Raw genomic sequence first — 288358 nt, forward strand, 5'->3', positions numbered from 1 at the left:
AATGTTGGTATGTTTTAGCTTACCTGAAGGGCATCCAAGATGTAGGTGTCTTTTTTTCCGCAGTAGTTTCAATTTTGATATTTTTAGGTCAAACCGTTCTTGTCTGTCAGTCATATAATGCAGGTCTATGGTCACTGTCTCAAAGAGCATGCACAAGTCCAAATTAAAACAATTCCCCATCCTCCAAATGAAACAATTCCCCATCGTAAGTACACTTTGATGGCCTAAGACACGAAACGAGCGGTTTGTGTGAGAAAACGAACCGTATTTATATAGTTTTTGCCTCTTGAACAAAGCCGCGTCCAACTGATCTGACGGCGCGGGCGGGTATAGATATATACACTGATGTCGCCTTGGCTAATGAACTGCAATAGCGAAGGCGACATCTAGTGTTTCTATATCTATATCCGCCCGCGTGCGGGTATAGAAACACTAGCACTAGATGTCGCCTTCGCTATTGCAGTTCATTAGCCAAGGCGACATCAGTGTATATATCTATACCCGCCCGCGCCGTCAGATCAGTTGGACGCGGCTTTGTTCAAGATCAAATCAAATCAAATCAAGTATATTTGTATAGCGCTTTTTACAATACAGATTGTATCAAAGCAGCTTCACAGTATTAAAATAAAATAATACAACAAAGTTTGTTTCTAATGGAATTTATTGATTGATAGAATAAAATTAAATATCCCCAAATATCCCCAACTGAGCAAGCCAAAGGCAACAGTGGCAAGGAACCGAAAAACTCCATCAAGTGACCTAATGGTGTCCTAAAACTCCATCAGGTGACCTAATGGAGAAAAAAAAAACCTTGGGAGAACCCAGGCTCAGTCGGGGGCCAGTTCTCCTCTGGCATTTATGAACTAGAGGCCGGATTGTAGTTTGAAACTGTGAGATTAACAATATTATATGAATGCCTGGCTGAAAAGATGCGTCTTTAATCTAGTTTTAAACTGGGAGAGTGAGTCCGAGTAACGAACAGTATCAGGAAGGCTATTCCAGAGTTTTGGAGCCAAATGTGAAAATGCTCTCCCTCCTTTGGTTGATCTGGATATCCTAGGTATGACCAAAAGCCTCGAATTTATTGATCTTAAAGAGCGCGATGGATTATAGGGTGATAGAAGATCCGTTAAATAGACTGGAGCTAAGCCGTTTAGGGCTTTATAAGTCAGTAGCAATACCTTATAATTAATACGGAACTTTATAGGTAGCCAATGTAGTGATGATAAAATCGGTGTTATATGATCATATTTTCTTGATCTAGTAAGAACTCTAGCGGCTGCATTTTGGACTAACTGTAGCTTGTTTATTGAGGATGCAGGACAACCGGCTAATAAAGCATTACAGTAATCTAGTCTCGAGGTCATGAATGCATGAACTAACTTTTCTGCATCAGAAACTGATAGCATGTTACGTAGCTTAGCAATGTTTCTAAGGTGGAAAAAGGCAGTTTTTGTAACATACGAAATATGATTTTCAAAAGACAGGTTACAATCGAGTATAACACCCAGGTCTTTTACTGTAGAGGATAAAGTAACAGGACATCCTACAATGTCAAAGTTGTATTGTGAGAGGTTCTGTGGGCGGTTTTTTGAACCGATAAGTATTACCTCTGTCTTGTCTGGATTTAATAAAAGAAAATTACGCGTCATCCAATCTTTTATATCTTTAACACACTCTGTCAATTTGGATAAATTAGCGTTTTCATCCGGCCGTGATGAAATATATATTTGAGTGTCATCAGCATAACAATGGAAACTAATTCCATGTTTCCTTATAATATTTCCAAGTGGCATCATATATATTGAGAATAACAGAGGGCCTAACACAGATCCCTGCGGCACTCCATAGTTTACTGGAGTTATGATCGATTTTTCTCCATTTAAATAGACAAAATGGTAGCGGTCAGATAAGTATGATCTAAACCAGCTTAATGCTTGTCCTTGAACACCAGTATAATTTTGAAGTCGATCTAAGAGTATTGTATGATCTATAGTATCGAACGCAGCACTTAGATCAAGTAAAACTAGTATTGAGATACAGCCTTGGTCAGAAGCTAAGAGTAAATCATTTGTGATTTTAACGAGTGCAGTTTCAGTGCTATGATGCGGCCTGAATCCAGACTGAAACTTTTCATAGATATCATTTTCTTGCAAGAAAGAGCCCAGTTGAGCGGACACAACTTTTTCTAGTATTTTAGACATAAAAGGTAGATTTGAAATGGGTCTATAATTTGCTAGATTATTATGATCTAATTGTGGTTTCTTAATGAGAGGTTTTATAACTGCCAGTTTAAATGTTCTTGGAACATGACCTAAAGATAAAGACGAGTTAATAATATTGAGGAGACCACCTTCCACTACAGGTAACACTTCCTTCAGTAGTTTAGTTGGTATAGGATCTAATAAACATGTTGTTGTTTTAGATGAAGTGATAAGTTTATTTAACTCTTTTTGTTCTATAGTTGTAAAGCACTGTAATTGTTCTTGCGGGGGGGAAATTGAGGCTGAATTATAAGGCGCGATTGAGGATTGAACATTTACAATTGTGGTTCTGATGTTTTCTATTTTCTCAGTGAAGAAGTTCATGAAATCATTACTACTAAACTGTAACGGGATATTTTGTTCGGGTGACGTCTGTTTATTTGTTAGTCTAGCCACGGTGTTAAATAAAAACCTAGGATTGTTTTGGTTGTTTTCTATTAGTTTGCGGAGATGCTCAGCCCTGGCCGCTTTTAGGGCCTTTTTATAACGTGACATACTGTCTTTCCACGCGATTCTAAAGACCTCTAAATTAGTTTGTTTCCATTTACGCTCTAAATTACGGGTTTCTCTCTTTAGAACATGCGTAGTATTATTGTACCATGGTGCTTTAATTTTCTCTGTAACCTTTTTTAATCTAACGGGTGCAACAACATCCAATGTTCTAGAGAGAATGGTGCTCATAGTGCTAGTTAGTTCTTCTAGTTCATCTGTTTGTTTGGGTTCAGGCAGCAGCTGAGACAGATCAGACAAGCAACTCGAGAAATTATCTATGGTGGATGGAAGGATTGTTCTGCCTGGTCGAAAACGCGGCGCCGCATGACATATTACAGCAGTACGTAATATGCAAGTTACCAAGTAATGGTCAGTGACATCATCACTTTGTGGAATGATATCTATATCGGTTGGATCGGTTCCATATGATATAATTAAATCGAGTGTGTGATTAAGACGATGAGTTGGTCCGGTGACGTTTTGCTTGACCCCAAAGGAATTTAATAAATCTATAAACGCAGCCCCTAACGCATCATTTGGATTATCTACGTGTATGTTAAAATCTCCAACAATTAATGCTTTATCTACATTGACCAATAGATCTGAGAGAAAATCTGCAAACTCTTTTAGGAAATTAGCGTAAGGCCCAGGCGGTCTATATACAGTAGCCAAGGCTAGAGATAATATGGATTTTTTTCTAACATCTAAGAGCGTAACATTTAGTACAAGTATTTCAAACGAAATAAACTTATAACCCGTTTTCTGAGTAACATTGAGAATATCTCTATAGACCGCTGCAACACCGCCGCCACGACCAATCAGACGGGGTTCGTGCTTATAGGAGTATCCTAATGGAGTAGACTCATTTAGACCGAAATAATCATTAGGTTAAAGCCAAGTTTCAGTAAGGCAAAGTACATCGAAGCTATTATCCGTGACTATTTCATTTACAATAACTGCCTTAGGTGTGAGTGATCTAATGTTTAGAAGACCTAGCTTTAGAAATTGTTTTTGGTTACTAATAGCAACATTTTCTGGTTTAATAACAATTAGATTTTTTCTAGATCCTGCAGTAGATTTATTATTTGATCTCACTAAACGAGGAATAGACACAGTTTCTATGCAATATTCTACACTATTTATATCAGTTAATTTGGTGCAGCAGAGACTATGATTTGAACTTTTGGTTACTAGTCAAAAGGTATTTAGGCAAAAACTATATAAATACGGTTCGTTTTCTCACACAAACCGCTCGTTTCCTCACACAAACCGCTCGTTTCGTGTCTTAGGCCATCAAAGTGTACTTACGATGGGGAATTGTTTTAATTTGGACTTGTGCATGCTGTTTTGAGACAGTGACCGCAGACCTGCATTTTATGACTGACAGACAAGAACGGTTTGACCTAAAATATCAAAATTGAAACTACTGAGGAAAAAAAGACACCTACATCTTGGATGCCCTTCAGGTAAGCTAAAACATACCAAAATATAATTTCAAAGTGAACTATCCCTTTAATACAGGCTCAGATGTAGTAAAAGCAGCATAGTCCACATAAAACAAAGTCTAAAAAGATGGTCGTTACTAAAGCCTAAGTTGACTGCAAGATGTTGGGACAACATCTAATTGTGAGGGGGAGTATGTAGTGTGGTTAAAATCAATATGATTTATACTAGAGAAAAAAGAAGTGTAATTGAGGAAATGTCCACTAGGGGGAAACCAAAGGCTCAGGCAGTAGCTGACATGTTTTGCGTCACAGTCAATACAGCTGGCGCACAGACAACAAGGAGTTCGTGTTATCTCATTTTATTTATGTCTATTTTCCCCTGTTCCAGGTATAGACTATTTATAAATTCATTTCTGTTGTGAGCTAAAACTATACAGTGGTTATAAAGCTCATTATTTCTCCTGAACATATATGAAAATGTGAGATTTGATGGTTTAATTATTGTGTGTTTGACATGCTAACCACGAGGAAACTGTGGGCTAAACGGAATGTATCATGTCCTTATATACCATTTATTGTCTGAAATGGTTAGGAGTAAATGTTATGTGGAATATAGTCTATGTTGTTTTTCCGTGTTTCGTGGTTGGTCTGTCTGTTGATGGGTGACTGCTGAAATAGTGTTTCATTTTATTTTATTATTAGAGAAGTTGATACAGGACTGAGTGTTAAGAATGCAGCTTTGGTGCTAATACATATTCAGTTATAAAAAATGTGAAGTTGTAAAAAGTGTATTTGGATCACAGTTGTGATGACTGTTGTGATACATTGTTTTACATTGTTGATTTGTCCGCATATTGATGTGAACTAGTGTGTTCATGAATACATTCAATTCTTTTTTTATGTTGTTTTGAAAAAGAAAGAAATAAATACAGTCAATACAGCTGGTGCACAGACAACAAGGAGTTTGTGTCGTCTCATTTTATTTATGTCTATTTTCCCCTGTTCCAGGGGTGCAACATATGTGTGACCAGCAACACTTGTTGTTCCAGTGACCGCAGACATCCCGAGTGACGACTCCATCTGTTACTGTTGGGTGTCCACCACGTATCTACAGTGGGATTCGAGTTCCACAGCTGTACTGAGTAGCACACGTGTCTGGGATATGAGCGCTCATGTTGTCAATGAAGAGATGATACCAGCCGCTCCAGGAGACAGACCTGTCACACTTTATGACTGAAGCATGTGTATTATTGATGGACCTCCATGTATCGTTCAGCAGAGTCACTGTAAAAATGAATACGCTATATAATCAATAAAATTGTGGCAACAGATTACAAGGAATATTATTAATTAAATTTAACAAATAAGAATTGAGTAATAATTAATCAAATTAATTCCTTAAAAGTTAACCATTTAAAATTATTAAAATTTACAACAATTTTTTTTAAACAAAAATATCTGAATAACAGACAGACGTCAAAGATGAATTAAGAACTCTTTATTTTTTATTGCCAACATTGAAGACACCTGATATTAACAAGCAGAATCACTGAAGGAGAAAACCCTTTTAGTTTCCCCCCATTTTAGTTTCCTTGTCAAGTCCAGCAGAAAGTCTCCAGCTACGAACTCTTGGCCAGCGTTTTGTTGTCAACTACACACATCTAACACATCTAAGTTTACTTATTCCAAAGATGGACAGTAGAGCATGTTGTGATGTTGCAGGGCTACAATAATATAGTTTCTTATCAGAAGCCTGATCCTTTGGACACCTCAGGGAAGACTTTCTATGAAAGCAGCCTGTACTTTTTCTGCTAATACGGTCTAATGTGACCATTTAGTGATGCCACTAAAAGTCATTTCCAATATAGTGGTGGCTCAAAGTGATGCTTGGATCCTCTCTCTCCTAAGTATGTGAAACAACACTTGATGCAGAAGTTATATGGTGAGAAACTCAAAAGCTCAAAGTCAGATAGAGGACAAATTTGTAACAAATACTAGATTTATTTAAAATAAATTATTCAAACTACTGATATTGTGGTTAATTTCTTATGCAAAATCATATGGAACTTTTTTCTGTTTTATTACAGTCAATTTATGTTATTGTTTTTAATTGTGAAACTAAATTTGTTAATTCACAAATTACTTCTGTGGGATCTTTTTGGATTGTGAGATTATGAGTTATGAATATGTTTTGAGTTTTGAATAGATTGTTTAAAAGAAAATAAGATTTGAAATGTTACAGATATCACACTGCTTTAATAAAACACTTTAAACTGAAAAACAATTGCTTTATCTTATTATTTTTTTAAGCATATTAATAGCGTAACCCAGTATACAAGCCTCTAAAAATCATGGTAGTTCCTATACCAAAGAAATGTTGCACTTAAAGAAATATTATAGATTCACATAAGTGTATTGATCGCTGTAAATATATAGCATGTTAACTAGTGAAATTTGTAACTGAGACGGTCATGGCAGAATGACTTTTATAAGAATGACCCTTCTTTTGCTGAATATGGATGCTTGTGTCTTCAGTGTTTCTTGATGGACATCTGAAGAACTTCCTGTACTGCTGCCTGACCTGGACAAGAATGAGAAGAGAAATTGTTTTAAACTCTGGTTAAAAAAAAAATAAAAAACACAGAACCAGGTTATTTTTCAAGAATATAATTTTAGAAGATGAAAAATGAAAAATTAACTTAACCCTTTAGAACCTGAAGCTAAAATTGATTTTTTTGACTGTACAATTCTGAAACAATGTGCTATCTTAATGTGCAAGGTGTCATCTTTTTCAGAAAAGATTAGCTTTCAACAAATTACAGTTATTGACCATTAATTGTGTGTGGTGAGTTTGTAAATAGAATTTAAAAAAAAAAAAAAAAAAAAAAAACGAGAATAAATTTACTGATTTTTATTTAGAAAAAACAAACAGAAAAAATCATGAACGAAAGATACTAACACTTTAAAGTTGAAAAATGATCTATAATACATATACACAAGTCTTTTTTGTGACATTGGGTGGCACAGTTTTCATTTAGGACACTTTTTTTCATACACGCACTCACCACATGCTTAGATACGTGAAAGAGTAACGGCCATCCCAAGTTTCATTAAAAATCATCCCAATCCCCTCTTCTGCTGTCTAACACTTCTTTCGCCATGTATTTGTTTGTTTCTTTTATTATTTTGTGCAATCCAAAACACTCTAACCTGCCATGCTTCATGTCTCTCTGTTCAAATCCTCCTTCCCGCGCTGCTGTCATTTGCAGACGTTACCGTAATAAGCTGTATATTGCCGAGAAGTAACCCTTTAACCCTTTAGAACCGGTTGTGTTGTCACGACACATGCAAGCTGTACTCATTTGACCGTAACTCTTCAACCATTTGCAGTATCAAAACCATTCAAATTGCCCCTGACTGTTCACCCCAAAATGAAAATTAGCCCATGATTTACTCGCCCTTAAGTCGTTCTTCTTTCAGACGAATACAATCAGAGTTATATTAAAAAATGTCCTGGCTCTTCCAAGCTTTATAATGGCAGTGAATGGCCGTTTCGGTGAAAGAGTGACCCTTGACCTGACGCACAACATAATGACGAACACGAAGATAGAGCAAAACAAAACACCAGTCACAAATTAGTTTAAAAAGACCTTTTTTAGAGAAAATGTGAGAGGAGCTTGAGTTTGTTGCCCAGCCCTGTTTGTTTGAACCGTGAGAGGCGTCAAAGTCAACTTGCCGTCTGCCGGAAGCTAGTTGTTTTAGTCTACATATTTTTCTCACACAAACACATCGCTTCACTTCAGAAGGCCTTTATTACTGTACGTACACACCGCCGCCAACTTGAGCTTCCAAAGTTACCGGAAGTCATTCATTTTCAATGGAAGCTGGCTTCTCTCAGCTGCAAGGAGCGTCAAATCCATCGGCGTCGCGTTTTGAGCGACCAGAGCGTCAATCAGAAAGTTGAAAGTAGCTCAACTTGATGGTAATGAGCTATGACGGTTCAGCGGCAAGCAGCGGCAAAACGCCAGCAACCAATCAATCTCAAAGTTTCCTATCATTTATGATATTGTTTGCTTATAGGGACCAGTTACAAAAGAACGAGGCATGGGATAAAATAGCTGGGATAGTTGATGATTTATAATATTTTCAACTAGTACTGATAGATACTCAAATTTGTCTCTGTCTTGCCAGTAGGGCTGCACTATCTATCTTTTAAGCATCGATATTGTGATGTACGAATCCACGATAGTCAGGATATGCGATGTCAAGAATAGGTAGGCTATCGTAGTTAATCTGTGATTCATTAACCGTACGGGCCAGCTGCTCCCCGGCCCTTGACACATGTGATTCGCGGATTAATTGCACAGTTTAACCATCATAGAGTGAAAGTTTGCCTGTGTATTTAAGTCCTGTCAGTTTAACAGGGCATATATAAGAACGAGCAGAGAGAGAGAGAGAGAGAGAGAGAGAGAGCCCCGGCAGCACGCGCACACTCACCTTCACATCTTCAAACAACACGAGCATGTCAATGTATTGTACGTACAGTTAACCCCCCACTTTTATCATGGATGGATCATTAACAGAAACGGACATTCACTGCCATTATAAAGCTTGGAAGAGCCAGGACATTTTTAAATATATCTCTGATTGTATTCGTCTGAAAGAAGAATGTCATATACACCTAGAATGACTTGAGGTTGAGTAAATCATGGGCTAATTTTCATTTTTGGGAACTAACCCTTTAATATAAAGTAGGTGAGAGATGATTTTCTGGTAGACTGTCTGTACTGATGTCTGACCTGATTATTGAGGACACAATAGACCAGGAACATGAAGGTTCCCTGCTGGGAGTTCAAGATCAGGAAGAGGATCTCCAGCTCCTTCCAGAAACCCAGAATCCAGGAGCAACCAAGAACCACAAACTGAGCCAGTGTTTTAAATATCATATTCCTGCAGAGAAATATGGAGAGGAAATCTATATTTATTGATTATATTGTTGTGGAAAAACTGCAATTGTCCTGTTATAAGTATGCCTTTCCCTTTCAAGGGAACTCGCAATGCATCGATGACGCTTTGGGAACGCCCCCAGCGTGATTGCGTCTGAAGCATCTATGTCAACTAGTCCAATGGAATGAATGAGCATCACAGGTGGGTGACGTCATGACCAGGAAGAGATAAAAGCACATCCGGTGCAACCGGCATTAGCTTCTGTTGCCTCAGCAAGCAATCTGTGTCAAACTGTCTGTCTATATTTACTGTTGTCTGTCACGTTACTATGACAAAACAAGTATTCAAGCAGTGTGCTCGCCCGCGTTATTTAACGGGTGGGGATACACACAAGCTTTGTGTAATGTGTTTGGGAGTGGAGCATGCGGTATCAGCCTTCGAGGGGGCTGATTGCCAGCATTGTGAAAGGCTTCCTCTCCATACACTCCGCTCCCGCCTGACACTTTTTGAGGAAAGTGGCGAGGCTCACGATCCTCCGGGTGCTGGACCCGCTGCTGCCGAGGCATCACGGAGAAAGCATACCTGGGGATCACAAATGGATCTCTGAGAGGGGTTGGAGATGGGTTCGAGGACCCTCTCTCCTCCCTTACCTGGGGGATCCAGTGCTCTCTCTTCAGTGTCATTGGCATTGGCAGTGACACACATAAGGGGGAAGAGGATTCGCCATCTCTTTCCCCCGCATATGAGGAGTTGGTGAAGGTTATTACTTGAGCTGTAGAGAAATTACATATTGATTGGCCAGCTGAGAAAAGAGGTGCTCGACCCAAAAGCAAATTAGACGAGCGCTTCTTACCATCTAATGTTTCACCTCCACCACGAGGCCTTCCATTTTTCCCCGATCTTCATAGTGAGCTATCTAGATCGTGGAATAAGCCATATTCATCTCGTCTTTTCAGCCTTCAAGTACACACATATTCACAAATAAGGGGGCTGAAAGAGTATGGTTATGGGTCGATGCCCCGGGCAGAACAAACGCTTGCGAGCTATTTGTCTCCTGGTACAGCATTGTCCATGAAGGCCTCAGCTTTACCCACAAAGCCATTAAATACTACTTCTAATTTAGTGGGTAAAGCATATACGGCAGCGGGTCAGGAAGTGGAATTAAATTCATGGCAATTCAAAGAAATTCCACACAGTCACACAACAGAAAGAATGTGTTGAGTCTCGCATGCATTCAGTGTTAGGAAGGTTACTTTGGAAATGTTATTGCTTACTGTTATTAGTTACCCATTATAAATGTGATTACTTTATTTGGATAACTTTATCAATGCAAAGCAATTTCATTTTAAGTTGATTAGTAATTAATTAAATTAAACATTTTACCTCAGTAATACAACTAAATCCAATTACATTAATTTTGTAATTTAATAACAGAAATTTCATTTCACGTAACTATTTAATCCTCAACCCTGCATACATTTTGTTCTAAAAATAGATATTGATCAAATTTTTGAAATAAATTACCCCCTCAGTGTTGTTTAATTTAATTTTGTTTTTAACATTGCTTTTAACATTCATTGCTGGGGAAAAACATATCTTTTTAATGCAATCTGTACAAGTAGTTCAAACTAGTATCATTTATAATGCAAATTGCAATCATATCTGACATATACTGTAAAGCTTCATTGTCAAACACTTCACTTAAAATATGTACTGTATATGAATTTCTTTGAATTTGTATTAAATTGCAATTCTGCTTCCTTTAATTTAAATTTAAATTGTAATTCTAGATCCTGTTTTTGACATCAATTCAAATTCTGAATTGTGCACAAGCCTGGTAGCCACTGAAATACACCTCTGGTTTAATCTAGAAGATATAAAAGAAAAAGATAGGTCTTTTCTGTTAGATGCGCCTGTGGATCCGTCTGGTATTTTCGGTGATGCTGTTAATTCAGTAGTTGAAAGGTTCCAAGAATCAAAAAAGCAGGCAGAGGTTTTTAAAAAGTTTCTCCCTCACCGTGTCCAACTCACTGGGGCTGCTGGGCGTGAGCAGCCCCAGCCGTCTAGCTCCTCACATCGCGCACAGCAAAAAGACATTCTCAGTCGAAGCCTTCTAAACCGAAGAATGATTTGAGGGTCGTCCTTCAGGCTAAGGCTTCGACTCAAAAGAAAAGGTCCTGACGCCACCGTCAGACCAGTGAGGGTAGCCACAACCGAGATGGAACGGTTTACCTCAGTATACGGTGCCTGTTCCATCTCGGTGTCCTCAGGGGGCCGTTCTTCCAATCCCGCCACTCTCTGTGTTCCGGGGCGCAGCGGTCTCCAGCGAGTTTCTGGCGCAGTTTCAATTTGACATTGCGCCAGACTCGCGCCTTCTGAGGGAGGTTCAAAAACAGTCAGTTCAGGTGTTTCCTGCCAGTATGCTTCAGGTCCCAGAACTGGCTGTCTCAATTATACCACAGGCCAGCCTCGAGAGGCTGGTTCCCTTAGTAGATTTTCTGGCAGAATGGAAGACACTGCCAAATATATCTCAATGGGTCCTGCAGATAGTAGAAAGAGGGTACAGAATCCAGTTTGGTTCTCGTCCACCACGCTACAACGGGGTGTTGCTCACTTTAGGGGTTGATGCTCAACGCCAAGAAGAGTGTGCTTTCTCCAGTACAGAGGACCATTTTTCTTGGTGTGGTCTGGGATTCGGTCACGATGCTAGCCGTTCTATCGCCCTCTTGTGTAGCTGCTATCCTTAAAGCCACAAAAGAGCTAAAACTAGGCCAGTCACGCACTGTGAAATAGTTCGAGAGACTAATGGGCCTCATGGCAGCAGCGTCCAATGTGATACCCTTTGGCCTGCTGTACATGAGACCTTTGCAGTGGTGGCTCAGGACCAGAGGGTTCTCCCCTCCGTATGATCAAGATCACGCGGCGGTGTCTCCGTGCCTTGATTATTTGGAGGAAACATTGGTTCCTGTCCCAGGGTCCGGTGTTGGGAGCTCTTTGCCATCAAGTTGCTATCTCGACAGATGCTTCCCTCAGCTTCCCTCTTAGGATCTCTCACCTGCCTGGAGTTTGCACCCGGGATGGTTAAGGCTTGCTTATAGCCTTAACAGGGATATATTCCTAAAGTTCCTATCAATAATCCTGAGGCCTATTGTGTTGCAAGCCTTCTGTCCTGCTCCGTTTACCTTTTCGGACCAGGAAAAGCTGAACCTTTTTTGTCCAGTGCGAGCTGTTTCCAGCGATTTGGGTATTCTCGTTCTCAAAGCATCATCGACGCATCGTGAGTTCCTTCGAAAGGGAACGTCTCAAGGTTACGACTGTAACCCTAGTTCCCTGAGTAGGGAATGAGACGATGTGTTGCCCTGCCATACTTCATACATCCCTGTGATCCACTTGCTTCGGCAAATTTCGAAGCTAATGCCGGTTGCACCGGATGCGCTTTTATCTCTTCCTGGTCATGACGTCACCCGCCCATGACACTCATTCATTCCATTGGACTAGTTGACATAGATGCTTCAGACGCAATCACTCTGGGGGCATTCCCAAAGCGTCATCGACGCATCGTCTCGTTCCCTACTCAGGGAACTAGGGTTACAGTCGTAACCTTGAGACGTTTTGTCTGTAGAACACTTTTGTATTGTAATCAACCACACTTGAAACTTGTTTATTAAGAAACTGGTTTATGAAGAAAAACTCTGCAATTGTTATGTTTTAAGCATGAATTAAAAAGCATGAAGAGGAACAAAACATGTATTAGAAAGAGCTTTGCTAAAGAAAGAAGATAAATGCAAGCATTACCGTCAGATGTGTTGCGGACGAAGAGCAGAATGCAACAAAGAAGAAAAGTCTGAAGAAGGAAGACTAAGAGGCGAAAGGCTTTACAAAGACAGGTCCGAAATGAATTCCCAGAACTCATGACACCTCAAGACTTAGGATTGGATAAATTGTCTGTAAGAGACTGATAATTTATGAGGGGATTTCCAAAGATGACGACCTCAAGAAATCAGATGGTCTATAAAAGGCTGAAAGGAGAAGATGAAGGCAGATGCTGATTCTTAATGGCCTCTCCGGTGTTACAACGCTTGTAAACAATTTACTCTTGATGTTGTTTTGTCTTGTTTTTTATATTAGTACTTTATATGTAAACTAATTAACCTGTAGATAATAAAACTATATTTAATTGAAACTAAGAAACTCTTTTGCTACTCTCGCCTGCCAAAAGTCTTTGATTTCTAAAAAAGTGAACTGAACAGACCACGAAGAAGTCTTCTGACCTATGGATTGTGAGTACGAAAATTCAGATGCTTATGATTTAAGACACATTTGACTTTACCTAACCTGAGAATAATCAAAATAAGGTTAAAGGGATAGTTCACTTTGAAATTAAATTTTGGTATGTTTTAGCTTACCTCAAGGGCATCCAAGATGTAGGTGTCTTTTTTTCCACAGTAGTTTCAATTTTGATAATTTTAGGTCAAACCGTTCTTGTCTGTCAGTCATATAATGCAGGTCTGTGGTCACTGTCTCAAAACACAAGCACAGAGTCCAAATTAAAACAATTCCCCATCGTCCAAATTAAACAATTCCCCATCGTAAGTACACATTGATGGCCTAAGACACGAAATGAGCGGTTTGTGTGAGAAAATGAACAGTATTTATATAGTTTTTGCCTCTTATACACAGCCACGTCCAAGTGATCTGAAGGGTGCGTGTGCATCCGAGTGTGTGGCGTGTATGCAGACTGGTGCATAGATTTATACACTAGATGTCGCCTTAAAGACATTCGTTCCAATGAACTGCCGTAGACAAGGCGACTTCTAGTGTATATTTCTATGCACCAGTCTGCGTATATGCACTTGGATGTGGCTGTGCATAAGAGGTAAAAACAAAATAAATACTGTTCGTTTTCTCACACAAACCGCTTGTTTCGTGTCTTAGGCCATCAATGTGTACGATGGGGAATTGTTTCATTTGGACGATGGGGAATTGTTTTAATTTGGACTCTGTGCATGCTCTTTGAGACAGTGACCATAGACCTGCATTATATGACTGACAGACAAGAACGGTTTAACCTAAAAATATCAAAATTGAAACTACTGCGGAAACAAAGACACCTACATCTTGGATGCCCTTGAGGTAAGCTAAAACATACCAAAATTTAATTTCAAAGTGAAATATCCCTTTAAAGGTGTCTAGAAATATGCAGCATATAACAATATATATACACATTTCATGGAGTGTTCATGTTGTTCAAAATCATATTGTTTGTTACTTGGTTTGTTTCATATGTGAAACTTCAGCGTTCAGATTTTTCAAGGTGGAGGTCAGACTGATGATGATGTAGATGAAGAGAATCATGTTTAACTGCACAGTAAGAGAAACAACAGTAATTAATATTTAATCACTTTTCCTTTTAATCCAAAGTCATGATGAGAAATGTGCTTACTGCTAGTATGACGCAAACAGGTCCCAGAAAACTCCAGATAAAGCCTTTATCCATTTTAATCCAGCACCTGTTTAGAGGAAGAAAAATAATTAAATGAACAAACATGAAGGATGAAGGTGTTGATCTCTGAGTCGTTCAAACTAAACTCACTTTTCACTTCCGTAGCCTTTAGGATTCACCCCAGCAGACACAGCCACCACAACCAGAGCAACCGTATATCCAATCACACACAGGAATCCACTCCTAAGCACCCCCCTCCTTTTGGAGCTGATCTGTGATAGGTTCTTCACACAGATGAAGAGCAGCACAGCTTCAATGAACATCCACACAAAGCCGGAGAGAAAGAGGAAGTGCAGCACACCTGATATCACGGCACACAACACCTGGAGATCATGAGAGACGGTTATGATGATTCTCAGTGAGACTGTGCTGAGCTGTAGGGCTCCTTCATCATTCTCACCTGATGAGGGCGTATGAGGCTCAGGAACTGTTGTGTGAGCAGGAACAGAAGGTGAGCCAACAGCAGACTCACGCAGAGGTTGATTCGAGCCACATTATTCACTCCAGGACTCCACTGACAAAGGGCAAAGGTCAACAGGGCCAAACTGAAGAACACCAGCCCCACGATCACACACACCAAATTCAACACGTCCAGCTTTGAGTCGCTCTGAGGAAACATGTCAGAGTACATGAGTGCCAAATCTGTGCTGTTCTTCAGTGCTCACTATAAATGTTCTCGTACCTCTGATGGGCGGCTGGTTTGCATGATGACAGCGAATGTGGACAGATGATCACAGGAACACACAGTGTAGCTTCTGTTGGTCTCTAAAACAGAACAACCATCTACAATCCACTCGCTGATGCTCCAGTACACACAGGACATAGAACTGCCGGGTTCAAACTCCTGCAAAAAGAAGAAAGAACATGCAGAAAATAGTATAACACTGAATATTAGATGTTTTCAGATGTTCATCAGTTCTCAGGTTGGACAAAAACACATTTCAGTCTCTCACGCTGATGTGTTTGAGGGTGAAGTTGACTGGTTTGGTGAGTTTAGTGTTGGTGGTTTTGAGAAGAGTAATTGAGATCACAGTGGACATCATGGTTTTAATCGTGTCAGTTGATGTGTTGAAGAAGTGTGGCTGCAGTAGATTCTCCATTGTGTTATAACTCATGAAAGCCACAGCAGCTGATCCTGTGTGACAGAAACAGAAGAAACTTGTATTCAACACAGTAAAACCTTTAGTTAAATGTGGTTTAGTGATATATCTTCTAAAAAAGTTTTATTTAAAATGTTGTATTAAAACACATCTCACATACTTGTTTCATTGTTGTTCTTGGCGATCCCAATTAGATCGATGTCCACAGAACAATTTGTTGTGTAAAGTCGAGGGATTTTATCTAAGGTGACACTGGGTCCAACCATGAAGATTTCAACCTCTGATTTAGAAAATAAGCAGTTATATTTTGTTTTTTGTTTTTATTAAAGTTGATTCAATCTGCACAAATGTGCAAAAAACAAAACAATAAAAAGACTAAAATAAAATAACCATTTCATCTAATTACTAGTTTGAACTAACCAGTTAACTTTGTACACAGCAAAATCCCCAGAGTTAAATTAAGTGAAGCTGGTAATGCTGTTTGTGGAGTTGTTTAATTCTCTTCTGCAGAGATGTAATGTCTTCTTTTATCTTTAGTTGATTCATCTTAGGGTAGAGGAGACCGGGAGATATTATAATATTATAGTAGGCCTAAAACAGTTAATATTTTCAGAATTCTATATGCTCATTGAGACAAAAAGCTAAAGTTAATTAGTGAAATTTAAGGTATTTTTAACATGTTGCAACCGTCCCATGGTTGTGTTGCAACTGTCCCCTGGGTTGGGGTCAGTTGCAACATCTGGCTTCTTCCATTCAAATAAATACTGTGAACGATGTGTCATATATAATCATCTTTAAATGGTATGGGTTATTAGCAGACAAATGTGGTTGATCTAGTCCCAATAGTTTCTGAGTAACTGAGAGAAATGCAAAAAGTATTGCAACTGTCCCCGGTCTCTCCTACGTTTACACAACAATGATACTCTTAAAACTCAGAAGTGTTTCCTTTGAGTTTTCAAAACTTTGCATTTTCAGGCACCCAAACTGAGTCTTTGTTGTCCTGGAAACGAACGGCCAAAACTTTTTACGTTTTTAGTTGAAAACGGTGTCGTGTAAAAAGACCCTAAGACTGTGGCTGAAGCGGGTGTTCATCACTAATGCTCAATCATCTCTTAATTAATCACTTAATTATCTCATTAACTTTAACACTTTTAACACTCTTTAGATTGGGTCAATATGTACTCTGAGCAGTGTTGATTTAACACTGGGGATTTTGCTGTGTGCCTGTAACGTTGTAGTAATCATGAAGACATTGATTAGCTTGTTCAGGTGTGTTTGATTAGGGTTGGAGCTAAACTCCAGGAAAGTGGATCTTGCGGTCCAGAGTTGAGAACCCCTGCTCTAGACTATATAAACTCCCTGATATCATATATAAGCTCAGTTTCATCATCAATAATAACAGTTTCTCCACTCACCAACAGCATCAAGAGTAAAATTGACTCTGTCATGTGTGTCTGTCGGCTTCACCAATGTAGAGATGAGTTTCTCGTTGGTTTTTAACACATGGTTTCCGTTGGAGGCTAGTTCAGCTCGGCTGACTGATGATGAAGACTCTGAAATCTCTCCTGAAGTGTTGAGGACCATATTCAAACTATCGGTCACAGTCTAATTTATTGATCAGAAAAAAAATAATTACTGTAAATGTAAACATTAAGAAAGCCAATTAATCAGACCTGCGATGACAATCATGTAACTGACAATTACATTTGATTTGATTATTTAAAAAAAATTATCTTGAAGACTTACAGTCAAAGAAAGCTCTTGATCTGTAATGTTCTCGATCTGCTCTAAAAGATTTTGAAGCTTTTCAGTCTGACTCTGAAATGAAAATTGAGAAGACAGAGTCCATAAACTCATTCTTTCAATTGGCTTTTGTATGCAGAGTATTCACAGCTTATATGGACTGAATGCCCCCATAAACCATCAGCAATTATTAGAAAAGCACATTCATATTTCAGATTACACACATATCTAAAATGTACATATTATTGCACTGCTTCAGTTTGGACTATTATTCATAGGAGTCTCTACAACTTCAATTTCAGAAACTCAACTTACGTTGCGTCCTTCCGGCAGCTTTATATTTATACCTGCAATGACAGAAATCAGCATGAAGACAATAATATAATAAACTGCAAAACTTTGAAAAATAACTATTTTACTAAGCAGCAATTTCAGCAAGATTGTGGATTCAGCAAGATTTCAGCAGTTGTGGACTAATGGTGAGAGCAGTGGATCCAACTTTCTCCTTCTGCCTCCTTCTCCAACCTCCTTCTGCGTACCCCCTCTCTTCCACTTAGACTTCAGTCATACCTTTTCCATTAAGGGACAATATTTGCCCCCTAAATTTATTTCCCAGTGCTTTTTTTTACCTTTATGCATAACTTTATGAAATAAAAAATGTTTTCAATGAAAAATGTTCAATAGAGCAATATGCAATGACTGAAAAATGAAGTGATTCTTTAAAATATATTACACTAAAACCAGTAAGTCACTGTCTTCTCAATGAGCGAGTCATTGAGTCATTCTTACATTCAGTAACAAAGCAACTAGCTGTATTTATAAATGAATCATTGAATGATTGACTCACAATTCTTTTCAAAGCTGCAGAATTGTTTACGAAACACTGCACTATAAAAAGAGATGTGATAAAAATGACACATGTTGTGTAGATTTTAACACATGTAGTGAGTGTGCTCAGGGACAACATATGTTGTGTCAAATTTAACACACAACCTGTGTCGATTCTTAACACATCTCTGTGTTTATAAGGACTACACATTTTGTATTACCTTTAACCGATAAACGTAATCATTCAAATTCACTAAAGTACTAAAATCTGCTTTATACTTTGGTAATATACTGATAACCCCATAATAATACAGGAGATAAAAAGGAAAAGCACATGATGATTCAAAGTTCACCACCATTGGTTTTCCACGAATCGAGAAACATGTTAATGTAAAGAAGGTGCACAGTGTCATACACACAAACACAAAACACCATCATGGTGACACACACATGACTCCAAATAATGCCAAACACATTCATTAAACAATATATGATGTAATATAAACCCCAAATGTACATGACTGGTACAAAAACTAAGAAGAAACTTATTTAAATGAAATAGCATCAAATGTGAAGTGTTACGCAGGGAATTCTGGGAATGTACATTTAGAGAAACAACAAGAACAGAAAAAAGAGACGAGCAGAAACACAAGAACTACAACTGACTTCAGCCTCAGGTGAAATCAACTGAAGAGAAAAGAAGACATTAAATCTGTGAAGATCTCAGCAGAGGAGGATTAAACAACACCACAAACAGCATTACCAGCTTCACTTATTACTAACCAGACTGACTTTATTTCTGTCAGACGTTACAGAAGATCTTATTGAGAATTAACAATTGATTTATTAAAAAGAGTTTTAAAAATCACCATGATGGTGATCAGTGTTTCTTTAGTTGGGCTCTTGACCCTTGACTCTCTAACATTAGTTTTTCTCTGGCTGCTGTAACTTTGGTTATGGCAAAAAAATCAGAGAGAAAATTAATCAGGTGATGTTGGTAATGTGATGATGATGACATAATCATAATGTAGTCTGATTCACTGAGCTCTTATTGAGTCTTATCTTTGATTTTATGGGTCATTAATTTTACATTAATGATTGTAGTAGCCCTATGATTCTACAGCATGTGATCCATCAGTGTTTTGATAATGAAGGAACGTGACGGCTCTAGCCAGGCTCCCAGCGACCGAACCAGCAGGACCAATGGGACCACAGACGCACCTGTGGAGGGGCAGCGAGGTGGAGGACAGAGACCCGTCCCGGAGTGGGGTCTGAGTGTGCAGTGCAACACTACCTGGCTCCACAGTTTGGCAGGGGGTGCGTGAGAAAGCATACAGCTTGTTCTGAGACACTGCTTATGATTTATGGCGATTCAAAAAGAGGAGTGGGTGGATGTTTATTAGTATAGGGTGGTTGTGTACACACACTGTTGACACATTTATGTTCAAACACTATGTAAAAGTGAATTTTGCATAATAGGTGCCTTTAAAAACCTTGTAAAATTAAAGTTTACAAAAACGTCATAGAAGTTTATAAAAATGTAAAATATATATTTTTAAATTTTATATAAAATATATATTTTACAAAACATGTTCAACTCTAAAACTTCAAGAAAATCAAAGCTAAATATCTGAACAAGTTCTGTGACAAATTTTAGGTTGATGTCAAAAATATTTTCATCAAGTTTTTTTGAGCGCAGTACCAAACTTTTCCACTAGATGACATCCAGACTATCTGGTGACCATATAAGGACTCTTCGATTTCCATATATGGATTGAGTGATCTTAACCATATATTTCCATACTTTAAAAAAATATATTTATGAAGTAGACATCCTATTCAGAAGTAGTCTAGGTAGTAATGTTAATATTTGATTTAATTTGAATTCAATCTCTAAAATACATATAAAAACATATGGAAAGAATCAGAGTGTGTGTTATAATTCGGCACTACATCTTTAGAAAATCAGTCACCAAATATGAAAACTACAGTCGGAACACTTTCAAATGCTATATAGTTTTTGATTACTTTAGGTTTTGACTAAGATATTATTGTTATAAATGTATAATGGCAAGTGTCCCACGGGTGTCGGGGAGGGGCAGTCTTAAAAATAGTGGTTAAAACATTTTTATAAATCATAAATTCAGAAATGTATTCTTTGTAATGTGTGAAAAGTATTGATATTAAAAAGAAAAAGTCAATCTGTACTCACACATGACATTGAGCTGAACAGATTAATTTGAATCACTTTAGAAAGAGTAATGTAAGTATAAGAGCCGCTCTACCTTTAACAGTGACAGTGACAGCGTCTGATCTCTGAGTTCCATGTTGATTGTGAGCCTGACAGTAGAAGCGTCCACTCTGTAGTGCACTGAAACTCTGTCCAGATCCAACAGCTGAGGGTTCATTCTCCTTAAACCAGCTGAAGTTCAGAGCAGGAGGGTTTGAGTCACTGATGCAGTTCAGAGTCACTGAATCTCCCTCCACTATTACACCAGATCCACTCATCAACACTGAGACGTTCCTGGGAGGGTCTAATAACAATCACCAAATTATTTAAGACCTCTGACACATTTTTAAAATGACTAAAATGGACTGAATTTATCAAAACAGAAAATTTGCATCTTATGTTTTATCATTAACTCACACATGACGTTTAAAGTCACAGCATCAGAGAATTTCTCTCCATGTTCATTGATGGACTTGCACTTGTATTCTCCACTGTCATCAGAGCTGATCTTTGAGATGCTGTAGATTCTTCCAGATCCTACAAACGTTCCTCCTTTAAACCAGCTGATTTCTGCAGGAGGGTTTGAGTCACTGATGCAGTTCAGAGTCACTGAATCTCCCTCCACTATTACACCAGATCCACTCATCAACACTGAGACGTTCCTGGGAGGGTCTAATAACAATCACCAAATTATTTAAGACCTCTGACACATTTTTTAAATGACTAATATGAACCGAATGAATCCAAACAGAGAATTAGCATCTTATGTTTTATAATAAACTCACACATGACATTTAAAGTCACATTATCAGAGTATTTCTCTCCATGTTCATTGATGGACTTGCACTTGTATTCTCCACTGTCATCAGAGCTGATCTTTGAGATGTTGTAGATTCTTCCAGATCCTACAATCGTTCCTCCTTTAAACCAGCTGATTTTTGCAGGAGGGTTTGAGTCACTGATGCAGTTCAGAGTCACTGAATCTCCCTCCACTATTACACCAGATCCACTCATCAACACTGAGACGTTCCTGGGAGGGTCTAATAACAATCACCAAATTATTTAAGACCTCTGACACATTTTTAAAATGACTAAAATGGACTGAATTTATCAAAACAGAAAATTTGCATCTTATGTTTTATCATTAACTCACACATGACGTTTAAAGTCACAGCATCAGAGAAGTTCTCTCCATGTTCATTGATGGACTTGCACTTGTATTCTCCACTGTCATCAGAGCTGATCTTTGAGATGCTGTAGATTCTTCCAGATCCTACAAACGTTCCTCCTTTAAACCAGCTGATTTCTGCAGGAGGGTTTGAGTCACTGATGCAGTTCAGAGTCACTGAATCTCCCTCCACTATTACACCAGATCCACTCATCAACACTGAGATGCTCCTGGGAGGGTCTAATAACAATCACCAAATTATTTAAGACCTCTGACACATTTTTTAAATGACTAATATGAACCGAATGAATCCAAACAGAGAATTAGCATCTTATGTTTTATAATAAACTCACACATGACATTTAAAGTCACATTATCAGAGTATTTCTCTCCATGTTCATTGATGGACTTGCACTTGTATTCTCCACTGTCATCAGAGCTGATCTTTGAGATGTTGTAGATTCTTCCAGATCCTACAATCGTTCCTCCTTTAAACCAGCTGATTTTTGCAGGAGGGTTTGAGTCACTGATGCAGTTCAGAGTCACTGAATCTCCCTCCACTATTACACCAGATCCACTCATCAACACTGAGACCATCCTGGGAGGGTCTAATAACAATCACCAAATTATTTAAGACCTCTGACACATTTTTAAAATGACTAAAATGGACTGAATTTATTAAAACAGAAAATTTGCATCTTATGTTTTATCATTAACTCACACATGACGTTTAAAGTCACAGCATCAGAGAAGTTCTCTCCATGTTCATTGATGGACTTGCACTTGTATTCTCCACTGTCATCAGAGCTGATCTTTGAGATGCTGTAGATTCTTCCAGATCCTACAAACGTTCCTCCTTTAAACCAGCTGATTTCTGCAGGAGGGTTTGAGTCACTGATGCAGTTCAGAGTCACTGAATCTCCCTCCACTATTACACCAGATCCACTCATCAACACTGAGACGTTCCTGGGAGGGTCTAATAACAATCACCAAATTATTTAAGACCTCTGACACATTTTTTAAATGACTAATATGAACCGAATGAATCCAAACAGAGAATTAGCATCTTATGTTTTATAATAAACTCACACATGACATTTAAAGTCACATTATCAGAGTATTTCTCTCCATGTTCATTGATGGACTTGCACTTGTATTCTCCACTGTCATCAGAGCTGATCTTTGAGATGCTGTAGATTCTTCCAGATCCTACAAACGTTCCTCCTTTAAACCAGCTGATTTTTGCAGGAGGGTTTGAGTCACTGATGCAGTTCAGAGTCACTGAATCTCCCTCCACTATTACACCAGATCCACTCATCAACACTGAGACGTTCCTGGGAGGGTCTAATAACAATCACCAAATTATTTAAGACCTCTGACACATTTTTTAAATGACTAATATGAACCGAATGAATCCAAACAGAGAATTAGCATCTTATGTTTTATAATAAACTCACACATGACATTTAAAGTCACATTATCAGAGTATTTCTCTCCATGTTCATTGATGGACTTGCACTTGTATTCTCCACTGTCATCAGAGCTGATCTTTGAGATGTTGTAGATTCTTCCAGATCCTACAATCGTTCCTCCTTTAAACCAGCTGATTTTTGCAGGAGGGTTTGAGTCACTGATGCAGTTCAGAGTCACTGAATCTCCCTCCACTATTACACCAGATCCACTCATCAACACTGAGACCATCCTGGGAGGGTCTAATAACAATCACCAAATTATTTAAGACCTCTGACACATTTTTTAAATGACTAATATGAACCGAATGAATCCAAACAGAGAATTAGCATCTTATGTTTTATAATAAACTCACACATGACATTTAAAGTCACATTATCAGAGTATTTCTCTCCATGTTCATTGATGGACTTGCACTTGTATTCTCCACTGTCATCAGAGCTGATCTTTGAGATGTTGTAGATTCTTCCAGATCCTACAATCGTTCCTCCTTTAATCCAGCTGATTTCTGCAGGAGGGTTTGAGTCACTGATGCAGTTCAGAGTCACTGAATCTCCCTCCACTATTACACCAGATCCACTCATCAACACTGAGACCATCCTGGGAGGGTCTAATAACAATCACCAAATTATTTAAGACCTCTGACACATTTTTAAAATGACTAAAATGGACTGAATTTATCAAAACAGAAAATTTGCATCTTATGTTTTATCATTAACTCACACATGACGTTTAAAGTCACAGCATCAGAGAAGTTCTCTCCATGTTCATTGATGGACTTGCACTTGTATTCTCCACTGTCATCAGAGCTGATCTTTGAGATGCTGTAGATTCTTCCAGATCCTACAAACGTTCCTCCTTTAATCCAGCTGATTTCTGCAGGAGGGTTTGAGTCACTGATGCAGTTCAGAGTCACTGAATCTCCCTCCACTATTACACCAGATCCACTCATCAACACTGAGACGTTCCTGGGAGGGTCTAATAACAATCACCAAATTATTTAAGACCTCTGACACATTTTTTAAATGACTAATATGAACCGAATTAATCCAAACAGAGAATTAGCATCTTATGTTTTATAATAAACTCACACATGACATTTAAAGTCACATTATCAGAGTATTTCTCTCCATGTTCATTGATGGACTTGCACTTGTATTCTCCACTGTCATCAGAGCTGATCTTTGAGATGCTGTAGATTCTTCCAGATCCTACAAACGTTCCTCCTTTAAACCAGCTGATTTCTGCAGGAGGGTTTGAGTCACTGATGCAGTTCAGAGTCACTGAATCTCCCTCCACTATTACACCAGATCCACTCATCAACACTGAGACGTTCCTGGGAGGGTCTAATAACAATCACCAAATTATTTAAGACCTCTGACACATTTTTTAAATGGCTAATATGAACCAAATTAATCCAAACAGAGAATTAGCATCTTATGTTTTATAATAAACTCACAATTTCTCTCCATGTTCATTAATGGACTTGCACTTGTATTCTCTCTTATATTTATGAAGTAGACATCCTATTCAGAAGTAGTCTAAGTAGTAATGTTAATATTTGATTTAATTTGAATTCAATCTCTAAAATACATATAAAAACATATGGAAAGAATCAGAGTGTGTGTTATAATTCGGCACCACATCTTTTGAAAATCAGTCGCCAAATATGAAAACTACAGTCTGAACACTTTCAAATGCTATATAGTTCATCAAGATTACTTTAGGTTTAGACTAAGATATTATTGTTATAAATGTATAATGGCAAGTGTCCCACGGGTGTCGGGGAGGGGCAGTCTTAAAAATAGTGGTTAAAACATTTTTATAAATCATAAATTCAGAAATGTATTCTTTGTAATGTGTGAAAAGTATTGATATTAAAAGTTCATTATTTGTATACAATTAGGGTCAATTTGACCTGGACCACACAGATTGTAACCAGAAATCTAAAGTGCATGAGGGTTAAAGAGAGAAAGTCAATCTGCACTCACACATGACATTGAGCTGAACAGCAGGAGAGATGTGAGTGTGTCCGTCTACAGCACAGCTATATCTGCCTGAATCCTCTCTTCTGACTGACTGCAGCAGGAGTTCATTGTTTCTGTCTCTTCTCTCAGTTAATGGCTGTGAGTTTCTGTACCAGATGAATGTTGCTCTGTCAGTCAGAGCGCAGCTGCTTTTACATCTCAGAGTGACTGAATCTCCCTCTGTCACTCTCTCAGGAGACTCCACCTGAAGATCTGAACACAACACACACATTATATCTAGTGCTGCTGTCATACACTGATTATTATTCAACATAATGCACAGAAGAAGAGATAAACCTCATCAAAGTCACCTGTGACAGTAAGAATCACTCCAGATTTACCAATCAATTTCTTATCAGGTTTATCAGTGATGAATCTGAAATAGTACATGTGTGAATCATTCAGTGTCACATGACTCAGTCTGACGGTGCAGTTCTGCTGTTTATCTCCCAGATACTGAAGCCTCTGACTGTATTCAGTGTCATTAGACAGATCTGGAGGCTCTTCATGTTCCTTTTTATCTTTTGTTTTGGTCCAGAACACTTCCTTGACCTGATGTCCAGTAGGGTATGTATAAGTGCATCTCATTATCACTGTTGAGTCCTTTAGTGCACAGATGTGTGAAGGACTGTAACTCACACCCCAATCAGCACTAGAAACCCCTGAAACACAGAATTCATCAAACTGTAAATGTAGTTTTATTTGTTATATTGGGCCATGAAAACATGACAATACTTTATTACTATTAGAAAACAGCGACTCATTACAGGAAATATAAGATGAATGTAAATAAATACTGAGTTTTTTACACTGTTAAAGAGTTGGATTCCCATGTTAAACATGGACAAAGTTTCAAGAATTAAATTGTACGTTTGAAGGAGTATTTCTGTGCCAAAAATGCTCCTTCTGGTTTGTCACAAGTTTCGGAAAGTTTTTTTCGAGTATGGGCCTGTGTGACGTCAGATGGGGCGGAATTTCCTTATACGGGTCCTAAGGGCACTTCTCCCGGAAGGGCGTGCGTGCACCCGTAGACCAGAGCGAGAGAGCGAAAGCAGTACTTCATCTAAGCGCTGTGCTCAACTTTAGGGAAGTCAATGTCACCAAAGAAGTGTGTTTTTGGTTGCCAGGGCAAGACAACCCTGCACAGATTCCCAAAGAACCCAGCGTTAAGGGACCAGTGGATGGAGTTTGTTTTTCCTGAGCATAAACGGAGTTGTGCAAGACATTTCGACGATAATTGTTTTATAAACAAAGCCCAGTTCGACGCCGGATTTGCAGATCGTCTAATGCTTAAGGATGGAGCAGTCGCAATGATAAAGGTTCGCGGTCGGTCGTGCGTTGGAACCGCAGGCGGTTGAGTAAAACTGCTTGTCTGCTTCAAATGTCCGAGTGTTGTTAGCTATCGGCGCGTAAGCACAGCTTTAGCCCCGCCCACACGGCCCGCCTCCAGCCGCTCGTTTTTTTCCGGAAAGACTCGGTACAGCCTATCTTTCTTTTATAAATATAATAAAACTAAAAACTTTTAGTTTGACTTGACTTGACTTTTTGGAGATTTGAAGGATGCAATACTACTCTCTAGGTACTCAAGATTAACATGAGATTGACTGAAAATGAGTGTTTCACCCCCCCTTTAAACACAAAAGCAAATGTTCAAAACTCATTCAGAGAATCTCTGACTCTTCTGGCAAAATCAAACAATGCTTTCAGATCTTACACACATCAGGCAATATTAGAAACACTACAGATCATTCGTTAGACACTACATGAGAAATGGAGAACACAGAATCAATAAAAAATAGTACTGACACCTGACAGTGGTGAGTGAATAAATACTGTATGCATCAGTGATTCTGCTTGTTAACATCAGGTGTCTTCAATGTTGGCAATAAAAAATAAAGAGTTCTTAATTCATCTTTGACATCTGTCTGCTATTCACATATTTTTGTTTAATTTTTTTATTGTTGTAAGTTTTACTCATTTTAAATGTTTAACTTTTAAGGAATTAATTTGTTAATTATTACTAAATTCTTATTTGTTAAATATAACAATATTGCTGATTAGATATAGCGTATTCATTTTTACAGTGTGTGTCTATATTTGTTCTTCATGTGAGTACGTACTAAATCCCCACTTTTGGTGCGCTGTCAAGAACGGCAGTAATGTAGTGCAGCAATACTCTGCAGGCAATCTGTCATATGCTCGCTGGCTGTCACTTATCACTTATCAACAGATATAGGCGTCAAAATGAAAGTCACCTGTGCTTGACGATTATTGACACAATGTCACTCTATAATGTTACATTATGAATTAATACAATCAGGTTATGTATTAATACAAAATAAATACTTAATAAAAAATAGATACTTAAATAAAGATGTTTTTTTAATATTAAAAAAAAAATTTGCAAAATATCCTCCAACGTTTTGCAACACTTTGCAGTTTGAATGATGTCTTGTATGAACATGACAGAGTATGTTTTTATGTTTCCATTGTTCGATCGCGCCCGCGCCTCACACACACACACACACACACACACACACACACACACACACACACACACACACACACACACACACACACACACACACACACACACAACATATTCCAGCATTGCAATGACATCGCAGCCTGTTCATTATAGCCGTAAAAAAAATAAAATAAAATAGTCAACCTAACATAAAAATTACACTGCTCTGTTTAAATAGTCAGTAGTAGCCTACAATTCGTACCATTCAGCGCTGCGTAGCCAAAGCACCGCTCCACTGTGATGTTTCCAAGCACATTTTTGCGCATGTGAAGAGAATGATTTTTTCCCTCGATATTGGAACGTGGGTGAAGTACAAAGAAGCCTATAATAAAGAATAGTTTGCCATCCAAATCCATCGCGAATGTTGAAACATTTTGATTCTAATGAGAGAGATACGTGAGCCCAACGCCGCTTTCACTTTCGCTTTAAATTATTTCGTTTTGGCTTGTTTATAGTTTTTTTTTTATTCTTGTTCTGTTCTGAATATCATTAAACTTAAAGGATAAATCATTGATCAAATCAAATTTTTGTGACATGGCTTAACATTACTGTGACTTTGCGCACAAATTGTCTATGCACGCGTGGTTATGCGCATGACTCAAACACTGGCAGACACAGCAGCAGTTGTAGGCAGGTATATTGATCATGAAATCAGAATTTTCTTGTCTTGAATTATTAATCCATTCATTAATTTATATCACTTGTTTAAGTTAATTAATATGTAAAAAAAATAATAATAAAAAAAAACCTCGCTTGGGGGCCCCCTGGTGGCGAGGGGGCCCCAAGCAGCCGCTTAGTTCGCTTATGCCTCGGGCCGGCCCTGTGTCAGTGTGAAAACCTTGTCTCAAGATGTTTTTGATAAATTTTGGAAGTTTAAATGGTAACACTTTACAATAGGGTTCATTATTTAACATTAGTTAACTACCTTAGTTAACATGAAATAATAATGAACAATACTTCTTCAGCATTTATTAATCTTAGTTAATATTAATTCCAACATTTACTAATACATTATTAAAATCAAAGGATGTATTTGTTACCATTAGTTAATGCACTGTGAACTAACATGAACAAACAATAAACAGCTGGATTTTTATAAACTAACATGAACTAACAATGAGCAATACATTTGTTACTCTATTTGTTAATGTTAGTTAATACAGTAACTAATGTTAACTAATGAACCTTATTGTAAAGTGTTACCGTTTAAATTCATTTACGTTTAACCAGTTTAATATGGAGAGGCACTCCCAGTCATCAATTTGATTGTCTCAGTGATCTCACCATGAGCTCTCATTATACCTGTCACAATCTGAGTTCACATTGAGCTAAAAGTGTATCCTCACAGCGCCCTCACTGTGTGCTCATGCTATAGTCATATATAGCAACTATATTGGTCTGATTGGTTGAAGGAATATCCAATTGCGTTCAGAGTCATTTGAACTATGCCTGTTGATCACGCCTCTCGTGCAGGAGAAAACACAGAGCAGACTCACCAGACTAATGTTCAATCTTAAAAGATTGAGCTTGGTCTGGTGAAAGCCAGACTGCACAAAGACTAGATACCCAGCATGCACTGCAGCATGAAGGTTTTGATCATCACCATTGTTGAGATGGTGATTTATTACAAAGAGTGAAAGGTCGTCTAGACAAATGGAAGTGGATTCTACCCAACCTGTCTTATAGGGGAAGAACAGTTATTGTAAATAATTTGGTTGCTTTACTCTTATGGCACAAACTGGTTTGTATTGATCCTCCAGTGAAATTGATGGCCGGGATTCAAGCGGATTTTGTTGACTTTTTTTGGGAGTATTGTATTTTTGCCTGTAGAACATTGATTATGTTCTTAGTTATATCTGAATCGCAATTGTACTTTTGGGGAATCCGTAGATAGGACGCGGAACACTAGTTGGTCTAAAAACTACATGTGATTAACATCCAGTTCTCCAGTAAAGAATCAACGTTATACAAAACCAAGTTGTGTGTGACCATCATTCAACATGGTGTCAGAAGACGGTTCGTGGAAAAGAGAACGCCTTTGAGTTTGAAGTAAGTCAAGTTTCATCGGAAAGACTTGATAAAAGAAGTTTTACATACCTCGTCAGAAATGGCGGAAGGCTTCCGAAGACCCGAACCGCTAGTGTTTGATGGCAACATTAGTGAGAACTGGCGCGTATTCGAGCAAGAATACGATATATTTATAGCAGCTGCTCACTCAGACAAAGATGCTAAGACGCAGGCATTTATTCTCCTTAATTTGGCCGGCTCAGAAGCCATCGAGCGGGAGCGCGCGTTTGTGTATGCACCAGCCGTGTATACGGGAGAAGGAGAGCAACGACGGATGATCGCGGAGGCTGAAACCAGAGAGAAACCAGAATGTATAAAACGGAAATTCCGTGAGTTATGCAACCCACAAACAAATATAACTATGGAACGCCATAAGTTTAATATGAGAAACCAAAAATCTGGTGAAACCATAGAAGCATATGTGAGTGATTTAAGGAACAAAGCAAAGACGTGCAGATTCGGTGATCTAACGGATGAACTCATAAGAGACAGACTCGTGTGCGGCGTGACCAATGATGGTATGAGAAAAATTCTATTGAGAGACAGTGAGTTAACACTAGCCAAAGCGATAGAATTGTGTCAAATCCACGAGCTGACTGATCTGCACACAAAGACTCTTGCAGCGCCTAAAAGCAACACTAACGTGGACAGTGTGTACCACAAGACAAAGACTAAAATGACACAAGGATTTAAACAAAGATCCAACTCCGATCGTACAGGCTCTCAGATAATATTGAATTGTAATAGTTGTGGAGGCAAGCATGAAGCAAAAAAGGAAAAATGCTCAGCATATGGTCAGCAGTGCCACAAATGCAAAAAATGGAATCATTTCAAAAAGTGCTGTAAAACTACACCAAAGCACACGCCGAATAGATGGAGAAGAGCCGTAGACCAGCTCAATCCTAAAGAAACTTCCACAGATAGCGCAGATGAATCCTACTATGTGGATGGAGTGTCACTTGAAAAGGCTGCTGTACAAACAGTGGAAAAGAACACCCCTCAAAAGACTGAACTAATTTGCACTGTGTACATCAATGGACATTCAGTTGATTTTAAAGTAGACACAGGGGCCAAATGTAATGTCATTTCTGAGGCTTTGTTCAAGAAAATAAAAAATGGGGAGGATTTAAGCTCATCAAAGAAGACCAAGCTCATAGCCTATGGAGGTGAGGTGATACCCACAGCAGGCTTTGCTACTTTCACCTGCCACACAGCAGAAAGGGCATATAACCTCTCGTTCTACGTGATAAAAAGAAACGTGCAACCATTGATAGGACTGCCAGACTGTTTACAAATGAAACTAGTCTCGTTCAACAAAGAAATTCATCATGTGACAACAGATGAAGTTTCAGGCTTTGCAAGCAAAATTCATTCTGAATATTCAGACCTTTTCAAGGACGAGATTGGTAAGCTTCCAGTAACGTATTCAATGAGACTGAACCCGGCAGTCCACCCAGTTGTAAAACCTGCACGCAAAATTCCAGCAGCCATGCAGCACAGGGTCGAAGCAGAGTTACGAAGAATGGTCAATATGGGTGTTCTTACCCCAGTCTCGGAGCCCACTGAATGGGTATCATCATTAGTGGCAACCCACAAAAAGAATTCTGAGGAGATAAGACTATGCATTGACCCAAAAGACCTTAATAAGGCCCTCCTTCGTCCACACCACCCCATGCGCACTGTAGAAGACGTTGCATCTAAAATGCCGAATTCCTCTGTCTTTTCCGTCTTGGATGCGAAAAGCTCTTTTTGGCAAATTTCTCTTGATGAAAAATCATCAATGTTGACAATGTTCAACTCCCCATTTGGGAGATACCGATTCCTACGCATGCCATTTGGAATCAGCACAGCGAGTGAGGTGTTCCAAAGGACAATGGAGCAAATATTCGCTGGTTATCCATGTGCTATTATAGTGGACGACATCCTTGTGGGAGGAAAGGATGTGGAAGAACATGACGAGAATCTTAAAAAAGTGCTGGATCGTGCACAAAAGGTCAACCTCAGACTTAACCCTCTCAAATGTAAGTTTCGGCTGTCAGAAGTATGCTATGTAGGACATGTGTTCACAAGCGAAGGACTGAAACCAGACCCCTCAAAGATCAAAGCCATCACAGAGATGGAAGTCCCAGAGAATGTCACAGCTCTACAACGCTTCCTAGGGATGGTTAACTATCTTGGAAAATTCATTCCAGGTTTCAGTGACCTCTCAGCACCTTTACGAGAGATGACTCACAAAGATACTGAATGGTGCTGGCTTAAACAACATCAAGATGCATTCAACAAGCTGAAAGAGGTCATCACAAGCCCACCAACGCTGAGATATTATAACGTCCAAAAACCTGTTACACTGACGTGTGACGCTTCACAGTACGGACTTGGTGCGGCATGCCTTCAACAAAATGCTCCCATAGCATATGCTTCACGAACCCTGACACAAACCGAGAGACAATATGCTCAAATTGAGAAAGAGCTCCTTGCAGTGGTGTTTGCATGTGGTAAGTTTCACGACTACATATATGGGAAGAAAATCCACATTGAAACAGACCATCAGCCATTAGTGACGATACTCAACAAGCCACTGCACATGGCTCCAGCACGATTACAACGCATGATGTTGAGGCTCCAGAAGTATGACTTCGTGATAAGCTATAAAAGAGGAAAAGAAATGTTTCTGGCCGACACTCTTTCACGTGCCCCCATGAAAAACACAGAAGTGTTAAGCAGTGAGAAGGCTGACTTTGAAGTAATGTCTGTTGAGCACATTTCGCTATCAAGGCTCACCGAGTTGGAAGAGCACACAGCCAAAGATCCAACATTGCAACAGCTTTCTAGGACAATACAACAGGGCTGGCCAGACAGACAAACAAAACTTTCACTTGAACTCCACCAGTATTACCCATACCGAGATGAGCTGATAATGAAGGATGGGGTCGTGATGAAAGGCCCAAAAGCTGTGATCCCCAAGTCACTGCAAAAAGAATACATCACCATTCTTCATAGAGGGCATCCTGGAGTTGAATCAACAAAACGCAGAGCACGAGGTGTAGTGTTTTGGCCTTCAATGAACAAGGACATTGAGAAGGAATGTGGTTCATGCTCTGTCTGCAATGGTATGAAACAGCACCAACAAAAGGAACCACTGAAGCTACATGATACTCCAGAACTTCCCTGGTCAATTGTTGCAACTGATCTATTTGAATGGAATGGCCAACATTATCTTGTTCTGGTGGACTCATATTCAAGTTGGTTTGAGATAGATCTTCTTCGCAGTCTGACATCAACCGCTGTGATTACAAAATTAAAGAGACACTTTTCAGTACATGGCTGTCCCCAAAAAGTGATCACAGACAACGGAACACAATTTTCCAGTCAACAATTTAAGAATTTCGCAAGTTCCTGGGATTTCGTTCATGTAACAAGCAGCCCAGAATATCCGCAATCCAATGGATTAGCTGAACGAGCAGTGCGAAGCGCAAAAGAGTTGATGGAAAAATCAAAGCGAGACGGAACAGATGTCTTCCTCGACCTACTCAATCTGAGAAACATACCTCGGGATGGAATTCTCGGATCACCAGCAGAAAGACTTCTGTCAAGACAAACACGGACGACGCTCCCAATTGACAGAAAGTTACTAGTCCCTTCCACCAAAAGCCATGTCATGGTCAGAAAACGACTTGCACACAAGCGTCATCAACAGAAGCTGTATTATGACAAAAGCAGCAAGCCACTCCGTCCTCTTTCCAAAGGTGAAGTAGTCAGGTTACAAACACCTCAAGGGTACAATAAAATGGGAATCATCAAAGACATCTGCAAGGAACCAAGATCGTATATGGTGGAATCAGAGGGGAGGGATTATAGAAGGAATCGTAGACACATCTTACCAGTCCCTGAAACTTTGCCACAACAAAATGATGAATACAACCCAGCAGAACATCCAAAAGTTTGTACACCAGGAAAAGATCAAAGTTTCTTCTCCGATCACATAAGTGCACAAGTGACTGACTCTGAATTAAAACCGGAGGCCACTGCACCTACCAAAGAATCTGAAAAAAAAACTTTATGTGACTCGATCAGGCAGAATCTCAAAACCAAATCCAAAGTATATCTAGTGACCTGCTTGGAGATGTTTAAGCATTGGAGAGACTGTTAAAGCATAAGAAGTAAAATGTTCTGAGTTTCATTGTTCATAAAATGTGACACTTTAAGTGCCAGTAGCATATTGGTTATACATGCCTTGATTTTGAGTTAATATGGATAATTTGTTGTTATAAGATAATGAGAGATTACTAAAGAAAGGGGATGTAGAACATTGATTATGTTCTTAGTTAAATCTGAATCGCAATTGTACTTTTGGGGAATCCGTAGATAGGACGCGGAACACTAGTTGGTCTAAAAACTACATGTGATTAACATCCAGTTCTCCAGTAAAGAATCAACGTTATACAAAACCAAGTTGTGTGTGACCATCATTCAACATTGCCCAAAGAAGAAGGGGGTCAAGGAGTGGTTCTTCACCAGAGAAGGAGTGTAGCTTTCCAGTTGTGTTTTTACTCAGGACTGTTGGAAACCTTGGAATAGATAAATCTCTTTTTTTGAATGGACCCTAAGTGCTTGGATATTTTAAAATTGTTGTCTTTTTATCAGCATATTTTCAAGATTTGGAGTTTTATTCATATTCAAAGGACAGAAAATTTGCATTCCATTTTTTGGTTTCTGAATGAACCCTTGATTTTTAAGGCAAGATTGGATCTGTCTGCAACCATTTTTTTTTTTACCAGGATTCAATAAGATTTCACAAAATTCAGGTTCCCTTTCAGTCGCTCACGTTCGACGTAACGTCGACGTGACAACATCATTTCCCCCCTAGTTTATACCTTGAAACACAAACACATTCACACCTCTCCAGCCTGGTTATGGCTCTCAATATGCATTTCTTTTGTCTGCATTATAGTTACTAACGACTGGCTATTCACAGGCTATTCATAGGGTTTTAGTCCCTAATTTCTTTTATCAAAGTTCACCTCACATTTTAAACTGTATCAAATGCATTTCTTGAATAAAGAAACATTTCAGTAAGCTTATTTAGAAAAAAAAATATGAAAGTATAACTGCTAGTGGTAGGTGCACCCAGAGCTAGATAGCATGTTAGCTTAGCACACCATCAATACACAACAATTTATGAGATTAAAACCATGTTTGTGCTCCAAACTTACTTTATAACGCAAGTCGAGTATGTTAAATAATCTTCTGTGATCTAATTTGGCTTCAGATAAAAAAATCAGACAGAAAATATACTATTGTAGAGTGTTATGCACAATGAGAAAGTATCAATTAGCATTACATTATAAATATAATCTATTATTATGGAAATACCTGGCATGGCTTGAAAAACACAGGTAACTCAAATATCATTGCAATCATGTTTATTGTCTTCAAAACATCTTTATCTGCATGTTACAGCGCGATCTGTGTATCAGTGACGTTCTGGAATGTCACATGATCATGGCTCTTCTTCATGTTCCATATATGGACTATTATTGTGCATGTAGCGCCCTCAGGCTATTGGTATGAATTGAAAACACAGTATCAGAGGATCCAAGCGCTCATAATGATTACATCGACGCATTTGGGTATAAACTCAATAAATAGTATTCCAGTCTATAGAAATCGTATGTAAACCTATGAGAATATATCAATATTTCTCCAAATCTGCCCATTTTTGAGCTAAAGCCCTGAGGGACGTTGTTTTGTGAATCGCTGTCATGACGACAGCACAGGAGTTTTTTATGAATGGGAGCGCGGCTGACGCGCATAATTCATATTAAAGGTATCGACTCATTTTTTCATTTCATAACTTCTGAAACAAATTAAGAAATAACTGTGGCTATAAGTTTCTCAGAATACAATAGTGGTCAAGTACTGAAACTTGAGTCTTATATCTTTTTAATGATGTATAGTTTGTCAAGGTATAAAATTAAATCTGATAGTAACTTTGAACTATATAAAAAAAAAACGCTTCAGTGCGCCCGCGCACTGGCAACGGTTAACAGGTTAACCAGTTGAATATGGAGAGGCACTCCCAGTCAACAATTTGATTGTCTCAGTGATCTCACCATGAGCTCTCATGATATCTGTGATGTGTTCACAATCTGAGTTCACCGTGAGCTAAAAGTGTATCCTCACAGCGCCCTCACTGTGTGCTCATGCTATAGTCATATATAGTAACTATATTGGTCTGATTGGTTGAAGGAATATCCAATTGCGTTCAGAGTCATTTGAACTATGCCCGTTGATCACGCCTCTCAGACTGGATCTGTCTGCAACCATTTTTTGTACCAGGATTCAATAAGATTTTACAAAATTCAGGTTCCCTTTCAGTCGCTCACGTTCGACGTAACATCGACGTGACGACATCATTTCCCCCCTAGTTTATTCCTTGAAACACAAACACACTCACACATCTGTTCAATTCTACAGATCCACAAACATTCAGACAAAACACAATCCAACAGAGGAAACATCAGAGTACATTACCAGGTGAGGTCGTCTCTGGTGTGACTGTTGCATCTGGGCTTATGATGTTAGTAACAGCTGAAAAATAATGACTAATGGTTAATACCAATAAATCAACAAACACAAATAATACCAATAGCTCATGAACACATAATTATCTGCACAGTATGCTGAATAGCACACAGTTGTTCTAACCAGCTCATAGACATAATAATTGCCAGGACAGGCTTTGACATTAATGGGAAAAAACAAAGGGAGTTGTTAACTGTCTTACAATGGCTAATTGTCTTACATTGACAGCTGTCAGTGTGAAAACCTTGTCCCAAGATGTTTTTGATAAATTTTGGACGCAGAAGGACCACCTCTCGTCGAGGAGCATTCAAGTGGGACTTAAATATGCCATGGAGGGATAAAAGATTATAAAATAAATTTAAGATTAATTTGGAAGCGAGGGTTTACAGATCACAAACAAGCGGGAGACGCCTCATGTTGCGGTCGTCACGATTGCAGAAAAACAATATCTAGGATCACCACTATTCATTTATACCGCAGGGTAAGTTTAAATTAATTTACATTTAACCAGTTTAATATGGAGAGGCACTCCCAGTCAACAATTTGATTGTCTCAGTGATCTCACCATGAGCTCTCATGATATCTGTGATGTGTTCACAATCTGAGTTCACAGTGAGCTAAAAGTGTATCCTCACAGCGCCCTCACTGTGTGCTCATGATATAGTCATATATAGTAACTTGTCACAGTGTTGGGTTTGTGTTCCCCGGTTGTCCAGTAGATGTCCTCCTTCCCCGGTGTCACTTACATCATGAACTACGTTTCCCATCATCCTGTCTGACTATCACGATCATTGCACTCAGGTGTTCCCCATCATTATTGCACTCAGCTGTTTCCCCTCACCTTGTTAGTTTCTGTGTATTTATACGATTGCTGGTTCAGTGTTTGTTGTGGATTCCTTGTTGTATTTATCACGCCACTTCCGAGTTCTGTTCTTGCCTGTTTGTCTTGTGCCTATTTATGTTTGATTGCTACTTTGGTTTTGACCCCTGCCTGGACTAGATTGTGAGTATAGATTGCAAATTGGATCTTTCCCCTGTTTTCAGTGTGTGGATCGGGACAGAAGGAATCCACCATGTCTAGATCCAGCAGTGGGATTTCTCGATCTGGAGAGTCGGAGCCTCGTATGAACATCTTCAAGTGTTTTGCACTGTGGGCCTGATTGACTGAGGAAGCTGATTTAAAGAAAGCTTCCACACCCCCTTCAGATCATCCCAGAGAGTCGTTCGAGGGAACCCGGCTGGCAAAATTTTCTGGGACCCGCGGAGGTCATAGGAGAGGAGGTACTAGAGGGGAGTCCAGGTATCACTCTCCACCTCGATCCTTCATGCAACCTGAGGTGGTGAGATCCAGCCCAGACTTCCATCCGCCGCCGATCCCATCCAGTCCAGAGCCTCCCTGTCGTTATCAGAGGCGGCAGAGGAGAAGGAGAGGGAGAGCTTCCTGCACTCCTGACGTCCCCGAACAGTCCGCTGTCTCCCTGGAGGTCGTCCCCGAACGGCCCGCTGTCTCCCTGGAGGTCGTCCCCGAACGGCCCGCTTTCTCCCTGGAGGTCGTCACCGAATGGCCCGCTGTCTCCCTGGAGGCTGAGCAGCCCGCTGTTGTCCCGGAGGCCGAGCAGCCCGCTGTCATCCCGGAGGCCGTCCCCTCCGAACAGCCCCCAGCCATCCCCTCTGAGCAGCCCGCTGTCATCCCTGAGATCGTCTTGGAGCCGCCCACCATCAGTCCTGCCACGGCCAAGAGAGCGGTCTCCCTCTTTTATGCAGTGGCGGTACTGCATGCGTGGAGGAAGCACAAGCACGTCTGCCGAGCCTGTGTCTTCGGACAAAATGGCCGCCGCAGAGCCTGTTCACGTCACGCCTGCCGAGCCTGTGTCTTCGGACAAGATGGCCGCCGCCGAGCCTGTTCCCGTCACGTCACGCCTGCCGAGCCTGTGTCTTCGGACAAGATGGCCGCCGCAGAGCCTGTTCACGTCATGCCTGCCGAGCCTGTATTTTAGGACAAGATGGCCGCCGCCAAGCCTGTTCACGTCACGCCTGCCGAGCCTGTGTCTTTGGACAAGATGGTCGCCGCCGAGCCTGTTCACGTCACACCTGCCGAGCCTGTGTCTTCGGACAAGATGGCCGCCGCCGAGCCTGTTCACGTCACGCCTGCCGAGCCTGTGTCCCCTGACAAGATGGCTGCCGTCAAGCCTGTGTCTGTTCCTGAGCCGGTGGTGTCTGTTCCTGAGCCGGTGATGTCTGTTCTTTAGCCTGAGCCGGTGGTGTCTGTTCCTGAGCCTGAGCCGGTGGTGCCAGTTCCAGTGCCTGAGCCGGTGGTGCCAGTTCCAGTGCCTGAGCCGGTGGTGCCAGTTCCAGTGCCTGAGCCGGTGGTGCCAGTTCCAGTGCCTGAGCCAGTTCCAGTGCCTGAGCCGGTGGTGCCAGTTCCAGTGCCTGAGCCGTTGGTGCCAGTTCCAGTGCCTGAGCCGGTGGTGCCAGTTCCAGTACCTGAGCCGGTGGTGCCAGTTCCAGTGCCTGAGCCGTTGGTGCCAGTTCCAGTGCCTGAGCAGGTGGTGTCTGATCCAGTTCCTGAGCCATGGCCGCCCGAGGGGTCGTCTCCGCTGTGGCCGCCCGATGAACAGTCCACTCCGCCCTGGCTACCTGAAGGGTCGTCTCCGCCCTGGCCGCCTGAGGGAGAGTCTCCGCCCTGGCCGCCCGAGGGAAAGTCTACGCCCTGGCCGCCCGAGGGACTGTCTTCTGCTTCGCCCTGGCCGCCCGATGGACTGTCGTCTTTGCCCTGGCCGCCCGATGGACTGTCTGTTTAGCCTTGGCCGCCGGCTAGACCGTCACCCCCTGTTCCTGTTTCCCTTCATGGACCTGGCCCCCCATCCCTACCCCTGATCCTCCACCGTTCCACCTCCCGCCTGGACTTTTGTTTTGTTTTGTAGTATTTGTCGTCTTGGAGCGTCTGGCAGCCGCTCCGTGCACTCAGCTGTTTCCCCTCACCTTGTTAGTTTCTGTGTATTTATACCCTTGCTGGTTCAGTGTTTGTTGTGGATTCCTTGTTGTATTTATCACGCCACTTCCGAGTTCTGTTCTTGCCTGTTTGTCTTGTGCCTTTTTATGTTTGATTGCAACTTTGGTTATGACCCCTGCCTGGACTGGATATTGATGGAACGGTTTTCCCTTATTAAACTTACTGCAATTGGATCTACTTTTCCTCTGTTCTTGTGTGGATTGTGACAGTAACTATATTGGTCTGATTGGTTGAAGGAATATCCAATTGCGTTCAGAGTCATTTGAACTATGCCCGTTGATCACGCCTCTCATACTGGATCTGTCTGCAACCATTTTTTTACCAGGATTCAATAAGATTTTACAAAATTCAGGTTCCCTTTCAGTCGCTTACGTTCGACGTAATGTCGACGTGACGACATCATTTCCCCCCTAGTTTATACCTTGAAACACAAACACACTCACACATCTGTTCAATTCTACAGATCCACAAACATTCAGACAAAACACAATCCAACAGAGGAAACATCAGAGTACATTACCAGCTGAGGTCGTCTCTGGTGTGACTGTTGTATCGGGGCTTATGATGTTAGTAACAGCTGAAAAATAATGACTAATGGTTAATACCAATAAATCAACAAACACAAATAATACCAAGAGCTCATGAACACATAATTATCTGCACAGTATGCTGAATAGCACACTGTTGTTCTAACCAGCTCATAGACATAATAATTGCCAGGACAGGCTTTGACTTTAACCCCCTGAGGTCGGCTATCGCGCCGGCGCGATAGGCTCATTTTTTTCCGTATGAGTGCAAAATAAAAATAAAAAAAAATAATTAATTTTTATCTTATATGCTTGTGTTATACATCAATCTATCCTGTTAAGTCTGTATTTTTGTGTACACTCACAATAAAAACAAAGTGTTGTGTTTTTCGCCAAATAAAGAAAAATAAACATGATGCGAGTTCTGCCTCCTCTCTGTCAGTGTAGTCCATTCTGAAACGCGTCCGAAAATGAACCATAACTCAGCGAATACTCAGTCAAACAGGCATACAGACACACAGGCATGAAGCTTGAATTCTCTCCTTTTAAATGAAGTAATATATATAAAAAACAAATATTCTCAGCTTGTGAAATCTGTATTAAAAGAGAGCGATTCCAGTCGAGCTAATTAGATCTCATTCACAATGTAGTGTGACCCCGCCCCGGAGCGCGCGCGCTATTCAAACTGTGAACGCCCCCATATCAGCCTGAGAAAACACATCAGATCATTGTACTTGTTTACACAGTCTCGCAGCGCTGTGAGGAATAATACTATAATGGTAAATTTACCTTAGATGTACGAGGAGTACAACAGATCCGAGGCTATGGAATAATGTAGTAAGTTTTTTTTTTCATTCTCAAGTGCGTCGCGTTTCTGTGCATGAATGAATTAATGAACGGCAGAGATGCCGCTGTTTACCACAACTGGCAAAAGACGGTTTAAATTTGAATCGTTTCTGTCTGTGAATGTTTCGCTTTTAGCAAACTGTATTGCTATAGGCCACTGAGTAAAAATCGAGTGAAATATGTTGAAATAAAATGCATTTGTATAAGCAACGTATTAAACTGCAAATTAACATTTATATTTCTTATTATAAAAACGAAAGTTACTATGTTACAGACATATGAAAGACAACATTTCATTGATTAGTTTTGAATAGATTATACATTTTCACTGTAAAATATCTGCCACCTCAAATAAGCTTTTGTTTGACAATATTTGCTCATATGTTAAATATAGTATGTTTTGTCAAAAATAAAGTAATCAAATAATATGTTATAGTGTTTATTCCAATGTAGCCTAGGCTATATTCAAGTAATGAATCCTTAACTTTGAAATATGTATGATAAATGTATACTTTAGTTTTTACAAATAAATATTACACTTGAATTGTTGTTGTAATTGTAACCTTTTTAATAAAAAAAAATACAAGGTAGATGTAAACAAACTAATAAAAGGTAAATATAAGCCTTTTCTTTAAAATAATATTTTATTTTGTTTTATTAGTGACAAATTTGGGGAGAGGATGAATATTCCAAAACTGAAAATACAGTATGAGAATTAACTGCACAATTACTAGACATGTTTTCCTTTTCATATTATAGGCCAATACTAGATGTTTCCAACTGTTGCTCTTGCATTCTTTCTTGTGACACACCTGAATGAATGCCTCATTAAGTATGCGGCCCCATTGTCTCCAGGTGCAAACCACTAAATATGTATGATCGTTGACGCCCACTCCGCATATTGACTTTCCAGACAGAAAGTGTTTTGTAAAATTTAAATCAATGTATTGTGTTATGTGAATGATTAGGCAGGATAATTTCCACATACTTTTGAAGAAAAAAACACATGGCAACGACATCCATTAGTCAAAAGTCTTATTGACACATATTTACTATGTGTTTTGTGGCCTTATTTCAGAAACTTTAGTTTTTAGTTTTTAAAAAAAAAACATGCATAAACATTATTCTCTCAAAAATACAAACATGTACATGCAAGTTGTTCACATATTATGGTAGCCCTGTTTGTGCTAAATAGAGTGAATTTACACCTTTGCCATTAATATGTTTATAAGCAACTGAAAAAAGCACAAATGTCAGGGCATGTCAGAACATCTCAAGGACCCCAAAAACCCCTCAGACCCCAGAGGGTTAATGGGAAAAAACAAACAGAGTTGGTAACTGTCTTACAATGAGCTAATTGTCTTACATTGACAGCTGTCAGTGTGAAAACCTTGTCCCAAGATGTTTTTGATAAATTTTGGACGCAGAAGGACCACCTCTCATCGAGGAGCATTCAAGTGGGACTTAAATATGCCATGGAGGGATAAAAGATTATAAAATAAATTTAAGATTAATTTGGAAGCAAGGGTTTACAGATCACAAACAAGTGGGAGACGCCTCATGTTGCGGTCGTCACGATCGCAGAAAAACAATATGTAGGATCACCACTGTTCATTTATACCGCAGGGTAAGTTTAAATTAATTTACGTTTAACCAGTTTAATATGGAGAGGCACTCCCAGTCAACAATTTGATCTCTCAGTGATCTCACCATGAGCTCTCATGATACCTGTGATGTATTCACAATCTGAGTTCACAGTGAGCTAAAAGTGTATCCTCACAGCGCCCTCACTGTGTGCTCATGCTATAGTCATATATAGCAACTATATTGGTCTGATTGGTTGAAGGACTATCCAATTGCGTTCAGAGTCATTTGAACTATGCCCGTTGATCACGCCTCTCGTGCAGGAGAAAACACAGAGCAGACTCACCAGACTAATGTTCAATCTTAAAAGATTGAGCTTGGTCTGGTGATAGCCAGACTACACAAAGACTAGACACCCAGCATGCACTGTAGCATGAAGGTTTCGATCGTCACCATTGTTGAGATTCATAAGCTGATTCTTGATGCCTCTTTGTGTCTAAATGACACAATGATTGTCTTTCCTGTCAAAAATTTTAGAGAAGGCTGTCTTTCAACAGCTTTCTACTTATTTAAATGGAAATGCTATTTTGATATGTTTCAATCAGGATTTAGGGCTCAACACAGCACAGAGTCAGCCCTTCTCAAAGTATCAAATGACTTGTTTTTGGCTGTCGATTCAGGAAAGTGTGCAATTTTAGTTTTAATTGATTTGACTGCTGCATTTGATACTATAGTGCATGCTATACTGTTGGAGCGTCTAAAAGAGTGGGCAGGGATTCAAGGGAAAGCTCTAAATTGGTTCAACTCATATCTATCTGGGAGAACTTATTCTGTGGAATTAGGAAATTTTTCATCTCATTCTGCTCTATTGAAGTGTGGGGTTCCACAAGGATCGATATTGGGTCCAGTCTTGTTTTCTATTTACATGCTTCCATTGGCTGAGATTTGTAAGAAACATAGTGTATATTATCATCTTTATGCCGATGATACTCAGCTTTATCTACCTATAAAAATGGGGGATAATTCAGCTTTGCAGTCTCTATTTGACTGTTTTAATGATATTAAGGAGTGGATGTCAGCTAATTTTCTCCACTTGAATGAATCGAAGACTGAAATGATAGTGTTTGGCCCTCCGAGTTCTTCCAAACATATAATTAATCAATTAGGCCTTTTTAAATCGAAGGTACATAATCAAGCTCGGAGTCTTGGAGTTCTTTTTGATGGCGAGTTAAAGTTTGATAAGCATATAAATTCAGTAGTTAGAGGTGGCTTCTTCCAATTAAGGAATATAGCAAAATTGAAGCCTTTTTTGTCTTTTAATGATTTGGAAGTTGTTAAGCATGCTTTCATTACGTCTAGATTGGATTATTGTAATTCATTGTATTTTGGTATTTCTCATGCATCACTTTCACATCTGCAGTTGGTTCAAAATGCTGCTGCCAGACTTTTAACTGGGACTAGGAAATATGAAAGTATAACACCTGTACTAGCATCCCTTGATTGGCTTCCAGTCAAATTTAGGATTAATTATAATATGCTATTATTTGTTTTTAAGGGCTTAAATGGGATGGCACCAAGTTACATTAGTGAACTCCTTCAGATACATACATCCTCTAGGCCTCTAAGATCTGTACAAAGGTTTCAGCTAACCATTCCTAAGTCTCGACTTAAATCAAAAGGAGACAGGGCCTTTTCTGTTGCAGCTCCTCGTTTATGGAACAGTTTACCCCTCCATGTTAGATCTTGTGCCACCCTTGATGCATTTAAATCTCATTTAAAGACTCATCTCTTCTCTCTTGCATTTGATTGTAATTAATTTGTAAGACATTGTTTTATATTTTGTTTTATAATCTTAGACTATATGTAGTGGGCTGTATGTAAAGCACTTTGGCCAACGTGTGTTGTTTTTAAATGTGCTATATAAATAAATGTGATTGATTGATTGATTGATTGATTGATTGATTGATTGATTGATTGACACAGTAGTTCAAATGTTTGTGTCTTATTATGCAATTCAGATCCATTATAAATGATTATGACACTGTTGGATATCAAACTGTGTAATCTGAGGTCTATTATAATTTAAAATATCAATGTCAAACAAAATAATAAAACATCAACATCTAAATCTCTATTAATTGCTGAGATCTTCACATATTTAATGTGAATATATTTAAGTAATAGGACAGGTGATCCATCTAGATCAATATTATTGTGTACCAAACAGGTCAATCTTTGACAATATGTCCTTATTTAGAGATATTATATAGGCTTCCAAATTATTTAATATCAATTGTGGTGTGTTGTCTTTAGACCAAGAGAAAGCGTTTGATCGGGTTTAGCATGCTTATCTATGGAATGTTTTAGAAGCTTTTGGTTTTAATGAGAAGTTTAAGGTTAAGTTTAATAGTGCTCTTATGTGCTTCATTCGAGGTCAGTAGAGGTATTAGACAAGGATATTCATTATCAGGAATGTTATATTCTCTTGTTATTCAACCACTTCTACAAACAATTAGGAAGAATTTAGATGGTTTTAGTAAATTGTAAAAAAAAGTGGGGCATTTTTATTAGGGGATTGGAATGAAGGGAAACCAAATCTTCCTGAAGGTCTGTGTTGAAATAGGTAGGGTTGCAGAAATGTATTATTATTATTATTTTATTTTTTTAGGAGATGATAATATCTTACAAAAAAATTGGGATGATTTATTACAAAGAGTGAAAGGTTGTCTAGACAAATGGAAGTGGATTCTACCCAACCTGTCTTATAGGGGAAGAACACTTATTGTAAAAAATTTGGTCGCTTCACTTTTATGGCACATACTGGTTTGTATTAATCCTCCAGTAAAATTGATGGCCGGGATTCAAGCGGATTTTGTTTACTTTTTTTGGGAGTATTTTATTTTTGCCCAAAGAAGAAGGGGGCCAAGGAGTGGTTCTTTTCCAGAGAAGGAGTGCAGCTTTCCAGTTGTGTTTTTACTCAGGACTGTTGGAAACCTTGGAATAGATAAATCTCTTTTTTTAATGGACCCTAAGTGCTTGGATATTTTAAAATTGTTGTCTTTTTATCAGCATCTTTTCAAGATTTGGAGTTTTATTCATATTCAAAGGACAGAAAATTTGCATTCCATTTCTTGGTTTCTGAATGAACCCTTGATTTTTAAGGCAAGATTGGATCTGTCTGCGACCATTTTTTTTACCAGGATTCAATAAGATTTTACAAAATTCAGGTTCCCTTTCAGTCGCTCACGTTCGACGTAACGTCGACGTGACGACATCATTTCCCCCCTAGTTTATACCTTGAAACACAAACACACTCACACATCTGTTCAATTCTACAGATCCACAAACATTCAGACAAAACACAATCCAACAGAGGAAACATCAGAGTACATTACCAGGTGAGGTCGTCTCTGGTGTGACTGTTGTATCGGGGCTTATGATGTTAGTAACAGCTGAAAAATAATGACTAATGGTTAATACCAATAAATCAACAAACAAATAATACCAAGAGCTCATGAACACATAATTATCTGCACAGTATGCTGAATAGCACACAGTTGTCCTAACCAGCTCATAGACATAATAATTGCCAGGACAGGCTTTGACTTTAATGGGAAAAAACAAACGGAGTTGCTAACTGTCTTACAATGAGCTAATTGTCTTACATTGACAGCTGTCAGTGTGAAAACCTTGTCCCAAGATGTTTTTGATAAATTTTGGACGCAGAAGGACCACCTCTCGTCAAGGAGCATTCAAGTGGGACTTAAATATGCCATGGAGGGATAAAAGATTCTAAAATAAATATGGTGAGTAACAAGATTAATTTGGAAGCGAGGGTTTACAGATCACAAACAAGCGGGAGACGCCTCATGTTGCGGTCGTCACGATCGCAAAAAATCTATATCTAGGATCACCACTGTTCATTTATACCGCAGGGTAAGTTTAAATTAATTTACGTTTAACCAGTTTAATATGGAGAGGCACTCCCAGTCAACAATTTGATTGTCTCAGTGATCTCACCATGAGCTCTCATGATACCTGTGATGTGTTCACAATCTGAGTTCACAGTGAGCTAAAAGTGTATCCTCACAGCGCCCTCACTGTGTGCTCATGCTATAGTCATATATAGCAACTATATTGGTCTGATTGGTTGAAGGAATATCAAATTGCGTTCAGAGTCATTTGAACTATGCCCGTTGATCACGCCTCTCAGACTGGATCTGTCTGCAACCATTTTTTTTTACCAAGATTCAATATTTTACAAAATTCAGGTTCCCTTTCGTAGTCACTCCGAGTTACGTCGGATGACGACGAATGGGGTTTCGCCTAGAAAGCCAATCATCTTCGAGTATATAAAACGAGCCAATGGCAATGAAATGCCATGGGTCTGCGGAATTTGCATAGCGTATCTCCGCCCCACGCAGGGGGTATATAAGGAAGTGCGCGAGCAACATGCAGATATGTTTTCGCTTCGGAGCCAAGTTGATTCTTCACTCCACAGCCAAACTCTGAGTTATCTCTTCACTCTCTTTGAGACGAGCCTCTCTCCAAGTGTTGGTGTGACAGCGAGTTCCAGCGAGTGCACATTCCCTGCTCATCTGTGCAGTGATTTGCCAGAGTGTGTGTGTGTTCATCTCCCTGGTCGCTTCAACATTTGCAGAGAAATCTCCTTTCACAAAAAGAGCATTGCACGCGGCACGTCTTTTTAAAGATGCCTCGCCCGTGCATTTCTGGTTGCGGTCTATATGTGTCTGACTCTGATGGGCACAATCACTGTCTTGTGTGTCTGGGTGTCGAGCACGCTAAGGCAGCGTTTGTGGATGAGTCATGTTCCAATTGCGGGAACATGCCCATCACACGGTTGTGGTCGAGACTCAATGACCTTCGTGGTAGAGTCCCCTCACCCGCACCCCGATCTACGAGCTCCACGAGAGCTGGTACATCGGCTGGCGGCCAGGGTGACCTGAGGGTTACGGTGTGGAACAAAGCGCCGACTATTCCACGCTCCACACCGTCCTCTAGCGCCGTGCAACCCGCGAGTGGTTCAAATGAGCCTGCAGTACAGTCCACTGGCTTGCCGCAGGTCTCATTTGGCACTCCAGAGGAAGACCATATGTCGATCGCTGCATCACAAGGTGGGCAGGAGTCCTTGGGAAGTGACGATTCGGCTGTGCTGCCACCCTCGGGTGTCCCAGCATTGCCCGAGTCTGATCCCGAGCTGACGGCCATGCTTTCCCGGGCAGCCGCGGCCATTGGGCTTGAGTGGTCCCGCCACCTGGTCCAGTGCGCTCGCGGCTGGATGATTGGTTTTTGGGAGCGGCCGCTGACCCTCGTCGCCGCCCAACCCCAATACCTTTCTTCCCGGATGTGCATGAGGAGGTCACGAGGTCCTGGAAGGCACCATTGTCTTCCCATGATCGCTCGGCGACCTCCTCCGCCTTTCCTCCTCTTGATCAGGGGGCTGCTAAAGGGTACACTGGGGTTCCCCAGGTCGAACGCTCTGTTGCGATGCAACTGTGTCCTCAGAGTGCTTCCTCCCGTGGCGACCCAAAGCACCCCTCCCAGGCCTGTAGGTTCTCCTCCACCCTCGTGGTGAAGGCCTACAGAGCTGCGGGGCAGGCAGCCTCCACACTGCATGCCATGGCGATGCTGCAGGTCTACCAGGCCCAGATGTTGCTTGACATGCACAAGGGGAGGACTGACCCAGCACTCTTCGATGAGTTGCGTGCCGCCACCGACCTCGCTCTCCGGGCGACGAAGGTGACCGCACGCTCGCTGGGTCAGGTGATGTCCACTTGTGTGGTCCAGGAATGACACCTGTGGCTTAACCTGGCTGATATGCGGGAGGCCGAGCGGACCCCGTTCCTCGGCACCCCCATATCCCAGGCTGGCCTCTTCGGCAGTGCAGTCGAGGACTCTCGACTGCTCAGAAGCAGACTGAGGCTTTAAAACATGTCCTGCCCCGGCGGGCCGCTGCTCCGGCAGCGCAGTCGTCGGAACAGGTGCCTCAGCCTGCTCGCCGCCGAGGGCGCCCTCCTGCGGCTCCCGCCCCTCCCGATCGGCCCCAGCAGTCCGCTGCTTCCGGGTCGCGTCGTGGAGGAAGCCGCAGGAAGGCGCCACAGACCTCTCCCGCCCCGCACCCCGCTAAACGCCTGAGACGGGCTGCTCAGAGATGGCGCTGAGTTCTTTTCAGGAGACGGTAGCAGGGCCGCTCCTTCCCCCGGTGGAGGGCTGGGGGAGAATCCTTGGTTGTCCCATTCCCGCTGCTCGTCCCACGACGAGCAGCACCCTAATGTGGTCAAAGAAAGAACTCACTCTCCCATCTCTGAGCACACAGAGTTCTCGGATGACAGTGCGCGCCGCTCACGAGCCTCGCCACTCTCGTCCCCCTCTGTCGCCAGACCCCTGCCAGAGCACGCCCCCGTGGGAAGCTGGTCCTCCCCTGGCCTCCTCCGGCAGGATGCGGCTAATGACCGTGCCCCCCACCGGGCCGTCATTCCGCCTCGCTGCACCACCGAGGGTACGTCTCTGGTCCGTATGACCCCGCTGGTTCAGTTTCTGGGAGAACGGTTAGAGCTTCCCAGTCTGTCCCGCTGGGTCGCGAGGACCATCAGGCTCGGCTACGTGATTCAGTTCGCGCGGTCTCCTCCCCGCTTCAGGGGAGTCCGCTTCACTATGGTCGGTGGCAATGCCCCTGTCATGAGAGCGGAGGTCGCCACCCTACTGGCGAAGGGTGCGATCGATCCAGCCGAAATGAGGTCCGGCTTCTACAGCCCTTACTTCATTGTACCGAAGAAATCCGGTGGGTTACGACCTATCCTGGACCTGCGCGTCCTGAACCGCTCCCTTCACAGGCTGCCGTTCAGGATGCTCACGGCCAAACGCCTTTTCGAATGCGTACGGCCACAGGATTGGTTTGCAGCGATCGACCTGAAGGACGCCTACTTCCATGTCTCCATTCTTCCTAGACACAGACCGTTTCTTCGGTTTGCTTTCGAGGGGCAGGCATACCAGTACGCGGTTCTCCCTTTCGGGCTAGCCCTGTCTCCTCGCGTCTTCATGAAGGTCGTCGAGGCAGCCCTTGTTCCCCTTTGAGAACACGGGGTTCACATCCTGAACTATCTCGACGACTGGCTGATCCTAGATCACTCTCGAGACCAGGTTTGCGAACACAGGGACCTTGTGCTCCGGCACCTAGCTCGTCTGGGCCTTCGGGTCAACTGGGAGAAGAGCAAACTCTGCCCCGTGCAGAGGATCTCTCTTCTCGGTATGGAGATCAACTCGGTCGCCATGTGCGCGCAGCTTACGAGCGAGCGCGCGCAGTCACTGCTGACTTGCCTTCGTCAATTCGAGGGCAAGAGTGCGGTTCCACTGAAACTCTTTCAGAGGCTCCTGGGGCATATGACATCCGCAGCCGCAGTAACGCCGCTCGGATTGCTTCATATGAGACCGCTTCAGCTTTGGCTTCGCGATCGAGTCCCGAGGTGGGCATGGCAACACGGCACGCTCTGAGTCCCAGTGACTCCGACCTGCCGTCAGACCTTCTCCCCGTGGTCGAACCTCAATTTTCTACGGGCCGGAGTTCCCTTAGAACGAGTTTCCAGGCATGTTGTTGTATCAACAGATGCCTCCACCACGGGTTGGGGCGCCATGTGCAATGGACATGCTGCCGCGGGCTCCTGGACAGGACCCCAGCGCCTTTGGCATGTCAATTGCCTCGAGTTGCTGGCTGTACGCCTTGCCCTGCACCGCTTCCGTGCGTTGCTCAAAGGTCAAAACGTACTAGTCCGATTAGACAATACCGCCACAGTAGCGTACATCAACCGTCAAGGTGGTCTACGCTCCCGCCGTATGTCGCAACTCGCCCGCCACCTCCTCATATGGAGTCAGAAGCATCTGAGGTCGCTTCGAGCCATTTATATCCCGGGAGACCTGAACCAGGTGGCCGACGAGCTGTCTCGGCTTCGGCCTCTCGCTGGAGAATGGAGACTCCATCCCCAGACGGTTCAGCTGATTTGGGATCAGTTCGGGGTAGATCTCAGGTAGATCTGTTTGCCTCCCACGACACGTCCCATTGCGACCTGTTTTATTCCCTGACCGAGGGCACGCTCGGCACGGATGCACTGGCGCACAGCTGGCCACGGGGCCTACGCAAGTATGTGTTTCCCCCAGTGAGCCTTCTTGCGCAGACCTTGCGCAAGATCAGGGAGGACGAGGAGCAGGTAATATTGGTTGCCCCGTATTGGCACAACCGCACCTGGTTCTCAGAACTAGTTCTCCTTGCGACAGCACCTCCCTGGCCTATTCCTCTGAGGAAGGACCTGCTTTCTCAGGGACGGGGCACCCTTTGGCACCCTCGTCCCGATCTTTGGAACCTCCACGTGTGACTCCTGGACGGGAGGAGGTAGGTTTGAGTACCCTACCACCAGCGGTGGTGGCTACCATCACTTCTGCTAGAGCATTGTCCACGAGACATGCCTATGCGTTGAAGTGGAACCTCTTCGTCAACTGGTGTTCTTCTAGCATCAAGAACCCACAAAATGCCCGATCAGTGTCGTGCTTTCCTTCCTGCAAGAGGGGTTGGAGCGAAGGCTGTCTCCCTCCACCCTGAAAGAGTATGTTGCCGCCATTGCCGCACATCACGACGCAGTCGATGGTAAGTCTCTGGGAAAGCACGACCTGATCATCAGGTTCCTGAGGGGAGCGAGGAGACTGAATCCTCCTCGTCCTCCCCTCGTACCCTCTTGGGACCTCTCAGTGGTTTTAACTGCCCTGCAGAGTGCTCCCTTTCAGCCTCTGCAATCAGTGGAGCTTAAGTTCCTGTCAATGAAGGCAGCGCTCCTGGTTGCATTGGCCTCCATCAAGAGGGTAGGGGACCTGCAGGCATTTTCGGTTGACGAAGCGTGCCTGGAATTCGGACCGGCTAACTCTCACGTGATCCTGAGACCCCGGCCTGGATATGTGCCCAAGGTTCCCACCACTCCCTTTCGGGACCAGGTGGTGAACCTGCAAGCGCTGCCCTTGGAGGAGGCAGACCCAGCCTTGGCACTGCTCTGTCCAGTTCGCGCCCTCCATGTTTACGTTGACAGAACACAGTGTTTCAGGACCTCAGACCAGCTCTTTGTCTGTCATGGTGGGAAGCTGAAGGGAAAGGCTCTCTCCAAGCAAAGGCTGTCTCACTGGATAGTGGACGCCATTGCTTTGGCTTACCAGCAGCAAGGTCGACCATGCCCCCTTGGTGTGACGGCCCACTCCACTCGGAGTGTGGCATCCTCTTGGGCTCTAGCGCATGGCGCCTCGCTAACAGACATCTGCAGAGCTGCAGGCTGGGCGACACCTAACACGTTCGCGAGATTCTACAATCTCCGAGTAGAGCCAGTTTCTTCTCATGTACTCGCTTCAACTAGCCGGTACTAGATTCTGCTCAGGTGTCTTCGCTTGCTCGCCATTCCTCTCCACGGACGGGATACGTGCGATATTCTTCTCAGGTGAGCCTAATAAGCTCTGAGTCTCCTCCAGCACTGACGACGTCAATGCCAGAGTTATCCCACCGGCAGCTTTCACGCTTGGCTAGGTGCCTCCATCTGCATGGTTCCCCCTCTGGGCAACCCCCACATGTGTATTTCCACTGTAAGCCTCTCTGAGCATGTGTCTTTCCCTCGGCAAGCCTCCTTGCCACCCCTGGGGTTGAAATATTCCACCTGCGGCTGGACACCCCAGTGATTCTCCATATGCATCCCTTCGCGGTCATATGTGTGGGCATGATTGCATATTTCCACTGAGATATGCTTCCCAGTGTACCTTGGTATTCCTGTGTTAGGTAGGAGTCCTTCGTCCGTGCCAGTCTCACGACAGGGAGCTCAGACTTACGCAGGGCACTGGAAGACAGTTGAGAGGTGGCGTGATTACACTGGGAACCCCATTCGTCATCATCCGACGTAACTCGGAGTGACTACGAAAGGGAACGTCTCGGTTACGTATGTAACCCTCGTTCCCTGAGTAGGGAAAGGAGACGTTACGTCTTCCTGCCACTCCGCTGTACCGCTGGAACGCCTGAGTTCAGTCTCGGCTCCTCAGCGAAGAAACATATCTGCATGTTGTTCGCGCACTTCCTTATATACCCCCTGCGTGGGGCGGAGATACACTATGCAAATTCCGCAGACCCATGGCATTTCATTGCAATTGGCTCGTTTTATATACTCGAAGATGATTGGCTTTCTAGGCGAAACCCCATTCGTCGTCATCCGACGTAACGTCTCCGTTCCCTACTCAGGGAACGAGGGTTACATACGTAACCGAGACGTTCCCTTTCAGTCGCTCACGTTCGACGTAACGTCGACGTGACGACATCATTTCCCCCCTAGTTTATACCTTGAAACACAAACACACTCACACATCTGTTCAATTCTACAGATCCACAAACATTCAGACAAAACACAATCCAACAGAGGAAACATCAGAGTACATTACCAGGTGAGGTCGTCTCTGGTGTGACTGTTGTATCGGGGCTTGTGATGTTAGTAACAGCTGAAAAATAATGACTAATGGTTAAATCAACAAACACAAATAATACCAAGAGCTCATGAACACATAATTATCTGCACAGTATGCTGAATAGCACACAGTTGTTCTAACCAGCTCATAGACATAATAATTGCCAGGACAGGCTTTGACATTAATGGGAAAAAAACAAACAGGGTTGTTAACTATCTTGCAATGAGCTAATTGTCTTACATTGACAGCTGTCAGTGTGAAAACCTTGTCCCAAGATGTTTTTGATAAATTTTGGACGCAGAAGGACCACCTCTCGTCGAGGAGCATTCAAGTGGGACTTAAATATGCCATGGAGGGATAAAAGATTATAAAATAAATATGGTGGGTAACAAGATTAATTTGGAAGCGAGGGTTTACAGATCACAAACAAGCGGGAGACGCCTCATGTTGCGGTCGTCACGATCGCAGAAAAACAATATCTAGGATCACCACTGTTCATTTATACCGCAGGGTAAGTTTAAATGAATTTACGTTTAACCAGATTAATATGGAGAGGCACTCCCAGTCAACAATTTGATTGTCTCAGTGATCTCACCATGAGCTCTCATGATACCTGTGATGTGTTCACAATCTGAGTTCACAGTGAGCTAAAAGTGTATCCTCACAGCGCCCTCACTGTGTGCTCATGCTATAGTCATATATAGCAACTATATTGGTCTGATTGGTTGAAGGACTATCCAATTGCGTTCAGAGTCATTTGAACTATGCCCGTTGATCACGCCTCTCAGACTGGATCTGTCTGCAACCATTTTTTTTACCAAGATGCAATAAGATTTTACAAAATTCAGGTTCCCTTTCAGTCGCTCACGTTCGACGTAACATCGACATGACAACATCATTTCCCCCCTAGTTTATACCTTGAAACACAAACACACTCACACATCTGTTCAATTCTACAGATCCACAAGCATTAAGACAAAACACAATCCAACAGAGGAAACATCAGAGTACATTACCAGGTGAGGTCGTATCTGGTGTGACTGTTGTATCGGAGCTTATGATGTTAGTAACAGCTGAAAAATAATGACTAATGGTTAATACCAATAAATCAACAAACACAAATAATACCAAGAGCTCATGAACACATAATTATCTGCACAGTATGCTGAATAGCACACAGTTGTTCTAACCAGCTCATAGACATAATAATTGCCAGGACAGGCTTTGACTTTAATGGGAAAAAACAAACAGAGTTGCTAACTGTCTTACAATGAGCTAATTGTCTTACATTGACAGCTGTCAGTGTGAAAACCTTGTCCCAAGATGTTTTTGATAAATTTTGGACGCAGAAGGACCACCTCTCGCCGAGGAGCATTCAAGTGGGACTTAAAAATGCCATGGAGGGATAAAAGATTCTAAAATAAATATGGTGAGTAACAAGATTAATTTGGAAGCGAGGGTTTACAGATCACAAACAAGCGGGAGACGCCTCATGTTGCGGTCGTCACGATCGCAGAAAAACTATATCTAGGATCACCACTGTTCATTTATACCGCAGGGTAAGTTTAAATTAATTTACGTTTAACCAGTTTAATATGGAGAGGCACTCCCAGTCAACAATTTGATTGTCTCAGTAATCTCACCATGAGCTCTCATGATACCTGTGATGTGTTCACAATCTGAGTTCACAGTGAGCTAAAAGTGTATCCTCACAGTGCCCTCACTGTGTGCTCATACTATAGTCATATATAGCAACTATATTGGTCTGATTGGTTGAAGGAATATCCAATTGCGTTCAGAGTCATTTGAACTATGCCCGTTGATCACGCCTCTCAGACTGGATCTGTCTGCAACCATTTTTTTTACCAAGATTCAATAAGATTTTACAAAATTCAGGTTCCCTTTCAGTCGCTCACATTTGACGTAACGTCGAAGTGACGACATCTGTTCCCCCCTAGTTTATACCTTGAAACACAAACACTCTCACACATCTGTTCAATTCTACAGATCCACAAACATTCAGACAAAACACAATCCAACAGAGGAAACATCAGAATACATTACCAGGTGAGGTCGTATCTGGTGTGACTGTTGTATCGGGGCTTATGATGTTAGTAACAGCTGAAAAATAATGACTAATGGTTAATACCAATAAATCAACAAATACAAATAATATTAAGAGCTCATGAACACATAATTATCTGCACAGTATGCTGAATAGCACACAGTTGTTCTAATCTGTGCTTCTGAGCAGTCGAGAGTCCTCGACTGCACCGCCGAAGAGGCCAGCCTGGGATATGGGGGTGCCGAGGAACGGGGTCCGCTCGGCCTCCCGCATATCAGCCAGGTTAAGCCACAGATGTGTTTTCCCAATGGTACCCTGAGATTTCATTTTTGAACTAAGTGTCTTATGTATGAAATAGTGTGTAGTGTCTAGGAGCCAGTGTGTTGCAGAAAGGAGTAAGTGTGTTACAGAATTGCAACTAAAGTGCAAAGCAGTGCTTTTGTTTAAGGTATGGTTACACTTTGTTTACAGTTTTTTTTCAATTGTTTAAGCACAATTTTGAAAACAGGGCCCGGTTTGTCACAGCACTACACACAATTAGCACATCCCAACACCAAAGTAGCACAACACTTCAGATCATTTGCAAAATGGAACACTTTTGTCAAAACTATACACAACTTCATAAAAACTAATTTTTATTACCATACGAAACACACACATTTCATATAACTTCAATCGTTTTGAACCAGTTACACACTGCTGTTGCTAACCTAAAACACTTTTAGCAAGTCTAATTCTCAGTGATTAGAGTACTGTAAATGAAGTACACAGAGAAAGTGCAACTACAAGTGCACCAAACACTACACAAGACCAATGCTGCAGACTGAGGAAAATATCATTTATTTCTCTCCATATACCCACATCAGTCAACATGTCAACATGGAGAATCACAACAAAACATGTCCCAGTTTTCATGCTACTACAGTAGTGTGCATAACACTGTTAGCTCAGCAAACAACAGACAAACGTGAAATACTGTATCCAGTACAGGTTACAATTACAGTAAATAACAACAACAAACATAAAAAATAATCTGAAAAAAACTGACAATATTGTACAGAAAATACTACAGTAAACATACTATACATTATCTCTCCGCCCTGGATCTGGCCAGAGAATTTCATCAACATCACAAGCAATATCCTCATTAGCAAGACAACGCAGGAAGAACCGTCTTGAATGTCGAATCCATCCTTGCACAGCTGCGGCGTCCTCCATGGCCTGAATGAGGGGTACCTGAGCCTGGGGCTGGAGATCGTAAACCTTCCACCGCCATGCAGAGAAAAACTCTTCGATAGGGTTTAGAAACAGAGAGTATGGTGGAAGGTATAGTACTGTCAACTGTGGATGGTGTTGAAACCAGTTCTGGACCAAAGCAGAGCGGTGGAATGACACATTGTCCCAGATGACAGTGTATTGCATCTGGTGCATTTCATTACCTGCTGTGACGATGTGGTGCAATTGGTCCAAAAATGCAAGAATGTGAGGTGTGTTGTAAGGGCCCATTTTGGCATGACGGAGGAGAACCCCATGTCTGTGAAATGGCAGCGCAAAGGGTGATGTTACCCCCCACGTTGCCCAGTGACATTAATTATATTTTATATATTTTATCACATTTTATAGTGCTTAAACCTGATTGGTGTGTCTACAATTTAGCAATCATGTGTTTGTGCACCTGATGGCTGTGTTTAACAGATTGGCTCATATGTGTGGTAATTTGACAGTCAGTGCTTTGGAATTGCAAGGAAGTGACATTATGATATACTTCTGTGTTTGATGTATACAAGTGTGTTTAGTGTTTTTCAAATCACTGTGTGTAATGTTTTGCAAATAGTGTGAAGCTGACAATGTGCTTACAGTTGTGCAAATCTAGCCTTGTGTTTTGCTCCTTGAGTGTAAGGTTTTGCTAATTGTGGGAAAAGTTTAATTTTAGTGTGTAAGCAATCGTAAAAAACTGTAAGGTATAGTAACAACAACTTCAAGTTATGTTACTTTGGTTTAAGCATGTGTCTATAGTGTTCAAGCAACAGGCAAAAACTGTATACACACACTCTTCCTCCTCTTATACTCACACTCTTCCTCCTCTTATACTCACACTCTTCCTCCTCTAACTCACACTCTTCCTCCTCTTATACTCATACTCTTCCTCATCTTATACTCACACTCTTCCTCCTCTAATCTTCAATGCAACATTTTGAGTCCATTTAGGCACTTTAAACTGTCTTGTAATTTGTACAGTTGGTTTCCTCTCATCATTAGAAATAAGTGTGAACAATTGTGAGTCGTTGTGTGTAAACGATGATAACTGTGTTGTAGTTGTGTTTGACTTTAGCCTGCCTGTGTTTAGTGTTTTGAAACATAAGTGCATCACAGTGAGAAATGTGTTTTAGTGAGTGAGAATGTGTTTTGAGTTTTGCAAGAAGAGTGCATGAGATTTACAAACAGTGTTTTAACCTGAACTTGTTTAATGTTTTACAGAAAGAGTGATTTATTTGACACATTGGTTTAGGCTATTGAGAATTTGGTTCAGAGAAGTGGGTTTAGTGTTTTAGCAATTCAGAAAAACTGTAAATCCTGGAATATGACTAAATAAATATTTAACATATACACATTCACTTCCGAGAACAAGAGCACAATATATTCACGATCTAGTGCTAGGGTGGGGCTGCGAAATGTCACACTTTCAGCCTGAGACTCTAATCTAATCTTTCACACACTCTCACGCCACACACACATTTTCTCACACCTGGACTTTCCACCTCTGACACCAACAGACAAGACAGAGCTGGTTACTTTTGATATGAAACAAATTCTCAGCCCTCAGATTCTGTCAATTTTATTTCGAAATTAAAACAATAAATAACGTTTTGGCGTTGTAAATGTGACGTGTAAATATAAAGTGGCAGATCGCTGCAGCGCCTCAGTAGTCGTATAGATTCAAATACTCGTATATTGTTATTCATATGTTTTATTATTATGTATTGTTGGTTACCATTTAGTAAGTAGGCTATAGATGTTTATGTTAACATCACTTAAACCTGCGTGTACTGGAGAGTGACACTAGGGGTGGTGAGCCGCAGGGCGTTTCACTTTTTGACATGGAGTCACACTGCCAGCTACTTTGGCCCTGTCCCAAATGACACACTCCAGACTTATATGCTGCGTTCGAAACCGCATACTTCCCTACTATTTAGTATGGGAAAAAGAGTAGGCGAGTGAAAAAGTATGTACGAATCCAAAAGAGTAGGCGAGAATTACCTGGGTGACGTACTAATTATCGCGAGATTCGGACTTAAGTGCGTTCGAATATGGCTACTTTCCTACTATATAGTAGGCGAAAACAGTACGTGAAGGAAGCAGTACGTTCGAAACATCAGTATTCATAAAAGAGTAGGCGAGAAGTTCCCGGATGGCTTAATGCTTCAGGACAGATTTTCGAGTGCTCAACCGATGGCTACTCTTCTATCCCAGGAGGCCATGCGAGAGGATACGTCATTATCAAACATCGCAGAGATCAGCGACGCGGGTGCTTTCAAATGTGTTCCTTGTGTTAAAATTGCATGTGTTGAACTACTGCAGAGTAAACTGTTGAATTGTTGAAGGTGTAAAGACGTTACACAGTATAGTATAGTTGTGATTTTGCAGTAAAAACACGTTTTATTATGTATAACGTTAGCTAACGGTAGCTCCAGTAAGGACGCATAAGTTACGTCTCTAAAGTGGATTTACATAAACCATATACATCGTAAAAGATGCTTATTTTAAATGTCTATTTACATCTGACAGGAAAATCTTCAGTAAGTATTGCAGAAGAGCACATCACAACATGAAATAAACATCTGAGTGATGAATGTGTGCTATTATGTAGAACAAATTTATAAAGTAACTAAACATAAGTTATCTATTTTATTTGTTCATTACTGTTGATAAATTGAGGAACATTTATGTTGGATAAAAAGTTAAAACAACCTCAACATGTAAATGTAGTGTTGAGCTCATCACAGAGGTAACGTGAATCTTGTCTGGATGTTACAACTATTTAAATATTAAGTTGTAGTTTATTTTAATTATTGTAATTTCAAACAGAGCTATTACAGCACTTTTCTGATTCTTGATTTCTGTGCATTTGCTGCACAGCTTTTGTGGTGGAGCAGGACCTGCAAGGAAAGATGATGGTGGCATTTGTGAAAAGCATTTTTGTCTTCTAAATAATACTGAAATCAAATGACATTTTGCGGTTAAAATGACTGCTTTTGTGTTATGTTTGTGTATTTTTGTAGGATCTGAAATGTCAGCAGGCTGGTGTGAGCACTGAGGATGAGGAGCCCAGAGCTGAATCCTGGAGATGGTGCCATGGATGAGTCCCTCAATCACTCCACCTGCCCTTACGAGTCCCTCCATCACTCCACCAGCCCTTATGAGACCCTCCATCACTCCACCAGCCCTTATGAGACCCTCCATAACTCCACCAGCCCTTACTGCCTCAGATTGTGAAGCACAACACATCACGCAACAACCTCCGGCACAAAGGCACGGCTCACCTCTGGCGGTCAGCTGATTCATCAGAATAAAGCCTCAGAATGGGAACCGCTGTGTTGAGACGGCAGAAGGATGTGGGGTTCAGCATCTTTAGCCTACATACATGATTGTAGTTTGAATAAAACTTTGTTTCATGCGTTGACTTGTATAAGCATTTGTTTATTGTATGATGGTGACTTTCATTCATTCTTTCACTAATTTATTAATATTTCTCATTGTTGTCAGTAAATAAAATATCATTATTTAATTAATGCTTTATTTAATTGTTTGAATGAAAATGTAGATATGTTACACTATATACACATCAGAGTGTATTCATGCATAGCTATGTCATATGACATACATTACATTTGTTTGTTTTATTGAATTATATCATTTTCAGTAAAAAGTAATATAATTAAGTATTGGTCAGCATTTATCATTGTTATTATTGTATGTTTCGGGGTGGGATAGCAATGCAATTCATTCTGGGGTAATATTAATGTTTAATATTAATGAGACTTATATTTTTTGAGTATAAAATCAACAGTTTTCTCCAAAGGCGATTCTTTGCACAGCTGTCCAAGGTCTCCTTTGTGCAGACATTACAAGTGCTGAGGAAACCCGTTCTACGTAGGGCATATGTATATATATATATATATATATATATATATATATATATATATATATATATATATATATATATATATATATATATATATATATATATATATATATATATATATTATGGGTTTGCATACATAATATGAGATATCTTAATATACATTTTCTTAGATAATTCATTATAATACATTTAAAAAATGCATTTTTTTTTGTTATTTATAGGCCTAGGCCTGAGGGATGAAACAAGAGTTAAATTCAACAAGAAAAAGAAGAAAACATAAAGCAGCAGTTAGCCGCTTTTGCTTGTGGATGAAAAATTTTGAATATAAAATAAATAAATTAACATATTCAAGAGATGACAATTTTGGGATTCCGTAAAATTAAAATAAATAATATCGTTAAGGATAAAACGGTGGGTCACATTAGTAGGGTTAAATATAAGAACTTAAATCAACCCTAAATGTATTCACAAAATAAATGGGCAGCAGTTTCTTCAAAAAGACCACAAACTGAGCAAGTTTAATCAAAATCAAGATATTTACAGATAGATGAATTAAACGTGTCGTTCAAATCTTTTAAGTTGTTGCGCGTGTGATAACGTGTCGTAGGTCACATGATAACGTCAACATGGCAGATGTCCGGCTAGCATTCATACTCAACGAGATTTGGCTATAAAGTACCTACTCTTTTAGCACTCGTTAAGTAAGTACTTATTGAAATTAAGTACCTACTCATTGAGTATGCGGTTTCAAACGCAGCCACGGACTTCCTCAGAGTCCACATTTTGGTGACGTCATGTAGTGCAGACCTATAATATCATATATCTATTAATTGTTGTCTTTGTTGAATTTTCAGATTGTACAGCATTTGACAGAAATAAAAATTATGTGTCACCAGAAAACACAGCCTCTTCTGTGTGTGCAACACCTCATACATAAAATCGATCAATCAGTGTTTTTCAGCTGCAGAAAGAAGTCAATAAAACAGCTGAACAAGAATATCACATTACGTTACATAACGCTGGAGAAGCATAACATTACATTTACCCCAGGAAAGCCATTTAATGACCATAGCACGTTAATTGGCTAGAAAAATTAGCTTTAGAGACCATTTGCTAAATATGTGCACTATATTATCCTACATATTTATTACATTTTTACCTATATCACTACAATATTAAAATGTTGTTAGTATAATAAAAAACACATTATATTTAATTAGAGTTGTTATTTTTAATCTTTAATAATAATAGCTGACTGGGCTCTGTATGATTACAGCAATGTCTGAGATTAGTTTTTTCTTGAGAAAAATTTACATGTATCTACTGGAACTAATATCATCCAAATTAATCAAGAAGAATCAAGATTGGAATCAAATCACAAGAACTGAATTCATGATAGAGATTGAAAGACTTGAAATCATGAAATTTGTGTCAAGCAATAATAATAATTAAATAAAACAGTAGCCTACCAGTCATTGTACCATGTAAACATTTTAAGATGTTGTCAATGTTTTAAATAATACAATTCTGATATGTTTTGCCAATCACAATAAACTTATTACGGTGTTGCAGAAAAGCTGAAGTAAATGTACAGAGACAGAGGAGTAAAGAGAGGACCACGAACAACATGATGCACTCTCAAATAATGAAATAAAAATAAACTTATTGTAATGCAAGTTTTTTTTTGTTTTTTTTACACCCCATCAATCCCCCCTTCCATAATTCTCCCTTTAAACTGAACTCAAAAGTTGTCCTACAGTGATCTTTTGATGAGCTTTGATGGAGGGTGTTGCAGAAAAGCAGAAGTAAATGTACAGAGACAGAGGAGTGAAGAGAGAACCACGAACAACATGATGCACTCTCAAATAATGAAATATATGACAAATAAGACAAAGAAAATAATCAAAGTTGATTTATTAAATACCCAATGACATCAACATATTAGTTTTGTGGCTTTTAGTTCTTATCTATCAGCTCAGAGCTCATTTATGCTAGTGAACTCTTTTGACATGATAAATATTTAACATGTACACATTCACTTCTGAGAACATATTCATGATCTGCTGCTAAAGTGATTTGTTTTGATCCAATCAAAAGCTCTGAACTTTGAGAAAGTCCCTCTCCCTAAACTATGTGACACTGACCAGCACGTAGCAAAAGACTATTGGACATTTCTAAAAGGAGCGTTTGACATGTTCAACACAAACTTCCTAGCCTGGGTTTCCCCATACTGCCTTGCTCGCAGCGCGATTTTATTCACGCTGCTAGGCAGTCTGGACACCATGGACCAGATTTTCCCCTGAAAAAGGGAACCAATCACAGAACAGGGAGGGAGCAGCAAGACGATGACGACACCAAAGCAGTTTGTTTATATCTATGGATCCAACATGGCATCAGACTCGACGTTACCTTCTACCCTCATGTTTATTTTGCACAAACGGTAATATTCGCTAAACGCCATCGTGTACAAATAAATCTTTGACCCATCGTCTTTTTCCTCGTCGAATTTCTGTCACTCTACATACGTCATCTGCTATAATTGAAGCAACTGGCTATGAGCTACGTACAGGCGCATTTGATAGACATTCATAGCGCCCAATAAATGGCTCTGGGCATTCGTAAACCACACCTCAAATACGAGAAAATGAACACGTGGTTCGTTAGCCAGGCTACAAATTTCCTCTTTCAGAGAGAAATATGTGAGAACAGGACAGAAGAAAGTGCAGATGAGCCACTCATGAGGCCTTAAATAAAACATCAGAGTGTTTCTAATGTGAATGTTAGAGAGACTCACCGTGAATCATGAGCAGAAAGAAGATCAGAGGAAGAGGAGGAGCCATTCTGACCCACATCAGCATAACATATATCTATAATACAGCATTCAATTAAATTCACATTTATTTGTATAGTGCTTTCACAATACACATGGTTTCAAAGCAGCTTTACAGAAAATACACGAGTCCACATTACAGTTTAGAGTGATCTGTTATCAGAGAAAACTGTCTAAGATATGCATTTCAGAAATGTACATACAAAGTCACAGTTAGTTAAAAATGTATTAATTTAAACAATGTAATAATTTCAAGCAGAAACAATGAGCTCATTGAAGTAATGAATACTTGCGCAAGTTGCGCTAATATATTCATCACTTAAACAAGTATATGTAAATCACCCTATTCTTAACATTTCTCATGTAAAGACACGTATGTTATATGAGCAATAATCATTTAAGTAAGAGTGTGTTTGTCTTACCGTGTTGAAGCTCATCAGATCAACAGCAACCAAATGACTGACTGTTTTAACACACACACTTTAGCTTTACAGTGGAGGACTTTGTGTGGTTAACACTGTTTATTAACACCCAGCGACGGAAATATCACAGTCCCTCCCTCAACAAGAGAACAACATTACTGAACTAAACCTACTTAAAGAGAAATGATGATCTTTTTGATGATCTTTTTCATTTTCAACATCTTGAAGTTGAAGATGAATAATTGTGAAGATGAATGAAGACGAATGATAGTGAAGATGAATGAAGATGAATGATAGTGATTTACAGGTGAGGCTCATCAAGGTGGATGTCAGACACAGGAGATGGTGACCTCTGGTGGCAGTTTGAGGGACTGAACTCAGTGCATATTGCACATCATCTGGGATCAGGGCATATTTTCACTTTCATCATCTGAGATCAGGGCATATTCCCACTGTCATCATCTGGGATCAGGGCATATTTCCACTGTCATCATCTGGGATCAGGGCATATTCCCACTGTCATCATCTGAGATCAGGGCATATTTCCACCGTCATCATCTGGGATCAGGGCATATTTCCACTGTCATCATCTGGGATCAGGGCATATTTCCACTGTCATCATCTGAGATCAGGGCATATTCCCACTGTCATCATCTGGGATCAGTGCATATGCCCACTGTCATCATCTGGGATCAGTGCATATTTCCACTGTCATCATCTGGGATCAGGGCATATTTCCACTGTCCACCAACAGGTTTGCAGGGCTGACTCAGGCGACGGCTGCCAGTCACTGAGATGTTCTCAGAAAGAGGAGGAAAAAAATAAATTAACTCACATACTCAAAAGACAGCAGCCCTCCAGGACATATTTTAGTGTTTATATTATATACTGTTCATAGTTTTTTAAACAATATCTAATATCATAATCTAATATCCATGTGTAAAAAGTCAGTTCCCTTTCGTCCGGTCACTACAACGTACGTCGTGGTGAACGACGAATAGGAATCTCGCTAGAGAGGCCAATCTACTTCGAGTGAAACTAAATGAGCCAATGCATATTGGCGTGCAATCATTTGCATCAGCTGTGCAGCCTCGCGCGGGTATTTAACAAGCAGCTGGTGTGATTGCACTTCAGCTTTTTGCTTCGGAACCGAGCGTTTCGATGCTGTTTAATCTACTGAGTGATCAAACAACGAGCAAGCTCTTCAAGATGATCTCTCGTGTCTGGTGCGGGCGATACAGCGCAGCAGCGGGGTCGACTTTCTTTTTCTCTCTCTTTTGTTTTTTTGTTACTGACTGAGCAAAACAAAAAAGCTGTTTTCACAGCTGGTAACGGTGCGCCAAGAGCGCTGAATAGCCGTTCTTATGGCTGGTAAGACCGCCGTGAAGAGAGACAGCGCACGACAGGTTGCATATTCTGTCTGTGTCCGCTGCGACCGTTCCCCTGCGTGCTTCAGTACCAAGGAGAGTATTTCCCTGAAAGAGCTTACATGGGTGTGAGTTGCGTCTTTCTAAAGATGAGATTCCACCCGTGTGTTTCTGGTTGCGGTCGTTTCCTGTCCTCACTGACGGCCACGATCACTGTCTCGCGTGCCTGGGAAACATGTGAGACTGTGTTCGTGGGTGGTTCATGTTCTCACGGGAACATGACCACGTCGGCACGCCGGTCAACTCTTCTTTCTCCGGAAAGTTGAGTCCCCTCTGTTGTTGGCCAGCTGGTGCTGTGTGTGAAAGCACAGCTGCAGGTCTGCTCGACACTCTGGGGGACCATGAGCGAGAGCTTCCGTGGGGAAAACCCGACTGATCTCTCGCTCCTCAGCGTGTCGTGTGCCATCGAGCTGCCGGGCTGCAGCGCGGGTTGTCACGGCAACCCAGCGCTCGCTCGGCGCTCTAGGTGCGCGGTCTCCTTGTCTATTCTCTGTTGTAGCGCCCTCCCTGGTGGCCACCAGGAGAGGTCTACTTCAGTAGAATGGCTTGGGTGATCTGAGAGCTGAGGGCTTCTCCTTCGGGGACCCAACCCCCTAGGGCCCCTCCCTCTCTAGCGCATTACAAGTTGTGCAGCTTCTGGATGGGATTGCTGGTCCTTCAAAATTGGAGGAACCTAGCGTTTCATAAAGGGCTCCAGCTGAGGGCAGATGTCGATTGCTGCATCGGAGAGAGGGCCTGTTTGTTCTGGAAATGAGGGTATGCTGAGTTCCCACTGTAATAGTGTGTGTGCTTATGCTGAATCAGATTCAGAACTGACAGCCATGCTTTCCCGGGTCTTTCTCGGATGTGCATTGAAAACTTAGGAGTATGGAGCTATATTGGTGTATGGAACGCCAAAAGTGCCAAATTCTGTTAAAGTTTTCACCTCTCTCGCTACCCTCGATGGTGTGGTGGCTGTGCCTCTGGCGAGCCACCTCTGCCCTGCATGCGAGGCCAAGGCACTCTTATTGCACGAGGGTAGTTCTGAGCCGGAGTTGAGCTGCACTTGTCGACTGACCGTGTTTAAGTCACAGCGCAGGCCCTCGGCCAGACGATGTCCACCTTGGTGGTCCAGAAGCGCCCCTGGCTGTCCTTGCAGAGGTGCGAGACGTCGTCAAAGTACGCTTTCTCGATGCTCCCATCTCACAAGGTGGCCTGTTCGGCGACAATGTTGAGAATTGGCCCAGGGCCGGGGAACGAATCTTTTGAGTGTTCCACCACTGGAGTCACAGTGGTACCCAAATTCTCAAAAAAAAAAAAAAAAGAGCAGTTCTTCTATCCCTGGGTCTGAAGAGGGCCAGGAGAGCAGTGGGAGGAGAGAATCCTCACCACTCTCATCCGCCTCTTCTATCGCCAGCAGGCAACAGTGTGCGGTTCGAGAATGCAACCAATCCGCCTCCTGGACCTCCTGCCTCGTGGAACCAGGTAAGTGTTACACAGCACACTCAGACTCCGCTACGGGCCGCCTCCCAGAGAGAGCCTTCCGAGCCGAGCCCCTGTGTTCCACCTCGCTGCCCCACTCCGGGTACGCCTACGGTCCCTTTGGTCCCGCTTGTACGGTCTCTGCGAGCCTGGCTAGCGCTCCCCAGTCAGTCTCGCTGGCTCATTTGGACCATCAGGCTCGGCTATGCGATTCAGTTCGCCCGGCGTCCCCCCAAGTTTCGGGCCATCCACTCCACTACAGTGAGAGCAGCCAATGCCCATGTCTTGTGCGCGGAGATCGCAGTCCTACTGGCGAAGGACGCGATAGAGCCGGCCCCTCCAGCCGATATGAGGTCAGGGCACTACAGTCCCTACTTCATTTTACCCAAGAAAGGTGGTGGGTTACGACCAATTTTGGACCAGTGAGTTTTGAATCGGAGCCTTTACAAGCTACCGTTAAAAATGCTCAAGCAGAAACGCATTTTCGAATGCATCCGTCCCCGAGATTGGTTTGCAGCGATCGGCCTGATGGACTCGTACTTTCATGTCTTGATTCTTCCTCGACACAGGCCGTTTCTGCACTTTGCGTTCAAGGGTCAAGCATATAAGTACAAGGTCCTGCCCTTCGGCCTGTCCCTGTCTACCCGTGTCTTCATGAAAATCACAGAGGGGGCCCTTGTTCCCATGAGAGTGTTCGCTCCCTCAACTATCTCGACGACTGGCTCATATTGGCACACTCTCGAGATCAGTTATGCGAACACAGGGACCTCGTGCTCAGGGACCTCAGCCAGCTGGGCCTTCAGGTCAACTGGGAAGTTGAGTTGCTAGCAGTACGTTTCGCTCTGAGCCGCCTGAAAAGGCCGCTACAGGGCAGAGACGTGCTGGTCCGTATGGACAACACTGCGACCATTGCGTACATCAACCGTCAAGGTGGTCTATGCTCCCATCGCATGTCGCAACTCGGCCGCCATCTCCTCCTTTGGAGTCAGAAGCATCTGAGGTCGCTTCGAGCCATGTATGTCCCCGGTGTGCTCAACCGTGTGGCCGACGAGCTATCACAAGCTGTGCCCCGGGAGAATGGCGACTCCACCCCCAGGCGGTTCAGCTGATCTGGAGAGAGTTCGGAGAGGCTCAGGTAGACCTGTTTGCCTCCTCAGGAACCTCCCACTGCCGGTTGTTTTACTCCCTGACCGAGGGAACACTCGGCACGGATGCACTGGCACACAGCTGGCCACGGGGCCTCTGCAAATATGCATTTCCCCCAGTGAGCCTACTTGCACAGACCCTGTGCAAAGTCAGGGAGGACGAGGAGCAGGTCCTTCTGGTGGCTCCCTATTGGCCCACCCGGACTTGGTTCCCAGAACTCATGCTTCTCGTGACAGTCCCTCCCTGGCCCATTCCTCTGAGGAAGGATCTTCTGACTCAGAGACGGGGCACCCCTTGGCACCCGCATCCGGACCTCTGGAAGCTCCATGTCTGGTCCCTGGATGGGATGCGGAGGTTCTAGGTGACTTACCCCCAGAGGTACTTAACACCATCACTTCTGCGCTAGTCGTCTACGAGACGTGCGTATGCTTTGAAGTGGAACCTGTTCGTCGAGTGGTGTTCCTCCCGCAGAGAGGACCCCGAAGATGTTCGATAGGGTCAGTGCTTTCCTTCTTGCAGCAAGGGTTGGAGCGAAGGCTGTCTCCCTCCACCCTTAAAGTACATGCTGCTGCTATTTCAGCATATCATGACCACATAGATGGCAAAACAGTTGAGAAGCACGACCTGGTCGTCAGGTTCCTTAGGGGGGCGAGACGATTAAATCCTCCTCGTCCCCCCTCCATACCCTCTTGGGACCTTTCCCTGGTGCTCCGAGCACTTCAGGATGCTCCCTTTGAGCCTTTGCAGTCAGCAGACTTAAAGCTTCACTCCTTGAAGACTTTGCTGCTGGTTGCACTGGCCTCGGTCAAGAGGGTAGGGGACCTGCAAGCATTTTCGGTCGACGAATCGTGCCTAGAGTTCGGGCCGGGTGACAACCATGTTGTACTGAGACCCCGGCCTGGCTATGTGCCCAAGGTTCCTACCACTCCCTTTAGAGATCAGGTAGTGAACCTGCAAGCGCTGCCCCTGGAGGAGGCAGACCCAGCCCTGGCTTTGCTCTGTCCCGTTCGCGCTCTGCATATGTACGTGGACAGAACCCAAAGCGTCAGGACCTCAGACCAGCTCTTTGTCTGTTACGGAGGTCAGCAGAAGGGAAAGGCTGTCTCCAAGCAGAGGATGGCCCACTGGATAGTGGATGCCATCGCATTGGCTTACGAAGCTCAAGGCGTGCCCTGCCCGCTCAGGTTGCATGCACACTCCACGAGAGGCGTTGCATCCTCCTGGGCGCTGGCACATGGCGCCTCGCTAACAGATATCTGTAGAGCTGCGGGCTGGGCGACACCTAACACGTTTGCTAGATACTTTAGCCTACGTGTAGAGCCCGTGTCCTCCCGTGTTCTCACCCTAAACGGGTAGAAGCACTGTGAGTACCGGCTCTGTCGGCTTGCTGCACCCTACTGTGCACCCTTATTGCTCCAGAGTCAAAGCCTGTCGAGTCCTCCAAACACCCTCGACCCTAATAGGGCCGTTAGGGGAGGGTCTTTGTCTTTCTCAGGTGTGAAAACAATACATATTAATGACCTCCGCATAAAGCTTTTTCACACAACACACGTCGTAAAATTTTTAAATCAATATATTGTCTTATCTGAATGAGCAGTCAGGGTGATTTTCACATCGTTTTAGAGCAAATATTCTAGGCTACGTGATACAATTTTCAAAAGTCTTGTGAATAAATAATCAGTATGGGTTTCATGGCCTTATTTCAGTGAGAATTTGTTTTTGTATTTTCACAAACCACGCATAAATGTCATTATCTCAATACTACAAACTTTTACATACATGCTGCTGATATATTATCGTAGCAGAGTTTGTGCTGAATACAGTGTAATTAGACTTCAGCCATGAAAATGTCACAAGTAACAGAAATAACCAGAAATGTCAGAGCATGTCAGAACACCTCCAGGGCCCAGAAAACAGCTCAGACCTCAGAGGGTTAAGAGTTTGATTACAAACTCATTTCTTCCCTGTCTGTATTTTTCTAATCCTGTTCTTCTCTACTTTCTCAGGCACTTTATGGTTGCACAGTTAACGTTCCAACACTGGATAATCGCGCGGTTAACCCTCTGGAGTCTGAGGGGTTTTTGGGGTCCTTGAGATGTTCTGACATGCCCTGACATTTGTGCTTTTTTCAGTTGCTTATAAACATATTAATGGCAAAGGTGTAAATTCACTCTATTTAGCACAAACAGGGCTACCATAATATGTGAACAACTTGCATGTACATGTTTGTATTTTTGATAGAATAATGTTTATGCATGGTTTTTTAAAAAACAAAAAACTAAAGTTTCTGAAATAAGGCCATAAAACACATTCTAAATATATGTAAATAAGACTTTTGACTAATGGATGTCGTTGCCTAGAATTTTTTCTTCAAAAATATGTGAAAATCATCCTGCCTAATCATTCACATAACACAATACATTGATTTAAATCTTGTAAAACACTTTTTGTTTGGAAAGGCCATATGCGGGTGGGCGTGATTCACACCTGAGTCAATGGGGCCCGCATAATGAGGCTGCATACGTAATGAGCCTTTCATTCAGGTGTGTGAATGAGCCACAAGAATGCAAGGACAATATATAACTGGTTTGTTGTTTTTTCCACAAATTTTGCTTGCAAATTGTACAATATCCAAGGTAAACATTTCTAGTAATTGTGCAGTTAATTGTTCTCATACTGTATTTTCAGATTTGGAATATATTCTCTTCCCAAATGTGTCACTAATAAAGCATAATAAAATTATTTAAAGATAAGGCTTATAATGACCTTTTAAGATTTTGTTTACATCTATCCTTATATATATATATATATATATATATATATCACTGATTCTTGAGAGTCGGGACAAAACATGTCCCACATAGAAAAGTCTAATTTATAGCAAAAATTAAGCAATTCATCATGATTGACATACTTACAAAGTTAAATCTAAAGGAATTCTATATACCTATCTGATTTTTAGAATAAACTTTATCTTTTTGGGGAAAATTTGTTTAAATGTATGGTCTGTGGTTAGAAGGTCCATGTTATTGCACTTGTCCTCAGCAAGAGGTCACAATATTAACCATCCCAAAAAAATTAAAAAAAGCTCTACAATTGTGAAAACATATAAATCAAATAAAAAATAAGGGGTATAAATATAAAAAACAATGCATTAAGTGAACATCAAACAATATTTTCCATAAAAATCTGCCTATTAAAGTTGTGTCCTCAGTTTCTGTCAACTCCGTCAGATTTTTTCATAAAGCTCTTTAAATCAGGAAATAGTATGGTCATCTATATCCCTGAGGACCCCTTTTCATCTCCCTGCCTGTGGTGAATGCAGCACTACCACACATGCTCTGGTACCTTTTACATTTTTTTATATTTTAGACAAACAATGTCAATATTCCTATGGTCACAGCTGCATCATGTCAATACCATCTTTCTGTTAAGATACTTTTTTTTAAACCATAGTGGACTGAATTTAAGCATTTTAGTGAGGTTATTGGGACAGCTATCAACTGAGGAAAAACTACCTAGCTGCAGTGTACAATACATATTTTGGCGGGAAAATACATGCCCTTACGTCAACTCCGTCAGACGTCAACTCCGTCAGGTTCTATGTCTGACGGAGTTGACCTGTAAGCTGACGGAGTTGACAAATCCACCAATAACCTCTTAATGTGCGAATATAATATTATTTGTGAATATAGTGAAGGGTTAAACTGTTATTTCAGGGTTTTATTTACACATAAATGCACATACATAGCATGCATTACATTATTTAACCATACGCATCTGACTTGTAGATAATGGGCAGGCAGTGGTCTGCTTATTATTATGTAACGTGTAACTTTGCCAGCACTTTAATATATATATTTATATATGTAGTGACAGAGATAGAGACATGAGAAGCCAGTGTAGGGCTGGGCGATATGTCCAAAAAAAATTATCACAATATTTTTTTTTATATCAGTCGATATCGATAATTATCACGATAAATGTCTTTCAAGTTTAAAGGCAGATTTTTGCTCCTAAGTGAAAGTTGTAGAAAACAGAGCGTTAATTGTGGTTTAAAACTACTCTTTATTGTCAGAACATGTCATGACAAACGGGTGAACATTTCACAAATCTGAGGTAAAACATTCAACCATTTTTCGTCAACACCGTCAGTTTTTCCATCAACACCGTCAGTTTTTCCATCAACACCGTCAGTTTTTCGTCAACACCGTCAGATCTTCGTCAACAGCGTTGGATGTATGTATGTTTTTGTTCATTTTTGGGGGAAAAAAAATATTCTTCCTTCAGTTTATGTTGTTTTTGTAATAAAGGACCATCTGATCTACATCCTCTTATGTTTAATTTATTTAAGGAATTTATTTTTACAATATTGAAATTAAAATCAAAGTTTGAAAATGCAAATATTTAGAAATCTGAGTTTTCAGAATAGTGTGAAATCACAACTTAAGTTTATATATTGTATTTTTTTACATATCAGAGTAACTAAACACTATTACAATATACTTCAGAACTTTAGTTTCTTGTTGGATTTGAAGAATTAAAATTGTATACTTTTTAGCGTGTCTGACGGAGTTGACACAAATCCAGTTCTGAAGAGAAACATGTTTATTTGTTAAAAATGTGTTTTTATTTAGAACCTGTTCCTTTACATGGTTAAATAGCTAAGACCTTTCTCTGCAGAAACATATAACTCTAATTGATATAGAGTGTATTTTTAAAAAAAGTTTTTTAAAACGTGTTTTGTCCCGACTCTCAAGAATCAGTGATATATATATATATATATATATATATATATATTTTTTTTTTTTTAAGGTTATACAATTACAACAACATTTAAAATTGTAACAATATTTCCAGTGTAATCTTTCTTTGTATTCGCGATTCATATTAAAACAGTATTTTTGCCAGCTGTAGTAGCTCCACAACAGCACGCATCTTTGCGTTCATTCATTCATAGTAACGCGATTCATATTAAAACAGTATTTTTGCCAGCTGTAGGCTAGTAGCTCCACAACAGCACGCATCTTTGCGTTCATTCATTCATAGTAACGCGATTCATATTAAAACAGTATTTTTGCCAGCTGTAGTAGCTCCACAACAGCACGCATCTGTGCGTTCATTCATTCATAGTAACGCGATTCATATTAAAACAGTATTTTTGCCAGCTGTAGTAGCTCCACAACAGCACGCATCTTTGCGTTCATTCATTCCGATTAGAAAAAAGCAAACAGAACTGACCTAATTCCTCAGCGGGATCCGTTTGCTCCTCGAAATGATACTTCCAGAACTTCTGAGGTAAATTTTTGCAGGATTATTATCAAGATAGTATTATTCCTCACAGCATCCTAAAGTACATAAGTCTGAAAGTGAACTCGCGGTGTGTTATCCAGCTGATGGGCGTTTTACAGGTTTGTTTGGATCGGCTCACATTTGCGTTTGAATAGCGCGTGCTCTCCGTGGGCGGAGCACATTAAAACTTAATTAGCTGAGATGAGAACGACTGACACCTCTCTCTTTGCATACATATTACATAAACTGTGAATATTTGTTTTTTATAAAAATTACTTCGTTTAAAAGAAGATAATTCAAGCTTCATGCCTGTATGTCTGAATGGCTGTTTGACTGAGTATTCGCTGAGTTTTGGTTCATTTTCGGACGCGTTTCAGAATGGACTACACTGACAGAGAGGAGGCAGAACTCGCTTCGTGTTTATTTTTCTTTATTTGGCAAAAAGCACAACACTTTGTTTTTATTGTGAGTATACACAAAAATAATACACATTTAACAGAATCGATTGATGTATGAAACTTGTTTTGTAAAATCAAAGTCAAAAGAGTATTTTGGGTCTCAATTCAACTCATAAGGAAAAAAGCGAGCAGATCACGCCGGCGTGATCCCCGACCTCTGAGGGTTAACTTAACAACTCAAGACATTGTCCGTCCCGGGATGAAACGGCGTGTCACCGGGGAGGGTCTTCCTCTTCCGAAATCCCCAGATCATCGTGGGGACTTGATTGTCGAGTATTAGGTCAAGTTTCCCGAAAGATTAAGCCAGAGTGCCAAGGACACTATCGCAAATGTTTTGCCGGCTTCTTGAGCCATGTATACTGCAATGCTGGAGACATTGCCATTGGGAATTTTGGTTTCATAGTATTTAAAGAATGAACATGAGGGGCTGCTGAAATTGTCAAACTGTTATTCTGTAATGTACTGCCAATGAGAGACTATCTGAACCAAAACATTGCTGGACTAGACTGGTTTATGTTTTTGTCATGTACATTTTTAGCTTCCTAAATTTTTAATTTCCCCCCATTTTAGTTTCCTTTGGGTCAAGTCCAGCAGAAAGTCTCCAGCTGCAAACTCTTGGCGAGCTTTTTGTTGTCAACTACACACATCTAACACATCTAAGTTTACGGTAACACTTTATTTTGATAGTCCGTTTGTTGAGACTTTACTAGTTATTAGTAGCCATTCAGTAGCTTGTCAACAGTGCATCAGTTGACATTCAACAACACTGTTTTAACAGACAAGTAACATACGTTCAACTGACTGCCTATAGACTATAAGGTACAATTCAAGTGTTAATCTACAGATTTTACAAAAAAGTGCCTGTTGACTGTCAATATTATTTTGCAACAGGTTATTAACCAATTGTCGACTAACTTTCAATTGTCAACTAACTTTCTGTAGATTGAGTACCAACAACTCAAGATCAATCTGTCAGTTAAAAGTCAACAGTCATGTCAGCATATGAAGTATATGATACTGTATATCCTACTCAAGGGGTTTCATATGCATCAAATTTATGATTATTTTAGCTGATTTAAAAATGTTTTTTAAAATGTTTTAACCATTTGTAGATAATCTGTTGATAGTCAACTAAAGATTAGATCTGTTGCTTGTCAACAAATAAATTGTTTATAATCAGTAGACTATTAATAGACATTATCCACTAAGTGTTAGTAGGTACATTTTAGGACTATCTAATTAAAGTGAAAAACAGTTTATATCAGTAGAAAGTCTATAACCTATCAACAGATTAATATATTGTTTATGATCAGTTGACTATTAATAGACATTATCCACTAAGTGTTAGTAGATATATTTTAGGACTATCTAATTAAAGTGAAAAACAGTTTATATCAGTAGAAAGTCTATAACCTATCAACAGATTGCATACCTAACCTGACTGAAGTAAAACAAACACTATGGCCAGCACATCAGAGAAAAAAAAAACATGAAGAACATGAAGGTTCCCTGCTGGGAGTTCAAGATCAGGAAGAGGATCTCCAGCTCCTTCCAGAAACCCAGAATCCAGGAGCAACCAAGAACCACAAACTGAGCCAGTGTTTTAAATGTCATATTCCTGCAGAGAAAGATGGAGAGTTAATATATATTTATTGATTATATTGTTGTGGAAAATCTGCAATTGTCCTGTTATAAGTATGGCCTTTTGTCTGTAGAACACTAGAACTGTATTGTAATCAACCACACTTGTGTAGCCAGTGGGACTTCATTACCCAGAGTCACGCAGCATAAATTATGACGTCCGTTGGGGTAGAATAACACATTGGATTCAGCTGTCAGGCAGAGGGAGTGGACAGGAGTGGAAACGCGGTAAGCTCGAATTGTTTGGTGTTGCTGGTGGACGTTGCTAGTTGTATATTTTAGCACAGTATATGGTGTTTACTTGAAATTTGGTTTTCATAGATTTTCAGTGAGTACATGTAGGATTTGTGCACTGGTGTGCAGTGATTTTGGAGAGTGGCCCGAATCAGCGGCAACATAAGCCCCTTTCACACAGCGTTTTGAACCCGGCAAATTGCCAGAACGCCTTCTGTGTGAACGCAAACACGACCCGGGATTAATGCCGGGATCGATGCCGGGTTGGGGACCTAGTAACATTGCCGTGTTCAGTCCCGGAACGCGCGCTGTGTGAACAAAAGCCGTAATAATGCCGTGTTGTAGTGATGACGCTGAAGCCGGGATCGTTCACTGACAAGCTGAGCCATATCGCATTAAAATCGCGGAAGTATCGCCTGCGATTTTTAATGCGATATGGCTCAGCTTGTCAGTTAACTACGGCTCTTTGTAGTAAATGCCGCTCCATCTGAAAGCAGGTGATGGCGATTTACTACTAATCAAGGAACCGGCTTTACTGACGAGATGCGCATAACAATATCACGATTTAAATCGCCCAGCCCTAGTTGTAGCCTAACGTTACTGTATCTTTCAGTGTTCGTGATTTTTTTTACTATTAGCTAGTAGAGATGATCGGTTCACATGCGCTAGGGATCTGTCGTGTAACATTTACAAGCGCCAAAACGGTATTTATTGTTTGAATTGCGTAATAAAATTGACAGAATCTGAGAGCTGAGATTTTTTTATATCATAACTAACCTGCTCTGTCTAGTCTGTCGGTATCCGTGTCCTCTTTGCTTCGCGATTTTTCTGTGCGTGAGAAAATTGATGTGTGGCGTGAGAGCATGTGAAAAGTGTTTGCGTGTGTCTCACGGTTAATGCGTGAGAGTTGGAAGCTCTGGTTACGTTGGCGCTAGCTTGGTCAACATCAGCGAATGCTGTCTGTCAAATTAATGGAATTCAAACTAACAATAAAAATGTAATATGAACAAAACGAATATGAACATATTCACTGGTAAAGGTGAAGGGGAGTAGCTTGAAGATATTCATACTCTAGAGTAGACCAACTCACTTTCTGGAGGTATACTGCCCCCATCTGGTATGGAATGTGGAGTATGAATTTATTTATTTTTACACAAGGCACCTTTAAATGAACTGTGTTCTATGTGAATATATAAAGTGTAATTTATTCCTGTGATCAAAGACGAATTTTCAGCATCATTACCAGTCTTCACTTCAGTGTCACATGATCCTTCAAAAATAATAATAATAATTCTGATGATGTTCAAACTCATTTTCGCTGCTTAATATTTTTTTTAGGAAACCATGATGCAATTCCATTAAAAAGTTTGTTGCAAGTAAGACTGTAAAAAATAAAACAAAATTATTACTTTTATCCAGAAAGGACAAATTAAATTGATCAACATTGACATTTATAATGATAAAAAAGAGTTCTATTTCAGATAAATGCTGTTCTTCATTTCACATAATTACTGTATTTTGATCAAATAAATGCTTGATTAAGAAGAAAGTCTTAAAGATTTGAAAGAATCGCAAAGGGAACATATTTAGGGGTCAGTGGCATCAACAAGTAAAAAATAAATAAAATAAAAACACACCCTGATTTGAAATATCAGTGAATCCGTTTTAAAAGTGATCAGTCATTTGTTTTTCCCATGTTTTAAGAAGGTTCCCTTTTTAAATCTATATTTGCTTGTTTGAGGAAAGCATTGCTGTTTATAACTGGATGTATTAGTGTAATAACAATTTTTTAAGCTCTTTGTTTATTCTTTAAAAGTACAACTGTGGAAATAGTGTGTTTTGCAAAATCAAAGTTGTGTTACTTGTTTAAAAAAAATAAAATGTCTTACTCTCTGTCAGCAGTGTTGGGGGAAATTATTTGTGTAACTTGGTTAGTTTTATGGAAGGTAATGCATTATGTTACTTTTTGTGTTACTTTTTCTCACCTGGCTGAGGCTTGATTGTTTGTTTTTAATAACAAAGTTATATTCTTGGCAATTGTAAAGGCTCTTTATACTGAAAGTGAACTGAATAATCCTCAGGCTGAAGCAAACGCAAATGCACTCCTGTACAGTAGAGGGCGCCTCTCAAACAAAACTTTCAGCTGCGCTGTGTTATTCCAGATCGCAGAAGAAGAAAGTGCAACACTCGAAGGGTACGTTTACACCACAGCGATGTACTAAAAACATAAAAGTTTTTCCTTTGCCTTTTTTTGCGTACACACCACAACATTGTCAAAACAATGCCTGTTCAACGGATCCGCGAAAACGATTAAAAGCGCTGTAAAAAGGAAAGTAGATGGTAAAGGATTATTAAACTGCCCCTCAGTTCATCAATAATACAAAAGAAACACAAATGTTGTGTTTATCTAAAGTCATTTTGCTAATGGTTGGATCGGATCATCAAAGGTCAGCAGCAAAGACATTGGTTAATAAAGTGAAATTAAATGCATTAAGTATATTTGAGTTATTTAACATATTTAATTATTGCAGGTTTGCATAATATTCTTAGTTTGCATTTCATGGTTTTTATTAATTTTGAGAAATACTCAATATATTTTTGTGCAGATGGATGAGATGAGTAAATGCATGTTCACATTGAGGGTCTGTTTACGCGACACTGTATTCAACTAAAAACGTAAAACTTTTTGTGCGTTTTTTTCGTTCGTTTACATGACAACTGCGTTTTGGGCGCCTGAAAACGCAAAGTTTTGAAAACATGTTTCAAAGTGCAAGTTTTTGAAAACGGTCTCCGTGTAAACAACAACAAAAACGTGAATCTCTGAAGACGATGACGTCATGCACATGCGTATTAAGTGTGCAGTCTATAGTGTTTCATCGCCATCTACTGGCCTGGCAGCAGAATACAGCGTTTTAGTCGTTTTCGCGGATCCATGTGAATGGGAATCGATTTGACAATGTATGCGTGGTATCTGACAATGTATGCAATGCGTATGTATGCAACGTATTGTTGTTGTGTAAACGTACTCTAGGCTAGAAAAACAATAACCATCATGTTTACACACAATGCAACTTACTCCCGATTTCTTTCAACATGAGGAAAGGAGCTGTCAGTCAATGAGTATGAAAATAAAGTTACTGATTTGAAAAAGTAACTCAGAAATGTTGTTGTAAATTTAAAAGTAATCCGTTACTTTACTAGTTACTTAAAAAAAGTAATCTGATTACATAACTCGCATTACTTGTAACGTGTTAAGGCGGGCGTACACGGTGCGATTTTTGCTGTTTTTACGAGCTCGCAGATGATTTTTTTCACTCGGGAGAAATCGAGTGGAATCGGTGATGCTTGCATGGTCGCGGCTCGCAGCGTGTGAGGGGAATTACGAGCCGGGCACGTTATGAGCACCTCCCCGACCTCCCGATCATTTTTAAACATGTTTTTTCATGATTTTCACCAGCTGTCCCCTATTGCTAATCATACACAACCACGTGGGGCTATACCTCAGTGGCAGCAACCATACAGCGTGCGCATAAACTGTCACACACACACACACACACACACACACACACACACACACACACACACACACACATATCTCTCTCTCTCTCACACACACACACACCATAAATACTATGAAACCAAAAATTCCCAATGGCAATGTCTCCAGCATTGCAGTATACACGGCTCAGGAAGCCGGAAAAACATTTGCGATAGTGTCCTTGGCACTCTGGCTTAATCTTTAGGGGTCATATAATGGTACATGCACTTTTACAAGTTGATTGTACTGAAATGTGTGTTGGCAGTGCCTGTACACAACCATCATATAATAATAAAAATCCATTCAGTGTTTTTTTTTAATCTTCTTATATGTTTTCCCCTGTCTCAAATCGAGCCGTCTGACCGTGTGACATCACACGGTTGGACGCCCCTCCCACGATTGTTAATTGACAGCAACGTTTCAACACAGACCCGCCCTGAGCGAGCTGTCATCATAGTCCACCATTGTTGATACGCTGGAGCAGAATGGCGTCTAAGTAATTGTGGTGTTCTGTTCTTGGGTGTAATAAGGAACACAGCAGTCATTTTGATGTTTCTAAATCCGAACCGCTGAAGACGCAGTGGCTGTGTTTTGTTTTCAAAGGGAATATTCCCCATGATCAACGTCAATGCTTTCATGTTTGCGCGAATCATTTCTCACCAGACTGCTTTATAAACGAGAACATTGAAATAGGTAATAGCTCCTGTCTGAGTATGTGTTGTTTATGTGCCTAATGACTGTCATAGTCTCACAGACTGGTTATTTTTTAAACAGATCAGTAAAATTTTAGTGGTTCAGCCCTGACAGTTGTTCCTAACACTGCATAGATAACGTTACGCATCACTCACAAGCCTATATTTCATGACCATTAGCTGTAACATCAATCTGTCAATAAACTAATGTGTACATCAGTAAACACATATCGTTCGTATCTCACTACTCTACCCTGCCAGTACAAACAAAGATAGATCAAAGTGACATTATGTTAACCAACCATTCAGAAACGTCATGTTCGAGCCTTAATTGTCAAACTTCTTCTGGGCCGTCATCTTGTTCCGGGTCCGACTCCGGTTCAAATTGATACGGTTGGTTGCACAGATGTGTCCTCAGAGACTCCCGCTGCCATTCTTTCTCCAAAATATACCCTCAACTGTTGTCAAGGCAACACTCCACGTGTGTTGTGTCAAATGAACAGAACAGAGGGGCGGGGTGAGCAAAGCTCATTATCATTTAAAGACACATGCACTTAAATGGCGTGCTGAAAACAGAGTTGTTTTTGACCAGGTAAAATGTTTTGTGAAAATGAGTGTTTTCTTACAATACTAATGAGCATTTTTAATTGTAAGCAAACACCCATCGCCATAATGGTAACTTACAATTTGTGATTTTCTCCTTCAGTGAGTCTGCTTGTTAACATCAGGTGTCTTCAATAATGCTCAATAATCACATAATTAATCACTTAATTATCTCATTAACTTTAACACTCTTGAGTGTGGACTCATATGCACTCCCAGCCCCAGGAGTGTTAATTTAACACCGCTCCATCTGAAAGCAGGTGATGGCGATTTACTACTAACTTTCCATGCAAACCATATAGGAATATGTGTTTTGCATATATTGCCATCAGGTTTCTGCAAATTCCTTACCTTCAATGACTTAAAAAGCATGCTTGGTGAGACCGGTGTGACTACAGTGGGTAAGATGGGCTCCCTACTCTGAATTGCTCTTTGTCTGACAGGCTTGGAAAAGTCTATGTCTGCTACTGGTTTTGGATCAATCTAAAACAAAGTGGGATTATACATTTACTGCGAGTATCTACTTTTACATAAAAGCAGCAACACACCCCTTATGAAAATTAACTATGGTTTTTATGGTTTTTAACCAAGTCTAGTAACCATGTTTTTGTTTCGTTTTTTGATATTTATTTGTATAACCACAGTTTTATTATAAATGCCATGGTTAAACTATGGTTAGTGTTGCAAAACTATGGTTAATTTTGTGGTTACCATGGTTTAACTAAAATAACCATGTTTTCTATTTGCAGTAAAACCATAGTTAATTTTCATAAGGGATGTGATTAGAATTAGAATTTTAATTTAATATGAAATAGAACAACAACAGCAACAAAAACACGTTAGCCAGAATTGAATTGCATGCACCTTCTTGTTTATTCGTGACCACATGCAGGGCTCAGATGTCACAGATGGAGCATTCAAACCTTCTCTAACACACTGTTCCACAGCAACCAGGATCGCAGCAACATGGCTACACACTTCACCTAACCTAACCACAAATATTTCCAAACGTATGAAATAATTAATTATGCAATAGGTAATAATAGAACACAACAATTCATTTACTAGAGGATTAGCAATGTTATTTATTATTTGAATAGACATATTTACCCAGCCATGCAAGTGCAATGCCCACTAATAACCTCCCCGGTCACCTTAGCAACGAACCACGCAGAGTACGTTTTTGACAATGTCTGACTTGCTCCAACTTCACCAAATACAAGACAAACATCGTCCACATTGTAGGAACAAATGTTTCCAACTTTTCCACTAAGGAAGTAGTTGTAAGCATCTAGGCTACGATATGCCTTGACCGCTTCTCTCGTGTAAACACACTCGGTCTCAACCAGATAATGGTACACGTCTGGATACGACACTGCAGGTAAATGTTTTACGTTCTGAGTGAATATTTGTTGCCGCAGCGTCTGATTTAAAGTGTCCGGTAATTCCACGCTATCGCCGATTTGAATTTTTGTAAAATATCTTAACTGTTCTGTTTTAGCTAGACTTAAAAAGTATGTGCTAGTCATTTTGTTTTGACAGCTCTGTGGTTTAAAAATGGCGCCACCGGAAGTGCTTCAGGGCCAGACATGCGCAGTAGCATTCCAACGAGTTTGTTATTGTTTACGTCCTTGAAATGGTCTATAAAGCCCAATTTCTGAATTAGGTTTACTTTATTAATTATAGCAGCACTGTCCTTGTACAGCATTTTTTTTTTGCCTTTTCAATGAAATTTTTTTTTAATTGATTTGATTATTTGGATTTCATTGAAAAGGCTAAAAATATTATGATTAGGATGAGACGCCATCAAATATTCCCGTAGATGTGGTGTTTGTGGGGAAGGATAAGCCATATCCAGTGTACAGAAGAGACGGATCGGACATTATTTATTCTGCAAAAATTGCACTCAAAGAGGTAAGATGGGCTCCCATTTTAAAAGTTGGCTTACAAACTCTTTTCTTCTCTGTCTGTATTTTTCTAATCCTGTTCTTCTCTACTTTCTCAGGCACTTTGTGGTTGCACAGTTAACGTTCCAACACTGGATAATCACACAGTTAACTTAACAACTCAAGACATTGTCCATCCCAGGATGAAATGACGTGTCACCGGGGAGGGTCTTCCTCTTCCGAAATCCCCAGATCGTCGTGGGGACTTGATTGTTGAGTATGAGGTCAAGTTTCCCGAAAGATTAAGCCAGAGTGCCAAGGACACTATCACAAATGTTTTGCCGGCTTCTTGAGCCGTGTATACTGCAATGCTGGAGACATTGCCATTGGGAATTTTTGGTTTCATAGCATTTAAAGGATGAACATGAGGGGCTGCTGAAATTGTCAAACTGTTATTCTGTAATGTACTGCCAATGAGAGATTATCTGAACCAAAAACATTGCTGGACTAGACTGGTTTATGTGTTTGTCATGTACATTTTTAGCTTCCTAAATTTTTAGTTTCCCCCCATTTTAGTTTCCTTTGGGTCAAGTCCAGCAGAAAGTCTCCAGCTGCGAACTCTTGGCCAGCGTTTTGTTGTCAACTACACACATCTAACACATCTAAGTTTACTTATTCCAAAGATGGACAGTAGAGCATGTTGTGATGTTGCGGGGCTACAATAATATAGTTTCTTATCAGCAGCCTGATCCTTTGGACACCTCAGGGAAGTCTTTATGTGAAAGCAGCCTGTACTTTTTCTGCTAATACGGTCTAATACGGTTCTGCTGATGCCACTAAAAGTAATTTCCAATATAGTGGTGGCTCAAAGTGATGCTTGGATCCTCTCTCTTCTAAGTATGTGAAACAACACTTGATGCAGATGTTATATGGTGAGAAACTCAAAAGCTCAAAGTCAGATAGAGGACAAATTTGTAACAAATACTAGATTTATTTAAAATAAATGATTCAAACTACTGATATTGTGGTTCATTTCTTATGCAAAATCATATGGAACTTTTTTTTGTTTTATTACAGGCAATTTATGTTATTGTTTTTAATTGTGAAACTAAATTTGTTTATTCACAAATTACTTCTGTGGGATCTTTTTGGATTGTGAGATTATGAGTTATGAATATGTTTTGAGTTTTGAATAGATTGTTTAAAAGAAAATAAGATTTGAAATGTTACAGATATCACACTGCTTTAATAAAACACTTTAAACTGAAAAACAATTGCTTTATCTTATTTTTTTAGCATATTAAAAGTGTAACCCAGTATACAAGTCTCTAAAAATCATGGTAGTTCCTCTACCAAAGAAATGTTGCACTTAAAGAAATTTATAGATTCACATAAGTGCATTGACCGCTGTAAATATATAGCAGGTTAACTAGTGAAATTTGTAACTGAGTCGGTCATGACAGAATCACTTTTATAAGAATGGCACTTCCTTTGCTGAATATGGATGCTTGTGTCTTCAGTGTTTCTTGATGGACATCTGAAGAACTTCCTGTACTGCTGCCTGACCTGGACAAGAATGAGAAGAGAAATAGTTTTAAACTCTGGTTAAAAAAAACAAAAACACAGAACAGGTCCAGGTTATTTTTCAAGAATTTCATTTTAGAAGGTGAGAAATTAAAAATTAACTTAACCCTTTAGGAACCTGAAGCTAAAATAGGTGTTTTCCATATATTTAGATTTTTTTTTACTGTACAATCCTGAAACAATGTGCTATCTTAATGTAACGTCTCAGGGTAGAAGAAGATGAAGCTCCAGGCAGAGATCCAAAACACTCAATATTTATTTAAACTGAAGAATACACGGAACAGTGTGCTAGTCCACAAACAGAGTGCAAACACAAACATTGACCGACAAGTGAAAGAGTGAAAACCAGGAACTTAAATACACAGAGAAAATGACAAGACAACAGGTGAAGGAGATGATAATGATAGAACACAGGTGATGGTGATGATCAAGACGATGTGCAGGTGAAGGTGATGATGACAGAGGATTCTGGGTAGTGTAGTGCTGACAGGACGATGACAGACACTTAATGTGCAAGGTGTCATCTTTTTCAGAAAAAGATTAGCTTTCAACAAATTACAGTTATTGACCATTAATTGTGTGTGAAATTAAAAACATTAATTTAAATAGAAAAAAAAAAACGAGAATTTTGAATTTTGCACACATTCATAGGCACGCACACATACACATTCACTCACTACATGCTTATATACGTGAAAGAGTAATGGCCATCCGCTTCCCAAGTTTCATTAAAAATCATCCCAATCCCCTCTTCTGCTGTCTAACACTTCTTTCGCCATGTATTTGTTTGTTTCTTTTATTATTTTATGCAATCCAAAACACTCTAACCTGCCGCACTTCGTATCTCTCTGTTCAAATCCTTCTTTCCCGCACTGCTGTAATTTGCTGATGGAAAGCATGAAATTACGTAATAAGCCGTATATTGCCGAAAAGCGTATGTTGTCTACTGTCAGGGGCAATTTGAATGGTTTTGATAGTGCAACCGGTTGAAGAGTTACGGTCAAATGAATACAGCTTGCTGGTATGTGTCGGCGACGACACAGCCGGCTCTAAAGGGTTAAAGGGTTAGTTCACCCCAAAATGAAAATTAGCCCATGATTTACTCGCCCTTACGTCATCCTAGGTGTATATGACATTCTTCTTTCAGACGAATACAATCAGAGTTATATTAAAAAATGTCCTGGCTCTTCCAAGCTTTATAATGGCAGTGAATGGCCGTTTCGGTGAAAAAGTGACCCTTGACCTGATGCACAACGTAATGACGAACACGGAGATAGAGCAAAACAAAACAGCAGTCACAAATTAGTTTAAAAAGACAATTTTTTGAGAGAAAATATGAGAGGAGCTTGAGTTTGTTGCCCAGCGTTTGAGCGACCAGAGCATCAATCAGAAAGTTGAAAGTAGCTCAACTTTATGGCAGAGGTGGACAAAGTACACAACTTCCTTGCTTGAGTGAAAGTACAGATACTACTGGTCAAATATTACTCCGTTACAAGTAAAAGTTGTAAAGACCGATTCTTACTTAAGTAAAAGTACAGAAGTACTCGTTTTTAAAAGTACTTGAGTATCAAAAGTAAAAAGTAAATGTCAATGCATTGTTTTATTATTGTTGCATTGTTGAATGTAATACTTACAGTACCTCTGAATCTATGCCTGCCTACCCTCATATCAATATCACATTTATTTCTAGAACACAGTTCCAGTAGTGGGATCCCACATAGCAACATTGTGACGGCCCAGATCCGGCCCACATCTGGCACACATGGAAAGATGATCTGGCCCACATGCAGCATGGACTTACGGCACTTGGGTGGGCCACTCCTGTTTCCCAGATCTGGGCCACAAGCAGGCCATAGCAATGCCACATCTCAGCCAAGAGCAAAGAAATAAACCAGAACTGGAGGATTAAACAACTCCACAAACAGCATTACCAGCTTCACTTTTTACCAATCAGACTGACTTTATTTCTGTCAGACGTCTACAAAAGTTTTTATTGAGAATTAACAGAGGTTTAACTCTAATGTGTTTCATTTAAAGTCACCATTACAGTGAATAGTGTTTCCATTAGTTGGGCTCTTAACTCTTATTATATATTTTGTCTTTTTTGGCAGCTGTGACAGAGTGTTTGTCAAACACATTTGCAGCAGCAAAGAAAGCTAAAGTGAAATGAGATCAGATGATGATGGTTACCTGGTGATGGTTTTATAATCATCATGAAATAACCTGTTTCACTGAGATAATTTTAATCTCACAATTGTGTTGTACCATTAATATATTCTCATCACAAACCCTGTGTTACTGCAGTGTGAGGTCCAGCAATATTATAACAATCAGTTAGAAGACTTTAACAAACATGAGCACGAAAACAAATCCACGGTGACACACTTAGATATCAAAAATCAGCACATGAATCTCAACAAGGGTGACAATATTTTATTTTTTTTAGATTAATTCAGAACATCACTGAAAAGCTACTAAATGCCACAACAAAAACAAAAAAATAAAAGCACATATTTAGAATTAAACAAATTAATAGGACAATTTAGCTGCATAATTTATTCATGTTGCAATGCATGCTGGGAGTTTTGTACAATGATGGTACCCAGCATGCATTGCAGCAAAGTACTTTTGATTCTCACCATTGTTGAGATTCATACGTTGATTATTGATGTCTGTGTTTGTCATCGAACAGTAATGATTCGTGCTCATGTTTGTTAAAGTCTTCTAACTGATTGTTATAATATTGCTGGACCTCGTGCTGCAGTAACACAGGGTTTGTGATGAGAATATATTAATGGTACAACACAATTGTTAGATTCAAATTATCTCAGTGAAACAGGTTATTTCATGATGATTATAAAACCATCAACAGGTAACCATCATCATCTGATCTCATTTCACTTTAGCTTTCTTTGCTGCTGTAAATGTGTTTGACAAGCACACTGTCACAGCCGCCAAAGAAGACAATAGATATAATAAGAGTTAAGAGCCCAACTAATGGAAACACTATTCACTGTAATGGTGACTTTAAATGAAACACATTAGAGTTAAACTCTGTTAATTCTCAATAAAAACTTTTGTAGACGTCTGACCGAAATAAAGTCAGTCTGATTGGTAATAAGTGAAGCTGGTAATGCTGTTTGTGGAGTTGTTTAATCCTCCAGTTCTGGTTTATTTCTTTGCTCTTGGCTGAGATGTGGCATTGCTATGGCCTGCTTGTGGCCCAGATCTGGCAAACAGGAGTGGCCCACCCAAGTGCCGTAAGTCCATGCTGCATGTGGGCCAGATCATCTTTCCATGTGTGCCAGATGTGGGCCGGATCTGGGCCGACACAATGTTGCTATGTGGGATTGAATATGAGATTGAATAAGTGCACTCAATAACGTCTACAATGGTTTCAGACACCCAAATGGCTGTTCCCTCAAATAGTGCCCTTGGCTTAGTTTTTTGGTTTTGACGTCAACCCGACTTTCATTTCCAAACCAAAATCATCCCCTGACTGATGTTACTAGTTTCTACTCAAGGACCTTGACAGAAACGTAGTGGAGTAAAAAGTATGATATTTGTCTTTCAAATGTAGTGAAGTTAAAGTAAAAAGTTTCCAGAAAAGATAATACTCAAGTAAAGTACAGATACTCAAAAAGTGTACTTAAGTACAGTACTCAAGTAAATGTACTTTGTTACTGTCCACCTCTGCTTTATGGTAATGAGCTATGACGCGGTTCAGCGGCAAACAGCAGCAAAACGCCAGCAACCAATCAGAATATAGACTTCCTTCGCGCTGGCTTTGGAGCATACAATGTAAACTTTCGTTCCTACCAAAACATTAGTTCCGAGAAAATGGAGGAGAAGCTGATCATCGCTGTTGCTGGATTTCCTATCATTTATGATATGACGTTGTTTGCTTATAGGAACCAGTTACAAAAGAACGAGGCATGGGATAAATTAGCTGGGTTAGTTGATGATTTATAATATTTTTACTGATAGATACTCAAATTTGTCTCTGTCTTGCCAGTAGGGCTGCACTATGTATCGTTTAAGCATCGATATTGCGATGTACGAATCCACGATAGTCAGGATGTGCGATGTCAAAAATAGGTAGGCTATCGTAGTTAATCTGTGATTCATTAACCACATTTTCTGGTAGACTGTCTATACTGATTTCTGACCTGATTATTGAGGACACAATAGACCAGGAACATGAAGGTTCCCTGCTGGGAGTTCAAGATCAGGAAGGGGATCTCCAGCTCCTTCCAGAAACCCAGAATCCAGGAGCAACCAAGAACCACAAACTGAGCCAGTGTTTTAAATGTCATATTCCTGCAGAGAAAGATGGAGAGTTAATATATATTTATTGATTATATTGTTGTGGAAAATCTGCAATTGTCCTGTTATAAGTATGCCTTTTTGTCTGTAGAACACTTCTGTATTGTCATCAACCACACTTGAAACTTGTTTATTAAGAAAGTGGTTTATGAAGAAAAACTCTGAAATTGTTAAATATTTTTTTTTAAGAAAGTGGTTTATAAAGAAAAAACATACCAAACTTAATGTTTTAAGCATTAATTAAAAAGCACAGAGAGGAACAAAACATGTATTAGAAAGAGCTTTGCTAAAGAAAGATGATAAATGCAAGCATTACCGTCAGATGTGTTGCGGACGAAGAGCAGAATGCAGCAAAGAAGAAAAGTCTGAAGAAGGAAGACTAAGAGGTGAAAGGCTTTACAAAGACAGGTCCGAAATGAATTCCCAGAACTCATGACACCTCAAGACTTAGGATTGGATAAATTGTCTGTAAGAGACTGATAATTTATGAGGGGATTTCCAAAGATGACGACCTCAAGAAATCAGATGGTCTATAAAAGGCTGAAAGGAGAAGATGAAGGCAGATGCTGATTCTTAATGGCCTCTCCGGTGTTACAACGCTTGTAAACGATTTACTCTTGATGTTGTTTTGTCTTGTTTTTTTATATATTAGTGCTTTATATGTAAACTAATTAAACTGTAGATAATAAAACTATATTTAATTGAAACTAAGAAACTCTTTTGCTACTCTCGCCTGCCAAAAGTCTTTGATTTCTAAAAAAGTGAGCTGAACAGACCACGAAGAAGTCTTTGACCTGTGGATTGTGAGTATGAAAATTCAGATGCTTATGATTTAGGACACATTTGACTTTACCTAACCTGAAAATAATCAAAATAAGGTTAAAGGTGTCTAGAAATATGCAGCATATAACAATATATATATACACATTTCATGGAGTGTTCAAATCATATTGTTTGTTACTTGGTTTGTTTCATGTGTGAAACTTCAGCGTTCAGATTTTTCAAGGTGGAGGTCAGACTGATGATGATGTAGATGAAGAGAATCATGTTTAACTGCACAGTAAGAGAAACAACAGTAATTAATCTTTAATCACTTTTCCTTTTAATACAAAGTCATGATGAGAAATGTGCTTACTGCTAGTATGACGCAAACAGGTCCCTGAAAACTCCAGATAAAGCCTTTATCCATTTTAATCCAGCACCTGTTTAGAGGAAGAAAAATAATTGAATGAACAAACATGAAGGATGAAGGTGTTGATCTCTAAGTCGTTCAAACTAAACTCACTGTTCACTTCCGTAGCCTTTAGGATCCACCCCAGCAGACACAGCCACCACAACCAGAGCAACCGTATATCCAATCACACACAGGTATCCACTCCTAAGCACCCCCCTCCTTTTGGAGCTGATCTGTGATAGGTTCTTCACACAGATGAAGAGCAGCACAGCTTCAATGAACATCCACACAAAGCCGGAGAGAAAGAGGAAGTGCAGCACACCTGATATCACGGCACACAACACCTGGAGATCATGAGAGACGGTTATGATGATTCTCAGTGAGACTGTGCTGAGCTGTAGGGCTCCTTCATCATTCTCACCTGATGACGGCGTATGAGGCTCAGGAACTGTTGTGTGAGCAGGAACAGAAGGTGAGCCAACAGCAGACTCACGCAGAGGTTGATTCGAGCCACATTATTCACTCCAGGACTCCACTGACAAAGGGCAAAGGTCAACAGGGCCAAACTGAAGAACACCAGCCCCACAATCACACACACCAAATTCAAGACGTCCAGCAGTGAGTCGCTCTGAGGAAACATGTCAGAGTACATGAGTGCCAAATCTGTGCTGTTCTTCAGTGCTCACTATAAATGTTCTCGTACCTCTGATGGGCGGCTGGTTTGCATGATGAGAGCGAATGTGGACAGATGATCACAGGAACACACAGTGTAACTGCTGTTGGTCTTTAAAACAGAACAACCATCTACAATCCACTCGCTGATGCTCCAGTACACACAGGACAGAGAACCGTCGGGGTCAAACTCCTGCAAAAAGAAGAAAGAACATGCAGAAAATAGTATAACACTGAATATTAGATGTTTTCAGATGTTCATCAGTTCTCAGGTTGGACAAAAACACATTTCAGTCTCTCACTCTGATGTGTTTGAAGGTGAAGTTGACTGGTTTGGTGAGTTTAGCGTTGGTGGTTTCGAGAAGAGTAGCTGAGATCACAGTGGACATCATGGTTTTAATCGTGTCAGTTGATGTGTTGAAGAAGTGTGGCTTCAGTAAATTCTCCATTGTGTTATAACTCATGAAAGCCACAGCAGCTGATCCTGTGTGACAGAAACAGAAGAAACTTGTATTCAACACATTAAAACCTTTAGTTAAATGTGGTTTAGTGATATCTTCTAAAAATGTTTTATTTAAAATGTTGTATTAAAACACATCTCACATACTTGTTTCATTGTTGTTCTTGGCAATCCCAATGAGATCGATGTCCATAGAACAATTTGTTGTGACAAGTCGAGGGATTTTATCTAAGGTGACACTGGATCCAACCATGAAGATTTCAACCTCTGATTTAGAAAATAAGCAGTTATGTTTTGTTTTTTGTTTTTATTAAAGTTGATTCAATCTGCACAAATGTGCAAAAAACAAAACAATAAAAAGACTAAAACAAAATAACTATTTAATTGAATTACTAGTTTGAACTAATCAGTTAACTTTGTACACAGCAAAATCACCAGAGTTAAATTAAGTCAAGCTGGTAATGCTGTTTGTGGAGTTGTTTAATCCTCTTCTGCTGAGATCTTGAGAGATGTAATGTCTTCTTTTATCTTTAGTTGATTCATCTTAGGGTAGAGGAGACCGGGGAGTGTTGCAACAGGGGATGGTTGCAACATGTCATTTTTCTCCAATCAGAAACAAGCTAGAGTGATGACACTCATACTGCTCATGCACAGTTAGACTCTTCCCCCAACAAGAAGACAGATCTGCTGCTGCATTTATTGAACAAAACTTGTTTTGGAGGTATGAAAGTAACATTTCAACTTACTTAGTTTGAATTATTGTTTTGTTGACTTCTTAGTGACATAGTTAGCATGTGTCAAAGTCAGTGTGTCATGGCTGATAGGTTTGGGGACAGTTGCAACAAGTTATAAATTGCATGTTTAATAAAAGTTTGTTGCATTGCAAATTGTTCAATTCTTCCTGTCTGGCACTGAAATATGGAGAGATTGAATATCATCTGTAACACCTGCACACTGAATATATGTAGGCCTATGTTCTACACATAAACAAACAAAACTCAATAACTGTTATTTGATAAATATCACTAAATAAATAAATAATAGGTTACAATAATATTATTATAGAAATAAATAATACTATAGGCCTAAAACAGTTCATATTTTTAGAATTCTATATGCTCATTGAGACAAAAAGCTAAAGTTAATTAGTGAAATTTAAGGTATTTTTAACATGTTGCAACCGTCCCATGGTTGTGTTGCAACTGTCCCCTGGGTTGGGGTCAGTTGCAACATCTGGCTTCTTCCATTCAAATAAATACTGTGAACGATATGTCATATATAATCATCTTTAAATGGTATAGAGTTTAATATCGTCGCTGTCGGGCGGAAACCTCGTATGTCCAAATTTGGTCAATTTCATATTTTTCCACAAATCGATGCTATTGGTCAGTCCCCACGTGGTTCTGTTATTTTTACAAATTATTAACCAATCTAAAGTGTTGAAAATAGCTTGAGAGCAAATCTCGTAACTCCATTGGACACTTAAAATGTCTAAGAATCCTCGTAACTCCACCTCTTCTTCACTCCGCGGCAGGAGTTTACGCGGCATAATCCGGCATTTTGTCTCCTCAGGATTGAAAGTCGCAACGATAAGAAATCCTCGTCGAGTAACACGTAAAGCAAGCCTTAACTTTGATTTTATCTGCACTGTTAGACCTTACCGGGTTTTTTTACAGTAAAATACTGGCAACACTGTTGCCAGTAAAATACTGTTAATTGTACAGTTCTTTACTGTAATCTAGTTTGTTTCTGTAAAAATGCACTAAATTATAGTTAACTAATTACACTTGCAGAAACCGACTGCCTTAAATTGACCAACTATCATTTAAATGTATTAACTAAAATTTATAATGCATTAATAATGTGAGCAAAGTATTACTGTGAACTTCTTTCATTTGAGACCACTAAAAAACTATTGTACATAAAAAGATTTCCACTGGATCAGCAACTACACAGTCACCGCTTATTAAATAAAGCAACATGCAGCAAATCATCAATGTTTGTAGATCTTCTCCTGGACTGAAGCACAGGCTCTACTCTTCTGCACAATGGTGACCAAAAAAAATAATTTTACAGTAAACTACTGGCAACAGTGTTGCCAGTATAAACCTGTTTTATAACTTACAGTTTATTACTGTTAAAATAGATTTTGTGGGTGTGTCTTTTTTATCTTACACAGTTAACCCTTTCAACCCCTCAGGGAAATCCACACTACGAGTAAAAAGTAACGATGCAGTGAGATAATTAAGGGAATATGTAAGTGATTGTAAGCAGAATCACTGAAGAAAAGAGAAACACAAGAACAGAAAATAGAGAAACACAATAACTACGACTGACTTCCAGCCATTACACATTATTACACTTATTATTAACCAGTATGACTTTATTTCTGTCATACAGAAGTTGTTATTGAGATGTTTAATTGAAAATGTTTGGTTTGAAGTTACCGTTATAGAGATCAGTGCTTGCTTTAGTTGGGATGCTGATGCTAAAACATTAACTTTTTTTTTGCTGCTTGAGTTGTGTTTTTGCAAGTCACACTTGTGCACACACAGTTTATGAATGACAAAATCATCATATTGCCTGTTCATTCACTAAGGAATTCATTCTCACTTATTCAGAGCTTAATCCTCAATCAAAAGTGTTACATTAGCACCACTGTGAAAACGCAGCAATAAGATACAATCACTCTTTTTTTTTTAATACATGATGCATAACCAGAGAAACAGAGCTACACTGTGTTTTAGAAACACCGAGATATCACAATTTAGCACATGAATCTCAACAATGGTGGCAATATTTCTTTTTTATTATTATTATTATTCATGCAGCAGTGCATGCTGGGAGTTTTATATTATCCTGGAACCCAGCATGCATTGCGACATGAAACTTTTCACCATTGTTGAGATTCATGTGCTGATTGTTGATGTCTGTGTGTGTCTGAATGTAAAATAAAATTGAATGCACTATATGATTACAATATTCTTCAGAAGACCTGATTACAGAAATATTGATTTCATTTTGTAGATTCACAGATATATGCTAAATATGAGATAACTATAATTTCAATGACTATATACAGGAAAAATCTGAAAATCAGACATGTCCAGGATGATTGTGACATCATCACAAAAGAATAAAAACACCTGATCATCTTCCTCTTGACTTTTTCTTGCCGTAACAAATGTGTTTTATAAACTCACTGTTACAGCAGTCAGAGGGAGTTGAAAGGTAAGAAGTCCAGGGACAAGAGACCAACTAAAGCAAATACTGATCTCCATCATGGTGACAACAAATTTTATCAATAACTAAATCTCTGTTAATTCTCAACAAGAACTTTTGTACATATATGAAAGAAATAATCGTAAACTGGTTTGTAAACTGGTTTCACACTCAGTGTGGCTGGAAGTCAGTTGTAGTTTTTGTGTTTCTCTTTTTTCTGTTCTTGTTTCTCTGTCCTTCAGTGATTCTGCTTATCAGGTGTTCATCAGTGTCTCAATTCACTCACTTCTTTTCATTCAAGTGGACTATATTAGTGAACTAATGTAGGGAATAGTGAATGAGGGTATAGGGTGTGATTGTGAAAACAGCCTCTGAGTGTCGACTTTGAGCACTGTTAATTCACAGTATATTCCTGTAGGCTACTTTTATTTTCTACGGTATATTACTGTTTTAATGGAAAATGGTATAATATTGTCAGAATTTTACAGCAAGGGTTAACAGTGTGTGTTAAACTATGAGTTATTGATATATTTTAAATGTCTACGTATATAGGCTTATTATACGTGTGCATTGTTTTAAAATGTATCTAATATAATACTTGAATTGAAATAAATGTTTTGGATACCAACATTAAATTATTGTTTTTATTATCATTTTACTGACTCGAAGTTGGCACTGTGCATGTAAAATACCCCAAGTAGCAGGTTTTATTTATTGGAGAAAAAGGGTCTGTCTAGCTAAGCCTAACATTGCATAACTCTGTCTGTTTTTTTAGACAACAACGAGTGAAAATAGTTAGGTTAAGTTAGATACATTTGAGTAAGCTTGTTTTGTTAAAAATCGATTGCTGTAATGCTTTGGTGCAGAAGGAAACCCGTGAGCAACGGTAAGTTTGCGTGCAGATTAGGCAAATTTCCGCCTATTAGACAGCCTAGTTACCTCATCGTTTTTTGTTCTGCTTCACGTATAGCTCTTAAACCTTTAAAATAGAGTTTAGGAAGATGTATGTAACCACAGTCGTTAGCTTTGGTTAACTATTGAAGCCTTTTCTCTTGTCAAAAGGCTCAACGCGACCGCCGACTTTGTTTGCGTGCAGATTAATTTCCGCCTATTTTAGACAGCCTAGTATTTTGGTATTGCATCACTCATATCTCTTAAACGTTTAAAATAGAGTTTAGGAAGATGTATGTAACCACAATCATTAGATTTGAATAGCTCTTAAAGCCTTATCTCTTGTCAAAAGGCTCAATGCGACCGCAGACTTTGATGAACACTGCTGGCAGCAGCGACGTCTGTGTCCATACCATTCTAATCAATGACAACGTAACCTCGTATCTCCCTGCTCCCAAGTCATAAAGCTCGTATCTCCGATTAAACATGATTTTGGGGAAATGTTGTGTTAATGTTGGTATACAACAGTATATGATAGCAATATAAGTTATAATACCAACTTTAACGATACAATGTTTAATAACTCAAAAAATATGCAGTTTTTTTAATTTCCTGAAAAATAATGGTTTTGGAGATACGAGGATTCCGCCCGACAGCGACGATATATACAAATTTGCTTGATCTAGTCCCAATAGTCTCTGAGTAACTGAGAGAAATGCAAAAAGTGTTGCAACTGTCCCCGGTCTCTCCTACGTTTACACGACAACGATACACTTAAAACTCAGAAGTGTTTCCTTTGAGTTTTCAAAACTTTGCATTTTCAGGCACCCAAACTGACTCTTTGTTGTCGTGGAAACGAACGGCCAAACGTGTAAAATTTTTTACGTTTTTAGTTGAAAACGGTGTTGTGTAAAAAGACCCTAAGACTGTGGCTGAAGCGGGTGTTTTCTATATAAACTCCCTGATATCATATATAAGCTCAGTTTCATCATCAATAATAACAGTTTCTCCACTCACCAACAGCATCAAGAGTAAAACTGACACTGTCATTTGTGTCTGTCGGCTTCACCAATGTAGAGATGAGTTTCCCGTTGGCTTTTAACACACGGTTTCCGTAGGAGGCTATTTCAGCTGGGCTGACTGATGATGAAGACTCTGAAATCTCTCCTGAAGTGTTGAGGACCATATTCAAAACATCGATCACTGGAGTCTAATTTATTGATCAGAAAAAAAAGAAAAAAAAACTGTAAATGTAAATATTAAGAAAGCCAATTAATCAGACTTGCCTTGCAATGTCAATAATGTAACTGACAATTACATTTGATTTGATTATTATATATATATATATATATATATATATATATATATATATATATATATATATATATAAAAATTCTCTTGAAGACTTACAGTCAAAGGAAGCTCTTGATCTGTAATGTTCTCGATCTGCTCTAGAAGATTTTGAAGCTTTTCAGTCTGACTCTGAAATCAAAATTGAGAAGACAGAATTTGACAATATGTGAGTGATGACTTTAACCGGGTATGCTGAGTGCCTCTGAAATGAGACACAGACAGTGTTTTTTAACAAATTTCTTTAACAAATGATTCAGAGTACATGAGTGCCAAATCTGTGCTGTTCTTCAATGCTCACTATAAATGATCTCGTACCTCTGATGGGCGGCTGGTTTGCATGATGAGAGTGAATGTGGACAGATGAACACAGGAACACACAGTGTAGCTTCTGTTGGTCTCTAAAACAGAACAACCATCTACAATCCACTCGCTGATGCTCCAGTACACACAGGACAGGGAACCTTTGGGGTCAAACTCCTGCAAAAAGAAGAAAGAACATGCCTAAAATAGTATAACACTGAATATTAGATGTTTTCAGATGTTCATCAGTTCTCAGGTTGGACAAAAACACATTTCAGTCTCTCACTCTGATGTGTTTGAGGGTGAAGTTGACTGGTTTGGTGAGTTTAGTGTTGGTGGTTTTGGGAAGAGTAGCTGAGATTACAGTGGACATCATGGTTTTAATCGTGTCAGTTGATGTGTTGAAGAAGTCTGGCTTCAGTAGATTCTCCATTGTGTTATAACTCATGAAAGCCACAGCAGCTGATCCTGTGTGACAGAAACAGAAGAAACTTGTATTCAACACATTAAAACCTTTAGTTAAATGTGGTTTAGTGATATATCTTCTAAAAATGTTTTATTTAAAATGTTGTATTAAAACACATCTCACATACTTGTTTCATTGTTGTTATTGGCGATCCCAATGAGATCGATGTCCATAGAACAATTTGTTGTGTCAAGTCGAGGGATTTTATCTAAGGTGACACTGGGTCCAACCATGAAGATTTCAACCTCTGATTTAGAAAATAAGCAGTTATGTTTTGTTTTTGTTTTTATTAAAGTTGATTCAATCTGCACAAATTAGCAAAAAACAAAACAATAAAAAGACTAAAATAAAATAACTATTTAATCTAATTACTAGTTTGAACTAATCAGTTAACTTTGTACACCGCCAAATCCCCAGAATTAAATTACAGTAAGTCAAGCTGGTAATGCTGTTTGTGGAGTTGTTTAATCCTCTTCTGCTGAGATCTTGAGAGATGTAATGTCTTCTTTTATCTTTAGTTGATTCATCTTGTCACCTGAGTGTTGCAACATGTCATTTTCAATCTAGAGTGATGACACTCATACTTCACATGCACAGTTAGACCCCTTAGCCCCTCCCACCAACAAGAAGACAGTAGACATATTCAACATATGAATAATAGTATAATAATGCTATAATATTATAGTAGGCCTAAAACAGTTAAAGGAACTGTATGCAAGATTGTGGCCAAAACTGGTACTGCAATCACTTTTAAATTACTGTAGAGCAGTGGTTCCCAAAGTGGGGGACCCCGGCGCAGGGGTCGCGAGATGATTTTTTAAAAAAATATATTTTTTTGTTGCAATTAATTTAACCCTTTCGCACGTACAATCACACCAGGTAGGTTTTCTGTTTGACGAGTAGGCTAAATCTCAAAAGGCTCACTGCCACACTGGCGGGTGTATGTTCCGAAAATATGAAATTTTAAGCGTGCACGCGCTCTTCTACGAGCTGAGAGAGAGAGAACCCCGGCAGCGCGCGCGCGTTCACTATTCAGAGCGGCCAAGCGTCAAGCTTCCCCGTACTTTTTGACAAGCGTCCTTGACAGGACGGCCAGAGCTTCTTTGCAGCTCAAGTCAGCGGCAGTGTGTTCGCACAGTTAACGCTCTATCTGTTGACGGCGCTGAGGAAAAAGCTCCCGCCACTGGAAGAAGCGGTCGCCGCCCATTTGTGTCCTGCTGGCATTTGGAGAGCAAAGGCTGCACACCCAGCCGTGCAGAACGTCTTCAGCACTCGCGGTTCGTGCATACTCCGCCGCTGGCCAGGCTGCTTCTGCTTCTGCTTTACACACCATTCTTTTCTCGAGAAAAGGAGTTTTCCCATAGCTTTTGCAACGCACTCGACTCGTTCCCTTATCTCTCAGGGAACCGAGGTAACATAAGTAAGTAACCGAGTACGTTATGCGTTCTGCCTTCCCTTCCACATGAGTCAGTAACAAAACTGACAAAAAAAAAAAAAAAAAAAGTAGTAATATTTTTGATAGTAATATTTCATATATTCTCACATTTTGATCAATATATATAGAGAGATTTTTTTTATTATACATTTCAAATTTTGCTCTGGACATGTTTTTATGTTTGTATTCAACATAATAGGCCTAATGTTACCTTATTATGTCAATTAAAAGTAAAAAGTAAAAAATATGCTTGGCTGGTGGATTTTTTCATCTACCAGTCCCCGTGGCAGGTGAGCAAAAAAGTTCATTTGCGGGGTCGCGGGGTCGCAGGGCAGCAGCGCATTTATCATGGGGGTCGCAGGCTAAAAAGTTTGGGAACCCCTGCTGTAGAGCAGTGTATCCCCTCCCAATAGTCCCAGATCTCGTCCCAATAGTCTCTGAGTAACTGAGAGAAATGCAAAAAGTGTTACAACTGTCCCCGGTCTCCCCAAGTTTACACGACAACGATACGCTTAAAACTCAGAAGTGTTTCCTTTGAGTTTTCAAAACTTTGCATTTTCAGGCACCCAAACTGACTCTTTGTTGTCGTGGAAACGAACGGCCAAAACGTATATAAAAAGGTTTACGTTTTTAGTTGAAAACGGTGTCATGTAAACAGACCCTAAGGCTGTGGCTGAAGCGGGTGTTCATCACTAATGCTCAATCATCTCTTAATTAATCACTTAATTATCTCATTAACTTTAACACTTTTAATACTCTTTAGATTGGGACAATATGTACTCTGAGCAGTGTTGATTTAACACTGGGGACTTTGCTGTGTGCCTGTAACACTGTAGTAATCATGAAGACATTGATTAGCTTGTTCAGGTGTGTTTGATTAGTGTTGGAGCTAAACTCCAGGAAAGTGGATCTCGTGGTCCAGAGTTGAGAACCCCTGCTCTAGACTATATAAACTCCCTGATATCATATATAAACTCAGTTTCATCATCAATAATAACAGTTTCTCCACTCACCAACAGCATCAAGAGTTAAACCGACTCTATCATGTGTGTCTGTCGGCTTCACCAATGTAGAGATGAGTTTCTCGTTGGCTTTTAACACACGGTTTCCGTTGGAGGCTAGTTCAGCTCGGCTGACTGATGATGAAGACTCTGAAATCTCTCCTGAAGCGTTGAGGACCATTTTCAAAACATCGGTCACAGTCTAATTTATTGATCAGAAAAAAAAAATTACTGTAAATGTAAATATTAAGAAAGCCAATTAATCAGGCCTGCGATGTCAATCATGTAACTGACAATTACATTTGATTTGATATATATATAAAAAAATTCTCTTGAAGACTTACAGTCAAAGGAAGCTCTTGAGCTGTAATGTTCTCGATCTGCTCTAGAAGATTTTGAACAGATTCAGCCTGACTCTGAAATCAAAATTGAGAAGACAGAATTTGACAATGTGTGAGTGATGACTTTAACCGGGTATGCTGAGTGCCTCTGAAATGAGACACAGACAGTGTTTTTTTAACAAATTTCTTTAACAAATGATTCAATGACATATTTTTTTAAACATTTGTCGCCACCTACTGGTGGAAATGAAAATACTTTTCTAAAGGTGTTTTTCTGTATTTTGCTCGCTACAGTGGACAGTGTTTGTATCCAAACCATTGCCGGCCCGAGCCTTTTGGGGGCCCTAAGCAGAATTTGATTTGGGGGCCCCCTCCCACCACGCGTAGTTAAAGTTTTAACTTTTTCTTTACTCTTTTACTAACTCTTTGAAACTCCTGAAAACAAACTGTAAACATATTCCAGCATTGCAATCTTGACATCGCAGCCTGTTCATTATAGCCGTAATAAATATATAATAATAAAATAGTCAACCTAACATATAAAACTTACACTGCTCTGTTTAAATAGTCAGTAGTACAATTCATACCGTTCACAGTAAGCACCGCTCCACTGTGATGTTTCCAAGCACATTTTTGCGTGTGAAAAGGATAATTTTTTCCGTCAATATTGGAACGTAAGTGAAGCACAAAGAAGCCTATAATAAAGAATAGTTTACCATCCAAATACATCGCGAATCGCTTACTTTCACTTTCGCTTTAAATTATTTAGTTTGTTTATAGTTATTTTTTTATTCTTTCTCTGTTCTGAATATCATTAAATTTAAAGGATAAATCATGGATTTAAATGTCAATCATCAATCATTGATCAAATCAAATTTTTGTATCATGGCTTAACATTACCGTGACATTATAGGGTGGTTGTGTACACAAATTGTCTGCACGCGAGGTTATGCGCATGACTCAAACACTGGCAGACACAGCAGCAGTTGTAGGCAGGTATATTGATAATAAAATCAGAATTTTACTTGTCTTGAATTATTCATTCATTCATTCATGTCACTTGTTTAAGTTAATTAATATGTAAAAAAAAACAGGGGGTGGCCAGGTGGCCCCAAGCAGCGCTCCACTGTGATGTTTCCAAGTTCTTACTTCGTTCGCTTATGCCTCGGGCCGGCCCTGATCCAAACTAACAAACTTTTGTCACAGAAGTACTGGAATAAAAGTTTAAGTTTGTAAAAGAAGTAATGAGAATGTGTGGTTGAAATGGACAGCTTCGTGGACAGCTTTCTCTGCGCATTAACCCCCAGAGGTCGGCGGTATCGCCGGCGATACCAGCTCGCTTTTTTTTAGCAGTGTAAAAGAAACTCAAAAATACTCGGTTGACTTTGATTTTCCATTGGAGTTTCATACATCAATCGATTCTGTTAAATGTGTATTATTTTTGTGTATACTCACAATAAAAACAAAGTGTTGTGCTTTTTGCCAAATAAAGAAAAATAAACACGAAGCGAGTTCTGCCTCCTCTCTGTCAGTGTAGTCCATTCTGAAACGCGTCCGAAAATGAACCATAACTCAGTGAATACTCAGTCAAACAGGCATTCAGACATACAGGCATGAAGCTTGAATTCTCATCTTTTAAACGAAGTAATTTTTATAAAAAACAAATATTCACAGTTTATGTAATATGTATGCAAAGAGAGAGATGTCAGTCGTTCTCATCTCAGCTAATTAAGTTTTAATGTGCTCCGCCCACGGAGAGCACGCGCTATTCAAACGCAAATGTGAGCCGATCCAAACAAACCTGTAAAACGCCCATCAGCTGGATAACACACCGCGAGTTCACTTTCAGACTTATGTACTTTACGATGCTGTGAGGAATAATACTGTCTTGATAATAATCCTGCAAAAATTTACCTCAGAAGTTCTGGAAGTATCATTTCGAGGAGCAAACGGATCCCGCTGAGGAATTAGGTCAGTTCTGTTTGCTATGTTCTAATCGGAATGAATGAACGCAAAGATGCGTGCTGTTGTGGAGCTACTACAGCTGGCAAAAATACTGTTTAAATATGAATCGCGTTACTATGAATGAATGAACGCAAAGATGCGTGCTGTTGTGGAGCTACTACAGCTGGCAAAAATACTGTTTTAATATGAATCGCGTTACTATGAATGAATGAACGCAAAGATGCGTGCTGTTGTGGAGCTACTACAGCTGGCAAAAATACTGTTTTAATATGAATCGCGTTACTATGAATGAATGAACGCAAAGATGCGTGCTGTTGTGGAGCTACTACAGCTGGCAAAAATACTGTTTTAATATGAATCGCGTTACTATGAATGAATGAACGCAAAGATGCGCGCTGTTGTGGAGTTACTACAGCTGGCAAAAATACTGTTTTAATATGAATCGCGAATACAAAGAAAGATTACACTGGAAATATTGTTACAATTATAAATGTTGTTGTAATTGTATAACCTTAAAAAAAAAATTATATATATATATATAAGGATAGATGTAAACAAAATCTTAAAAGGTCATTATAAGCCTTATCTTTAAATAATTTTATTATGCTTTATTAGTGACACATTTGGGAAGAGAATATATTCCAAATCTGAAAATACAGTATGAGAACAATTAACTGCACAATTACTAGAAATGTTTACCTTGGATATTGTACAATTTGCAAGCAAAATTTGTGGAAAAAACAACAAACCAGTTATATATTGTCCTTGCATTCTTGTGGCTCATTCACACACCTGAATGAAAGGCTCATTACCTATGCAGCCTCATTATGCGGCCCCATTGACTCCATAGGTGTGAATCACGCCCACCCGCATATGGCCTTTCCAAACAAAAAGTGTTTTACAAGATTTAAATCAATGTATTGTGTTATGTGAATGATTAGGCAGGACGATTTTCACATAATTTTGAAGAAAAAATACTAGGCAACGACATCCATTAGTCAAAAGTCTTATTTACATATATTTAGAATGTGTTTTATGGCCTTATTTCAGAAACTTTAGTTTTTTGTTTTTTAAAAAACCATGCATAAACATTATTCTATCAAAAATACAAACATGTACATGCAAGTTGTTCACATATTATGGTAGCCCTGTTTGTGCTAAATAGAGTGAATTTACACCTTTGCCATTAATATGTTTATAAGCAACTGAAAAAAGCACAAATGTCAGGGCATGTCAGAACATCTCAAGGACCCCAAAAACCCCTCAGACTCCAGAGGGTTAAATCCCCCATATTGCCAGCAAACAATGAGAATGCAGAACAATGATGATGACAGAGAGTATAGGCTTCAAAGCTATTGTGGACCCGCTTACCCAAAACCCTGGTTTGGCAAATAAATGAGTGACGGAAAGTTACGTATTTCAAAAAAATTATTATGTAAGCTTTATGTTACTTTTCAAATAACAAGGGAATTTGTAGTAATTTATAGTGTTGATTAATTAGCGAGTCCACAAACTCATTCTTTCAATTGGCTTTTGTATGCAGAGTATTCACAGCTTATATGGACTGAATGCCCCCACAAACCATCAGCAATTATTAGAAAAGCACATTCATAATGCAGTTTACACACATATCTAAAATGCACATGTTATTGCACTGCTTCAGTTTGGACTATTATTGATAGGAGTCTCTACAACCTCAATTTCAGAAACTCAACTTACGTTGCGTCCTTCCAGCAGCGTTATATTTATACCTGCAATGAGAGAAATCAGCATGAAGACAATAATATAATAAACTGCAAAACTTTGAAAAATAACTATTTTACTAAGCAGCAATTTCAGCAAGATTGTGGATTCAGCAAGATTTCAGCAGTTGTGGACTAATGGTGAGAGCAGTGGATCCAACTTTCTCCTTCTGCCTCCTTCTCCAACCTCCTTCTGCGTACCCCCTCTCTTCCACTTATACTTCAGTCAAACCTTTTCCTTTAAGGGACAATATTTGCCCCCTAAATTTATTTCCCAGTGCTTTTTTTTTACCTTTATGCATAACTTTATGAAATAAAAAATGTTTTCAATGAAAAATGTTCAATAGAGCAATATGCAATGACTGAAAAATGAAGTGATTCTTTAAAATATATTACACTAAAACCAGTAAGTCACTGTCTTCTCAATGAGCGAGTCATTGAGTCATTCTTACATTCAGTAACAAAGCAACTAGCTGTATTTATAAATGAATCATTGAATGATTGACTCACAATTCTTTTCAAAGCTGCAGAATTGTTTACGAAACACTGCACTATAAAAAGAGATGTGATAAAAATGACACATGTTGTGTAGATTTTAACACATGTAGTGAGTGTGCTCAGGGACAACATATGTTGTGTCAAATTTAACACACAACCTGTGTCGATTCTTAACACATCTCTGTGTTTATAAGGACTACACATTTTGTATTACCTTTAACCGATAAACGTAATCATTCAAATTCACTAAAGTACTAAAATCTGCTTTATACTTTGGTAATATACTGATAACCCCCATAATAATACAGGAGATAAAAAGGAAAAGCACATGATGATTCAAAGTTCACCACCATTGGTTTTCCACAAATCGAGAAACATGTTAATGTAAAGAAGGTGCACAGTGTCATACACACAAACACAAAACACCATCATGGTGACACACACATGACTCCAAATAATGCCAAACACATTCATTAAACAATATATGATGTAATATAAACCCCAAATGTACATGACTGGTACAAAAACTAAGAAGAAACTTATTTAAATGAAATAGCATCAAATGTGAAGTGTCACGCAGGGAATTCTGGGAATGTAAATTTAGAGAAACAACAAGAACAGAAAAAAGAGACGAGCAGAAACACAAGAACTACAACTGACTTCAGCCTCAGGTGAAATCAACTGAAGAGAAAAGAAGACATTAAATCTGTGAAGATCTCAGCAGAGGAGGATTAAATAACACCACAAACAGCATTACCAGCTTCACTTAGACTGACTTTATTTCTGTCAGACGTCTACAGAAGATCTTATTGAGAATTAACAATTGATTTATTAAAAAGAGTTTTAAAAATCACCATGATGGTGATCAGTGTTTCTTTAGTTGGGCTCTTGACCCTTGACTTTCTAACATTAGTTTTTCTCTGGCTGCTGTAACTTTGGTTATGGCAAGAAAATCAGAGAGAAAATTAATCAGGTGACATTGGTAATGTGATGATGATGACATAATCATAATGTAGTCTGATTCACTGAGCTCTTATTGAGTCTTATCTTTGATTATATGGGTCATTAATTTTACATTAATGATTGTAGTAGCCCTATGATTCTACAGCATGTGATCCATCAGTGTTTTGATAATGAAGGAACGTGACGGCTCTATCCAGGCTCCCAGCGACCGAACCAGCAGGACCAATGGGACCACAGACGTACCTGTGGAGGGGCAGCGAGGTGGAGGACAGGGACCCGTCCCGGAGTGGGGTCTGAGTGTGCAGTGCAACACTACCTGGCTCCACAGTTTGGCAGGGGTGCGTGAGAAAGCATACAGCTTGTTCTGAGACACGGCTTATGATTTATGGGGATTCAAAAAGAGGAGTGGGTGGATGTTTATTATTATAGGGTGGTTGTGTACACACACTGTCGACACATTTATGTTCAAACACTATGTAAAAGTGAATTTTGCATAATAGGTGCCTTTAAAAACCTTGTAAAATTAAAGTTTACAAAAACGTCATAGAAGTTTATAAAAATGTAAAATATATATTTTTAAATTTTATATAAAATATATATTTTACAAAACATATTCAACTCTAAAACTTCAAGAAAATCAAAGCTAAATATCTGAACAAGTTCTGTGACAAATTTTTGGTTGATGTCTCAAAAATATTTTCATCAAGTTTTTTTTAGTGCAGTACCAAACTTTTCCACTAGATGACATCCAGACTCCTCTGGTGACCATATAAGGACTCTTTGATTTCCATATATGGATTGAGTGACCTTAACCATATATTTCCATACTTTAAAAAAATATATATTTATGAAATAGACATCCTATTCAGAAGTAGTCTAAGTAGTAATGTTAATATTTGATTTAATTTGAATTCAATCTCTAAAATACATATAAAAACATACGGAAAGAATCAGAGTGTGTGTTATAATTCGGCACCACATATTTTGAAAATCAGTCGCCAAATATGAAAACTACAGTCTGAACACTTTCAAATGCTATATAGTTTTTGATTACTTTAGGTTTTGACTAAGATATTATTGTTATTAATGTATAATGGCAAGTGTCCCACGGGTGTCGGGGAGGGGCCGTCTTAAAAATAGTGGTTAAAACATTTTTATAAATCATAAATTCAGAAATGTATTCTTTGTAATATGTGAAAAGTATTGATATTAAAAGTTCATTATTTGTACCTGAATGTAATTATTATAATGTTTTTTCATAGTGTGATTTTTGGGGAATTGAATACAATTAGGGTCAGTTTGACCTGGACCACACAGACTGTAACCAGAAATCTAAAGTGCATGAGGGTTAAAGAGAGAAAGTCAATCTGCACTCACACATGACATTGAGCTGAACCTCAGGAGAGATGTGAGTGTGTCCGTCTACAGCACAGCTATATCTGCCTGAATCCTCTCTTCTGACTGACTGCAGCAGGAGTTCATTGTTTGTGTCTCTTCTCTCAGTTAATGGCTGTGAGTTTCTGTACCAGATGAATGTTGCTCTGTCAGTCAGAGCGCAGCTGCTTTTACATCTCAGAGTGACTGAATCTCCCTCTGTCACTCTCTCAGGAGACTCCACCTGAAGATCTGAACACAACACACACATTATATCTAGTGCTGCTGTCATACACTGATTATTATTCAACATAATGCACAGAAGAAGAGATAAACCTCACCAAAGTCACCTGTGACATTAAGAGTAACTCCTGATTTACCATGCCATTTGTCTTTATCAGTGATGAATCTGAAATAGTACATGTGTTCATCCTTCAGTGTCACATGACTCAGTCTGATGGTGCAGTTCTGCTGTTTATCTCCCAGATACTGAAGCCTCTGACTGTATTCAGTGTCATTAGACAGATCTGGAGGCTCAACACCCTTTATATCGTCTTTGGTCCAGAACACTTTCATGACCTGATGTCCAGTAGGGTATGTATAAGTGCATCTCATTATCACTGTTGAGTTCTTTAGTGCACAGATGTGTGAAGGACTGTAACTCACACCCCAACCATCACTAGAAACCCCTGAAACACAGAATTCATCAAACTGTAAATGTTGTTTTATCTGTTATATTGGGCCATGAAAACATGACAATACTTTATTACTATTAGAAAACAGCGACTCATTACAGGAAATATAAGATAAATGTGAATAAATAATCTCAGTGTGAATTACTTTAAGACAGAGGAGTGAAGAGAGAAGCAAGAAATCAGCCAATAACAACAAGCTGCACAATTACAGTTTTTCTGAATTGCTAAAACACATTTCTTGAAACCATCACTCACTTTCTCAAAACCTTAAACACAAAAGCAAATGTTCAAAACTCATTCAGAGAATCTCTGACTCTTCTGGCAAAATCAAACAATGCTTTCAGATCTTACACACATCAGTCAATATTAGAAACACTGCAGATCATTCGTTAGACACTACATGAAGAATGGAGAACACAGAATCCAGAGCATGCAGTTACAGGAGAAATATTTATGTATATATTGTAACAAAGTAACAAAGTATTTATTTATAAAAAAAAGTAGTACTGTCACCTGAAAGTGCTGAGTGAATAAATACTGTATGCACTGCAAGTATTGTATAGTATTGTACTGAATATTGTATACACTCAAAAAAAATAACTCTTTGAATGAACATAAAAAAATCATGGAAATGATTTCCACATGATTAACTTCATTCAGCATTATGCAATTATGTTATTCCAATTTAATGTACTTACGTTGGGTCAACTTAATTTATTAAGGTTGATTCAACTTATTTACTATGGTTGGACACAGCTTAATTTAATATTGTCAGCCCAACTAATTTACTTAATTTGCATCCAACTTACGTGGTTGTTATTTTCATTCATCCATCAATATTTCATTTATTTTAGTGACACATAATTAATTTGACAGACTACAGCTAGCTATTTGCTAGCAGTAGCACATATTAACATCTTAAATGCTAAGATTTACATGCTCCTTTAACCAAAGCATTTAAAAGTAACCAAATCAGTCCACAGCCAAACAAAATGCTCCACACTTCTCCACAATGGTAACCCACTGTAATTTAAATGGTTCTAATAATTTCAATGTAATTGAACATTAAACACAATTACACACTATCAAGTCTTCCCCTTTTCTCATTTTCTCAAAAAAACATAAAATAACACTTAGGGCCCTATCTTGCACCCAGCGCAATTGACTTTGTACACCGACGCATGTATCATTCCTATTTTGCACCCGCGCAAAGCGCATTTTTCCCTCCACAGAAGCACGTCGCTAAACTAGGGAATGAACTTGCGCTCATTGGGCGGTTCAGCGCAAAAAAGGAGGCGTGTTCCGGCGCAAACGTTCCTTCATGCTATTTTGCAGGTTTAGAAAACAATTGCGCCACTTACCAGGAAAAAATTGTTTAAAGTCAGTGGCGCGTTGCGCATGTTATTCATATGCTATTTTAAGGGTGCATGCTTGGCCATAATCAATGTAGCGTGTCCACAACGCGCATACACTTTGATTCTCTCATCTACACAGAATCAGCAGTTTTCATTTTTGCAAATCATACATTATTACGATAGATAGATAGATAGATAGATAGATAGATAGATAGATAGATAGATAGATAGATAGATAGATAGATAGATAGACAATTTATTATAAAAGCATACATCTAGCTTACACATTTACCCAAATTATCATACGCCTTTTTAACCGAAGTTAATTTGGGTGGGTTTCTCCATCCCCAACGTCCCTGACGAGAGCGTTGCTCTCCTTGGCTGTGAACCGCTCCTGGCGCGCGCCTGGCAAATCCGCCGTTATGATAGGAATCCGCTTTAGAACAAGCGCGCCTGCTCTTAAAGGGAATGTGAGATGTCGCTCTGATTGGTTTATTTCACGTTACGCCCAAACCACACCTATGAATAATGAAGCTCTTCAGACCAACCCCTTTTAGATTTGCGCCTGGCGCAAAAGAGTCATTTATCCCGCCGGGAAAATAGCAACAGCGCCAAGACCCGCCCACAAAGTTACTTGCGCTTTGCGCTTTGACACTTGCGTTTCAGATCGTTAAAATAGGGCCCTTAATTTTAACATTTATTCTCTCTTAATTCAACCATATGCAAAGCATGCTGGGAACTAACAAGCACTGCCCAGTTTCAGTTAATGCAACACAAATCATTCATGTAATCCAACACAAACAGATTAAGTAAGCTTAAATTTTACATTTTAAGCAGATTGAACACAATCAAATTAAGTTAGGGCAAAATTGCAGTTGGCGTCGCACTATACTGCCACCCTCTGGATGTAAGATTTTTTTACTTAACATAAATGGTTTGTGTTTAGACAACACGTTAGGATTTTGTACTGTTAAATTGAGACATAATTACGTGGACCTTAATAGAAAAAAAACATTTCAAGTCAACAAACACAATTATTATAAGTAAACTAAACATAAATATATTATGTAAAGTGCACAACCTTCCTAGTTCATTTTTTTGAGTGTAGTATCAAATGTCTGTATATTCAGCATTTGCATACACTGTAAAAAATTATCGTAATTTTAACGGTAAAAGACTGTAAAAATGCTACAGTGAAAAACTGTTAATTGGTTAACAGAAAGTTTCCGTACTATTTACGGTAAATAACTGTGATAGATCTAACGGTACATTTAATGTAATTTTACTGTAACATACCGTTAAATTTACAGATTTTGAAAGTGAAAAAACAACTCATTGTATAATTTACAGTGAAAAAACGTAAATTGACATTCCCACAATTCCCTGTGACACTTCACATTTCATGTATTTTTGTTGAAATAACTATGTTTGTTTCTTCATAGTTTTCTTCGTTTTTTCTAATCAGTTATGTACATTAGGGGTTTATGTTACATTTAATGTTGTTAAATTAATGTTTATTGCATTTTTAAAATTTCATGTGTTACCATGATGGTGTTTAATGTTTGTGTGAATGACACTGTGCAGCTTCTATATATATTACTATTAACTTTCTTGTGGACGAACTGCTTGTGTTGAGCTTTGATTGAGCATGTGACTCTCATTACTGCTGTGATTGGTGGTTATCAGTGTACAAAACAGATATTAATATTTCAATAGGACGGTAAATTAACATTATATCATATTACTGAAATCCAATGAAATCCAATATACAGTTTTTTTCCGTAAAATCAACGGGAAGAAATTACAGTATTTTTTACAGTATTTTTCCGTTTTTTAACAGAAATTTTCTGGCGCCCCTGCTGCCAGAAAATTGCCGTTTTTTTACGTTTTTTTTTTTTACAGTGTACTGTGAAATACAGTGACCAACTGCAGAAGCCCAAAAGGTTACAGTAAAAACTGTAAATGAAAAGCATGTTACTGTAAAGTACAGTCAGAAGAGTTGAGCAACTGCAGAATCAAGGTCAGTGAGAGAGATTTATTCTGCTTCAGCTTCACGTCTTCATGTCGGTCCGGCCGGAGAATATCATCTCTGCAGGAGAAGAGAAAAACCCTGAAGCAGATCCAGCCTTGACAACATTCTCCACACCTTCTTCCTCGTTCATCACCTCTTTCACACACTCTTCCTCCTCTTATACACACACTCTTCCTCCTCTTATACACACACTCTTCCTCCTCTTATACACACACTCTTCCTCCTCTTATACTCATACTCTTCCTCCTCTTACAGTTTTTGCCCGTTGTTTGAACACGTTTAGCAAAACTTGGCTCATTGTGTCAAAACTCTACACACAAGCAAATAAGACACAACACTGGGAAATAAACCATTCACATCTATGTCAAATTGAAACTCTGCTATCAAAACCTAACAATCCTTTGTCAAAATGTCACTCTGATGACAAAATGATACCCACTTGCATCATATGAATACACTTTCAGATCAGCAGCAACACACTAGTCTACTTTATATAAAAAACTGCAGTCTTTTTTTTTCCAATGTTTTTATTCAGTTCCACAGAGGGCATGTTTTCACAACAACCAAAAAATTAAATACTGAATTCAAAATCATTACATTACAGTAGTATATTTTACAGTACAGTAAATTCAGTTAAATCAAAAATAAAACAAACAATACACTACTGTAAACACAGAAAAACACAACTGTGCGCAAGTGTGCTTATGGATCCTGCCGTCTGTTGGGGTCTGGCCAGGACATCAACATCACAAGCAATGGAAAATATCCCCTTGTGTGCCGAATCCATCCCTGGATTGACCTCACCTCAGTGACTCCGCAGGCCTGTTCCATTGCCTGCAGAAGAGGCATACGGGCATGTGGTTGGCGGTCATATACTGTACGTGCCATCTCCAAGCGGAAAAAAAAATTCTCTATAGGATTTAGAAATGGCGAGTAAGGGGCCAAGTACACAACTTCAAATTGATCATGGTTGGTGAATCAGTTCTGGACCAGAGCAGCCCGATGGAAACTAACATTATCCCAGACAACAACAAACCTGGGCTGCTCTGGTCCATCCTGTGCAACTGCATCATGAAGTGTATCTAGAAATGTGATTATGTGTTGCGCATTATAGGGACCCAGTTTGGCATGATGGCGCAGTAGCCCTCGAAGACTTATGGCAGCACACAATGTAATATTTATTATACACAGTACTGAAACATCTCAACACGTTATCACGGTATGTTTCACAAAGCTACCACTTTTGTTGGAAAAGGAGCATTAGCCAACCTGGAATACAATACATGTGATACAGTAACGTGATATGGTACAGTACTGCACAGCAAAAACTCCAGTGTTAAATTAACACTCCTGGGAGTGTATATGAGTCCACACTCAAGAGTGTAAAGTGTTAAAATATGAGTGTTAAATTAACACTCAAGAGTGTTAAAGTTAATGAGATAATTAAGTGATTCATTGAGTGATTATTGATCATTATTGAAGACACCTGATGTTAACAAGCAGAATCACTGAAGGAGAAAATCTCAAATTGTAAGCCACCATTATGGTGATGGGTGTTTGCTTTAGTTGGGCTCTTGACCCTTATATGTTTACTTTAGATTTTGTTTGGCTGTTGTATCTGAGTTATAACTAACAGATGAATGAAGAAAAAAAGTGATCTGATGGTGTTGGTTATATTATGACATTCATCATTTGAACTTGATCACTGAACTCAATAAGATCCTTATTTCTGACTTAGATTTATGTTGTTGGTCACAGAATAACTGTGATTCTGCAAAAATATCCAGGATTTTAGATATAATATAAAGGATTTCTTAAAAGTTGTTTTGGAAAAAAAAAAAAAAACTTTCATTTAGGCACACACAGACGTCAAGATTCAGTCTATGCATCTCAACAATGGTGACGAGCAGAATATTCAATTAGGAAAAGTAAATTACATAGACAATTCAGATCATAATTTATTCATACCGCAATGCATGATGGGAGCCATTAATGAGTTGTGATTGGTGGCAGCCACTGCAACATGCTTTATTATTGTCACCATTGTTGAGATTCACAGACTGATTATTGATGTCTGTGTGTCTAAATAAATTTATTTGAAATTCTTTTGATCAGAACAATGTTTATGAAATATTTTTGGATTATATGAAAAATACTGAAAATCATATGCTGTAGAATCACAGAGGAACCATATCAGTAAGTTTCGTTTTTCGATTCATAACATGATTATGTCATAACATAACCAACACTATCAGATCACACTTTACTGTGTTAATTTAACTGTTATAAATCAATAACAGCAGTCAAACAACAGTAAAACTTGAAGTAAACATGTAATGGTCAAGAGCCCAACTAAAGCAAACACTGATCACCTTAATGGTAACTTACAATTTGAGATTTTCTCCTTCAGTGATTCTGCTTGTTAACATCAGGTGTCTTCAATAATGCTCAATCATCACTAAATTAATCACTTAATGATCTCATTAACTTTAACACTCTTGAGTGTTAATTTAACACTCATATTTTAACACTTTACACTCTTGAGTGTGGACTCATATACACTCCGAGGAGTGTTAATTTAACACTGGAGTTTTTGCTGTGTGTAAATACTCTAGATACAGTCTGAGTAGAGAGTTGAATTCATACAGTTTTCCAGTCGGAATGTCCTTATTGTGGATGAAACTGTGAAACGGCTTAGATTAGGATGGACTCTCTGCCCAGCTTCCCTCATAGTCTAGCCATGGTTTATGACATGGTCCACCAAAGTTGCTCTTATGTCATCCGAAATAATGGTCCTTGCGTGGCCTCTTCGATCACGTCCTCTCTCTCTCTCTCTCTCTCTCTCTCTCTCTCTGTCTCTCTCTGTCTTCCTCTTGCTCTAGCTCTCCCTGCCTCCATGCTTGCAAAGTTCTCAAAATGGCTTAACTGAGGCCTTTTTGTAGCTGGCTGATTGGTGTTCAGTTTTGTAAGTAAGTGTTTTCAGGTGTGTGTCTATGTCTTTTCAATTAACCAATGTGTGTTGTATTTTGAATAGATGTGTTTTCCCAATGGTACCCTGAGATTTCATTTTTGAACTAAGTGTCTTATGTATGAAATAGTGTGTAGTGTCTAGGAGCCAGTGTGTTGCAGAAAGGAGTAAGTGTGTTACAGAATTGCAACTAAAGTGCAAAGCAGTGCTTTTGTTTAAGGTATGGTATAGACGTCACCCGAACAAAATATCCCGTTACAGTTTAGTAGTAATGATTTCATGAACTTCTTCACTGAGAAAATAGAAAACATCAGAACCACAATTGTAAACGTTCAATCCTCAATCGCACCTTATAATTCAGCCTCAATTTCCCCCCCGCAAGAACAATTACAGTGCTTTACAACTATAGAACAAAAAGAGTTAAATAAACTTATCACTTCATCTAAAACAACAACATGTTTATTAGATCCTATACCAACTAAACTACTGAAAGAAGTGTTACCTGTAGCGGAAGAGCCTCTCCTCAATATTATTAACTCGTCTTTATCTTTAGGTCATGTTCCAAGAACATTTAAACTGGCAATGATAAAACCTCTCATTAAGAAACCACAATTAGACCCGCATAATCTAGCAAATTATAGACCCATTTCAAATCTACCTTTTATGTCTAAAATACTAGAAAAAGTTGTGTCCACTCAACTGGGCTCTTTCTTGCAAGAAAATGATATCTATGAAAAGTTTCAGTCAGGATTCAGGCCGCATCATAGCACTGAAACTGCGCTCGTTAAAATCACAAATGATTTACTCTTAGCTTCTGACCAAGGCTGCATCTCAATACTAGTTTTACTTGATCTAAGTGCTGCGTTCGATACTATAGATCATACAATACTCTTAGATCGACTACAAAATTATACTGGTGTTCAAGGACAAGCATTAAGCTGGTTTAGATCATACTTATCAGACCGCTACCATTTTGTCTATTTAAATGGAGAAAAATCGATCATAATTCCAGTAAACTATGGAGTGCCGCAGGGATCTGTGTTGGGCCCTCTGTTATTCTCAATATATATGCTGCCACTTGGAAATATTATAAGGAAACATGGAATTAGTTTCCATTGTTATGCTGATGACACTCAAATATATATTTCATCACGGCCAGATGAAAACGCTAAATTATCCAAATTGACAGAGTGTGTTAAAGATATAAAAGATTGGATGACGCGTAATTTTCTTTTATTAAATCCAGACAAGACAGAGGTAATACTTATCGGTTCAAAAAACCACCCACAAAACCTCTCACAATACAACTTTGACATCGTAGGATGTCCTGTTACTTTATCCTCTACAGTAAAAGACCTGGGTGTTATACTCGACGGTAACCTGTCTTTTGAAAATCATACTTCGTATGTTACAAAAACAGCCTTTTTCCACCTTAGAAACATTGCTAAGCTACGTAATATGCTATCAGTTTCTGATGCAGAAAAGTTAGTTCATGCATTCATGACCTCGAGACTAGATTACTGTAATGCTTTATTAGCCGGTTGTCCTGCATCCTCAATAAACAAGCTACAGTTAGTCCAAAATGCAGCCGCTAGAGTTCTTACTAGATCAAGAAAATATGATCATATAACACCGATTTTATCATCACTACATTGGCTACCTATAAAGTTCCGTATTAATTATAAGGTATTGCTATTGACTTATAAAGCCCTAAACGGCTTAGCTCCAGTCTATTTAACGGATCTTCTATCACCCTATAATCCATCACGCCCTTTAAGATCAATAAATTCGAGGCTTTTGGTCATACCTAGGATATCCAGATCAACCAAAGGAGGGAGAGCATTTTCGCATTTGGCTCCAAAACTCTGGAATAGCCTTCCTGATACTGTTCGTTACTCGGACTCACTCTCCCAGTTTAAAACTAGATTAAAGACGCATCTTTTCAGCCAGGCATTCATATAATATTGTTAATCTCACAGTTTCAAACTACAATCCGGCCTCTAGTTCATAAATGCCAGAGGAGAACTGGCCCCCGACTGAGCCTGGGTTCTCCCAAGGTTTTTTTTTCTCCATTAGGTCACCTGATGGAGTTTTAGGACACCATTAGGTCACTTGATGGAGTTTTTCGGTTCCTTGCCACTGTTGCCTTTGGCTTGCTCAGTTGGGGATATTTTGGGGATATTTAATTTAATTTTATTCTATCAATCAATAAATTCCACTAGAAACAAACTTTGTTGTATTATTTTATTTTAATACTGTGAAGCTGCTTTGATACAATCTGTATTGTGAAAAGCGCTATACAAATATACTTGATTTGATTTGATTTGATTATGGTTACACTTTGTTTACAGTTTTTTTCAATTGTTTAAGCACAATTTTGAAAACAGGGCCCGGTTTGTCACAGCACTACACACAATTAGCACATCCCAACACCAAAGTAGCACAACACTTCAGATCATTTGCAAAATGGAACACTTTTGTCAAAACTATACACAACTTCATAAAAACAATATTTTGTTACCATACGAAACACACACATTTCATATGACTTCAATCGTTTTGAACCAGTTACACACTGCTGTTGCTAACCTAAAACACTTTTAGCAAGTCTAATTCTCAGTGATTAGAGTACTGTAAATGAAGTACACAGAGAAAGTGCAACTACAAGTGCACCAAACACTACACAAGACCAATGCTGCAGACTGAGGAAAATATCATTTATTTCTCTCCATATACCCACATCAGTCAAAATGTCAACATGGAGAATCACAACAAAACATGTCCCAGTTTTCATGCTACTACAGTAGTGTGCATAACACTGTTAGCTCAGCAAACAACAGACAAACGTGAAATACTGTATCCAGTACAGGTTACAATTACAGTAAATAACAACAACAAACATAAAAAATAATCTGAAAAAAACTGACAATATTGTACAGAAAATACTACAGTAAACATACTATACATTATCTCTCCGCCTAGCTGGATCTGGCCAGAGAATTTCATCAACATCACAAGCAATATCCTCATTAGCAAGACAACGCGGGAAGAACCGTCTTGAATGTCGAATCCATCCTTGCACAGCTGCGGCGTCCTCCATGGCCTGAATGAGGGGTACCTGAGCCTGGGGCTGGAGATCGTAAACCTTCCACCGCCATGCAGAGAAAAACTCTTCGATAGGGTTTAGAAACAGAGAGTATGGTGGAAGGTATAGTACTGTCAACTGTGGATGGTGTTGAAACCAGTTCTGGACCAAAGCAGAGCGGTGGAATGACACATTGTCCCAGATGACAGTGTATTGCATCTGGTGCATTTCATTACCTGCTGTGACGATGTGGTGCAATTGGTCCAAAAATGCGAGAATGTGAGGTGTGTTGTAAGGGCCCATTTTGGCATGACGGAGGAGAACCCCATGTCTGTGAAATGGCAGCGCAAAGGGTGATGTTACCCCCCACGCTGCCCAGTGACATTAATTATATTTTATATATTTTATCACATTTTATAGTGCTTAAACCTGATTGGTGTGTCTACAATTTAGCAATCATGTGTTTGTGCACCTGATGGCTGTGTTTAACAGATTGGCTCATATGTGTGGTAATTTGACAGTCAGTGCTTTGGAATTGCAAGGAAGTGACATTATGATATACTTCTGTGTTTGATGTATACAAGTGTGTTTAGTGTTTTTCAAATCACTGTGTGTAATGTTTTGCAAATAGTGTGAAGCTGACAATGTGCTTACAGTTGTGCAAATCTAGCCTTGTGTTTTGCTCCTTGAGTGTAAGGTTTTGCTAATTGTGGGAAAAGTTTAATTTTAGTGTGTAAGCAATCGTAAAAAACTGTAAGGTATAGTAACAACAACTTCAAGTTATGTTACTTTGGTTTAAGCATGTGTCTATAGTGTTCAAGCAACAGGCAAAAACTGTATACTCACACTCTTCCTCCTCTTATACTCACACTCTTCCTCCTCTAACTCACACTCTTCCTCCTCTTATACTCACACTCTTCCTCCTCTTATACACACACTCTTCCTCCTCTTATACTCACACTCTTCCTCCTCTTATACTCACACTCTTCCTCCTCTAATCTTCAATGCAACATTTTGAGTCCATTTAGGCACTTTAAACTGTCTTGTAATTTGTACAGTTGGTTTCCTCTCATCATTAGAAATAAGTGTGAACAATTTTGAGTCGTTTTGTGTAAACGATGACAACTGTGTTGTACTTGTGTTTAACTTTAGTCTTCCTGTGTTTAGCGTTTTGAAACATAAGTGCATCACAGTGAGAAATGTGTTTTAATGAGTGAGAATGTGTTTTGAGTTTTGCAAGAAGAGTGCATGAGATTTACAAACAGTGTTTTAACGACCTGAACTTGTTTAATGTTTTACAGAAAGAGTGATTTATTTGACAAATTGGTTTAGGCTATTGAGAATTTGGTTCAGAGAAGTGGGTTTAGTGTTTTAGCAATTCAGAAAAACTGTAAATCCTGGAATATGACTAAATAAATATTTAACATATACACATTCACTTCCGAGAACAAGAGCACAATATATTCACGATCTAGTGCTAGGGTGGGGCTGCGAAATGTCACACTTTCAGCCTGAGACTCTAATCTAATCTTTCACACACTCTCACGCCACACACACATTTTCTCACACCTGGACTTTCCACCTCTGACACCAACAGACAAGACAGAGCTGGATACTTTTGATATGAAACAAATTCTCAGCCCTCAGATTCTGTCAATTTTATTTCGAAATTAAAACAATAAATAACGTTTTGGCGTTGTAAATGTGACGTGTAAATATAAAGTGGCAGATCGCTGCAGCGCCTCAGTAGTCGTATAGATTCAAATACTCGTATATTGTTATTCATATGTTTTATTATTATGTATTGTTGGTTACCATTTAGTAAGTAGGCTATAGATGTTTATGTTAACATCACTTAAACCTGCGTGTACTGGAGAGTGACACTAGGGGCAGTGGTGAGCCGCAGGGCGTTTCACTTTTTGACATGGAGTTACACTGCCAGCTACTTTGGCCCTGTCCCAAATGACACACTCCAGACTTATATGCTGCGTTCGAAACTGCATACTTCCCTACTATTTAGTATGGGAAAAAGAGTAGGCGAGCGAAAAAGTATGTACGAATCCAAAAGAGTAGGCGAGAATTACCTGGGTGACGTACTAATTATCGCGAGATTCGGACTTAAGTGCGTTCGAATATGGCTACTTTCCTACTATATAGTAGGCGAAAACAGTACGTGAAGGAAGCAGTACGTTCGAAACATCAGTATTCATAAAAGAGTAGGCGAGAAGTTCCCGGATGGCTTAATGCTTCAGGACAGATTTTCGAGTGCTCAACCGATGGCTACTCTTCTATCCCAGGAGGCCATGCAAGAGGACACGTCATTATCAAACATCGCAGAGATCAGCGACGCGGGTGCTTTCAAATGTGTTCCTTGTGTTAAAATTGCATGTGTTGAACTACTGTAGAGTAAACTGTTGAATTGTTGAAGGTGTAAAGACGTTACACAGTATAGTATAGTTGTGATTTTGCAGTAAAAACACGTTTTATTATGTATAACGTTAGCTAACGGTAGCTCCAGTAAGGACGCATAAGTTACGTCTCTAAAGTGGATTTACATAAACCATATACATGTAAAAGATGCTTATTTTAAATGTCTATTTACATCTGACAGGAAAATCTTAAGTAAGTATTGTAGAAGAGCACATCACAACATGAAATAGACATCTGAGTGATGAATGTGTGCTATTATGTAGAACAAATTTATAAAGTAACTAAACATAAGTTATCTATTTTATTTGTTCATTACTGTTGATAAATTGAGGAACATTTATGTTGGATAAAACGTTAAAACAACCCCAACATGTAAATGTAGTGTTGAGCTCATCACAGAGGTAACGTGAATCTTGTCTGGATGTTACAACTATTTAAATATTAAGTTGTAGTTTATTTTAATTATTGTAATTTCAAACAGAGCTATTACAGCACTTTTCTGATTCTTGATTTCTGTGCATTTGCTGCACAGCTTTTGTGGTGGAGCAGGACCTGCAAGGAAAGATGATGGTGGCATTTGTGAAAAGCATTTTTGTCTTCTAAATAATACTGAAATCAAATGACATTTTGCGGTTAAAATGACTGCTTTTGTGTTATGTTTGTGTATTTTTGTAGGATCTGAAATGTCAGCAGGCTGGTGTGAGCACTGAGGATGAAGAGCACAGAGCTGAATCCTGGAGATGGTGCCATGGATGAGACCCTCCATCACTCCTCCTGCCCTTACGAGTCCTTCCATCACTCCACCTGCCCTTACGAGTCCCTCCATCACTCCACCAGCCCTTATGAGACCCTCCATAACTCCACCAGCCCTTACTGCCTCAGATTGTGAAGCACAACACATCACGCAACAACCTCCGGCACAAAGGCACGGCTCACCTCTGGCGGTCAGCTGATTCATCAGAATAAAGCCTCAGAATGGGCACCGCTGTGTTGAGACGGCAGAAGGATGTGGGGTTCAGCGCCTGTAGCCTACATACATGATTGTAGTTTGAATAAAGCTTTGTTTCATGTGTTGACTTGTATAAGCATTTGTTTATTGTATGATGGTGACTTTCATTCATTCTTTTACTAATTTATTAATATTTCTCATTGTTGTCAGTAAATAAAATATCATTATTTAATTAATGCTTTATTTAATTGTTTGAATGAAAATGTAGATATGTTACACTATATACACATCAGAGTGTATTCATGCATAGCTATGTCATATGACATACATTACATTTGTTTGTTTTATTGAATTATATCATTTTCAGTAAAAAGTAATATAATTAAGTATTGGTCAGCATTTATCATTGTTATTATTGTATGTTTCGAGGTGGTATAGCAATGCAATTCATTCTGGGGTAATATTAATGTTTAATATTAATGAGACTTATATTTTTTGAGTATAAAATCAACAGTTTTCTCCAAAGGCGATTCTTTGCACAGCTGTCCAAGGTCTCCTTTGTGCAGACATTACAAGTGCTGAGGAAACCCGTTCTACGTAGGGCATATGTATATATATATATATATATATATATATATATATATATATATATATATATATATATATATATATATATATATATATATATATATATATTATGGGTTTGCATACATAATATGAGATATCTTAATATACATTTTCTTAGATAATTCATTATAATACATTTAAAAAATGCATTTTTTTTTGTTATTTATAGGCCTAGGCCTGAGGGATGAAACAAGAGTTAAATTCAACAAGAAAAAGAAGAAAACATAAAGCAGCAGTTAGCCGCTTTTGCTTGTGGATGAAAAATTTTGAATATAAAATAAATAAATTAACATATTCAAGAGATGACAATTTTGGGATTCCGTAAAATTAAAATAAATAATATCGTTAAGGATAAAACGGTGGGTCACATTAGTAGGGTTAAATATAAGAACTTAAATCAACCCTAAATGTATTCACAAAATAAATGGGCAGCAGTTTCTTCAAAAAGACCACAAACTGAGCAAGTTTAATCAAAATCAAGATATTTACAGATAGATGAATTAAACGTGTCGTTCAAATCTTTTAAGTTGTTGCGCGTGTGATAACGTGTCGTAGGTCACATGATAACGTCAACATGGCAGATGTCCGGCTAGCATTCATACTCAACGAGATTTGGCTATAAAGTACCTACTCTTTTAGCACTCGTTAAGTAAGTACTTATTGAAATTAAGTACCTACTCATTGAGTATGCGGTTTCAAACGCAGCCACGGACTTCCTCAGAGTCCACATTTTGGTGACGTCATGTAGTGCAGACCTATAATATCATATATCTATTAATTGTTGTCTTTGTTGAATTTTCAGATTGTACAGCATTTGACAGAAATAAAAATTATGTGTCACCAGAAAACACAGCCTCTTCTGTGTGTGCAACACCTCATACATAAAATCGATCAATCAGTGTTTTTCAGCTGCAGAAAGAAGTCAATAAAACAGCTGAACAAGAATATCACATTACGTTACATAACGCTGGAGAAGCATAACATTACATTTACCCCAGGAAAGCCATTTAATGACCATAGCACGTTAATTGGCTAGAAAAATTAGCTTTAGAGACCATTTGCTAAATATGTGCACTATATTATCCTACATATTTATTACATTTTTACCTATATCACTACAATATTAAAATGTTGTTAGTATAATAAAAAACACATTATATTTAATTAGAGTTGTTATTTTTAATCTTTAATAATAATAGCTGACTGGGCTCTGTATGATTACAGCAATGTCTGAGATTAGTTTTTTCTTGAGAAAAATTTACATGTATCTACTGGAACTAATATCATCCAAATTAATCAAGAAGAATCAAGATTGGAATCAAATCACAAGAACTGAATTCATGATAGAGATTGAAAGACTTGAAATCATGAAATTTGTGTCAAGCAATAATAATAATTAAATAAAACAGTAGCCTACCAGTCATTGTACCATGTAAACATTTTAAGATGTTGTCAATGTTTTAAATAATACAATTCTGATATGTTTTGCCAATCACAATAAACTTATTACGGTGTTGCAGAAAAGCTGAAGTAAATGTACAGAGACAGAGGAGTAAAGAGAGGACCACGAACAACATGATGCACTCTCAAATAATGAAATAAAAATAAACTTATTGTAATGCAAGTTTTTTTTTGTTTTTTTTACACCCCATCAATCCCCCCTTCCATAATTCTCCCTTTAAACTGAACTCAAAAGTTGTCCTACAGTGATCTTTTGATGAGCTTTGATGGAGGGTGTTGCAGAAAAGCAGAAGTAAATGTACAGAGACAGAGGAGTGAAGAGAGAACCACGAACAACATGATGCACTCTCAAATAATGAAATATATGAAAAATAAGACAAAGAAAATAATCAAAGTTGATTTATTAAATACCCAATGACATCAACATATTAGTTTTGTGGCTTTTAGTTCTTATCTATCAGCTCAGAGCTCATTTATGCTAGTGAACTCTTTTGACATGATAAATATTTAACATGTACACATTCACTTCTGAGAACATATTCATGATCTGCTGCTAAAGTGATTTGTTTTGATCCAATCAAAAGCTCTGAACTTTGAGAAAGTCCCTCTCCCTAAACTATGTGACACTGACCAGCACGTAGCAAAAGACTATTGGACATTTCTAAAAGGAGCGTTTGACATGTTCAACACAAACTTCCTAGCCTGGGTTTCCCCATACTGCCTTGCTCGCAGCGCGATTTTATTCACGCTGCTAGGCAGTCTGGACACCATGGACCAGATTTTCCCCTGAAAAAGGGAACCAATCACAGAACAGGGAGGGAGCAGCAAGACGATGACGACACCAAAGCAGTTTGTTTATATCTATGGATCCAACATGGCATCAGACTCGACGTTACCTTCTACCCTCATGTTTATTTTGCACAAACGGTAATATTCGCTAAACGCCATCGTGTACAAATAAATCTTTGACCCATCGTCTTTTTCCTCGTCGAATTTCTGTCACTCTACATACGTCATCTGCTATAATTGAAGCAACTGGCTATGAGCTACGTACAGGCGCATTTGATAGACATTCATAGCGCCCAATAAATGGCTCTGGGCATTCGTAAACCACACCTCAAATACGAGAAAATGAACACGTGGTTCGTTAGCCAGGCTACAAATTTCCTCTTTCAGAGAGAAATATGTGAGAACAGGACAGAAGAAAGTGCAGATGAGCCACTCATGAGGCCTTAAATAAAACATCAGAGTGTTTCTAATGTGAATGTTAGAGAGACTCACCGTGAATCATGAGCAGAAAGAAGATCAGAGGAAGAGGAGGAGCCATTCTGACCCACATCAGCATAACATATATCTATAATACAGCATTCAATTAAATTCACATTTATTTGTATAGTGCTTTCACAATACACATGGTTTCAAAGCAGCTTTACAGAAAATACACGAGTCCACATTACAGTTTAGAGTGATCTGTTATCAGAGAAAACTGTCTAAGATATGCATTTCAGAAATGTACATACAAAGTCACAGTTAGTTAAAAATGTATTAATTTAAACAATGTAATAATTTCAAGCAGAAACAATGAGCTCATTGAAGTAATGAATACTTGCGCAAGTTGCGCTAATATATTCATCACTTAAACAAGTATATGTAAATCACCCTATTCTTAACATTTCTCATGTAAAGACACGTATGTTATATGAGCAATAATCATTTAAGTAAGAGTGTGTTTGTCTTACCGTGTTGAAGCTCATCAGATCAACAGCAACCAAATGACTGTTTTAACACACACACTTTAGCTTTACAGTGGAGGACTTTGTGTGGTTAACACTGTTTATTAACACCCAGCGACGGAAATATCACAGTCCCTCCCTCAACAAGAGAACAACATTACTGAACTAAACCTACTTAAAGAGAAATGATGATCTTTTTGATGATCTTTTTCATTTTCAACATCTTGAAGTTGAAGATGAATAATTGTGAAGATGAATGAAGACGAATGATAGTGAAGATGAATGAAGATGAATGATAGTGATTTACAGGTGAGGCTCATCAAGGTGGATGTCAGACACAGGAGATGGTGACCTCTGGTGGCAGTTTGAGGGACTGAACTCAGTGCATATTGCACATCATCTGGGATCAGGGCATATTTTCACTTTCATCATCTGAGATCAGGGCATATTCCCACTGTCATCATCTGGGATCAGGGCATATTTCCACTGTCATCATCTGGGATCAGGGCATATTCCCACTGTCATCATCTGAGATCAGGGCATATTTCCACCGTCATCATCTGGGATCAGGGCATATTTCCACTGTCATCATCTGGGATCAGGGCATATTTCCACTGTCATCATCTGAGATCAGGGCATATTCCCACTGTCATCATCTGGGATCAGTGCATATGCCCACTGTCATCATCTGGGATCAGTGCATATTTCCACTGTCATCATCTGGGATCAGGGCATATTTCCACTGTCCACCAACAGGTTTGCAGGGCTGACTCAGGCGACGGCTGCCAGTCACTGAGATGTTCTCAGAAAGAGGAGGAAAAAAATAAATTAACTCACATACTCAAAAGACAGCAGCCCTCCAGGACATATTTTAGTGTTTATATTATATACTGTTCATAGTTTTTTAAACAATATCTAATATCATAATCTAATATCCATGTGTAAAAAGTCAGTTCCCTTTCGTCCGGTCACTACAACGTACGTCGTGGTGAACGACGAATAGGAATCTCGCTAGAGAGGCCAATCTACTTCGAGTGAAACTAAATGAGCCAATGCATATTGGCGTGCAATCATTTGCATCAGCTGTGCAGCCTCGCGCGGGTATTTAACAAGCAGCTGGTGTGATTGCACTTCAGCTTTTTGCTTCGGAACCGAGCGTTTCGATGCTGTTTAATCTACTGAGTGATCAAACAACGAGCAAGCTCTTCAAGATGATCTCTCGTGTCTGGTGCGGGCGATACAGCGCAGCAGCGGGGTCGACTTTCTTTTTCTCTCTCTTTTGTTTTTTTGTTACTGACTGAGCAAAACAAAAAAGCTGTTTTCACAGCTGGTAACGGTGCGCCAAGAGCGCTGAATAGCCGTTCTTATGGCTGGTAAGACCGCCGTGAAGAGAGACAGCGCACGACAGGTTGCATATTCTGTCTGTGTCCGCTGCGACCGTTCCCCTGCGTGCTTCAGTACCAAGGAGAGTATTTCCCTGAAAGAGCTTACATGGGTGTGAGTTGCGTCTTTCTAAAGATGAGATTCCACCCGTGTGTTTCTGGTTGCGGTCGTTTCCTGTCCTCACTGACGGCCACGATCACTGTCTCGCGTGCCTGGGAAACATGTGAGACTGTGTTCGTGGGTGGTTCATGTTCTCACGGGAACATGACCACGTCGGCACGCCGGTCAACTCTTCTTTCTCCGGAAAGTTGAGTCCCCTCTGTTGTTGGCCAGCTGGTGCTGTGTGTGAAAGCACAGCTGCAGGTCTGCTCGACACTCTGGGGGACCATGAGCGAGAGCTTCCGTGGGGAAAACCCGACTGATCTCTCGCTCCTCAGCGTGTCGTGTGCCATCGAGCTGCCGGGCTGCAGCGCGGGTTGTCACGGCAACCCAGCGCTCGCTCGGCGCTCTAGGTGCGCGGTCTCCTTGTCTATTCTCTGTTGTAGCGCCCTCCCTGGTGGCCACCAGGAGAGGTCTACTTCAGTAGAATGGCTTGGGTGATCTGAGAGCTGAGGGCTTCTCCTTCGGGGACCCAACCCCCTAGGGCCCCTCCCTCTCTAGCGCATTACAAGTTGTGCAGCTTCTGGATGGGATTGCTGGTCCTTCAAAATTGGAGGAACCTAGCGTTTCATAAAGGGCTCCAGCTGAGGGCAGATGTCGATTGCTGCATCGGAGAGAGGGCCTGTTTGTTCTGGAAATGAGGGTATGCTGAGTTCCCACTGTAATAGTGTGTGTGCTTATGCTGAATCAGATTCAGAACTGACAGCCATGCTTTCCCGGGTCTTTCTCGGATGTGCATTGAAAACTTAGGAGTATGGAGCTATATTGGTGTATGGAACGCCAAAAGTGCCAAATTCTGTTAAAGTTTTCACCTCTCTCGCTACCCTCGATGGTGTGGTGGCTGTGCCTCTGGCGAGCCACCTCTGCCCTGCATGCGAGGCCAAGGCACTCTTATTGCACGAGGGTAGTTCTGAGCCGGAGTTGAGCTGCACTTGTCGACTGACCGTGTTTAAGTCACAGCGCAGGCCCTCGGCCAGACGATGTCCACCTTGGTGGTCCAGAAGCGCCCCTGGCTGTCCTTGCAGAGGTGCGAGACGTCGTCAAAGTACGCTTTCTCGATGCTCCCATCTCACAAGGTGGCCTGTTCGGCGACAATGTTGAGAATTGGCCCAGGGCCGGGGAACGAATCTTTTGAGTGTTCCACCACTGGAGTCACAGTGGTACCCAAATTCTCAAAAAAAAAAAAAAAAGAGCAGTTCTTCTATCCCTGGGTCTGAAGAGGGCCAGGAGAGCAGTGGGAGGAGAGAATCCTCACCACTCTCATCCGCCTCTTCTATCGCCAGCAGGCAACAGTGTGCGGTTCGAGAATGCAACCAATCCGCCTCCTGGACCTCCTGCCTCGTGGAACCAGGTAAGTGTTACACAGCACACTCAGACTCCGCTACGGGCCGCCTCCCAGAGAGAGCCTTCCGAGCCGAGCCCCTGTGTTCCACCTCGCTGCCCCACTCCGGGTACGCCTACGGTCCCTTTGGTCCCGCTTGTACGGTCTCTGCGAGCCTGGCTAGCGCTCCCCAGTCAGTCTCGCTGGCTCATTTGGACCATCAGGCTCGGCTATGCGATTCAGTTCGCCCGGCGTCCCCCCAAGTTTCGGGCCATCCACTCCACTACAGTGAGAGCAGCCAATGCCCATGTCTTGTGCGCGGAGATCGCAGTCCTACTGGCGAAGGACGCGATAGAGCCGGCCCCTCCAGCCGATATGAGGTCAGGGCACTACAGTCCCTACTTCATTTTACCCAAGAAAGGTGGTGGGTTACGACCAATTTTGGACCAGTGAGTTTTGAATCGGAGCCTTTACAAGCTACCGTTAAAAATGCTCAAGCAGAAACGCATTTTCGAATGCATCCGTCCCCGAGATTGGTTTGCAGCGATCGGCCTGATGGACTCGTACTTTCATGTCTTGATTCTTCCTCGACACAGGCCGTTTCTGCACTTTGCGTTCAAGGGTCAAGCATATAAGTACAAGGTCCTGCCCTTCGGCCTGTCCCTGTCTACCCGTGTCTTCATGAAAATCACAGAGGTGGCCCTTGTTCCCATGAGAGTGTTCGCTCCCTCAACTATCTCGACGACTGGCTCATATTGGCACACTCTCGAGATCAGTTATGCGAACACAGGGACCTCGTGCTCAGGGACCTCAGCCAGCTGGGCCTTCAGGTCAACTGGGAAGTTGAGTTGCTAGCAGTACGTTTCGCTCTGAGCCGCCTGAAAAGGCCGCTACAGGGCAGAGACGTGCTGGTCCGTATGGACAACACTGCGACCATTGCGTACATCAACCGTCAAGGTGGTCTATGCTCCCATCGCATGTCGCAACTCGGCCGCCATCTCCTCCTTTGGAGTCAGAAGCATCTGAGGTCGCTTCGAGCCATGTATGTCCCCGGTGTGCTCAACCGTGTGGCCGACGAGCTATCACAAGCTGTGCCCCGGGAGAATGGCGACTCCACCCCCAGGCGGTTCAGCTGATCTGGAGAGAGTTCGGAGAGGCTCAGGTAGACCTGTTTGCCTCCTCAGGAACCTCCCACTGCCGGTTGTTTTACTCCCTGACCGAGGGAACACTCGGCACGGATGCACTGGCACACAGCTGGCCACGGGGCCTCTGCAAATATGCATTTCCCCCAGTGAGCCTACTTGCACAGACCCTGTGCAAAGTCAGGGAGGACGAGGAGCAGGTCCTTCTGGTGGCTCCCTATTGGCCCACCCGGACTTGGTTCCCAGAACTCATGCTTCTCGTGACAGTCCCTCCCTGGCCCATTCCTCTGAGGAAGGATCTTCTGACTCAGAGACGGGGCACCCCTTGGCACCCGCATCCGGACCTCTGGAAGCTCCATGTCTGGTCCCTGGATGGGATGCGGAGGTTCTAGGTGACTTACCCCCAGAGGTACTTAACACCATCACTTCTGCGCTAGTCGTCTACGAGACGTGCGTATGCTTTGAAGTGGAACCTGTTCGTCGAGTGGTGTTCCTCCCGCAGAGAGGACCCCCGAAGATGTTCGATAGGGTCAGTGCTTTCCTTCTTGCAGCAAGGGTTGGAGCGAAGGCTGTCTCCCTCCACCCTTAAAGTACATGCTGCTGCTATTTCAGCATATCATGACCACATAGATGGCAAAACAGTTGAGAAGCACGACCTGGTCGTCAGGTTCCTTAGGGGGGCGAGACGATTAAATCCTCCTCGTCCCCCCTCCATACCCTCTTGGGACCTTTCCCTGGTGCTCCGAGCACTTCAGGATGCTCCCTTTGAGCCTTTGCAGTCAGCAGACTTAAAGCTTCACTCCTTGAAGACTTTGCTGCTGGTTGCACTGGCCTCGGTCAAGAGGGTAGGGGACCTGCAAGCATTTTCGGTCGACGAATCGTGCCTAGAGTTCGGGCCGGGTGACAACCATGTTGTACTGAGACCCCGGCCTGGCTATGTGCCCAAGGTTCCTACCACTCCCTTTAGAGATCAGGTAGTGAACCTGCAAGCGCTGCCCCTGGAGGAGGCAGACCCAGCCCTGGCTTTGCTCTGTCCCGTTCGCGCTCTGCATATGTACGTGGACAGAACCCAAAGCGTCAGGACCTCAGACCAGCTCTTTGTCTGTTACGGAGGTCAGCAGAAGGGAAAGGCTGTCTCCAAGCAGAGGATGGCCCACTGGATAGTGGATGCCATCGCATTGGCTTACGAAGCTCAAGGCGTGCCCTGCCCGCTCAGGTTGCATGCACACTCCACGAGAGGCGTTGCATCCTCCTGGGCGCTGGCACATGGCGCCTCGCTAACAGATATCTGTAGAGCTGCGGGCTGGGCGACACCTAACACGTTTGCTAGATACTTTAGCCTACGTGTAGAGCCCGTGTCCTCCCGTGTTCTCACCCTAAACGGGTAGAAGCACTGTGAGTACCGGCTCTGTCGGCTTGCTGCACCCTACTGTGCACCCTTATTGCTCCAGAGTCAAAGCCTGTCGAGTCCTCCAAACACCCTCGACCCTAATAGGGCCGTTAGGGGAGGGTCTTTGTCTTTCTCAGGTGTGAAAACAATACATATTAATGACCTCCGCATAAAGCTTTTTCACACAACACACGTCGTAAAAATTTTAAATCAATATATTGTCTTATCTGAATGAGCAGTCAGGGTGATTTTCACATCGTTTTAGAGCAAATATTCTAGGCTACGTGATACAATTTTCAAAAGTCTTGTGAATAAATAATCAGTATGGGTTTCATGGCCTTATTTCAGTGAGAATTTGTTTTTGTATTTTCACAAACCACGCATAAATGTCATTATCTCAATACTACAAACTTTTACATACATGCTGCTGATATATTATCGTAGCAGAGTTTGTGCTGAATACAGTGTAATTAGACTTCAGCCATGAAAATGTCACAAGTAACAGAAATAACCAGAAATGTCAGAGCATGTCAGAACACCTCCAGGGCCCAGAAAACAGCTCAGACCTCAGAGGGTTAAGAGTTTGATTACAAACTCATTTCTTCCCTGTCTGTATTTTTCTAATCCTGTTCTTCTCTACTTTCTCAGGCACTTTATGGTTGCACAGTTAACGTTCCAACACTGGATAATCGCGCGGTTAACTTAACAACTCAAGACATTGTCCGTCCCGGGATGAAACGGCGTGTCACCGGGGAGGGTCTTCCTCTTCCGAAATCCCCAGATCATCGTGGGGACTTGATTGTCGAGTATTAGGTCAAGTTTCCCGAAAGATTAAGCCAGAGTGCCAAGGACACTATCGCAAATGTTTTGCCGGCTTCTTGAGCCATGTATACTGCAATGCTGGAGACATTGCCATTGGGAATTTTGGTTTCATAGTATTTAAAGAATGAACATGAGGGGCTGCTGAAATTGTCAAACTGTTATTCTGTAATGTACTGCCAATGAGAGACTATCTGAACCAAAACATTGCTGGACTAGACTGGTTTATGTTTTTGTCATGTACATTTTTAGCTTCCTAAATTTTTAATTTCCCCCCATTTTAGTTTCCTTTGGGTCAAGTCCAGCAGAAAGTCTCCAGCTGCAAACTCTTGGCGAGCTTTTTGTTGTCAACTACACACATCTAACACATCTAAGTTTACGGTAACACTTTATTTTGATAGTCCGTTTGTTGAGACTTTACTAGTTATTAGTAGCCATTCAGTAGCTTGTCAACAGTGCATCAGTTGACATTCAACAACACTGTTTTAACAGACAAGTAACATACGTTCAACTGACTGCCTATAGACTATAAGGTACAATTCAAGTGTTAATCTACAGATTTTACAAAAAAGTGCCTGTTGACTGTCAATATTATTTTGCAACAGGTTATTAACCAATTGTCGACTAACTTTCAATTGTCAACTAACTTTCTGTAGATTGAGTACCAACAACTCAAGATCAATCTGTCAGTTAAAAGTCAACAGTCATGTCAGCATATGAAGTATATGATACTGTATATCCTACTCAAGGGGTTTCATATGCATCAAATTTATGATTATTTTAGCTGATTTAAAAATGTTTTTTAAAATGTTTTAACCATTTGTAGATAATCTGTTGATAGTCAACTAAAGATTAGATCTGTTGCTTGTCAACAAATAAATTGTTTATAATCAGTAGACTATTAATAGACATTATCCACTAAGTGTTAGTAGGTACATTTTAGGACTATCTAATTAAAGTGAAAAACAGTTTATATCAGTAGAAAGTCTATAACCTATCAACAGATTAATATATTGTTTATGATCAGTTGACTATTAATAGACATTATCCACTAAGTGTTAGTAGATATATTTTAGGACTATCTAATTAAAGTGAAAAACAGTTTATATCAGTAGAAAGTCTATAACCTATCAACAGATTGCATACCTAACCTGACTGAAGTAAAACAAACACTATGGCCAGCACATCAGAGAAAAAAAAAACATGAAGAACATGAAGGTTCCCTGCTGGGAGTTCAAGATCAGGAAGAGGATCTCCAGCTCCTTCCAGAAACCCAGAATCCAGGAGCAACCAAGAACCACAAACTGAGCCAGTGTTTTAAATGTCATATTCCTGCAGAGAAAGATGGAGAGTTAATATATATTTATTGATTATATTGTTGTGGAAAATATGCAATTGTCCTGTTATAAGTATGGCCTTTTGTCTGTAGAACACTAGAACTGTATTGTAATCAACCACACTTGTGTAGCCAGTGGGACTTCATTACCCAGAGTCACGCAGCATAAATTATGACGTCCGTTGGGGTAGAATAACACATTGGATTCAGCTGTCAGGCAGAGGGAGTGGACAGGAGTGGAAACGCGGTAAGCTCGAATTGTTTGGTGTTGCTGGTGGACGTTGCTAGTTGTATATTTTAGCACAGTATATGGTGTTTACTTGAAATTTGGTTTTCATAGATTTTCAGTGAGTACATGTAGGATTTGTGCACTGGTGTGCAGTGATTTTGGAGAGTGGCCCGAATCAGCGGCAACATAAGCCCCTTTCACACAGCGTTTTGAACCCGGCAAATTGCCAGAACGCCTTCTGTGTGAACGCAAACACGACCCGGGATTAATGCCGGGATCGATGCCGGGTTGGGGACCTAGTAACATTGCCGTGTTCAGTCCCGGAACGCGCGCTGTGTGAACAAAAGCCGTAATAATGCCGTGTTGTAGTGATGACGCTGAAGCCGGGATCGTTCACTGACAAGCTGAGCCATATCGCATTAAAATCGCGGAAGTATCGCCTGCGATTTTTAATGCGATATGGCTCAGCTTGTCAGTTAACTACGGCTCTTTGTAGTAAATGCCGCTCCATCTGAAAGCAGGTGATGGCGATTTACTACTAATCAAGGAACCGGCTTTACTGACGAGATGCGCATAACAATATCACGATTTAAATCGCCCAGCCCTAGTTGTAGCCTAACGTTACTGTATCTTTCAGTGTTCGTGATTTTTTTTACTATTAGCTAGTAGAGATGATCGGTTCACATGCGCTAGGGATCTGTCGTGTAACATTTACAAGCGCCAAAACGGTATTTATTGTTTGAATTGCGTAATAAAATTGACAGAATCTGAGAGCTGAGATTTTTTTATATCATAACTAACCTGCTCTGTCTAGTCTGTCGGTATCCGTGTCCTCTTTGCTTCGCGATTTTTCTGTGCGTGAGAAAATTGATGTGTGGCGTGAGAGCATGTGAAAAGTGTTTGCGTGTGTCTCACGGTTAATGCGTGAGAGTTGGAAGCTCTGGTTACGTTGGCGCTAGCTTGGTCAACATCAGCGAATGCTGTCTGTCAAATTAATGGAATTCAAACTAACAATAAAAATGTAATATGAACAAAACGAATATGAACATATTCACTGGTAAAGGTGAAGGGGAGTAGCTTGAAGATATTCATACTCTAGAGTAGACCAACTCACTTTCTGGAGGTATACTGCCCCCATCTGGTATGGAATGTGGAGTATGAATTTATTTATTTTTACACAAGGCACCTTTAAATGAACTGTGTTCTATGTGAATATATAAAGTGTAATTTATTCCTGTGATCAAAGACGAATTTTCAGCATCATTACCAGTCTTCACTTCAGTGTCACATGATCCTTCAAAAATAATAATAATAATTCTGATGATGTTCAAACTCATTTTCGCTGCTTAATATTTTTTTTAGGAAACCATGATGCAATTCCATTAAAAAGTTTGTTGCAAGTAAGACTGTAAAAAATAAAACAAAATTATTACTTTTATCCAGAAAGGACAAATTAAATTGATCAACATTGACATTTATAATGATAAAAAAGAGTTCTATTTCAGATAAATGCTGTTCTTCATTTCACATAATTACTGTATTTTGATCAAATAAATGCTTGATTAAGAAGAAAGTCTTAAAGATTTGAAAGAATCGCAAAGGGAACATATTTAGGGGTCAGTGGCATCAACAAGTAAAAAATAAATAAAATAAAAACACACCCTGATTTGAAATATCAGTGAATCCGTTTTAAAAGTGATCAGTCATTTGTTTTTCCCATGTTTTAAGAAGGTTCCCTTTTTAAATCTATATTTGCTTGTTTGAGGAAAGCATTGCTGTTTATAACTGGATGTATTAGTGTAATAACAATTTTTTAAGCTCTTTGTTTATTCTTTAAAAGTACAACTGTGGAAATAGTGTGTTTTGCAAAATCAAAGTTGTGTTACTTGTTTAAAAAAAATAAAATGTCTTACTCTCTGTCAGCAGTGTTGGGGGAAATTATTTGTGTAACTTGGTTAGTTTTATGGAAGGTAATGCATTATGTTACTTTTTGTGTTACTTTTTCTCACCTGGCTGAGGCTTGATTGTTTGTTTTTAATAACAAAGTTATATTCTTGGCAATTGTAAAGGCTCTTTATACTGAAAGTGAACTGAATAATCCTCAGGCTGAAGCAAACGCAAATGCACTCCTGTACAGTAGAGGGCGCCTCTCAAACAAAACTTTCAGCTGCGCTGTGTTATTCCAGATCGCAGAAGAAGAAAGTGCAACACTCGAAGGGTACGTTTACACCACAGCGATGTACTAAAAACATAAAAGTTTTTCCTTTGCCTTTTTTTGCGTACACACCACAACATTGTCAAAACAATGCCTGTTCAACGGATCCGCGAAAACGATTAAAAGCGCTGTAAAAAGGAAAGTAGATGGTAAAGGATTATTAAACTGCCCCTCAGTTCATCAATAATACAAAAGAAACACAAATGTTGTGTTTATCTAAAGTCATTTTGCTAATGGTTGGATCGGATCATCAAAGGTCAGCAGCAAAGACATTGGTTAATAAAGTGAAATTAAATGCATTAAGTATATTTGAGTTATTTAACATATTTAATTATTGCAGGTTTGCATAATATTCTTAGTTTGCATTTCATGGTTTTTATTAATTTTGAGAAATACTCAATATATTTTTGTGCAGATGGATGAGATGAGTAAATGCATGTTCACATTGAGGGTCTGTTTACGCGACACTGTATTCAACTAAAAACGTAAAACTTTTTGTGCGTTTTTTTCGTTCGTTTACATGACAACTGCGTTTTGGGCGCCTGAAAACGCAAAGTTTTGAAAACATGTTTCAAAGTGCAAGTTTTTGAAAACGGTCTCCGTGTAAACAACAACAAAAACGTGAATCTCTGAAGACGATGACGTCATGCACATGCGTATTAAGTGTGCAGTCTATAGTGTTTCATCGCCATCTACTGGCCTGGCAGCAGAATACAGCGTTTTAGTCGTTTTCGCGGATCCATGTGAATGGGAATCGATTTGACAATGTATGCGTGGTATCTGACAATGTATGCAATGCGTATGTATGCAACGTATTGTTGTTGTGTAAACGTACTCTAGGCTAGAAAAACAATAACCATCATGTTTACACACAATGCAACTTACTCCCGATTTCTTTCAACATGAGGAAAGGAGCTGTCAGTCAATGAGTATGAAAATAAAGTTACTGATTTGAAAAAGTAACTCAGAAATGTTGTTGTAAATTTAAAAGTAATCCGTTACTTTACTAGTTACTTAAAAAAAGTAATCTGATTACATAACTCGCATTACTTGTAACGTGTTAAGGCGGGCGTACACGGTGCGATTTTTGCTGTTTTTACGAGCTCGCAGATGATTTTTTTCACTCGGGAGAAATCGAGTGGAATCGGTGATGCTTGCATGGTCGCGGCTCGCAGCGTGTGAGGGGAATTACGAGCCGGGCACGTTATGAGCACCTCCCCGACCTCCCGATCATTTTTAAACATGTTTTTTCATGATTTTCACCAGCTGTCCCCTATTGCTAATCATACACAACCACGTGGGGCTATACCTCAGTGGCAGCAACCATACAGCGTGCGCATAAACTGTCACACACACACACACACACACACACACACACACACACACACACACACACACACATATCTCTCTCTCTCTCACACACACACACACCATAAATACTATGAAACCAAAAATTCCCAATGGCAATGTCTCCAGCATTGCAGTATACACGGCTCAGGAAGCCGGAAAAACATTTGCGATAGTGTCCTTGGCACTCTGGCTTAATCTTTAGGGGTCATATAATGGTACATGCACTTTTACAAGTTGATTGTACTGAAATGTGTGTTGGCAGTGCCTGTACACAACCATCATATAATAATAAAAATCCATTCAGTGTTTTTTTTTAATCTTCTTATATGTTTTCCCCTGTCTCAAATCGAGCCGTCTGACCGTGTGACATCACACGGTTGGACGCCCCTCCCACGATTGTTAATTGACAGCAGCGTTTCAACACAGACCCGCCCTGAGCGAGCTGTCATCATAGTCCACCATTGTTGATACGCTGGAGCAGAATGGCGTCTAAGTAATTGTGGTGTTCTGTTCTTGGGTGTAATAAGGAACACAGCAGTCATTTTGATGTTTCTAAATCCGAACCGCTGAAGTCGCAGTGGCTGTGTTTTGTTTTCAAAGGGAATATTCTCCAAGATCAACGTCAATGCTTTCATGTTTGCGCGAATCATTTCACCAGACTGCTTTATAAACGAGAACATTGAAATAGGTAATAGCTCCTGTCTGAGTATGTGTTGTTTATGTGCCTAATGTCTGTCATAGTCTCACAGACTGGTTATTTTTTAAACAGATCAGTAAAATTTTAGTGGTTCAGCCCTGACAGTTGTTCCTAACACTGCATAGATAACGTTACGCATCACTCACAAGCCTATATTTCATGACCATTAGCTGTAACATCAATCTGTCAATAAACTAATGTGTACATCAGTAAACACATATCGTTCGTATCTCACTACTCTACCCTGCCAGTACAAACAAAGATAGATCAAAGTGACATTATGTTAACCAACCATTCAGAAACGTCATGTTCGAGCCTTAATTGTCAAACTTCTTCTGGGCCGTCATCTTGTTCCGGGTCCGACTCCGGTTCAAATTGATACGGTTGGTTGCACAGATGTGTCCTCAGAGACTCCCGCTGCCATTCTTTCTCCAAAATATACCCTCAACTGTTGTCAAGGCAACACTCCACGTGTGTTGTGTCAAATGAACAGAACAGAGGGGCGGGGTGAGCAAAGCTCATTATCATTTAAAGACACATGCACTTAAATGGCGTGCTGAAAACAGAGTTGTTTTTGACCAGGTAAAATGTTTTGTGAAAATGAGTGTTTTCTTACAATACTAATGAGCATTTTTAATTGTAAGCAAACACCCATCGCCATAATGGTAACTTACAATTTGTGATTTTCTCCTTCAGTGAGTCTGCTTGTTAACATCAGGTGTCTTCAATAATGCTCAATAATCACATAATTAATCACTTAATTATCTCATTAACTTTAACACTCTTGAGTGTGGACTCGTATGCACTCCCAGCCCCAGGAGTGTTAATTTAACACCGCTCCATCTGAAAGCAGGTGATGGCGATTTACTAACTTTCCATGCAAACCATATAGGAATATGTGTTTTGCATATATTGCCATCAGGTTTCTGCAAATTCCTTACCTTCAATGACTTAAAAAGCATGCTTGGTGAGACCGGTGTGACTACAGTGGGTAAGATGGGCTCCCTACTCTGAATTGCTCTTTGTCTGACAGGCTTGGAAAAGTCTATGTCTGCTACTGGTTTTGGATCAATCTAAAACAAAGTGGGATTATACATTTACTGCGAGTATCTACTTTTACATAAAAGCAGCAACACACCCCTTATGAAAATTAACTATGTTTTTTATGGTTTTTAACCAAGTCTAGTAACCATGTTTTTGTTTCGTTTTTTGATATTTATTTGTATAACCACAGTTTTATTATAAATGCCATGGTTAAACTATGGTTAGTGTTGAAAAACTATGGTTAATTTTGTGGTTACCATGGTTTAACTAAAATAACCATGTTTTCTATTTGCAGTAAAACCATAGTTAATTTTCATAAGGGATGTGATTAGAATTAGAATTTTAATTTAATATGAAATAGAACAACAACAGCAACAAAAACACGTTAGCCAGAATTGAATTGCATGCACCTTCCTGTTTATTCGTGACCACATGCAGGGCTCAGATGTCACAGATGGAGCATTCAAACCTTCTCTAACACACTGTTCCACAGCAACCAGGATCGCAGCAACATGGCTACACACTTCACCTAACCTAACCACAAATATTTCCAAACGTATGAAATAATTAATTATGCAATAGGTAATAATAGAACACAACAATTCATTTACTAGAGGATTAGCAATGTTATTTATTATTTGAATAGACATATTTACCCAGCCATGCAAGTGCAATGCCCACTAATAACCTCCCCGGTCACCTTAGCAACGAACCACGCAGAGTACGTTTTTGACAATGTCTGACTTGCTCCAACTTCACCAAATACAAGACAACCATCGTCCACATTGTAGGAACAAATGTTTCCAACTTTTCCACTAAGGAAGTAGTTGTAAGCATCTAGGCTACGAAATGCCTTGACCGCTTCTCTCGTGTAAACACACTCGGTCTCAACCAGATAATGGTACACGTCTGGATACGACACTGCAGGTAAATGTTTTACGTTCTGAGTGAATAGTTGTCGCCGCAGCATCTGATTTAAAGGGTCCGGTAATTCCACGCTATCGCCGATTTGAATTTTTGTAAAATATCTTAACTGTTCTGTTTTAGCTAGACTTAAAAAGTATGTGCTAGTCATTTTGTTTTGACAGCTCTGTGGTTTAAAAATGGTGCCACCGGAAGTGCTTCAGGGCCAGACATGCGCAGTAGCATTCCAACGAGTTTGTTATTGTTTACGTCCTTGAAATGGTCTATAAAGCCCAATTTCTGAATTAGGTTTACTTTATTAATTATAGCAGCACTGTCCTTGTACAGCATATTTTTTTTTGCCTTTTCAATGATTTTTTTTTTAATTGATTTGATTATTTGGATTTCATTGAAAAGGCTAAAAATATTATGATTAGGATGAGACGCCATCAAATATTCCCGTAGATGTGGTGTTTGTGGGGAAGGATAAGCCATATCCAGTGTACAGAAGAGACGGATCGGACATTATTTATTCTGCAAAAATTGCACTCAAAGAGGTAAGATGGGCTCCCATTTTAAAAGTTGGCTTACAAACTCTTTTCTTCTCTGTCTGTATTTTTCTAATCCTGTTCTTCTCTACTTTCTCAGGCACTTTGTGGTTGCACAGTTAACGTTCCAACACTGGATAATCACACAGTTAACTTAACAACTCAAGACATTGTCCATCCCAGGATGAAATGACGTGTCAACGGGGAGGGTCTTCCTCTTCCGAAATCCCCAGATCGTCGTGGGGACTTGATTGTTGAGTATGAGGTCAAGTTTCCCGAAAGATTAAGCCAGAGTGCCAAGGACACTATCACAAATGTTTTGCCGGCTTCTTGAGCCATGTATACTGCAATGCTGGAGACATTTCCATTGGGAATTTTTGGTTTCATAGCATTTAAAGGATGAACATGAGGGGCTGCTGAAATTGTCAAACTGTTATTCTGTAATGTACTGCCAATGAGAGATTATCTGAACCAAAAACATTGCTGGACTAGACTGGTTTATGTGTTTGTCATGTACATTTTTAGCTTCCTAAATTTTTAGTTTCCCCCCATTTTAGTTTCCTTTGGGTCAAGTCCAGCAGAAAGTCTCCAGCTGCGAACTCTTCCCTGGTGAAAAAAAAATATGTTAAGTATACTTGAAGCCAGACTAATTATTAGTATACTTCAAGTGTGTTAATGATTAGTTGACTTAAAGTGTGCTATTTTGAAACAACTAATTTTGTACTAAGTATATTTTAGTAGTAATGAAGTTGTAGTAAAGCATAACTTTAAATGTATTTAGTGTACTTTTGTGTACTAAATTGGAACAACTTTAAGTATATTTAGTATATTTTAAGTATATGCCTGTGTAGGGACTAGTTACATACTTGATTAGTGTATTAAAGTGTACTTTATTTGTGTTACAAGTACATTACAAATTAATTACAAGTGTCTTCGAAACATACAAGAAATATACCGTAAATTTATTAAAAATATATACTAAGTATACTTGCAGCCACACTAATTATAAGTATACTTCAAGTGTGTTAAGGATTAGTTAACTTTAAGTGTGCTATTTTGAAACAACTAATTTTGTACTAAGTATATTTTAGTTGTATTTAAATTGTAGTAAAGCATAACTTTAAGTCTATTTAGTGTACTTTTGTGTGCTAAATTGGAACAACTTCAAGTATACTTAGTATACTTTAAGTATATGCCTGTGTAGGGACTATTTACATACTTGATAAGTGATAATAAAGTGTACTTTATCTGTGTTACAAGTACATTACAAAATCATTACGAGCAATATACAAGTCTATTATTTTTGAGTAAAAATGATATTCTCCGTAATACCTTTGGCTTAATCCAAATACTACAAATAGCACACTTTGTCTTCAATAACAAATGCACATTAATAAACAAATATTACTTAGCTATACTTTGTACAATATACTTTAAAGCTATAGTAGGTAATGTTGGAGAGCTAGCAAGATTTGAAAGCGGCACCTCTTCTAAGCTCCACCCCCTCCCGTCAGTACTCCGTCCAAAGCTACGCCCCCACAAACATGAACGCGCATCCACAGTCGGAGTCAGCTGCAGGTCACAGGAAAGCAGAGTATTTTTGTCATGTTGGAATAAATATTTTGAAACGATAAATGCCTTTCCTTTACCATTTCAGCATAAACAAGCTATTACTTTTCTTACCTCCTTACATGCTAAATGAATAATGACAATGAATGTGGTATAACACTTTTTTTTTAAATTTTTTTTTTAAAACGAACAAGAGAGACCTAAGAGAAATACTTTTTTACACAAGTATCTGTACTTTCGCTGCTTTTGATTGTCATAAACAATCTGTATTTACATATAATAAATAAGAAATAAATATATATAAGAAAAGGAGTGTCCAGGGATGGCTGACAGGTCAGGCTTTGCACGAGGCGTCGTCTGCTGTGGTGACCCAGATAGCAAGGTGACATTGATTAAATGTTGAAATTCCATCAGAATCATCATTTTGGTTGAGGTTGAAAATACAATGCTAAATAATATTGGATCAATGTTGAAAAATCAATGCTAAAATAATATTGGAACAATGATGAAAATTCAATGTTAAAATAATATTGAATCAATGTTGATAATTCAATGTTTTTCGGTGTTGAAAAGACAAACATTGAATCAATGTTGATAATTCAATGTTTTTCAGTGTTGAAAAGACAAACATTGAATCAATGTTGATTTTTGGTCAGCTTAAATTTCTCCACTGGTTGCCTAGACAATCCTAACATTGGTTGCCAACCGCCAATCAGATCGAAGCGTGGATAACAGTCAAAAGAATTCAAACGCGGCTAACAGATTTCAAGCGCGAAACAGACAGACGAAGCATTCGGGCAACGACAGAGTGATTTTTAGAGGTAAGTTAATCTTAGGGCTGGGCGATTTAAATCGCGATATTGTTATGCGCATCTCGTCAGTAAAGCCGGTTCCTTGATTAGTAGTAAATCACCATCACCTGCTTTCAGATGGAGCGGCATTTACTACAAAGAGCCGTAGTTAACTGACAAGCTGAGCCAAATCACATCAATATCGCGGACGTATCGCCAGCGATATTTAATGCGATATGGCTCAGCTTGTCAGTTAACTACGGCTCTTTGTACACAGCAAACACTCCTGTGTTAAATGAACACTCCTGGGAGTGTATGAGTCCACACTCAAGAGTGTTTAAGTTAATGAGATAATTAAGTGATTAATTTAGTGATGATTGAGCATTATTGAAGACACCTGATGATAACAAGCAGAATCACTGAAGAGAAAATCTCAAATTGTAAGTTGCCGTTATGGTGATGGGTGTTTGCTTTAGTTGGGCTCTAGACCCATAAATTATTAACTTTAGATTTTGTTTGTCTGAGGTATCTGAGTTATAATTGTTAGTTGAACAAAGAAAAAAGGTGATCTTGTGGTGTTGGTTATATTATGACAATCATCATTTGAACTTGATCACTGAACTCATTAAAATCCTTCTTTCTGACTTCGATTTATGTTGTTGGTTACAGCATAACTGTGAATCTGCATAAATGCCCAGAGTTTTTGATATAATATAAAGGATTTCTTAAAAGTTGTTTGGGAAAAAAAATAAATAAATCTTTCTTTTAGGCACACACAGATGTCAAGATTCAGTCTATGCATCTCAACATTGGTGAGGAGCAGAATATTCAATTAAGAAAAGTAAATTACATCGACAATTCAGATCATAATTTATTCATACCGCAATGCATGATGGGAGCCATTAATGAGTTGTGATTGGTGGCAGCCACTGCAACATGCTTTATTATTGTCACCATTGTTGAGATTCACAGGCTGATTATTGATGTCTGTGTTTTACATAAATTTATCTAAATGTCTTTTGATCAGAACAATGTTTATTAATAATTTTGAATTATAAGTAAAGTACTGATAATCATAGGCTGAAGAATCACAAAAATGCAGCTAACAAGATAAACCAAACGATCTCAATAAGTTTCAGTTTTCAGATCATAGTATGATTATGTATTATGTCAAAACATAACCAAAACTATAAGATAACATTTTACTTTGTTCATTTAACTGTTATAAATCAATAACAGCAGACAAACAACAGTAAATATTAAAGTAAACATATAATGGTCTAGAGCCCAACTAAAGCAAACACCCATCACCTTAATGGTAACTTACAATTTGTGATTTTCTCCTTCAGTGATTCTGCTTGTTAACATCAGGTGTCTTCAATAATGCTCAATCATCACTAAATTAATCACTTAATTATCTCCTCAGCCCTAAATGCCGCTCCATCTGAAAGCAGGTGATGGTGATTTACTACTAATCAAGGAACCGGCTTTACTGACGAGATGCGCATAACAATATCGCGATTTAAATCGCCCAGCCCTAGTTAATCTTAAATCTCTATTCTTTCATTTCTCATTTTTATGTATCTATATTTCTTACAACTTATTTGCTTTTCCTGGGTGAGTCGGAATGAACTGCTATGTTAAATTTATTAATAACACGAACAAACCAACGGCTGGGATTTTCCCATATTGAATTTCAATTTGTCTTTTACCAAACGTCATCGTTGGTAAAACTAACAGTGGGTAAATTGTTAATTTTCATTCTTGTGTGAACTAAACCTTAAGTCAAAAAAGGCGCAAAGAAGCGTGAGTTCATAACGTTAGTTGGGCACGCAAATGGGAGACGACGGGCACAACAGCTAATATAATTTTTGTATTCCAATAATAGCTAACTATTTATTTATTTATTTTTATCCATGATGATATAGCGTTTCCAGAACTTCCAAAAATGGGTAAAAAAATATAGAAATAACAGCTGTAATAGGGTCTATACTAAAATTAATTAAATAATAAAATAAATTCAAATGATTTTGAATTCAGGGTATTTTTCAAAATTTCAAGTTTCTCTTAATTTTGTAGTACATTTGTCATTTATAATTAGTCATATTTCCAAATATTTTCTAATTGTGTTTTGTTTTGTTTAGATGCCTTACAACAGCAGGCGGCAGAGGAAAAAGGAGGCCTCAGAGTTTATTTTTTTCTGTTTCGGTACAAAGATGGCTCCGTTACGCCCCTGAACGGCTTGGGGGTATTGCTCGTGGTGGAAACCCCTGAGTTCATTAGAATTACAGTATGGTATTTTACCCAAGTAACGTTAGAGGTAAGTGTGCATTTGCCTATTAGAGCAGCCCCTTCTCTGCCTATGTTTTAATTGTTTTAAAACCTACCTATTTTATTTAGTATATTGATTATTTTCTTTGGTTGGTGTTATTAATTTATATCTGAGTTCTGATTTCTGTTCTAGTTCTTTTTTTATGGTTACTCAGCTATGTTGCTCTTATTTGTGTTTTATTTTATAATTCATGTTATATCTTTTTTTTTATAGAATGCATGCTATATTGTTTAATGTTGTTCTTCTGTAAAGTACTTTGGTCTGTTCTAAATGTGATACATAAATAAAATTGAACTTGAAATATTTATCAGAGTAATGTTTCATTCTTTCTTACCGTAGTAACTCACTGCACTGTCTTTGTCACCACAAAATGCATTTTTTTTCTGAATGTGAAATTTCATGTTCAGTTTTGGGGGCATAAATAAATACATTTGCTTGTAAACTGAAGGATGTAGTTTACTTTGAATGACATTTTGATTAAAAAACATATTTAATTGCAACCCAACTGTTACTCCATAACACCTATATGGTTTCTGTCTGAAAGGAGTCATTTAAAAATGCAGAGTACAAGCATGATAAACTAGCATAGAATCTTGCTGTACATGAAGTAAGATTGATTTTATGTTGATTCAATGTTAAATAAGTGATTTAATTATGGTTGAAATAATATTGATTTTATGACCATATTGATTGATTTTTCATCATTGATATAACATTATTTCAGGGTGCAAACCTGATGAAAAATCAATGTTAAATTTCAACATTGATTCAATGATCTTTTGGTTAATGCATTAACATTGATTCAATGTAGATTCAATGTTGGTCTGCTATCTGGGGATCTACTCCTTTGGCAGTGATTTACCTTTAGGAAGAATATCACAATTACACATCTGACAATAATTACTGCATCTCAAAGACACACAAAGAATGACAACAAAACTTTGTTTCCATTTCACACAGTAACAAACATTTATTCTCGTAGCTAACAAAACACATATGCCACATCACCACAGTTGTCCCGTTTATAAGCAATATTAACGTCATTTTATCACAATTATAATGCAGACACTTGCGACTATGGCTGTGCAATATGTTCAAAATGGCATGTCCTAAAAGTCAGATAAGCAGACCTGTAACGCAACTGGCTTACACCGACAGAGAAGCTAATGTTAGCATTGCTAGTTAGCACTAGCTACAAAAGTAGCTACGTGGCCTAACGTAACATATATCATGGAAATAACAAATCCCCCCGAAGCAAAACAAATAATTACCTGTTCAGCAGAAAGAACGCAACCTCGGCATCGCTTTTCATCACTTTTGCTCCCTCAGTTGTCTCCACCATTCAAATGCTGCAATGTTGACGCAAGTTTGTTCTCTGGCTTTATCCAGTGCCTGTTTCGTTGCAGCCTTTTCTGCCTCCGATTTTCTTTTCTTTAGGCTTTTTATCAGGGCGAGCAGTTACCAGCAAAGCTGGCATTGGTAGATTTTGCTGCATTTTCTCTTCCATTGTGCCGCAAACTCCTGCTTACTCGGTGTAGTGAGCTGATGTGATGAGTGCACGCAGGGCAGCGCACGCAGTGGGGCTCGGGCACGAGACATGAAGGCATCTGATTGGTTCTTTACATTTGCACCGAATGGCAGTGATTGGTCAGAGTTTTTACTGTCCTGCAGCTGCTACAGAGGTCTGATTTTTTTCATTCCTTTTTCTGAACACATAATGTATTGACTACTCTCAGGATGGAAGGACCATTTCACCCAGTATAAAAAAAGTGTTTCTGAACAGGATTACCTACCCTAGTGAGTGAACTTCCATTTTTGGCCATGCAATATAGCCAGTGTTTACTTGGCTGCATGTTAAACGGCCACTTGTGACATCACAATCCAGTAGCTGCCACTTTCTGTACAGTAGAAAACACATTTTCTTGTGTGTTCCAATGGTGTGATTGTTGATGTAAAATTTGTAATGGATTTGTGTTTATTGTACATTGTGCCTATCTTTAACATTGTATAAACTTAAATTAAAAATACTTAAATCACAATTACAAAAGTAGCCATTTGTACACTGCATACTCAAATCTATTTTAAGTAGATCAACATAAGTATGTTTTCTTTAAATACACAAAAACTTAAAAGGACTTGTAGTGTACTTTTTAGAAATATGTTAAAAGTGTGCTTGTTTTTAGCATATTTCTTAAAAGTGTAATTAATCATATATTTATTACCAATGTACTTATAGTGCACTTGTTAGAAATATATTAAAAGTATGCTTGTTTTTAGCATTTTTTTTTTAAAGTGTATTTAAGCATACATTTATTACCAATGTACTTATAGTGCACTAGTTAGAAATATATTAAAAGTATGCTTGTTTTTAGCATATTTCTTAAAAGTGTAATTAAGCATATATTTATTACCAATGTACTTATAGTGTACTAGTTAGAAATATATTAAAAGTATGCTTGTTTTTAGCATATTTCTTAAAAATGTAATTAAGCATATATTTATTACCAATGTACTTATAGTGCACTTGTTAGAAATATGTTAAAAGTATGCTTGTTTTTAGCATATTTCTTAAAAGTGTAATTAAGCATATATTTATTACCAATGAACTTATAGTGCACTTGTTAGAAATATGTTAAAAGTATGCTTGCTTTTAAATATATTTTTAGAAAATATACTAAAGTACTATTATTTTAAAGTGTGTTAAAAGTTGTATTATAAAAATAGATAAAAAGCATGATGCTAATATACTTTTAATATATTTAAAGATAGTATATTTTTTTTAAATATATTTGCAATGTACTATTGAAAAAGGGAATATATTTCAAATATAATAAAGTATACTTTTTTTTCACCAGGGTTGGCCAGCTTTTTGTTGTCAACTACACACATCTAACACATCTAAGTTTACTTATTCCAAAGATGGACAGTAGAGCATGTTGTGATGTTGCAGGGCTACAATAATATAGTTTCTTATCAGCAGCCTGATCCTTTGGACACCTCAGGGAAGTCTTTCTGTGAAAGCAGCCTTTACTTTTTCTGCTAATACGGTCTAATACGGTTCTGCTGATGCCACTAAAAGTAATTTCCAAGATAGTGGTGGCTCAAAGTGATGCTTGGATCCTCTCTCTTCTAAGTATGTGAAACAACACTTGATGCAGATGTTATATGGTGAGAAACTCAAAAGCTCAAAGTCAGATAGAGGACAAATTTGTAACAAATACTAGATTTATTTAAAATAAATGATTCAAACTACTGATATTGTGGTTCATTTCTTATGCAAAATCATATGGAACTTTTTTTTTGTTTTATTACAGGCAATTTATGTTATTGTTTTTAATTGTGAAACTAAATTTGTTTATTCACAAATTACTTCTGTGGGATCTTTTTGGATTGTGAGATTATGAGTTATGAATATGTTTTGAGTTTTGAATAGATTGTTTAAAAGAAAATAAGATTTGAAATGTTACAGATATCACACTGCTTTAATAAAACACTTTAAACTGAAAAACAATTGCTTTATCTTATTTTTTTTAGCATATTAAAAGTGTAACCCAGTATACAAGCCTCTAAAAATCATGGTAGTTCCTCTACCAAAGAAATGTTGCACTTAAATAAATGTATAGATTCACATAAGTGCATTGACCGCTGTAAATATATAGCAGGTTAACTAGTGAAATTTGTAACTGAGTCGGTCATGACAGAATCACTTTTATAAGAATGGCACTTCCTTTGCTGAATATGGATGCTTGTGTCTTCAGTGTTTCTTGATGGACATCTGAAGAACTTCCTGTACTGCTGCCTGACCTGGACAAGAATGAGAAGAGAAATAGTTTTAAACTCTGGTTAAAAAAAACAAAAACACAGAACAGGTCCAGGTTATTTTTCAAGAATTTCATTTTAGAAGGTGAGAAATTAAAAATTAACTTAACCCTTTAGGAACCTGAAGCTAAAATAGGTGTTTTCCATATATTTAGATTTTTTTTTACTGTACAATCCTGAAACAATGTGCTATCTTAATGTAACATCTCAGGGTAGAAGAAGATGAAGCTCCAGGCAGAGATCCAAAACACTCAATATTTATTTAAACTGAAGAATACACGGAACAGTGTGCTAGTCCACAAACAGAGTGCAAACACAAACATTGACCGACAAGTGAAAGAGTGAAAACCAGGAACTTAAATACACAGAGAAAATGACAAGACAACAGGTGAAGGAGATGATAATGATAGAACACAGGTGATGGTGATGATCAAGACGATGTGCAGGTGAAGGTGATGATGACAGAGGATTCTGGGTAGTGTAGTGCTGACAGGACGATGACAGACACTTAATGTGCAAGGTGTCATCTTTTTCAGAAAAAGATTAGCTTTCAACAAATTACAGTTATTGACCATTAATTGTGTGTGAAATTAAAAACATTAATTTAAATAGAAAAAAAAAAACGAGAATTTTGAATTTTGCACACATTCATAGGCACGCACACATACACATTCACTCACTACATGCTTATATACGTGAAAGAGTAATGGCCATCCGCTTCCCAAGTTTCATTAAAAATCATCCCAATCCCCTCTTCTGCTGTCTAACACTTCTTTCGCCATGTATTTGTTTGTTTCTTTTATTATTTTATGCAATCCAAAACACTCTAACCTGCCACGCTTCGTATCTCTCTGTTCAAATCCTTCTTTCCCGCACTGCTGTAATTTGCTGATGGAAAGCATGAAATTACGTAATAAGCCGTATATTGCCGAAAAGCGTATGTTGTCTACTGTCAGGGGCAATTTGAATGGTTTTGATAGTGCAACCGGTTGAAGAGTTACGGTCAAATGAATACAGCTTGCTGGTATGTGTCGGCGACGACACAGCCGGCTCTAAAGGGTTAAAGGGTTAGTTCACCCCAAAATGAAAATTAGCCCATGATTTACTCGCCCTTACGTCATCCTAGGTGTATATGACATTCTTCTTTCAGACGAATACAATCAGAGTTATATTAAAAAATGTCCTGGCTCTTCCAAGCTTTATAATGGCAGTGAATGGCCGTTTCGGTGAAAAAGTGACCCTTGACCTGATGCACAACGTAATGACGAACACGGAGATAGAGCAAAACAAAACAGCAGTCACAAATTAGTTTAAAAAGACAATTTTTTGAGAGAAAATATGAGAGGAGCTTGAGTTTGTTGCCCAGCGTTTGAGCGACCAGAGCATCAATCAGAAAGTTGAAAGTAGCTCAACTTTATGGCAGAGGTGGACAAAGTACACAACTTCCTTGCTTGAGTGAAAGTACAGATACTACTGGTCAAATATTACTCCGTTACAAGTAAAAGTTGTAAAGACCGATTCTTACTTAAGTAAAAGTACAGAAGTACTCGTTTTTAAAAGTACTTAAGTATCAAAAGTAAAAAGTAAATGTCAATGCATTGTTTTATTATTGTTGCATTGTTGAATGCAATACAGTACCTCTGAATCTATGCCTGCCTACCCTCATATCAATATCACATTTATTTCTAGAACACAGTTCCAGTAGTGGGATCCCACATAGCAACATTGTGACGGCCCAGATCCGGCCCACATCTGGCACACATGGAAAGATGATCTGGCCCACATGCAGCATGGACTTACGGCACTTGGGTGGGCCACTCCTGTTTGCCAGATCTGGGCCACAAGCAGGCCATAGCAATGCCACATCTCAGCCAAGAGCAAAGAAATAAACCAGAACTGGAGGATTAAACAACTCCACAAACAGCATTACCAGCTTCACTTTTTACCAATCAGACTGACTTTATTTCTGTCAGACGTCTACAAAAGTTTTTATTGAGAATTAACAGAGGTTTAACTCTAATGTGTTTCATTTAAAGTCACCATTACAGTAAATAGTGTTTCCATTAGTTGGGCTCTTAACTCTTATTATATATTTTGTCTTTTTTGGCAGCTGTGACAGAGTGTTTGTCAAACACATTTGCAGCAGCAAAGAAAGCTAAAGTGAAATGAGATCAGATGATGATGGTTACCTGGTGATGGTTTTATAATCATCATGAAATAACCTGTTTCACTGAGATAATTTGAATCTCACAATTGTGTTGTACCATTAATATATTCTCATCACAAACCCTGTGTTACTGCAGCGTGAGGTCCAGCAATATTATAACAATCAGTTAGAAGACTTTAACAAACATGAGCACAAAAAAAAATCCACGGTGACACACTTAGATATCAAAAATCAGCACATGAATCTCAACAAGGGTGACAATATTTTATTTTTTTTAGATTAATTCAGAACATCACTGAAAAGCTACTAAATGCCACAACAAAAACAACAGCAAAAAAATAAAAGCACATATTTAGAATTAAACAAATTAATAGGACAATTTAGCTGCATAATTTATTCATGTTGCAATGCATGCTGGGAGTTTTGTACAATGATGGTACCCAGCATGCATTGCAGCAAAGTACTTTTGATTCTCACCATTGTTGAGATTCATACGTTGATTATTGATGTCTGTGTTTGTCATCGAACAGTAATGATTCGTGCTCATGTTTGTTAAAGTCTTCTAACTGATTGTTATAATATTGCTGGACCTCACGCTGCAGTAACACAGGGTTTGTGATTTCACTTTAGCTTTCTTTGCTGCTGTAAATGTGTTTGACAAGCACACTGTCACAGCCGCCAAAGAAGACAATAGATATAATAAGAGTTAAGAGCCCAACTAATGGAAGCACTAACCACTGATATGGTGACTTCAAATGAAACAGATTAGAGTTAAACTCTGTTAACCCTCAGGGGACCACAAACGCGCCCGCGCGTTTTGCTCGTTTTTTTTTTTTAGCAATGAAAATAAACACCAAATGCTCTGTTAATTTTGATCTTTCATTTTCGTGTAATACATCAATCGATCCTGTTCAGTTTCTATTTTTTTTCTGTATACTCACAATAAAAATAAAGTGTTTTGCTTTTTGACAAATAAAGAAAAATTAACATGATGCGATTTCTGCCTTCCCTCTGTCCGTGAACTCCCATTTGAAACGCGTTCGAAAATGATCAATAACTCCGCGAAAATTTAGTCAAACAGGCAAACAGACCCACGGGCATAAAGCTTGAGATCGCATCTGTTAAAAGAAGTAACTTATATAAAAAACAAATATTCTCAGTTTCTGTAATCTGTATAAAAAGAGAGCGACTCCTGTCGAGCTAATTAGGAGTTCATTCACAGTAATGTGACCACTCCCCGGAGAGCGCGTGCTATTCAAACGCAAATTCTGAGGGGTGTGAAACGCCCATCAGCTGTAAACACAGCGCGTCGCGATCGAGTGAGGCATAATATAGCCTACCTTATGGAGAAACGATTCCTCAGAACAGTGCTGATGAGGAGCAATATCTCCTGATATGAGGAGCAGATCCCGCTGCGCTGAGGAGTGAGGTAGGCTGTTTTCTTTTCTCACGTGTGGAATAACGTTATGGAATAACGTTAGTGTAGGCCTATGCAAACCGCAAAAAGATGAATCGCATTTCTATAATATGACTCGCCTTTCTGTGAGATGAATGAAGGGTACATATTTGTAAAGACTGTTTAGCCTGAATATGAATCGCGTGTCTGTGTGTGAAAGAATAAACTGCTTTGCTATAGCCTACTGAGATGAGTAAAAATCCACTGGAATATGTTGAAAAAAATGTATTTGTATAAGCAACGTATTAAACTGCAAAAAAAAAAAAAATACTATTTTTGTCAAAAATAAAGTCATAGACTAAGATGTTAGATGTTCCAATGTTGGCTATATTCAAACTAATGAATACATATGATAAAATTTAGGCCTATAATCCTTTTTCTTTTTTTTTTTTTACAAAGAAAGAGTACACTTGAAATATTGTTGAAATTGTAATTATTGTTGTAATTGTAACATTTTTAATAAAATAGCAAAACATATTTACAAGAGAAATGTAAGCGAAATCTTAAATGGTCAATATAAGTCTTCTTCTAAATACATCTTTTGTCGTTGCATTGTGGCTCAGTCAGTGTCACACCTGAATGAATGGCTCATTAGGCAGTCATTATGCAGAATGGGTGGGGAGATTATGCAGAGATTATGCAATCTAAGGTGTAAACTACTCCTCCCCCTTGCATATTGGCTTTCCAAGCAAAACCTGTTTTACACCATTTAAATCAATGTATTTTTTTTTTGTGAACGATAAAGCAAAACTATTTTCACATAATTTTGAAGCTAGAACACAAAGGGACAACATCCATTAGTCAAAAGTCTTGTGGACACATATTTAATATGTGTTTTGTGGTCTTAATTCAGCAACTTTCATTTTAATTTTTTCCAATAACCACGCATAAACATTATTCTCTTAAAAATACAAACATCTACATACACGTTGCTCGCATATTATGGTAGCCCTGTTTGTGCTATATAGAGTGAATTTACACCTTTGCCATTAACATGTTTATAAATAACTGAAAAAAGCACAAATGTCAAGGCATGTCAGAACATCTCAAAGGCCCCCAAAACACTGTGGTCCCCTGAGGGTTAATTCTCAATAAAAACTTTTGTAGACGTCTGACCGAAATAAAGTCAGTCTGATTGGTAATAAGTGAAGCTGGTAATGCTGTTTGTGGAGTTGTTTAATCCTCCAGTTCTGGTTTATTTCTTTGCTCTTGGCTGAGATGTGGCATTGCTATGGCCTGCTTGTGGCCCAGATCTGGCAAACAGGAGTGGCCCACCCAAGTGCCGTAAGTCCATGCTGCATGTGGGCCAGATCATCTTTCCATGTGTGCCAGATGTGGGCCGGATCTGGGCCGACACAATGTTGCTATGTGGGATTGAATATGAGATTGAATAAGTGCACTCAATAACGTCTACAATGGTTTCAGACACCCAAATGGCTGTTCCCTCAAATAGTGCCCTTGGCTTAGTTTTTTGGTTTTGACGTCAACCCGACTTTCATTTCCAAACCAAAATCATCCCCTGACTGATGTTACTAGTTTCTACTCAAGGACCTTGACAGAAACGTAGTGGAGTAAAAAGTATGATATTTGTCTTTCAAATGTAGTGAAGTTAAAGTAAAAAGTTTCCAGAAAAGATAATACTAATAAAAGTAAAGTACAGATACTCAAAAAGTGTACTTAAGTACAGTACTCAAGTAAATGTACTTTGTTACTGTCCACCTCTGCTTTATGGTAATGAGCTATGATGCGGTTCAGCGGCAAACAGCAGCAAAACGCCAGCAACCAATCAGAATATAGACTTCCTTCGCGCTGGCTTTGGAGCATACAATGTAAACTTTCGTTCCTACCAAAACATTAGTTCCGAGAAAATGGAGGAGAAGCTGATCATCGCTGTTGCTGGATTTCCTATCATTTATGATATGACGTTGTTTGCTTATAGGAACCAGTTACAAAAGAACGAGGCATGGGATAAATTAGCTGGGTTAGTTGATGATTTATAATATTTTTACTGATAGATACTCAAATTTGTCTCTGTCTTGCCAGTAGGGCTGCACTATGTATCGTTTAAGCATCGATATTGCGATGTACGAATCCACGATAGTCAGGATGTGCGATGTCAAAAATAGGTAGGCTATCGTAGTTAATCTGTGATTCATTAACCACATTTTCTGGTAGACTGTCTATACTGATTTCTGACCTGATTATTGAGGACACAATAGACCAGGAACATGAAGGTTCCCTGCTGGGAGTTCAAGATCAGGAAGGGGATCTCCAGCTCCTTCCAGAAACCCAGAATCCAGGAGCAACCAAGAACCACAAACTGAGCCAGTGTTTTAAATGTCATATTCCTGCAGAGAAAGATGGAGAGTTAATATATATTTATTGATTATATTGTTGTGGAAAATCTGCAATTGTCCTGTTATAAGTATGCCTTTTTGTCTGTAGAACACTTCTGTATTGTCATCAACCACACTTGAAACTTGTTTATTAAGAAAGTGGTTTATGAAGAAAAACTCTGAAATTGTTAAATATTTTTTTTTTAAGAAAGTGGTTTATAAAGAAAAAACATACCAAACTTAATGTTTTAAGCATTAATTAAAAAGCACAGAGAGGAACAAAACATGTATTAGAAAGAGCTTTGCTAAAGAAAGATGATAAATGCAAGCATTACCGTCAGATGTGTTGCGGACGAAGAGCAGAATGCAGCAAAGAAGAAAAGTCTGAAGAAGGAAGACTAAGAGGAGAAAGGCTTAACAAAGACAGGTCCGAAATGAATTCCCAGAACTCATGACACCTCAAGACTTAGGATTGGATAAATTGTCTGTAAGAGACTGATAATTTATGAGGGGATTTCCAAAGATGGCGACCTCAAGAAATCAGATGGTCTATAAAAGGCTGAAAGGAGAAGATGAAGGCTGACGCTGATTCTTAATGGCCTCTCCGGTGTTACAACGCTTGTAAACGATTTACTCTTGATGTTGTTTTGTCTTGTTTTTTTATATATTAGTGCTTTATATGTAAACTAATTAACCTGTAGATAATAAAACTATATTTAATTTAAACTAAGAAACTCTTTTGCTACTCTCGCCTGCCAAAAGTCTTTGATTTCTAAAAAAGTGAGCTGAACAGACCACGAAGAAGTCTTTGACCTGTGGATTGTGAGTATGAAAATTCAGATGCTTATGATTTAGGACACATTTGACTTTACCTAACCTGAGAATAATCAAAATAAGGTTAAAGGTGTCTAGAAATATGCAGCATATAACAATATATATATACACATTTCATGGAGTGTTCAAATCATATTGTTTGTTACTTGGTTTGTTTCATGTGTGAAACTTCAGCGTTCAGATTTTTCAAGGTGGAGGTCAGACTGATGATGATGTAGATGAAGAGAATCATGTTTAACTGCACAGTAAGAGAAACAACAGTAATTAATCTTTAATCACTTTTCCTTTTAATACAAATTCATGATGAGAAATGTGCTTACTGCTAGTATGACGCAAACAGGTCCCTGAAAACTCCAGATAAAGCCTTTATCCATTTTAATCCAGCACCTGTTTAGAGGAAGAAAAATAATTGAATGAACAAACATGAAGGATGAAGGTGTTGATCTCTAAGTCGTTCAAACTAAACTCACTTTTCACTTCCGTAGCCTTTAGGATCCACCCCAGCAGACACAGCCACCACAACCAGAGCAACCGTATATCCAATCACACACAGGAATCCACTCCTAAGCACCCCCCTCCTTTTGGAGCTGATCTGTGATAGGTTCTTCACACAGATGAAGAGCAGCACAGCTTCAATGAACATCCACACAAAGCCGGAGAGAAAGAGGAAGTGCAGCACACCTGATATCACGGCACACAACACCTGGAGATCATGAGAGACGGTTATGATGATTCTCAGTGAGACTGTGCTGAGCTGTAGGGCTCCTTCATCATTCTCACCTGATGACGGCGTATGAGGCTCAGGAACTGTTGTGTGAGCAGGAACAGAAGGTGAGCCAACAGCAGACTCACGCAGAGGTTGATTCGAGCCACATTATTCACTCCAGGACTCCATTGACAAAGGGCAAAGGTCAACAGGGCCAAACTGAAGAACACCAGCCCCACAATCACACACACCAAATTCAAGACGTCCAGCAGTGAGTCGCTCTGAGGAAACATGTCAGAGTACATGAGTGCCAAATCTGTGCTGTTCTTCAATGCTCACTATAAATGTTCTCGTACCTCTGATGGGCGGCTGGTTTGCATGATGAGAGCGAATGTGGACAGATGAACACAGGAACACACAGTGTAACTGCTGTTGGTCTTTAAAACAGAACAACCATCTACAATCCACTCGCTGATGCTCCAGTACACACAGGACAGAGAACCGTCGGGGTCAAACTCCTGCAAAAAGAAGAAAGAACATGCAGAAAATAGTATAACACTGAATATTAGATGTTTTCAGATGTTCATCAGTTCTCAGGTTGGACAAAAACACATTTCAGTCTCTCACTCTGATGTGTTTGAAGGTGAAGTTGACTGGTTTGGTGAGTTTAGCGTTGGTGGTTTCGAGAAGAGTAGCTGAGATCACAGTGGACATCATGGTTTTAATCGTGTCAGTTGATGTGTTGAAGAAGTCTGGCTTCAGTAAATTCTCCATTGTGTTATAACTCATGAAAGCCACAGCAGCTGATCCTGTGTGACAGAAACAGAAGAAACTTGTATTCAACACATTAAAACCTTTAGTTAAATGTGGTTTAGTGATATCTTCTAAAAATGTTTTATTTAAAATGTTGTATTAAAACACATCTCACATACTTGTTTCATTGTTGTTATTGGCGATCTCAATGAGATCGATGTCCATAGAACAATTTGTTGTGACAAGTCGAGGGATTTTATCTAAGGTGACACTGGATCCAACCATGAAGATTTCAACCTCTGATTTAGAAAATAAGCAGTTATGTTTTGTTTTTTGTTTTTATTAAAGTTGATTCAATCTGCACAAATGTGCAAAAAACAAAACAATAAAAAGACTAAAACAAAATAACTATTTAATTTAATTACTAGTTTGAACTAATCAGTTAACTTTGTACACAGCAAAATCACCAGAGTTAAATTAAGTCAAGCTGGTAATGCTGTTTGTGGAGTTGTTTAATCCTCTTCTGCTGAGATCTTGAGAGATGTAATGTCTTCTTTTATCTTTAGTTGATTCATCTTAGGGTAGAGGAGACCGGGAGTGTTGCAACAGGGGATGGTTGCAACATGTCATTTTTCTCCAATCAGAAACAAGCTAGAGTGATGACACTCATCCTGCTCATGCACAGTTAGACCCTCCCCCCAACAAGAAGACAGATCTGCTGCTGCATTTATTGAACAAAACTTGTTTTGGAGGTATGAAAGTAACATTTCAACTTACTTAGTTTGAATTATTGTTTTGTTGACTTCTTAGTGACATAGTTAGCATGTGTCAAAGTCAGTGTGTCATGGCTGATAGGTTTGGGGACAGTTGCAACAAGTTATAAATTGCATGTTTAATAAAAGTTTGTTGCATTGCAAATTGTTCAATTCTTCCTGTCTGGCACTGAAATATGGAGAGATTGAATATCATCTGTAACACCTGCACACTGAATATATGTAGGCCTATGTTCTACACATAAACAAACAAAACTCAATAACTGTTATTTGATAAATATCACTAAATAAATAAATAATAGGTTACAATAATATTATTATAGAAATAAATAATACTATAGGCCTAAAACAGTTCATATTTTTAGAATTCTATATGCTCATTGAGACAAAAAGCTAAAGTTAATTAGTGAAATTTAAGGTATTTTTAACATGTTGCAACCGTCCCATGGTTGTGTTGCAACTGTCCCCTGGGTTGGGGTCAGTTGCAACATCTGGCTTCTTCCATTCAAATAAATACTGTGAACGATATGTCATATATAATCATCTTTAAATGGTATAGAGTTTAATATCGTCGCTGTCGGGCGGAAACCTCGTATGTCCAAATTTGGTCAATTTCATATTTTTCCACAAATCGATGCTATTGGTCAGTCCCCACGTGGTTCTGTTATTTTTACAAATTATTAACCAATCTAAAGTGTTGAAAATAGCTTGAGAGCAAATCTCGTAACTCCATTGGACACTTAAACTGTCTAAGAATCCTCGTAACTCCACCTCTTCTTCACTCCGCGGCAGGAGTTTACGCGGCATAATCCGGCATTTTGTCTCCTCAGGATTGAAAGTCTGCTCTAGACTATATAAACTCCCTGATATCATATATAAACTCAGTTTCATCATCAATAATAACAGTTTCTCCACTCACCAACAGCATCAAGAGTTAAACTGACTCTGTCATTTGTGTCTGTCGGCTTCACCAATGTAGAGATGAGTTTCTCGTTGGCTTTTAACACACGGTTTCCGTTGGAGGCTAGTTCAGCTCGGCTGACTGATGATGAAGACTCTGAAATCTCTCCTGAAGCGTTGAGGACCATATTCAAAACATCGGTCACAGTCTAATTTATTGATCAGAAAAAAAAATTACTGTAAATGTAAATATTAAGAAAGCCAATTAATCAGGCCTGCAATGTCAACAATGTAACTGACAATTACATTTGATTTGATTATTTTATATATATAAAATAATTCTCTTGAAGACTTACAGTCAAAGGAAGCTCTTGAGCTGTAATGTTCTCGATCTGCTCTAGAAGATTTTGAACGGATTCAGTCTGACTCTGAAATCAAAATTGAGAAGACAGAATTTGACAATGTGTGAGTGATGACTTTAACCGGGTATGCTGAGTGCCTCTGAAATGAGACACAGACAGTGTTTTTTAACAAATTTCTTTAACAAATGATTCAATGACATATTTTTTTAAACATTTGTCGCCACCTACTGGTGGAAATGAAAATACTTTTCTAAAGGTGCTTTTCTGTATTTTGCTCGCTACAGTGGACAGTGTTTGTATCCAAACCAGTGCCAGCCCGAGCCTTTTGGGGGCCCTTAGCAGAATTTGATTTGGGGGCCCCCTCCCACCACGCGTAGTTAAAAAAGTTTTAACTTTTCCTTTACTCTTTTACTAACTCTTTGAAACTTCTGAAAACAAACTGTAAACATATTCCAGCATTGCAATCTTGACATCGCAGCCTGTTCATTATAGCCGTAATAAATATATAATAATAAAATAGTCAACCTAACATATACAACTTACACTGCTCTGTTTAAATAGTCAGTAGTACAATTCATACCGTTCACAGTAAGCACCGCGCCACTGTGTTTCCAAGGTTTGTTTCCAAGCACATTTTTGCGTGTGAAAAGGATAATTTTTTCCATCGATATTGGAACGTGAGTGAAGTACAAAGAAGCCTATAATAAAGAATAGTTTACCATCCAGGTTGGTAAACATTTACACAGGTTGGCGTAACCTCTTGTTGATGTTTGAATTATTAGCAAACAAAATGGAGACTAGCTAGACCCTCCCTCCTCCTCATCCGCGCACTACCCCCCTAACCCCACCCCCACATCATTCTTGTCGGTTATTGGCTGGAACAGTTTGTTATGTTTTCGGGCTGTGGGTCGCTCTGTTTGTTGCTCAGTTTGTTTTTGCTGCAGTTTGTGGAGCCTGGGCTGTCTGCAGAGACCGCTTTTTTTACAGTGTGTTCAGGGGACAGGCAGCTAGCGGATAGTGAGGAGATGTTTGCGGTATGTGAAAAAAAATGTTTTGGCCTAAAAAACGCGTGAGATCGCTTATAGCACCTTTAAAACAATTGATGTAATTTGTTACAGCTAATTATGATCATATAGGGATTGTCAAAGTTTTTTTTTTTTTTTTTTTTTCGTCATCTACTGAATTTTTCGTCAACGATACCAGGGACACCGAAACACCGGGGAACATGAAATTTGGTGGGCATGTAGCCCCACTAGACTTTTACGGAAAAATTTCGTTTGGTCCCCGGGGGCCACTCCCCCCCCGCGCTGGGCCCCCCCAAACCCAAAAAATGCAGTTTTTCCTAAATAACTACCTGAACCGTGGCACCGAGGATGAATACATTTTTATGGTATGTTGGTCTTAAGGGCCCACATCAACCTAGCCCATAATCACTCATTTGTGGTTTGCGCCCCTCCCATAAAAAATTAAAATGCAATATTATTCTGCTTTAATCGCCCCTGTCTTCAGTGGAGATGTTCAGAACTGCACCATATTCCATGTGTATGATTAACTTGACATCCTCTGGGGGTATGCTAAGTTTCGTAGAATTTCATCCATGGGGGGGTATAAAATAAATTCATTTATGTGCACATTTAGTGACTGTACACTCATCGGCCTGTAGATGGTGGTGTTGAGAGAAGGGTTGCTGGTTTAGGATGATACTGTCACACACACACATGCAGGAATACAAACAAACGCAAGCATGCACACACACTGACATCCACACGCACAGACACACACCCATACACACACATACAAATCCACATGCACAGACACACACACACAAACACACACGCGCACACACATGTACGCACGCATACATACGCACACAGACACACACACACACAGACACACACACACACAAACACACACACATACACACACACACAGACAGACATGCACATACTACTACTTTTTTTAGGTATATACATAAACACGCAATACAGCCAAATTGCTCCACGTCATTTATTTTTGTGGAAAGCCAGTGCAGGCCTGAGCGGCGGTCATATTTTGTACCGCCATGCGGTATAATGTATAATGTACATGCGGGATTTTCTCAAATTGTATTTATGATTTAGTTAAAACCATAAATTGTGATTTAATGTCAAACCAAAAGAGTGTTAAAGTTAATGAGATAATTAAGTGATTAATTGAGTGATGATTGACTATTATTGAAGACACCTGATGTTAACAAGCAGAATCACTGAAGGAGAAAATCACAAATTGTAAGTTACCATTATGGCGATCAGTGTTTGATTTAGTTGGGCTCTTGACCCTTATATGTTTACTTTAGATTTTGTTTGGCTGTTGTATCCGAGTTATAACTGACAGATGAACAAAGAAAAAAAAGTGATCTGATGGTGTTGGTTATAAATAAATAAATACAATTTGAGAAATTAGAAAAAAATTTGCTGCAACAAATTACATCAATTTTTTTAAGTTAATCCAAAGTATCATTTTTTTCAGTGCAGGGGTTGGCCACTTAGTTCGCTTATGTCTTGGGCCGGACCTGATCCAAACTAACAAACTTTTGTAATAGAAGTACTGGAATAAAAGTTAAAGTTTGTAAAAGAAGTAATGAGAATGTGTGGTTGAAATGGACAGCTTCGTGGACAGCTTTCTCTGCGCATTAAATCCCCCATATTGCCAGCAAACAATGAGAATGCAGAACAATGATGATGACAGAGAGTATAGGCTTCAAAGCTATTGTGGACCCGCTTACCCAAAACCCTGGTTTGGCAAATAAATGAATGACGGACAGTTACGTATTTCCAAAATTTTATTATGTAAGCTTTATGTTACTCCTCAAATAACAAGGGAATTTGTAGTAATTTCTAGTATTAATTAATTAGCGAGTCCACAAACTCATTCTTTCAATTGTTTTTTGTATGCAGAGTATTCACAGCTTATATGGACTGAATGCCCCCATAAACCATCAGCAATTATTAGAAAAGCACATTCATATTTCAGATTACGCACATATCTAAAATGCACATGTTATTGCACTGCTTCAGTTTGGACTATTATTGATAGGAGTCTCTACAACTTCAATTTCAGAAACTCAACTTACGTTGCGTCCTTCCAGCAGCTTTATATTTATACCTGCAATGACAGAAATCAGCATGAAGACAATAATATAATAAACTGCAAAACTTTGAAAAATAACTATTTTATTAGGCAGCAATTTCAGCAACATTGTGGATTCAGCAAGATTTCAGCAGTTGTGGACTAATGGTGAGAGCAGTGGATCCAACTTTTTAGAGTGGTGTACCTCCTTCTGAGTACCCCCTCTCTTCCACTTAGACTTCAGTCATACCTTTTCCATTAAGGGACAATATTTGCCCCCTAAATTTATTTCCCAGTGCTTTTTTTTACCATGCATAACTTTATTAAATAAAAAATGTTTTCAATGAAAAATGTTCAATAGAGCAAAATGCAAAGATTCTGTCACTTCTCGTTGTATTTCAGTATATAGACAGAACTTCTTTCACATGGAAACATCTGCTAACAATGGGAATTTACATTCAGTGTTGACACCTTTTGGGGGGTAGGAGACCATTTGTCTAGAGACCACTTTCCTTTGTGTGCCAGCTATCTCTAAACTCTACCAGTAGCACTAATGGCAGGAAAAAAATATATAAATCATTGATTCTACTTTGTTATATTTAAAATTTTTCTTTCTATAAAAGCCTATTGATATATACGCATGAAAAAGTGAGGGTACACTTGAGATCATCACTGTTTTAGGCCTATATAGTTCCTAAAAAAATGACCATGGGAAAATTCAGACATTTAAAAAATTCAGACATTTCAAATGATACCAAACATGTATAATACTGGATGATAATTATCGTCATCAAACCATATGTATTTTTGGGTAATTTTCATGTGGTCTCAGCATGAAATTTCTGAAACTGAAGTTCTTTGGTTTGATTAACAGTAAATGGAAAGCAATACGAGTGAGGCCGCTCACCTTCACATGATGAGTCTAGTCTTGCATCACGATCAAATCCTTCAGGACACGTGCAGTTATAAGAGCCAACGGTGTTCACACACACCAGACCATCTGTGCATTCAGAGGTCTTCTCAAGACACTCATTGATATCTGTTGGGGAAACAGTTGGTATTATTCATAGTGTTTTAATCATAGTAGTCATAGTAATCATAGTTTATCAGATAAACCCCTCTCGTACCCACACACTGTCCGGTTGATGCTGTGAAATTGGGTGGATCTGATTTAAATCCTTTATCACAGGTGCAGTAGTAACTTCCATGTGTATTGAAACACTGAGCGTTTTCGCCACACGGACTCCGCGTCTCACACTCATCTTCATCTGTAAGAGAGGCAGGTATCAAAATCGAAACGTTGTTACAAAGTTTAATAACTACGGTTACACAAATTCCCTCTTTTGAGTGACATACAGAGCATTAACTGTGTATTATGCACATTATGAAAAAGACATTGTATTAAAACACACAAGGTTCTCATTACTGACACAGGTCCTATTTTTTAATGTTTTGAATCCATCGCCACATATACTGCAGTCAGATTCACCCGTGTTCACTCTGAAGGAATCACTCACAATGGCTGTGCACTTGAAATGACACATCAAGGATGTTAAGAGGCTAAGAGCAGGTTTAAAACTTGCCCCATTGAAGTCAACAGGGTGCAAATTTTAAAAAGAGGATAACACGGTGTAGGATAACACCACTCAAGCCCAATGGCCGCGGCTGCCCGGGAAAGCATGGCCGTCATCTCGGGATCAGACTCGGACAATGCTGGCACACCCGAAGGTGGCAGCACAGCCGAATCCTCACTTCCGGAGGACTCCTGCCCACCTTGTGATGCAGCGATCGACATTGCATCCTCTTCTGGAGCGCCAAACGAGATTCGCGGAGCCTCTGTAGAGGGACCAGCGGTCTCAGTCTGGACACTCGCGGGTACCAGCGCTGGAGAGGGGGGTGTGGACCGTGGACGAGTCGGCGGTTTGTTCCACACCGTTACCCTCAGGTCACCCCGGCCACCAGCCGAAGTACAGCCTCCTGGGAGACCGTAGATCGGGGTGTGGGTGGGGGGACTCTCGCTCGAGTTAGCTCATTGAGTCTCGACCGAAGCGCGGAGATGGTCATGTTCCCACAGTGAGAACATGAATCATCCACAAACGCTGCTTTAGCTTGATCAATGCCCAAACACACAAAGCAGCGATTGTGCCCATCAGAATTAGACACATTGCGACTGCAACCATATGTGCACGGGCGAGGCATCTTTAAAAAGACGTGCCGCGTGCAAGCTCTTTTGTGAGAGGAAAAACTCTGCGGATGTTGAAGCGGCCAGGGAGAAACACACTATCTGTCAGATCACTGATCAGATCAGCAGGGTAATGTGCACTCGCTGGAATCGCCGTCACACCAACACCGGAGAGTTCACTCCGGTGAACCAAAGATCAAAATGTCCAGTTTTTTAAATGTTTTGAAAAAGGTTGAGGGGAACATTCCATTTGATCATTTTGCAGTTGGTATTAATCATAGTGTTTTAATCATAGTAGTCATAGTAATCATAGTTTATCAGATAAACCCCTCACGTACCCACACACTGTCCGGTTGATGCTGTGAATTTGGGTGGATCTGATTTAAATCCTTTATCACAGGTGCAGTAGTAACTTCCATTTGTATTGAAACACTGAGCGTTTTCGCCACACGGACTCCGCGTCTCACACTCATCTTCATCTGTAAGAGAGGCAGGAATCAAAATCGAAACGTTGTTACAAAGTTTAATAACTACGGTTACACAAATTCCCTCTTTTGAGTGACATACAGAGCATTAACTGTGTATTATGCACATTATGAAAAAGACATTGTATTAAAACACACAAGGTTCTCATTACCGACACAGGTCCTATTTTTTAATGTTTTGAATCCATCGCCACATATACTGCAGTCAGATTCACCCGTGTTCACTCTGAAGGAATCACTCACAATGGCTGTGCACTTGAAATGACACATCAAGGATGTTAAGAGGCTAAGAGCAGGTTTAAAACTTGCCCCATTGAAGTCAACAGGGTGCAAATTTTAAAAAGAGGATAACACGGTGTAGGCAACACCGATTTGTCGTTATTCTCTGTATTGACAGCACTCCAAATTTACCAAAAAATGAGCTCAATGTTAAAATTGACCGAAGTTCTCCTTTAATATGATTGTAAGATTGCACTCGATCAGCCCAAATTCCGGCATCCGACCAGCGCGGAAGGTCTCTACGTGTTACTGTCTTTTCTCGTGGCAAAGTATTATTGATTAAATGAAATACATTTGGAAATATATTCTCGAAATTATTTCATCTGACTCCATAAATGAAAAGGTTTTAATGATATCTGTGGATCATTAAATGTGAGCGAATGTTTGACTATTCTTTTTTAACTCTTTAATGAAAATAATGTCAAAGTCAGTTAGAATAATCAAATGTAACAATTTATTATGTCAGGTAAATGTATCATGCCAATTTCATTATCAATTCAAAGATAATCGATACAAAACATCAACTGCTCTGGAATAAAGAGAAGAGATGCGAAACCCGACATTATACATGAAGCTGAGAATCTCCCTGTCAGCCTCTCAGGCTAATCTGAGAAACAGAAAGGCCACGATCTTCTCGTTGTATTTCAGTATATAGACAGAACTTCTTTCACATGGAAACATCTGCTAACAATGGGAATTTACATTCAGTGTTGACACCTTTTGGGGGGTAGGAGACCATTTGTCTAGAGACCACTTTCCTTTGTGTGCCAGCTATCTCTAAACTCTACCAGTAGCACTAATGGCAGGAAAAATATATATAAATCATTGATTCTACTTTGTTAAATTTAAAATTTTTCTTTCTATAAAAGCCTACTGATATATACGCATGGAAAAGTGAGGGTACACTTGAGATCATCACTGTTTTAGGCCTATATAGTTCCTAAAAATATGACCATGGGAAAATTCAGACATTTAAAAAATTCAGACATTTCAAATGATACCAAACATGTATAATACTGGATGATAATTATCGTCATCAAACCATATGTATTTTTGGGTAATTTTCATGTGGTCTCAGCATGAAATTTCTGAAACTGAAGTTCTTTGGTTTGATTAACAGTAAATGGAAAGCAATACGAGTGAGGCCGCTCACCTTCACATGATGAGTCTAGTCTTGCATCACGATCAAATCCTTCAGGACACGTGCAGTTATAAGAGCCAACGGTGTTCACACACACCAGACCATCTGTGCATTCAGAGGTCTTCTCAAGACACTCATTGGTATCTGTTGGGGAAACAGTTGGTATTAATCAGTGTTTTAATCATAGCAGTCGTAGTAATCATAGTTTATCAGATAAACCCCTCACGTACCCACACACTGTCCGGTTGATGCTGTGAAATTGGGTGGATCTGATTTAAATCCTTTATCACAGGTGCAGTAGTAACTTCCATGTGTATTGAAACACTGAGCGTTTTCGCCACACGGACTCCGCGTCTCACACTCATCTTCATCTGTAAGAGAGGCAGGAATCAAAATCGAAACGTTGTTACAAAGTTTAATAACTACGGTTACACAAATTCCCTCTTTTGAGTGACATACAGAGCATTAACTGTGTATTATGCACATTATGAAAAAGACATTGTATTAAAACACACAAGGTTCTCATTACCGACACAGGTCCTATTTTTTAATGTTTTGAATCCATCGCCACATATACTGCAGTCAGATTCACCCGTGTTCACTCTGAAGGAATCACTCACAATGGCTGTGCACTTGAAATGACACATCAAGGATGTTAAGAGGCTAAGAGCAGGTTTAAAACTTGCCCCATTGAAGTCAACAGGGTGCAAATTTTAAAAAGAGGATAACACGGTGTAGGATAACACCACTCAAGCCCAATGGCCCGAAGGTGGCAGCACAGCCGAATCCTCACTTCCGGAGGACTCCTGCCCACCTTGTGATGCAGCGATCGACATTGCATCCTCTTCTGGAGCGCCAAACGAGATTCGCGGGGCCTCTGTAGAGGGACCAGCGGTCTCAGTCTGGACACTCGCGGGTACCAGCGCTGGAGAGGGGGGTGTGGACCGTGGACGAGTCGGCGGTTTGTTCCACACCGTTACCCTCAGGTCACCCCGGCCACCAGCCGAAGTACAGCCTCCTGGGAGACCGTAGATCGGGGTGTGGGTGGGGGGACTATCGCTCGAGTTAGCTCATTGAGTCTCGACCGAAGCGCGGAGATGGTCATGTTCCCACAGTGAGAACATGAATCATCCACAAACGCTGCTTTAGCTTGATCAATGCCCAAACACACAAAGCAGCGATTGTGCCCATCAGAATTAGACACATTGCGACTGCAACCAGAAGTGCACGGGCGAGGCATCTTTAAAAAGACGTGCCGCGTGCAAGCTCTTTTGTGAGAGGAAAAACTCTGCGGATGTTGAAGCGGCCAGGGAGAAACACACTATCTGTCAGATCACTGATCAGATCAGCAGGGTAATGTGCACTCGCTGGAATCGCCGTCACACCAACACCGGAGAGTTCACTCCGGTGAACCAAAGATCAAAATGTCCAGTTTTTTAAATGTTTTGAAAAAGGTTGAGGGGAACATTCCATTTGATCATTTTGCAGTTGGTATTAATCATAGTGTTTTAATCATAGTAGTCATAGTAATCATAGTTTATCAGATAAACCCCTCACGTACCCACACACTGTCCGGTTGATGCTGTGAATTTGGGTGGATCTGATTTAAATCCTTTATCACAGGTGCAGTAGTAACTTCCATTTGTATTGAAACACTGAGCGTTTTCGCCACACGGACTCCGCGTCTCACACTCATCTTCATCTGTAAGAGAGGCAGGAATCAAAATCGAAACGTTGTTACAAAGTTTAATAACTACGGTTACACAAATTCCCTCTTTTGAGTGACATACAGAGCATTAACTGTGTATTATGCACATTATGAAAAAGACATTGTATTAAAACACACAAGGTTCTCATTACCGACACAGGTCCTATTTTTTAATGTTTTGAATCCATCGCCACATCTACTGCAGTCAGATTCACCCGTGTTCACTCTGAAGGAATCACTCACAATGGCTGTGCACTTGAAATGACACATCAAGGATGTTAAGAGGCTAAGAGCAGGTTTAAAACTTGCCCCATTGAAGTCAACAGGGTGCAAATTTTAAAAAGAGGATAACACGGTGTAGGCAACACCGATTTGTCGTTATTCTCTGTATTGACAGCACTCCACATTTACCAAAAAATGAGCTCAATGTTAAAATTGACCGAAGTTCTCCTTTAATATGATTGTAAGATTGCACTCGATCAGCCCAAATTCCGGCATCCGACCAGCGCGGAAGGTCTCTACGTGTTACTGTCTTTTCTCGTGGCAAAGTATTATTGATTAAATGAAATACATTTGGAAATATATTCTCGAAATTATTTCATCTGACTCCATAAATGAAAAGGTTTTAATGATATCTGTGGATCATTAAATGTGAGCGAATGTTTGACTATTCTTTTTTAACTCTTTAATGAAAATAATGTCAAAGTCAGTTAGAATAATCAAATGTAACAATTTATTATGTCAGGTAAATGTATCATGCCAATTTCATTATCAATTCAAAGATAATCGATACAAAACATCAACTGCTCTGGAATAAAGAGAAGAGATGCGAACCCGACATTATACATGAAGCTGAGAATCTCCCTGTCAGCCTCTCAGGCTAATCTGAGAAACAGAAAGGCCACGATCTTCTCGTTGTATTTCAGTATATAGACAGAACTTCTTTCACATGGAAACATCTGCTAACAATGGGAATTTACATTCAGTGTTGACACCTTTTGGGGGGTAGGAGACCATTTGTCTAGAGACCACTTTCCTTTGTGTGCCAGCTATCTCTAAACTCTACCAGTAGCACTAATGGCAGGAAAAATATATATATATCATTGATTCTACTTTGTTAAATTTAAAATTTTTCTTTCTATAAAAGCCTACTGATATATACGCATGGAAAAGTGAGGGTACACTTGAGATCATCACTGTTTTAGGCCTATATAGTTCCTAAAAAAATGACCATGGGAAAATTCAGACATTTAAAAAATTCAGAAATTTCAAATGATACCAAACATGTATAATACTCGATGATAATTATCGTCATCAAACCATATGTATTTTTGGGTAATTTTCATGTGGTCTCAGCATGAAATTTCTGAAACTGAAGTTCTTTGGTTTGATTAACAGTAAATGGAAAGCAATACGAGTGAGGCCGCTCACCTTCACATGATGAGTCTAGTCTTGCATCACGATCAAATCCTTCAGGACACGTGCAGTTATAAGAGCCAACGGTGTTCACACACACCAGACCATCTGTGCATTCAGAGGTCTTCTCAAGACACTCATTGATATCTGTTGGGGAAACAGTTGGTATTAATCAGTGTTTTAATCATAGTAGTCATAGTAATCATAGTTTATCAGATAAACCCCTCACGTACCCACACACTGTCCGGTTGATGCTGTGAAATTGGGTGGATCTGATTTAAATCCTTTATCACAGGTGCAGTAGTAACTTCCATGTGTATTGAAACACTGAGCGTTTTCGCCACACGGACTCCGCGTCTCACACTCATCTTCATCTGTAAGAGAGGCAGGAATCAAAATCGAAACGTTGTTACAAAGTTTAATAACTACGGTTACACAAATTCCCTCTTTTGAGTGACATACAGAGCATTAACTGTATATTATGCACATTATGAAAAAGACATTGTATTAAAACACACAAGGTTCTCATTACCGACACAGGTCCTATTTTTTAATGTTTTGAATCCATCGCCACATATACTGCAGTCAGATTCACCCGTGTTCACTCTGAAGGAATCACTCACAATGGCTGTGGACTTGAAATGACACATCAAGGATGTTAAGAGGCTAAGAGCAGGTTTAAAACTTGCCCCATTGAAGTCAACAGGGTGCAAATTTTAAAAAGAGGATAACACGGTGTAGGATAACACCACTCAAGCCCAATGGCCGCGGCTGCCCGGGAAAGCATGGCCGTCATCTCGGGATCAGACTCGGACAATGCTGGCACACCCGAAGGTGGCAGCACAGCCGAATCCTCACTTCCGGAGGACTCCTGCCCACCTTGTGATGCAGCGATCGACATTGCATCCTCTTCTGGAGCGCCAAACGAGATTCGCGGGGCCTCTGTAGAGGGACCAGCGGTCTCAGTCTGGACACTCGCGGGTACCAGCGCTGGAGAGGGGGGTGTGGACCGTGGACGAGTCGGCGGTTTGTTCCACACCGTTACCCTCAGGTCACCCCGGCCACCAGCCGAAGTACAGCCTCCTGGGAGACCGTAGATCGGGGTGTGGGTGGGGGGACTCTCGCTCGAGTTAGCTCATTGAGTCTCGACCGAAGCGCGGAGATGGTCATGTTCCCACAGTGAGAACATGAATCATCCACAAACGCTGCTTTAGCTTGATCAATGCCCAAACACACAAAGCAGCGATTGTGCCCATCAGAATTAGACACATTGCGACTGCAACCATATGTGCACGGGCGAGGCATCTTTAAAAAGACGTGCCGCGTGCAAGCTCTTTTGTGAGAGGAAAAACTCTGCGGATGTTGAAGCGGCCAGGGAGAAACACACTATCTGTCAGATCACTGATCAGATCAGCAGGGTAATGTGCACTCGCTGGAATCGCCGTCACACCAACACCGGAGAGTTCACTCCGGTGAACCAAAGATCAAAATGTCCAGTTTTTTAAATGTTTTGAAAAAGGTTGAGGGGAACATTCCATTTGATCATTTTGCAGTTGGTATTAATCATAGTGTTTTAATCATAGTAGTCATAGTAATCATAGTTTATCAGATAAACCCCTCACGTACCCACACACTGTCCGGTTGATGCTGTGAATTTGGGTGGATCTGATTTAAATCCTTTATCACAGGTGCAGTAGTAACTTCCATGTGTATTGAAACACTGAGCGTTTTCGCCACACGGACTCCGCGTCTCACACTCATCTTCATCTGTAAGAGAGGCAGGAATCAAAATCGAAACGTTGTTACAAAGATTAATAACTACGGTTACACAAATTCCCTCTTTTGAGTGACATACAGAGCATTAACTGTGTATTATGCACATTATGAAAAAGACATTGTATTAAAACACACAAGGTTCTCATTACCGACACAGGTCCTATTTTTTAATGTTTTGAATCCATCGCCACATATACTGCAGTCAGATTCACCCGTGTTCACTCTGAAGGAATCACTCACAATGGCTGTGCACTTGAAATGACACATCAAGGATGTTAAGAGGCTAAGAGCAGGTTTAAAACTTGCCCCATTGAAGTCAACAGGGTGCAAATTTTTAAAAGAGGATAACACGGTGTAGGCAACACCGATTTGTCGTTATTCTCTGTATTGACAGCACTCCAAATTTACAAAAAAATGAGCTCAATGTTAAAATTGACCGGAGTTCTCCTTTAATATGATTGTAAGATTGCACTCGATCAGCCCAAATTCCGGCATCCGACCAGCGCGGAAGGTCTCTACGTGTTACTGTCTTTTCTCGTGGCAAAGTATTATTGATTAAATGAAAGACATTTGGAAATATATTCTCGAAATTATTTCATCTGACTCCATAAATGAAAAGGTTTTAATGATATCTGTGGATCATTAAATGTGAGCGAATGTTTGACTATTCTTTTTTAACTCTTTAATGAAAATAATGTCAAAGTCAGTTAGAATAATCAAATGTAACAATTTATTATGTCAGGTAAATGTATCATGCCAATTTCATTATCAATTCAAAGATAATCGATACAAAACATCAAATGCTCTGGAATAAAGAGAACAGATGCGAACCCGACATTATACATGAAGCTGAGAATCTCCCTGTCAGCCTCTCAGGCTAATCTGAGATACAGAAAGGCCACGATCTTCTCGTTGCATTTCAGTATATAGACAGAACTTCTTTCACATGGAAACATCTGCTAACAATGGGAATTTACATTCAGTGTTGGCACCTTTTGGGGGGTAGGAGACCATTTGTCTAGAGACCACTTTCCTTTGTGTGCCAGCTATCTCTAAACTCTACCAGTAGCACTAATGGCAGGAAAAATATATATAAATCATTGATTCTACTTTGTTAAATTTAAAATTTTTCTTTCTATAAAAGCCTACTGATATATACGCATGAAAAAGTGAGGGTACACTTGAGATCATCACTGTTTTAGGCCTATATAGTTCCTAAAAAATGACCATGGGAAAATTCAGACATTTAAAAAATTCAGACATTTCAAATGATACCAAACATGTATAATACTCGATGATAATTATCGTCATCAAACCATATGTATTTTTGGGTAATTTTCATGTGGTCTCAGCATGAAATTTCTGAAACTGAAGTTCTTTGGTTTGATTAACAGTAAATGGAAAGCAATACGAGTGAGGCCGCTCACCTTCACATGATGAGTCTAGTCTTGCATCACGATCAAATCCTTCAGGACACGTGCAGTTATAAGAGCCAACGGTGTTCACACACACCAGACCATCTGTGCATTCAGAGGTCTTCTCAAGACACTCATTGATATCTGTTGGGGAAACAGTTGGTATTAATCAGTGTTTTAATCATAGTAGTCATAGTAATCATAGTTTATCAGATAAACCCCTCACGTACCCACACACTGTCCGGTTGATGCTGTGAAATTGGGTGGATCTGATTTAAATCCTTTATCACAGGTGCAGTAGTAACTTCCATGTGTATTGAAACACTGAGCGTTTTCGCCACACGGACTCCGCGTCTCACACTCATTTTCATCTGTAAGAGAGGCAGGAATCAAAATCGAAACGTTGTTACAAAGTTTAATAACTACGGTTACACAAATTCCCTCTTTTGAGTGACATACAGAGCATTAACTGTGTATTATGCACATTATGAAAAAGACATTGTATTAAAACACACAAGGTTCTCATTACCGACACAGGTCCTATTTTTTAATGTTTTGAATCCATCGCCACATATACTGCAGTCAGATTCACCCGTGTTCACTCTGAAGGAATCACTCACAATGGCTGTGCACTTGAAATGACACATCAAGGATGTTAAGAGGCTAAGAGCAGGTTTAAAACTTGCCCCATTGAAGTCAACAGGGTGCAAATTTTAAAAAGAGGATAACACGGTGTAGGATAACACCACTCAAGCCCAATGGCCGCGGCTGCCCGGGAAAGCATGGCCGTCATCTCGGGATCAGACTCGGACAATGCTGGCACACCCGAAGGTGGCAGCACAGCCGAATCCTCACTTCCGGAGGACTCCTGCCCACCTTGTGATGCAGCGATCGACATTGCATCCTCTTCTGGAGCGCCAAACGAGATTCGCGGGGCCTCTGTAGAGGGACCAGCGGTCTCAGTCTGGACACTCGCGGGTACCAGCGCTGGAGAGGGGGGTGTGGACCGTGGACGAGTCGGCGGTTTGTTCCACACCGTTACCCTCAGGTCACCCCGGCCACCAGCCGAAGTACAGCCTCCTGGGAGACCGTAGATCGGGGTGTGGGTGGGGGGACTCTCGCTCGAGTTAGCTCATTGAGTCTCGACCGAAGCGCGGAGATGGTCATGTTCCCACAGTGAGAACATGAATCATCCACAAACGCTGCTTTAGCTTGATCAATGCCCAAACACACAAAGCAGCGATTGTGCCCATCAGAATTAGACACATTGCGACTGCAACCATATGTGCACGGGCGAGGCATCTTTAAAAAGACGTGCCGCGTGCAAGCTCTTTTGTGAGAGGAAAAACTCTGCGGATGTTGAAGCGGCCAGGGAGAAACACACTATCTGTCAGATCAGCAGGGTAATGTGCACTCGCTGGAATCGCCGTCACACCAACACCGGAGAGTTCACTCCGGTGAACCAAAGATCAAAACGTCCAGTTTTTTAAATGTTTTGAAAAAGGTTGAGGGGAACATTCCATTTGATAATTTTGCAGTTGGTATTAATCATAGGCCCGGTTTCACAGACAGGGCTTAGATTAAGCCAGGATTAGGCCTTAGTTCAATTAGGACATTCAAGTAGCTTTTATAAATGTGCCTTAGAAAAAACATTACTGATGTACATCTTGAGACAAAACAATGGCACTGACATATTTTAAGATATGTAAGTGCAAGTTGCTTTCAGTTAAAACAGCTCAAACATGCATTTTAGTCTCGGACTACCTTAAGCCTTATCTGTGAAACCGGAGAATAGTGTTTTAATCATAGTAGTCATAGTAATCATAGTTTATCAGATAAACCCCTCACGTACCCACACACTGTCCGGTTGATGCTGTGAAATTGGGTGGATCTGATTTAAATCCTTTATCACAGGTGCAGTAGTAACTTCCATGTGTATTGAAACACTGAGCGTTTTCGCCACACGGATTCCGCGTCTCACACTCATCTTCATCTGTAAGAGAGGCAGGAATCAAAATCGAAACGTTGTTACAAAGTTTAATAACTACGGTTACACAAATTCCCTCTTTTGAGTGACATACAGAGCATTAACTGTGTATTATGCACATTATGAAAAAGACATTGTATTAAAACACACAAGGTTCTCATTACCGACACAGGTCCTATTTTTTAATGTTTTGAATCCATCGCCACATATACTGCAGTCAGATTCACCCGTGTTCACTCTGAAGGAATCACTCACAATGGCTGTGCACTTGAAATGACACATCAAGGATGTTAAGAGGCTAAGAGCAGGTTTAAAACTTGCCCCATTGAAGTCAACAGGGTGCAAATTTTAAAAAAGAGGATAACACGGTGTAGGCAACACCGATTTGTCGTTATTCTCTGTATTGACAGCACTCCAAATTTACAAAAAAATTATCTCAATGTTAAAATTGACCGGAGTTCTCCTTTAACCCCCTGAGGTCGGCTGTCGCGCCGGCGCGATAGGCTCGTTTTTTTTCCTTATCAGTGCAAACAAAATCAAAATTCTAATATTAATTTTTATCTTATATGCTTGTGTTGTACATCAATCGATCCTGTTAAGTGTGTATTTTTTTTGTGCATACTCATAATAAAAACAAAGTGTTGTGACATAATACATTTTAGTGAAATGTGCTTTTTTATTTGAAGCATTTTTTATTCTCAAAATTGTGTGAAGTCAAGTGAATGGATATTACCTGTTTATATTTAACTTTGAGATATATTGTTCCCTTTCGTTCGGGAACTCCTACGTCTCGTCGGAGGAGTTTCCAACGAATTGGGATCACGCTAGGGAGACCAATTGCCTTCGAGTGAATTAAAACGAGCCAATGAACATTGGCATGCAACATTTGCATTCCGCAGCCCGCCTACGATAGCGGGTATAAAGGCGGAAGCAAGCGCATACACAAGCGCTTTTAGCTTCGGAGCCAACCGGTTGTGTCCTCTTTGCAGAGCCGATCCGCCCTATACGCACACTACGCAAGCTGCGTAGGGCCCCGCAAATTACTCAAGGCCCCGCCTCCCCCTCGTGTCAAAGCGCGTCATTCAAAGTTGACAACATCGTTGAGAAATGAGAAAATGAAGCAGAACTATCCTTCTGGTCACGAAGAAAGAGGAAAAAAAACACTATGCGAGTGAATTGTGGGAACAGCAATCAGGTAGACTGAGTTTGCTTGTTTATAAACTGCAGCTGGGAAAAGATAACAGCGTCGCGTGTTAACGTGCGTTCATATGCGCGTGCACGAAATGAAATGCGCACTTTCCAAAATAAACATCCATAGCGGGATGACAATCCTCACACATACTTTTAAAAACAAGACAATGATCATCTACTCTCCAAGTCAAGGTTAAGTTACAACTCTGCAATAATGCCAGATGGAAAACAATGTATTGGCTTTATAGTCTATATTGCAATTAAGATGTTGATCGACTGAACATACTGGTCAATATGGATGCACATCCCTCAGTAAATAATAACCTTCAAGTATTAAGTATTGCTGTTATCATTTAAAACACAGTGACATGCTGTGGCAATTTTAGCTAGTTTTATTCATTCACAGCACAGGATGCATATGTGATTTCAAGAATTCAATTTGTTCTATTTGAAGTGTGAATACTTAATATTTTACTAGTAACACTGTCTATTTCTGATATCAGGAATTACCTTTATTATATTACCTTTATAATATTATTACACAGAAAGTAAACAAAAGCGTAAATATCTACGTAATAAAATACAAATTCTGATATTGGGGTTCCAATCATGCACTGCTGATTAATTAACAAGGTTAATTCTTCACTGTTTTCCAGCTGTATATACAGTTTTACCATTGCTTTTGTTGTCAGGATTAGTAACTTGCCATTTTGTGACATTTGGAGTTAATTTTCTATCAAATGTTATTGGCATTGTGTATTGTCTACAAGTATTGAGGTCTCTGCATTCACATTATGCTTAACACCTGACGTGTTTATATGGTGTCTCGCAAAATATCTGTAGTATAAAGTACATGGATTTCCCAAGTAAAGCACATACCATAAATGTGTGGTATAATTTAATATTATATTGTTTGAGTGAAATGTAATGCAAAGGAAATTTCAACTAAATGTATAGCCTACTACCCAACCTTTTACTAGCAAAGTTAAAATACTTTTACCTAGTTAAGTAACGTATACTTAATGCCATATGTGAAATTAACTTAAAAAATATGCATGTGAAATAAAAAAAAGTAAATTTTACTTATTGTTTCTTTAGTCTGGGTCAGGTAGGAGGGCCCCTTAAATTATTTTTTTTGCTTAGGGCCCCAGGGAGGTCAGGATCGGCTCTGCCTCTTTGAGTGAATGAGCTTTAAGATTGTATCTATCTTACGCTCTACGAGTCTGCTGTTTCGGGAAGGGATCTCTCTGTGTTGGCGTGACGGCGTTTCAGCGACCGCGCGATTTCCTGTCTGCCGGCTGCGTCTACACACTGTTAATTCAAAAGCTGTTTTCACAGCTGGTAAACGGTTGAGTGCGCACAGCGGGCTTGCAGTTTCCCCACTGTGTTGCCGTGTTGGGTCCGTGTGTGCTTCAGCACAATAAAGAGAGTACTTTCTTCCTGAAAGAGCAACACGAGTGAAGATCGCGTCCTTTTCAGGATGACGTTTCACTCGTGTGTTTCTGGATGCGATCGTTTCCTGTCCTCATTTGACAGCCACGTTCATTGTTTCACATGCCTAATCAGTGTGTGAGACTACATTCGTGGGTGGTTCATGTTCTCTCAGGAGTGCATGACCACGTCGGCACGTTGTTCGTCTCCCCTTTTTAAAGGCTCGAGCCGCTCAGCGTGCCGTGTGGCGTCGAGCGCCGGTTGACAGCGCGGGTTGTCACGGCAACCCAGCGCGCGTCATTCGGCGCTCAAGATGCGCGGTCAAGATCAAGACTTGCGTGCCTCTATGAGGTGAGTCCCTTTGCTTATTTCCTGATCTAGTTTATCTTCTGGTGTACCAGAAGAGGGCTACTTTGGCGAATAACATTGGTGATCTGAGGGTTAATGTGAGCACGAACCACTCACTCCTCTAGCGCATCGCAAACATGCTGAGACTGTGTTCGTGGGTGGTTTGTGCTCTCTACATGAGAGCATGACCACGTCGGCACGTTGTTCGTCCTGCCTGAGGGCTTGAACGCTCAGCGTGCCGTGTGTTGGCGATGGCCACGTTCACTGTTTTGCATGCCTGGTTGACGGCCATGATCGCTGTTTCACATGCCTAATCAGTGTGTTGAGACTGCGTTCATGGGTGGTTCATGTTCTCTCATGAGTGCATGACCACGTCGGCACGTTGTTCGTCTCCCCTTTCTCGTAAAGGCTTGAGCCGCTCAGCGTGCCGTGTGCCGTCGAGGCTTTGAATGGGATTTTGGTCCTTCTCATGAGGGACCAAGCATTTCATTCGGAGCCCCAGGGGAGGACAGATGTCGATCGCTACATCGGAGAGAGGGCTGTTATACTCTGAAAATGATGCTGAGTTCCTACTGTAATGGTGTGTTCTCGTGCTTAAGATTCAGACTTGACCGCCACACTTCCTGGGTCTAAAGTGCCTGGATGTGTGTGAAAATTTTTGGCAGTATGGAAGCATTTTGGTGCCAATATGGCAAGCCAAACATGCCTAAATCTGCAGAAGTTTTTCCTCTCTCACTACCCCTGTACATTCAGTGCACGTGGGTAGTTCTGATTCGGGGTGGAGCTGCGCTTAGTGACTGACCGTGATTAGTCACAGCGCTGGCCCTCGGTCTGACGATGTCCACACTGGTGGTCCAGAAGCGCCTCAAATCCAGCCCGGTCGGAGTTCGTTTCCCCCCAGCAACCCGGAGCGACCCGGAGTATGTGATGTCTGCTTTTCGGGAGTGCGTGTCATCACCACTCCTTCCCCTGGAGGAGGGCCGGGTGGAGAATTTTGTTTCTGTTCCGTCGCTGGTCATTCAGTCAGCGGTACCCAAAGTTTGAGCAGTCCACTTCCTCTGAGTCACTCACGGGCCCCAGCATTCAGATGACAGTGAGGGCTACGGCCTTGTCACTCTCGTCTCTCGCTGGGCAAGGAGGCGGAAACCAGGACCCGGGCCTTGCTCCTCATTTCCCCTCACAGTTAAACGGTCGAGACTGGTAGTGCAGCACGACGCTCAGTTGCCTCGTCGCTCCCAGTCTTCCCCATCCAAGAGGGCCAAAATGTCAGTGTGCGCCGCCACGTTGCCTCGCCACTCTCATTCCCCTCGCTCCAGCGTTCAGATGATAGTGACGCCGCCCCGGCCTCGTCTCTCTCGTCTCCCGCTGGGAAAGGAGGGTCAGAAACCTGGATTCGATCCCCCCGGGCGTAGTTCCTTGTTTCCCCTCCTTCCTTCGCCTCCGGGCGGCGAGCAGTTGAACGTCTCCGTGCCTTCTCTGCCGTCTGCCCCCGTATGGAAACAGGTTGGTGTTGCACTACACACCCATACTCCACTTTCGGCCGCTTCAGTGCCTCCGGAGTCGAGTCCCTGTCTTCCACCTCGCTGCCCCACCCCGGGTACGCCAGTGGTCCGGGTCGGTTCACTGGTACGGTTCTTCGAAGCCTGGCTAGCGCTTCCTAGACCGTCCCGGTGGCTCACCCGTACCATCCGGCTCGGCTAGGCAATTCAGTTTGCTCGACGGCCTCCCAGGTTCAGGGGCGTCTGCTTCACTCATGTGCGGTTAGTGGGTGCCCCTGTCTTGCGGAAAGAGATCGACGTCCTGCTGGCGAAGGACGCGATCAAGCCGGTCCCTCCAGCCGAGATGAGGTCTGGGTTCTACAGCCCTTACTTCATTGTACCCAGGAAAGGTGGTGGGTTACAGCCAATCCTGGACCTGTGAGTTTTGAATCGGGCCCTGCACAAGCTCCCGTTCAAAATGCTCACGCAGAAACGCATTTTCGAATGCATCCGTCCCTAGGATTGGTTTGCAGCGATCGACCTGAAGGACGCGTACTTTCACGTCTCGATTCTTCCTCGACACAGACCGTTTCTTCGGTTTGCTTTCGAGGGTCGAGCGTATCAGTACAAAGTCCTACCCTTCGGACTGGCCCTGTCGCCCCGTGTCTTCACAAAAGTCGTGGAAGCGGCCATTGTTTCCATGAGAGAACATGGCATTCGCTTTCTCAACTATCTCGACGACTGGCTTATAATAGCTCACTCGCGAGACTTGTTGTGCGAACACAGGGACATGGTGCTTCAGCATTCAGCCGGTTGGGGCTTCAGGTCAACTGGGACAAGAGCAAACTCTGCCCCGCGCAGAGGATCTCTTATCTCGGTATGGAGCTGGACTCGGTCAGTCAGACTGCGCGCCTCTCGGAGGAGCGCGTCCAGCCACTGTTCAACTGTCCAGGTGTCCAGGCATGCTGTGGTATTCACAGATGCTTCTGCCAATGGCTGGGGGGCCACGTACAACGGGCATGCAGTTTCGGGTCTGTGGACGGGGCCCCAACTGCATTGGCACATCAACTGCCTAGAGTTGCAAGCAGTACGCTTAGCCTTGTGCCGCCTCAGAGGCTTACTTTGTCGCATGTACTGGTCCGTATGGACAGCACTGCGACCGTTGCGTACATCAACCGCCAAGGTGGTCTGCGCTCCCGTCGTATGTCGCGACTCGTCCGTCATCTCCTCCTTTGGAGTCAGAAGCATCTGAGGTCGCTTTGAGCCATTCATGTCCCGGGTGCGCTCAACCGTGCAGCCGACGAGCTCTCACGGCAGCCCCCTCTTCCGTGAGAATGGCGACTCCATCCCCAGGTGGTCCAGCTGATATGGGGAATCTTCGGAGCCGCTCAGATAGTTCTGTTTGCCTCTCCGGTCACGACCTATTGCCAGTTGTTTAATTCCCTGACCGAAGGAACTCTCAGCATGGATGCACTGGCGCACAGCTGGCCCCAGGGTCAGCGCAAATATGCGTTTCCCCCAGTGAGCCTTCTCGCACAGACACTGTGCAAAGTCAGGGAGGACGAGGAATAGGTCCTGCTAGTTGCGCCGTATTGGCCCAACCGGACTTGGGTTGCGGAACCCATGCTCCTCACGACAGCCCCTCCTTGGCCCATTCCTCTGAGGAAAGACCTTCTCTCTCAGAGACGGGGCACTCTATGGCACCTGCGTCCAGACCTCTGGAAATTCCATGTCTGGTCCCCGGACAGGACGCGGAGGTTCTAGGTGGCCTACCACAGGCTGTGGTAGACACCATCACTTCTGCTAGAGCCCCCTCTACGAGGCACCTCTATGCGTTGAAGTGGAACCTATTTGTCGATTGGTGCTCTTCCCGCCGGGAAGACCCCCGAACTTGCCAGATCAGTGTTGTGCTTTCCTTCCTGCAAGATGGGTTGGAGCGAAGGCTGTCTCCCTCCACCCTCAAAGTGTATGTTACCGCAATAGCCAAAATCACGATGCAGTAGAAGGTAAGTCCTTGGGAAAACATGACCTGGTCCTCAGGTTCCTTAGGGGTGCTAGGAGATTGAATCCTCTTCGTAATCAGCACCCCGTACCCTCTTGGGATCTGACTTTAGTGCTCAGAGCACTCCAGAATCCACCTTTTGAGCCTTGCATGCAGTCGATTAAATATCCTGTCAATGAAGACAGCTCTCCTGCTCGCTTTGGTGTCCATCAAGAAGGGTAGGGGACCTGCAGGCATTTTCGGTCGACGAATCGTGCCTAGAGTTCACGCCGGATTTCTCTCACGTTGTTCTGAGACCCCAGCCCGGATATGTGCCCAAGGTTCCTACCACTCCGTTTAGAGATCAGGTAGTGAACCTGCAAGCGCTGCCCCCGGAGGAGGCACATGTGTTTTCCTAGTGCCTCCCTTCCGGCAGGCTTTGGCTCCGCAGCGTTTCCTTCTACATCTTGCGCACGCTTTCCCAGTGTTATCCAATGTCCACTGAGCGGGTCTTGCGGAACAGCAGTGTGACTCTTCCCAGCTAAGCTTCCGCACATAAGAGATAAGTTTCAAGAAACTGCTACTGAAGCTAAGGCAGGGCGCTGGAAGGGGCCAGCATCATGGCGTTTTATTAGGGATCCCAATTCGTTGGAAACTCCTCCGACGAGACGTAGGAGTTCCCGAACGAAAGGGAACGTCTTGGTACGTATGGTAACCCTCGTTCCCTGAGTAGGGAACGGAGACGTCTCGTCCCGTCGCCATGCTGCTGTACCTTCGCGGAGGACTGGACGCCGTTCGCCTCCTCAGCGAAAAGCGTTTGTGTATGCGCTTGCTTCCCCCTTTATACCCGCTATCGTAGGCGGGCTGCGGAATGCAAATGTTGCATGCCAATGTTCATTGGCTCGTTTTAATTCACTCGAAGGCAATTGGTCTCCCTAGCGTGATCCCAATTCGTTGGAAACTCCTCCGACGAGACGTCTCCATTCCCTACTCAGGGAACGAGGGTTACCATACGTAACCGAGACGTTTTATATAAAGACTGTATGCTGCTAGGAGACAGCACAGAATCAAACTTGTTACTGCACTATCATTAGCAGAGTTATTGTTACATGTATAAATCAACATGCTTCAGAATATTAAAAAAATGCAGTTATTCACAACCTAACCATAAGCTCTACTCTTCTGAACAATGGTAATGATCAAAACTTTAACATAATCGAAACTCTTTCAAATGTCAAACATACCTGAACATTAAACATTAACAGATGTTTCCCTTTACTCAAAAACACATGAAATAACACTTAATTTTTAAGATTTACTCTCCATTTCCAGCCATGTGCAAAGCATGCTGGGAACAAACAATGGCGTCTCTAAATAAAACCGCATAAATGAGCTAATTCTCTTAAAATAAATAGGTAGCCTTTTCCTTAATTTAATGAGGATTATCAGTTCCTCAATTCAAGTCTTAAAATTGTGTATGTTTCCTTAAAAAAAATAGGAAAATGCATCTCTTGGTGTTATTAGTGAAATGTTCTCAATATTTTCAACAAAACACTGAACCACAATTTTTTTTAATAAAATATACATAATGCTTTTAATGATCACCTCAATTTTTTTAATGAAAATTACAAGACTCATGATTCATTTTTTACAGTGTAGATAAAGTTTGATTTTAGAAGTTTATGAGAGTGCAGTGTACCAGTCCTAAATGCCTCAGAGTCTCTCTCATTCAAAGTCATCTAAAAGCTGTTATCTGAGCCTGTGTCATAAGTGATAATAAGCTATTTATAGTGAAGCACAGTGTTTCAGTTGAAAAATCATAGACATGGAGAAGTTAAAAGAAATCATGCTACAGTCAGTTCAGATTTCATACATTTAAAGGGAAATTTGTAAATGTTTTAAAAGTAAAACTAAATGACTTTAAAGAAGTCTTAAATGATAGAAGTGACGTTTTTGACTAGTTTAATTCAGGGCCAGTAACTTCTTTGTCTCATTTTAGTCTCCACCATGAAACAGGGCCGATGGCTCCGGCAACAGATGCAGATGTACACTGAATGGACGGTTGATCTAAATTCACAGAGTATAAGCTCAGTATTGCGATTTTGCTGATTTGAAAATGTTTAATGAATTTAGGTGATTAAATACTGTTGTTATTAACCTGCCTCCCTGTGTTAACACTATTAGGCAGTCCAGATGGCTCTGGTGACTCTTGAATGTGCCTTTCCTAAGCTCCAGAAAACAACTGAGTCTGTTGAAGAAAACTGATTTTGTGATGGGAAAGCGCGGTTACCAGTGTGCACGAAGTGACTACTCAAAGACGGGTAAGAACCTTTGGCCAAAGGTCAACCTAAGGCAGGGGGTCACGCCGACACTGGGCATCCCCTGAATGGAGGTGTTTTATGTGAGATGGGTATGAGAGTGCAGTAGATGACTGTGAGGCCAGCAGCATCAGCAGATCATTAAGGGGAGATGAGCTGTGAGGAGTTACGGCAGTCTGACCCAGAAATGTGAGTTCCTCCATACCACTCACCAGAAACCGCATTCAGAAGATGACTTGTTTTTCATTGTGACAAGTGTCTGCAACTATGCCAGGGGAAAGCACCCTGAAGAAAAGGAGATTATAAAGAGCTAATGGGAATGGGCTTTCAAGAGCCAGCTGAGACCATGAGGTGATTGTCATTATTTGTTGTGGAGACAGTAACAAACTTCTTAATTTATATCATGTTGGTTGCCTTATGGGCAAGAATTTTTTTTATATAGATGTGTTGATTTTGAACTAATATGTCAATAAGTTTTAACTTCTGAAGGTCATTAGACATGTTGGTGGCTAAAGATGAAGAAGCTTTTGTAGATTCAAAAGTCTGAAGAAAAGTCTGGATAAAGGTTAATGGTCAAAGGTTATTGAAATGAATTTATTATTACATTTTGTCTAAGTTACAGTCTAAGGAGGCTGTTGAAAAGATTATTTGTTTATAGTGAGAGAGACTGCTTGAGTGGAGGAAGGGATGGTACTCTGTCTGTCTTTCTGTTATCGGCCTGCTGAAGCAAGCTGAAGCAAAATAATGATAATGAACCAAAACAACCCTTCTGACTTTTCTAAAATCAAATGAATAACTGAACAGACGTGATTTAAAACTGGTAAAGAGACTATGTAAAATTAGGTAAAATCGAAAGAAAGTAAATATTTTTAGAGTTAATATAAAAAAGTGAACATAGAAAATGAGCATTTAACATATGTGTGTGTCTAGAATGAGTGCGTGTGATGTTGACTGCACTTCATGTCTTATGTGTTAGTTTGTGGTACTATTGTTTTCTGATTTTGTGGATATTGTGTCATTAACCTCTGGAATGAGTGTTTTATCATTACAGATGGGTTAAGTGAAACGACAAACTTTAAAGAAGCTGATAATTCTGAGTCAATCTGATGAAAAGACGATACAGAACATGGGACGAGCTTTAATTGAATTGGTTTTCCAGCTCTGTCTGCTACTGGTAATTATGACTACTTTCGTCATTTATGATGTTGATCTGAATTACTCTCTGGATTAGTATTTATGTAAATTGGAATTGTGAAGTTTAAAATTGTCATCCATTATGGGGTAAAAACTCTTGTCTAAATTCAACTGAGGGTCTAAATTTAAATAAGACACCTAGATGGGATCATAATGGTAAAAGTAAAAATAATACACTTGATGGCAGAGAGACAAAGTGACACATTGGCTAAGTCCCTATCCAAATTATCCAGAGAGGGCTCCCTCATTTTTATGAAAGGCCGGTGGGCGAACAAAGGAGAAGTGGATATAACAGGGTTCCTACGGGTCCTTGAAATCCTTGAAAGTTTGTGAATCTGAAAAAATGTTTTCAAGGCCCTGGAAAGTTTTTGAAAATAAACATACATAGAGACAGGTGCTTGAAAGTGCTTGAATTTATTTTGTGCAAGAAGTTTTCTGGAAATAATTCCATATTCACTCCAGTCCCCTAATGTGTTATTTCGCCAACACTTCATGGCCTTTGCATACTAGCTTGCTTGATTTACGCGTTACGTTACCAGGGTTTTCCCTGCATAGAGAATTATGAGGCGGCCGCCTCCATCAAATTTTGTGCCGCCTCCGTCTCTTGACAATAAAAAATAACTAGTGAATCACCGAAAACGTGAGGATGATTCTGTTTTATTTAATTTAAAGTAAGTGGTGATTGATAGCCTATAGTTGATAATAATATAGGCCTACCTAATGTACTGACTGTAACAATGTTGCGCTGTTGAGGCTTGCGCAGTTATTTATAACATATTATAGATAAGAAACAATATATAGCCTAGGCTACACACGACCAGAGAGCGGTTTGTCTGAATGCCATCAAGATTGAAACCGAGACTGATTTCATAACAGTTCAATAAACAATAGTTAAAATTAAGTCACTTACATTTTAGACGCAATGACTGTTTTTGTTCTGTTTCAGCAGCAAAAATAGTTCCAAACAAAGATCACCGCAGAACCATCGCGCATCTCACAGCAACACTTTTTGCATTACTGAATGATTCAGCGTTTTGAAAGAATCGGTTGAGTCAAAGATTCAATTACCCATTCATAAACTGCCTCATTCTGAATAAATCAGCCGTTTGAACGAATGACTCAATGACTCGCTCATTAAGACGGTCGCCTGCCGCCTCCTACTGGCGGTTTAGTTTCATAAAGTATCATTCTTTTCAACATTCCTTATTTGTACATTCAAAAATATTTAAAATAATCTAATTTAATACAGTTATAATTTTTCAATGTAAATTATTTAATTTGATTGGTAACAGCCTAGTGTCTTATTATTTTAATTGAATATATTGATCAAATTTAAGAATTTGAAATGAAAGATGGAACATACATTTAATAAAATTAGGGGAAAAATGCCCTTTATAAAAGGTACAAAAAACTTGTGTATTCAAACAGTAATGTAATGAAAGATTGTGTCATGATTCTGCCTTCGTGTCCCTCTCTTGTCTTGAGGCAGGATCATGACAGACGATACTTGGTTACTCACGTAACCTCAGTTCTCTCTAGAGAGGGAACGAGTATTGCGTAAGGAACTTACGCTACGGGAAAAGTCATCTTTTCTCGAGATACTGAAGCCAAAAAATTATCCTTAATTTTTCATATTTTGTCAACGCAGTGCAGCAAGCGGCACAGCAGAGCTAGAGCGGGCAATACTGCGTGCTCATTGGCTGCCGCGCGGCAACTGCTTAAGCCTACCAGTGAGCCCCGCGTGACGTCACGCCCAATCAGGGCGCGCGCGCCCTCGCGCGTCACAGCCCGCCAGAAGGGGCGGCGTCAGAGCGTATATAAACAGGGCTCGGAGGCTTAACTCTCTGGTTTCTGTCGAATGAAGCGACATGAGCTCGGGGCGCAAGCACGGCAGGGAACGCAATACTTGTTCCCTCTCTAGAGAGAACCGAGGTTACGTGAGTAACCAAGTATCGTTCTCTTACGAGAGGTTCTCTCGTATTGCGTAAGGAACTTTGTCAACGCCGTGCGCGCCATGCATCCACAAACAACTCCAGGGGGGGGGGACCCGGGGAGTGAAGAGTGGGGAGAGAGGTGGCCAGCAATGCGGGCCAACACATGTACATAAGCACCCATAGGGAGAAACAGAGCGGCACAGCCGGTCTGTATATAAGAGCTTTCCCTGAAAGTGCGGCTCGACCAGGAGAGTCAAATCTAATATCCAGCCTGCGAAAGAGCAGTGCATGAACATGATTTTAGACTGCGAGAAGTTTAGCCTGCAGGGTGGGAACTTCCAGGTTATAAAACCTAACAAATGTAGACGGGGAGGCCCAGCCCGCTGCTGTACAAATGTCATGAATGGAAATCCCACTGGACCATGCCCACGATGAGGCAACGCCTCTGGTGGAATGAGCCCGTATGCCCAGAGGGCACTGCAGGTCTTTGGACGCATATGCTGTCGCGATAGCATCCACTATCCATCTGGATAACATCTGTTTCGAGGCGGCGAGACCCTTGGTGCGCCCACCAAACGAAACAAAGAGCTGCTCTGAGAGCCTGAAGGCTGCAGAGCGCGTAATATAAAGCCTTAACGCCCTGACAGGGCAAAGGAGATTATTATCGACCTCGTTGGCTGCCGGCGGCAGGGCTGAGAGGGAAATAACCTGTGCTCTGAAAGGAGTACCCAACACTTTAGGGACATAGCCATGTCTGGGTTTGAGAATGACTAACGAGTCGTTAGGTCCAAACTCGAGACACGACGCGCTAACTGATAGCGCATGTAAGTCACCCACGCGTTTTACTGAGGCAAGGGCCAGCAGAAAAACGGTTTTGAAAGTGAGGTATTTGAGACCCACAGAGTCTAGCGGCTCGAAGGGAAAAGCTTTAAGGGCCTCCAGGACCAAAGACAGATCCCATATCGGAACCGAAGGCGGGCGCGGAGGGTTCAGCCTCCTGGCGCCTCGCAGGAAACGGGTAACGAGTTCGTTTCTTCCAAGTGCGCGGCCGCGCGCCGAGATGGCGAACGCAGCAATCGCCGCAACATACACCTTGAGCGTGGAGGGGGACCTGCCCGCGTCCAAGAGCTCTTGGAGGAAGTTCAGAACCTGTGGAACCTCACAGGACTGAGAGTTCAAACTCTTCCCTGTACACCATTTATTAAACACTGACCATTTAGACGCATAGAGCCGCCTCGTCGAGGGGGCTCTGGACTGCGAGATCGTGTTAACTACCCCTTCTGGCAGATCAACGAATATTCGTTGATTACCCACGCATGCAGAGACCAGTGCTCTGGATGGGGATGCAGAATTGATCCTCGAGAAAGAAGGTCTCTCCTCACAGGAATCGGCCACGGGGCTGTGTCTGACATGTTCACCAGCTCCGGGAACCAAGGTTGGTTCTCCCAGTGCGGGGCTATGAGGAGCAGAGGACCTGAGGCAGCATAGAGATCGGGGGGAAAGCGTACAACGGGACACTGGGCCAGGCCTGGGCCAGCGCGTCCTCGCTCTTCGAAAAGAACCTTTTGCACTGAGCGTTCTCGCTTGTGGCAAAAAGGTCCAATTTCGCTTCGCCGAAGCGGATCCACAACGTCTGTATCGTCTGGCTGTGTAACGCCCATTCCCCTGGGGGAACATTGTCCCTGGACAGTTTGTCCGGGCCGTCGTTCAGGTGCCCGGGCACGTGCGCGGCTCTCAGCGAGCGCAGCGAGCCCTGAGCCCAGACCAAAAGGCGTTCTGTTAGAGCGCGCAGGGCTCTGGATCTGAGTCCGCCCTGGCGGTTCACGTAGGACACCACTGACATGTTGTCTGAGCGAACTAACACGTGGTGTCCCCGCAAGTATGGGAGAAAATGCTTCAAAGCTTTCTCGCCCGCTAACATCTCCAGACAGTTTATATGGAGGTTCCGCTCTGGGCCCGACCAGGGGCCGCAGATTGGTCTGCCCTCGTAAAGCGCTCCCCAACCCATGTTGGACGCGTCTGTCGAGACCACTGTGAGATGGCTGTGTGCGGTGTGAGATGGCTCCCATTGTCACTCCCTGACGGTACCATACGGGCGCTAGCCAGGGCTGCAGGGCTGAGACACAGACCTGAGTCACGCTGATTCGAGCGCTGCCCGAAACCCACGCTCCGCGGGGTACTTTCGATTTCAGCCAGCATTGTAGCGGGCGCATACGAAGTAAACCCAGCCGTAGGACCGCTGCGGCTGATGCCATATGGCCTAACAGCCTTTGGAAGCGTTTCAGAGGGAGGTATCTGCCCTTTTGGACGGATGCGGCGAGGTGTCGAACACAGCGCGCGCGCTGTTCTGACAGCCTGGCAGTCATCGCCACCGAGTCCAGTTCTATTCCCAGGAAGGAAATAAACTGACTGGGGATAAGTGAGCTCTTGTCCCAGTTCACCGAAAGACCCAGGCTTTCCAGATGACTGAGAAGCGCTATCTTGTGAGAGATGAGTTCCTCTTTTGACTGCGCTAGAATGAGCCAATCGTCCAGATAGTTCAGGATTCGCATGCCCTGTTTTCTCAGGGGAGCGAGAGCTGAGTCCATGCACTTCGTAAATGTGCGGGGTGCTATGGACAGGCCGAACGGCAGAACGGTATATTGATACACCTGGCCGTCGAAGGTGAATCTCAAGAATGGCCTGTGACGGGGTATAATCTGGATTTGAAAATACGCGTCTTTTAGATCGAGAGATATAAACCAGTCCCTCGGGCGAATTAGCGCGAGGATCTGCCTGGTCGTAAGCATTTTGAACGGCCGTCTCATGAGGGCTCTGTTCAAATGTCTCAGATCTAATATGGGTCTGAGCCCGCCGTCCTTCTTGGGCACGAGGAAATAGCGGCTGTAAAAGCCCGCCTCGGTCAGAGAAGGAGGAACTCTCTCTATCGCCTTTTTTCGCAGCAGCTTCGCTATCTCTGCATGCAGCAGATGGGCCGCTTCTGCGTTCACTTTCGTTTCGGTCCGGGCTATAAAGCGCGGAGGCCGACGACTGAACTGTAGCGAATAGCCCTGTATTACCGTGTCCAGCACCCATGTCGACACACCCGGAATAGCCTTCCATGCATTCGCACTCATAGCTAGGGGTCGAATGGCCTCTGAGTCCCGTCCGTCGCATAGCGCGGGATGAGGAATCTGCAGTGGCGGGCGCGCACTGCGCGCTGAGACAGTGCCGCGAGACGGGGACTCGCTGATAGCAGTGACCGGCCGAACTGCGCTGGGAGAGCGCGCGTGAGTGTTTACAACAGAGTGTGAACGCGGGGGAGCGGGCACAGGACTCTTTATTAAAACACGGCCGGTGGCGGTGGCGATATTTGAACCCCGAATGTGTGAGACAGAGCGAGCAGTGTGTAGTTGTGAGCACTCGTGAGCGGGCACATTTCCTACACTTATCACTCGAGCGGCAAGAGCGCGCTTTATGCGAGTGTGCTCTGTAGGGTACACAGGGGGATTTGTGCTTGTGTGTAGAAATGAACACTGGGTTGTGGGCATATTCATTACACTCATAACACTGTCGGCCTGAGCCGAACGGCCAGATATTATGCTCATCTTGTGATTTATCTGGGTCGCCGTAAAAACGGCGTTTGAGTGCAGGCGAGTGAGTCGACAGACTGGCTCGTTGGCTGCTGAAAACACTACTGCAGTAGCCTTTCTTAAGGGGACTGGCAGAGGAAGACAGATGAGTTTTGACGGCGGTCCGGCCGCAGCGGGACCCGGCCGTCTTTTCCTCCCGACGAGTGCTAGGAGGACTTCGCAGGCTCGGGGCCGAGGCCCTCGCGGGGGCGGCGGCCTGCGCTGGCTGGTTGAGCGGGACCTAGGGCGGCCGCGCTGGCGCTGCTGTGTGGTCGGAGGGCGGGAAGTGCGCTGGGCAGAGCTGCGTGCAGGAGGCTCTGTGCTAGAGCGGCCTGCAGCGGAGCTCGAGCGGCGAGGCAGGAAGAGGCTCATAGCCTGTGATGCCTTCTGCACCTCCGTAAACCGGTCCACGAGGCCACTCACTGCTGGTCCGAAGAGGCCGGTGGGGGAGAGCGGGGCGTTAAGGAAGACGGACCGCTCTGATTCTCCCATATCGGCTAGCGTCAGCCACAGGTGGCGCTCTGTGACGGTGAGCGAGGCCATTGAGCGACCGATAGCTTGTGCAGCTACCTTGGTAGCGCGGAGAGAGAGATCTGTCGCACTGCGCAGGTCGGTCAAGGTGGTCTGGTCGGGGCCCTTCTCGTCCAGCTGGCGGAGGAGGTCGGCCTGAAGGACCTGAAGGACCGCCATCGTGTGCAGGGCTGAAGCGGCCTGTCCGTTAGCCGAGAAGGCGCGGTGGACGAACGCCGAAGTAGTCCTGCAGGCCTTGGACGGGAGGGCAGACTTTGAGCGCCATCTCGCGGATGGAACACAAGAACACAAACTGGAAAACAGCACAAAGTACATACACCAAACAAACCAGCAAAGACATGAGGGAAAGAGGCACAATATAAAGGGACCAGAGCACATGAGGATCAGGTGAGCACAATTAGTGAAGAGGACAAGACGTGAACTAATCAAGGGGGCGTGGTTACGGGAAACAAGGAGGCGGAACAAGAGGAGCACACGCAAACACAGACCAGGGGCCAGTTTCACAAAGATAGACTTTGACTATGGCTTAGATATAGTAGATAGTCAGACTTCAGATAGACATCTAAATCAGACCGTTGCACAAGACTATCTTAAGTAGGACTACACTGCAATGCATTCTGGGTAAAATAAGACACTTTTCAAAACAAAAAACATGGTGGATCGAGTAAGCGCATTCAACCGCTCAGTGCAGTTTACCCCAGGGGAAAATATGTGTTTGTTGGAGGAGTATAACAGTTTCAAGGACATTTAACTTGGGAAATTTAGCAGAGAATGTAGTAACAAGAAGAAATGTTTAATTTGGAAAAAGATTGCTACGACAGTTAACAGCGTTAATCCGACCGGAGGGATGTTGTTGTATCCCTTCTCCGCGGCTCTGTCCACCTGGGAGAGAGCAGCTGAAGCTGAAGAGCGAAGCCTGGCCGAAACCGGAGAGTTCCACGCTTTGGAGAGTTCCTCGTGGAGCTCGGGCAGAAAAGGCGCTGGTCTGGACACTGTAGACTGGCGGCGGTTGGGCAGGAAGCATCCAACGAGCCTGTTCGGTGGAGGCACCGCAGACGGGGACCACTCGAGGCCTAAGCGCTCGACTGCCGTCGTGAGGAGGCGGAGAAGCTCGGCGTCCACACCGGTATGGGTCCTGCCAGACACTCTTGAAGACGAGGCGGAGCGGAGTGAACCGGACCACTCTTCGCTGTCTGACGCCAGAAGAGAGCAGCTGTCCAGAAGCGCGTCCACTTCCGCTTCATTCTCAGAGGCGACGGCATCGCGGGCCGTAGCCGGCGGCTGCGCGTCGGGAAGCGGGGGAGGCGAGGGAGAGAGCGAGGCTCGCGGGAGGTGCTCCGGCGAGGGCCTGACTCGAATCTCCGGCTCCGGTGGTCTCTGTGAGCGGCGTTTCTTCTTACGCGGCCCGGAGACAGTTGGAGCGGGTTCTGCATTGAACAAGGTGAGTCGAGCCCGCAGGGTCGACATCGGCAGTTCCTCGCAGAATTCGCACCCGCCCGTAGACAAGGCAACGGCTGCATGGTCACGTCCCAGGCAGAGAGTGCAGATAACGTGGCGGTCTCTGTCGCTGAGCGGAGAGCGGCATGAACCGCATGAAACTCGAGGCATTTTGAAACAAACGCCTTGCTCTTTTAGTGAGTGCTGCAAGAAAAACACACACATGGCAAGCGAGAAAGGATATATCGCCGGATAGCTGAGCTGGCACGGCAGGCTGAAGGCGGCGAAGATTCGACCGGCTTCCTCAGGCTGTCCTAGGCTGGCTCGTTGCTGGTTTCGACGGCGACGGCTTCTCTCAGAGTGCAGCGATGCGAAGAGCTTCGCTGAAGAGACAGAAATCAGAGAGTTAAGCCTCCGAGCCCTGTTTATATACGCTCTTAAGCCGCCCCTTCTGGCGGGCTGTGACGCGCGAGGGCGCGCGCGCCCTGATTGGGCGTGACGTCACGCAGGGCTCACTGGTAGGCTTAAGCAGTTGCCGCGCGGCAGCCAATGAGCACGCAGTATTGCCCGCTCTAGCTCTGCTGTGCCGCTTGCTGCACTGCGTTGACAAAATATGAAAAATTAAGGATAATTTTTTGGCTTCAGTATCTCGAGAAAAGATGACTTTTCCCGTAGCGTAAGTTCCTTACGCAATACGAGAGAACCTCTCGTAAGAGAACTCATGTTTTATGTGTAAGCACATGGCCATTTGTTTGGGCTGTGTGCTTGCGTTGTCTTGTCACCTTACCCCGCCCCCTTGTTATCTCATCTTGTAATCATTATATCATTGCTTACACCTGTGTTCCTGATTAGTTTGCTCCCTATTTAATCCCCTCATGTTTTCTGTCCTGGGTCGGTACATTGTCAAACATTACGTGTTATACTCAGTGACAGTCTTGTGAGAACTTCGTCTGAAATCTGTTTAGTGAGAATTGTGAGTTTGTTTCCTGTCAAGTCAGAATCTAGTCTTTGTTTATTATCTTGTCTTAGTCTAGGTGAACTCTCCTCAGTCCTGTTTTGCCCCCTTGTGGGTTTTGTTTTCTGTTTTGTGTTGTAATAAACCTTTGAGTGTCTGCATATCGTCTGCGTTTGGGTTCTCTCCTTCAACCACATGACAGATTGAAACAACAATGAAATTAAACCATTCAAGTTTGAAGGGAGTAAAGCCTATGTTTAGGCTATTAAGGAATTATGTAATTTTGCCCAAAAACAACTTTTATTTTAAATCAATGTTAATTTTAAATCAGCCTACTTCAGTGTGATATGTTACCATACTATCATACTTAACACTGAGAATTTGAATAATTGTAATGTGATGATCAGATGCAGATATCTAAATCAAAGAATATAGGTGGTTTGCGGGTGGATTATCTATTTTTAAGAGTAGATTCGGGGGACTCAAAGTGCACCAGATTAATGAATTTATCTTTAAAATGTACAAAATTTTCTTACGGGGGGCATGCCCCCGTACCCCCCTATAGGTACCAAGCTCTACCCACAAAAACAATGTGGGAAACACATTAGGCTATATGATGATCTACAAAAAATACAAATTTTATTATCTTATTATTAAAATACATTATTAGGATTTTACCACATCCGCCTAATTTTGAACCAGGAAAAACCCTGAGTTATGTTAAGTGTTTCCCGCATGAGGTACTTTGTGTTGTAAGTTGCTATGAAGTTCACGTGCGCATGGAACTACGATGGTACCTCATTATTTGTTGTTGGACACAACAAATGTGCCCCCACGTTAAGTCCTTGAATTTGAGGGTATTGGACCTGGAAAGTCCTTGAAAGGTCCTTGAATTTAAAAAAAAAAAAGTTTTATTTCTCAATCCATTAAATGGATGTACTGTATGACATTAGATGTCTAAAAAAAACCCTACAATTTAGAAGGTTAAAGAAGAATGCAGCTATATGGCTGTCTTAAGGATTGGGATTCGAGTAACGAGTTACTGGTTTGTGAAAAACAGTAAAGATAAGTGAGACAATACTGATAATATTTTTTTGGGGAGTTTCAGACTAACCATTTGATAGAGGAATACTGTGAGAAATTATAATGGAAAATAAAGTTAAAATTAAAGTTATGAAAACAAGGTTATTGAAGAATTAATAAAATAACATGATTCCCTAAAGAGGGAACTTTAAGTGTCACTATAGGCTGACAGCGCTGAGAGACTCTGTGTAAGAGGGAAGTGAAAAACAAAAATTTGTTGTATGATACGTGTGTGTGTGGATTGTAAGAATACAATAATGTACTGGTTAGATGAGGCATGTAGGGAAATAGGGAAAGATGAGAAGAAATAAAGTTAAAAGATGTATGTTAAAATTTCTGATAGAATGTATGGAACTATTTATGAACACCTGTTCAATCAAATTAAGTTGAAATGGTATGAAAAGTGAGTTTCAGATAAAAATAATAAGGCATTGAGTATGATTAACAGGGATTGACATGTTATAAAGGAAAAGGAATGAACATAAGTTTTATTAAATAGAATGGGGAACAATTCTATATTTTAGTTATAAAATAATGATTGAAATGATTATGTGAATTTGTTTTATTTTATTTCTCTTTTTGAAAAAAAAGGTACAAGATGTTATACAATTAAAATGGTACATGCTATTTGACTAAACTGAAGGATGAATTCAGTAGAGATTTAAATATTATTTTTATTTCTATTTTTTGTTGTTGTTTATTTTCAGTTTGACAACCATTGTGTTTTGAAAGAAAGAAAAATTAAGAGCATATAATAGCCATGACGACAAGTTTTTTCTTTTGCTGTTATTTTTTGTTCTGCATAATGTCTACATGCACACCACTCCCACACATACGAGCATATGTTCTTTTTTTTTCTTTTTTTTTTTTTTTGATCTATAGGCAAAAAAATAAGCCTTTGGCTTCAGCCTATGCCTTTTTGGTCACAAAATACATTGTGTAAATTGTGTTTTTTTTTTATTTTTTATTTGTTGATATGACTTGTGGGTCTGTGACCAAATAAAATCATTCATTAATTCATTCATTCAACCTAAAGGGTCTATAATGGGGGTAGTGAAAATAATGGATTAACTATCTTTTTTAGTTTATTGCAAAAGGAATTGGAAATTATATTTTTATATAAACTAGTGCATGTATCCTGGTATTTATGATTATAAACAATGTCTGTATTTAGGATCTGAGTAGTGACTGTGGGTCTAGCCCATGCTAGGAATATAGCAACAGTGCTTGCTTATTTAGCCCGGCTTCCAGAGAATAAATATGTACTTTTTTGTATCAGTTAAGTTGATGATAATACCAAATTAGCCAAGATGAATAACAGCTGTGTAAGACATGTAAAGACAGCTATGTCAGCAGGTTCTGGAGATCAATAATACTATGTGGGACATTATGTAAATGTTAAGTCCTTGAAGGAAAAATATATTGTCTGTTTTACAAAAAAAATTAATCTGACAGAGGAGCATGGGTCAGAAACCTAACATTTTGAAACAGCCTTTATGGAAAGACCAGATGTGGTGTTTAGGACCCCACATTGGTCTAAAACAGGGGACTGAAGGGGGTGGATTGTAATCCACTGCTGCTTCAATCTATATGTAATGAGTGATTATAATCAAGGTATTAATCAATACTTTTCCTTCTAAATATCAAATGAGTTGAATGACTTCTCTGGAGATTTTACTTTGTTATTGAAGTTACCAGTGTGATTACTGAAATGTTCTTTTCATGTATTCTTTAATGTCAGTATTTGATATTTGAATGCAGTAACATTGCTTGCCTATTTATCCCAGCTTCCAGAAATGAAATAGGGACTGGTTTTGTGTTTGAGAAAGGTCTTTAACGTGTTAAAACATATAGGGGTCATTTAAGTCTATAGTTTAAGGTACCATTTGTCAGTTAAAGCCTATAGTTTCCATTTAGAATAAAGTGTCCTATCCTGAGAGAAATAACTTGTTATCTTGATGTTTTGAGACGAGACTCCTGTTTATAGTAAGAGCCTGGCCAAATCCAACCTTGGAAAAGATGTGTGTCGGGTGTGTGTGTTAGTCTTCTTGCTTACAGGTTAGGGAACCACTGGCATTATTGAAGATTGACTGAGTTGTTGTTCGAGACATGCAACCCAAATTTGCGACCTGGAAGGTCACGACGTGCCTGACTTCAGGGTCCAAGTGTCAGTGGCATAATCTATGGAGATATGCTTCTGTCTATTTGTATATGTGTGGAAAATGAATATGTTTTTCAATTTCTTGGCCAATCAGAATAATTCAGCCTGTAAGCAATGACGTAGCTTAGACCTTGGAAATGGTATAACTGCTTTGATCTGTGTAACTGTAAGCGGGGTGGCCTACGAACTCCTGTGTGAGTCTTGAAGATGACTTCTGCTGATGAAACTGCAAACTATCTTCAGTAAAACTTTTCTTCAATTTTTTATAATTCTGACTCGGGGTCTTCTTTCAAACATCTGGTCCATGAGTCCTAAACTGTTAACCCCTAAATGTAAATACGCAAACAACTGGAAACAAGATAATAAATCAACGGTATGTTCATCTGTTTGTACTATTTACTACAATAAACCACAAACCTCAACTGCAATAATCTCTGGAAAATCTTTGTGTGTCTGCGTGAAACCTTCACTCCTACCTGTGCATGATGGTAAAGCTAGAGGTACAGCAAGGCAAGGATTGTCATAACACACACACACACACACACACACACACACACACACACACATATATATATATATATATATATATATATATATATACATATATACACTGTATATATAATATTATTATATATATAGATATATATACACTGTATATATAATATTATTATATTTATATATATTTTTTTATTATTATTTTTATTTTATTTTTTTTAAATGACCGATCGTTTCGCTAGATAAGACCCTTATTTCTTCAGTGGGATCGTGTCGAGACTTTGAAGCTGCATTGAGATGGACATTTAAACCTTCTTTGAACATTGTAAGAGTTGGTGGCCATTGAAATCCATTATATGGAGAAAAATCCTGGAATGTTTTCCTCAAAAACCTTAATTTATTTTTTGTTTATCATTGGTTACCCGTAAGCCAATCACATAATGTTTGGTTATGACGTGTGTTATGCGCATGCTCAGCCGCATCTAACTTCCACTGTAAACACATGTATGATGCGAAAACAAAACCATCGAGCGAAATACCGGAGTGAACATGGCTATGAACGACTTTTGCAGATTATGAGAAGTAAATCTACGCATCTACGGTACAATCAGCGTCTACGTCACGGCTCTCAGCCCGCCCTCTGTTCGTTGATTGGCCGGCTGTTTTGAGGCCGGAGGAAAACGGGGAAAACGGTCGCTATCTCAGACTGACTACAGAAGCGAACTGAAATTGAAATTTTTGAAAATGATTAGGTCACATACTATCTCTCTCCCGCTCAAACACACACACATACAGTACAAACACACACTTACACAGAAATGTGTTTTCAGCGCTGATCTGACGGTTTTATCAGTGAAATAGTTCACTTGAAAGCTGACATTTCTCTTTATCAACGTAATGGCTCTGTTCTCGATGCAGATAAATACACGCTTCGTTACCACCTCGGGTGTGCATTATTTTCTAATTCATTGGACTGTTTTCAATGATTCCTTACATATAGTATATTATATTATTAACTACAGCCAACCAGTGCAGCCCTGATGCATGTAACTTTAAGTACTGTCTTTAACGTAAAGATATTTATCACACACATTAAAACAGTGAAGCATCATCTCACCAAAAACAATAAGTGTGCACTTCAGCTCCATGTTAGGAAACGCTGCGATTCCTGTCTGTTTCTGCTTTGGTTTGTGATATATGAAGGGTTAGTCACTTCTTGTCCTTCATGTGGAGGATATAGTAGACTTGCTTCCGCTTGACTGAAGGGTTAGAAATGTGGCCTTCATTTGGTTTTCATTTGTAACTGAGACAAGATGATTTCCTTTAATGACAAAAAAGCAGGATTACCTTAATGCTGGGATGAGTGGAAGCATGCATGCATTTCCTTGGCTTTCTTCATGTTGTATTTCTCTGTTTCCTCTTTATAAGTTCATGGTTGAAAATGCTGACTCACAAGTGTATGTGCTCACAAAGAAGGACATCACTTTTTGCACAAGTGGCTTCAAAGTGGGAAAATGTTCTTCAGACACCAAACTCCTGAAGTGACCAGAACGTGCTCTGAGTTCAGCTTCGAGAATGTCTTTTGTCTGCAGTTCTACCATTTCTGCCAACTGATAGTTGGAGAGTGAGATGATCATCCACGTGGAAGGGGTTTTCATTAAAGTTGAACATTTCCTTGTGCTCATTCACATCCTTAAATATGGACTCAAATCCCCCCCTCAGCTCTTCCAAAACATTCACAATCATGTGTGGCTGAAGAGCTTCTGCAGAGATGGGGCATTTGTGGGAAGTGAATGAATTCTGTCGTTGTTTTAACCCAATTTTTGGGTCAAATATGGACAAACTCAAACGTTGGATTAAAAATGCAATTTAAAAATTCAACTCAACGGCTGGGTTTGTCTAGCCTGGCAAGCCAGACCTACATCAAGATGTTAGGTCTGGAAACTCACCATAGACGCGGTTTAATCCGAGGGGCGGGATAAACGGCTGTCTTTCAAATTCCTTCTGCACGCAATAGGACAGCGCTTAAACCAACCAGAGCGTTTTCCCAACAGCGAAGCTTAGTTGATAGATTCAACTTTTGCCATATCTGGCCGGCAAAACGACGAACACATCTTCCTTTTTTTAAGAATGACTTAAGTGCCGTTCTTTGCTCTTTTCTCAAAGAAAAACTTAACTCCAAGTCCTCCCGAGTCACGCCAAAGCCGATTCGAAAGACCGTTGTTCTCCATCAGCAGCCGTCATTCTTTGTTTTCAAGTGGCAGCCGTCACAACTCTGTCGTCATATGTTAAGCCCGCCCCCGCCTACTCTATACACGACGTGATTGGCCTGACCCAATTTAGGTTTTTGCAGCTAGAAGGTCTATTGAGAGTTGCTAGACCCCCCTGGCTGCGAAATACATTTTGCTGCCGCTAGGGTGCGTCTAGATTTCTAGGCTAGGGTTTGTCCATATTTGACCCAAAATTGGGTTAAAACAACCCAGCATTTTTCAGAGGGCAGTTATTTTGTTCTGAAATGCTCCGATTGCATTCAGCATGTTGCTTGGAGGCTCATCTCTTCCTTGAAGCTGCAAGTTGAGAGTGTTTTCAGGTTTTCAGTCAGAAAGGCCAGCTGTGTGGTCCAGCACCGGTTCCCGTTTTCCTTTGCTGTCCAGGAAAGTGCAAATCCCAGGGAGGAGGCTCAGAAATTGTTCAAGCACTTTTCCCACAGGACAACCATCTCAATTTACTGCATCATTTAATCACCATATTCTGTGTCTTAGCGAGGCGCCAGGCGTGACACAAGTGTGTTTTGCTAGTTTCAGCCTGACGCATTATCATTTTCACGTCCTGCGCCACGTTGTCTAAATAGCAAATGCATTTGCGCCCATTTATGCGCCCATGGGCTGCTGGTCTGAGAACGAGGTGTGTTCTGGCGCATTGTTGGTGCGTTGCTATTTTGAGGAACAGAAATAGACTGAGCCATTGACCGACTGAAACCTGCTCTAAAGTCGATGGTGCAATATATTTTTTGTTATTTAATAAGCGTGTTAGTAATGTGCGCCTATAGGCGGGTCCACAACGTGCGTACACTCTGCTTATTACACACACACTCTGCTTATTAAAAACACAGGGACCCACAGTGGCACACAAACATGCCAAATATTACAAATAAAAGGATTACAATGTAAAAGATTAATATTGTGTACATAAAGATATGGTGGAATCCGGCTTGTCCCTTAGGTGGTCTGCTTGTGCTTTAACCTCACACACATACACACACACACACAGCTTTAACCTTGCACTGAAAACTGCGTTGAGCTGAAACTAGCCAAAGACACTTGCGTGGCATTGCGCCGGGTGTATGATAGGGGCCATTAAGTTACTGTTTCTCTTGAACACACACATAGATCAAAATCAACAACTTGGAAAGACCCAGATAATAAGACAGACTAGACAGAGCAGGTTACTTATGATATAAAAAATCTCTGCTCTCAGATTCTGTCAATTTTATTACGAAATTCAAACAATAAATACCTTTTTGGCGCTTGTAAATGTGACGTGACAGATCCCTAGCGTGAACCGATCATCTCTACTAGCTAATAGTAAATAAACATGAATTCATTATACATAATATCGATCAATTAGTGTTTTTCAACCGTGGAAAGGGGTCAATAAAACAGCTGGAGAACAATTATCACATAATATTTACCTCAGGAAAGCCATTTGATGACCATAATATAGGCTATAGCACGTTATTTGGCTAGAAAAAAAGAGCTATAGAGAGTATTTTGCTAAATATGTGTACTATATTACATATTTATTATATTTATACTCATATCTTTAAATAAAGTTGTTATTATAATAAAAAACATATTTAATTTGAGTTATTTTTAAAGCTGCAGTTGGTAACTTTTGTAAAAATGTATTTTTTACATATTTGTTAAAACTGTCATTATGTCCTGACAGTAGAATATGAGACAGATAATCTGTGAAAAAATCAAGCTCCTCAGGCTCCTCCCAGTGGTCCTATTGCCATTTGCAGAAATACACCGCTCCCGGTAAGAAACAACCAATCAGAGCCAGGAGGAGTGTCTTAGCAGTGTCAATCATGCTTGTGTACGCGCTGATCACCCCCCTCTCTTGCACAGCGCATACCGTCGTTCAAAATCAAGATTGCCGGTGTGCCGCAGCTGTGCTAATGGCGGACAAACAACCAAATCTGACAATTTCTCGAGTGGCACCTGCTCAAAGACAGGTAAACGGAAAAAGACCGATGACGATAAACAAGCGTGTAGGAGCCCATAGACTCAGTGTCAAAACTCTAGCCGCATAACATACAGATAAAATGTCACGCAGTGTGCAAAGCAACAATTGAAACCTGCTAATTCACTGGCTTGTCATGTTGCTGAAATAATGTACGAGCAAACCTTATTTATCATTACACATCGCTAGAATAATTACTTACATACTGTAACGTTACCATTATATTATCTTGCTAGCTATTATAACTTATAGAAAGAGTGCAACGTTATGAAGTTACATTACATGTATTGCAAAATACGTAATGATTTGAGGACCAAGTTTGTAGTCAAAGTATGGCCAGGCCATAGTCAATGTAAAGCATATTGTTGATGTTTCATCCCTACCAGTGAATGTGCGATAACTGTTTATCCGCCGTCATCAGTGGCCCTGCATGTTTACTAGCCTGCGCGTTCACGACAGGCTCCGTTGTGGGGGAGTAGCTGTGGAGGGAGGGCTGTAGGGCTGTGGAGGGAGGGCTGTAGTGACCTGTAAGCTGTGCTTGTTCAAATTTTCAGGCTAAGTCAGCGTTTTCTAAAAGTTCCCTACTGCAGCTTTAACTAATATTTTTAACCTTAAATAATACTGCCAGCTGATAAGGCTCTCTGTATGTTTACAGCATTAGGCGAGATTTTCTTTTCTTGAGAAAAATGAACGCCTATCTTGTGTACCTAATAGGGGGGGGGGGGGGGGGTACAGTGTGTGGTCATTGAAAATGTGTTCTGATATATGTGGAGCCAAGGCCAATGAGTCTCAGTTTGAAAAAATAATTAATCGTATAATTTTTCTTTTGATAAAAAATGAAAACGGGTCCAACAGACCCGAACACCATACAAGGGTTAAGCAATAATAAAAAACGTAGCTTACCAGAAATCTCACTGCAAGCAAAACTCAAAAGTTGGCAGCTATGAGAGTTTCTTTGAACATTTTATTACCTGGATGTTTTAGACATCATGAATCTACATAGACAAGCTCTTATTGAGAATTAACTGAGGTTTAGATGTTGATGTTTCATTGACTGTTTTATTTGAAGTCACCAGAATCGTGATTAATGGCTGCTTTATTTGAGCTCTTGACTCTTTACTCTTCTTTTAATTTTTCTCTGGCTGCTGTAACTGTTTTTTTTTTTTTTTTTTATAAAATACATTTGCTATGGCGAGAGAAAATATGATCAGATGTTTTTTATGATGTCATAATCAGCAAGTGCTGATCTGATCAAGTTTATGAGTATTTGGATGGTGCGCATTTAATTTATTTATGTGCTGTTAGTTATAACAATCTTGTGAAACTACATCATTCTATCCAGCAGTGCAGAATAAAAAAAAATGTTTTTTGAAAATTTTAATCTGCAGCAGAAACTAGTCAAACACAGACCTCAAGAATCAGCGTATGAATCTCAACAATGGTGACAAACAAAATGCTTTACCGATTTCTGGTCATCTCCTCACATAGTCACATGGTTGATTTTCCAATATTGTACTTTTTTTGTGTGTTGGATCAATATTTCACAAATTAAATCTTTCTTTCATTTTGACTCCTACTTATCTGTTAATAAGTGATAAGTGACAGGCAGCGAGCATATGACAGATTGCCTGCAGATTATTGCTGCGCTACATTACTGCCGTTCTCTACACCGCACCAAAAGTGGGGATTTAGTACGTACTCACATGAAGAACAAATATAGACACTTTGATACAAAAACACCTTGTGCGAGTTGTTGTATTTAATGTTGATAACGAGCAAGAATGCAATTGTTCCCAAATATCCACACGATGGCAAACGTGACATTGATTATCATACAACAGGTCAACAAAATCTGAAACACAAAATGTGTATTTTAAACACAGTACTATCAGTACTTACTCTATTTTGCAACGAAACAATAGTTCCAACGAAAGAGAAAAGCAGAACTGCAGCACACAATTGCCTAACTCCTGGATGCAACTCAAAAGGGTTAGATTTGTTCGAGTTTGTCAGAATGGATGAACGAGGACATAAAAATCTGTACCGACTTGATAAAACGACTCCCAGACCCAAATTGCACTTGTAGTTCAGGTGTGGTAAAGTGGACTAACATACTCGTGATGTGTTCACAATCTGAGTTTTTCACAATCGCTTTTGCTATTCGGGGAGTCTTGTAAGCCAAAATAAACGGTATGATAACTGAATCCAAAAGTTTGAAAAAAGATACAGGTATATAAGTTTCAAGCAAACTTCCTGGATGCAACTCAAAAGGGTTAGATTTGTTCGAGTTTGTCAGAATGGATGAACAAGGACATACATATAGAATCTTTACCCAAATGATAAAACAACTTCCAGACCCAAATTGCACTTCAGTTTTTTTCAAGTGTGGTAAAGTGGACTAACAGAAATACTGAAAACTGCACTTGTAATGTATCCAAATTACAACACTAGTACTTAAGTAAATAATTAATAGTACTTAATAGTACTTACAGTAAGTGGTAATACTGTCCAAATTGCCACACTAATGATGCAACACCAAATGACCACACAAACTTTCACTCGGATGCCCAGTTCATGAGTTCACACACTGCTGTAGCTCTTCAAGAATATGACATATAGATATTTCAGTATCTTCATCAATGGTTGATCTACTACAGGGGTCTTCAATTCTTTTCCCAGAGATCTGTCTTCCTGCAAAGTTCAGCTTCAACCCTGATCAAACCCAGCTGAACCAGCTAACGAAGATCATTCAAGCAATAGTTTTACAGACATTTATCAAATAATTTGAGTGTTGCATCTCATATTTGTAGTTTATAATGACGTTTCCTCCTGAATATCCTCTCACTGTCTCACTTGTTTGTTGACCTGCTAACGCAAACCCAGATAATTTGTCATGTTGTTCCCGATATAAACAATATGTCACTTGGCAACATTTAATAATGCAAGTCAAGATTATGAGTTAAAGTCTTACATCAAGAGACAAAAAGGTTGTTGAGGGTGTCTGTTTCACATGTGAACGTCTGTTATTACAGTCAGTGTTGAGAATCGTGATGTTGTGGAGATCATCATGAGTTTGAGGGTCTCAGTTACTCACCTGTTAAAACCTCCAGATTCACTTCAGTGCGGGGATCTGTTCCTGATTTTATATCAACTCCACACTGGTACGTCCCAGAATCCAGTTTTCTCAGATCTCTGATGGTCACAGTGAAGACTGATGAACTTGTGTCGTCATACAGAGAGAATCTATCATTCTTAACCAATTTATCTTTCTCATTAGTCCTGATTCGATCTCTGCACACTGACCCCTGTTCTTTACAAATATACTTTTTATTCTCTGTATATCCTTTATCATATTTGCATTTGATTGTGACTCCTTCTCCTGAATATCCTGTCACACTCATGGAGCTCACGACACCTACAACAAACCAGCATTAAAACACTTTAATACACACATAAATTAACTTTCCTTAACAGTCAATAAAACAACATGAAGTTAAAGACTTTCCTCATCAAATCTGTGCTGTTTTTCATGATTTACTCTGAGTTCAGATTCTTACCAGGAATCATCAGCAGAGTGAAAGTCCAGATGATCTTCATTCTTCTCTCTTATTAAATGATCTTCTCTGTTGTTAGTAGATTCAGTTCTTCTGAAGCTCTCGATGTGTGTTCAGAAGAGTTTCTTTCCTGTTTCTTTCCTGGTTACATGTTTAACATGAAGAGCTGAATGTGACAGAGACGCCCACTTCCTCTGAGAGAGAGAGAGAGAGAGAGAGAGAGAGAGAGAGAGAGAGAGAGAGAGAGAGAGAGAGAGAGAGAGAGAGAGAGAGAGAGAGAGAGAGAGATATTTTTTTCATTTTTAAATACACCTTTATTATAACAATTTAGTCTTGAATTATTCACACTTCATCCAACATTTCTTTTATACACATGTATATTTAAAAAGTCAACATCAATTCACTTCTCTCACATAAAGTACACAATACCTCATCAACACACCAGATTTCTACTTGTTCTCTAGTTGTTTTATGCACACACTGTAAAATGTAATACGTTGACTTTACTTAGAAAAAGTCAGGAAACCGATTGCCTTAAAATTTCCAAGTAAAGTAGTGTATTAATGTTTAGTTGGCACAACTTAATAACATTTGTATAGAAAACTTGTTAATCAAGTATACTCAAGCACTCTTGAATCAAAATCATTAGTTGTGTTAACTTCTCATTAGAGTTCACATTACTAGGAAAATATCAGGAAACCGATTGCTCTAAAAAAAGCAAGTAAAGTGAAATAGGAATAGTATGTGGTACTGACAAATGCTTAGTTAGTATAGTTCACTTACACAAGAGTTCTAGTAACTAAAAAATAACTGTAGAGAGTACTTGATAATTTACTTTAAATAAAATGTATTTGTCACCATGGTTGTGTTTTGCATGCTGAATGATGAAGTCTGTGTGAGTCAAGCATGATCAATTACAAGATTTTCACAAATATAGAGAGATTATATAAACCCAATTAACTGTTTCAGAAGGTGTTTAGGCATAAACAGTACGAGGGTGCGAAAACCAGATTGAAAACATTCATAAATGTTGTTGGATGACAAATGAGTTTGAAGTTGAGCAGCAACCACTTTCTCAAGCAGTTTTGAAAGAAATAGTAAATTAGAAATAGGTCGGTAGTTGGCCATGTCAGAGGGGTCGAGGCCAGGTTTCTTTAGGACAGGAGTGACGGCAGCAGTTTTAAGTTTCAGAGGAACAACACCAGTGCTTAGAAGTTGAGTGATGAGAAGTGAAATCGATGGTGAAATAACGGGTGCACATTTTTTGAGAATTAGAATACTGGTGGAGCCGGAGTCAGTGGCAACAAGGAGATCATTAACCCTCTGGGGTCTAAGGTGTTTTTGGGGTCCTTGAGATGTTCTGACATGCCTTTACATTTGTGCTTTTTTCAGTTGCTTATAAACATATTAATGGCAAAGGTGTAATTACACTCTATTTAACACAAACAGGGCTACCATAATATGTAAGCGACATATTCATTCAATTCATATGAGCAGAAATTGGCAACATTATAAGCTTATTTGATGTGGCAGTATTTTACAGTAAAAACTTTATAATCTATCCGATTTTTACTCATCTCAGAATAGCAATAGAGTTTGGTAAAAGCTGTTCATTCATTCACACACAGAAACGCGATTCATTTTTAAACAGTATTTCTGCCAGCTGTAGCTACATAACAGCGCGCATCTGTGCGTTCATTCATTCACACACAGAAACGCGATTCATTTTTAAACAGTATTTTTGCCAGCTGTAGCTACATAACAGCGCGCATCTGTGTGTTCATTCATTCAGCGTGTACAGACACTTGCGATTAGAACAAAGCAGATTTAGAACTGACCTATTCCTCAGCCGGATCCCTTTGCTCCTCGAAATGAAACTTCCAGCACTTCTGAGGTAAATTTTCCAGGATTATTATCAAGATAGTATTATTCCTCACAGCGTCGTAAAGTACATGAGTCTGAAAGTGAACTCGCTGTGTGTGTTATCCAGCTGATGTGGGCGTTTCACAGGTTTGCCTGGATCACCTCAGATTATTTGCGTTTGAATAGCATGCGCTCTTCGTCGGCGGAGTCACATTAAAACTTAATGAGCTGAGATGAGAACGACTGACATCTCTCTCTTTTCATACATATTACATAAACTGAGAATATTTTTTTTATATAAAAATTACTTCATTTAAAAGAAGAGATTTCATACCTGTTTCGGGCGCATTTCAGAATGGACTGCACTGACAGAGAGAAAGCAGAACTCGCATCATGTTTATTTTTCTTTATTTGGCAAAAAGCACAACACTTTGTTTTTATTGTGAGTATACACAAAAATAATACACACTTAACAGGATCGAGTGATGTAAAACACAAGTATGTAAGATCAAAATCAACAGAGTATTTTTTGTCTCTGTTGCACTGAAAAGGAAAAAAAACGAGCCTATCGCGCCGGCGTGACAGCCGACCTCAGGAGGTTAATAACCCTAAGAAGTGCAGTCTCAGTGCTGTGGAGGGTGCGAAAACCAGATTGAAAACATTCATAAATGTTGTTGGATGACAAATGAGTTTGAAGTTGAGCAGCAAGCAGTTTTGAAAGAAATAGTAAATTAGAAATAGGTCAGTAGTTGGCCATGTCAGAGGGGTCAAGGTCAGGTTTCTTTAGGACAGGAGTGACGGCAGCAGTTTTAAGTTTCAGAGGAACAACACCAGTGCTTAGAAGTTGAGTGATGAGAAGTGAAATCGATGGTGAAATAACGGGTGCACATTTTTTGAGTAGAGTAGTAGGAGCAGGATCAAGATGACAGGAAGATGAGTTTGCTTTGTTAATTAGCTCAGAGATATAAGCAAGGGTTGCAGTGGCAAAAGCAGTGAGAGGAACACATGTAGAAGAGGTGGGGAAGACATGTGTAAGAACAGTAGAGGTAGTGGATGGGAAGAGAGTATAAATTCTATCAGTCTTACTTTGAAAGAAGTGCAGAAATGACTTACGGAGGTCTGCTGAGTTACTCATAGGGGGTGCAGGAAGGTTGGTGAGTTTGTTGACTATAGAAAACAGTGTTTTTGGTCGAGAGGATGCATTGTTAATGATGGTAGAGTAGTAACTAGAGCGTGCAGTATTTATAGCAGATGGACAGGTGATCCATCTAGATCAATCTTATTGTGTACCAAACAGGTCAATCTTTGACAATATTTTTTTAATTAGATATATTATATAGGCTTCCAAATTATTTAATATCAATTGTGGTATGTTATCTTTAGACCAAGAGTAAGCGTTTGATCGGGTTGAGCATGATTATCTATGGAATGTTTTAGAAGCTTTTAGTTTTAATGAGAAGTTTTCAAACATGTGACATTGAGAGTGTTATTAAGTTTAATAGTGCTCTTAGGTGCTTCATTCAAGGTCAGTAGAGGTATTAGACTAGGATGTTCATTATCAGGAATTTTATATTCTCTTGTTATTCAACCACTTCAACAAACAATTAGGAAGAATTTAGATATGGGGTGCCCAACCCTGCTCCTGCATATCGACTGTCCTGCCTGATTTAGATGGTTTTAGGATACCACTTTGTGATGTTAAAGGAGAAGTTCACTTTTAAAATGAAAATTCTGTCATCAGATAATCACCCTCATGTTGTTTCAAACCTGTATGAATTTCTTTCTTCTGCTGAACAGAAAGGACGATATTTAGAAGAATATCAGTAACCAGGCTGTTTTTGGGTCCCATTGACTTCCATAGTAGGAAAAAAATATACTATGGAAGTCAATGGGACCCAAAAACTGCCTGGTTACTGACATTCTTCTAAATATCTTCCTTTCTGTTCAGCAGAAGAAAGAAATTCATACAGGTTTGAAACAACATGAGGGTGATTATATGATGACAGAATTTTCATTTTAAAAGTGAACTTCTCCTTTAATTTTTGTATGTCAGCTTATGCCGACGACCTTATAATAATTATTAATAAACAAAGCGACATATATTTTTTATCTAAATTGATAGAAGACTTTGGAAAATGGTCTTCAGCAAAAGTAAATTGTAAAAAAGTGGGGGCATTTTTATTGGGGGATTGGAATGAAGGGAAATAATTTGGTCGCTTTACCCTTATGGCACAGACTGGTTTGTAATGATCCTCCAGTGAAATTGCTGGCCGAGATTCAAGCGGATTTTGTTGACTTTTTTGGGGAGTTTTTTTTTTTTGCCCGAAGAAGAGGGTCAACGAGTGGTTCACCTCCAGAGAAGGAGTGCAGCTTTCCAGTTGTGTTTTTACTCAGGACTGTTGGAAACCTTGGAGTAGATAAATCTCGACATAAAGTCGATGTGGCGATGTAATTGGGCTCACTTCAGGGAGCCCTATCAACTTTGAGTGTCTACAGAACGAGCCAATAAACGTTGGCGTGCGTGAATCCGACACGCGCCCCGCCCCGCAGGTATAAACAGGAAGCGGACGCACGCACACATTGTCTTTCACTTCGGAGCCAAGCTTCTGTTAGACTTTAGTTCTACTAGAATTCAGATGTACACTGAAGACTTCAACTCTCTGCCCAGTGTTGGTGTGACGGATGGTAGGGGAAGGTACCACCTTTTTCGTCCTCTGATTGGCAAGAAGGGCTCTCCTCCGATTGGTTATTTGATTTGGCCGTGAAACGTCATCTCACGTCATCTCACGAAAAAGATGTTTTCACCATGTTGGCACCAGTCCAGAAAACCACGTTCCTGGGAGTGGTGTGGGATTCGGTCAGGACACAATTTGCCTTCACCTCTAGCCATGAGGGCTCACTCTACCAGAGGCATGGCGTCCTCTAGAGCCCTCCTCTCAGGGGCTCTGATCCAGGAAGTCTGCGACACATATGCAAAACCCCTCTGTTACTAGGTAAGTCAAGTTTATTTATATAGCGCTTTTCACAACATAGATTGTATCAAAGCAGAACAGGTAAAGCAAACTCTGATCTTGTGATTACTTATCACAAGGTTTTAATGCCCAAATGTGGCCTCATCATGGCACTGCTGGCGTGTTGCCGGCACTGGCATGTATCATGTCAGCCAACTGTGGGCCAAGTGTGGCAATGATGGCACTGCATGCATGACGGCAGACAGCATTTGGGCCGATTGTGGATGGGAGGTGTGTGGCCCAGGTCATGTCAGCCAACTGTGGGCCAAGTGTGGCAATGATGGCACTGCATGACGGCACACAACATTTGGGCCGATTGTGCATGGGAGGTGTGTGGCCCAGATCAGTGTAGCGATTATGGGCCATACTTTGTGTACTGGACAATTATAAGCCTGCTACTATATTTTCAAGGCAAGATTATTCTCCCCTCCCCGTTCAGAAAAAGATGTAAAGGTTTTAATAATTAATAATAATAATATGAATTGACTTATAAATGAGTCAGTGAAAAAATATATGTCCAATTGTTTAAAAAAATGATTAATAATGAATAAATATAGTATTTAGTTTTCAGCAATGTTCACAATGTTCAAAAAATATACATTTTCCTAACATGATAATTTAGTTTTTTAATTATTATTATTTATTTTAATTTGTTTTTATAAATTTGTAATAAAAAAAAAACTAATCCACATACAAGTCTACGTTTTCCATACTTTTTTATTTTAAACACCACACAATCATGTTAAAAACGTAATATCTATATTTGTTTCTAAATAACAGTTTATTTAAAACAACTGCAGTCAACTATTGTTTTGTTTTTTGGCGCGATCTCCACGGTAACAGCAGCTTTTCTGGTTGGTGAATGAGGTTCACGTGATGCGTCGTTGAAATTTCTCCCACTGAAGGTTGAAGAAGACATCTCAGACAGGTAAGTGTTCAGGTAAGTGAAGTTCACTCTCTTTTTTGGCGCTTTTTTTAATACCTGATTTCAAACTCGGATGCCACTTTTTTCTTTATTGAAGTGAACTTTTGCCTATATGGTAGCTGATTCAGCTGCCCCTGAACATGAGAATGAGAATGCCAATACAGACGCGAACGGTGTGCGATAGACCGGCCTGCGGAATGTCCGAGGCGCGGTGCTTCATGTGTGCGGAACAATGTAACGTTAATGCTTTTAAAATGATAGGAAAATCACAGCAAATTCAGCAACCGCAATTGACTTATAAAGCTGAAAGTGATTCAATGGTTGTATAATCAGATTGTATGATATCTAAATCTAATCTTTGACTTAACTAACGTTATATGTCTGATACTTTTGTTTTAGCTAAACCTTCTTAAAACAATAAGAAAGCAATTTGTTTTTTTTGTTTTTTTTAAAGTTTTTTAGCATTTTGCATCAGTCATGTTGAATCAAATCTGGATTAATCATTGTTTCACTTTGAAAAGGACATGCTCCATGTTTTTTTATTTGTGATCACAGAGGCCTGCTTAGTTCTTTTTGCTAGTCATCTTTTTGCTAGTCATGTATTGCTAGTCATCTCATTCCCATGTGTGCCATATTTTTAGGCGATTGAGAGAAAAATAAATATCTACATTGAAAGAATGAAATTGATCACATAATTTTTCTGTTGTCTAAAACAATAGTTCTCATGTTTAGAGGTCACATCTAGGAATGCAATGAACAATCCTGCTGTACACTGGACCTGTTGTACTGAAGGGTGTGTTAAAGTCTCAAATATATGACAATTTCATGCTTTTGTCAATTGGCGTACACATATTACTGAGTTCAGAATATTGCTTGACGATGAACAATCTGGCCAATTCTCTTTTGGTATCTTTTGTTGAACATTTTGGTCAGCTTTATGGACAATAATTTTTAGTTTACAATTTTCATGGTTTGGTCCATCTTTGTGAAGATGTAAAAATCCATGGTAATTTGGATTTATTTTCATCTTTTCCATATGAGAATTTCTTGGGTCATCTTAAAAAATTGGTTAGAGGCCCACGAAATCCTTTGACACAAGTGATCCGCAGGTTGTCTGAAATTGATGAAGCCAGCTCCAACTGTAATCTTAATGCACAGACATCCAAAGATTATAAATCGGAACATACTGAAGGGCCAGTACCACAATTTTTCACGGGAGAAGTAAAACAGTTTAAAGTGTTGTCCATGCATGGTGCAGTTATCAAAACTACAAATAGAGATTCCTGCATCAAAATAAAGAACAAGTTTGTGTTGGTTGAAAATATTATTGTTGATAGGGGAGTGGAATATTTTGTCGGTAGGGAATACAGATGCAAGGAATCATTCTTTGAATACCCTTTTGACTCTACAGAGTTGGACATCTTCATGGTTTCTAACTTGTCTTTGACAGTGAAACATTTTCAGAGAGTGGAGAGTGTGCAAAAATATGTCAGACTGCCATTTCATGACAAGTTTGTTGTTATACCTTTGCTGCATTTAATCAAACCACACGGCAGCTACTGATTTACATTATACTTAAACATTTTTTGGTAGAATGCAGTTGTTTATGGGTCCAGTAAATCTGCAGTTTATATTTGTTGCTTTCTTTGTATCTGCGGTAAATGTTGTGTGCAATTACAGTTCGCTAAAATAGTCTCTCTTCTCACATTATCCACTCAAAAGTGTTCGTACAGATTATTTTGAAAAGGCATATAAATTACTAAATTACAATTTTATTTTGTTTAGACAATGTATCACATTGTGACTTTTGAAAAAACGAATGAAGTAGAAGTGGTGCCTTCCAATTTGGTCAAAGAAAATGAATGTATGTGGCCACCAAATAAAGTGGATGTTGTAAAAGCCACAAAAAATAAGGAGCAACCTAGGGAAGGATGGACTCCACACAGGGTCAGAATTATATTTACATCGAGTAAGTATTACTTTATAGATTGTGTGTTGAGATGTTTCTGATACATTGGCCTTATATATATATATATATATATATATATATATATATATATATATATATATATATATATATATATATATATATATATAAACTACCTGAAGCTGTCGAACACACAGACCTTGCAACAGATGGGGAGGATTCCCCAATTAAACCCAAATGAAGAAGAAGGTAAGTTGTCTTTATTTGTAATCTATGATTATATTTAGTCAGTGTATTGTAAAATGTGGCAGATATGTAAGTAACAAAGTGATTCTGAGAACCAAAGAACCTACCAAAGAACCTACTTTTTCCTGGAGAAGATGAGGATGAAGAAATCAGTGTTGATCAGTCAAAAGATAATGCAAAGAAAAGGTAAGTTTCCATAAATTTTCTTTTTTGTTGTTTACTTATTTCTTACATGACATACAGCTTCTTTCTCTTTCTCTTTCTCTTTCTCTTTCTCTTTCTCTTTCTCTTTCTCTTTCTCTTTCTCTTTCTCTGAACAGAAAAGAAGAACTGCCTAGAGCTCCGAAGATCTTTCACTCATTTTCTTCTGACTCCCAAAGGATGCAGAAGACTGGATCTACTCAGAAGTCTGTGTTGGCCAGTGTTGGTCTGTGTTGGCCAAATCTAAGCCAACAAAATTCTGTAAGCAGTATAAGTTGTTATTTTGAGTAAGGTAATTGATTAATTTAACTTGTGAAAATGCCTAAAATGCTCTGTTCTAACTTTCTTCAAACCCCCACATAGTTTACCAAATATCCCTCCTAATTCTCAGTCATCATACTTCTAATGTACCTAAGAGGACCCACACACATTCTGACCAGTCTCGAAGAAACCATGCAACTGCTGATCCACTTGAGAGGAGCCGCATTAACCCTGACCCGCTTCAGAGAAGCCGCACTTCTCCTAACCAGCTTCAGAGATTCCACACAAGCTGTACTTCTCCCAACTTGTCTGACAATGATTGCACTCCACCTGACCTGCTTCAGAGATGCCACGCTTCCCCTGATTCACGACAGAGAAATAGTGCAACTGCTGAGCCGTTTCAGAAGTTCCAGACTTCCTCTGATCCACTTCGAACCCATACAGAAAAAAAAAATATTGAAATATATTTTAAAGTGTCAAAAATATATGTGGTATATATTCCAAATACATTGAAATATATTTGCATTGTTGTTCACTTATATTTATCATTTTGAAATATATTCTGAAATATAACAAAAATATATGATGTTAAGTGTGAAATATATTTACATTTATAACATGTAATGTAAAATATATGACAAAATATATGGTCATAAAATGTTTAGCTTGCTAAAGAAGTGTCGAAAATGTATTTTGATCATAGTAATTCCTCTACCTTTTCCCCAATACACAACAGTAGGCTACCATATTTCACTACTGTATTATGACACACAGCTATAATAAATACTGTACTTACATTTGAATGACTGCAATGTAAAATGACAGATAGTTGCTTTCCTAGGACTATTAGGCCATATTAGGTGGCACGTACCTAACACTAAGTGCAATTATTAGATTTATTGTTGTTTTATTGACATCTTTCCTGAAGTCATTTAAATATTGAAAATATGCACAATATTTATGATGCAAGTATAACAGTGACACAACAGTGAACTGCACTTAAACAATAGATAGAACTCAGTGTCTAACACTGCATACACACACTATTAAATAACTGTATTCAATTCTGTAAAAATAGGGAAAAAAACTCTGCATTCTGTGTGTTATTTCCTACATAAAATTGTCATTTTAGGCCAATAAAGTCAGTAAAGGGGCAGCTGTGGCCTTCTGGTTAGGGTTTCGGGCTTGTAACCGAAGGGTTGCCGGTCCGATCCCCGACCAGTAGGAAAAATGTGGGCGGGGGAAGTGGTAGAGCACTGCTCTCCCATGCCCACATCCACGGCTGAAGGCGATTTAAATTTAAACTGTCTTTTTGCGAGCTGTGGTAAACAGCGCATCTCTGCGGCTGCCGTTCATTCATTCACACGGAAACGCGATTAACTTGAGAAGAAAAAAAAACTTACTACAGTTTTCCTCACACAGTCGGATCCTTGCTCCTCGCAATACCCGAACTCTGAGGTAGATTCTCCATTATTATTATTCCTCACAGCGCTGCCAGATGGTGTAAACACGTAGGCTACAATGATATGATTAAACTTGTGTTTTCTCGAGCTGATATGGGGGGCGTTCACAGGTTTGCCTCAGTAATTTGCGTTTGAATAGCACGCGCTCTCCGTGGGCGGGTTCACATTACATTTGAATTAGCTCTAATGAGCTCGACTGGAATCGCTCTCTTTTAATACAGATTTCACAAGATGAGAATATTTGTTTTTTATATAAATTACCTCATTTAAAAGAAGATAATTCAAGCTTCATGCCTGTGTGTCTGTATGCCTGTTTGACTGAGTATTCGCTGAGTTACAGTTCATTTTCGGACGCGTTTCAGAATGGATTTAACTGACAGAGAGAAGGCAGAACTCGCATCACGTTTATTTTTCTTTATTTGGCAAAAAGCACAACACTTTGTTTTTATTGTGAGTATACACAAAAATAATACACATTTAACAGAATCGATTGATGTATGAAACTTGCTTGTAATATCAAAGTCAACAGAGCAAAATTAATTTCTTTTGAACTGAACTGAAAAAAAGCGAGCCTATCGCGCCGGCGCGATTGTCGACCTCAGGGGGTTAATACCACTAACAAGGCTCAAAATAGCCTCACTATAACACGGTAGCATAATGAGGGTCCCTACATGCAAACCGAAGCATTGAGAACTTTGTAAGTGTACAGACAGTTTAATAAGAAGATACTTTATAAAGACAGTACATTACGCGTATACAGGCAGGCGTCATCTTGGAAAACAGTCTCAACTAGTCGAGCCACGAATGCCGTGCTAAGTGAGCTGGTCGATAGGAATTACGTTTGTGAAATCTATTTGGACTAGACCAATCAAATTTGTATAATTTGTCTGCTAATTACCCATACCATTTAAAGATGATTACATATGACATACTGTATATGTGTCATCACTCTAGCTTGTTTCTGACTGGAGAAAAATGACATGTTGCAACCATCCCCTGTTGCAACTGTCCTTGGTCTCCTCTACGCAAAATTTTAGTTTTTTGCATCACTGATATTAGCCTGTTGCCAGCCGTTGAACATTTCTATCGTAAATCAGTTGTCAAATATTTACATCTAGTTACACCTCACCCCACAATCTTTCAATGCAAAAACTGGAAAGGGACTTTGGTTGGAATTTGCACTTGTCTTATGTGAACATTAAGCCCCGCCTTCTTTGATTTGATTGGTCATCTCAAACATTTTGACATTGACGAGCGCTGTTAGACAGCATTTTAATTTTTCTTATTACATTATGGCCATTTCTAATTATTGCGGAGGACTTGTTGGTAATTATTATGGTGGTTACGGCCCTAATTTAAACTACAATAACTGATTGTATTGATGAGATTTTGCATAAAAGTTCTGTTTCTGTGAATTTGAGTTAGGAAGAGTGTGTAGTAGTTGGGTAATCAAGGTAATGAACAGTTCCATGTAAAATAATAAACATTTCATTAATTCATCTTAATTAATTCAATTTTGTCCCTTGGTGCAGTTTTTATGAGTTGTCTATCATTTTTGTTCAACACCACACAGTTCTGTAATATGTGCCCTCTTTGTTTACCCTTTCGAACACACGTTACGTTGTTTGCCGTTACGGTTACATGGACGAGGGAATGGAAAGTGATGACCCATTTGCTAGTTTTGGCATGGGTGGTTTCCCACGCTCCTTTAACACACGAGGTCCCAGCGGGTCACTGGCCAATAAACAGGATCCTCCCTTGACACACGACCTGAGGGTCAGTCTAGAAGAAGTGTTCACTGGCTGCACCAAGAAGATGAAGATCTCCCGCAAACGCCTGAATCCCGACGGAAGAACGAGGACAAGATCCTTACAGTGGAAGTGAAGAAAGGCTGGAAAGAAGGAACCAAGATTACTTTCCCTAAGGAAGGGGATGAGACACCATCAAATATCCCCGCATATGTGGTGATTGTGGTGAAGGGTAAGAGACGGATCGGACATTATTTATTCTGTAAAAATTACACTCAAAGAGGTAAGATGGGTGTCACGGGAACACACAGAGAAACAGGTGGATCCAAATGTAGCACATTTATTGTCAGGGCAATCCAACTCGTAGTCATCCATGCAGGGGTCAAAATTTATTTTAACAGTCCAATAAACAAATAAACAAGAAATAAAACAAGAATAGGCGAGGAAACAGACTTCAGAAGTGAAAGTGACATTAAACAACGACTCCGTGACATGGACTGAAACAGACAGGGTATTTATACACAGATACTAACAAGGTGACGGGAAACAGCTGTGTGCAATGATCAATGATTAGACAGAACAGGATGATGGGAAATGTAGTGCATGAGAGAATGACACCGTGGGGGACAAGGACTTCTAGTGGACACCCGGGGAAAAACAAACCAGACACTGTGACATAACCCCCCCTCTACGGAGCGGCTACCAGACGCTCCAAGACCCACAAAAAACAACCAAAACAAGAGTCCAGGAGGGAGGTGGAACGGTGGAGGATCAGGGGGAGGGATGGAGGGCCAGGTCCATGAAAGGGAACAGGAACAGGAGGTGATGGCTTAGCCGGCAGCCAGGGCGAAGCAGACGACCCATCGGGCGGCCAGGGCGAAGCAGACGATCCATCGGGCGGCCAGGGCAGAGCAGACGATCCATCGGGCGGCCAGGGTGGAGCAGACGATCCATCGGGCGGCCAGGGCAGAGCACAGTCCATTGGGCGGCCAGGGTGGAGACCTTCCCTCAGGCGGCCAGGGCGGAGCAAACAGTGCATCGGGCGGCCAGGGCGGAGACGACCCTTCAGGCGGCCCTGGCGAAGACGACCCTTCGGGCGGCCATGGCGGAGCAGACAGACAATCAGGCGGCCAGGGCGGAGACTTTCCCTCAGGCGATCCCTTGGGCAGCCAGGGCGGAGACGACCCTTCGGGCGGCCATGGCGGAGACTTCCGCTCAGGCGGCCAGGGCAGAGCAGACAGTCCATCGGGCGGCCAGGGCGGAGACGACCCTTCAGGCAGCCAGGGCGGAGCAGACAGTCCATCGGGCGGCCAGGGGACAGGAACAGGCACCCGCTCAGGAACAGACACAGACACCGGCTCAGGAACAGACACAGACACAGACACCGGCTCAGGAACAGGAACAGACACAGGCTCAGGAACAGCAGGAACAGACACCGCCTCAGGAACAGACACCGGCTCAGGAACAGACACCAGCTCGGCGGCGGCCATCTTGTCAGGAGACACAGGCTCAGCGGCGGCCATCTTATCTGGAAACACCGGCTCGGCGGTGGCCATCTTGTCCAGAGACACAGGCTCAGCGGCGTCCATCATCTCCGGGACGTCAGCGGGCTGCACGGGGACGACCTCCGGTACCACAGCGGCTTGCACGGGGACGACCTCCGGGACGACAGCGGGCTGCACGGGGACGATCTCCGGGACGTTAGGGAGACGGGAAGTCTTCCTCCTCCTCCGCCATTTCTTATGGCGAGGTGCAGGCTCCGGGCTGGACAGGACCAGCGGCGAAGGGAGCTCTGGGCTGAGCATCACCGGCCCATGGTCGAAGAAAGACCGAAGTGGAGAGTGGTTCCGGGGCTCACCTCTAGCACCTCCTCCCCTACGGCCTCCACAAGTCCCCGAAAATCTGGCCAGACAGGTTCCCTTAAAAGACTCTCTGTCATCGATGGAAGGGTGTTTAGGGGATTTGAGCGCCATGGCCTCCTCAGTCTGGCGGGCCCATAAAGCAAAGCCCTGCAAAATGTTCATGCTACTGGATCCATTTGTTGACGGAGTCGTTCTGTCACGGGAACACAAAGGTGGATCCAAATGTAGCATATTTATTGTCAGGGCAATCCAACTCGTAGTCATCCATGCAGGGGTTAAAATCCATTTTAGCAGTCCAATAAACAAATAAACAAGAAATAAAACAAGAATAGGCGAGGAAACAGACTTCAGAAGTGTAAGTGACATTAAACAACGACTCCGTGACATGGACTGAAACAGACAGGGTATTTATACACAGATACTAAAAAGGTGACGGGAAACAGCTGTGTGCAATGATCAATGATTAGACAGAACAGGATGATGGGAAATGTAGTGCATGAGAGAATGACACCGTGGGGGACAAGGACTTCTAGTGGACACCCGGGGAAAAACAAACCAGACACTGTGACAATTGGCTCCTATTTTAAAGGGGTCATATAATGCCATTTTTGTACAAGTTAATATAATTCTTTAGATTTAAATCAATGTATTGTGTTATGGGAATGATTAGGCAGGACGATTTTCACATAATTTTGAAGAAAAAATACTAGGCAACGACATCCATTAGTCAAAAGTCTTATTTACATATATTTAGAATGTGTTTTATGGCCTTATTTCAGAAACTTTAGTTTTTTGTTTTTTAAAAAACCATGCATAAACATTATTCTATCAAAAATACAAACATGTACATGCAAGTTGTTCACATATTATGGTAGCCCTGTTCCCTATCGTACGGTCACTACAACGTACGTCGTGGTGAACGACGAATAGGAATCTCGCTAGAGAGGCCAATCTACTTCGAGTGAAACTAAACGAGCCAATGCATATTGGCGTGCAATCATTTGCATCAGCTGTGCAGCCTCGCAGCGCGGGTATTTAACGAGCAGCTGGTGTGATTGCACTTCAGCTTTTTGCTTCGGAGCCGAGCGTTTCGATGCTGTTTAATCTACTGAGTGATCAAACAACGAGCAAGCTCTTCAAGATGATCTCTCGTGTCTGGTGCGGGCGATACAGCGCAGCAGCGGGGTCGACTTTCTTTTTCTCTCTCTTTTTGTTTTTGTGTTTCTGACTGAGCAAAACAAAAAAGCTGTTTTCACAGCTGGTAACGGTGCGCCAAGAGCGCTGAATAGCCGTTCTTATGGCTGGTAAGACCGCCGTGAAGAGAGACAGCGCACGTCAGGTTGCATATTCCTGTCTGTGTCCGCTGCGACCGTTCCCCTGCGTGCTTCAGTACCTAGGAGAGTATTTCCCTGAAAGAGCTTACATGGGTGTGAGTGGCGTCTTTCTAAAGATGACATTCCACCCGTGTGTTTCTGGTTGCGGTCGTTTCCTGTCCTCACTGACGGCCACGATCACTGTCTCGCATGCCTGGGAAACATGTGAGACTGTGTTCGTGGGTGGTTCATGTTCTCGCACGGGAACATGACCACGTCGGCACGCCGGTCAACTCTTCTTTCTCCGGAAAGTTGAGTCCCCTCTGTTGTTGGCCAGCCGCTGCTGTGTGTAAAAGCACAGCTGCAGGTCTGCTCGACACTCTGGGGGACCATGAGCGAGAGCGTTCGCGGGGAAAACCCGACGGATCTCTCGCTCCTCAGCGTGTCGTGTGCCGTCGAGCTGCCGGGCTGCAGCGCGGGTTGTCACGGCAACCCAGCGCTCGCTCGGCGCTCTAGGTGCGCGGTCTCCTTGTCTATTCTCTGTTGTAGCGCCCTCCCTGGTGGCCACCAGGAGAGGTCTACTTCAGTAAAATGGCTTGGGTGATCTGAGAGCTGAGGGCTTCTCCTTCGGGGAACCAACCCCCTAGGGCCCCTCCCTCTCTAGCGCATCACAAGCTGTGCAGCTTATGGATGAGATTGCTGGTCCTTCAAAATTGGAGGAACCTAGCGTTTCATTCAGGGCTCCAGCTGAGGGCAGATGTCGATTGCTGCATCGGAGAGAGGGCCTGTTTGTTCTGGAAATGAGGGTATGCTGAGTTCCCACTGTAATAGTGTGTGTGCTTATGCTGAATCAGATTCAGAACTGACAGCCATGCTTTCCCGGGTCTTTCTCGGATGTGCATTGAAAACTTAGGAGTATGGAGCTATATTGGTGCCAAAATATGGAACGCCAAAAGTGCCAAATTCTGTTAAGTTTTCACCTCTCTCGCTACCCTCGTTGGTGGGGTGGCTGTGCCTCTGGCGAGCCACCTCTGCCCTGCATGCGAGGCCAAGGCACTCTTATTGCACGAGGGTAGTTCTGAGCCGGAGTTGAGCTGCACTTGTCGACTGACCGTGTTCAAGTCACAGCGCAGGCCCTCGGCCAGACGATGTCCACCTTGGTGGTCCAGAAGCGCCCCTGGCTGTCCTTGCAGAGGTGCGAGACGTCGTCAAAGTACGCTTTCTCGATGCTCCCATCTCACAAGGTGGCCTTTTCGGCGACACTGTTGAGAATTGGCCCAGCAGTTCTCCGCAGTCAGCAGCAGACTGAAGTGCTTCCCCGACGTACCACCAGAGTGCCTCGTGGGCTGCCCCTCAGTCTACTTGTCGCCAAGGTTGTCATCCCCTGCAAAAAATAAATAAATAAAAATAAAAATAAAAACACTCCGACACAGCCTGCTCTACTGTGTCCGCTGCAGGAGGATGACACCGCCCGTCTCAGCCACTGTTTAAGTGGTCGGTGAAACAATCACCCCTGAGATGGGTGACCCGGAGATGGATGGAGCTGCTCTTTTCTGGTGGAGGGCCGGGGAACGAATTTTTTGAGTGTTCCACCACTGGAGTCACAGTGGTACCCAAATTCTCAAAAAAAAAAAAAAAAAAAGAGCAGTTCTTCTGTCCCTGGGTCTGAAGAGGGCCAGGAGAGCAGTGGGAGGACAGAATCCTCACCACTCTCATCCGCCTCTTCTATCGCCAGCAGGCAACAGTGTGCGGTTCGAGAATGCAACCAAGCTGCCTCCTGCACCTCCTGCCTCGTGGATTCAGGTAAGGGTTGCACAGCACACTCAGACTCCGCTACGGGCCGCCTCCCAGAGAGAGCCTTCCGAGCTGAGCCCTGTCTTCCACCTCGCTGCCCCACTCCGGGTAAGCCTACGGTCCCTTTGGTCCCGCTTGTACGGTCTCTGCGAGCCTGGCTAGCGCTCCCCAGTCCGTCTTGCTGGCTTATTCGGACCATCAGGCTCGGCTATGCGATTCAGTTCGCCCGGCGTCCCCCAAGTTTCGGGCCATCCACTCCACTACAGTGAGAGCAGCCGATGCCCATGTCTTGCGCGTGGAGATCGCAGTCCTACTGGCGAAGGACGCGATAGAGCCGGTCCCTCCAGCCGATATGAGGTCAGGGCACTACAGTCCCTACTTCATTGTACCCAAGATAGGTGGTGGGTTACGACCGATCTTGGATCAGTGAGTTTGAATTGGAGCCTTCACAAGCTACCGTTCAAAATGCTCACGCAGAAACGCATTTTCGAATGCATCCGTCCCCGAGATTGGTTTGCAGCGATCGACCTGATGGACACGTACTTTCATGTCTCGATTCTTCCTCGACACAGGCCGTTTCTGCGCTTTGCGTTCGAGGGTCGAGCATATCAGTACAAGGTCCTGCCCTTCGGGCTGGCCCTGTCTCCCCGTGTCTTCACGAAAGTCACGGAGGGGGCCCTTGTTCCCATGAGAGAACAGGGCGTTCGCATCCTCAACTATCTTGATGACTGGCTCATACTAGCACACTCTCGAGATCAGTTATGCGAACACAGGGACCTCGTGCTCAGGCACCTCAGCCAGCTGGGCCTTCAGGTCGACTGGGAAAAGAGCAAACTCGCCCCCGTGCAGAGGTTCTCTTTTCTCGGTATGGAGTTGGATTCGGTCGTTCAGACAGCGCGCCTCACAGAGCAGCGCACTCGGTCGGTGTTGAACTGCTTGAACACGTTCTAAGGCAGGACAGCGGTCCCACTGAAATTCTTTCAGAGGCTCCTGGGGCATATGGCAGCGGCAGCAGCGGTAACTCCGCTCGGCCTGCTCCATATGAGACCGCTTCAGCACTGGCTTCATGGCCGAGTCCCGAGATGGGCGTGGCATCATGGCACTCACCGGGTGGCAATCACTCCGGAGTGCCGCCAGACCTTCAGTCCGTGGTCAGACCCCTCGTTCCTTCGGGCAGGAGTCCCCTTGGAACAGGTGTCCAGGCATGCTGTGGTTTTCACAGATGCCTCTGCCACGGGCTGGGGTGCCACGTACAACGGGCATGCAGTGTCAGGGGTGTGGACGGGCCCCCAACTGCATTGGCACATCAACTGCCTCGAGTTGCTAGCAGTACGTCTCGCTCTGAGCCGCCTGAAAAGGCCGCTACAGGGCAGAGACGTGCTGGTCCGTACGGACAACACTGCGACCGTTGCGTACATCAACCGTCAAGGTGGTCTATGCTCCCGTCGCATGTCGCAACTCGCCCGCCATCTCCTCCTTTGGAGTCAGAAGCATCTGAGGTCGCTTCGAGCCATGTATGTCCCCGGTGTGCTCAACCGTGTGGCCGACGAGCTATCACGAGCTGTGCTCCCGGGAGAATGGCGACTCCACCCCCAGGCGGTTCAGCTGATCTGGAGAGAGTTCGGAGAGGCTCAGGTAGACCTGTTTGCCTCCTCAGAGACCTCCCACTGCCGGTTGTTTTACTCCCTGACCGAGAGAACACTCGGCACGGATGCACTGGCACACAGCTGGCCCCGGGGCCTCCGCAAATATGCGTTTTCCCCAGTGAGCCTACTTGCACAGACCCTGTGCAAAGTCAGGGAGGACGAGGAGCAGGTCCTTCTGGTGGCTCCCTATTGGCCCACCCGGACTTGGTTCCCAGAACTTATGCTCCTCGTGACAGTCCCTCCCTGGCCCATTCCTCTGAGGAAGGATCTTCTGACTCAGAGACGGGGCACCCTTTGGCACCCGCGTCCGGACCTCTGGAAACTCCATGTCTGGTCCCTGGACGGGACGCGGAGGTTCTAGGTGACTTACCCCCAGAGGTACTTAACACCATCACTTCTGCGCTAGCGCCGTCTACGAGACGTGCGTACGCCTTGAAGTGGAACCTGTTCGTCGAGTGGGTTCCTCCCGCAGAGAGGACCCCCGAAGATGTTCGATAGGGTCAGTGCTTTCCTTCTTGCGGCAAGGGTTGGAGCGAAGGCTGTCTCCCTCCACCCTTAAAGTACATGCTGCTGCTATTTCAGCATATCATGACCACATAGATGGCAAAACAGTTGGGAAGCACGACCTGGTCGTCAGGTTCCTTAGGGGGGCGAGACGATTAAATCCTCCTCGTCCCCCCTCCATACCCTCTTGGGACCTATCCCTGGTGCTCCGAGCACTTCAGGATGCTCCCCTTGAGCCTTTGCAGTCAGCAGACTTAAAGCTTCTCTCCTTGAAGACTTTGCTGCTGATTGCACTGGCCTCGATCAAGAGGGTAGGGGACCTGCAAGCATTTTCGGTCGACGAATCGTGCCTAGAGTTCGGGCCGGGTGACAACCATGTTGTACTGAGACCCCGGCCTGGCTATGTGCCCAAGGTTCCTACCACTCCCTTTAGAGATCAGGTAGTGAACCTGCAAGCGCTGCCCCTGGAGGAGGCAGACCCAGCCCTGGCTTTGCTCTGTCCCGTTCGCGCTCTGCGTATGTACGTGGACAGAACCCAAAGCGTCAGGACCTCAGACCTGCTCTTTGTCTGTTATGGAGGCCAGCAGAAGGGAAAGGCTGTCTCCAAGCAGGGGATGGCCCACTGGATAGTGGATGCCATCGCCTTGGCTTATGAAGCTCAAGGCGTGCCCTGCCCGCTCAGGTTGCATGCACACTCCACGAGAGGCGTTGCATCCTCTTGGGCGCTGGCACGTGGCTCCTCGCTAACAGATATCTGTAGAGCTGCGGGCTGGGCGACACCTAACACGTTCGCTAGATACTATAGCCTACGTGTAGAGCCCGTGTCCTCCCGTGTTTTCACCCTAAACGGGTAGAAACACTGTGAGTACCGGCTCTGTCGGCTTGCTGCACCCTACTGTGCACCCTTATTGCTCCAGAGTCAAAACCTGTCGAGTCCTCCAAACACCCTCGGCCCGGACGTGGCGGAGCGTCCGGTGCCAGGCCTTTATCCGCTGAATCCTTGAGAACCGGGTCTAGGCTGGGTCCCATATGTGTGACCCTACAGGGATCCCATATGTGTATATCTTCCACGGCTGCTCCTAAACGGAAGCCTGTGTCTTTCCCTTGGGCTAAGTCACCCATTATTCATATGCAGTACAACCCTTGGGTTAGTCCATATGTCTTTTCCCACATAACTCTTCTTAAGAATGTGGTTCCCGCAGCGTTCCCCTCCCTCAGTTTGGGCACGCTTCCCAGTGTTATCCAATATCTCACTGTATGGGTTATCACGGAACAACAGTGTGGATACTCTTGGTGTAAGCCCTCTCCTATCGTCCTTACAGGCAAGAAGGTGTTGAGGCTTGCTCAGGGCGCTGGATGGGGTGCAGCAGCTGTGGCACTTTGGTAGGGATTCCTATTCGTCGTTCACCACGACGTACGTCGTAGTGACCGTACGATAGGGAACGTCTCGGTTACATATGGTAACCCTCGTTCCCTGAGGGAGGGAACGGAGACGTACGTCCCGTCGCCACATCTGCTGCGACCCGCCGGGGCAGCCAGCTCACCGGCTCGGCTCCTCAGCAAAAAACTGAAGTGCAATCACACCAGCTGCTCGTTAAATACCCGCGCTGCGAGGCTGCACAGCTGATGCAAATGATTGCACGCCAATATGCATTGGCTCGTTTAGTTTCACTCGAAGTAGATTGGCCTCTCTAGCGAGATTCCTATTCGTCGTTCACCACGACGTACGTCTCCGTTCCCTCCCTCAGGGAACGAGGGTTACCATATGTAACCGAGACGTTTGTGCTAAATAGAGTGAATTTACACCTTTGCCATTAATATGTTTATAAGCAACTGAAAAAAGCACAAATGTCAGGGCATGTCAGAACATCTCAAGGACCCCAAAAACCCCTCAGACTCCAGAGGGTTAACAACTCAAGACATTGTCCGTCCCGGGATGAAACGGCGTGTCACCGGGGAGGGTCTTCCTCTTCCGAAATCCCCAGATCGTTGTGGGGAATTGATTGTCGAGTATGAGGTCAAGTTTCCCGAAAGATTAAGCCAGAGTGCCAAGGACACTATCGCAAATGTTTTGCCAGCTTCTTGAGCCATGTATACTGCAATGCTGGAGACATTGCCATTGGGAATTTTGGTTTCATAGTATTTAAAGAATGAATATGAGGGGCTGCTGAAATTGTCGAACTGTTATTCTGTTGTAGCGACAATGAGAAGGAACCAACCACAAACTAATTTTCTTCCAGAATATTAATTCAAACAGAATATTAATTCAAAATTTGGTCAGGACTTCGTATCCTCATCCATCTTGTCACGGGATCCAGGCACCGACCAGTCTGACTAATTACAAGAGCCCCCAGCACTAACACATAACTGGTCAATGCTAGCTTTGTTGCCAAATTACTGATTGGTTAAGAGAAAGACAGAGACCAAGGTATCACACAAGAGTCCTCACATTCCAGATTCAAATTACCCAAACCAGAGCCATGAATCATTCACAGTCTCCAGGAAGTCTGCGGACCAACGATTTTTATTGGTCAACTTTGATAGTTTGCAAGACTGATCGATACCAGCAGATGTTACTGAACCCCCACAACATTCCTGAACCCCTCCTCCTTAAGACCTCTGAACGAACAAACAGAGTTTCTTCTCTCTTCAAACCAGAGAACTGATTCTTACCAATAACTATACATCAAATCATTCAAGAACAATTTTCAATGGACAACATCATACATCATTCTATGTGTTTCTACGATATATGTGTCCGTTTAATATGCTTTAATCCCATATAGTTCATGTAATTGTTATAATTATAATTATTAGATGTGTGAATGTTTCATATCTGATCATTAGAAATCATGCCTAAACTGTTGCATCTGGTCTTTAAATAGAGAACCCCCAGGGAAGACATGATTTATGACTTTGAAAACAAAGCCAGTGTCTAATTGGTCTGCTCTCTTCAGGAGGGGGGACAAACTTTGAGTTTAAAATCTTGGATTCTCTGTTCGCTCTCTCTCTAAGTTCGTTCAAAATGTTCTGATAGAGAAGAGCTCTCAACAAATGCAGAACTAAGATGAAGAAGAGCAGACGATGGTTATAGCCTAACCATGTAACAGACGACCAGATCAACCCAAATTAAGATCAGATGGGTTAGATTCATTTCCAGTCATCTAGCTCTTTTCCGTATCTCATTTTCTTTCTTTCTTTGTGTTATTCTTTCTTTTCCGATTGAAAGTCTCGGTTTTAAGTTAAGTTTTGCTGCAAAGTTTCGGTCCACGATTCACGGCAACGCACGCTTTCAACTTCAAAGACCTTCAACCATCCGGCATCCACGCCACAGACATCTATCCAGGCACGAGGAGACCACAGCCAACGAACGGGAAACCCAAGGGAACCCCCAAAAGCAAAGACGCAAGTACCTCCAGACTAAAACTGAACTGGTGCATTGATATAAATTTAATAACCTGCCTAAAACGACAGAACGGTTGAATTAATCCTTGATGGTTCGGTCAGGTTATGTCTTCTAACTAAGTGCATAGAATCTTGAGTTTTCATCATCTCACTCTTAAACTAATTTTTTTCAAACTCTTTCTTTCCCACTCTCTTTCTTCAGCAACCTGTAATAATGTGTGTGTAAGCGTGCGCGTGTGTTTGTGTTAGACATTAGTTGTTAGAATAATCAATATTAATATATATAATAATATATAAGAGTCGTGTTTGTGTTAGATACGTGTTAGTATATAATCAATAAAGTATTGTTTGTATTTGAAAAGAGATTGCTTGTGTATGTGCTTATCAAATTTATTGTCTTGAACTTCGATCTAAGCTATCTATGCTTTTACCCTTAATTTACTTCGTAATTTATTGTTAGCTGGGGATTATTCTTTCTTGGCCAGGAAGATATTATATTTCCTAGAGTTAATAACTGTTTATGCTTTCTGTTCATGGGATGAACTGATAGACTAATCATACTATTGATTCTGCTACAGTCAATTCTGAAAATAATTAAATTATTAATTATTGATCATAATTCGTTATGAATAATAATTCATTAGATTTATACGGGCGTATAAACGCTACACTGTAATGTACTGCCAATGAGAGACTATCTAAACCAAAACATTGCTGGACTAGACTGGTTTATGTTTTTGTCATGTACATTTTTAGCTTCCTAAATTTTTTGTTTCCCCCCATTTTAGTTTCCTTTGGGTCAAGTCCAGCAGAAAGTCTCCAGTTGCGAACTCTTGGTGAGCTTTTTGTTGTCAACTACACACATCTAACACATCTAAGTTTACTTATTCCAAAGATGGACAGTAGAGCATGTTGTGATGTTGCAGGGCTACAATAATATAGTTTCTTATCAGCAGCCTGATCCTTTGGACACCTCAGGGAAGTCTTTCTGTGAAAGCAGCCTTTACTTTTTCTGCTAATACGGTCTAATGTGACCATTTAGTGATGCCACTAAAAGTCATTTCCAATATAGTGGTGGCTCAAAGTGATGCTTGGATCCTCTCTCTTCTAAGTATGTGAAACAACACTTGATGCAGGAGTTATATGGTGAGAAACTCAAAAGCTCAAAGTCAGATAGAGGACAAATTTGTAACAAATACTAGATTTATTTAAAATAAATGATTCAAACTACTGATATTGTGGTTCATTTCTTATGCAAAATCATATGGAACCTTTTTCTGTTTTATTACAGGTAATTTATGTTATTGTTTTTAATTGTGAAACTAAATTTGTTTATTCACAAATTCTGTGGGATACTTCTGTGGGATCTTTTTGGATTGTGAGATTATAAATTATGAATATGTTTTGAGTTTAGAATAGATTGTTTAAAAGAAAATAAGATTTGAAATGTTACAGATAGTACATTGCTTTAATAAAACACTTTAAGCTGAAAAACAATTGCTTTATCTTATTATTTTTGTTAGCATATTAAAAGTGTAACCCAGTATACAAGCCTCTAAAAATCATGGTAGTTCCTCTACCAAAGAAATGTTGCACTTAAAGAAATTTATAGATTCACATAAGTGTATTGACCGCTGTAAATATATAGCAGGTTAACTAGTTAAATTTGTAACTGAGACGGTCGTGTCACTTTCATAAGAATGGCACTTCCTTTGCTGAATATGGATGCTTGTGTCTTCACTGTTTCTTGATGGACATCTGAAGAACTTCCTGTACTGCTGCCTGACCTGGACAAGAATGAGAAGAGAAATAGTTTTAAACTCTGGTTAAAAAAACAAAAACACAGAACATGTCCAGGTTATTTTTCAAGAATATAATTTTAGAAGATGAGAAATGAAAAATTAACTTAACCCTTTAGAACCTGAAGCTAAAATAGGCGTTTTTCACATATTTAGATTTTTTTTTACTGTACAATTCTAAAACAATGTGCTATCTTAATGTGCAAGGTGTCATCTTTTTCAGAAGAAGATTAGCTTTCAACAAATTACAGTTATTGACCATTGTGTGTGGTGAGTTTGTAAATAGAATTTAAATAGACAAAAATAAAAAAAAACGAGAATGAATTTACTGATTTTTATTTAGAAAAAAACCCAGAAAAAAATCAAGAACGAAAGAAACTAACACTTTAAAGTTGAAAAATGAACTATAATACATATAAACAAGTCTTTTTTGTGACATTGGGTGGCACAGTTTTCATTTAGGACACTTTTTTTCATACATGCACACATACAAATGCACGCATTCATAGGCACGCACACATACACATGCACTCACTACATGCTTAGATACGTGAAAGAGTAACGGCCATCCGCTTCCCAAGTTTCATTAAAAATCATCCCAATCTCCTCTTCTGCTGTCTAACACTTCTTTCGCCATGTATTTGTTTGTTTCTTTTATTATTTTATGCAATCCAAATCACTCTAACCTGCCACGCTTTGTGTCTCTCTGTTCAAATCCTTCCTTCCCGCGCTGCTGTCATTTGCAGATGGAAAGCATGAAATTACATAATAAGCCATATATTACCGAAGAGCGTATGTTGTCTACTGTCAGGGGCAATTTGAATGGTTTTGATAGTGCAAACGGTTGAATAGTTACGGTCAAATGAATACAGCTTGCTGGTATGTGTCGGCGACGACACAGCCGGCTCTAAAGGGTTAAAGGGTTAGTTCACCCCAAAATGAAAATTAGCCCATGATTTACTCGCCCTTACGTCATCCTAGGTGTATATGACATTCTTCTTTCAGACGAATACAATCAGAGTTATATTAAAAAATGTCCTGGCTCTTCCAAGCTTTATAATGGCAGTGAATGGCCGTTTCGGTGAAAGAGTGACCCTTGACCTGACGTGCAACGTAATGACGAACACGGAGATAGAGCAAAACAAAACACCAGTCACAAATTAGTTTAAAAAGACAATTTTTTGAGAGAAAATATGAGAGGAGATTGAGTTTTTTGCCCAGCCCTGTTTGTTTGAACCGCGAGAGGCGTCAAAGTTTACGCCACTCCTACATCTACATCATACATGCGTCACTGGTTACTCTTTTGGTGCAAGTAGACTTGTGTACAGCCGTCTGCCGGAAGCTAGTCGTTTTAGTCTATATATTTTTCTCACGCAAACACATCGCTTCACTTCAGAAGGCCTTTATTACTGTACGTACACACCGCCGCCGACTTTAGCTTCCAAAGTTACCGGAAGTCATTCATTTTTAATGGAAGCTGGCTTCTCTCAGAGCCAGGACATTTTTAAATATATCTCTGATTGTATTAGTCTAAAAGAAGAATGTCATATACACCTAGGATGACTTGAGGGTGAGTAAATCATGGGCTAATTTTCATTTTTGGGAACTAACCCTTTAATATAAAGTAGGTGAGAGATGATTTTCTGGTAGACTGTCTGTACTGATGTCTGACCTGATCATTGAGGACACAATAGACCAGGAACATGAAGGTTCCCTGCTGGGAGTTCAAGATCAGGAAGAGGATCTCCAGCTCCTTCCAGAAACCCAGAATCCAGGAGCAACCAAGAACCACAAACTGAGCCAGTGTTTTAAATGTCATATTCCTGCAGAGAAAGATGGAGAGTTAATATATATTTATTGATTATATTGTTGTGGAAAATCTGCAATTGTCCTGTTATAAGTATGCCTTTTTGTCTGTAGAACACTTCTGTATTGTAATCAACCACACTTGAAACTTGTTTAAGAAAGTGATTTATGAAGAAAAACTCTGCAATTGTTATTGTACACATTTGACTTTACCTAACCAATTTTCGGTCCATTTTATTTCGCTTTGCAAATTCGCTTCCACAAATTCAGTGGTTCAAATTCGACAGTAAATTCAACATTGACGTCCAGGAACTGCAGGAAAAGTAGTAGATTGCCGAGCATACTCGCCATCTGCTGTTAGTCGACCTCACCATCAGATGGTGCAAAAGCGCTTGTTGTTGACGAAGACATTCATTCATAAAATGGAAATGATTATCTGTGACAGTATATGCGGAAAAGATGATAAACACACAAAAGCTGTGTTTATGTTTCATTCAATAACTTCATTGTTACTTTCCCTGTGTATTCTACATGTGATCAGCTTTCTCTACCATGAACAGGATTATAATCGGTTTCCCTCAATACCTAATACTCAAGGATTCACCTTCCGTTGGGACAAAACGCTTAACGCATACAGTGATATGAAAGACCAATCTTGCACCTTATTGGGGATGTAGGCTGTAGGCTACTATATAGGCTACAGGCAAGAAGATGGACTCAGAATATAAACTTAACGCGCAAAGTTTCATGCTGAGCGTTTCGTGATATACTGGCATACAGTAAAATCAACACTTGATCAATTAATACTAACACTTTCTCTTCTCTTCTCTTCTCTTCTCTTCTCTTCTCTTCTCTTCTCTTCTCTTCTCTTTTCTTCTCTTCTATTATATTCTATTTTCTCTCTCTCTCTCTCTCTCTCTCTCTCTCTCTATATATATATATATATATATATATATATATATATTAGGGGTGTAACGGTACGCAAAAATCACGGTTCGGTACGTACCTAGGTTTTAAAGTCACGGTTCGGTTTATTTTCGGTACAGTAAGGGAAAGAAATGCAAACATTAAACTGTAGGTTGTTTATTACTATAAACTTTTTTTTTAACAATTTGTTTACACTTTTTTAAACACTTTTTAATAAAATATAATAAAATATATATAAAATAAAAAAAGAATTAGAAATAAAATACTGCTGCAAAGTTCTCCACTAAATAAAATACTCTCAGTCTCAAACCAATATCACATAATAAATTTAATGAAAAATATAAATAAATAACTATGATTACAGTGCAGCATTACCAATCCCAGCTTGTAGGCCTGCTCATATTTAAAAATTAAGGCTGGGAATCGATTAAAAAAAAAGAACTAATTAATTGCACAATTTGCTGTAATTAATTGCAATTCCTCCAAGCTTGTAATCATCAATAATTAAACTTAGAATCACCTAATTAAATAAAACACCGGGGAAAAAAAGGAACAGAAAATAGCCCTGTATTAAAATAATATTAAACATAAATATATCAATGTATTATTATTTTTCAGTAATCAATCAACATAATCAATTTAAGATTTTTTTTATATATATTTTTTTCTAATTATCAAAATAAAATATAGTCCTACAAAGCTATTATTACCAGAGCATGTGATCAGAGCCTAAGTGTACCATTGTTGCCAGCATGACTATACCAGCTCAGCAAACACAAGTCTACTTTAAGTTATTTGAGCGGACTTTGCTTTTCCAGTGCGTGATCGGTACATGATTGGAGTGTTTGGGCCGTTAACGACAGAGCAGAACGCGCAGCGCAAACACGGAGTCGAACATTGAACATTGAGCAGAGAGCGCAGCGCGCAGACACACACACACACACACACACACACACACACACGGAACGGAGAGTGCGGCGGCGCACACGTAGCGGAAAAGCTTTTTTTCGCCCTGCAGTCGATTTCATTTGTTTAGGTTACAGTGACGACGGGTAAAACTTTAGAATCAGCTGCAGGGTGGGATTTGCGCTGAACACGGAGACTTCCGCCACTTAATATGTTTGTGTGGAAACACGAAAATGTACCTATGTTCCGCACACAAAATATTGCATTCGGTACACACGTGCACCGAACCGAAAGCCCTGTACCGAAACGGTCCGGTACGAATACACGTACCGTTACACCCCTAATATATATATATATATAGTATGCCTACCTGTATTGCATTAGCTTAAACTGGGAAGAATCATAGCACTTGCATATTGTTGTCCTATTGTTAGTTTAACTGTAAATCGCTTTGGATAAAAGCGTCTGCTAAATGACTAAATGTAAAATTGGCTTGACTTTGGACATTCGCACGTTTAGGGACCGTCTCTAAAGTTGCATACAACATTGGCATACACGTTTCTAACTTCAATAGCAAACTTAAATTTATTTGAATAAATATAAAAAATCCAAAGGGTGCGCATTATGTCTGACACTACATGAACACTTTACAGTTGTTTTTATGACTGTGAGTCGTATGTGAGTCGTGAGTCAAATGCTATCGGAGTTAGAAACGTGTATACCAAAGTCGTATACACTTTAGAGACGGTCCCTAAATGTGCGAATGTCCAACATCAAGCCATCTTTATGCCAGTCTATCACTGGGAAACGCTCAGCTTTGCGCGTTATTCTGAGTCCATCTGCTTGCCTGCGAGTTTGGTCTTTTACATCACTGTAGTCCATTAATCTACGTTAAGCGTTTTATATGTCCAGCAGGGGAATCCTGAAGTATTGAGGGAAACCCTAATAGCTTGCATGCAGCACATCGCCACAATATAAAGTTAAGACAACTAAACAACCAAGAGAAATATATGTCAACCTCAAAAATGTAACATTGGATCTGTATATCCGCATCGGGGAATAACATTATAATCTCGTTCACTGTAGAGAAAGATGCATGTAGGCTACTCAGGGAAAGTAACCGTGAAGGCACTGAATTTAACATAAAACAGCCGTCATAATAATCACAAATACACTTACAGTGAGGAAAATAAGTATTTGAACACCCTGCTATTTTGCAAGTTCTCCCACTTGGAAATCATGGAGGGGTCTGAAATTGTCAGTAGGTGCATGTCCACTGTGAGAGACATAATCTAAAAAAAAAAATCCAGAAATCACAATATATGATTTTTTAACTATTTATTTGTATGATACAGCTGCAAATAAGTATTTGAACACATGTCTATCAGCTAGAATTCTGACCCTCAAAGACCTGTTAGTCTGCCTTTAAAATGTCCACCTCCACTCCATTTATTATCCTAAATTAGATGCACCTGTTTGAGGTCGTTAGCTGCATAAAGACACCTGTCCACCCCATACAATCAGTAAGAATCCAACTACTAACATGGCCAAGACCAAAGAGCTGTCCAAAGACACTAGAGACAAAATTGTACACCTCCACAAGGCTGGAAAGGGCTACGGGAAAATTGCCAAGCAGCTTGGTGAAAAAAGGTCCACTGTTGGAGCAATCATTAGAAAATGGAAGAAGCTAAACATGACTGTCAATCTCCCTCGGACTGGGGCTCCATGCAAGATCTCACCTCGTGGGGTCTCAATGATCCTAAGAAAGGTGAGAAATCAGCCCAGAACTACACGGGAGGAGCTGGTCAATGACCTGAAAAGTGGGACCACCGTTTCCAAGGTTACTGTTGGTAATACACTAAGACGTCATGGTTTGAAATCATGCATGGCACGGAAGGTTCCCCTGCTTAAACCAGCACATGTCAAGGCCCGTCTTAAGCTTGCCAGTGACCATTTGGATGATCCAGAGGAGTCATGGGAATAAGTCATGTGGTCAGATGAGACCAAAATAGAACTTGTTGGTCATAATTCCACTAAACGTGTTTGGAGGAAGAAGAATGATGAGTACCATCCCAAGAACACCATCCCTACTGTGAAGCATGGGGGTGGTAGCGTCATGCTTTGGGGGTGTTTTTCTGCACATGGGACAGGGCGACTGCACTGTATTAAGGAGAGGATGACCGGGGCCATGTATTACGAGATTTTGGGGAACAACCTCCTTCCCTCAGTTAGAGCATTGAAGATGGGTCGAGGCTGGGTCTTCCAACATGACAATGACCCGAAGCACACAGCCAGGATAACCAAGGAGTGGCTCTGTAAGAAGCATATCAAGGTTCTGGCGTGGCCTTGCCAGTCTCCAGACCTAAACCCAATAGAGAATCTTTGGAGGGAGCTCAAACTCCGTGTTTCTCAGCGATAGCCCAGAAACCTGACTGATCTAGAGAAGATCTGTGTGGAGGAGTGGGCCAAAATCTCTCCTGCAGTGTGTGCAAACCTGGTGAAAAACTACAGGAAACGTTTGACCTCTGTAATTGCAAACAAAGGCTACTGTACCAAATATTAACATTGATTTTCTCAGGTGTTCAAATACTTATTTGCAGCTGTATCATACAAATAGTAAAAAAATCATACATTGTGATTTCTGGATTTTTTTTTTTAGATTATGTCTCTCACAGTGGACATGCACCTACGATGACAATGTCAGACCCCTCCATGATTTCTAAGTGGGAGAACTTGCAAAATAGCAGGGTGTTCAAATACTTATTTTCCTCACTGTATATTGCTGTAAATGAGTTTTATGAATGAATGACTTGCTCTAATTTTGCTGGTCTTCGTCAACAACACGTGCTTTTGCACCATCTGATGGTGAGGTCGACTAACAGCAGATGGAGAGTATGCTCGGCAATCTACTGCTTTTCCTGCAGTTCCTGGACATCAATGTTGAATTTACTGTCGAATTGAATGCAAAATGCAATGTTGAAAAAATGTCGAAAAAATGCAAGCCCTAAAAATACAATGCATTAAAATGCAAGCATGGTTAATGCAGTGCCTATTTTTTTCAAGTAGTGCAATTCAACAGGCTTTTTATTTCAAAAACATTTGACATTATTTTACTTCCATAACCTGAGAATAATCAAAATAAGGTTAAAGGTAAATATGCAGCATATAACAATATATATATATACATATTTCATGGAGTGTTCAAATCATATTGTTTGTTACTTGGTTTGTTTCATATGTGAAACTTCAGCGTTCAGATTTTTCAAGGTGGAGGTCAGACTGATGATGATGCAGATGAAGAGAATCATGTTTAACTGCACAGTAAGAGAAACACCAGTAATTAATCTTTAATCACTTTTCCTTTTATTCCAAAGTCATGATGAGAAATGTGCTTACTGCTAGTATGACGCAAACAGGTCCCAGAAAACTCCAGATAAAGCCTTTATCCATTTTAATCCAGCACCTGTTTAGAGGAAGAAAAATAATTAAATGAACAAACATGAAGGATGAAGGTGTTGATCTCTGAGTCGTTCAAACTAAACTCACTTTTTACTTCCGTAGCCTTTAGGATTCACCCCAGCAGACACGGCCACCACAACCAGAGCAACCGTATATCCAATCACACACAGGTATCCACTCCTAAGCACCCCCCTCCTTTTGGAGCTGATCTGTGATAGGTTCTTCACACAGATGAAGAGCAGCACAGCTTCAATGAACATCCACACAAAGCCGGAGAGAAAGAGGAAGTGCAGCACACCTGATATCACGGCACACAACACCTGGAGATCATGAGAGACGGTTATGATGATTCTCAGTGAGACTGTGCTGAGCTGTAGGGCTCCTTCATCATTCTCACCTGATGAGGCTGTATGAGGCTCAGGAACTGTTGTGTGAGCAGGAACAGAAGGTGAGCCAACAGAAGACTCACGCAGAGGTTGATTCGAGCCACATTATTCACTCCAGGACTCCACTGACAAAGGGCAAAGGTCAACAGGGCCAAACTGAAGAACACCAGCCCCACGATCACACACACCAAATTCAAGATGTTCAGCTTTGAGTCGCTCTGAGGAAACATGTCAGAGTACATGAGTGCCAAATCTGTGCTGTTCTTCAATGCTCACTATAAATGTTCTCGTACCTCTGATGGGCGGCTGGTTTGCATGATGAGAGCGAATGTGGACAGATGATCACAGGAACACACAGTGTAGCTGCTGTTGGTCTCTAAAACAGAACAACCATCTACAATCCACTCGCTGATGCTCCAGTACACACAGGACAGATTATCGTTGTTCTCAAACTCCTGCAAAAAGAAGAAAGAACATGCAGAAAATAGTATAACACTGAATATTAGATGTTTTCAGATATTCATCAGTTCTCAGGTTGGACAAAAACACATTTCAGTCTCTCACTCTGATGTGTTTGAGGGTGAAGTTGACTGGTTTGGTGAGTTTACTGTTGGTGGTTTTGAGAAGAGTAGCTGAGATCACAGTGGACATCATGGTTTTAATCGTGTCAGTTGATGTGTTGAAGAAGTCTGGCTTCAGTAAATTCTCCATTGTGTTATAACTCATGAAAGCCACAGCAGCTGATCCTGTGTGACAGAAACAGAAGAATCTTGTATTCAACACATTAAAGGGATAGTTCGCCCAAAAATGATATTTAAGTCATGATTTACTCACCCTCAAGCCGTTCGAGATGCATATGTCAATCTTTTTTCAGACGAACACATTTTCAGTTATTTTAGAAAATGTCTTAGATCTTTCAGTGGTTATAATGTGAAGCAATGGGGTCCAGCTGCTTCAAGTCCGAAAATGTGCATGCATCCTTCTCAAAAGTAATCCATCTGGCTCCAGGGGGATAAACGAAGGCCTTCTAAGGGTAATCCGTGCGGTTTTGTCGTAAAAATATACATATTTAAATGTTCCGGTGGCGGTCGGCGCGCGTTCACGGAGATGGATGCTGGCGTATGACATAGGACGTAGCGTAGGAAGCGTTTTGACGTAGAACGAATGTGACAGCGCATCCAGAGAGCAGAGCAAAACAAAACTCTACGAGCGTTCTACGTCACGACGCTTCCTACGCTACGTCCTACGTCATATGCCAGCATCCATCTCCATGAACGCGCGCCGACCGCCACCGGAAGCCAGTTATTTTCGTTTATAAAGTTTTAAATATGTATATTTTTACGACAAAACCGCACGGATTACCCTCAGAAGGCCTTCGTTTATCCCCCTGGAGCTGGATAGATTACTTTTGTGAAGGATGCATGCACATTTTGGGACTTCAACGATGTGGACCCCATAGCTTCACATTATAACCACTGAAAGATCTAAGACATTTTCTAGAATATCTGAAAATGTGTTCGTCTGAAAAAAGATTGACATATGCATCTCGAACGGCTTGAGGGTGAGTAAATCATGGCTTAAATATAAATTTTGGGTGAACTATCTCTTTAAAACCTTTAGTTAAATGTGGTTTGGTGATATATCTTCTAAAAATGTTTTATTTAAAATGTTGTATTAAAACACATCTCACATACTTGTTTCATTGTTGTTCTTGGCGATCCCAATGAGATCGATGTCCATAGAAGAATTTTTTGTGTCAAGTCGAGGGATTTTATCTAAAGTGACACTGGGTCCAACCATGAAGACTTTAACCTCTGATTTAGAAAATAAGCAATTATGTTTTTTATTTATTTATTTATTTTTATTAAAGTTGATTCAATCTGCACAAATGTGCAAAAAACAAAACAATAAAAAGACTAAAACAAAATAACTATTTAATTTAATTACTAGTTTGAACTAATCAGTTAACTTTGTACACAGCAAAATCCCCAGAGTTAAATTAAGTCAAGCTGGTAATGCTGTTTGTGGAGTTGTTTAATCCTCTTCTGCTGAGATCTTGAGAGATGTAATGTCTTCTTTTATCTTTAGTTGATTCATCTTAGGGTAGAGGAGACCGGGGAGTGTTTCAACAGGGGATGGTTGCAACATGTCGTTTTTCTCCAATCAGAAACAAGCTAGAGTGATGACACTCATACTGCTCATGCACAGTTAGACCCTCCCCCCACCAAGAAGACAGTAGACATATTCAACATCTGCTGCTGAATTTATTAAACATAACTTGTTTTGGAGGTATGAAAGTAACATTTCAACTTACTTAGTTTGAATTATTGTTTTGTTGACTTCTTAGTGACATAGTTAGCATGTGTCAAAGTCAGTGTGTCATGGCTGATAGGTTTGGGGACAGTTGCAACAAGTTATAAATTGCATGTTTAATAAAAGTTTGTTGCATTGCAAATTGTTCAATTCTTCCTGTCTGGCACTGAAATATGGAGAGATTGAATATCATCTGTAACACCTGCACACTGAATATATGTAGGCCTATGTTCTACACATAAACAAACAAAACTCAATAACTGTTATTTGATAAATATCACTAAATAAATAAATAAATAATAGGTTACAATAATATTATTATAGAAATAAATAATACTATAAGCCTAAAACAGTTCATATTTTCAGAATTCTATATGCTCATTGAGACAAAAAGCTAAAGTTAATTAGTGAAATTTAAGGTATTTTTAACATGTTGCAACCGTCCCATGGTTGTGTTGCAACTGTCCCCTGGGTTGGGGTCAGTTGCAACATCTGGCTTCTTCCATTTAAATAAATACTGTGAACGATATGTCATATATAATCATCTTTAAATGGTATGGAGTTTAATATATACAAATTTGCTTGATCTAGTCCCAATAGTCTCTGAGTAACTGAGAGAAATGCAAAAAGTGTTGCAGCTGTCCCCGGTCTCTCCTACGTTTACACGACAACGATACGCTTAAAACTCAGAAGTGTTTCCTTTGAGTTTTCAAAACTTTGCATTTTCAGGCACCCAAACTGACTCTTTGTTGTTGTGGAAACGAACGGCCAAACGTATAAAAAGTTTAACGTTTTTAGTTGAAAACGGTGTCGTGTAAAAAGACCCTAAGACTGTGGCTGAAGCGGGTGTTTTCTATATAAACTATATCATATATAAGCTCAGTTTCATCATCAATAATAACAGTTTCTCCACTCACCAACAGCATCAAGAGTAAAACTGACACTGTCATTTGTGTCTGTCGGCTTCACCAATGTAGAGATGAGTTTCTCGTTGGCTTTTAACACACGGTTTCCGTTGGAGGCTAGGTCAGCTCGGCTGACTGATGATGAAGACTCTGAAATCTCTCCTGAAGCGTTGAGGACCGTATTCAAAACATCGGTCACAGTCTAATTTAATGATCAGAAAAAAAAAAAATACTGTAAATGTAAATATTAATAAAGCCAATTAATCAGACCTGCGATGTCAATCATGTAACTGACAATTACATTTGATTTGATTATTATATATATATATATATATATATATATATATATATATATATATATATATAAAAAAAAAAAATTCTCTTGAAGACTTACAGTCAAAGGAAGCTCTTGATCTGTAATGTTCTCGATCTGCTCTAGAAGATTTTGAAGCTTTTCAGTCTGACTCTGAAATCAAAATTGAGAAGACAGAATTTGACGATGTGTGAGTGATGACTTTAACCGGGTATGCTGAGTGCCTCTGAAATGAGACACAGACAGTGTTTTTGAACAAATTTCTTTAACAAATGATTCAATGACATATATTTTTTTTAAACATTTGTCGCCACCTACTGGTGGAAATGAAAATACTTTTCTAAAGGTGCCTTTCTGTATTTTGCTCGCTACAGTGGACAGTGTTTGTATCCAAACCAGTGCCGGCCCGAGCCTTTTGGGGGCCCTAAACAGAATTTGATTTTTCCTTTGTCGATAATTTCGACTTTAAAAAAGTCGATATTGGAACGTGAGTGAAGTACAAAGAAGCCTATAATAAAGAATAGTTTACCATCCAAATACATCGCGAATCGCTTACTTTCACTTTCGCTTTAAATTATTTAGTTTTGGCTTGTTTATAGTTATTTTTTTATTCTTGTTCTATTCTGAATATCATTAAATTTAAAGGATAAATCATTGATTTAAATGTCAATCATCAATCATTGATCAAATCAAGTTTTTGTATCATGGCTTAACATTACTGTGACTTTGCACACAAATTGTCTGCACGCGAGGTTATGCGCATGACTCAAACACTGGCCGACACAGCAGCAGTTGTAGGCAGGTATATTGATCATGAAATCAGAATTTACTTGTCTTGAATTATTCATTCATTCATTCATGTCACTTTTTTAAGTTAATTAATACGTATGTAAAAAAAAAACCGGGGTGGCCAGGGGGCCCCAAGCAGCCACTTAGTTCGCTTATGCCTTGGGCTGGCCCTGATCCAAACTAACAAACTTTTGTCACAGAAGTACTGGAATAAAAGTTTAAGTTTGTAAAAGAAGTAATGAGAATGTGTGGTTGAAATGGACAGCTTTGTGGACAGCTTTCTCTGCGCATTAAATCCCCCATATTGCCAGCAAACAATGAGAATGCAGAACAATGATGATGACAGAGAGTATAGGCTTCAAAGCTATTGTGGACCCGCTTACCCAAAACCCTGGTTTGGCAAATAAATGAATGACGGACAGTTACGTATTTCCAAAATTTTATTATGTAAGCTTTACGTTACTCCTCAAATAACATGGGAATTTGTAGTAATTTCTAGTATTAATTAATTAGCGAGTCCACAAACTCATTCTTTCAATTGGCTTTTGTATGCAGAGTATTCACAGCTTATATGGACTGAATGCCCCCATAAACCATCAGCAATTATTAGAAAAGGCACATTCATATTTCAGATTACACACATATCTAAAATGTGTATGTTATTGCACTGCTTCAGTTTGGACTATTATTGATAGGAGTCTCTACAACTTCAATTTCAGAAACTCAACTTACGTTGCGTCCTTCCAGCAGCGTTATATTTATACCTGCAATGACAGAAATCAGCATGAAGATAATAATATAATAAACTGCAAAACTTTGAAAAATAACTATTTTACTAAGCAGCAATTTCAGCAAGATTGTGGATTCAGCAAGATTTCAGCAACTAACTGTATTTATAAATGAATCATTGAATGATTGACTCACAATTCTTTTCAAAGCTGCAGAGTTGTTTACGAAACACCGGTGTGTGCTGTAGTTCTGCTTTTCTCTTTCGTTGGAACTATTATTTCGTTGCAAAATAGAGTAAGTACTGACAGTACTGTGTTTAAAATACACATTTTGTTTGTTGACCTGTTGTATGATAATCAATGTCACGTTTGCCATCGTGTGGATATTTGGGAACAATTGCATTCTTGCTCGTTATCAACTTTAAATACAACAACTCGCACAAGGTGTTTTTGCATCAAAGAAAGTTTGAGTCTTTCACTCTGTGTCTATATTTGTTCTTCATGTGAGTACGTACTAAATCCCCACTTTTAGTGCGGTGTCGAGAACGGCAGTAATGTAGTGCAGCAATACTCTGCAGGCAATCTGTCATATGCCTATCACTTATAACTTATTAACAGATAAGTAGGAGTAAAAATGAAAGAAAGATTCAATTTTTGAAATATTGATCCAACACATAAAAAAGTACAATATTGGAAAATAGACCATGTGACCATGTGAGGAAATTACCAGAAATTGACCTATCGCTAAGCTCCGTCCCCCTTAGTTACGGTTGCTAACTCGGACAAACAAACGGAGTGCCTAACTGTCTTACATTGACAGCTGTCAGTGTGAAAACCTTGTCCCAAGATGTTTTTGATCAATTTTGGACGCAGAAGGACCACCTCTCGTCGAGGAGCATTCAAGTGGGACTTAAATATGCCATGGAGGGATAAAGATTATAAAATAAATATGGTGGGTAACAAGATTAATTTGGAAGCGAGGGTTTACAAATCACAAACAAGCGGGAGAAGCCTCATGTTGCGGTCGTCACGATCACAAAAAAAACAATATCTAGGATCACCACTGTTCATTTATACCGCAGGGTAAGTTTAAATTAATTTACATTTAACCAGTTTAATATGGAGAGGCACTCCCAGTCAACAATTTGATCTCTCAGTGATCTCACCATGAGCTCTCATGATACCTGTGATGTGTTCACAATCTGAGTTCACAGTGAGCTAAAAGTGTATCCTCACAGCGCCCTCACTGTGTGCTCATGCTATAGTCACAATGTGAGGTCAAAGTGCACACAAAGACTAGACTGATTTGATCTGCAATTCAGATCCATTATAAATGATTATGACACTGTTGGATATCAAACTGTGTAATCTGAGGTCTATTATAATTTAAAATTTAAATATCAAACAAAATAATAAACCATCAACATCTAAATCTCTATTAATTCTCAATAAGAACTTCTGTAGACGTCTGACAGAAATAAAGTCAGTCTGGTTAGTAATAAGTGAAGCTGGTAATGCTGTTTGTGGAGTTGTTTAATCCTCCTCTGCTGAGATCTTCACAGATTTAATGTCTTCTTTTATTTGATCTAAGGCTGTGGCTGAAGTCAGTTGTATGTTTGGAGAATGTTCTTATGAGAAAGATCTGTTATCAGGGTGTGCACTCATACTGTGAGCTGACCATGTGACACCACGCACGTCCCATCATTGCCTCTCTCATCTACTACGCAATATCACAGTTTGACATGTCTGTCATTGGAAAGTTCCACGTGGTGTCATGAATAATTAAGAGCAAGTGTCTTCTCATTGGATAAGAAAACTCAGTCACATGAATAATTATGAGACACCGATGAGTCATCAAAGTACTATAGTGCGATGAAGATTATAAACCCAGAAGATGAAAATAGTGGAAAAAGCTATGGCAGGTGATGTTCAGATGTTCCCCAGTCACACGAGACACGGCAAACACTAAATCAGGGCATAAATGAGAGATTTATTATCCCAAAGTCTCTTTATGGCACAGCAGAACTGATGTCCATCCTTGAGTCTCTGTTATAGTGACAGTATGGGCTGTTTAGTCTAATGTAAATCATGTCAGCTATGTTTTGTATGTTGTTAAACAGCTTTTATTAACACTTCACTGATGTCAATGGTGTGGTGCAAATATAGCACTGTGTGTGTGACCAGCAACACTTGTTAAATACAGTCCTCTAGACTGCAAACAACGAACAAATGATTTTTAGTTAACTCATTTTACAATCAGATTTTGATCTTAAAAATAATATCAAATGGCTGCATCTTACCGTTACTGATGTTCAGATCTGTCACTGAAATCCACTTGTTCTTGTTCTTTTGTCCCGTCTCTCCAGCTCCACACCAGTATATCCCAGAATCCTTTAGTGTCAGATCAGTGATGGTCACAGTAAAAACTCCTGCAGATTCATCATCCCTCAGAGAGAATCTGCCATTACTGTTTGTTTCTGATGAAACTTTGATACCCGATGTCTCACAGAGCGACGGGTCGCTTCCTTTGCACATGAACTTGATCTTGTTCTTCAAATCATTGTTATAATGGCAGGTGATGTTCAGATGCTCTCCAGTCACACGAGACACGACAGACACTAAATCAGGGCATAAATTAGAGATTTAAGTGTCCCAAATTCTCATTAATTCTACACTGCATCCTTGAGTCTCTGTTATAGTGACAGTATGGGATGTTTTATCAGATTTAATCTAATCTAATGTAAATCATGTCAGCTGTTTTGGTGTGAACAGCTTCTCATGTTAACAAAGACTGATAATGGAAAAAATATCAAATGAAAATGTATTTTACAACAGAATGACCTGAATTTTTGTGGACAGATAATGTATACTTTGTGTTTTGAATGAGCGATTTCTTCATAACTGAGACAGTGTTGTGTGTGAGGAAGTGATGTGGGTCAGTGTATGTGGTGTGAACACTCACTTATCATCATCTACAGAGAATACTGTGGTTTCTGTTACCTCACCTCTTTACATCCTTAAACAGGGTTCCCACACCTTGGTTAACTTCAAATTCAAGGACTTTACAGGTCCAAAACCCTCAAATTCAAGGACTTAATGTGGGAACACATTTGTTGTGTCGAATAACAAATGTTGAGGTTACATCGTAGTTGTTTTGTGCGCACGTGAACGTCATGGCAACATACAACACAAAGTACCTCACGTGGGAAACACTTAACGTAACGTGTAAATGCACGTAGCTAACGTAAATCAAGTAAGTATGCATGGGCCACGAAGTGTTGGCAAAATAACACATTAACGGACCGGAGGAAATAACATGGATTTTTTTTTTCAGAAAACTAAATAAAATAAATTCAAGCACTTTTCAAGGAACTGTTCATTTTCAAAAACTTTCCAGGGCCTTGAATTTTTTTTTTTTTCAGATTCACAAACTTTCAAGGATTTCAAAGACCCGTGGGAACCCTGCTTACAACACGCGATACAGCGTTCTCTCAGACACACACAGACCTCTCTGATGTTACTGATATATTAGTTATGATTATATGTGTTTTACACCATATCTGTGTGCACTGTCCACTTCACTCATGCAGAATATTCTGACTTACCAGGTTTAATTTCCAGGTTAATCTCTGTGTATATATCAAGTTTTCCCAGTCCTGTCCTCACACCACACCAGTATTGGCCTTGATCCTCTGTTCTCAGATCAGTGATGGTGACGGTGAAGATGCGGGTCGTTCTGTCATCGGTCAGAGAGAATCTCCTGTCTTTAGCTGGAGATCCAGATTCAACAGGAATGTCTTTATCTTTCAGTAGGCTTACTGGACACTCTCCTCTGCAGAGATACTTATTCTGCTCTTCATATCCAGACTCATAGGGACAGCGTATTTCAACTTTTCCTCCTTCATAACCAGTGAAAGTCAAGATCTCCGTCGTCTCACACGGCAAGACTAAAAACATAAGAGAGAGAAACTCAGCTCAGAGCGAACATGGACCTGATTGAGAACATGAGCTGTTTTAGAAAGACCCAGAAACACAGAATAAACTCTTACCTGACATGATGAGCAGGAGAAATATGAGAAGTTTATGATCACAGATCTGGATCATTTTCTGCTTTATCTGTGAGCCGCTGGTGGCCTGTGTTATGAAGAGCTCTCTCTCTCTCTCTCTCTCTCTCTCTCTCTCTCTCTCTCTCTCTCTCTCTCTCTCTCTCTCTCTTCCCCACTCACTCACACACTCCCCCCCTCTCTCTCTCTCTCTCTCACTCACTCACACACACACTCGAACTTGCACACACACACACACACACACACACACACACACACACACACACACACACACACACACACACACACTCTTTATCTCTCACTTCCAGTGCGATTGTTGAGCAAGTGTGTCCGGGGCGGTGTGAGCGTTGTGTTGACTGATGTGAGTGTTAAAGTGTTAAAGTGTTAAAGTGGTGAGGTGTAAAAGTTTTTTAATTCTCTTCTTTCTGCTGTGATGGATTTTTTAATTAATCAACTAAAATTTGTTTTTCTTGCAGGAACAACATTCCTATGCTTTTAAATGTTTCCAAACTCATGAAATCTTGTGGAAAACTTGTGACTTTGTGTGTGTGTGTGTGTGTGTGTGTGTGTGTGTGTGTGTGTGTGTGTGTGTGTGTGTGTGTGTGTGTGTGTGTGTGTGAGTGAGTGTGTGCGTGTGTGTGTGTGTGTGTCTGTGTGTATAAATAAAAATTAGGGGAAGTGAAACTAGATAGATTACTAGTTCTCAAACCTTGTGTTGAGTAATCACAAAAACAGAGTTTGCTTGTGCCAGTGACAGAGGGAAAAGGTTGGGGCTTTTGAACCAATTGAACCAATCATACTGAAGGTGACATGTTAGTCACTATAATCTTATTTGTTGTCTCGATTCTATAAAAACTGTTGTATCCGTGTTTTCTGGTGGGATTCTCAATGGAATGTGTCTGAGATCCTCCGGTCTTGCTTCTTGGGAGAGATTCCCTGAGAACTGCTCGGGAAGATCTCCCAGCCATGATTAAAGCATTTAAAGGACATTTGCTGAAGTCTGTTTGTCGATCATTCCTGCACTGAAGTAAGCTAGTTTAGGGGAACAAGTTAGTTAGGTGACTAGTATTGAACTGGGACGTTGATTTGTAAACGAGACCCAGATAGTTAGGTTTAGGGAAAAATCTACCACACTGCTTATCTTTCTGTTGATTTTTTTGTTGTCCGGTTTGTTAATAGTTTTTGTTAGTTTAGTTTGAGGGCCGTGTGCGATCCGTTATTTGGAGGCATGTCGGCCGAGCAAACACAGGGTTTGAGTTCACTCACGAGACGCCATGCGATTAAGGTGCCGTCTGCGGTGAGCGTCGAGGAACATTGTTTGGCCGTTGGGGAAGTGGTGGGACACGCTAGCGTTTTGTCCGCTTTTAGAATGAACAATGCAACAGTGTTTTTTCTGGATAGTGTAGACAAGGCGAATGAGTTGGTAGAACGGGGAATTGTTATTGATGGCGAATTTATTTCAGTTCTCCCACTCTCCTTACCAGCGAAAAAAAGGTTATTCTATCTAATGTACCACCTTTTGTTAGTGATGGATTTCTAACGCAAGCTTTGACACGCTATGGAAAGTTGTTGTCCCCAATAAACAAGATTCCAATTAGTAGCGAGTCGCCTTTATTGAAACATATTGTTTCTTTTAGACAGTTTGTATACTTGATTATTCCGGACGATGCAGATCTAGATCTGACACTGAAATTTCGAATTGACAATTTTAGCTATGCTACTTTCATCACTACTGGAAAAGTCAGATGCTTTGGATGTGGTAATAAAGGATATTTAATTCTGACAAAAATACCGAGGGAGAGGAAGGAAAACAAAACAGAACAGTGAAGAAAAAGATGTAAATGCATTTTATTATGAGTCTTTTAAATTATAAATTATTTACTGCATTGTTTAATTTTTTTTTTTTTTTTTTTTTTTTGGAAGGTATTTAAGGAGAAGAAATCTTCCTTTAAATCTATACACCAATGGTGGTTTGTTGCACCTTGTTCATTATATGGCAAAGTGCAGATAAAACAATTTACGCAAACAATATACTCGAAATGTCACAAAAGAATTGAATCGTTCTTTAGAAATGCTTGAAAAAGAATTGATGGATTTACAAAAGTTTTCTCACACCTCAAGTGATAGTAATTTAAGGAAAACCCTTTTAAAGAAAAAAAGCTGAACTTAAAGAGCTGTTAGAGCATAAAGCACAAGGAGCATTAGTTGTAATATTGATCAGATGGATGCACCTTCCAAATAGTTCTTTAGTCATGAGAAGAAAAAAAGGGCAAAAACGTTTAATCCATGCTCTGCCTTCTGAGGATGGGAATTTGTTATCAAATCCCAGACAGGTGCGTGAGGTAACAATGCAGTTTTATCAGTCCCTTTACAGAAGTAAACTTGAGCCGGAAGAGAGGGAAAAATCTCCTTTCCTAGAGGATCTACCCAAGATCTCAGAAGACTCCAATGAAGAACTGGGATGTGGCCTAACTCTGGGAGAGCTCTATAAGACACTCTGAGATATGGAGTCTGGGAAAGCTCCAGGTGTGGATGGGCTTCCAGTGGATTTCCTGAAAGCTTTCTGGTCGGAGATGGGAGTTGACCTGCTGGAGGTGTTCGATGACAGCTTGCTGAACCGTTGAGCTGCCGAAGGGCAGTGGTTACTCTTCTTCCCGAAAGAAGGAGATCTCACTGAGATTAAGAACTGGAGGCAGCATCACTTCTGTGCAGTGATTATAAATGACTTTCTTAAACTTTAGCTAATAGATTGACTAAAGTAATAGGACAGGTGATCCATCTAGATCAATCTTATTGTGTACCAAACAGGTCAATCTTTGACAATATTTCCTTAATTAGAGATATTATACAGGTTTCCAAATTATTTAATATCAATTGTGGTGTGTTGTCTTTAGACCAAGAGTAAGCGTTTGATCGGGTTGAGCATGCTTATGTATGGAATGTTTTAGAAGCTTTTGGTTTTAAGTTTTCAAACATGCAACATTGAGAGTGTTATTAAGTTTAAGTTTAATAGTGCTCTTATGTGCTTCATTCGAGGTCAGTAGAGGTATTAGACAAGGATGTTCATTATCAGGAATGTTATATTCTATTTTTATTCAACCACTTCTACAAACAATCAGGAAGATTTACACATTTAGATGGTTTCAGGATACCACTTTGTGATGCCGACAACTTATGCCGACAACCTTATAATAATTATTAATAAACAAAGTGACATATATGTTTTATCTAAATTGATAGAAGACTTTGGAAAATGGTCTTCAGCAAAAGTAAATTGTAAAAAAAGTGGGGCATTTTTATTAAGAGATTGGAATGAAGGGAAACCAATTCTTCCTGAAGGTCTGTGTTGAAATAGGTAGGGTTGCAAAGATTTGTTTTTCATTATTATTATTTTTTTTTAGGAGATGACAATATCTTACAAAAAAAGGGATGATTTATACAAACAGTGAAAGGTTGTCTAAAAAAATGGATTCTGGAAAGTGGATTCTACCCAACCTGTCTTATAGGGGAAGAACACTTATTGTAAATAATTTGGTCGCTTTACTCTTATGGCCCAGACTGGTTTGTATTGATCCTCCAGTGAAATTGATGGCCGAGATTCAAGCGGATTTTGTTGACTTTTTTTGGGAGTATTTTATTTTTGCCCAAAGAAGAACGGGGCCAAAGAGTGGTTCATCTCCAGAGAAGGAGTGCAGCTCTCCATGTGCGTTTTTGGACGCCGTCGCCAGCAGATGGCCACAGTAGTTGCCTCTCGTGTTTGGGCATTCAACACCTGCTGAGGCAGCTTTTGTGGATAGTTCATGTTCCCATTGCGGGAATATGACTATCACAGCGCTGAGATTGAGTCTCACCTTCCTGAAGGGAGGTGCAGTCCCCTTGCCTATGCCCCGATCTAGCGTCTATTCTGCTCTGCAGAATCGACCTACTTCTGTGCTTTCCCAAGACCTTATTGAACGTATTGGTCCTTCTCCTGGATGACCAACCGTTTCCTTTGGGGCTCCAGCTGATGACCAGATGTCGATTGCAGCATAGGAGGGGGAGCTTCAGTCCTCTGGAGATGAAGACTCGGCTGCGTTACCCCCTCAGGGCGTGTAGCGTTGCCCGAGACCAATCCAGAATGGGCGGCTATGCTTTCCCGGGCCGCCGAGAAGGTCGGGCTTGCGTGGAACCCTCCACCACGTCGCAAACCTTCTTGGTTGGACGATTGGTTTCTCGGGGTGGGCCGTGCTGGTTCTCAGTGCACCTCCCCGGTACCTTTCTTTCCAGAAGTGCATGAGGAGCTTTTCTAGGACGTGGACGGCACCGTATAGTGTCAGAAGCCGTCCTAGTGGCTCCTCTCCCCTCACCACATTCGACGGCGGGGCAGCTAAGGGGTATGTGGATATCCCCCCAGTGGAGCTGGCTGTTGCGATGTAATTGTGTCCAGCATCCGACTCCTCTTGGCGGGGTACGGCAAAGGCTTGTAAGGGCTGTGGACAGGCTGCTTTCCACCCTCCATGCCATGGTGCTCTTGCAGGTCCATCAGGCCCAGGCGCTCATGGACATGAACAAGGGTGGTTCTGACCCAGAGTTCCTCCGGGAGCTCCAAGTGGCAACCGGCCTTGGCCTCCGGGCAACGAAGGAAACCGCACGTTCAGTCAGTCAGGCGATGTCCTTGGTCCACAGATTAATATCCAGATTTTTCAACATAATTCAAATGATTTCTTAAAAGTTGTTCTGATAAAATATATATATATATTATATTTCTTTCAGGCACACACAGACATCAAGAATCAGTGTATGAATATCAACAATGGTGCCATAAAGAATATTCAATTAGGAAAAGTAAATTACTAAGACAATTCAGAGCATAATTTATTCATACCGCAATGCATGATGGGAGCCATGAATGAGATTTGATTGGTGGCACCCAGAATGCACTGCAACATGCTTTATTATTGTCACCATTGTTGAGAATCACAGGCTGATTATTGATGTCTGTGTGTCCAAATAAAATACTTTTCAAAGTCTTTTGATCAGAACAACTTTTAAGAAATATTTTTGATTATATTGAAAATGCTGACTATAGTATACTGTAGAATCACAGGCTGCTGTAATCAACAAGGTAAACCTAACTCTTTAACCTGTTAAAGGGACAATATGTAGCTTTTTAGGTATTTTATTATCTAAAATCAATATTTTTATTCATAAATATGCCCTCAATGGTGTACAAATACCTATGCCAATGATCAGACTAATCCTCATAAACGAAGAATTTATTATCTTTATATACATGGGACGGGTAGGTCCACGGAGGCTTCCATGTAGTTCCGCCATCTTGAAAAACTATAATAGCAGAGAGGGACAAAAAGTACTAGGCCAACGCGTTTCCACAACGTGTTTCGTTCAGAGCCAGCGTCACGTGACTGAAGTCAACAGAAGCGGAGGAGCAGAGCAGAGAGAGGCGCTTGTCACTGCCGCGGCAAGTTTAAAAGGCTGCACTGCACGGTTATTTATACACCGTTCATTCATACATACATATGAGTCACAGGATAAGGAGTCCTCGTCGTCGAAAAAGTCCAAAATAGACCGTAAAAGGAAACGTGACCGGAGATTACAAAAACAAGGGTTAATGTCGGGATAGCTAATGCAGGAGAAAGCTTTCAAAAGAGATGCTGAAGTTGCCTGCTTTCTTCTCGTCAGGTAAGTCAATGTTACGGTCTTAATTACAAGCTTCTTTTTCATTGCTTTGTTGTGAACTTTATTATATAGACAGTAGAACATTTATAGTTATATCTATTTATCTATTCTATTCATAGTAAGTTAAACAGGCTCTTTGATGAATAGCAGCTATTGAGTAAAGTAACGTTAGAGAAGGCACGGATGATGATGATAACAATGCACGTACTTCAAAAATATAACGAATAAAGAAGGCATTACTACTAACTACCATAGTTAATGTTTTTCACAGTCAGTAATTTATACTGTAACATTCTTTTTTTCGTTGATTCAAGTTTCAGTTTGTTTGAAATAACAAACCTGTTCACCGAAGGAAAACTCGAAGTGCTATTATAAGACATCCTGTTATAGCTTTTTGGTACATAACGGCAACCGTAGATGCAACGCGCATTTGGAAAAGTGAGGCGCTGGAGAGCAATATTCGTTTGAATGCAAAATACAATTTCACCACTAGATGGGAGAAATTCCTACTTACAGTCCCTTTAAGCTGCAACCCCACTTTTGAAAAATCCCCAGAAATGACATACCCAAACTGAAACAGATACAGTTCATGATCCCTTTGCACTAAAAGCACAAGTATGATCTCATTTGAAAGCTGACACCTGGCAGTTTATTGTAAATGTAGAATGAATTATTGTCATAATGAAAAATATAGTTATAAATAGCTTAAAAATTTTGTAAAGTTATTAGAAATGTATTTTTATGAAACATTTTCATGAAAATAAAATTGAAGTTGGCACTGTAGCAATCTAGAAATGTCTGACCATGTTATATGTACAATATGAAGATGATAAAACTCTGTATTTAGTTAAATGTTTTTCAAGATCATGTCATGACTTTATTTTGATTTGACTCTAAAATGCTGCTGATGATTATAGTCATCTTCGAAGTCATCTATTCAGTCTTTTGTCTCTATTGTTTTGTGGTGCAAACGATCCCCATTCAGTCTCAGTCTCCCCTTGCACACATTCGCACCTCTCCAGCCTGGTTATGGCTCTAAATATGCATTTCTTTTGTCTGCATTATAGCTACTAACGACTGGCTATTCACAGGCTATTCATAGGGTTTCAATCCCTAAATTCTTTTATCAAAGTTCTCACTGTATCTAACTGTATCAAATGCCCTTCTGGAATAAAGAAACATTTCAGCAAGCATTCCTATTTAGAAACAAAATCATAAAAGATAACTTCTAGGTTGCAGGTGCACCTAGAGCTAGCTAGCATGTTAGCTTAGCACACCATCAATGCACGACAATTTATGAGATTAAAACCATGTTTGTGCTCCAAACTTACTTTATAACGCAAGCCGAGTGTTTTAAATAATCTTCTGTGATCTAATTTGGCTTCAGATAAAACAATCAGACAGAAAATATACTATTGTATGGTATTCTGCACAATGAGTCTATATAGATTAGCATTATATTATAAATATAATCTATTATTATGAAAATACCTGGCATGGCTTGAAAAACACAGGTAACTCAAATATCATTGCAATCATGTTTATTGTCTTCAAAACGTCTTTATCTGCATGTTATAGCGCGATCTCTGTAGCTTTGTGTGTATCAGTGATGTCCTGGAATGTCACATGATCATGGCTCTTCTTCATGTTCTATATATGGAATATTATTGTGCATATAGCGCCCTCAGGCTATTGGTATGAATTGAAAACACAGTATCAGAGTATCTAAGCGCTCATAATGATTACATTGACGCATTTGGGTATAAATTCAATAAATATTATTCCTGTCTATAGGAATCTGATGTAAACCTATGAGAATATATCAATATTTCTCCAAATCTGCACATTTTTGGGCTAAAAGCCCTGAAGGACGTTGTTTTGTGAATCGCTGTCATGACGACAGCACGGGAGTTTTTTTATGAATGAAAGCGGCTAACGCTCATAATTCATATTAAAGGTATCGACTAATTTTTTCATTTCATAACTCCTGACACAAATTAAGAAATAACTGTCGCTATAAGTTTTTCAGAATACAATAGTGGTCAAATACATAAACTTGAGTCTTATATATTTTTAATGATGTATAGTTTGTCAAGGTATAACATTAAATTTGATAGTAACTTTGAACTATATAAAAAAAAAAAACGCTTCAGTGCACTGGCAACGGTTAACAGGTTAAATGAGTTTTGTGATTCAGGTCAAATGATGATTATGTCAAAACATAACCAACAAAACCTGATCAACTTTTCTTGTTGTTCATCTGGCTGGTATAACTCAAATACAGCAGTCAAACTAAATCTAACGTTAATCGATTAAGGGTCAAGAGCCCAACTAAAGCAAACACTGATCAACATAATGGCAACTTAAAAAATGAGATTTTCTCCTTTGGTGATTCTGCTTGTTAACATCAGGTGTCTTCAATAATGCTCAATCATCACTCAATCAATCACTAAATTATCTCATTAACTTTTACACTATTGAGTCTGGAGCCAAATAAACTCCCAGGAGAGTTCATTTAACACTGGAGTTTTTGCTGTGTGAGTTCATGGGTGGAATAAACATATGGCAGGACTTTTACTTTCTGAAAAGTCAAAAAATCTAAATATGTGAAAACCACCTATTTTAGCTTCAGGTTTTAAAGGGTTAAAACCATACGGACACTGAAAAAAACATGATTAATAACAGCTTGAGCACAAGATGTTCATGAACATATCTGTAATGATGTAACTGCACATTTCACAGTCTTTTCCCCCTAGTTTATACCTTGAAACACAAACACACTCACACATCTGTTCAATTCTACAGATCCACAAGCATTCAGACAAAACACAATCCAACAGAGGAAACATCAGAGTACATTACCAGCTGAGATCGTCTCTGGTGTGACTGTTGTATCGGGGCTTATGATGTTAGTAACAGCTGAAAAATAATGACTAATGATTAATACCAATGAATCAACAAACACAAATAATACCAAGAGCTCATGAACACATAATTACCTGCACAGTATGCTGAATAGCACACAGTTGTTCTAACCAGCTCATAGACATAATAATTGCCTGAACAGGCTTTGACTTTAATGGGAAAAGACCCGTAGTAGCAGCAGTAACTCCTATCATTACCACAGACATCTCGAGTGACGACTCCGTCTGTTACTGTTGGGTGTCCACCACGTATCCACAGTGCGACATTAGTGCCACAGCTGTACTGAGTAACACACGTGTCTGGGATATGAACGCTCATGTTGCTAATGAAGAGACGATACCAGCCTCTCCAGGAGACAGATGTGTCACACTTTATGACTGGAGCATGTGTATTATTGATGGATCTCCATGTATCGTTCAGCACAGTGTAGTTGTAGCAGGGGTCTGATAGATTATCTGTTATGAAACTATATTAAGAAATCATTATTTTATTGTTAATAAAATATCATTGTTATAAAATCTATTCAGAAGTGCAGCTTTAGTCATTACTATCTATTTTAATTTCCAATTAACACAATATTACTTCATAAAGGGGAAGCAGAACTGCTCGAGTTACACAGCACAAGTGAACATTATAACATTGATTTCCCGAGATTTATATGTTAATACCGGTCCAAATTAATTTATACATTTTTTTATTTAATTTAATTTTAATTTATAATTTATACATTACATACAAACTGGACATTTCAGCACAATACATTACCAACGCCGGTTGTCTCTTGTGTGACAGTTATAGGCCAAGAGATCTGAGATAAAAATGATAATGAATACAAATGAATCAACAACTTACAAAAGATGCAATATTTTAACCAGAACATTCTAGGTGAACTCTATTAAACTCTCATTAATAATGTCACAGCTCAGTCATCTCAATGAACGAAGTGTGTGTCACATATTAAGAGGGATTCATTTTGAGTGGCTGATCATCAAACACACATCATTAGATCAATGAAGGCCCAATCTTATAAAGTCTTATTTAGTATCTTCTGTGTTGAGCTTAGGGAGGATTTAAACATGATGAAATGTTTTAATCAGATTGGAAAAGCATAATAAAATTAGCCCAAATACTTCTTAAACAAACACGTGGACCTACATGTGTTATCACAAAAATAAATAAATGAGCAAAAATCACTGCTTATTGACTTACACAGCATAAAAGAGATGATAGTCTGTGCTCTTATAAAACCTGTCATGAAATATGAAGAAAAAAACCAACAATAAAAACTAATGAAAATGTATTTGATTGAATTGAAATTTTGAGTTTGAGAAAAGTACATTCATCATCTGTCATAAATGTTTTTGCAGCAGTGAAAAGCACTTTTATAATATACTCACCTTTATGAATAGAGGAAGCCATTTTCAGTTTGGTCACACTGGTGTATTTCTCTTTATATAAAAACAGTTCAGATGATGAGTTTCCTTTACAGTTTAGAGATAGAGAGAAAACAAACAAATGACCCGAGATATTCATGCATGACTTTAGTTTGTTGCATGATCTTGCGTGATTTTAGTCAAACACACATGGAAATCCCACTGTATTTGTGAGTTTACAGTACATGTTGCAACAGTCATAAATGAGGAGAGTCTGTAATGATTATAGAGACACACGATGGCGCCATTAAGCTACTCTATCTTACTTTTGTTTGTGAAAAGAAAGAGAGGATGAAGAGGTTTGTGTGTGTGTTTATTGCAGGGCCGTCGCTAGACTCTTTTTACGGGGAACGAGTCCCAGTGAAATACAGTAAAATATTACTGATATAAATCCTTGGTTGATGGTGGAGATTAAATTATACCGTCCTGCTCATCATTCATTGATATTTCAACTATCACATAATATGTGTTTTCTGTCAGAACTAGCCATTCACGAATAAATCACTACTGGTCTCATTGGGGCCGTTTACACAACACTGTTTTCAACAAAAAAACTGATTTCAAAATTGTATGCCTTTTGGGGGACTGAAAACAAACTTTTGAAAACAGGTTTCAAAGAGCAAGTTTTTGAAAACGATAACGTTATCGTCTCCATGACAGTAAACTTAAAAATGTGAATCTGTGAAAACGTTGACAGCATGCACACGCGTATTACGTGTTTAGTGTAGTAAAATAAAGCATATCTGTGCCCAGTGTGAATAGTTTCATATGAACCTATTGTTTCTATATTGTAAAAATCTTATTTGCAGCAAATACTAGGAGGGGTTTGAAAAGGCCCAGAGTCTAACTCTTCGCCTATGATCCTAGCTGGGATATTATTCAAACTAAGTACGTTTTGATTAATTCATACAAAATGTCAGGACAGTGTGACAAAATTACAAATTTTAGTTTTTTGCATCACTGATATTAGCCTGTTGCCGGCCGTTGAACATTTCTATCCTAAATCAGTTGTCAAATATTTACATCTAGTTACACCTCACCCCACAATCTTTCAATGCAAAAACTGGAAAGGGACTTTGGTTGGAATTTGCACTTGTCTCATGTGAACATTAAGCCCCGCCTTCTTTGATTTGATTGGTCATCTCAAACATTTTGACATTGACGAGAGCTGTTAGACAGCATTTTAATTTTTCTAATTACATTATGGCCATTTCTAATTATTGCGGAGGACTTGTTGGTAATTATTATGGTGGTTACGGCCCTAATTTAAACTAACTGATTGTATTAATGATGAGATTTTGCATAAAAGTTCAGTTTCTGTGAATTTGAGTTAGGAAGAGTGTGTAGTAGTTGGGTAATCAAGGTAATGAACAGTTCCATGTAAAATAATAAACATTTCATTAATTCATCTTAATTCATTCAATTGTGCAGTTTTTATGAGTTGTCTATCATTTTTGTTCAACACCACACAATTCTGTAATATGTGCCCTCTTTGTTTACCCTTTCGAACACATGTTTGAAGTAACGGTGGCATGGACGAGGGAATGGAAACTGATGACCCATTTGCTAGTTTTGGCATGGGTGGTTTCCCACACTCCTTTAACACGCGAGGTCCCAGCGGGTCACTGGCCAAAAAACAGGATCCTCCCTTGACCCACGACCTGAGGGTCAGTCTAGAAGAAGTGTTCACTGGCTGCACCAAGAAGATGAAGATCTCCCGCAAATGCCTGAATCCCGACGGAAAAACGACGCGCACTGAGGACAAGATCCTTACACTGGAAGTGAAGAAAGGCTGGAAAGAAGGAACCAAGAATACTGGGATGAGACGCCATCAAATATCCCCGCAGATGTGGTGTTTGTGGTAAAGGATAAGCCTCATCCAGTGTAATAATAATAATAATAATAATTCGTTACATTTATATAGCGCTTTTCTAGGCACTCAAAGCGCTTTACATAGAAGGGGGAATCTCCTCAACCACCACCAATGTGCAGCATCCACTTGGATGATGCGACGGCAGCCATATTGCGCCAGAATGCCCACCACACACCAGCTTACTGGTGGAGAGGAGACAGTGATGAAGTCAATCAGTATATCAGTATAAGGGGTTGATTAGGAGGCCATGATGGATAGAGGCCAAGGGGCAAATTTGGCCAGGATGCCGGGGTTACACCCCTACTCTTTTCGAAGGACATCCTGGGATTTTTAATGACCACAGAGAGTCAGGACCTCGGTTTAACGTCTCATCCGAAGGACGGTGCTCTTTTGGCAGTATAGTGTCCCCGTCACTACACTGGGGCGTTAGGACCCACACAGACCACAGGGTGAGCACCCCCAGTGTACAGAAGAGACGGATCGGACATTATTTATTCTGCAAAAATTACACTCAAAGAGGTAAGATGGGCTCCTATATTACTTCCCTGTCTGTATTTTTCTAATCCTGTTCTTCTCTACTTTCTCAGGCACTTTGTGGGATCACAGTTAACGTTCCAACACTGGATAATCGCACGGTTAACTTAACAACTCAAGACATTGTCTGTCCCGGGATGAAACGGCGTGTCACCAGGGAGGGTCTTCCTCTTCCGAAATCCCCAGATCATCGTGGGGACTTGATTGTCGAGTATGAGGTCAAGTTTCCCGAAAGATTAAGCCAGAGTTCCAAGGACACTATCACAAAGGTTTTGCCGGCTTCTTGAGCCGTGTATACTGCAATGCTGGACAATTTTTGGTTTCATAGTATTTAAAGGATGAATATGAGGGGCTGCTGAAATTGTCGAACTGTTATTCTGTAATGTACTGCCAATGAGAGACTATCTGAACCAAAACATTGCTGGACTAGACTGGTTTATGTGTTTGTCATGTACATTTTTAGCTTCCTAAATTTTTAGTTTCCCCCCATTTTAGTTTCCTTGGGTCAAGTCCAGCAGAAAGTCTCCAGCTGCGAACTCTTGGCCAGCGTTTTGTTGTCAACTACACACATCTAACACATCTAAGTTTACTTATTCCAAAGATGGACAGTAGAGCATGTTGTGATGTTGCGGGGCTACAATAATATAGTTTCTTATCAGCAGCCTGATCCTTTGGACACCTCAGTGAAGACTTTCTGTGAAATCAGCCTGTACTTTTTCTGCTAATACGGTCTAATGTGACCATTTAGTGATGCCACTAAAAATCATTTCCAATATAGTGGTGGCTCAAAGTGATGCTTGGATCCTCTCTCTTCTAAGTATGTGAAACAACACTTGATGCAGAAGTTATATGGTGAGAAACTCAAAAGCTCAAAGTCAGATAAAGGACAAATTTGTAACAAATACTAGATTTATTTAAAATAAATGATTCAAACTACTGATATTGCGGTTCATTTCTTATGCAAAATCATATGGAACTTTTTCTGTTTTATTACAGGTAATTTATGTTATTGTTTTTAATTGTGAAACTAAATTTGTTAATTCACAAATTCTGTGGGATACTTCTGTGGGATCTTTTTGGATTGTGAGATTATGAGTTATGAATATGTTTTGAGTTTTGAATAGATTGTTTAATAGAAAATAATATTTGAAATGTTACAGATATCACACTGCTTTAATAAAACAATTTAAACTGAAAAATAATTGCTTTATCTTTTTAGCATATTAAAAGTATAGCCCAGTATACAAGCCTCTAAAAATCATGGTAGTTCCTCTACCAAAGAAATGTTGCACTTAAAGAAATTTATAGATTCACATAAGTGCATTGACCGCTGTAAATATATATCAGGTTAACTAGTGAAATTTGTAACTGAGACGGTCACGACAGAATCACTTTTATAAGAATGGCACTTCCTTTGCTCAATATGGATGCTTATGTCTTCACTGTTTCTTGATAGACATCTGAAGAACTTCCTGTACTGCTGCCTGACCTGGACAAGAATGAGAAGAGAAATAGTTTTAAACTCTGGTAAAAAAAAAAAAAAAAAAACACAGAACATGTCCAGGTTTTTTTTCAAGAATTTCATTTTATAAAATGAGAAATGAAAAATTAACTTAACCCTTTAGAACCTGAAGCTAAAATAGGTATTTTTCAGATATTTAGATTTTTTGACTGTACAATTCTAAAACAATGTGCTATCTTAATGTGCAAGGTGTCATCTTTTTTAGAAAAAGATTAGCTTTCAACAAATTACAGTTATTGACTATTGTGTGTGGTGAGTTTGTAAATAGAATTTAAATAGACAAAAATACAAAAAAACAGAATGAATTTACTGATTTTTATTAGGAAAAAAAAACAGAAAAAAAAAATCAAGAACGAAAGAAATGTGCTCGGTTACTAACGTAACCTCGGTTCTCTCTAGAAGAGGGAACGAGTACTGCATAATATCTTACGCTTGGAGAAAACCTCTTTTCCACGAGATATTGAAGCCAAAAATTATCCTTATAATTTTGTATTATTGCAAAACGCGTTGCAGCAGCACGTGGCCATAGGCGAGACAGCTCGCGTGCCCATTGGCTGCTCTGCGGCAACTGCATCAGCCTACCGAGCGAGGCCTGAGGTGATGTCAGGCCAATGAGGGCGCTTCGCACCCTCTGCGTCACGTCCCGCCGAAACGGGCGTGGCTTAGCCCTATAAAGGAAGGCTCGGGACAGCTGATCCCTGGTTTTTCATCGCCGAAGCGAACCAGAGTGTGTTGCATGCACGGCAAGATACGCAGTACTCGTTCCCTCTTCTAGTAACCGAGTGGTTCTCTTACGAGAGGTCTCTCGTACTGCGTAATATCTTACGCTAGGGGACCCAGTGCAAAGCGCCGTGCGTGCTGGGATCAAACACCAATAAACCTGAAGGCGAAGCCCAGGAATTACAGTGCACAATCACCACAGAGAGTCCTGGAAAAAGGAGGGGAATCCCTCTATCCATATACAGCAGCGTCCATAGACGCAAAAGTTAACATGACATCACACAGACAGGGCGGAACCGGCCTGAACTGATGTAGGAAATGCGGGTCTTACGCAATACTGCCCATAGCATAAACAGTCGGCGGCGCGTAGTGCTCACGACCTCAGTGTCCTAATCAGACAGCACTGATTCGTCTATACCGACAGCAGCTTGGCGTGTAAGGCGGGAACCTCCAGGTTATAGAACCTTATGAATGTAGACGGCGAGGCCCAGCCTGCCGCCATACATATGTCTTGCAAGGAAATCCCGCTAATCCAAGACCACGAAGAGGCGACGCCTCTCGTGGAGTGCACTCTGACACCCAACGGGCACTGTAAGCCCTTGGCAGTGTATGCCAGTGCTATGGCGTCAACTATCCATCTGGATAGGCTCTGTTTCGAAACAGCCATTCCCTTGGAATGTCCGCTGAACGAAACAAACAACTGCTCTGTCTGTCTGAAAACAGACGAGCGAGACACATAAGCTCTTAGCGCCCTTACTGGACAAGGAAAGCTTGCGTCCCCTTCCTCGCCCGACACCGGTAGGGTGGACAGGGAAATGACCTGAGCCCGAAACGGCGTGTTGAGGGATTTTGGAATGTAACCATGCCTAGGTTTGAGTATGACTCTTGAGTCACTTGGCCCAAACTCTAAGCACGCTGCGCTCACCGAGAGCGCGTGTAGGTCACCTACGTGCTTCACTGAAGCGAGAGCCAGCAAAAACACTGTTTTGAAAGACAAGTGTCTGAGGCTAATCGTTTGGATAGGCTCGAATGGGACACCTTTCATGGCTTCCAGCACCGTAGAAAGGTCCCACATAGGGACTGAGGGAGGTCTGGGAGGATTCAGTCTCCTAGCTCCCCTGAGGAAGCGGATGACTAAATCGTTCCTTCCTATTGACTGACCGAGCGTTGATTTAGAAAACGCTGCTATGGCCGCCACAAAGACTTTGAGCGTGCAGGGGCCTCTGCCCTTATCCAGCAGCTCTTGTAGGAAGGAGAGAACCTCCGTCACCCCACAGTTGAAGGGTGAAAAGCCCCGAGCTGTGCACCAGCCGGAGAATACCGACCACTTCGAGGAATAGAGCCGTCTGGTAGACGGGGCTCTAGCCTGAGTGATAGTATTTAGCACTCCCTCTGAGAGGTCAGCGGGTACCCGTTGAGCGCCCATACATGAAGGGACCACAACTCCGGGTGAGGATGCCAAATCGAACCCTTGGCCTGAGAGAGGAGGTCCCTCCTCAATGGCACTGGCCATGGGGCAGTGTCTGCTAACTGCATCAGAACTGGGAACCACAGTTGGTTCTTACAGAGTGGTGCTACGAGCAGCACTGAGCATTTTACTTCCCTGACCCGTTCTATCACCTGAGGCAGGAGAGAGACGGGGGAAAAGGCATAGAGCGGGCAGCGCGGCCATGCTTGGGCCAGCGCGCTCTTGCTCTTGGAAAATGGAAAAAAAAACACAGGGCAGTGAGCGTTTTCGTGAGACGTGAACAGGTCCACTTCCGCTCTGCCGAATCTCTCCCACAACAGTTGGACTGTTTGCGGGTGTAGAGACCATTCGCTTGCCGGAATGATGTTCCTGGACAGTCTGTCTGGCCCCAAATTCTGTAGCCCAGAAACGTGCACTGCTCTCAGCGAGCGCAAGTTGCGCTGAGCCCATACCAGGAGCCGTTTCGCCAGCCTGTATAAGTTTCAGGATCTGAGACTGCCTTGGCGATTTATGTAGGACACCACTGAAATGTTGTCAGAGCGGACTAAGACGTGGTGGCCCTTTATCTGAGGACGAAAACGCGTCAGCGTTGTCCACTGCCAACATTTTCAGGCAGTTGATATGTTGGAGCTTTTCCCATTCTGACCACTGGCCGAAGAACGGTCTGCCCTCGAGCAGCGCTCCCCATCCCGAGGTGGAGGCATCCATTTACACCATTGTTGAGATTCACAGGCTGATTATTGATGTCTATGTTTCTAAATTAATTCATTTGAAGGTCTTTTGATCAGAACAATGTTTATTAAATATTTTGAATTATAAGTAAAGTACTGATAATCATAGGCTGAAGAATCACTAAACTGCTGCTAACAAGTTAAACCAAACTATCTCAATAAGTTTCATTTTTCAGATCACAGCATGATATGTCAAAACATAACCAACACTATCAGATTACACTTTACTTTGTTCATTTAACTGTTATAAATCAATAACAGCAGACAAACAACAATAAAATTTAAAGTTAACATGTAATGGTCTAGAGCCCAACTAAAGCAAACACCCATCGCCATAATGGTAACTTACAATTTGTGATTTTCTCCTTCAGTGATTCTGCTTGTTAACATCAGGTGTCTTCAATAATGCTCAATAATCACTTAATTAATCACTTAATTATCTCATTAACTTTAACACTCTTGAGTGTGGACTCATATGCACTCCCAGCCCCAGGAGTGTTAATTTAACACCGCTCCATCTGAAAGCAGGTGATGGCGATTTACTACTAATCAGGGGAACTGGCTTTACTGACGAGATGCGCATAACAATATCGTGTGATATATCGTGCAGCCCTACTCTGATTGTATTCGTCTGAAAGAAGAATGTCATATACACCTAGGATGACTTGAGGTTGAGTAAATCATGGGCTAATTTAAATTTTTGGGTGAACTAACCCTTTAATATAAAGTAGGTGAGAGATGATTTTCTGGTAGACTGTCTGTACTGATGTCTGACCTGATTATTGAGGACACAATAGACCAGGAAGATGAAGGTTCCCTGCTGGGAGTTCAAGATCAGGAAAGGGATCTCCAGCTCCTTCCAGAAACCCAGAATCCAGGAGCAACCAAGAACCACAAACTGAGCCAGTGTTTTAAATGTCATATTCCTGCAGAGAAAGATGGAGAGTTAATATATATTTATTGATTATATTGTTGTGCAAAATCTGCAATTGTCCTGTTATAAGTATGCCTTTTTGTCTGTAGAACTACGGTGGCCGAGAGAGCTCAACGCACTGCAACTGAAGAAAAACATGCAAATAGAAAAAAACACCCGCAAATTAAGAAAACATCTTCATCAGTTTCACAACACATGTGTGCTCCAAATACTCACAACACAACCAAATACAGAAACGCGCTGCAAAAGTTCACAACACAAACAAATACAGAAACGCGCTGCAAATAGGACAGAACACAACGGAAATGTTTCCGGAGAACCCAATAAGTGACGGACGGACGGCTGGGCTTATTGCGTGTGAGCATTACCTACTGTATGCCCTACTCTCTTAAAAGGGCAGACGGCAGAGCCCTTGAATTGGGCACTTTGGAAGGAGCGCTTATGTGCAATGTTGATGAAGGGAACAACCAGAGAATGTCTAAGCAACGAAAGACAACATAATTTCCTCATTATTTTCATCTGGGATGTTCCCATGACAACGCAGCGCATGTCCATCAGCTGAATAGCTGTTCTTACCAGAAATATAGTATTATTGCTGTTAACATAACTTTTGCAAATAAATATACATTTTATACAACAAAGATTTTAAAATATGCATTATATTTGTGTGTGAGTGTCTCAACTTTAAAACTTGCCGTCTCATATTTGGACCCTAGCTGCATTCTAACATTTCTTATGAAACTTATTTTAACATAACATGACAAAATGTGTACAATGTAACTGATGTATAGATTAATGTCTTTCCCTCATGTTCTTTTTCTCTATATTTATTTATTTATTTATTTATTTTAGTCTTCAGCTCATTATTCTTTTTAGTATTCTTATGGCATTGAACATATTGTAAATACATTTTGTATATTGTATACAAAGTTGTATGTCATAAACATGTCATCTCTGTATGTTTTGCAAAAAAAATAAATAAATAATAATGAAAGTAGACAGCTGTAAGCACGTCCCAGCCGGGTCCATCACTTATTGGGTTCCCCGGAAACATTTCCGTTGTGTTCTGTTCTATTTGCAGTGCGTTTCTGTATTTGTTTGTGTTGTGAGTATTTGGAGCACACATGTGTTGTGAAACTGATGAAGATGTTTTCTTAATTTGCAGGTGTTTTTCTATTTGCATGTGTTTTCTTCAGTTGCAGTGCGTTGAGCTCTCTCGGCCACCGTAGTAGAACACTTCTGTATTGTAATCAACCACACTTGAAACTTGTTTATTATGAAAGTGGTTTATGAAGAAAAACACTGCAATTGTTTTTGCAAAATATTATTTTTAAGAAAGTGGTTTATAAAGAAAAAACATACCACACTTAAAGGTGCTGTATGTAACTTTTTTTATAAAATGAATCCTTTTTTTATTGCCTGTCTGTGAATGGGTTGTAATCACACATTACAATGATCCACTTTTCGTGTTTTGCTATTACCTCTGAAGGCCAGTATTCCTATTTTTATGTGAAGTCTCCGGGTCGGATTTTCTGCGAAATCCACCGGATGTGACGTGCATGCGCGCTCCCGAGCCTCTCTCCTTTTTATATACAGTCTATGCGACGGCACTGCAGCTAACGACATGGAGTCTGATAACACCAAAAAGCGACCTGCCTCCAGCACAACACAGACTCCAACACAAACTCCAAAAACAAAATAAAAAAAAAAAAAAAAATTATCTGCTGAAGCTCGTCAGGCCAAACGTCAATCGGATCGACTCAGGACGAAAACACGGATCAACATTGGCAGAGCGTTTGAATTATGGAGAGACCTCCGCTTTGTTTTAGGTAGCCTATAAAAACAGACCCTGAGTTGGCTTTTTTTCTGATAAATTACAAGTTTTCAGATATGCTGAAATAAATAATAGTAAACTGTAATGAAATAGCAAGGTAAAATACAACATACATGAGACATGAAATGAATACAAAAGACTGTTCCATGATAACAAAAAGTAGGTGCTTTAGGATGTAACTTTTATTTTATGTACTAGGTCTACTGTCTAACGTCACTCATCCCACTACGATCATATTGTTTATAATAAACATTTCCAGACACGTTCAGTAGGCCTACAGTACTTATTGTTACACTGAAATTGTTCAGTCTAGTTGACTAACCGTTTTCGTTATCATTCATTGACCTATGTTGACATTGCTAATTGTGAAAGATACACGAATAGTTAGTGAAATGCCTTATGCTAGATAACGCCACATGTCGGCAAAATACAGTCAATGTAACGTTATCATGTTACGAGCATGGAGCATTAGTTATACGTCAAGCTGATAAAAGTATCCTATTATGGTAATGTTGCAGTGGGAGTTTACATGAGTTTCCAGCATGTTGTGTGATGCTTTCTCCGTTGTGTTGAAAGTCTCAGTGTGGCCGGTAGTGAGTGCGGCGCGCGCTCTTGAGTTTGAGCACCCGCACGAGCACGAGCGCTGTTGTTGCAATCTGAAACATCACCGCTAGAGGCCGCTAGATCCTACATACAGCACCTTTAATGTTTTAAGCATTAATTAAAAAGCATAGAGAGGAACAAAACATGTATTAGAAAGAGCTTTGCTAAAGAAAGAAGATAAATGTGTTGCGGACGAAGCACAGAATGCAACAAAGAAGAAAAGTCTGAAAAAGGAAGACTAAGAGGAAAAAGGCTTTATAAAGACAGGTCCGAAATGAATTTCCAGAACTCATGACACCTCAAGACTTAGGATTGGATAAATTGTCTGTAAGAGACTGATCATTTATGAGGGGATTTCCAAAGATGACGACCTCAAGAAATCAGATGGTCTATAAAAGGCTGAAAGGAGAAGATGAAGGCAGACGCTGATTCTTAAACATACAGTATGGAATTTTTTGCAGCTAGGGGTCGCTAACCTATTTACAATAACAAAGGCGTAGATTGATGACGCAACATTTGCTAAGAATTATGGATCTTGTCGTCAACGTCAAGCTGACCGATCTAATAATGATCAAGCGTAGCGTTAGTTCTGGCAGGTCACGTTAGTCAAGCTCGCATCAGCTGACCCTCAGCTGATCCACATCTACCTATAGGAATACGACGCCTATCACCGTATACATATATAAGCTCCTTCAGTATTATCAGCAGCTATCGCGTTTCTCAGGAGCTAATTACCCTCCTCCATCCCCAGCTCCTCCTCTCGCCCAGTCAGGATTTGACATTCTGATTCCCCTTGAATCAGAATAATTATCGAATAATGTTGTACTTTAAAATCTTGAATTAAATATATTTGCAAATTTTCATGTTGGTTCTGTTCTGTTTACCCCAAGGGGGATTATTGCTGCTCTCCCTGCTCTTATCCATGCTAGGCTTCTCGCCCAGAACGGAACCATTCCGCCAATCCAAACACATTTGACTTTACCTAATCTGAATCAAAATAAGGTTAAAGGTGTCTAGAAATATGCAGCATATAACAATATATATACACATTTCATGGAGTGTTTTAATCATATTGTTTGTTACTTGGTTTGTTTCATGTGTGAAACTTCAGCGTTCAGATTTTTCAAGGTGGAGGTCAGACTGATGATGATGTAGATGAAGAGAATCATGTTTAACTGCACAGTAAGAGAAACAACAGTAATTAATCTTTAATCACTTTTCCTTTTAATCCAAAGTCATGATGAGAAATGTGCTTACTGCTAGTATGACGCAAACAGGTCCATGAAAACTCCAGATAAAGCCTTTATCCATTTCAATCCAGCACCTGTTTAGAGGAAGAAAAATAATTAAATGAACAAACATGAAGGATGAAGGTGTTGATCTCTAAGTCGTTCAAACTAAACTCACTTTTCACTTCCGTAGCCTTTAGGATCCACCCCAGCAGACACGGCCACCACAACCAGAGCAACCGTATATCCAATCACACACAGGAATCCACTCCTAAGCACCCCCCTCCTTTTGGAGCTGATCTGTGATAGGTTCTTCACACAGATGAAGAGCAGCACAGCTTCAATGAACATCCACACAAAGCCGGAGAGAAAGAGGAAGTGCAGCACACCTGATATCACGGCACACAACACCTGGAGATCATGAGAGACGGTTATGATGATTCTCAGTGAGACTGTGCTGAGCTGTAGGGCTCCTTCATCATTCTCACCTGATGACGGCGTATGAGGCTCAGGAACTGTTGTGTGAGCAGGAACAGAAGGTGAGCCAACAGCAGACTCACGCAGAGGTTGATTCGAGCCACATTATTCACTCCAGGACTCCACTGACAAAGGGCAAAGGTCAACAGGGCCAAACTGAAGAACACCAGCCCCACGATCACACACACCAAATTCAAGATGTCCAGCTTTGAGTCGCTCTGAGGAAACATGTCAGAGTACATGAGTGCCAAATCTGTGCTGTTCTTCAGTGCTCACTATAAATGTTCTCGTACCTCTGATGGGCGGCTGGTTTGCATGATGAGAGCGAATGTGGACAGATGAACACAGGAACACACAGTGTAGCTTCTGTTGGTCTCTAAAACAGAACAACCATCTACAATCCACTCGCTGATGCTCCAGTACACACAGGACATAGAACTGCCGGGTTCAAAGTCCTGCAAAAAGAAGAAAGAACATGCAGAAAATAGTATAACACTGAATATTAGATGTTTTCAGATGTTCATCAGTTCTCAGGTTGGACAAAAACACATTTCAGTCTCTCACGCTGATGTGTTTGAAGGTGAAGTTGACTGGTTTGGTGAGTTTAGTGTTGGTGGTTTTGGGAAGAGTAGCTGAGATCACAGTGGACATCATGGTTTTATTCGTGCCATTTGATGTGTTGAAGAAGTCTGGCTTCAGTAGATTCTCCATTGTGTTATAACTCATGAAAGCCACAGCAGCTGATCCTGTGTGACAGAAACAGAAGAAACTTGTATTCAACACATTAAAACCTTTAGTTAAATGTGGTTTAGTGATATTTCTTCTAAAAATGTTGTATTAAAACACATCTCACATACTTGTTTCATTGTTGTTCTTGGCGATCCCAATGAGATCGATGTCCACAGAAGAATCTGTTGTGTAAAGTCGAGGGATTTTATCTAAGGTGACTTTGGGTCCAACCATGAAGATTTGAACCTCTGATTTAGAAAATAAGCAGTTATGTTTTGTTTTTTGTTTTTATTAAAGTTGATTTAATCTGCACAAATGTGCAAAAAAACTATTTCATCTAATTACTAGTTTGAACTAATCAGTTCACTTTGTTCACAGCAAAATCCCCAGAGCTAAATTAAGTAAATTAACTTTAACACTTTTAACACTCTTTAGATTGGGACAATATGTACTCTGAGCAGTGTTGATTTAACACTGGGGATTTTGCTGTGTGCCTGTAACGTTGTAGTAATCTTGAAGTCACTGATTAGCTTGTTCAGGTGTGTTTGATTAGGGTTGGAGCTAAACTCCAGGAAAGTGGGGCCTAGTCCACACGGACACGGGTATTTTTATAACCGGAGATTTTCCTCCTGCGTTTAAAAAAAAAATCCCGTCCACACATGCTCGGTTTAAAAGAAATCTCCGCCTACATGAAAACGCAAAAACACGCGATCAAGCGCTGTCAAGAGCATGCCACACCAGCAGGAGGCGATCGTAAAGCCACTTTGGCCAATCAGAAGCCTGAATCAGAAGCAAAAACCCCGGTTTTACTGTCTACGCGACAACACTGCAACTTTCTGAAAATCCTCACCCTGGCAGGGGTTTTCAAAAATGTTCGGTTTCAGTGACCTGATACTGCGTTTCCATGTGGACGAACGGTCGAACCGCGTAAAAAAAGTCACGGTTATAAAAATACCCGTGTCCGTACAAGGCCTGGATCTCATGGTCCAGAGTTGAGAACCCCTGCGCTAGACTATATAAACTCCCTGATATCATATATAAGCTCAGTTTCATCATCAATAATAACAGTTTCTCCACTCACCAACAGCATCAAGAGTAAAACTGACTCTGTCATTTGTGTCTGTCGGCTTCACCAATGTAGAGATGAGTTTCTCGTTGGCTTTTAACACACGGTTTCCGTTGGAGGCTAGTTCAGCTGAGCTGACTGATGATGAAGACTCTGAAATCTCTCCTGAAGTGTTGAGGACCATATTCAAAACATCGGTCACAGTCTAATTTATTGATCAGAAGAAAAAAAATATATATACTGTAAATGTAAATATTAAGAAAGCCAATTAATCAGATCTGCGATGTCAATCATGTAACTGACAATTACATTTGATTTGATTATTTAAAAATAATTCCCTTGAAGACTTACAGTCAAATAAAGCTCTTGAGCTGTAATGTTCTCGATCTGCTCTAGAAGATTCTGAAGCTTTTCAGTCTGACTCTGAAATCAAAATTGAGAAGACAGAGTCCACAAACTCATTATTTCAATTGGCTTTTGTATGCAGAGTATTCACAGCTTATATGGACTGAATGCCCCATAAAATATCAGCAATTATTAGAAAAGCACATTCATATTTCAGATTATACACATATATAAAATGCACATGTTATTGCACTGCTTCAGTTTGGACTATTATTGATAGGAGCTGTGAGTCTCTACAACTTCAATTTCAGAAACTCAACTTACGTTGTGTCCTTCCGGCAGCTTTATATTTATACCTGCAATGACAGAAATCAGCATGAAGACAATAATATAATAAACTGCAAAACTTTGAAAAATAACTATTTTATTAAGCATCAATTTCAGCAAGATTGTGGATTCAGCAAGATTTCAGCAGTTGTGGACTAATGGTGAGAGCAGTGGATCCAACTTTTAGAGTGGTGTACCTCCTTCTGCGTACCCCCTCTCTTTCACTTAGACTTCAGTCATACCTTTTCCATTAAGGGACAATATTTGCCCCCTAAATTTATTTCCAAGTGCTTTTTTTTACCTTTATGCATAACTTTATGAAATAAAAAATGTTTTCAATTCAAAATGTTCAATAGAGGAATATTCAATGACAGAAAAACGAAGTGATTCTTTGAAATATTTAACTAAAACCAGTAAGTCACTGTCTTCTCAATGAGCGAGTCATTGAGTCATTTTTACATTCAGTAACAAAGCAACTAACTGTATTTATAAATTAATCATTGAATGATTGACTCACAATTCTTTTCAAAGCTGCAGAGTTGTTTACGAAACACCGGTGTGTGCTGTAGTTCTGCTTTTCTCTTTCGTTGGAACTATTATTTCGTTGCAAAATAGAGTAAGTACTGATAGTACTGTGTTTAAAATACACATTTTGTTTGTTGACCTGTTGTATGATAATACAATGTCACGTTTGTCATCGTGTGGATATTTGGGAACAATTGCATTCTTGCTCGTTATCAACATTAATTTCAATTTTATTGATTAGATATAGCGGATATTTATTTTTACAGTGCAGAGTGAGAGATTTAAGACTCAAACTTTCTTTGATGCAAAAACACCTTGTGCGAGTTGTCGTAAATGCTGCTATAATTAATAAAGTAAACCTAACTCAGAAATTGGGCTCTATATGAGTTCAGTGAATCAGGTCAAATGATTGTTAAAACACAACCAACACCATCAGATCACCTTTTCTATTTGTTCATCTGGCATCTGTTCATCTGTTCTAACTCAGGTACAGCAGCCAAACAAAATGTAAAGTTAGTGATTTAAGGGTGAAAAGCAAAACTAAAACAAACACTGATCACCATAATAGTATGGTTTTCTCCTTCAGTGATTCTGCTTGTTAACATCAGGTGTGTTCAATGTTGGCAATAAAAAATAAAAAGTTCTTAATTCATCTTTGACATCTGTCTGTTATTCACATATTTTTGTTTAAATTTATTTATTTATTGTAAATTTTACTCATTTTAAATGGTTAACTTTTAAGGAATTAATTTAATTAATTATTACTAAATTCTAATTTGTTAAATTGAATTAATAATATTGCTTGTAATCTGTTGCCACAATTTTATTGATTAGATATAGTGTATTCATTTTTACAGTGTGTGTCTATATTTGTTCTTCATGTGAGTACGTACTAAATCCCCACTTTTGGTGCGCTGTCAAGAACGGCAGTAATGTAGCGCAGCAATACTCTGCAGGCAATCTGTCATATGCTCGCTGGCTGTCACTTATAACTTATTAACAGATAAGTAGGAGTCAAAATGAAAGAAAGATTAAATTTGTGAAATATTGATCCAACACATAAAAATGTACAATATTGGAAAATCAACCATGTGATCATGTGAAGAGATGACCGGTAAGCTCCACCCCCCCTTGGTTACGGTTGCTAACTCGGACAAACAAACGGAGTGGCTAACTGTCTTACAATGACAGCTGTCAGTGTGAAAACCTTGTCCCAAGATGTTTTTGATAAATGTTGGACGCAGAAGGACCACCTCTCATTGAGGAGCATTCAAGTGGGACTTAAATATGCCATGGAGGGATACAATATTATAAAATAAATATGGTGGGTAACAAGATTAATTTGGAAGCGAGGGTTTACAGATCACAAACAAGCGGGAGACGCCTCATGTTGCGGTCGTCACGATCGCAGAAAAACAATATCTAGGATCACCACTGTTCATTTATACCGCAGGGTAAGTTTAAATTAATTTACATTTAACCAGTTTAATATGGAGAGGCACTCCCAGTCAACTATTTAATCTCTCAGTGATCTCACCATGAGCTCCCAGGATACTCGTGATGTGTTCACAATCTGAGTTCACAGTGAGCTAAAAGTGTATCCTCACAGCGCCCTCACTGTGTGCTCATACTATAGTCATATATAGCAACTATATTGGTCTGATTGGTTGAAGGACTATCCAATTGCGTTCAGAGTCATTTGAACTATGCCCGTTGATCACGCCTCTCGTGCAGGAGAAAAGACAGAGCAGGCTCACCAGACTAATGTTCAATCTTACAAAATTGAGCTTGGTCTGGTGATAGCCAGACTACACAAAGATTACACATGCATTGCAGCATGACGGTTTCAATTGTCACCATTGTTGAGATTCATAAGCTGATTCTTGATGTCTCTTTGTGTCTAAATTAAACAGTAGTTCAAATGTTTGTGTCTTATTATGCAATTCAGATCCATTATAGATTATTATGACACTGTTGGATATCAAACTGTATAATCTATATTGGCCTATATTGGTATATCTGTATTGGCCTTATTTTGAAAGATGGCGCCAGTGTGTGTGGCCGGCCGTCCGTCGCTGTCAAACTTGTTTGCATTTTTTCTGTTTTTGTCACTGTTAATACAAAATATTGACTAGCTGCTGTTCTATGATCGCCAAACGCTGTTTGATCTCCGACTATCTGTGGGATCATTGATCAAATATGATCAGGGTGGACAAAAAACCTCTCTTCCTCCTTTACTGTCAGAGATACCTGCTCATCTCCCGTACAATCCGCCATCTTGGCCTCGGAGAAGTCGCACCAAGCGAGTGAAAGCGCTGTGGACAGCTGGTGAAGCTTAAAGCATACCTGGTGCTCTATCCTGGATCGGTCGGATCGGGTCAGACTCCTCGAAGCTTCTTGTGAGAATATGGATCAAGTTATGGTCGTAATATCTTGTTTCGAGTTTTGGACCCTGCGGACACCTGGCTGGTACCTGTTGTCGTCGGCACGATTGTGGAGGCTCGGCCTGCTCGCCGAGTTTCGCCCCGACTCCGCAGAGGTGGCGTCAACCATGGATATCTTAAGCCGCTGAGTCGAGTACCTAGGACGGCCAGTCCGGCGACACAGGCTGCTCCTGTCAGAGCTGCCTTGGTCAATGCTAGATCGCTGGTGAATAAGACTTTTATCCTGAATGACTTTTTTACCTTTCATGAATTGGATTTCTTATTCGTGACTGAAACCTGGCTAAACGTTGGTGAGTCGAGTGTGTTTTCTGAACTTTTACCGGCTGATTGTTCTTCTTTTAATTCTCCGAGGACTACTGGTCGAGGAGGTGGACTTGTTACTATCTTCAAGAAAAAGTACAGCTGTAGACAGCTGTTACCGGTCTCCTTCTCAAGTTTTGAACTAACCATGTTTGAATTGGGTCATGCTCAGCCAGTACTATGTGCAGTTATATATCGTCCTCCTAAGTATAATAAGGACTTCATCAGTGATTTTTCTGATTTCCTGTCTGAAATTATGCCGAAATATGATCGGATTTTAATTCTAGGTGATATGAATATTCATGTGTGTTATCCTACGAACCCGCTGGTAAAAGACTTTTTAAATCTTATCAATGTTTTTAATCTTACACAGTTTGTTTCTGGTCCGACACAGGTCCATGGTCACACATTAGACCTTGTTCTGTCATACGGTGTACCTATTTGTAATGTAGAGGTATTAGAAGCTGTTTTCTCTGATCACGCGCCTGTTTTATTTGATGTTTCTCTTCCCTATCAAACCGCTAAGCAATACGTTCCACCTCGTATCTGCAGGATGATCAAACCCACCACTGCTGCGCAATTCTCTGGTGCTTTTAATATTGCTAGGGAGACTATGGGATCCTCTGCCTGTCAAAATACAGCGGAGTTAATCTCTTCTTTTCTATCCACTTGTTGCAACATTCTTGACACCATTGCCCCATTTAAATCCATTTGTTCAAAACTTAAATCTGAACCTTGGATAAATGATTTTACTCGGGCTGCTAGACAAAAGTGTAGAAAAGCTGAGCGCAAGAGGAAAAAAGATCATTTGCAGGTTTCTTATGAGATTCTTAGAGAAAGTTTGCATATTATCAGAGAACTGTTAAAGCTGAGAAGACCAAGTATCTCTCAGATTTTATTTTAAATAATTACCATAAACCTCATGTTCTTTTTAAAACAATTAACTCTGTTCTGAATACCCCCCAATCCGTTTATCATGTAGCATCTTCTGAGGCCTGTGAAAAATTTCTCCATTTTTTTGTGGATAAGGTTGCCTCAATTAGAGCAAGCATTTCACTTCCTGCTTTAGACCCCTCCATTCCCATAGAGTGTGCAGCTGTTTTCACCCGATTTGAGTCTGTATCCATCGCTACTCTTACAAATATTGTTACACATTTGAAACCCTCAGTTTGTCCCACTGATATTGTCTCACCTCGCCTTTTTAAAGAGGTGTGGGACATTATTGGACCTAATATTCAAGAAATTATAAATAGCAGCCTTGCTTCAGGCTTTGTACCAGTCTATTTAAAACAAGCAGTGGTGCAGCCACTCATTAAAAAAACTAATTTGGACACATAGGTACTCTCAAACTATCGCCCTATCTCTAAACTTCCATTTGTCTCGAAGATTTTAGAGAAGGCAGTTCTATTACAGTTGCAGTCCTTTTCAGACACACATGGTGTTCTTGAGGTTTTCCAATCGGGTTTTAAGACATTTCATAGCACTGAATCCGCACTTTTGAGAGTTTTTAATGATCTTTTAATTTCAACTGACTCTGGAGATTGTGCAATTCTTATGCTTTTAGATCTTACAGCAGCATTTGACACATTTGACCACAGTATCCTTATATCTCGCCTCGAGCATGCCGTAGGGATTAAGGGCACTGCCTTAGAATGGTTTAGGTCATACTTGTCAGACAGAGATTTTAAAGTCAGTTTTGGTGGCTCTATTTCACCTTCTGTGTCTCTCACATGTGGAGTTCCCCAGGGTTCGATTCTCTCTTTTCACTCTATTTGCTCCCCCTTGGATTAATATTAAAAAGACACAACATCAGTTTCCATCTCTATGCAGATGATTTGCAAATCTATCTGCCCATCAAAAGAAATGATGGTAATTATTTAACAAGATTGGTTGACCGTTTTAATGATATTAAAGCCTGGATGGCTGTAAATTTTTTAAACTTTAACGAGAGTAAAACTGAGGCCATGATTTTTAAACCCAGTGGCACTTCTGATGTCTCACAAATAAATCTGGCCATTTTGCAACCTTATGTTAAGTCTGTTGTAATAAAACTGGGAGTTAAAATGGATTGTGATTTTAAAATGGAGAAGCAGATCAATTCTGTTGTGAAAGCCAGTTTCTTTCAACTTAGGCTTCTCACTTAAGCCCTTTTTATCCTTCACAGACTTTGAGAGGGTTATACATGCATTTATCACAACACATCTTGATTATTGTAATGCTCTGTATGTAGGTGTTAGCCAGGCCTCCCTTTCTCGTCTACAACTGGTTCAAAATTCGGCCGCTCGTCTTCTTACTGGAACTCGTAAGCGTGAGCATATCACCCCTGTCCTTGCCTCTCTTCACTGGCTCCCTGTTAATTTTAGGATTGATTTTAAGATTCTATTGTTTCTTTTTAAAGCCCTTCATGGACTAGCTCCTGTCTATATCACTGCTCTGTTGAAGCCACATGCTCCTTCAAGATCTTTAAGGTCTGCAAACCAGTCTCTTCTTGTCGTCCCTAAAACACGTCTCAAAAGCAGAGGGGATCGAGCTTTCTCAGTCGTAGCCCCGAGACTGTGGAATGAATTGCCTCTTCATGTTAGACCGGCCCCCAGCCTTCTGGTTTTTAAATCGCGACTTAAAACACATTTTTATTCCTTGGCTTTTAATATGGCATGAGAATTGTTGTAATTGTCTGGTGTTGTATCTTGTCTACTTATTGTTTCTTCTCAATGTACAGCACTTTGGTCAACATGGTTGTTTTTAAATGTGCTATAGAAATAAAGTTTGTATTGTATTGTATTGTATTGTATTGTATAATCTGAGGTCTATTATAATTTAAAATATTAACGTCAAACAAAATAATAAAACATCAACATCTAAATCTTTATTAATTGCTGAGATCTTCACATATTTAATGTATTTTATTTCATCTAAGGTTTTGGCTGAAGTCAGTTGTATGTTTGGAGAATGTTCTTATAAGAAAGATCTGTTATCAGGCTGTGCACTCATACTGTGAGCTGACCATGTGACACCACGCACGTCCCATCATTGCCTCTCTCATCTACTACGCAATATCACAGTTTGACATGTCTGTCATTGGAAAGTTCCACGTGGTGTCATGAATAATTAAGAGCAAGTGTCTTCTCATTGGATAAGAAAACTCAGTCACATGAATAATTATGAGACACCGATGAGTCATCAAAGTACTGTAGTGCTCTGACACGATGAAGATTTTAAACCCGGAAGATGAAAATAGCGGAAAAAGCTGTTCTCCAGTCACGCGAGACACGTCAGACACTAAATCAGGGCATAAATGAGAGATTTAATATCCCAAAGTCTCTTTATGGCACAGCAGAACTGATGTCCATCCTTGAGTCTCTGTTATAGTGAAAGTATGGGCTGTTTAGTCTAATGTAAATCATGTCAGCTATGTTTTGTATGTTGTTACACAGCTTTTATTAATGCTTCACTGATGTCAAGGGTGTGGTGCAAATATAGCGCTGTATGTGTGACCAGCAACACTTGTTAAATACAGTCTTCTAGACTGCAAACAACAAACAAATTATTTTTAGTTGACTCATTTTACAATCAGATTTTGATCTTAAAAATAATATCAAATGGCTGCATCTTACCGTTATTAATGTTCAGATGTGTCACTGAAATCCACTTGTTCTTCCTCTTTTGTCTCGTCTCTCCAGCTCCACACCAGTATATCCCAGAATCCTCTAGTGTCAGATCAGTGATGGTCACAGTAAAAACTCCTGCAGATTCATCATCCCTCAGAGAGAATCTGCCGTTACTGTTTGTTTCTGATGAAACTTTGATAGTCGATGTCTCACAGAGCGACGGGTCGCTTCCTTTGCAGATTAGCTTGATCTTTTTCTTCAAATCACTTTTATAATTGCAGGTGATGTTCAGATGCTCTCCAGTCACACCAGACATGTGAAACACTAAATCAGGGCATAAATTAGAGATGTAAGTGTCCCAAAGTCTCATTAATTATACACTGCATCCTTGAGTCTCTGTTATAGTGACAGTATGGGATGTTTTATCTGATTCAATCTAATCTAATGTAAATCATGTCAGCTATGTTTTGGTGTGAACGGCTTCTCTGTTGACCTGAACTTTTGTGTATGTATACTTTGTGTTTTGAATGAGTGATTTCTCCATAACTGAGACAGTGTTGTGTGTGAGGAAGTGATGCGGGTCAGTGTCTGTGGTGTGATCACACTCGCTTATCATCATCTACAGAGAATACTGTGGTTTCTGTTCTCTCGCCTCTTTACATCCTTACACAGGGTTCCCACACCTTGGTTAAACACTGCGAGCCCTAGGCCTCCCAACTGAGTGGGTTTCTGTACGTGCGCTTTTGCTATTCGGGGAGTCTTGTAAGCCCAAATAAACGGTATGATAACTGAATCCAAAAGCTTGAAAAAAGATACAGGTACTTTATATAAGTAGGCACATTTTGAAAAAGGTAGAGAACTGTGGTAAAGTGACCATTTTAATTGCATTAATTTTGCCAATCATAGATAGCGGAAGGAGCCTCCATCACTCTATATTATCTTTTAATCTGTCAATCTTAGCCATAAAATTTAATTTAAATATTTTGCTTGGGGTTCTTTGGTACCACAATGCCAAGATATGTAAAGTGGTCTTCGACTGTTTTGAAAGGTGAGGGACCAACCTGGCTGGAATATGTGTGTCTAATTTGTCATGTTGTTCCCGATATAAACAATATGTCACTTTGCAACATTTATTAATGCAAGTCAAGATTATGAGTTTAAGTCTTACATCAAGAGACAACAAGATTGTTGAGGGTGTCTGTTTCACATGTGAACGTCAGTAATTTCAGTCAGTGTTGAGTATCGTGATGTTGTGGAGATCATCATGAGCTTGAGGGTCTCAGTTACTCACCTGTTAAAACCTTCAGATTCACTTCAGTGTATAAATCTTCTAGAAAATTTCTTTCAGTTCCACAGTAGTACATGCCAGCATCCCGTTCTCTCAGATCTCTGATGGTCACAGTGAAGACTGATGATCTTGTGTTGTCATACAGAGAGAATCTTCCATCATCAAACCATTTATCTTTAATATTAGTCCTGATTCGATCTCTGCACTCTGACCACTGTCCTTTACAAAAATACTTTATATAATCTGAATATCCTTTATCATATTTGCATTTGATCGTGACTCCTCCTCCTGAATATCCTGTCACACTCATGGAGCTCACGGCACCTACAACAAACCAGCATTAAAACACTTTAATTTACACAGAAATGAACTTTAATCAACAGTCAATAAAACAGAATGAAGTTAAAGACTCTCCTCATCAATTCTGTGCTGTTTTTCATGATTTACTCTGAGTTCAGATTCTTACCAGGAATCATCAGCAGAGTGAAAGTCCAGATGATCTTCATTCTTCTCTCTTATTAAATGATCTTCTCTGTTGTTAGTAGATTCAGTTCTTCTGAAGCTCTCGATGTGTGTTCAGAAGAGTTTTGAGTGTTTCTTTCCTGGTTACGTGTTTAACATGAAGAGCTGAAAGTGTCAGAGACGCCCACTTCCCCTGAGAGAGAGAGAGAGAGAGAGAGAATTTTTTTAATTTTAAATACACCTTTATTATAACAATTTAGTATTGAATTATTCACACTTCATCCAACATTTTTTTTATTTATTTTATACACATGTATATTTAAAAAGTCAACACCAATTCATTTCTCTCACATAAAGTACACAATACCGCATCAACACACCAGATTTCTACTAGTTCTCTAGTCGTTTTGTGCGCACGTGAACGTCATGGCAACGTACAACACAAAGTGCCTCACGCGGGATACACTTAACATAACGCGTAAATGCGCGTAGCTAACGTAAATCAGGCAAGTATGCATGGGCCACGCAGTGTTGGCAAAATAACACATTAACGGACCGGAGGAAATAATATGGAATTTTTTTCCAGAAAACGAAATAAACAAAATAAATTCAAGCACTTTTAAGGAACTGTATCTATTATGGTCATTTTCAAAAACTTTCCAGGGCCTTGAATTTTTTTTTTCAGTGCGTTTGTTGAACAAGTGTTTCCGGGGAGTGAGCGTTGTGCAGACTGGTGTGAGTAGTAAAGTGTTAAAGTGGTGTGGTGTGAAAGTTTTTTATTCTCTTCTTTCTGCTGTGATGGATTTTTTTAATTAATCAACTAAATAATCAACTAACATTTGTTTTTATTGCAGGAACGACATTCATATGCTTTTAAATATTTCCAAACTCTTTGGGGAAAACTTGTGACTTTGAGTGTGTGTGTGTGTGTGTGTGTGTGTGTGTGTGTGTGTGTGTGTGTGTGTGTGTGTGTGTGTGTGTGTAAATAAAAATGAAGGGAAGTGAAACTAGATAGATTACTAGTTCTCAAACCTTGTGATAAGTAATCACAAAACAGAGTTTGCTTGTGCCAGTGACAGAGGGAAAAGGTTGGGGCTTTTGAACCAATTGAACCAATCATACTGAAGGTGACATGTTAGTCACGATAATCTTATTTGTTGTCTTGATTCTATAAAAACTGTTGTATCCGTGTTTTCTGGTGGGATTCTCAATGGAATTTGTCTGAGATCCTCCGGCCTTGCTTCTTGGGAGAGATTCCCTAAGAACTGCTCGGAAAGATCTCCCGGCCGTGATAAAAGCATTTAAAGGACATTTGCTGAAGTCTGTTTGTCGATCATTCCTGCGCAGGAAGTAAGCTAGTTTAGGGGAACAAGTTAGTTAGGTGACTATTATTGAACTGGGACGTCGATTTGTAGATGAGACCCAGATAGTTAGGTTTAGGGAAAAATCTATCACACTGCTTATCTTTCTGTTGATTTTGTTGTTGTCCAGTTTGTTAATAGTTTTTGTTAGTCTAATTTGAGGGCCGTGTGCGATCCGTTATTTGGAGGCATGTCGGCCAAGCAAACACAGGGTTTGAGTTCACTCACGATACGCCATGCGATTAAGGTGCCGTCTGCGGTGAGCGTCGAGGAACGGTGTTTGGCCGTTGGGGAAGTGGTGGGACACGCTAGCGTTTTGTCCGCTTCTAGAATGAACAATGCAACAGTGTTTTTTCTGGATAGTGTAGACAAGGCGAATGAGTTAGTAGAGCAGAGAATTGTTATTGATGGCGATATTTATTTCAGTTCTCCCACTCTCCTTACCAGTGAAAAAAGGTTATTCTATCTAATGTACCTTCTTTTGTTAGTGATGGATTTATAATGCAAGCTTTGACACGCTATGGAAAGTTGGTGTCCCCAATAAACAAGATTCCAATTAGTAGCGAGTCGCCTTTATTGAAACAAATTGCTTCTTTTAGGGGCTTTGTGTACATGATTATTCCGGACAATGCGATCTAGATCAGACACTGAATTTTCACCGAATTGACGATTTTAGCTATGCTACTTTCATCACTACTGGAAAAGTCAGATGCTTTGGATGTGGTAATAAAAGGCATTTCATTCGGAATTGTCCGACCAAAAATACTGAGGGAGAGGAAGGAAAAGAAAACAGAACAGTTGAACAAGGTAGTGACAAAAAGTCTTTTAAATGATAAATTATTTAAAAAAAAATGTATTTAAGGAGAAGAAATCTTCCTTTAAATCTATACAACAATGGTGGTTTGTTGCACCTTGTTCATTATATGGCAAGGTGCCGATAAAACAATTTACGCAACAATATACTCTATACAATATACAAAAGAATTGAATCGTTCTTTAGATATGCTTGAATAAGAATTGATGGATTTACAAAAGTTTTTTTCTAACTTCAAGTGATAGAAATTTAAAGCTGCCGTCGGCAAGTCTGGCAGATTGAGTGGACTTAGCAAAAATTTTGAATGTTTACAACTCTCATGCCCCTCCCCCACTACCAACGAGCACCCGCCCATTGTCAGTGCGTGTGTACCTGATTTTCTGTGAACGTGCGCGTCTCTTCAGCATCGATCAACACCATGGACTCGGAGGTAGGCTGCCCTGGCTAATCTATCCATAGATAGCAATAACCGAGGAATTGGAAGCTTGTTAGTAGATTTTCTCTCCGCCATCACGCTTCTTACAATCTATAGGCGAACTTCAGGCGCGTGTCGTGTGCATGTGATATTGTAATGTGCGCGTCTGCGCGAAGGAGGGGGGATCTGTGGCGTGTGCACGAACTGTGATTGACAGTCAGATCTCACACCCCCCTGCGCTGATTGGACCCGATGAGACGGGAGCGGTGGATTTTTGCAAAACAAATAACACGCTCCAGGTGGAGTTAGAAGCTCGGGTTTTTTTCTAAAACCACCTTTTTTATGTTGTTCTGTCGGATTATAGTGTCAATTTCACTGAATTTGATCAAAAAAATGTTGCCGACGGCAGCTTTAAGGGAAACCCTTTAAACATTTAATCCATGCTCTGCATTCTGAGGATGGGACTTTGTTATCTAATCCTAGACAGGTGCGTGAGGTAACAATGCAGTTTTATCAGTCCCTTTACAGAAGTGAACTTGACCCAAAAAAGAGGGAATACTTTCCTTTCCTAGAGGATCTACCCAAGATCTCAGAAGAGTCCAATGAAGAACTGGGATGTGGCCTAACTCTGGGAGAGCTCTATAAGACACTCCGAGATATGGAGTCTGGGAAAGCTCCAGGTGTGGATGGGCTTCCAGTGGATTTTCTGAAAGCTTTCTGGTCGGAGTTGGGATTTGATCTGCTGGAGGTGTTCGATGACAGCTTGCTGAACCGTTGAGCTGCCGAAGGGCAGTGGTTCCTCTTCTTCCCGAAAGAAGGAGATCTCACTGAGATTAAGAACTGGAGGCCAGCATCACTTCTGTGCAGTGATTATAAATGACTTTCTTAAACTTTAGCTAATAGATTGACCAAAGTAATAAGACAGGTGATCCATCTAGATCAATCTTATTGTGTACCAAACAGGTCAATTTTGACAATATTTTTTTTTAATTAGAGATATTATATAGGCTTCCAAATTTTTTAATATCAATTGTGGTGTGTTGTATTTAGACCAAGAGAAACAGTTTGATCAGGTTTAGCATGCTTATCTATGGAATGTTTTCGAAGCTTTTGTTTTTAATGAGAAGTTTTCGAACATGTGACATTGAGAGACATTTTTAAGTTTAATAGTGGCGTATGTGCTCCATGACTTTTTTTGGGACAAGCTTCATTGAATTTCCGCATTGTATTTTATTTTTGCCCAACAAAGAAGGGGGCCACGTAGTGCTTCATCTCCAGAGCAAGAGTACATCTCTTTTTAAAATGAACCCTGAGTGCTTGGATCTTTCAAAAATTGTCGTCATTTTATCGGTATCTTTTCAAGATTTCAATTGATCCAAGATGGCGGCGCGCAGCAGTACAGCGGCTTCTCTAGCTCCCGGTGTTACTGAGATTACTATTAGCACAATTACAGTGATAAAGTTAAGTAGGTCTGAGCTCTTGGAACTGAATGAAAACTGGCCTGTTCCGTTTATGCTCAAAACGATGTTAGGTAGACTGCGGTTTTTGAGGGCAGCGGCATGGAGGAACAGACTACTCCACTACAGGGGAAAGAGGAGGCGGTGTACAAGGAAACAGAAGAGGGGAAAAAGAGCGGGCTGCTTGCTAAGTTAAAGGAGACCAGCAGACCGGCCATCCCATCACTCTTCTTGTCCAATGTTCGAGCGTTGGATAACAAGATGGACTTACTAAAACTGAGTCTGTGCCAGAGGGAGATGAGGAATTGCTGTGTCTTTGTATTGACAGAGACCTGGCTCCATAGCAACATCCCGGACTCTGTCTGCCAGATTGAGGGGCGAGTTCTCTTCTGCTCGGACCGAAATCAGCTGTCGGGGAAAACAAGGGGAGGCGGACTCTACATCTATGTAAACGAAGGTTGGTGCACAAACTGTTCGTTCCGTGGCTGATAGTCACTGCTCTGAGGCAGTTGAATACCTGATTATCAAATGCCGGCCGCACTACCTCCTACGTGAATTTACAGCCGTGTTCATAGCTGCTGTTTATGTCCCTCCACAAGCTAATGCTAATGCAGCCCTGAAGGAACTGCATGGCACAATCAGCTCCATGCAAAACAAACACCCGGAGGCCCTGTATGTCGTTGCAGGGGACTTTAACCATGTTCACCTGCAAGACATACTCCCCATGTTCCACCAGCACGTCACCATCGCCACTAGAGGGGAAAATGCACTCGACAAATTGTACACAAACAGACGTGGAACATACAGAGCCTCCCCCCGCCCCCACCTCGGTGCTTCAGACCACATTTCCATCATGATGGTCCCTGCATATTGCCCCATACTAAACAACGGAAAATCTTTGCAGAAAACCATCACTGTGTGGCCCACTGAAGCCATCCCAATGCTGCAGGATTGTTTTGACACCACGGCCTGGCAGATGTTCAGAGAAGCAGCAATGGAGGGGGGACACAGTGAACCTGGAGGAATATACTACATCAGTACTGGGCTACATCAAAAAGTGCGTTGAGGATGTTACAATCACCAAAACCGTCATGGTCTCTCACAATCAGAAACCATGGCTGAATGCAGCAGTGCGCCACCTCCCTGAGAGAGTGGGGTGCTGCATTTATGGGGGGAGATGCAGACGCACTGAGGGCAGCCCGACGAGGCCTGGTGGCAGGCATAAGGAGGGCAAAATCAAACTATGCTCGGAAAATCCAGGGACACTTTTCCTCAAATGACCCTCGGAGCATGTGGAGGGGCATTAAATGCATTACGGACTACAGCAAGAAAAATTCAAACTCTTCCCGAGACTCCCGACTACCTGACGCCCTCTCTGTCTCTGTCTCTGTCTCTGTCTCTGTCTCTGTCTCTCTCTCTCTCTCTCTCTCTCTCTCTCTCTCTCTCTCTCTCTCTCTCTCCCACTCACTCACTCCCCCTCACTCACTCACTCACACACACACACACGCATTCGCGCGCACGCACACACACACACACACACACACACACACACACACACACACACACAAACACACACACTCTCTTTCTCTCTCGCTTACGGTGCGATTGTTGAGCAAGTGTGTCTGGGGCGGTGTGAGCGTTGTGCAGGCTGGTGTGAGTGTTAAAGTGTTAAAGTGGTGTGAAAGTTTTTTATTATCTTCTTTCTGCTGTGATGGATTTTTTAATGAATCAACTAAATAATCAACTAACATTTGTTTTTTCTTGCAGGAACGACATTCCTATGCTTTTAAATGTTTCCAAACACTTTAGGGAAAACTTGTGACTTTGAGTGTGTGTGTGTGTGTGTGTGTGTGTGTGTGTGTGTGTCTGTGTGTATAAATAAAAATTCGTGGAAGTGAAACTATATAGATTACTAGTTCTCAAACCTTGTGATAAGTTATCATTAAAACGAGTTTGCTTGTGCCAGTGACAGAGGGAAAAGGTTGGGGCAGTAGTACTTATGCTATACCATGTGTCAAAATGATTGATGACTTCCGGTCCCGCCCCCAGATATGACATCTGGTCACCGCCCTTCCGGTTGTCCGTTGAGCTGTCCCGCCCTTTCTGGCGTGTATAGATATGGATATGGATTGTCCTATCGAGCGTTCGATCATGCGTTTTGACAGTTTTATCTACCGCATATGTTGTTTTTATCTACCGGTGTCTTTCCGGCATATGTTGTTATGGTTTGCCCTATCGTCCTAGCTAGTCGTAGATCATTTGGTTTTGACAGAAAGTTTTTGACCCTATTTGACCCTTTTTATCCTTAGATCATGTGGTTTTGACAGAAAGTTTGAAGACTGTGTCACACAACCATTATCTCTTGTGGACACAAGCTGGGTGTATTTTCTGTGTTTGTGTACTGGTCATTTTAGCAGTCCGTTTGACTTTACGATCTGTATTCGCTGAATCGGACATAAACACTGATATCTCTGCTACACAGACGTCCACCCTCACATTCCTGAGGTAACAGCAAAAGTGAGAAAAAAGAGAGTTGTCCCTAATCATGTTTTATATTTCACACAAATGATATACAATAATATCTTAGCAAAAATCTACTGAAACCATTTAATTCAGTTTTAGATAAACAAAAGAATAAAAAATCATATTACATAAACATTCCGTTCTTTAGGCCTATAAGTGTATAAAATAAAATAGCTATCTTGTTAATTTAACTAAAGTTGAAAACCATTCAGTTCTTTATAAAAGTATATAATGAAATGCTTATAAAATAAATATCTTATTGATCCAATTGTTTTTGATAAACAAAAGAATAAAAATCATATTACATAAAACATTCCGTTCTTTATATACATTAAAATGGTTATCTTGCTAATTTAACTAAAGTTGAAAAACATTCTGTTCTTTAAAAGTATATAAAAAAATAATAAAAAAAAAAATCTACTGAAATTTCAGTTTTAGATAAAAAATAAAATTCATCTAAGTCTGCTGACTGAAGATTTCATGAAGCACCAGACAAATGGTATGTGTGTGTGTGTGTGTGTGTGTGTGTGTGTGTGTGTGTGTGTGTGTGTGTGTGTGTGTGTGTGTGTACGTGTGTCTGTGACAGGTTCCGGTAAATTAGTGTGCCGTCATCTTTCTGAATTTATTTCAAAACATAATCGTAAAAGTTTAAATATGATCTTTTAAAATTAAAAGACTGTTTAAATAAAATCTTTGAAGTTTGAATACATTCATATCTTCTATTTATCTTTTAGAAGATTACTGTAGTGATTTTGTTTAACGGTGACGGGTGACCTAAAGTATAATTGTTATTAAACAATGTCTGTCTGTTCAAAAACTTTAGATTGTAGAAAAACTGTACTTTTTAGTCGTCTTAAATCTCATTTATATGAAAAGATTCAATCAGCATTTTTTTGTCCATGCGGGGTTTCAATTTTTATGGTGGGGGCTTTCCATAGCTATAATGAATTTTGTACCGTACACCTAAACACAGAAAACTACATTTGTACATTTTCAAAATGAAATAAATAAACAAATCATTTAATATAATTTTGTGCACACACACGGTTCTAAAAAATGAACTAATCTCTATTTTAAATTAAATTATTATTAATAACATATGTTACTAAAATGTAAACAAAGTTTTAGCTAAATAAATATATAAACAAAAACACCTTACAGCCCCAGATCCTTCAGAGATAAACCACAGTGTGAACTGAAGCTTCAAGAAACAGGGTATCAGACCAGATGAGTCTCGGGGGACAATGTCACAGTAAATCTAGTCTGCTAACGCCTTTCCAGAGTACATCCAGAGTTTATACTAAATTCATTTAAAAGCATAACCTTAAAAGTTTAAATCAAATCTTTAAAGTTTTATTAAAATCATATCTTATATTTATCTTCTAAGAAGACGTATGTATTATTTTTAATAAACAACGTCTGTTCAAAAACATTAGATTGTTGAAAAACTGTGCTTGGGCATCTTAGATCTTTTGTCCATACAACATGTTGTCAAAGTTTTGTTGTTGTGTTGTTTTTAAGAAATCCGAGGACTCCACATTGCTCTTATTTAGACTAAGTTGTATCATTTGCAAAATCACTGACACGGCATAAGTAAAGTTGGTCTTGAGCGAATATTTAATTTTACTCGTCTTAATTCAAAGTAAAAGATCATATCATTTTTACTTGCATCTCCCGAACTATCCTTAATCAGTGTGGAAACACACAGGGTGAAACCCTTTTCTGAGAATATCGGTTATCTACTCAAAATATATGTAGAAGTGTAAATCTGGTGTTTAAAATCTGTCTGGTGGCCGCATGAATAGACTTTGGGGAGAGCTGATGATACTATCTATAGCAGGAAGCATGCCCTTTGACCTCCTCGATTGTGGAGGCTTTTTTGTTTGTTTGTTTGTTTTTTGTTAAAGACCCAACTACAAGTTAGTTCTCCCAAAAGAATTTCTCCCATCTAGTGGTTCTCCCATCTACTCGCTTTTTCAAATGCGTGTTGCAACTGCGGTAGCCGTAATGTGTCAAGAAGCTATGACAACATGGCTTCCAATAGCACATCATTGAGTTTAACGATACATGTTCTACTGTTATGGCAGCTATATAATGATTTACACAACCAAGCAATGAAAAAAGCTTGTAATTTAGACCATACCTTTGACTTACCTGTCGAGAAGAAATCAGGCAACTTCCCTTTCAAAGTCTTTCTCCTTCATTAGCTCTTTCCACATGGGGAAAAGCTATCCCGATATTTATTTACATACCGATAAATTAAGTTTTAGCTTTTAGGCGATGAGGATTCCTTCTCCTGCATAACTATGATCCAGAATTATAATGTACTGTGCAGCCTTTTCAAATTTGTCTGGGGCAGTATCAACGTCTCTCATATGGTCTAGCGGTTAGGATTCCTGGTTTTCATCCAGGTGGCCCGGGTTTCGACTCCCGGTATGGGAAGACAATTTTTTTACATTGTCAACAAAATTCAAGTTCATCAATAATCATTTTTAGTTATCCATAGTCTTGGAGGCCTACACGAACTGCAGAAACAAGCAGAAGATATGTAAAAACTCATAAATGCTGTTTCAGTACTGAATCATTTTCACAAATACAATTATATAGAATTCAGAAAATTTCACTATGGAATATTTACTTTATCATTTAGTACATCATCATTTAAACTTTTCATCTCATAATTATGACGCATAGTCATAATTTTAATTTAAACTTTTTGTCATAATTATTACTTAATTCAGAATTACAATTTTTGTCAATTACGCCTTTTTAACGTAACACTATTTTGATGGTCCTTTTGAATGTGCTGTTGACTATAGTAGTGTTGATGATGAAACGTCTTGAGTTAGGCTAGCGCTTTTTGTCCCTCTCTGTTATTATAGTGTTTCAAGATGGCGGAACGGCACGGAAGCCTCCTTGGACTTACCCGCCCCATGTAAATAAAGATAAGAAATGTTTCGCTTACGAGGATAAGTCAGATCATTGGCAGAGGTCATTTTACACCCATGAGGACATGAATACATTTATGAATACAGACAATGATTTTAGCTAATAAAATACCATTTTTTTCAACGAGCGAATCTACACATGAGAGGCCTTCAGAAGTCATAACTTCAGGGGTCAACAGCTTAGGCCCGTTGGTTTAGGTATTTGTAAAAATCAAATACTGTATTACACTTTTCAAAGTTACAATAAAAAGACCTGTTGTGTTCTGACACAAGGCCATTAACTTGTTTTTATAAATGTATTTTGCTTATTTCTACAAATATCGGCCTGAAAATTGAAAAATCAGAAAAAGAAGAAAAAAACAGTGTTTTAAAATACAACTAAACCATGATAATGTTTAGTTTAGATGTTGATGACTAAGCTTCTGGCATATAGTGCAACCACGCAACAAGAAATCTAATATTGGTGTAATCTTTGCTAGGTCTCACTCACGACACACAACTTTGTAAATAAAATAAAATAAAATATCATTGTAGTCATTGTACTGTAATTTAACCATATTTTATTGATTAATATTATGGCTTCATGTTGATTTAAAGTTTTTAATTGTTATTAACTAATACCTTTATCTTTTAACATCCGGCACAAAATGAAAGAGATGTATTATTTGAAAAAAAAAAAAAAAAAAAAAAAAAAATGGAATGTTCACAATCACTATGTGTCAAAAACAGTATGCGTGTAAATAGTTGTGCTAAGTTCCACACCCTATGGACTAACTTTAAAAAACAAAACAAAAATACACATACATATATATATATATATATATATATATATATATATATATATATATATATATATATATATATATAACATACACAAATCATTTCTTAACTAAGCAACTGCTTCTTAAATTATCAGACACTCACCGCACTGATGTTAACATCACCATATATTGTGTTTTCTACCATGATTGTAGTAACTATTGTCCCACCATTCTTCTGGGCAATTGTTAAGTTAAGCTGATTAGGGTTCTGAATTAATGGCTGTCCCAATGATGTAGAAATATTATGCTGTCGTCGTTGTGGAAGGTTGTTAGGCTGTTGAACGTCACCATCTGTTAAAAAATTAACAATTAAATACACAACCAAAAACCATGTAAACATTATAGTAAAGCTTATTGAAGATTGAGAAACATATTGATTACTAACAAAGTAAATTATACAACTTTTCCTACGTTTGATATTCTTTTTTCTGATTTTTTTCACTATGGACTTGATCCTTTTTAATGCTGTTTTCTCTCCATATTTATTCTGTAGTTCCTCTACTGTGTCTTCCAACCTCCCTGTTGTTCCTCTCCAGCTGTGTTAACCAAAGACAAACAGTTAGAAGAATAAAATGTATGTACAATAGCAAAAATAAAGTTGGTCATTAGTTGTTAGGGTTAGATACACCTGTAGACACATTCATACACCCGTCCGCCTGTTTTCATTTAGCATACACCAGAGTTCAAACATTCACTTTTTCACTTTTTATTTATTACATCGAGAAAACATGAATACGACACACTGCACTTGGATGAATACATTTATTAGATTTATTTAATAATATTACCAGTTCCATATTATCTTTATTAAAAAATAAGGCAATAAATGATTTTATTTTTTAAATTTGACTGCATTCTTTACTTTTTGATTTATGAATTATAACAGACTGATGGGAAAAACATTATTTTGCAGTTACTTTTTTAAAATTTGTTTTATTATTCAACTATCTCTTTCTTTTTGTTAGATTTTATTAGTTGTAATTTTATATATAAACATTTAACTTTTAAAATAAATGTTTTACAACAACATCACCATCTTCCGCTATATTTGGGCCTCCATGCTCATCTATTTACAGTATATGATATTGGTGAAGGGGGCCAGCATGAATATATTTTTTAGGGGGCCCCCGAATTCTCTAGCTACGGCCCCGTTCACATCGCATCGTAAGCGCATAATATCACCTGCTCAAGTACGTCTTGACGAGTTTCTTCTGTATTAAACAGCGAATCTTCTCAGTCAGATCGTCGCAAGATCTCAGGAATCCTCTCACACTGCTTGTGTTCACGCGCTCCATCGCTAACGATTCAAACTTCCATAAAGCGCGCCAAAACAGCAGCGCGGAGATGTGACGTCATGTGTCGAGCGGGGCGCTCGTAAAAAGCACATCTTTGCATTTCTTCTGAAACAACAATTTTTAACATCACTATCGCAACACTTATCGTATTGCCGGCTGGGATTGTAATGTTTTGTATGCCGTTTTCTTTACACTCACCCCGGATATCTGTTTCCTGCAGTTAGCTGTAATGTTAGTGAACTCTAGGTCTTCTCTTTGTTCATATACGACAGTATTCGCATGAATTGGCTTGATTTGATAAAATTATGTTTTAAACCATCATCTTCACTTGAGACATTTACATTATACCGTCCTAGTTTTTAAATAGCGCTAAAATGTATATTTTAACCCTTTATGCGGATATGCCGCACAAGGTTCTCTGTTCTCTGGTTCTATGTTTTTAAAAATAAAGACAAGGATACCTCTTTCTATAAGCGACCCTTAAAATCTGTGCATACAACAAAACACGTGTAGGTGTACGATGATTTATCAGAAAATTACTTTTGTTTGAAGAAAAACTTAAATCAGCTGGTGCTTGATAACTATTGAAGTTATGATGATGCGATATTTATCACGTTTTCATTTTAACTCAATACTCTATGAACTTTAACATCTTGTTGGTCAAATTAACTTAAAGCCTGCGCATCCTAGCTACTTTCTAAATGTGTGTAACAGAACTTATGGTGAACAATTTAGCCATATGTTTTAAACGTGTAATGTTTAAACAAATTTTGTTACTGGACTGAGTGAAAATAATAAACTTCTCCTTTGTTTTTATTATTTATTAAGTTAAATGCAAATGATAGGAAAACTTTAGGATAGGAAAGTACGGACAGCGCCTTTGACCAATCCTCTACATATGGGGCACTTGCGCAGAGAAGGCGCACATTCTTTGCACACAACTAGGTGACCACAGGGGATGAAGACAATGTTCACTTCCTTATCCATGCAAACTTTGCATGTGCGCTCCTCTTGAAGTCTTTTTAACTGTTCCTCCATAGACAAGTCTGAAAGATCTTGACTCGGGGATGCAGCTTCATTTGTCTGGGGCGTCGGGCCACACTCAAATTCCATCTCTAAAGCAGACTTCACCACAGGATTGTTCTCTTGTTCTCTCACAAATTCTCTTGAGTCGCTGTCTCCATTAGTCAATAGCTGCTCAAATAGTCTTGGCAATCTTGCTTGAATCTGATGAACAAACTCTTGGCCCTTTTCTTGCAAGAGGTATTCACATCTTGGAAACCACTTGGCATGTTCTACCCATGGATCATCACCAGACTCCCAACATCCGAGTACACCATCGCAACAAAAGCACTTCACGTCAACATTACGACCAACATAGTAAAAACCAGCCTTAGCCAATTGTTCTGGTCGAACAGTTATTCTTGAGGGCCAGTAGACAAATGTGAGCAACCTTTCTTCACACTGTTGCATTGCCGATCCATTGGAAAGGATAGATAAAGGTACATTATCTGCACAGTCACCTC

At 40.2% G+C, this 288358-nt stretch overlaps 6 protein-coding genes, 1 long non-coding RNA gene and 2 pseudogenes across 10 annotated transcripts in view; 3 read left to right on the forward strand and 6 right to left on the reverse strand.

Moving 5' to 3' along the window:
• Positions 1 to 5684: 5684 nt before the first annotated feature.
• Positions 5685 to 63350, reverse strand: LOC311077586 (hemicentin-1-like). Its single transcript, XM_084106120.1, has 25 exons — positions 63321 to 63350; positions 62863 to 62935; positions 25529 to 25879; positions 25182 to 25430; positions 24282 to 24536; positions 23546 to 23800; positions 23178 to 23432; positions 22810 to 23064; positions 22442 to 22696; positions 22074 to 22328; positions 21338 to 21592; positions 20970 to 21224; positions 20608 to 20856; positions 17810 to 17841; positions 17498 to 17569; positions 17167 to 17356; positions 15912 to 16031; positions 15605 to 15786; positions 15334 to 15495; positions 15052 to 15258; positions 14742 to 14974; positions 14592 to 14658; positions 14418 to 14509; positions 9001 to 9151; positions 5685 to 6782 (listed from the first exon to the last, which is right to left on the reverse strand). Exons 1-25 carry the CDS (start codon positions 63333 to 63335, stop codon positions 6642 to 6644), a joined length of 4626 nt encoding a protein of 1541 aa, XP_083962246.1. The 5' UTR covers positions 63336 to 63350; the 3' UTR covers positions 5685 to 6641.
• A 19486-nt stretch (positions 63351 to 82836) lies between these two features.
• On the reverse strand, positions 82837 to 201703 carry LOC311077587 (uncharacterized protein). Of its 2 annotated transcripts, none has more exons than XM_084106121.1 (26): positions 201582 to 201703; positions 201119 to 201439; positions 171497 to 171637; positions 169875 to 170015; positions 169657 to 169788; positions 168080 to 168220; positions 166687 to 166827; positions 166469 to 166600; positions 164891 to 165031; positions 163560 to 163700; positions 163342 to 163473; positions 161763 to 161903; positions 160370 to 160510; positions 160150 to 160281; positions 102608 to 102639; positions 95438 to 95509; positions 95045 to 95237; positions 90062 to 90181; positions 89757 to 89938; positions 89486 to 89647; positions 89204 to 89410; positions 88894 to 89126; positions 88744 to 88810; positions 88570 to 88661; positions 87452 to 87602; positions 82837 to 83264 (listed from the first exon to the last, which is right to left on the reverse strand). In XM_084106121.1, exons 1-26 carry the CDS (start codon positions 201619 to 201621, stop codon positions 83124 to 83126), a joined length of 3669 nt encoding a protein of 1222 aa, XP_083962247.1. In that variant the 5' UTR covers positions 201622 to 201703; the 3' UTR covers positions 82837 to 83123. The 2 variants fall into 2 exon arrangements, with proteins under 2 accessions (XP_083962247.1, XP_083962248.1); XM_084106122.1 differs by lacking the exons at positions 82837 to 83264; positions 87452 to 87602; positions 88570 to 88661; ... (7 more) ...; positions 95438 to 95509; positions 102608 to 102639 and adding exons at positions 145404 to 145832; positions 151668 to 151818; positions 152787 to 152878; ... (7 more) ...; positions 156129 to 156200; positions 159247 to 159278.
• Positions 104231 to 122840, reverse strand: LOC311069396 (contactin-5-like; the record flags this gene model as incomplete). The annotated part of the gene is made up of 5 exons (XM_084092520.1): positions 122807 to 122840; positions 122349 to 122421; positions 105807 to 106154; positions 105469 to 105717; positions 104231 to 104466 (listed from the first exon to the last, which is right to left on the reverse strand). Exons 1-5 carry the CDS (start codon positions 122819 to 122821, stop codon positions 104231 to 104233), a joined length of 921 nt encoding a protein of 306 aa, XP_083948646.1. The 5' UTR covers positions 122822 to 122840.
• A 7908-nt stretch (positions 201704 to 209611) lies between the features above and the next one.
• Positions 209612 to 211191, forward strand: LOC311077650. The gene is made up of 3 exons (XR_014604950.1): positions 209612 to 209736; positions 209871 to 210012; positions 210115 to 211191. It is a non-coding gene; the product is annotated as an uncharacterized lncRNA (long non-coding RNA).
• Positions 211192 to 211469: 278 nt separating this feature from the next.
• Positions 211470 to 222497, forward strand: LOC311077638 (dnaJ homolog subfamily B member 4-like; annotated as a pseudogene). Its single transcript has 2 exons — positions 211470 to 213515; positions 222198 to 222497. The product of its transcript is annotated as a dnaJ homolog subfamily B member 4-like (transcript).
• A 2435-nt stretch (positions 222498 to 224932) lies between these two features.
• LOC311077607 (adhesion G protein-coupled receptor E3-like) lies at positions 224933 to 242398 on the reverse strand. Its single transcript, XM_084106175.1, has 15 exons — positions 242128 to 242398; positions 241684 to 242025; positions 240379 to 240696; positions 238083 to 238114; positions 236643 to 236714; positions 236261 to 236450; positions 234725 to 234844; positions 233595 to 233776; positions 233324 to 233485; positions 233042 to 233248; positions 232732 to 232964; positions 232582 to 232648; positions 232408 to 232499; positions 227219 to 227369; positions 224933 to 225534 (listed from the first exon to the last, which is right to left on the reverse strand). The coding sequence occupies exons 1-15, from the start codon at positions 242180 to 242182 to the stop codon at positions 225400 to 225402; spliced, it is 2358 nt and encodes a 785-aa protein (XP_083962301.1). The 5' UTR covers positions 242183 to 242398; the 3' UTR covers positions 224933 to 225399.
• An 11313-nt stretch (positions 242399 to 253711) lies between these two features.
• Positions 253712 to 254912, forward strand: LOC311077924 (dnaJ homolog subfamily B member 1-like; annotated as a pseudogene). The gene is made up of 3 exons: positions 253712 to 254063; positions 254523 to 254571; positions 254640 to 254912. The product of its transcript is annotated as a dnaJ homolog subfamily B member 1-like (transcript).
• Positions 254913 to 255523: 611 nt separating this feature from the next.
• LOC311077608 (adhesion G protein-coupled receptor E3-like) lies at positions 255524 to 275054 on the reverse strand. Its single transcript, XM_084106176.1, has 14 exons — positions 274740 to 275054; positions 273455 to 273772; positions 266569 to 266600; positions 266251 to 266322; positions 265915 to 266104; positions 264962 to 265081; positions 264669 to 264850; positions 264398 to 264559; positions 264116 to 264322; positions 263806 to 264038; positions 263656 to 263722; positions 263482 to 263573; positions 259803 to 259953; positions 255524 to 256075 (listed from the first exon to the last, which is right to left on the reverse strand). The coding sequence occupies exons 1-14, from the start codon at positions 275044 to 275046 to the stop codon at positions 255935 to 255937; spliced, it is 2274 nt and encodes a 757-aa protein (XP_083962302.1). The 5' UTR covers positions 275047 to 275054; the 3' UTR covers positions 255524 to 255934.
• Positions 275055 to 287684: 12630 nt separating this feature from the next.
• The window catches only part of LOC311077925 (putative inhibitor of apoptosis), a gene marked incomplete at both ends in the record, with an annotated part of 885 nt that continues 211 nt past the window's right edge, over positions 287685 to 288358 (reverse strand). Inside the window, one exon of the mRNA XM_084106570.1 lies at positions 287685 to 288358. This exon is cut by the window's right edge and continues 211 nt beyond it. Within this exon, the coding sequence (XP_083962696.1) occupies positions 287685 to 288358 (674 nt within the window).

This window comes from Abramis brama, assembly GCF_963993115.1.
Source record: "Abramis brama genome assembly, chromosome: 2".
NCBI classification, from domain to species: domain Eukaryota; kingdom Metazoa; phylum Chordata; class Actinopteri; order Cypriniformes; family Leuciscidae; genus Abramis; species Abramis brama.

Bases quoted from the DNA above. Each gene is read 5' to 3' on its own strand.
- LOC311077587 (XM_084106121.1), bottom strand. From the start codon at position 201,621: ATGAAGATCATCTGGACTTTCACTCTGCTGATGATTCCTG. The intron at 166,601-166,686 runs GTACGTGAGGGG...TTTCCCCAACAG, and splicing joins ATCAACCGGACAGTGTGTGG to ATATCAATGAGTGTCTTGAG. The intron at 163,474-163,559 runs GTACGTGAGGGG...TTTCCCCAACAG, and splicing joins ATCAACCGGACAGTGTGTGG to ATACCAATGAGTGTCTTGAG.
- LOC311077586 (XM_084106120.1), bottom strand. The intron at 23,065-23,177 runs GTGAGTTTATTA...GATTGTTATTAG, and splicing joins TGTGACTTTAAATGTCATGT to ACCCTCCCAGGAACGTCTCA. The intron at 15,259-15,333 runs GTACGAGAACAT...ATGTTTCCTCAG, and splicing joins AAACCAGCCGCCCATCAGAG to AGCGACTCAAAGCTGGACGT.
- LOC311077608 (XM_084106176.1), bottom strand. From the start codon at position 275,046: ATGAGTGTGACAGGATATTCAGGAGGAGGAGTCACGATCAAATGCAAA. The intron at 264,851-264,961 runs GTATGTGAGATG...TCTGTCACACAG, and splicing joins CAAGAACAACAATGAAACAA to GATCAGCTGCTGTGGCTTTC. The intron at 264,560-264,668 runs GTGAGAGACTGA...TTCTTTTTGCAG, and splicing joins TCACCTTCAAACACATCAGC to GACTTTGAACCCGGCAGTTC.
- LOC311077607 (XM_084106175.1), bottom strand. From the start codon at position 242,182: ATGATCCAGATCTGTGATCATAAACTTCTCATATTTCTCCTGCTCATC. The intron at 233,777-234,724 runs GTATGTGAGATG...TCTGTCACACAG, and splicing joins CAAGAACAACAATGAAACAA to GATCAGCTGCTGTGGCTTTC. The intron at 233,486-233,594 runs GTGAGAGACTGA...TTCTTTTTGCAG, and splicing joins TCACCCTCAAACACATCAGA to GAGTTTGAGAACAACGATAA.